The following is a 264,765-nucleotide window of genomic DNA, read 5'->3' on the forward strand; positions in this document are numbered from 1 at the left end:
GGCCCTCGCAGGTGTGGGACAGAGAACAGGTGAATTTTCCTCTTTTTCTGCCTTCAAACAGGTGAATTTCCCTCTTTTTCTGCCTTCAGCCACGCAGTGAGAGTAAGTTTTGCAGGAAGAGGTAAAACCATCCCATAGCAAATCTTGCTGCCCCAAGGGAGGTTTAATCAAACCTGTCCTGGAAGGGAAGTTTGGTTTCCCTTTCCAGAGAGAAGCCCCGTTTTAGAGGAGGCACCAGATCGTGCTTTATCAAATGAAACCCCACAGCAGCTCCTGTGCAGGCAGGAACTGCCCTTGGTGTGTGTGAGGGAGGCAAATCCACGTGGCACAAGGAAACAGCAACACCAGAGGCGTTCTCCAGGGAGAGGTGCACTGGAAATGCTGCACACAGCAGGATTCCAAAGCTGGATCAAATCCAGAGGATTCCAAACACCAGCAGATTCCCAGCAAGATCCAAATCCAGCAGGATTCTCAAGCTGGATTCAAATCCAGCAGGATCCACACCCAGCAGGATCCAGACCCAGCAGGATTCTCAGGCTGGATCCACACCCAGAAGAATCCAAACCCAGAACCCAGCAGGATTCCCAGGTTGGATTACCAGGCCCAGCAGGATCCACACCCAGCAGGATTCCCAGATGGATTCAGACCCAGCAGGATTCCCAGATGGATCACACCCAGCAGTCCAGGATCCACACCCAGCAGGCAGACAAGGACTGACTCACATCCCAAGTTTGCATCCCTGGGATCTGCAGCTCCATCCTCTCTGCCTCCCTCCCCAAATGTTGGGATTGATGCTCCCTCGGGCCTCTCTGGCACCGCTTCACCCCTCTCATCCCCCTGCATCTGAGGGCTGATATTCCTGCAGCCCCAGGAGTTTTTTAGGATTTTTCCAGGCTGTCCCTCTCTCCCCTTGCCCTGCCAAGGATCTGTTTGTGCCACCAGCCTCTGGCTGTGTGCCCCAGCTCTGTTTCAGGGGGGATCCGTGCTGGAATGTCCCCAATTCCCACCTGTAGGAATTTGCCTCTTGTTGATGGACAGACAAAACTCTCCTTTGCCCTTTTAAAAAGGAAATAAACCCACAAGTTCCTCTCTTTGATTAAATAAAAAAGGCATCTCACAGGACTTGAGGGACTTCACCTCAAAGTTAAGGATGGGTAATTTCACAGGAGGCAAAAAGTCCCACCTGGGCAATTTACTAGAAAAAGAACAAATAAACAATGGCTTTTGTGAGGTGTTTTACCAAAAGCAAAAAAAGCTCTTGCACCTAAATAATTTTTTTCTCTATAAAAAGTTTGTTATTTTGTCTGTTATTAAACCTTTTGTTTCCAACACTGCAACAAAAGCCATCCTGCTGATTTTATGACTCCAAAAGTAGCTGAGCTATCTTAGGTGTGAAATAGACCTCCAAGAGCTTATCAGGCCTGGCTCAAAAAGGCTCCTGTTTCTCCCACTGAATTCCCAGAGGATCCTCCCGAGCTGAGGAGCTCCAGAGGGATTTTCCTCTCTTGGCAGGGGTTTATGTGCCTGCTGTGAGGAAAAACCAGGGGGAGATTCCTCCCTTTTGGTGAGGCTGTGGCAGAGTTTGATCTTTCAGGACAGGCTGCATTATTACTCTGGGTTCCCTGTGCTGTTTCCCCTGTGAGGATTGGCTGGAGCTGCTCTCCTGCCCGAGCATCCCTGACCCCTCCCCAGTGTGCCTGCGCTTCCAGGCACATCTGGAACAGCTGGAAGGCAATGGAAATGCCGGGAATAGCAAGGCTGCTTTTAAATCCCGCAGGGAGCCTCCTCCTGGCCCTGGCTGTGAGCGAGCTCCTGAGGCTGCCCCTGAGCTGAGCGACCTCCAAAACCACCTCAGAGGGGCTGCAGGGCTCCTTGCCTCTCGGGGGTCTCTGCTGCTCACAGTGGAAAGTTGGAAAGTCTTTTTTCTTAGCTCCGTGCTCGAAGAAGGAGTCAGAGCTCTTCATTTCTCATTCTCAAGGTTGTTGATTGTTCCTTATCTATAAACTTCTTTCTCCTGTGCAGCTGAGGTTCACTCAGCAAGACAGCCCGAGGCACTCTGCCTGCCCCCAGGGCAGTGTTGTCTTTTTACACTAAAAATTATACTAAAAACTACTTGTCCAGTATTTACAATTCCTTCCCAATACTTATCACCTGTGTTAGACAGTGAGCTTCTACTCTAAACCAATCTAAAACTGCCACCATCACAGCAGAAGATGGAGGCCAAGAAGAAGAAGGAGAAAGGCTGGACATGCTCAGATCCCTCCATCTTGCCCCTTGAACCCCTTTCTAAAAACTCCAAAATATATTTTTCACCCTGTGATAAATTCACTATCATTCTACTTAAACTGTTGTGGCTTGTAATTCTTCATCTAAGGTTGGTAACTTGCTCCATGGGTCACAATCAAACCCACAGGGGCATCTTGGGCTCTGTGCCAGGGTCTCTGAGCCCCCTGGCAGGGTCTGGGCTGCTCAGGACAGACAGAGGGATGTCCTGGGTTCTGACACTTCCAGAACCTCAGCACGGCCAAGCTCTGCCCTTTGTGGCCACCTCAGTGTCGGGAGCCCGGCCTGGAGCTGGGGATGGAGCAGGGAAACCAGGAGGGCTTGGGAGGAGCCACAGGAGAGGCTCAGGCTGAGGGACTGAGAGGGGGAATTTGGGGAGGAATCAGAATCGTCAGAGAATCCCAGCCTGGTTTGGGCTGGAGAGAGAAAAACAAGCAGGGTGGGACTGCCTGGGCTGAAGCTGGGATGGGACAATGAACTGCAAGGTGCAAATGGAGCAGAACTGATCCCAGGGACAGAGCCCATGCCCGGCCGTGCATTTTGGGGCCGTTTTGGTTCATCTTGGGTGCAGCCCTGGCTGGGCTCTGGTGCTGCCCAAGGTGCATCCATGGAGGAGATGCTGTGAATGAATCCCTGCTTTATTCTGGAGCTCTGCCCAATCTCTGCTCCGGCTCAGCCTTCCCAAGCCCGGTTTTTCTGTAATTCTGGATTCCTGCAGCCCGGGGCTGGCTCCGCTGTTCTCCCTGCTGGAGAGCTCTCGCCTTTCCCTTTTTCCCTGCCTCTCCCTCTCTGTTCCCGGTTTTCTTGGCCTTCCTGGGTGGTGCTGAAGTTGTGATGTCTTGAATACCAATAGTGAAGCTGAACATATGTGAACCTTTCCTAATCCTGCTAATCTTCCTTCAAAAACCTTTCTGAAAGTGGAGGCAACATCCAGATTTAAAAAAGAAGGGAAAAAAAAAGGGGAAAAAAAAGAAAAAGAAGAAAAAAAAAGCTCCTGAGCATTTTAATGACAAATAATCTTTGTACAGGGGGAGGGGGGCTCTGCCTCAGCTGGAGATGGAGCTTATGAACTACAGCAGGTAGAAATAACTGCTGTATTACCTCATGTAATCTCCGCTATTCAGGGTCAGATTAGGCCTGAATGCGAGCCCAAGGAGACTTCTCTTGTCAAGCGGGGACTTTGTCCCCAGCACGGCTATTAGGCGCTAATTAGTTGTGACACAGAATTACCCGCAGCACAATGGCCACCGCAGCCTTACAAGTCCTTTGAAAGGGCTCGGAGGAGCTCAACGGATGCTACTTTAATTTTCGGGTTCTGCTCGGAGGTGGGGATGGTTCCTTGCGCGGCTCCCTCCCGACCCAAGGGCGCTGGGACCTGCGGGGTTCGGTTCGGTTCGGTTCGGTTCGGCCGCTCCGGGCCGGGCACCGGGGCAGGAGGGAGGAGGTGGCAGCTCCTCCTTGGGTCCCATTGACACCTGAGTCCAGGGCACCTGTGACCGTGTTTGGGGGAAGAGACAAGGATCTGATTCCGTGTTTCAGAAGGCTTGATATATTATTTTATCATATATATTATATTATATTATATTATATTATATTATATTATATTATATTATATTATATTATATTATATTATATTATATTATATTATATTATATTATATTATATTATATTATATTATTATATGTATCTATCTGAAAGAATAGAAGAAAGGATTTCAAACTATCTCAAAGAATAGAAGAAAGCTAGACTTCTGATGAAATCCTAAGAATAGAAAAAGAAGGAATGAATAACAAAGGCTTGTGTCTTGGACAGAGTCCGAGCCAGCTGGGCTGTGATTGGCCATTAATTAGAAACAACCACATGAGACCAATCACAGATGCACCTGTTGCATTCCACAGCAGCAGATAATCATTGTTTACATTTTGTTCCTGAGGTCTCTCAGCTTCTCAGGAGAAAAAATGCTAAGGAAAGGATTTTCCATAAAAGATGTTTATGACAGGGACCCGATGGGATTGGTCACTGCCGAACCGGGACCAGCTGGGGATGCCCTGTGAGGCTGACCCAGAGCAGAGGCTGGACAGAGCTCCAGAATAAAGCAGGGATTTATTCACAGCATCTCCTCCATGGATGCAGCTTGGGCAGCACCAGAGCCCAGCCAGGGCTGCACCCAAGATGAACCAAAATGGCCCCAAAATGCACGGCCGGGCACGGGCTCTGTCCCTGGGATCAGTTCTGCTCCATTTGCACCTTGCAGTTCATTGTCCCATTCCAGCTTCAGCCCAGGCAGTCCCACCCTGCTTGTTTTTCTGTGACCAACGGGCCATGGCCAGCCCCGCCAGGCACCCACAGGCTGAACCCAGGGAAATCCCATTCCCCCCTTGATGAGGTCTCTGGTGTCCAGATGACCCCGAGGTGTTGCAAAGTCTCTTTTACCCAGCCCCGAGACCGAAGAAGTTAGGATTCCTTGGCTCTGGTCCTCAAGGTTGTTTATTTTCTGTTATCTATCACATTCTTTCTCTGACCTGTGAGATCTGTCCAGCAGGTCAGTTTGTGGCACCCTGACCACCCTTGGGGTGGTGTTGGCTTTTTATACTAAAATCTACATGTACTGTATTTACAATAACTTTCCAACACCTATCACCTATGTTAGACAGTCTGTCTCTACTCTAAACCAATCCAAAAGTGCCACCATCACAGCAGGAAATGGAGGGCAAGAAGAAGGAGAAGAAAGACAGGATATGCCCAGATTTGTCCATCTTGCCTCCTGAACCCCCATTCTAAATCCCCAAAATTCTACTTTTTCACCCAGTGATAAATTCACTGTCATTCTACTCGAACTCTTGTGGCCTGTAACTCCTCACACAAGGTTGGGAATTGTTTCCATGGGCTAAAATCAAAGGCACAGGTGTTTGTGACTCCATGCCAGGGTCTCTGAGCCCCCTGGCAGGGTCTGGAGCCATCCAGGGCAAAGGAATTTCTTGGGTTCTGACACCACTTCCCCAGTCCCACCCCACAGGCTGAGCCCCCGGGGAAATCTCCTTCCCACCTCACCAGTCCCAGCACAGCTGCTTCCCCCATATGGGGACAGCCCTGAGCAAGGGGGAAACCCATCCCATCCCATCCCATCCCATCCCATCCCATCCCATCCCATCCCATCCCATCCCATCCCATCCCATTATCCCATCTCATCCCTTATGCCCTTCACCGAACTCAGCTCTACCCACTCCATCCCGGGTCCCTCTCCAGTTCAGGAAACTGTACCCATCCATCGCTTCCCAGTTTCGCTCCCAGTGCCTGGGGGTCTGGGTGCCTGTGGCAGTGAACGGAGCTGGAAGAGGCTGCGGACATCCTGGCGTGCTGTGGGGGCTGCAATCCCTCAAGGCAGGAGGGCTGTGACACCCTGAGGGGCTGCCAGTGGCTGCAGAATCCCTGAGGGGCTGGGAAGGAGGGCTGGAGAACCCAGGAGCTGGAAGGGGCTGCAGAATCCCTGGGGGAGCTGGAAGGGGCTGCAGAATCCCTGAGGGAGCTGGAAGGGGCTGCAGAATCCCTGAGGAGCTGGAAGGGGCTGCAGAATCCCTGAGGAGCTGGAAGGGGCTGGGGCTGGAGCAAAGGAGGCTCAGGGGCCCTCGTGGCTCTGCACAAGGCCCTGCCAGGAGGGCACAGCCGGGGGGGTCGGGCTCTGCTGCCAGGGAACAGGGACAGGCTGGACATTGGCAATGAGGAATTGTTCCCTGGCAGGGTGGGCAGGTCCTGGATCCCTGGCAGTCCCAAGACCAGACTGGATTTTGGATTTTGGAGCACCTGGGTCTGTGGAAGCTGCTCCTGCCATGGAATGAGCTCTGGGGTCCCTCCCAGCCCAGCCCATTCTGGGGTTCTGGGGTTCCATCCCTCACTTTTGTGCTGATCCCCCCAAAAGACAAGGACCTGAACCCTGCCAGGGCTCACACAGGGGCTCTGCTCTCCAAGATGACGAAATATTTTCCTTTTTCCATTAGGAATTATTTTCCATTCGAGTCCAGCACGGGTCCCTGTGCCTGCCCCTAATCTCCTGACTGCAGTGGGACCCAGCACCCCCAGCTCCTCTCCTCTGGCTCCTGCCCCTCTCCCCTGGTTCCTGCCCCTCTCCCTTGGTTCCTGCCCCTCTCCACCCTGGGATTGCTCCCACAGGGCCCTCGGAGCTCTTTGCAGCAGGGAGACAAATTGGACCAGGCAGGGAAATGCAAACCAAAATTCCAGCGTTTATTACCCTTCCCTTGCTGCAGAGCACCTCCTTCCCAAAAATATTCCTGTGGGTTTCAAAGGGAAATGAAACCTCTTGAAAGGGAGAGGAACAAACCCAGCAATCTGCCTGGGCACTCAGCGCTGTAATTTGTTAATTTTTCCCCAGTAAATGAGTTAAAGTCAGCACCTTTGATGTAAGCATGTGGTAATGGGAGATTATTATTTTTCCTTAGGTACCATTTTCACAAAATAGCTGAACCTCAGTTTTAATGAGGAGTAGAGCTTTAATGTTTCTGTAGAGAGACAAAATGTGTTTTAAATATTTTGCGTTTTATTTATTTTTATTTTATTTTATTTTTACTTTATTTTTATTTTAATTATTTTATTTTATTTTATTTTATTTTATTTTATTTTATTTTATTTTATTTTATTTTATTTTATATATAAAAAGTTATAATCCGTGTTCCCCTTTTCTAGCAGTTGGAAAGCCTTAGAATCAAACACCAATCATTTCTCAGGAGTTGGGGATCCTAATTCCTGTACTTTGTCACCCTTGGGGAAGAGCTGTGTCACCTCCAGAGACTGCAGAGTAAACCCTGTGAGATTTCCTCGTGCCTTACACCGAGGTGCTGTGTCCTGACTGTCAGCACACACTCACAAGTTTTTCAGTAGTTAGCAGTAAGTATTCTTTAATATTTTTTATTATAGTACTCTTTATTTTATAGTGTAGTATTCTTTATTTTACTATAGTATTTTTAAAATTCTTTATAGTATAAATACAATATAGTATAATGTAATAGAATATAGATTTAATAAAGCAAGTGTTCAACATTCTGAAGCCTTAGAATCAAACACCAATCACTTCCCAGGAGTTGGGGGTCCTAATTTCTGTACTTTGTCACCCTTGGGGAAGGGCTGTGTCACCTCCAGAGACTGCAGAGTAAACCCTGTGAGATTTCCTCGTGCCTTACACCGAGGTGCAGCTCAGCTCTCCTGGGCTGTGGGGGCTGAAAACCCCTCGGGCCATGGGGGCTGTGGGGTTTCATCACTAAAATTCACCATGGGCAGGGGCTGGAGGGCCCCCCCAGCTCCCAGCCCCTCTTGGGGGGCACGAACGTGGGCTTGGAGCTCGAGTGTCCCCTGTCCTTGTCCTCTGTCCTTGTCCCCAGCCCCTCTCGGGTGCCTGGGGCAGGCTCAGCCCCCATCAGCAGGTGCTAAACACATCACGGGTGCAGCCAGAATTGGTGGATCCACCCTCAAAGGTTCGGCTGATTTATTTTTGCTATAAAGCCATTTCTTCGGAGCGATCCGAAATTGATTTCAGGCTCGTTCCTGCTTGTCCCCATTTGGTTGTAATTTGGGATGTCAAGGAAATGGTGCTGAAAGCAGAGGATGGGCGGCTCTGAAAAGGGATTATCTGTCCCATCTGGGCAGAAGATGCTGCAGGGGGGAGGAGGGAGAGGAGAAATTTGGGCTGGATGTGCTTGCACATGTGCAGGGACAGGCAGGAGTGGCTTCCAAGGAAAAGGGAAATAAAAGAGAATTCTGAGTTCCCCAAAACCATCCCGTGAGTCAGGAGCATCCCTGGGCAGGGAGGGGAAAGCAGGCAGGACCTGCTGGGCTCTGCTTTAGAATCCAACAAGGCCTTTTCTGAGGACCCAAAGGGAAAAAACAGAAAATAAAGAGGGAAAACAAAGGACAAGGAAGAGGGAAAATAAAGTGGGAAACAGGAAAAGACTTGGTGAATTTTAGTGTTCGCTGGAATGGGCAGTTGCAGGTTTCTCTTATTTTTCCTTCTTTCTTTCTTGGTTTCTGTGCCAATGGTAGAAAAATTTCTTGGTAGGAAATTTTTTCAGGAGTGAATATGGATCAAATTTCTCTCTCCTCACAGAAGTCATTGTAGAATCTCTCCCACACAGAGTGACAGACACTTCAGCCTGGCCCGTGTCCCCGTGTGCATTTTGGACACTCTGTGCAGCTGGGGCAGCTTTGTCACCCGGGTTTGTCACACCTGGGAGCTGCCCTGTCCTCTGCAGTGCCTCCTAAAATGGGGCATTTATTGCAAGCTGGGCACTAGGAGAGAATAATTCAAGGAAATGATAATATTTGCTTTCAAGGAAATGGTAATATTTGTTACAGCAGCTTGAGGAGCCCGCTGGGAGGCTCAGGTGGGGCTCACCTGGTGTGGTGTGGTGTGAGGGTCCCCAGGATGGGGTGAGAGATGAGAATTGGCTCCAAGACCTCAGAAGGCTGATAAAATAAAATAAAATAAAATAAAATAAAATAAAATATAATATAATATAATATAATATAATATAATATAATATAATACTATATTACACTATATTATACTATACTATAATACACTACAACACATTATATTATAGTAAACCCCTTCCCCTCTGAATTATTATAATTTTGCTCTTGGTTTACTGTTATCTTGGTTTGAATGCCAGGTGTCTGTAAGGAAGGCAGAAGCCTCCCCTGAAATGGAAAATGTAAACCCCCTCCCTCTGAATTATTATAATTTTGAAATCAAGGGGGTCTCAGGCAAAGATATGGGAATAGGAATAACAGTTCTTTATAATGATATAAAATGAAATAGAATAGAATAGAATAGAATAGAATAGAATAGAATAGAATAGAATAGAATAGAATAGAATGAAATAAAATAAAATAAAATAAAATAAAATAAAATAAAATATAAAATAAAATAAAAAAAAAATAAAATAAAATAAAATAAAAAATAAAATAAAATAAAATAAAATAAAATAAAATAAAATAAAATAAAATAAAATAAAATAAAAATGCAGTAACACAAAGCATCACTGCCAGAGTGAGACCATGCCCTGTCCCCTGTGTGTCAGGGGGTGTCCCAGCCCCATCCATGGGGGCTCAGCCCTCCTGCAGTGCCAGCTGTGGCTCTGCTGCAGCAGGGATCCTGCACAAGGCGGGAGTTTTCCTCTGCAGCTCCAGGGCTGTTGGTCCCTTGAGCCCAAACCCTCGTGGGAGCATCGCTGGCATTGCCAGCACCAATTCCTCTGCCTTCCCTTTCCCACCTTGCCAGCCCCGCAGGGAAAAGCTGGACAGGTTTTCCAGAAAAATCTGTTCCTTGGAATCCCCAGCAGTGGTGGCTCTTCCCTGGGGAACCTCAGCTCCATTCCCACCTCAGGGAGGAAATTCAGCTCCATTCCCACCTCTGGGAGGAAATTCAGATCCATTCCCACCTCAAGGAGGAAATTCAGCTCCATTCCCACTTTAGGGTGGAAATTCAGCTCAATTCTTGCTTCAGGGAGGAAATTCAGCTCTGTTCCCATTTCAGGGAGGAAATTCAGCTCCATTCCCACCTCAAGAAGGAAATTCAGCTCCATTCCACTTCAAGGAGGAAATTCAGCTCCATTCCCACTTCAAGGGGGAAATTCAGCTGCATTACCCTTTCAGAGAGGAAATTCAGCTCCATTCCCACTTTAGGGTGGAAATTCAGCTCAATTCCTGCTTCAAGGAGGAAATTCAGCTCCATTCCCACCTCAGGGAGGAACCTCAGCTCCTTTCCCACTTTAGAGAGGAAATTCAGCTCTGTTCCCATTTCAGGGAGGAAATTCAGCTCCATTCCCACCTCAAGAAGGAAATTCAGCTCCATTCCACTTCAGGGAGGAAATTCAGCTCCATTCCCACCTCAGGGAGGAAATCTGGGACCCTCTGGGCTTGTGTTTATTCCCGAGAAGGAGCTCAAACCCTCAGGCACCAGTTTGGCAGGGAGTTCATGCCAAAGGAGGATTTTCAAGGCTGCAGAGCCAGAGGAGAGATGGTCTTCCCAAAAAAGTTCCTCTGGCTTGGGTGACCCAAGGAAAGACCAAGCAAAACCTCCCAGAAGTTTTGTTAAAGGGTTGGAGCCTGTGAAAGTAAATGGGAAATAAAGAGAAAGTAAATGGACAGTAGATCTGAGCAATAATGGAAAATAAAGGGGTTGGCTGCTGGGAGGAGTTGTCTCTGTCTTGGCCTTGTATTTATCTTGGGAATATTGGAAATATTGTGTACATTGGGAATATTGTGTGTATTGGGAATGCTGTGTACATTGGGAACACTGTGTATATTGGGAATATTGTGTATATTGGGAATGTTGTGTATACTGGGAATGTTGTGTATATTGGGAATATTGGGAATGTTGTGTATATCGGAAATATTGGGAATATTGTGCATATTTGGATTATTCTGTACATTGGAAATACTGTGTGTATTGGGAATATTGTGTAATTGGAAATATTGTGTATATTTGGAATATTGAGTATATTGGGAATACTGTGTATATTGGGAATATTGTGTACATTGGGAATACTATGTATATTGGCAATACTGTGTATCCTGGGAATGTTGTGTATATTGGGAATATTGTGTGTATTGGGAATACTGTGTATATTGGCAATGTTGTGTATATTGAGAATACTATGTATATTGGGAATATTTTGTATATTGGGAATGTTGTGTACATTTGGAATATTGGGCATTCACCAAGAGGGATTTGTACCAAGGATGCTCAGCTTTAAATCTGGGTACAAAGAGAATTTTTGTGCATTTGTTTGTTTGTTTTGGGTTTTGGGAGGGTTTTTTTGGCTGGTTGGTTTTGGAGTTTTTTGTGGGTTTTTTGTTTTGTTTTTCTTTTTTTTTATTTTGGTTTGGGGGTTTTTTTTGGTCCTTGAAAAATGAAAGAGTCCTGGTTGTGTCTTGTCAGGAAATAACTCACCTTTTTACCAATCCCTGCATAGCAAAACACAAAGTTTTTTTATAAAGCCACTTCTGGAAGTTTTTAGTATTTAATACACCACGGAGTTGTTTTTTGCTGTTGTGTCAGCCCGTTAATGCTTCTGGCTGGGCTCTCGTGCCAGTGCACAAAATTTACAACTGGCCCAGCTTTTTTAAGGAAAGGAAATTGTATTTTGGGTTTGGGGGGCTTTTTTGTGGGTTTTTTGTTTTTTGGGTTTTTTGCAAGTGATGATAGGGCTGGACAAAAAAGTGATGCTGAATTTCCGCCCCAAATTCTGCCCCTGGAGCCTGACCGTGCCTCTCCCAACGGGAGGAAAGCCTCCTTAATTTATTGGAGGGGTGCTCTTTGAGCTGGTGTTTTAGTGGGAATTTACAATGCGCCATGCCCTCGTATTCACCTTTCCCTCTCCTCAAGTAGGTGCACACAATGGGATTGTCTCGGCCGCAGAGGAAGGGATGCTTTTCCCCAGCAAGCGCCATTAATTGGGAAGCAGCAGACAACTGACAGGAGAGCGCGGGGTGTGATTATCAGCGCCGGGTGAGAGCCATTAACAAATGGAGAGTGTCATCTTCAGAGCACAAATATTTTCCCTGCCCATAATACCCTCTCGAGGGGACCTGAAGTGGGGCCGCATTGTCCGCCTGCTCCCAAGCCCACCGCCCATCTTTTTCCTTTTTTTTTCTTTTTTTTTTCTTTTTTTTTCTTTTTTTTTGCCACTGCCGGGTTTGGGAGCCGGAGCTGCCGGAGCTGCCGGCACTCGCGGGCCATTGTGAATCTGCCGTCGGACAAAGCATTCCCGGCCCTTCCTCCGGCCCCGGAGCCGCACGGACACCCCAAAACTGGGGATAAAACCCCCAGGGGGACATCCCCCAGAAGCGCTCTGAAATTTGGGGATAAAATCCCAGGGGATGAAATCCCGGGTATCCCCCAGAAACGCTCTGAAAGGTGGGGGGTGAAATCCCGGGGGATAAAATCCCAGGCATCCCCCAGAAACACTCTGAAAGCTGGGGAATAAAATTCCAACCATCTCCCAGAAGTGCTCTGAAAGGTGGGGAATAAAATCCAGGGTATCCCTCAGATGCACACTGAAATCCCGGGAGATGAAATCCCGGGCATCCCCCAGAAGTGCTCTGAAAACCAGGGGGTGAAATCCCGGGGAATAAAACCCTAGGGGAAGAAATTCCAGGGGATAAAATCCCGGGGGATGAAATCCCGGGCATCCCCCAGAAGTGCTTTGGAAACCGGGGATAAAACCCAGGGTATCCCCCAGAAGCACTCTGAAATGCGGAGATAAAACCCCTGGCATCCTCCAGAAGGGCTTTGGAAGCCAGAGGATGAAATCCAGGGGAATGAAACCCCTGGGGATGAAACCACGGGCATCCCCCAGAAGCACTCTGAAATCTCGGGGATGAAATCCTGGGGTTAAAGCCCCAAGCATCCCCCAGAAGGGCTTTGGAAACCAGAGGATGGAATCCCCGGGGTATAAAGCCCCGGGCATCCCCCAGAAACGCTCTGAAATCCCGGGGGATGAAATCTCGAGGGATAAAATCCCGGGTACAAACCCCCGGGCATCCCCATCGGCCGCCGAGGATTTTTGGGTACAAACCCCCGGGCATCCCCATCGGCAGCTGAGGATTTTTGGGTACAAACCCTCGGGCATCCCCATCGGCCGCTGAGGATTTTTGGGTACAAACCCTCGGGCATCCCCATCGGCAGCTGAGGATTTTTGGGTACAAACCCTCGGGCATCCCCATCAGCAACTGAGGATTTTTGGGTACAAACCCTCGGGCATCCCCATCGGCCGCCGAGGATTTTTGGGTACAAACCCTCGGGTATCCCCATCAGCAACTGAGGATTTTTGGGTACAAACCCCCGGGCATCCCCATCGGCCCTCAGGATTCTCGGGTACAAACCCCGGGCATACCCATCGGCCGCTGAGGATTTTTGGGTACAAACCCTCGGCATCCCCAGCAGCGCTCTGAATCCGGTACAAACCCCGGGCAGCCCATCGGCCGCTGAGGATTTTTGGGTACAAACCCTCGGGTATCCCCGTTTCCCCGAGGATTTTCCCTCCGCGCCGCCCGCCCGGGGCCGCATCCCCTCGGTGCCGCAGCGCCGCTCTTTGCGGCCGGCCCGGCGGAACAGAGGATGGGTTTGTCGGCCTGAATCGCGGCGATTGTTCCACATCATCGGCCCATTGAGGCTCTCCCCTCCCCTGTTGTAAAACAGCGGCCCCGGCCCGGCGAACAGTGCGGGCTTTGTGCGGCCGCACGATACCACCCAGATTTTACCTCGGCCCTCGCCGATCCCGGGTTTTGTTCCCCCTCAAAAGAAAGCATTTGCTCGGGGGAGGGGAGGGGGTGTTCCTATTGCTTCCACTAACACGGAGGTTAAAGGAAAGATTGATGGGAGAAAGTTCACCTAGAAAACCAGGATAAATTTCTGGCTGGCCAAGGCCAGTTGTTTCATTGTGCGAGGGCCATGTTTTTTGTTAATTATCTCTCACTCTCGCCTTTTATCCAGGAAACTGGCAGCAAAGCGCGGAGAAAGGAACAGGATATAGAGGTCAGCGGGTCCCGTTTGGCCACCTAGGTATTCCATTGGGGATGGGGAGGGGAATGAGGAGCCGGGACGGGGGGAAGTGGGGACCAGCCAGCAATAACCGGGGGTAGCCCCGGGATTCACAGCCCAGAGTCCCACTGCTGTCTGCCAGCTAAAAAGGAGAGAGAAAAAAAAAAAAGAAACAAAACGGGGGGAAAAAAAAGGAGGAAAATAGGAAAAAAATAAAAAGCAACACTGGAAAGGGACTTTTTCTTTCTTTCTTTCTTCTTAAAGGGAGGAAAGTTGCTTCAAACAAGCCCATGTTGTCAAGGAAATAAACCTTAGTGAGGGGAGGCATTAAACACACAGCTGCTGGACTTGGCCGGCCCGAGCCACTGGTGGCAGTGACAATGATTCTTGGTGGCAGCAAACCAGATCGAAACATAAATAGGGCTGCATGAAAGGAGAGGAAATGGAACAAAACAGTTCCTCGGGTACCACTGGCAGAGGAATAACATCAATTTCGATTAAAAAAGCAAAAGAATTCTCCTGTTTCCACACATTAGTAAAGGCATGCAAATTCATAACTGGCCAACAATGTACCTTTGAGATGCAGCTGCGCCCCACAAACGGGGCCTTTCTCCCCGCAGAGAAGCGGGGCTGTCTTGGGCAGAAAGAAAACAGCCATTGAAAGGAGCCACCAGGGTCCCCGGCAGCGGGAGGGGAGCGGGCAGAGGTGGGGGAACGTGTTGGCTTCGGCAGATGCAGGAGAGACGGGGCTGCCACGGAACAGAGCCCGCAGACCTGCGGGTGCCCAACGGCGGCAGTGCCCGGGCAGGGCGGCTTTGGGCAGGCAGGGACAGACAGGGCACTGCCAGGGCACGGCCAGGGCACAGCCGGGGCACAGCCAGGCTGGGAATGGCCAAAAGCACAACCAGGGCACAGCCAGGGCACGGCCCAGGCTGGGAATGGCCAAAAGCACGGCCAGGGCACGGCCAGGGCACAGCCAGGGCACGGCCAGGCTGGGAATGGCCAAAAGCACGGCCAGGGCACAGCCAGGGCACAGCCAGGGCACAGCCAGGGCACAGCCAGGGCACAGCCAGGCTGGGAATGGCCAAAAGCACAACCAGGGCACGGCCAGGGCACGGCCAGGGCACAGCCAGGCTGGGAATGGCCAAAAGCACGACCAGGGCACGGCCGGGGCACAGTCAGGGCACAGCCAGGGCACAACCAGGGCACAGCCAGGCTGGGAATGGCCAAAAGCACAACCAGGGCACGGCCAGGGCACGGCCAGGGCACAGCCAGGGCACAAGGAAAGGGACACAGTCAGGGCACAGGCCAGGGCACCAGCCACAGCTGGGAATGGCCAAAAGCACAACCAGGGCACGGCCAGGGCACGGCCAGGGCACAGCCAGGGCACAGTCAGGGCACAGCACAGGCAGAGCCAGGGAATGGCCAGGGAATGGTCAGGAGCACAGCCAGGGATTGCCATGCCCAGGGACACAGTTGGTGATTGTCCTGCCCGTGGGCACAGCCAGGGCACAGCACAGGCAGGGGGACAGCACAACCAGGGCACAGCCAGGGATTGCCATGCCCAGGGGCACAGGGCAGCTCAGGGCAGGGCACACAGAGCCCCGGGTGCTGTCCCAGCCTCTCCAGGAGGGAGGGCTGCTCCTCTCTGCGGTGTTTCTGATAAAAACGAGAGCAGGCTCCCGGTGCTAAAGTGATTTCAGTGTTTATTACAATAAAAGAAAGGCCCAAAGTGGAGGGCCCGGGCCGAGAGGAGCGTTCCCTCAGGGATGTGCAAGGCCTGTAGTGGTGTCCCAGGTGGAGCAGCATGGATTCCCTGGGTCAGATCCCCCATTTTATCCTGTTTTTTGTCCCTCTGGATTGGTTTCTGTTTGGATCCTTCATTTGGATGAAGGTTTTAGGCCTTGGTTGGCCATTACAGCTCTGTCCAGGCTGGCTGTGGTGCACTTTACTGAGGTGTGTGATGGTACACTGGGTACCAGATTTCTTATATCTGCCCTTTTAACCCCTTGTACAATACAATAAGCAAACTAACAGTACATACTTAGCCATCTATCAACTATTTTACAGCAGTTTCTAACCTTTTTTACCATTTCAGGGGGCTGGGATGTGTCCAAGCCATCCTTCCCTGCTGGGGACACCTCATGGAGCCACCGTGTCCCACCTGCAGTGACACCACCCCTGATTTATTGGAGAGATGAACTGCTCTGAGCCCATTTGTCTGGGATGGAATGGCAGAAATGGACCTGGCTTCCCTGGAATTCCTCATTCCGGGTGCAATGGGGCTCCTGACAGAGCCGTCAGCCAAATTCCCTAAGGGCAGCACCAGGCCCTGGTTCTCCAAAGCAGCCCTGGAGCAGCAGCAGGGAGCTCAGCCCAGGGAGCTGAGCCACATGAAAACGGGCTTGGGGCTCCTTCTCAGTGAGTGGGAATCACTCCTTTAACTCCTTCTCCTGTTTTACAGCTTTGGGAGCCCATTCCCACAGCTGGAATTCCATCCTGTGTCAGCCCAGAGAACACAGGGAATATCTGAGATTTTGTGCTCTCCCCTGCAGCCCCTTTGGGTTCTGGGTTAAACCCGGACTCAGTGAGGGGAAGGCGCAGGGTTTGGCTCATTGTCTGGAAATCAGGTTTTCTCCTGGAGCTGCCAGCCCATCCCCAGGAACGCTCCCTCTCGGGTTTATCTTCTTCATTCGATAGAAATCATTTGTGAGGGGACAAGGCCACTGTCAGGGAACAGAGTGGCATTGACACCCCCAAACAATGCGGCAGTTATTGCCCAACCATAAAATCAATGGCTGGCTGTTGGTGAGTCACTGCTTTTAAGCCCCTAAACCGATTGAGAGCCCTTGCCTTGTCCCCCTGCCCACCACGGTGACAGTTGTGTCCCCGCCTGGGCCCGTGAGCGCTGGCAGCATCTGACAGCTCTCCGTTAATTGGCACTTTGTTGTCCTTGCACGGGCTGCGGGGGACTGTGGCAGCATTGTCAGGGCAGATGGGGCAGAGCCGTGCCCGCGGGCACAGCCACGGGCACAGCTGAGCCCTGCCCTGGCACTGCCCGGCCACCAGCGCTGGCACATGGCTGGCACGGGCTCTGCAGGGGCAGTGCCAGGGGTGCCAACCCCTCCTCCATGAGCTGCTCCTGAGAGGGGCAGTGCCAGGGATGCCAACCCGTCCTCCAGCTGCTCTGAAGGTGAAGAAAAAATGGAAGTTTATTTTCTGACTCTTAACATTTATAGATTTCTAAAAGTGACAGTGGATTGGAAGGTGACAGCGCCACTTCTTCAATGACACTGGACAAACCAGCAGTCCATCAAATTTCTCCTCCTCCGCAAAAGGATGCAAACAATAAGTTATTTACATAAAGTGTGTGAGAAAGTTCGTTACAAGAATGTCAACGCCAGAAGGCTTGGAAAAGCTTAAAAAATCAGGGAGACACCACAGTATTGCTGTGACCCCACACTGGGGGATGCCCTGGGGGTCTGCAGGGGTTGCTGGCCCTGCTGTGTCACCCAGGGCAGGTGTTCCCCACCTCTGCCTGTGCCCACAGGTGCAGGGGGACAGCAGGGGACAGGAGGGGACAGCAGGGACAGAGGCGATGCCCACCGGAGATGCAGGAGCTGCCCCTGGGTGTGCTGGTGCTCACAGGGGTCCCAGGATGAGGGAAGAGATGAGGATCTGACTCCATGTTTCAGAAGGCTGATTTATTATTTTATGATATATATTACATTAAAACTATACTAAAAGAATAGAAGGAAAGGTTTCATCAGAAGCTAAGAATAGAATAGGAAAGAATGATAACAAAGGTTTGTGTCTTGGACAGAGTCCGAGCCAGCTGACTGTGATTGGCCATTAATTAGAAACAACCACATGAGACCAATCCCAGATGCAGCTGTTGCATTCCACAGCAGCAGACAATCATTGTTTACGTTTTGTTCCTGAGACCTCTCAGCTTCTCAGGAGGAAAAATCCCAAGGAAAGGATTTTCCATAAAAGATGTGTGTGCCAGCCCCGTGGGACAGGTCCTGGCCAGGGGACACAGCAGGGCTGTGACAGCCCCGGGCACAGCAGCGAGTGTCCCCAGCTGGGCCGGGTGCCTGCGGGCAGGAGCAGCCTCGGGACACGCCCTGGGAATGGGAATTCCTAAAGGTTTCTCACCACAAGCAAGGTGCAGCTTTTGGCTCCTCCTGGCAGGGACCCTCTGGCTTTGTCCGGATGGATGTTTGTCCTTGTCCTCCAGACAAACCACAGGAATTCCCTCTGCACCTCCTCCTCAGATCCCTCTGCTTTAGCCCAGGCTGCTCTCTGCTCATCCTTGGTCCACGAGGGCTTCCCTTCCCTTCCCTTCCCTTCCCTTCCCTTCCCTTCCCTTCCCTTCCCTTCCCTTCCCTTCCCTTCCCTTCCCTTCCCTTCCCTTCCCTTCCCTTCCCAAACCTTCCCTTCCCAAACCTTCCCCCTGCATTTCTCTCTTTTTTAATGTTTTCTTTCTTTCTCACTTTCTTTTTCCTGCCTGTCTTTCCTTCTCTCCTTCCTTCCCTCCCCCTTTCTTTCATTCTTTCCTTCTCCGTCTTCTTTTTTGAGTCTTTATTGTTCCTTCCTTCCTTCCTTCCTTCCTTCCTTCCTTCCTTCCTTCCTTCCTTCCTTCCTTCCTTCCTTCCTTCCTTCCTTCCTTCTTCCTTCTTCCTTCCTTCCTTCCTTCCTTCCTTCCTTCCTTCCTTCCTTCTTCCTTCCTTCCGCCACTTCCTTCCGCCACTTCCTTCCGCCACTCTTCCGCCACTTCCTTCCGCCACTTCCTTCCTTCCTTCCTTCCTTCGCCACTTCCTTCCGCCACTTCCTTCCTTCCGCCACTTCCTTCCGCCACTTCCTTCCGCCACTTCTTCTTCCGCCACTTCCTTCTCTTCCTTCCTTCCTTCCTTCCTTCCTTCCTTCCTTCCTTCCTTCCTTCCTTCCTTCCGCACTTCCGCCACTTCGCCACTTCCGCACTTCCGCCACTTCCGCCACTTCCTTCCGCCACTTCCTTCCGCCACTTCCTTCCGCCACTTCCTTCCTTCCTTCCTTCCTTCCTTCCTTCTTCCTCCTTCCTTCCTTCCTTCTTCCTTCCTCCTTCTTCCTCCTTCCTTCCTTCCTTCTTCCTTCTTCTTCCGCCACTTCCTTCCGCACTTCCTTCCGCCACTTCCTTCCGCCACTTCCTTCCGCCACTTCCTTCCTTCCTTCCTTCCTTCCTTCCTTCCTTCCTTCCTTCCTTCCTTCCTTCCTTCCTTCCTTCCTTCCTTCCTTCCTTCCTTCCTTCCTTCCTTCCGCCACTTCCTTCCTTCCGCCACTTCCTTCCGCCATCCTTCCTTCCGCCACTTCCTTCCTCCGCCACTTCCTTCCGCCACTTTCCTTCCTCCGCCACTTCCTTCGCCATCTTCGCCACTTCCTTCCTTCTTCGCCACTTCCTTCCGCCACTTCCTTCCGCACTTCTTCTTCGCCACTTCCTTCCTTCCTTCCTCCTTCCTTCCTTCTTCCTTCCTCCTTCCTTCCTTCCTTCCTTCTCCTTCCTCCTTCCTTCCTTCCTTCCGCCACTTCCGCACTTCGCCACTTCCTTCCTTCCGCCACTTCCTTCCCACTTCCTTCCGCCACTTCCTTCCGCCACTTCCGCCACTTCCTTCCTTCCGCCACTTCCTTCCCTTTTTCCCCATCTTTGTCCCTATCTCTGTCAAACCCACCCAGAGCCTGTAAGCAGTTTGGATTTCCCTTTATTTATTCCATGCCAGCCCGGACCCTTTTCCTGGGGGTTTTCCATGGGGTTTGGGACCCGCGGGTTCCTCTCTGCTGCTGGCACTGGGGAAATCCGAGCCCAAAGATCCCAACCCGAATACCGTGAATTTCCTCCTTTCGGTGATGTTTTCTCCCCACCGAGCACTTTTAGAGCCCTGGGCAGAATTTGGAGCCCAGCGCTGCGCGGATGCTCCAGCAGAGCTCCCTGGGGAAGGCAGTGGGATTTATTCCCTTATTCTCGCAGCAGATCCCGTGTTTGTGCCTGCCTGTTTGAGGTGCCGGAGTGCCTCAGCGCAGCCCCGAGGTCCGGCAGGAGGAGATTTGCAGCAGACAGCGCCGAGCTGGGGTTAAACCCGGCCTTTTGTGCACCAAAACCAGCGCTGAATAAAAACAAGTGCAGCTGGAAATCTCTCCGCGAGTGATTCAGACAGGGAACAGCCCGACACCCATCGGGGAGAGAAAAATCATCTTCCTCGAGAATAGGGAGATACTGAGACGTCTTAAAGTATATTAGAGCAGCTTAGAGCTCTCGATGTGGGGGAGAAACCCCGGATATTATCCCCGGTGCTAAGGAGATTATCAATGGATTTCACTCCCCAATCCTTTTTACAACCCCCATCTCATTAGAATAAGTAATAAAGATGACATCACAGAGAGGTCTAATTGATCAAAAAGAGCTCCCTTTAACTGTGTCCAGATTCACTCCTGCCATTCAATGCCATTTTTTTTTTCCTCCCCGCAGAAACTCAGCCCTGCCTTTGATGGAACAGTTGAAAAGTTTTAGTATCAAATCAAACTCGCGTCGTTATTATGCAAAGCTTCCCCCGGTACTCCGCTTTGGTAAATGACCTCTATTAGCATGCAGATTGACTGGGGATTACCAGAAGGTTTCCCAAAATAATCATCAGAAAATGTCTTTCTAAGGGCTGCGTTCCCCCTGCCTCGCCCCTTCTGCCGGCCCGGCTGGGCTCGGCCGGCCCCGGCTGTCCCCAGATGGTCGCGGGGCTCTTGTTGTCCCCAGCCCGGCTCTGAATGGGCCCGGGGATCCCAGCGGGAGCAGCGGGGACAGCGGGTTTGTGCTGGGCAGCAGGAATTCTGCCCCAGATACCCCCACAGCCGGGATGTGACCGGGAGGAGATGGGGACGAGAGGGGACAGGGCAGAGCTGGGGGTGTTTCCTCCACATCCCGATGGAACCGCTCATTTCTGCTGGAGAGGCCCCTGGTGAGGCTGGGGGAGCTGGGAAGGGGCTGCAGAATCCCTGAGGAGCTGGAAGGGGCTGCAGAATCCCTGAGGAGCTGGGAAGGGGCTGCAGAATCCCTGAGGGAGCTGGAAGGGGCTGCAGAATCCCTGAGTGGAAGCTGGAAAAGGTGGAGCTGCAGAATCCCTGAGGGGCTGGATAGTGGGGCTCTGGCAGAAATCCCTGAGGGAGCGCTGGAAGGGGCTGGGGCTGGAGCAAAGGAGGCTCAGGGGCCCTCGTGGCTCTGCACAAGGCCCTGCCAGGAGGGCACAGCCGGGGGGGTCGGGCTCTGCTCGCAGGGAGCAGGGACAGGAGCAGAGGGAGCGGCCTCAGGCTGGGCCAGGGCAGGCTCAGCTGGGACAGCAGCAGCAATTTGCCCATGGAAAGGGAGCTCAGGCCTTGGCAGGGGCTGCCCAGGGAGCTTTGCAGTGCCCATCCCTGCAGGTGTGCCCTGGAGGTGGCACTGAGTGCTCTGGGCTGGGCACAAGGTGGGCACAGCTGGCACTGCATGGGCTGGCAGGGCTGTGCCAGCCCCAGGGATTTGGGGGTTCTCTGGAATTCCACCACTTTCACTCCAGTGTCCTCCAGAGTGACTTCAGCTGACAAGCATCACCATGGGGGTCCAGTCAGGACTTCCCACAGCCCCATACACAAAAAATCTCCAAATCCTTGGGCATTCCTTGAACAGGCACCTCCAGGCATTCCTTGAACAGTTCCAGGTGATTTCCCCACCTGCCTGAGGAGGCTGCAGGAGGCAGAGGGACTGGGCTGGTACAGACACGGTTTGGTGATCACAGGCAAGAATTAACTGATAATTAACGCCATTAAAAGGTGACCAGCTGTGGGCACTGATGCAGAAAGTGTCAACACCGGCCCAGGGAAATCCTTGCCCTGTTTGGAGTGACCTGCAGGGCCCCAGAGCTGCCAATCCCTAAAGCTGGCAGCTCAGCCTGTGCTGCTGCTCCTGCTGCTGTCACAGCCCTGCTCTCCAGAGCTGTCCCCACGGGCATCACCCTGCAGCTCCCCAGGCCCTGCCTGGTGCCAGGGCTGCCCTGGGGCTCTGGGAGGATCAAATCCCAGCAATGCCAACAGCAGAGGGGCCAATTACCCACTGAGTGCATCTGGAAGTGCCCCTGATTCCCTCTTTTCCCTGTGGTGGTGGTGCCTTGGGAAGGCTGAGCCAGGACAGAGGCTGGGCAGAGCCAGCTGACTGTGATTGGCCATTAATTAGAAACAACCACATGAGACCAATCCCAGATGCACCTGTTGCATCCCACAGCAACAGATAACCATTGTTTATATTTTGATCCTGAGGCCTCGCAGCTTCTCAGGAGAAAAAATCCTAAGGAAAGGGTTTTCCATAAAAGATGTTTATCACAGGGACCCAATGGGATTGGTCACTGTCAAGCCAGGACCAGTTGGGGATGCCCTGTGAGGCTGAGCCAGGGCAGAGATTGGGCAGAGCTCCAGAATAAAGCAGGGATTTATACACAGCATCTCCTCCATGGATGCACCTTGGGCAGCACCAGAGCCCGGCCAGGGCTGCACCCAAGATGAACCAAAATGGCCCCAAAATGCACGGCCGGGCACGGGCTCTGTCCCTGGGATCAGTTCTGCTCCATTTGCACCTTGCAGTTCATTGTCCCATCCCAGCTTAGCCCAGGCAGTCCCACCCTGCTTGTTTTTCTCTCTCCAGCCCACGGGGTTTGTGCTCCTGGGCTGAGATTTGGCTCATTTGTCCTTGGTGCCCAGCTGGAGCAGGAATTGTTTTGTCTCCCTGCTCTGTGCACAGAGCTCACCATCCCTGCATGTGAACCCAGACCCACACACTAAATCTGAAAAATGCAAAAGCCAAACCTGAGGCATCATTTCCCCGTGGCACAGCTGTGATGTTGTGCCTCAGGATCAGTATTTAAGCTCCCTGCATCTGGGGGTTCCTCTTTCATTCTGCTTTCCCCCCATTTTCTCCCCCAGAGGAGGCAGCAGGAGCCCAGCCCAGCATTCACCATGGATCAGGGAATGTGCTCTGCTGGAAGGACCCCATGGATCATCCAGCCCAACCCAGCCCTGCACAGACACCCTAAAAAATTCCAACATTTTTCCATTATCTGAAACCCAAGGGCTCACCCAGCTCCTGCAATCAGCTGAGGAACAAACAAATTGGAAAAATTTGATGAACTTCAGAGCTTTTATACCTGAAACTCTGAGTCTTGGACCTTCTGACAGAACAAAATCCTTTCAGTTGCCAGAAGCTACCTTTGGTTTATTGTGGAACAGATGTTTATGTAATTATTGGAATTCTCTAATAATTCTATATACTTTTTCCCCTGTAAAGAATTTTAAACATGACTGGTTTTCTGAATTTGGGCATTTGGTCTTCCTGCTACCTTGGTGTCCCCCTTGTTTCTTCTCTCAATCTTGATTTTGGATCCCTTTCCCCAGTGGGCCTAGACCCAACCTGGTGCATTTACAGTAAATCATTAAAACAAACCAAATTGCCAAGCTCAAAATCTCCACAGCAGAGGAATTTCTTCTGGAAAGGGGGAAGGTGCCAGTACTGAATTCCTGGGGCTTTTTGGGTTTGTTGGGGGATTTTTGTCACTTTGATCATCAAGTATTTATTGATTTGATTGTTTTAATAAGTATTTAATGTTGATTTATTAAATTATTTATGAAATTGTTTTAATAAGTATTTAATGTTGATTTATTAAGTTTTTAAAATGTTGATTTATTAAAATATTCATCATTTAATAAATAATAATTATTTATTAAATGATTCATAATTAAATATTCATAATTTAATTATTTTAATATTAAAAATTATTATTTCTATTATTTTAGTAATTTAAAAATAATTTATTTTAATTATATTAAACTGTTTTAATTTTAATTATCCCAATTATTTAAAATTAATTTATTAAAATATTTTAATTATTTTATTAAAGTATTTTAGTATTTTAGAATATGATTGTATCCTATGTGTGTGCATTAACAGGATTATTTCCAGGATCTGGGATTCTTGGTGGATAAACTGGGCCAGCAGAGTGTCCTGGGTTGGCCAGGAGAGCCCCTGGATCCAGGGGAGCTTTGGGGAGGGCATTCCCAGCAGGTCAGGGAGGGGATCCTGCTCCTCTGCTGAGCTCCAGGGAGGCTCATCTGGAGTGTCCTGTTCAGTTCTGGGCTCCACAGCTCAAGGAGGACCAGGAGCTACTGGAGAGGGTCCAGGGAAGGGCACAGAGATGGTTTGGGGTCTGGAGCATCTCTGGTGAGGAGAGGCTGTGGGAGCTGAGCCTGGTCAGTCTGGAGAGGGGAAGGGTGAGAGGGGATCCATCCATCCACCCAAATACCCCATCCATCCCATCCATCCACCCAAATACCCCATCCATCCACCCAAATACCCCATCCATCCATCCATCCATCCATCCATCCATCCATCATCCATCCATCATCCCATCCATCCATCCATCCATCCCCATCCATCCATCCATCCATCATCCACCCAAATACCCCATCCATCCATCATCCACCCAAATACCCCATCCATCCCCCAATACCCCATCCATCCACTCAATACCCCATCCATCCATCCATCCATCCATCCATCCATCCATCCATCCATCCATCCATCCAAATACCCCATCCATCCACCCAAATACCCCATCCATCCATCCATCATCCATCCATCCATCCATCCATCCATCCATCCATCCATCCATCCATCCACTCAAATACCCCATCCATCCATCCATCCATCCATCCATCCATCCATCCATCCATCCATCCATCCATCCATCCATCCATCCATCCACAGGGGTGTCAGGATGGTGCCAGACTCTGCTCAGTGGTGCCAGTGGCAGGATGAGCAGCAATGGCCAGGGACTAAAACACAACAATTCCAGCCCAGCCTGAGGCAGAACTTCCTTCCCTGGAGGGGCAGAGCCCTGGAACAGCTGCCCAGGGAGGGGCTGGAGTCTCTGGAGACATCCCAAACCCCCTGGGCACGTTCCTGTGTCCCTGCTGCAGTGACCCTGCCTGGGCAGGGGCTCGGTGACACCCAGAGCTCGCTTCCCTCACCCTGTGCTGACTGAGGGATCCTTTCCATCTCTCCAGGATGAACCCCGGGATCATTCCCAAGGCAGGGCTGGCTGCTGCCCCCCAGCCCGGGCAGGCAGCACGATCTGTTCCCGGCGGGCCGTTAATGGCCCATCCCGCAGGCAGGGACCGAGTTTGCGATGGAAAGAGCCCGTATTGTTTGCTTAACAGTCAAGTGACAAATTATTTAATTAGCACATATGCCATTTGTCTCCACAGCTGTGTTCATCGTTCTAATTGCAAAGCAGCCCTAATTTATTGCGCCTATATTGCTCCCTAATACTAACACGGTAATTATATGCTTCCATTAGCCCACTACATCCTATGGAAGCAGGAAAAAAAACCGGGAAAAAGAAGATTAATTCCTCCACACGATGTGTTCCTCCTCTGGCAAAGGTATGGATGGCTCTCCGGGAAGGGAAGCTCAGGCAGCAGCTGGAAAAGCGACACCTTCCCCGGGGTTTTCCTCCCAGCCACTTTCTTTATAAACTTTGTATTGCCGGGATTTGTTCGTTTGGGCTTTGTTTTGGGAAGCGTTTCCTCGGGCGCACAACCCTGCTTTGAGATCTCCACCTGCTGGAGAAATCCCTGCACGCAGGAAGGAGCTCCGGGAAAACCCCGGCTCCTCTGCGGCCAGACCCGCTTCTCCTCCTCCTCTTCCTCTTCCTCTTCCTCTTCCTCCTCCTCCTCCTCCTCGGCAGAGCTGCTCCGGCCGGGCAAGAAGCGGTGTTTCCCACCTGTCCCACCCTTCCCATTTGTCCCACCTGTCCCACATTTCCCACCCATTCCACCTGTCCCACCTGTCCCATTGTCCCACCTGTCCCACGGTCCCACCCATCCCACTTTTCCCACCTGTCCCACCCATTCCACCTGTCCCATTGTCCCACCTGTCCCACTCATCCCACTTTTCCCACCTGTCCCACCTTTCCCACCCATCCCTCCTGTCCCACCCGCAGCTCTTCCCCTTCCCAGGTGTGTCCCTGGCACTTTGGGACTCTCTGCTCCGGGCAGGAGAGCTCCAAGCCCTCCTCGGGTCACTCTGAAGAAGAACAGAACACCTGCTGACGTTCCTGCTCTGGCAGCTCCTTGGCAACCATCGCAATTTTCTTGCTCTGATGAACCCTGGGTAGTGAGGGGGATTGGAGCTGGATGAGAATAAAGTCCCTTCCAGCCCAAATCATTCTGGAGTTCTGGAATTTTGGGGTTATGAGGTTCTGGGGTTTTGGAGTTCTATGGTTCTGGAATTCTGGGATTCTGAGATTCTGGGGCTTTGGGGTTCTGGAATTCTAGGATTCTGGGGTTTTGGGGTTCCGGGGTTCCGGGATTCTGGGGTTTTGGGGTCCTGTAATTCTGGGATTCTGTAATTCTGGAATTCTGGGATTCTGAGGTTCTCAAACGATGCCGTTTCTAACAGCAGGGAAAGCTGGGAGCCAGCACCCCTGTCCAAACCCCCTCACACGGGTTTGTCCTTCCCCTGAGGGGTGGCCTGAGGCTGCAGGGATGGGAATGCCACTGTCCCAAAGCACAGCAGGAGCTGAGCCCGGGGGATGCTGCCCCGGGGATGCTGCCCAGGGCTGGCTCTCCCTGAGCCCCCAGCCAGGGCAGGAAGGCCGGGCCCGGGGCTGCCGTCAGCTCAGAAGGGGGATCAGATCAGATCAGATCACTCCGGACCCCAGCCCAGCCCAACAGCTGCTGCAGCCTCTGCTGCTTAGGCTGAGCCTTTGAGGGCGTCCCCTAAGCCCGTCTGAAGTTGAGAGGGTTTAAGCAGATGCCCCTCTCTCCTTGAGGCCGGGTTTAAGCCCCTTGAAGGGCTGCGGAGCTGCTGGGAGCAGGGGCAGCTGCAGAATCCTTTCCTTTCCCTTTTCCCCCTTTCCCCTTTTTTTCCCCTTTTTTCCCCTTACAGACAGTCCGGAGGAAGAGAAGGGAAAGGAAAGGGGAAAGTGGAAAGGGGAAAAGGGGAAAGGAAAGAGGAGGAAGGAGGGGGGAAGAAGGGGAAAGGGAAAGAAAGGAAAGGAAGAGGAAAGGGGAAAGAGAGGAAAGGAAAGGAAAGGAAAGGAAAGGAAAGGAAAGGAAAGGAAAGGAAAGGAAAGGAAAGGAAAGGAAAGGAAAGGAAAGGAAAGGAAAGGAAAGGAAAGGAAAGGAAAGGAAAGGAAAGGAAAGGAAAGGAAAGGAAAGGGGAAAGAGCAAAAACGGGAAAGGGGGAAAAGGAGAAAGTGGAAAAGGGGAAAGGAAAGGGGGAATGGGGGAAGAAAAGGGGAAAGGAAACAGGGAAAGGGAGAAAGGAAAGGGGGAAAGGAAGGAGGAAAGGGTGAGACAGGAAAAAGGGGAAAGGGGGAAAGGAGAAAGAGGGAGAGAAAAGGGGAATGGGGAAAAAGGGAAATGAAAGGGGAAAGGGGGGAAGAAAAGGGGAGAGGGGGAAAGGGCAGCGCTCTCAGGTGGCTGCTCCAGCCCTGCCTCCCGCCAGACGCCAGATCCAAGCCGGCAAATGCAGCTCCATTCTTTTTCCCCCCTTTTTCTCCCTTCAATGCGGGCTACAAGGCTACTGCCAAAAACATATCCAGCACAATCAAACATCAGATGGTGACTCCTTTCCCACAGCTTGTGTGAGTGAAAACAGTGAAATTATACCCATGTTTTAGCGGCGAATCCCCTGGTGTTCGAGCGAGGCAAGCCCAGCACAGGGCTCTTGTTCTCCTGCTTTTTGTTCCTGGACTTGCACTGTTTTTAGCACTGGACACCATTCAGCCCCCATTCAGCATTGTATGTCACTTCACATATGGTTCATCCGCTCCAAATGTGTGCATGTACCCAGAAAATGCAGCTTTTCATTATGTATTCTCTATGTAACAGAAAAGATTAAGATGTAAGCCCGGTGAATGCAGCAGGAATTAGTTGGACAGATGAATAAGGGAAAAATGAATCTGGAATGACGGCGGATTTAGTCTAATGATGGTGGGAGGGCGGTAAGAACTTGGTGGTAGGTTTCAGCCCTTTTAATCCCAGCCTGTGTGTGTATTTTGGCAGGAGAAATGTTTCTTCAGAACTGCATCCAGAGGGATACAGTAAAAACACTTTTAACCCGATCCACATGAAAGGCATCAAAATTGTCAGGCAGCACAGCGCCCGCGCCGCCCCAAACTCCGCTCAAATCTGGGGCAAAACCCCGCAGAATTCGGACAATAAACATAAAAACCCCCCACCTCCCTGAAAGCCTGCAATATCAGCCCTGAATTTATGCATTTCATTCACTTATTCCTCCTCTCGAGATACGATTTCCATGAATATCCGCTAATGAGGAAGCCTTTGATGCGACTCGGAGAGGGGATTTCAGTTTTAAAAGGAGAATAAAGGGACTGAAGTTTCCTCTCTCCCTCTGCCCACGAACGCTCCCCTCAAACGTGCCCGACGGTGAGTTAAAGATACTTTTAAAATTCAGGCGTTTGTGACACTTCAGGCTGGAAGTGTCAAGGCGCGGATAAATAGAAAAGCGGCTCATTTGCTAGCGGCCGTTTCCAGTGCTTGACAGAAAACAAGGAGGGAGAGAAACGCCGGCCCTCAATGGGAGCATTTGGAGTTAAGCTCACTTCCTACAACACTTCGCACAGGGAGAAAGAGAGATTTTTTTCCTTTTTTTTCTTTTTTCTTTTTTTTTTTTTTTGGGGATTGAAAATGAGCATTTGCATGACAATGGAGATATTTCAAAAGTATAAACACAAAGGGCTGCAGCTTCAGAGGCTGCCGGGTCAGCTGCGCTCCGCTCCCGGGTGTGCGGAGCATCCTCCGCGCCGGGAAGGGACAGCGGGGTCGGGCGGGAGCGGAGCCGGGAATTGCCGGGGCTCAGCGGGGCTGAGGGCTCCTTTAGCGAATTCTGGGTCCCGTAGATCCTCTAGGGACATTTCTGGGTCCCACAGATCCTTCAGTGTCCCACAGATCCTTTAGGGACTGCTGGGTCCCACAGATCCTTTAGGGACATTTTGGGTCCCACAGATCCTTCAGTGAACCACAGATCCTTCAGTATCCCACACATCCTTTAGCGAATTCTGGGTCCCACAAATCCTTTAGGGACATTTCTGTGTCCCACAGATCCTTCAGTGTCCCGCAGATCCTTCAGCGTCCCACAGATCCTTTAGTGACATTTCTGTGTCCCACAGATCCTTTAGGGACTGCTGGGTCCCATAAATCCTTTAGGGACATTTCTGTGTCCCACAGATCCTTCAGTGTCCCACAGATCCTTTAGCGAATTCTGGGTCCCACAGATCCTTTAGTGACATTTCTGTGTCCCACAGATCCTTTAGGGACATTTCTGGGTCCCACAGACCCTCTAGGGACATTTCCGTGTCCCACAGATCCTTCAGTGTCCCACAAATCCTTTAGCGAATTCTGGGTTCCACGGATCCTCTAGGGACATTTCTGGGTCCCACAGATCCTTTAGTGACATTTTTGTGTCCCACAGATCCTTCAGTGTCCCACAGATCCTTTAGAGACATTTCTGGGTCCCACAGATCCTCTAGGGACTGCTGGGTCCCACAGATCCTTTAGGGACATTTCTGGGTCCCACAGATCCTTCAGTGTCCCACAGATCCTTCAGTATCCCACACATCCTTTAGCGAATTCTGGGTCCCGCGGATCCTCTAGGGACATTTCTGGGTCCCACAGATCCTTCAGTGTCCCACAGATCCTTTAGGGACTGCTGGGTCCCACAGATCCTTTAGGGACATTTCTGGGTCCCACAGATCCTTCAGTGTCCCACAGATCCTTCAGTGTCCCACAGATCCTTTAGTGACATTTCAGTGTCCCACAGATCCTTTAGCGAATTCTGGGTCCCACAGATCCTCCAGTATCCCACAGATCCTCCAGTGATTTCTGTGTCCCTCAGATCCTTCACTGAATTCTGTGTCCAACAGATCCCTTAATGACTCCTGTGTTTCAAAAATCTTTCAGTGTCTTCTGTGTCCCACAGGTCCTTTATTGACTTTTCTGTGTCCTACAAATCCTCCAGTGACTTTTCTGTGTCCCACAAATCCTCCAGGGACTTCTGTGTCCCACAGATCCCTCAGTGATTTGTGTGTCCCACAGATCCTTCACTGAATTCTGTGTCCCACAGATTGTCCAGTGACTTCTGTGTCCCAGAAATCCTTCAGTGACATTTTTGTGTCTCACAAATCCTGCAGTGACTTCTGTGTCCAACAGAAAGATCCCTTCAGTGACTTTTCCCTGTCCCACAAATCCTTTATTGACTTTTCTGGGTCCCACAGATCCTTCAGTGTCCCACAGATCCTTTAATGACTTTTCTGTGTCCCATAAATCCTTTAGTGACTTCTGTGTACCACAAATTCTTTAGTGACTTTTCTGTGTCCCACAAATCCACCAGTGACATTTCTGTTTCCCACAGATCCTTCAGTGACTTCTGTGTCACACAAATCCAAATCCACCCCTTCAAGTCTGAAATTGAATTTGAATTTTCCCTCCCTTTAGGATTTTAAAATAAGGATTTCATCCAATAGGATTTCAGTGAATGTCACCCTGTTTTTTTAAGTTTTTCCAAGCCTTCTGATGTTTACATTCTTGTAACGAACTTTCTCACACACTTTATGTAAATAACTCATTATTTCGCATTCTTTTATGGAAGAAGAGAGATTTGATAAACTGTTGGTTTGTCCAGTGTCACTGGAGAGGTGGCACTGTCACCTTCCAACCCACTGGCACTTTTAGAAATCTATAAATGTTAAAATCAAAATTTTAAAAGTCCCTTTTACCTTGAAAAGAACAGCATGTCCATGTTGTGTTATTTCGTGTCCTACATGAACAAGTGAATAAAGTTCTCCATTCAAAAAATAAATTTATCTGAGCCAGGAAACCTCTGGATAAATAACAATTCCTCCTGCCTGGCACCAAAGATATTCTGACACATCCTGTGCACATGGGTGGCTTTCAGCTGTCTCTGTTAAACACTGGCAGCCTGAAAAATAAGGAAAAAAAATTCCTCCTGTGTCTGTTTGGTACATTTTGACTGAAAAGAAAATAAAGTGGTTTAAAAATCCTGGTAATATTTTTTAAAAATACCCCCCCTGCCCCCCACAAAAGGATTTTAAGGATTAATCCCTCTAAGAAGCTGAATAAAACCTTTCTAGTTTACTGACTAGAAAATTAAATATATTAAATATATCTTAAATAACATAATTACATGTATCTTAAATAATATAATTAAATATTTGATCCTGTGAAGAAATTATCTCTTTTTAAAAGCAAAATAAAATTTAATTTTTAATTGCAATTCTTCAATGCCAGAAGGTCAAAATGTGTCAATTTGGTGTTGAGAAATTTCACCAGCATACCCAGGGGGCTCAAGTTTGGGTGATGGATGCAGAAATTGGGCTAACATTGTTATATTTGATATTTTCACCTAAATTTCACCATTCTGACAACATTTTCAAAAATTGACAAAAAAAAAATCAGTGGCTGAGTAAGACAAACCAGTTTGCTTCACCAGTTAATTTCATCAGTTCATTTTACCAGGTAATTTCATCAGTTTATTTCACCAGTTAATTTTACCAGTTTATTTTACTAGTTAATTTTCACCAGTTAATTTTACCAGTTCATTTTACCAGGTAATTTCACCAGTTAATTTCACCAGTTAATTCTAGCAGTTAGTGTCATCAGTTCATATTATCAGTTAATTTTAACCGGCAATTTCACCAGTTAATATTACCTGTTAATTTTACCAGTAAATTTCACCAGTTAATTTCACTAGTTAATATTACCATTTAATTTCACCACTTAATTTTACCAGTTTATTTCACCAGTCAATTTTGCCAGTTAATATTACCTGTTAATTTTACCAGTAAATTTCACTAGTTAATTTCACTAGTTAATATTACCATTTAATTTCACCACTTCATTTTACCAGTTTGTTTCACCAGTCTATTTCATCAGTTTATTTCACCAGTTAATTTTGCCAGTTAATATCACCAGTTAATTTCCCCAGTTAATATTACCAGTTTATTTCACCAGTGAATTTTACCAGTGAATTTCGCCCCCTTTTCCCACCCTCCCATGAGGACTCACACCATGACCTGCAGCTCCTTTCAACTCCCCCAAACCTGGCTCATTTTTTGTCTCTTTTCCCGTGGGTTTGGATTTAAAATTCAGAACCAGAAACCCCAGCTTGGCCCAAAGTCAGGCTCAACTTGTGCCCTGCAGCTGCTTTAAGCCAGGCTTACATCAGGCTCATTTTTGCCTTAAATCAGGCTCATTTTTGTCTCTTCCCCCCCAAATTCAGGTTTAGAATGCAGAACCAGAGCAGGGATTCCAGCAGTGCAATTCCCCTGTGCCAAACCCAATAATTGCAATAATTCCTCCAGAGGATGGGAGGGCTCTGGCCTTGCCTTTTATCCCAATTTCAGGTCACTTCAAACATTGAATTTATGGGGTTTTAGCCCTGCAACTTTTGCGGTTTTGTTTGTGTTCCCCCTGCTTGTGCACCTGGAATTTTTAGGGGATTTTTTCCCCCTGTAGAATCAAGTGGCAACTCATTAAGCCACAATTCTTCATTAAAGGCAAATTGGAGGCTGCAGGTGCCACCCACAGGGCCCTGGGCTTGTCCTCAGCCTGCTCCTCCTGTGCTGGATTAATAAGTAGATGTGACTTCATTTTTTTATGTAGAAAGTCTATTTGTTATTTACATAATTCATTTTCATACAGGTTTTTACATACCTCCTGTTTAATTGTCTAGTAGTTTTCTCCTTACTCAATTTATTGCTTAGTAAATGGCATTTTACATGTTTATTAAATCTCCTTATTCTTGGACTGTTTACATATCTTCTTTATTGATTCTTATGGGATCAGTTTCTTGGGTTTTAGGTGTAAAGTTATTTTTCTCACACAAACAAATTGTCGTGTTAACTGATTTTTATTTTTATAATTTTTTTCCATGGTAACAAATAGATTCGCTGTTATCTGTGCTTAGATGAATTAGTAGGCTATGATATTATAAGGCTTTTTTTAATAAGATTTTTACTTGTAAACAACAACTATCTGATTGCTTGGGATGTGGTCTGGAGGTTGCTCACCAACAGGTGCATCCTTGATTGGTTCCATGTGAATTGTTTTTAATTAATGACCAATCCCAGCCCAGCTGTGTCAGACTCTGGTCAGTCACAGGTTTTTATTATTCATTCTTGTCCAGCCTTCTGATGTATCCTTTCTCTTTCTTTAGTATAGTTTTAGTTTAGCATTTCTGTATGGTATAATATAATATAATATAATATAATATAATATAATATAATATAATATAATATAATATAATATAATATAATATAATATAATATAATATAATATAATATAATATAATATAATATAATATAATATAATATAATATAATATAATATAATATAATATAATATAATATAATATAATATAATATAATAACATAACATAATATAATCATATCACCCTTCTGAGAACTTGGAGTCAAATTCTCATCTCTCACCTCATCCTGGGGACCCTCACAACAACACCACAACACTGCTCCATCCAAGTCTAAATGGGAGAATTTAATGTTTTATTTAATTTTATCCAAGAAAGTTGTGCCTGACACATTTGGTGCCTTGAGAGGCTGACCTAGAGCAGAAGCTGGACAGAGTTACAGGAATAAAGCAGGGATTTATTAAAAGGCCTTTAAAGGATGCACAAGGCAGTACAATAGCCTGGCTGTGGCTACACCCAAGATGGACCCTGGGTCAGGAGTTTTCACACTTTTATAAGTTTTGCTCCATTTCCTTATTTGGGTTAATTACAATTACAGCTCCAGGTGATGCAGTCCCATCCTCCCAATTTGTTCTCCTCAATTCACTGGTTTTACTCTTTTTGGGGCTGAAGCTGCAGCCCCAGGCAAAACCAGATCTCCTAAAACCATAAAATGTTTTTTATACCCTTTTTAGTTTCCTCCAGTAAATTTATCATGTTGTTAATTTTCATTCTAATGTTATGCTTCATTATTCCATTGAGTTAATTCAGAGCATGTTTCTGTTAGGACTGATTTCTCTTAAGGTTGACTGTTCTTAAGTTTATTCAGGGTCAGGTCTAATTCTTATTAAAGATTTCATTTTTTATTCAATTTCTTCCATTTGATTATTTTATTAATTTTATTTTTTTAATTCAGTGTCAGTAATGTTATCTTTAAGTTTTCTTAAGCATATTTCGGTAATATACATAATATACACTCTATATGAACATATACTGGTAATATACATATATATATATTATATATACTGGTAATATATATATATATATATTATGTGCAGGAGCAGAACTGGGCACAGCCCTCGAGGTGGCACACAGTGCCCAGCACAGGGGACAATCCCTTTGTCCCTGGCACAGCCCAGGGGCCATCAGCCCCTTGCCCACCTTGCAGTGCCAGCAGCTCCTGGGCAGAGGCAGCACAGAGGGCACAGGGGAGAGGGGAAGGCTCCCCAAAACCCCCCAGAGCACTTTGGGGTCACCCAGCCTTTGAATGGAAGTGTGTGATATCACAGGGTGGGAAACTCAGAGTTTAAGGGTTTAGAATACAGGGATAGATGGAAAGCAAGATGGAGGTTTTGGGGTAGAGGCTGCTCCTTCTTTTTCTCCTTCTTCTTCCCCTTCTTCTCCATGGTTTGGGTGGTTTTGTGTCATTGGATAAAAAAGTCCCCATTGTGGGCATGGGTGGGTGGGTGTTGGGTTAAAAGTGACAATAATTGAGGTGTCATTTCTTAATTGGACAGTTTATCCTTCAAAGGCCTTGCAGAGAGAGAGACGGGGCTGCCCATCCCTCACTGCCCTGGCACCTCTCTGAGCTCTGAACATTCCCCCAGCCCCTGGCCTGTGCCAGCTGCCCTGGGCACAAGTTCCCAGTGTGAAAAATGCCAATCACTTGTTTATAAAATGTTAAAAGTTTATTGGTAATAAAATGGTTATAAAAATAGCAATATAGTTAGAGTAATAATAATTTGGACAATTTGGATTAGGGCAATATGAGACAATAAAAACAAAGAGTTATGGACAGTCTGGGTACCTTTCCTGGGCAGCACAAGCCCCAAAAAGACCCCACGTTAACCCTTAAAAACAATAACCTGTTGCATATTCATACACCTCATCCATGATGCATAAATTCCATTCAAACACAGGATTCTGGCTGGGCAGTGTCAGCTTCTTCCTCTGGATCCTGACGGCGTCTCCAGGGCTGAGTGAGGCAGGAAGAAGTTCATTTCTCCTGATAATGGAGAATAAATTCTCTTTCTGTGAAAGATTCAGGTGTCCTGTGGCTGCTATCTCGCTGGGAGTCCTTTCTTTAAAAAAGTATCTTACTTAGCATAGTTTCTATTCCAACATTACATTATAACCTAAAACTAGATTTAACCCACTACTTCAGAAAATTAATTTTCTGGCACAACACATATAATATTAATTTGGATATTTGCCAAAAGCCAATCATAAAGTACCCATTTTTGACAGCAGCCTGGTGGCAGCCGTGCAGGCTGGAGCTGGAGCGGTTTGACAGAGCTGAGGAAATCTGGCGCGCGCGGTGCCGCCGCCGTTGGGCCCTTTGAGCTCGCCCTCAGCTGTGCTCATTTTTTGTCACCATATTGGGGCAAGCCGGGCTGTTTTGTCACTGCACACTAATCTGACATCTGATGTCTGCCTCGCATCATTGTCTGGGGCACAGCTGGATCCAGCCCAGCAACACCCACCGCACTCGCACCCTTTAATTCTCATTTTCCAGCGCTCGGGGCCTTGTTTGTGGGAGGCCAAAAGGGCTGGAAAAAATCAATTACTGCTGCAACAGCCCTTGGCACCCACTCTGCACGGGCAGGTACGAGGGGGAGCAGTGTGGGGATGGTGCTGCTGCCCCTTGGCACACAGGGGGCTGAGTGTGACCAGTTAAACCAGTGAGTTAAACTGGGGGAGCGCTTTAGGGGGTCCCAAAATATTCTGGCAGCTTTGCTTGTACAGGAGCAGCCTGCAAAGCATTTTGAGTTGTGTTTCTTCGAGTTGTGTTTCTTTTAGATTGTTTCTTTTCCTCCTGTTCCTTTTCCCTCTCCCCAGCCTGGCAGCCCCAGCCCCGCAGTGCAGGGGACTCGATTATCCCGGTTATTAGCAGGAATCTCCAGTTGGACCTTTAAGGAAAGACAGCGACTCCAAAGCACCTTTCAGTTGTATTTCTTTGAGGTGTGGTTCTTTTAGCTGTGTTTCTTTTAGATTGTTTCTTTTCCTCCTGTTTCCTTTCCCTCTCCCCAGCCATGGCAGCACCAGCCCCGCAGCATGGCAGAACGCGATTATCCCGGTTATTAGTGGGAATCTCCAGTTGGACCTTTAAGGAAAGGCAGCGACTCCAAAGCACCTTTCAGCTGTGTTTCTTTAGCTGTGTTTCTTCTGGTACTGTTTCTTTGAGTTGCGTTTCTTTTAGATTGTTTCTTTTCCTCCTGCTCCCTTTCCCTCTCCCCCAACAGTGGCAGCCCCAGCCCCTCTGAGCGAAGGACTCGATTATCCCAGTTATTAGCAGGAATCTCCAGTTGGATCTTTAGGGAAAGACATCGACTCCAAAGCATCTTTCAGTTGTGTTTCTTCTGGTTGTGTTTCTTCTGGTTGTGTTTCTTCTGGTTGTGTTTCTTTTCCCCCTGCTCCCTTCCCCTCTCCCCAGCCTGGCAGCCCCAGCCCCGCGGCACGGATGACTCGATTATCCCGGTTATTAGCGGGAATCTCCAGTTGGACCTTTAAGGAAAGGCAGCGAGGTGTCAGTTGTTAACTTAACACAGCTCTGCAGCGGGCTGAGAGCTCGGGTCGTGACCCTATAATGGCCAGCCAGCCTATTAGTTCAGCAAAGCCGGGCTCAAATGTCATTTCAGCACCCGGCGGATGCTTGAATTTATTACCCGGGAAGCTCCCGACTTGAAAACGATAGGATTTCTTCTCCAGCAGCTGCTGGAAGTCCCCTTTTTCAAAATAATAGCGACAAATCTGCACTTTCAAAGTTCTTAACTGGTGGGGTGACCTGTGGTGAACGAGGAGGCCGAGCAGGTACAGCAGATCATGGAACCTCCAGGAAAAGGCAGGATAAAGGCAAAAAAAAATGCCAATCAAATTGAAATGATGAGCCCATTAAAGAATGATTTTCACTCAGGCCTCACCTTCCGCAGTGCTCACATTTTTATGGTTAAAACCCACAGGAAGCAAACTCTGCCCCTTCATGGCCGTCCCTCCCGCCCGTTATTAATTCCTGATATTTGGTGATAATTTTAGTCTAGGGGGAGAGAGGGGAGAAAAAAAAAAAGAGAGGAAAAAAACCCAACCAAAAAAATCTCGCTGCATTCAGTCCCCTGAGAATGTTGGGTCGAGTTTTTTGATCCCTGTTGCTCATTGATTTGAGGGCTGATGTAGTGCAAGGGGTCCCTATTAGTGGCGTCTGTCACTGCTGTAATGTTTTTGTTATTTTTCCTCATTTGTTCGCTCTGACATCATGTCATTACAGAATGGTGCTGTTCAGGCCCTGCCTTGGCTGTTCGTTAGCGTGTGTTTAATGAGCAGCTTAATTGAGCTGTCTACTAGGCCACCTGTCACCCTCCGGACTTATTAACATACTAATGGCCTGACATTGTCCTCGCTGACAGGCAACAGGGTTTACTGATTTGATGTCTGGACATGGGGATTTTATGCAGGAATGAGAGAGGATATTGGGAAGGAGGTTTAAAAACGCAAATTAACTCTTTGGTATCTCTGTATTTATGGCTGGCTCGGAAAAGTTCAACACAAAGTGGCCGGGGGTGGGATGGGGTGGGCTGGGGGGAGCAGCCCTGCTTAGGCAGAGCCACTTTGTCACCGATGGCAGCACGTTTGTGCAGGGGAAAATCTGCTCGGGGTAAGAGGAGCGGGCTTTACTTCTATTACAGTATTATTGTTGGGGCTGCTTCAAAGGAGAAATCTCCTTAAGCCCACAGGAAAGTTTTGTGACTGGGCTTTTCTCCACTGTGGCTAAACAAGTGAAAGGCACGAAATTTTCCAGTGAAGGGATTTAAGTGCACGACATTGTCCCCACCTTTTAAAGCCAGATGAGGACATTCATCCCCGCTGAACGCTGGGCTGGGCTCTAAAGGTTCAAAGGGGTGCCTTAAGTGCATGCAAGTTTAATAAAAACACTTGTTTTTGCTTGTTTCTGCTGGTTGCTGTTGGGTGGGTTTTTCCCGACCTTCTGCCGGCGCTGAGCTCGGCTTTGCGGAGATCCCACATCCAGATGGGGCTTCCCTAAGCCTGGCCTAGCGCTAAACCCAGCTCTGGGGCCGGGGGTCTGGGTGCTGGGGGTGTTCTTGCAGGAGGGAAGGTTCCAGCTGGTGGGGCTTGTGAAAAATGCCTATTTTATCATTGGCTTTTGCCAAATATTAAAATGAATGTTACATGTGTTGTGCTAGAAAGTTATGATGTGTTAATTCTCGTAAGTAGCGTGTTAAATATAGCTTTAGGTTATAACAAATGTTAAAGTAGAAACTCTACTATGTAAGATACTTTTTAAAGAAAGGACTCACACCAGATAGCAGCCACAGGACACCTGAATCTTTCAGAGAAAGAGAATTTATTGCCCCATCATCAGGAGAAATGAACTTCTTCCTGCCTCACTCAGCCCTGGAGACGCCGTCAGGATTCAGAGGAAGGAGCTGACACTGCCCAGCCAGAATCCTGTGTTTGAATGGAATTTATGCATCATGGATGAGGTGTATGAATATGCAACAGGTTATTGTTTATAAGGGTTAATCCTCTGTTAACGTGGGTCCTTTTTCGGGCTTATTTTGCCCAGAAAAGGTACCCGGACTGTCTGTAACTCTTTGTTTTTATGGTCTCATATTGTCCTAATCCAAATTGTCCAAATTATTATTACTCTAATTTTATTGCTATTTTTAAAATAATTTTATTACTATTAAACTTCTAAAATTTTAAGAACAAGTGATTGGCGTTTTTCACAGGCTCAGCTGGAGCTTCCAGGAGCCAGAGGGAGCAGAGCAGGGGGAACCCTGAGGAGCAGTTTGCTGCTGGGCACTGGTAAAAACGAGAGCAGGCTCCCGGTGCTAAAGTGATTTCAGCATGTATTAAGAATATAATAAAAGAAAGGCTAAAAGCAAGGGAGCCCGAGCTGAGCAGGAGCATTCCCTCAGGGATGTGAAAGGCCTGTAGTGGTGTCCCAGGTGGAGCAGCATGGATTCCCTGGGGCAGGAGCCCCTTTTTATCCTGTTTTTTGTCCCTCTGGATTGGTTTCTGTTTGCACCCTTCATTTGGATGAGGGTTTTAGGCCTTGATTGGCCATTACAGCTCTGTCCAGGCTGGTTCATGGTGCACTTTACTGAGGTGTGTGATGGTACCTGGAGTACTGGATTTCTCACAACTACCCTTTAACCCTTTCACAATGTAATAACCAAACTAACAGTTCATGTTAAAAACGAGAGCAGGCTCCTGGTACAAAAGTGAGTTCAGCATTTGTTATAATAAAAGAAAGGCCCAAAGCAAGGAGGCCTGGGCCGAGCAGGAGCGGATGCTACAGGGCCTGTAGCGATGGCCCCGATGTCCCAGGGGAGCTGCATGGATTCAGTGGGTCAGGAGCCCCTTTTTATCCTGGTTTTTTGTCCCTCTGGATTGGTTTCTGTTTGGATCCTTCATTTGCATGAAGGTTTAAGATGATTTAATTGATTGACCCATTACAGCTGTGTCCAGGCTGGCTCGTGGTGCACTTTACTGAGGTGTGTGATGGTACACTGGGTACTGGATTTCTTATAACTGCCCTTTTAACCTCTTTTACCATATAACAACCAAACCAACAGTTCATGTTAAAAACGAGAGCAGGCTCCTGGTACAAAAGTGATTTCAGCATTTATTATAATAAAAGAAAGGCCCAAAGCAAGGGGGTCCAGGCCAAGCAGGAGCAATCTCTCGAGGATGCTGCAAGGCCTGTAGCAATGGTCCCAGTGTTCCAGGGGAATGGCAAGGATTCAGTGGGTTGGAAGTCCCTTTTAATCCTGTTTTTTGTCTCTCTGGATTGGTTTCTTTGGATTTGCATGAAGGTTTCAGGCCTTGATTGGCCCATTCAGCTCTGTCCAGGGTGGCTCATTTCGCTGGGGGGTGGTGCCCTTTATTTAGGTGTAACTTCTTATAACTGCCCTTTTAACCCCTTTTACAGTAACCAAACTAACAGTACATGTTAAACCCGAGAGCAGGTTCCCCATACTGAAGTGATTTCAGCATTTATTATAATAAAAGAAAGGCCCAAAGCCAGGGGGCCCGGGCCAGGCAGGAGCGTTCCCTCGAGGATGCTGCAGGGCCTGCAGTGATGTCCCAGGAGGAATATCACAAATTCAGTGGGTCAGAAACCCCTTGTATCCTGTTTTTTGTCCCTCTGGATTGGTTTCTGTTTGGACCCTTCATTTGCATGAAGGTTTTAGGCCTTGATTGGCCATTACAGCTGTGTCCAGGCTGGCTCGTGGTGCACTTTACTGTGGTGTGTTATGGTGCCTTGAGTACCAGATTTCTTGTAACTACCCTTTAACCCCTTTTACAATATAAAAACCAAACTAACAGTACTGTGCTTAACGATCTATCTACTATTTTACAGCAGTTTTTAACCTATTTTTACCATTTCAGGAGGCTGGGATGTGCCCAAGCCATCCTTCCCTGCTGGGGACGTCTCAGGGAGCCACTGTGCCCCACCTGAGGCATGAGGACAGTGAAAGAGGAATGAAGGTATGAATGAACTTGGGGGAAAACCGAGTTCCAGGCCTATTTATCCCAAAAAAGGCAGCGACACTCCCAGCCTCCCCAGGACCTGGAGCTGCTGCAGAAGAGGAATGGGACTTCCTCAAAACCTCCCTGCTGAGCCAAACTGCTCCTGTCAGCAGCTTGGGACCCTGAGCCCAAACCTGCCTTACCCCTCACCAGGATCTGCCCTCTCCTCCCTGGCCCTGCTGCCCAAAATGGGTGATGTGGATCCTGCCCACCCCAGAGCCTGGCTGGAGGGATCAGCCCTGCACTGGCAGGAATTCAACTGGAATTATTAAATTCATCAGACTCGCTGTCAGCAAAAGAATAATCTCTGTTGGTTTGAAGAATCCAGTCCTGAGGGACTTGTAGGAAATGGGGATGTGGCACATCTTTCCTGCAGTTTATTGTGTACAAAATGCAGTTTATTGTATACAAAATGCAGTTTATTGTGTACAAAATGCAGTTCATTGTATACAAAATGCAGTTTATTCCATCCTGGGCATTACAGCAGCCCAGGGTTGTGGATGACAGAGCCTGTGCCCACAGCTGTCAGCTCCAGCTGCAGGCAGGCCTGGAGACTCTTAGTTTGGGTTACATTGCTTTATATACTTGTCTTTAGGTTACATTGCATTATATACCTTTCTTTTGGTTCCAATGCATTATATACCTTTCTTTTGGTTCCAAAGCATTATATACTTTTCTTTTGGTTACAGTGCATTATTTACTTTTCTTTTGGTTCCAGTGCATTATATTCTTTTCTTTGCTGAGCATCTTAATACAGCAGAACCAATCTATACCTTAACTTTTACCTACAGCCTATCATAACTACTGTAATTACCATGTTCATGTTACTGTTCTCCAATCACTCAAAGTTAGTACAGTTTAAGCTAGAAGTTGTTTTTCGGTTTTCTTGCAGTGGAAAATTCTGAGGCCTTTTTTCTACTTGCAACTTTGCTGCCTTGTTTGCCTGTGCTCTTTCTGCTTGGTAGAAACATCTTCTTGTTTGGGGTGGGTTTATCCTTTGCTCTAAGCCATAAAAACCCTTCTAACTCACACACCCTTTGCCTCCTCGGTTAGCCAGTGAGACTGGCTCAGCAATTCTTTTCTTCTATATCAAAACTTGCTTCCATCTCTATTCTTTCATCAGACTCTACATTCAAAAATCTTTCTGTTAAGCACACATATCTGTGAGACTTTCTTGTCAAAACTGCATTCTTCCCAGCACTGTCCCCTGAGGGGAGGTCACATCCCAGGGGCATTCCTGATCCCTCTGCGTCTCCCTGAGCCCCATCCTGGGGCTGCCTGAGGTGAGCAGATCCCTCTTTCCCAGTGATCTCCATGGGAATTTGTGGCATTTTCAGGGTCCCCAGGACAAAGGAGGAATTGAGAGTCTGAGTCCATGTTCTTAGAAGGCATATTATTATATTATATTATATTATAATATATTATATTATATATTATATTATATTATATTATATTATATTATATTATATTATATTATATTATATTATATTATATTATATTATATTATATTATATTATATTATATTATATTATATTATATTATAGAACAGAGAAAGGACACAGACAGAAGGTTACCAAGAATGACAGTGAAAACTCATGACTACTTCTAGAGTCCTGGCACAGCTGGACAGTGACTGATCATTAAGTCAAACCAATTCACATGAAACCAATCAAACACCCACCTGTTGGATGAACAATCTCCAAACCACATCCCAAAGCAGCAAAACAAGGAGAAGCAATCAGATAATTATGGTTTTCATTCGCCTCTGAGGCCTCTCAGCTTCCCAGGAGAAGAACCTCGGGCAAAGAGGATTTTTCAGGGAACGTGATGGGGACAGGAATCTGCTGTCCCTCAGGAGCCCTCCCAGCAGCAGCTGCTCTGCACAGGGACAGCCCCTGTGAGCACAGAGAGCTCATCCCAGAGGGGAGCCCTGTGCCCTCCTGTGCCCTCCTGTGCTGCAGGGCAGCCTGGGCCATGCTGAGGTCAGGCCAGGGCTGCTCCCTGCTCTGCTCCCTGCTCTGAACCCTGCCTGGGTCACCATGTGGCTCTGCCTGGGAACGGAGCCCCTGTGACCCTGGAAGGGGCAGGGCTGGGGATGCTCCTGCAGCCATGAGGGGCTGGGGATGCTCCTGCAGCACTGAGGGGGCTGGGGATGCTCCTGCAGCCATGAGGGGGCTGGGGATGCTCCTGCAGCAATGAGGAAATGCTCCTGCAGCCATGAGGGGCTGAGGATGCTCCTGCAGCCATGAGGGGGCTGGGGATGCTCCTGCAGCAATAAGGAAATGCTCCTGCAGCACTCAGGGGGCTGGGGATGCTCCTGCAGCAATAAGGAAATGCTCCTGCAGCCATGACGGGGCTGGGGATGCTCCTGCAGCACTCAGGGGGCTGGGGATGCTCCTGCAGCAATGAGGAAATGCTCCTGCAGCAATGAGGGGCTGGGGATGCTCCTGCAGCACTGAGGGGGCTGGGGATGCTCCTGCAGCAATGAGGAAATGCTCCTGCAGCACTGAGCACGGCTGCTCCTGCTCCGGGCGACAAGGGGACAGCAGATGGCAGGAGCAGCCAGGGCAGATGGCCTGGAGCCCTGTCCTGCTCCCAGCCCCACAGCACCAGGTCCTGCTCAGAGGTGCTCTCAGGAAATGATCAGCCTGGTGTTGTTTTTGCAGTTCCTGTGCCCAGGGAGCAGGAGCAGAGAGGCTGCACAATGTTTAGGTGTCATTTGGAAGAAAGGGAGTGGCAGCAATCTGTGATGTCCCAGTGCCCACCTTGTCAGAGGCTGCTGTTCAGGGCCACAGCTGGGAGATTCATTGTCCCCACAGCTCGGGTTTGGGACCCTCTTGTGTCCTCCCTGCAGCCACCCTTTGGTCAGAGCCCCTGGCAGGGCCTGAGGGGCTCCAGCAGAGCTGCAGAGGGACTGGGGACAAGGATGCAGGGACAGCACCCAGGGAATGGCTGCCAGTGCCAGAGGGCAGGGCTGGGTGGGATCTGGGCAATGAGGAATTGTTCCCTGGCAGGGTGGGCAGGCCCTGGCACAGAGTGCCCAGAGCAGCTGGGGCTGCCCCTGCATCCCTGGCAGTGCCCAAGGCCAGGCTGGACACTGGGGACAGTGGGAGGTGTCCCTGCCATGGCAGGGGTGGCACTGGATGGGATTTGAGATCCTTCCTTCCTCCTCTTCCTCTGCCCTCCTGGACTGGCCAGATCCATCACTGGGGAGTGACCCAAAATGACCAATGGTGGTAGCTCAGTGCTCCTGCTCATCCCTGAGGATGGGCCTGGCCATGGCAGCCCAAGGACAAAGCTCCTGTCCCAGGGAGCAGCTCTGGGTGCTGTCACCTCCACAGGAGCCAGTGTCACATCCCCTCCCTTCCCTGGGGGCTGCAGGGACAGAGGGACAATGGGGGGCTGTGAGACTGACCCAGAGCAGAGGATGGGCAGAGCTCCAGAATAAAGCAGGGATTTATTCACAGCATCTCCTCCATGGATGCACCTGGGGCAGCACCAGAGCCCAGCCAGGGCTGCACCCAAGATGAACCAAAATGGCCCCAAAATGCACGAGCGCTCTGAGGGCACCTGTGCAGGTAACCCAGCTGCTCCTGCCAGCTGGGCATGGGCAGAGAGAGGTGAGGGGCTGCTGCCCCCAGCCCCTCCTGCCAGGGAATCCCTGCAGGAACCAGGGGCAGAAAAGTTGGGAGCAGCCCTGGAGAGGGGCAGTGGTGACCAAAGGCTCCCAGGGAGCTTTTCCTGTGGATTCTTTGCTCTTTTCAGCCAGGGTGGAGATTAAATGTGTGAGATGGTAGATCTTGTTGGGACTCAGATGTTTATCAGTTCTTATCTCTGTCACAGTCCCACAAACCCTGACTTCTGCAGCACTTCACTCCAACAAACTAAAAATGGAGCCCTGTCTCTCTCCCTACAAGGCCTTTGAAGGATAAACTGTCCAATTAAGAAATGAAACCTCAATTATTTTTGCTTTTAACCCAACACCCAACCACCCGTGCCCTGCAATGGGGACTTTTTTATCCAATTCCACAAAAGAGCCCGGGGGTAAAGCTGGGACTAATGCTGAGCTCAGTGAGAACTGAGTCTGGACGAATGCTGAGCATGGCCTGAACTGAGCCAGGACTAACACTGAGCGCAGCCCGAGCAATCCTCCATCAGGAGGGGATGCTCAGGGGATGCAGGAGGGTGTCCCCATCATGTTCTCTGAAAAATCCCTTTGCCAGGATTCTTTTCCTGGGAAGCTAAGAAGCCTCAGAGAAAAAGGAAAACAATAGTTATCCCATTTGCTTCTCCTGTGTTTTGCTGCTTGGGAGTGTGGTTGGAGATTGTTTATCCAACAGGTGACTTGTTTTGACTTAATGACCAATCATAGTCAGGCTGTGTCAGACTCTGGAAGGAGTCATGAGTTTTTAGTTAGGATCTTGTTAAGCCTTCTGTCTGTATCCTTTCTGTATTCTTTAGTATAGTTTAGTATAGTATTCTTTAATATAATATAGTAATATAAAATAATAAATGAGCCTTCTGAGAACATGGAGTCAGATTCATCATTTCCTTCCTGCCATGGGGGACCCCAAAAATACCACAGGAGGGGATGCACAGGGGAATGCAGGGGGATGCAGGAGCCCGAGCTCGCTCCCACATCCCCTCCCGAGGCACGCAGCCATCCCAAACCCTGCCCCATCCCAAACCCTGCCCCATCCCAGACCCTGCCCGGCCGCCCCAGCCCTTCCCTTCGGGACCATCATCTCCCGCCCCTCCCGCTCTGACAATTAGTCCCTATCATTCACACTGTGCAATCAGCTGTTAAATCCTCATTTATGCTAATTGGAATGTGAATGTGCTGCTCGGCGAAATGTTAGATTGCCATGTTTACAAATATACTCCAGGTATTTGGAAATTTAGATGATCCAAACCATACTGCTTAAGCTACTGGTGCTGCCAGTTTAAAGAACTTAAGCCTATTTATCGGTTATTTAACAATTCTTTGCACATTCCACCGTTTTCTTCGTGCAGCCCCTTGCCACACGAGCTCGCTGCTTTAAAAAATCCATATATAATCTAATAATTGGTAATTTCAATGGCAGGATTTAATTGCCTGCAGCCTCGACGTGGGTAGCACGATTTACCCAAAACATGTTTTCCTAATCCATGAAAGCGTCCTTTAAAGCTGCTGCATTTGGAAATAAAGAGGAAAATCACCTCTTTGGCTTAGCTGCACCTCAGAGACGGCAATATGTCCCTGGAAAGTGATTTCCCCGAAGCTTTTACAGCATAATAAGCTCAAGAATTAGTTTCAAGTGAAAGTTTATCTCATTATGAGCTCTGACCTGTGTGCAGCTCACACTCCCATCAAAGGCTGAGCTCTCCTAATGGCTCTGCTGGGATGGAGAGGGGAAGGTGAGGCCACCCAGAGCCACGGAGTGCCCTGGCCCTGGAACATCCCCTGGTTTAGGAACCCTCCCCTGGTTTAGGAACCCTCCCTGGCCCTGCTGCAGCAGCTCCGGAGCCAGGGCAGCTCCTGATGGGGGTCAGGGCCCCATCGTGCTTCCCCCGAGGGGTTTGGTGGGTTGAAAACAAAATCCCCAAATCCCTGGGGCTGGCACAGCCCTGCCAGCCCATGCAGTGCCAGCTGTGCCCACCTTGTGCCCAGCCCAGAGCACTCAGTGCCACCTCCAGGGCACACCTGCAGGGATGGGCACTGCAAAGCTCCCTGGGCAGCCCCTGCCAAGGCCTGAGCTCCCTTTCCATGGGCAAATTGCTGCTGCTGTCCCAGCTGGGCCTGCCCTGGCCCAGCCTGAGGCCGCTCCCTCTGCTCCTGTCCCTGTTCCCTGCGAGCAGAGCCCGACCCCCCCGGCTGTGCCCTCCTGGCAGGGCCTTGTGCAGAGCCACGAGGGCCCCTGAGCCTCCTTTGCTCCAGCCCCAGCCCCTTCCAGCTCCCTCAGCTGCTCCTCACAGGATTTACAATATGAGGAGTCAGGGTGAGACCAACCTGCTCCTAATCCCCTCCTTGGGAAAACAATTAATTCAATAACGAGGAGTGGAAGCTGCATCTCACTCTGGAAGCTTCTGATAAAGCTGTGGGTTGTGCACCAGGCCCTGGGCAGCCCCTGCTCACTGGGGGTCCCACTTGCCTTTGTCGCTGGGCACACTGAAAAGAGCAAGTCCCTAATTCTGGCTGTGAATGGATCCTCACCGCAGCAGGGCCAGACTTCCCTGGCGCCCTGCTCCATCTGCAAACCTCTGAGAGAGGCAGGGGGTGAATCCAGGGGATGGAGTGGAGCCATGGAATGGTTTGTGTTGGAAGGACAGCACAGCACAGAGCTGCTCTGGGCACCTGGGGCTGCCCTGCATCCCTGGCAGTGCCCAGGGCCAGGCTGGACACTGGGGACAGTGGGAGGTGTCCCTGCCATGGCAGGGGTGGCACTGGGTGGGATTTGGGGTCCTTCCAACCCAAACCAGTCTGGACTCTCACAGTCTCCAAAGGAAGCTGCTGAGCAGAACCTCACACAGGGAGCTGGAAACACTTCCAGGGAGCAAGGCCGAGATCCTGGGGCAGGGGAGCCCTGCAGGAGCTGCAGGGGCAGTGCTGGGGCAGCTCCAGGGCAGCAGATCACAGCACCCACAGCCCCTCCAGCACCCCAAACACCCCCAGCACCCCCAGAGCATGCGGGGCAGCATCCCCCAAGCACATTCACTGAATCCCCAAATCCCTGGGGCTGGCACAGCCCTGCCAGCCCATGCAGTGCCAGCTGTGCCCACCTTGTCCCCAGCCCAGGGCACTCAGTGCCACGTCCCCTCACGCAGGGATGGTTTGCTGTGCCAGTCTCTGCCCACATTTGGGAGGTGTCTGTGTCTCTGTCACCTGCAAACAGACACAAACCAAGGTCAGGTCACTCTCGGGCTGTTTTGGCTGAGCAGTGCAGGAGCTTTGGGGGTCCCAGCTCCATTCCCACCTCGGGGTCTCTGCAGGAAGGACCCAGGCCCAGCCTGGCAAAGCTGCCAGCCATGGGAACGAGGAGGATGAAGATAAAAACCCCTCAGGGCTTCAGGCCAAGCCCTGGAAGCAGAACGGGGAGCTGGGATCCACCTGGGTGCTCTGGGACCTCTGTGCTTCCCACCTGGAGGGTTCCCCACAACCTCTGTCCCTTTCCACCTGTCCCACTGGGGGACTGCCACCTGAAACTGGGAGTGACCCCTGGCTTGTCCCAGAGCCTGGGATCATTCATGCCTGGCATCATCCTGAGCCTGGCATCATCCAAGCCTGGGATCATCCGAGCCTGGCATCATCCTGAGCCTGGCATCATCCTGAGCCTGGCATCATCCATGCCTGGGCCTCCAGGAGGGCAAAGGGCTGAGAGGAGCAGCGGTGCAGGGAGGAAGCTTCTGTCCCCTCTGCTGTCCCCAGCCCTCTCATCCCAGCTGAGTGACCACAGAACCATGGAACAGCCAGGATTGGAAGGAGCACACAGATCATCTCATTCCAGCAATTTTTCAGCAGTATTCCAGCATTACTCCAGCAATATTCCAGCTCCTCCAGTGCCCACCAGAGCAGGAGAGCTGCAGAATTCCTGCTGTCCCAGCATCCCCAACCCCTGGGCAGCAGAGCCCTTCCTGTGACACATCCTGGCTCTGGTTTCTGACGTTCTGGGACCATTTCATGCCCTGCCTTGCCTCTGTCCTGGGTGGGAGCTGGGATGGTCAGCAGAGCAGGGCAGCTGAAGGCGCTCCAGGCGCTTTCTGTCAGCAAATCCCTCCCTCAGAGAATCCTCCTGCAGCCCCCCAGCCCAGCAACAGGCACTGCTGGGGAAAATAACATATTTATTATACTTATTTAGAAGTAGAACCAAGGGGGGAAAAACCCAACAATTTTTTTTTTTCCCTAAAACCACCTCTTTTTTAAGGATGAAAAGTCAGTCATTCAGCCAACCTTCAAAGTGCTCGACTTAATCCTCGGGGGGACTGGGTCTCGCTTTTCTCAGCCCAGCTTTTCGCCCCTTGTTCACACACCTTGAGACAAAGGCCGCAGGAAGGAAGGAAGGAGGCGGGGGGGAGGCCAGGGGTGTTTTTTGTGCGGGACTCGGAGCAAATTTATTCCGGAGAGCGCCTGAAGCGGCGCCCGGCAATGCGAAGTGTCCTCGGCGAGAAAAGGAGAAAAGAGCCCCGAGCAAAGCGGGCCGGGCCATTCAGGAGATTTGCTCGGGCACTCGAGGAGCGGGGCGGGAAGAAAGGAGAAGCTGTTGTCAGGTTTGGGGTGTTTATCGGCTCCCCTCGAGACACTTGACCCGCGTTGGGACCCCCTAATCCGCGCTCTGCATGCGCGGCCGGCCGGGCGCTGCCGGCGCTGCCCATTGTGTGCCCATTGTGTGCCCATTGTGTGCCCGCCGCCCCCCCCGGGGCCATTCCGCTCGCAAACGCTCCCACAAGTTGTTTGGGCTGGCTCTGCCGAGGGGATTGTGCTCCTAATGAAACAGTCTGGTCATTATACAGCGGCGGCCGGGCCCGGCCGGGACGGGGACAAAGGGGCAGCGGCGGGGACAGCCTGGCACACAAACAGTTACTGCCCGTGCCGCGGCACTGAGGGAGTTGTGGCATGGGGCTGCCTTAGTGGGACACGTTTGTGAGGACAAAGCGGCCCCGAGATGTTTGCTGAGGGGGGAAATGCACCAAAAACCTGGTTTGGGGCTGGTTCCCTCCCTAGGAAAAGGGGCAAGGGAAGGAATCACCTCCTTTGGCTGAAAGGGGGAAAAGCACCAAAAACCTGGTTTGGGGCTGGTTCCTTCCCCAGGAAAAGGGGCAGTGGAAGAAGGAATCACCTCCCCTGGCTGAAAGGTGGAAAAGCACCAAAAACCTGGTTTGGGGCTGGTTCCTTCCCTAGGAAAAGGGACAAGGGGGAAGGAATCACCTCCACTGGATGAAGGGGGAAAAGCACCAAAAACCTGGTTTGGGGCTGGTTCCCTCCCTAGGAAAAGGGACAAGGGGGGAAGGAATCACCTCCTCTGGCTGAAAGGGGGAAAAGCACCAAAAACCTGGTTTGGGGCTGGTTCCCTCCCTAGGAAAAGGGACAAGGGAGGAAGGAATCACCTCCACTGGATGAGGAGGGAAAGGCACCAAAACCCTCGGTTTAGGGCAATTTCCTTCCCAAGGAAAAGGGTCAGTGGAAGAAGGAATCACTCCGCTGGCTGAAAGGGGGAAAAGCACCAAAAACCTGGTTTGGGGCAGGTTCCTTCCCAAGGAAAAGGGGCAGGGGAAGGAATCACCTCTGCTGGCAAAGAGGTTTGGCAGAACCCCCTTGGCAGAGCTGCTTCTCCCCTCAAACACCCCGATTGAGTTAATTCCCAAAGCCTGGGGAATTGCTGTTTGCTGAAGGGGGAAAAGCACCAAAAACCTTGGTTTAGGGCAATTTCCTTCCCAAGGAAAAGGGACAAGGGGGGAAGGAATCACCTCCGCTGCTGAAAGAGGGAAAAGCACCAAAAACCTCGGTTTAGGGCAGGTTCCTTCCCAAGGAAAAGGGGCAGGGGAAGGAATCACCTCTGCTGGCAAAGAACCCCCTTGGCAGAGCTGCTTCTCCCTCAAAACACCCCGATCGAGTTAATTCCCAAAGCCCGGGGATTTGCAGCATTCATTTCCATGATTTTTAATACCTGCTGATCAAAACTGTTCGCAATATTTTTTCAGGTTTTTAATTGCATTAATCATTAGCTGTAATTATTTCGATTTAGGAGCTCCTTTGTTCAGCAGCTAAGCACAAACTCGGTGGAAACAGCTTGATTTTCACGAGGCAGGGTGACTTGCTCACTTCATGGATTGAACTGAGCAGAAATCCCAAAGCAGGAGCGGGCTGGGAAATTTTCACCAGGTGATTTATCACCGGAGGGACACTTTAAATCTGGATCAGTTTTATTAAATCTGCCAGGCATTTATTAAAGCCAGAGCAGGAATAATAGCTGGCTGCCATATCACATAATGACCATCATTGCACAAAGCCCCCAAATAGCAGCTGAATATGGTTTGGAAGTAACAAACAAGGATAATCCCGGGACGTGTCTGAAATAACTGAGCCGGGTTGGGATCCCAGCCCCTCCAGGGCTCTCCTGCAGGACCAGAACAGCCCTCGAGGGTCCCAGCACAGGGGACAAGCCCTGCCTTGGTCACCACAACATTTTGGAACAATTCTCCACGCCGGTGCTGTTGAGCTTTTCACCTCTTAATTTAAAGCATTCAAACCCTCTTGATGTGAATTTACCTTCTGGTTTGGAGCTCTCCAAGACCCCCAAGCAGCAGCTCCTGCACCTGGGATGTTTCTGTGCTGCTAAACCAGGCTGGAGCCCTGTTCCCACTGAAAACAGAAAGACAACACAGCCCAGGGGTGTTTATTAGTGTGAGGAAGAAGGGAAACGGGGATTTTTATTCACTGCAGCTAAAGGTCTGTGCACAGGAGTTCAACAGTAGGATTTTTAAAATTCAAAACATAAGAATGAGCAGCACTTCATTGCAGAGTTGAAAGATAATTGTGCAATTAACGGTGTAAGGTCAATCATGCCAGAGCTGGATGCTTCTGACAGATAGGGATAATCAATCCAGCCTCCATATGAAAGGCTCGGAGGTAGCAATGGAAAAATAACACAGTGCCAATGTTTCTGTGCCCTAATGAACACCAGACTAGTCATTATTGACTGGTTTTTACTTATTTTAAGTGCCAGAGCACAAGTACCTGCTTTGATTAAACGGAACTTCAGCATTTAGCCTGCAGTCCAGTTTGCGTCCTGGTGTAAGCAGGGACATTAATTTGGGAATGCAGCAAAGTCTCCCCATGGCAGCTGCAGTGTTTGCTCAGGAAAAGCCTCATGGCAGCATTGCAGCTGCAGAGGAGAAGCTGCAGGGAGAGCTCAGAGCCCCTGGCAGGGCCTGAAGGGCTCCAGCAGAGCTGCAGAGGGACTGGGGACAAGGATGCAGGGACAGCACCCAGGGAATGGCTGCCAGTGCCAGAGGGCAGGGCTGGGTGGGATCTGGGCAATGAGGAATTGTTCCCTGGCAGGGTGGGCAGGCCCTGGCACAGGGTGCCCAGAGCAGCTGGGGCTGCCCCTGCATCCCTGGCAGTGCCCAAGGCCAGGCTGGGCACTGGGGACAGTGGGAGGTGTCCCTGCCATGGCAGGGGTGGCACTGGGTGGGATTTGCGGCCCCTGCCAACCCAAACCTTTCCCTGTTTCTGTGATTTCACTGAAAATAACAAACCACCCCCCAAAGAAGGCAGTGTCATTAGGGATAATTTGAAGGCTGGTGCTAAAGCTGGGCAGGAGCCTCATCTGTTCCCTTTGTCACCCCCCTTGGCTGTGCTGGGCATTAGGGCCTGCCCAGAACCTGCAGAGCAGAGCTGGGATCCCCCTGTGACTCCTGCGGGCCCTGAGGGTGCCCCAAATCCCAAAGGTTCCTGTGGGGGAGCTCTGGGCTCTCCTGGGCCACTGCAGCTCCCTCTCTTGGCCCTCAGCTGGGACAGCAGCAGCAATTTGCCCATGGAAAGGGAGCTCAGGCCTTGGCAGGGGCTGCCCAGGGAGCTTTGCAGTGCCCATCCCTGCAGGTGTGCCCTGGAGGTGGCACTGAGTGCTCTGGGCTGGGCACAAGGTGGGCACAGCTGGCACTGCATGGGCTGGCAGGGCTGTGCCAGCCCCAGGGATTTGGGGTCTGTGGAGCTGCAGGACGCTGTCACTGTCACTGTCCCATTGTCACTGTCACTGTCCCACTGTCACTGTCCCATTGTCACTGTCACTGTCCCACTGTCACTGTCCCACCACACAATCCCAACCCCTCCCAGAGGTCTCCCATCCATCTCCTCCCTTGGTCAGGACCCCACTGCAGGTGCCCACCCCACACATCCCCTCCTGCCACCTCCAAAACCCCCCAGAGCCAAAATCCCTCCTTTTCCTTGGACAGTGGTGCAAAATCCAGCTCCTGCTTGGATGGAGAAATGGGGAACTGCAGCAGGAGGGAAGGAAAGGGAAAGGCTCGGCCTCACCTGCGGTCCGGGGCAAAAATCACCTCCCTTTTCCAGCGGGATGGGAGGAGGAAAAGGAGCTTTTGGGAGCTCTTTCTCATCGGAGAGCGAGTCGGCAATTAAAGCTGACTCTGCTTATTCATTAGATCACATTAAAAACCGCAGCAAAAGTGGAGGGGGAACTCTCTAAACAAATTTGGGCCACTCTGCCCTCATTCATCGCCAGTTAGGAGCCGTCAATGCGCTCCATTTGTGCTCTAACTGCTTCTGAAGCACAACCATATGGTTGCGTCAAAAACATCTTTTTCGTGCTTAATTTGAGGCACTGATGGTCCCTAATCAGCCGTGTGCGGATGAGCCCCCTAATTGATGGCTAATGAGTCACGTGCGTCCCGAATTAATCCCGTTAATCACCGGCCTTGGGTGGCGCTTCCAACGGCCGCGTCCCGGCGCTGCTGCAGGTGGAGGGGATGGGGATGGGGATGAGGATGAGGATGAGGATGAGGATGAGGATGGGGCTGCCCCTTTCCCTGCTCCTGTCCATGTCCCTGCTCCTCTCCCGCTTTTCCCGGGCTCACAGGGGGCTCAGCAGGACTTTGGGATGGGGCTGTGGCTGTGCTGGTACAGAGGGATTTGAGTTCACTCGGTGTCAGCCGTCCCTGTGATCCCTGTCCCTGCTTATCAGGGAAAGATTTGGGTTGGGAGTGACCCCAAATCCCACCCAGTGCCACCCCTGCCATGGCAGGGACACCTCCCACTGTCCCAGTGTCCAACCTGGCCTTGGGCACTGCCAGGGATGCAGGGACAGCCTTTCCTTGTGTCCTGGAGTGAGGAGGGGACGATCCTGAGGGTTGGATTGGACACCCTGAGGATGGATGAGGAGGAACAGAGGGATTTGGGGGACCCTCGGGGGTTCCCTGGGGCTGATCCCTGCCGGGCTGGCTGGGGAGGGGTCTCATCACCTTCCCCGGCACAAGGAAGGGACCCAGCTGCAGGTGTTGGTCCCACCTGACCTTCTCCAGCAGGATTTGCAGGTGTCGGTCCCACCTGACAAATCCCAGTGCAGAGGAACTCAGTGACAGTGGGGACACTGCTCTCCTGCCATGATGCCATGTGGGCACTGTCACCACCGGGTCCTCCCCATCACCTGGTTCTAATGAAGCCCTGAGCCGTCAGCGGGGCCCTCAGGAGAAGCCCCCTTGTCACAAAATTTGGGAAGAAGCTGCTCTTGAATGGGCCCAGGAGCAGGAGGGGGCTGCTCCCTCCCTAATCCCACATTGTCCCCACAGGCTGGGGACAAAAGGCAGCTCCTGCAGCTTCCTGTGCCCTGGCTCGTGTGACATCTCCCTGACTCGCGTGACACAGCCCTGACTCGTGTGACACGTCCCTGGCTCGTGTGACACGTCCCTGGTTTGTGTGACACGTCCCTGACTCGTGTGACACGTCCCTGACTTGTGTGACACAGCCATGGTTTGTGTGACACGTCCCTGGTTTGTGTGACACACCCTGGCTCGCGTGACACCTCCCTGGTTTGTGTGACACAGCCCTGGTTTGTGTGACACGTCCCTGGTTTGTGTGACACGTCCCTGACTCGCGTGACACAGCCCTGGTTTGTGTGACACGTCCCTGGCTCGTGTGACACGTCCCTGGCTCGCGTGACACGTCCCTGGTTTGTGTGACACGTCCCTGACTCGCGTGACACATCCCTGGCTCGCGTGACACGTCCCTGGTTTGTGTGACACGGCCCTGACTCGTGTGACACCTCCCTGGCTCGCGTGACACGTCCCTGACTTGTGTGACACGTCCCTGACTCGCGTGACACGTCCCTGGCTCGCGTGACACGTCCCTGGCTCGTGTGACACAGCCCTGGCTCGTGTGACACAGCCCTGACTCGTGTGACACAGCCCTGACTCGTGTGACACGTCCCTGACTCGCGTGACACGTCCCTGGTTTGTGTGACACGTCCCTGACTCGCGTGGCACAGCCAGCCTGCCCCGCTCCAGCCCCACGCTGCTCCTGGAATGTCCTGGAGCCGAACCAGCCCCAAGAGGGACCTGGAACACCCCCGGAACACCCGGGCTGGTCGGGCTCTCCCCCTCCTGGTGCTCCTGGGAGGATGTGATTGCACCCACGAAGTCCAGGATGATCAGATTTTGCCATGGCAACGCGTTATTATAAATGCAAATGGAGAGCGGGAAAGGGGGAAGCCTTTGGTGCTCCTAATGAGATGACAAAAGGGGATAACAGGGAAATATTCCATGTACTTGGAATCTGGAAAAATCCCCCTCTCCTCTGCCATCTTCTTTTCTGGAGAGCTGCTCAAGAGCTTTTGGCTGCAGCCCGTGGAAGAAAGAATGGGGTTTAATTTTATTTTTCTTTAGTGAGTGGTGGGGTTGACACTCACCTGCACCACTGGGAGATCTGAGTGGCTGCTGCTGCTTCGGGAATTTGATCTCCAGAAGGACCAGAAGGAAAAGATCAGGGGGAACATCACTCCTTTTAAAGCAGCATTTCACCACCAGAAGCTGCTCTCCCCTGACCTTTCATTTGTGTTTACAGCACCTGAGCCACTCCCGCGTTCATTAGGCATTTTCTGCATGTGGAATAAGGGAACTAATTGGGTTTAATTGTGACAAAGAGAAGCCCTGGTTCGTTAAGAGTAAAATGCTGTGCAGGACCTTGCACAGAGAGCACCTGTAGCATGTTTTTTTTCTAATTATCCATCAGTATTTACCTTCTTCACTTGTGCAAAAAACTTTCGGGAGCACCATGAAAGCAGCAGTGAGCAGCCGCAGTGCCAGCTCGCTGCCAGCCCAGGGCAAGAGGAGAGGTTGGAATTATTGCACGTGCCAATCCCAGCCACTTTTCATGGAAAAGAAAGGCAAACTGGAACCCCTGGGAGGGCAGGGGCCGGACGCTGTCACGGATTTCCACACGTAAACAGCAGCAGCGTGTGGGGACACTTCCCCATTGGGACTCTGCAGAGATGCAGAGATGCAGAGATGCTGTGAGCACAGGCAGGGATTCCCAGAGGTTCGGGGCTGGGCACCAGAGCTGGAACAGCTGCTCCTCACTCGCTGCCCTGCTCTGCCTGCAAACCAACCGGGGGCTCCCCCATTCACCAGCCCCTTTCAAGGTCCTTTAAAAATCCATTTCTTTAATGCTCCTGCAAACTCTCCCTGCCCCCCCAGCTTTTTTTTTTTTTTTTTTTTGCTAATTTGATGAAGACCACACACATAAAATCAAATGCTTTTGTCATTTTGCTTCTCATTGTCCCCCCTTGGTGAAAGGAAGCATCGCCTGCGTGGTGTGATCATAAACATGGGAGCTCAGCTCAGCCTGGCACCTCTCCAAATGTTCATTTCTCAGGGCAGCACTGCGGATAAACCGTGGGGCTTGGTGGTAACTCTCACTTTGGGAGTGGCTGGAAGCACCGGGACGGTTCTTGTGTGCTGGGAGTGTCCAGGGCAGGGAATGGGGCTGGGAAAGGGCTGCAGAATCCCTGAGGGAGCTGGGAAGGGGCTGCAGAATCCCTGAGGAGCTGGGAAGGGATGAATAAACCCCCATGTTTGTACAATGTTTGTATTCATCTTCTGTGCTTTATCCATTCTGCAGAAGGGATTTTCTCCAGAGCTGTTCCCTCTGACTCGTAGGAATGGCACACAGAGGTGAGCCCCTTCCAGCTGGGAACATTCCTGCTCTCTGAGGATCCACCTGCTCCCTGAAACTGGGAGATTTTCCCTTCTCAGTCTCTATTTCAGCTCCTCACTTCTTGTGGCAGGTGGATTTGTGGGTGGGTTTGTTCTTTGGTTGGGAATCGCTGCTGGAGGAACGTTTGGGATCTGATAAACTGTAATAAACCTGAGTTTGTTCCTCTAAGTGCCTAAAAATGGTCACATCCAGAAAAACAATTACACTTACACTAGTTATTCCAAAGGACCAGACACAGATCCCAGAATTCCCAAATCCCTGGGGCTGGCACAGCCCTGCCAGCCCATGCAGTGCCAGCTGTGCCCCACGGGCACCTTGTGCCCAGCCCAGAGCACTCAGTGCCACCTCCAGGGGACACCTGCAGGGATGTCCCCCCAGTGTCCCTGTCCCATTTCCCCTGCCCTGAGCGGCCCACCCAGTGCTCCTGTCCTGTCTGCCATCCTATTCCCCCATTCCCATCCCATTCCCCATCCCATTCCCATTTCTGTCCTGTCTCCCATCCCATTCCCCCATTCCCATCCCATTCTCCCATTCCAGTCCCGTTTCCCATCCCATTCCCTCATTCCCATTCCCGTCCTGTCTCCCGTCCCCTTCCCCCATTCCCATCCCTCCCCCCCATTCCTGTTCCATTTCCCATCCCATTCCCCCATTCCAATTTCCCATCCTTCATTCTCCCATTATCCTTATGTCTCCCATCCCATTCCCCATCCCATCCCATTTTTCTGTCCTGTCTCCCATCCCATTCCCCCATTCCCATCCCACTCCCCCATTCCTGTCCCGTTTCCCATCCCATTCCCGTCTCCTGTCCCATTCCCCACTCCCAGCAGCTCCCACCAGGATCTGCCCTGGCAGCCCAGCAGCTGCCCCGGGCCCGTCCCCTCCGTTTGCGGTGACAGAGCCGCGCCCCGGGGGCCACCGGAGCATCAGCGGGGACTGAAGGGAGATTCCAACACGAGGAAAACCCGAGCCACCTCCGTGCTGCCCGGCTGTCCCGCCCGGCCAGGGAAGGCCAGGGAAGCCGGGCTGGAGGAGGGCAGCGCTGCCGGAGCTCCCCGGGAGCTTTGGGGCAGGACCCCAACTGCAGAGCCCGCGGGAGGAACCGGGACTGAGCCACGGCGAGCCCTGCTCGGGGCCGGGAGCTCGGGACGGGCTGGCTCAGGTCCGGGCAGGTCAGGGAAGGTTCGGGCAGGTTTGGGGCCATTCGGGGCCATTTGGGGACGGTCGGGACCGGGACACCCGGGGGGGCGGGGCGCGCTCCCAACGGCCCCGCGGCGGCCGCGCCACCAGCGCCCCCCGGCGGCGCCGCGCGGAACTGCAGGAGCCGCGGAACCACCGGGACCGGGAACAGAACCGGGAACGGGAACAGAACCGGGACTGGGGAACAGAACCGGGAGCGGGGAACAGAACCGGAACCGGGAACAGAGGACTGGGAACCGAGGGGCGGAACAGAACCAGCACTGGGGAACAGAACGCGGGAACCACGGAACAGAACCGGAAGGCAGAGGCTGGAAGTGGCTGGGGTAACACGGGACGACCGGGGGCTCCAGGGCTGGGACAGAACCGGGACCAGCACCAGGGTTTGGGTGCTGGGGACAGAACTGGGACCGGGGTTTGTGAGCTCGGGACAGAAGCAGGCCCAGCCCGGGGCCGTTCCCTCTGCTCCTGTCCCCTTCCCTGGGAGCAGAGCCCAGCTCCCAGCTGTCCCCTCCTGCCAGGAGCCGTGCAGACAGACAGAGGGACACAAGGACAGAGGGACAATGTCTCCATGCCCCTGTGGAAAGCAGCCCAGGAGCAGCAGCAGGAACCTGTGAGCACAGCACAGATGCTCGGTGTCCATCCCCACCAGGAGCGTTCCCAACAGCAGCAGCCACTCCTTGGACATTCCGTGTTTTATTGAGCTGGGACTCGGGGTGGGTGAGGTCCATGAGTTCAATAAATACTGCAGAACTGCCTGAAGCCCCACGGAGTTCGAGCAGGGAGGGAGTGCAGGAGCAGTAAATTGGGAAGAGGTTTAAAAAATCTAACAGCTACCTGAGGAATGGAGCTCCCTGAAAAGAGATGGCAGGTGACCTTCAGCAATGGCATGTGGCCCTGACAGAATGGCACCTGACCTGTGGCCAAGCACAGCACTGGCTCCCCTGGCCAGGAAACTGCCAAGCAATCAGATCAAATTAGTGAATTTAATGCAGAATTAAATGCAGGGCAGCAGCTCTGCCTTTCCTGCCCCCACCTGAGGACACAGGCAGTGCCAGGCTGTCCTGGCCAGCTGAGGGAGAAGAGCCCAGGAAGCAGCACCCCTTCCACCCACCTGCTCCTTCCAAGGGCTGGAAAGGCAGAGGAGGCACAAGGAGAGGGAGCAGCAGTGGGACAGAGGCTCTGGCAGGCTGGGGACGCTGCAGGTGTGCCAGCAGCTGTCCCTGTGCCCTGGCAGACACTGAGCACACCCACCCTGGGGGCTCCCAGCCAAGGAAAAGGGACCAGCCAGGTGTGCTGCCCCTCTGGCACACCTGGAGCAGTCTTTGGTGACTGCAAGGCACAGTGTGGAGCGCCCAGGACAGACCTGTGAGTGGCACCAGCACCTCCCTGTCCCCAGTCCCACCTGCAGGGCTCCATGGAAGGCCACACAGAGCACTGAAAGCCCTGGGAAGCCCAGCTACTAAAGCTATGCTCACCCCATCCCTGTGCGTGGGGAAGCCACACCACCCCTACCAGCCCAGCCCAGCCCCAGCATCCTCACGTTCCTCCAGATGCTCTGTCCAGCAGTCAGCCGGGCAGGGGCTGTGCCGAGCCTGGTGGCCCTGGGCCACACTGAGGCACCCTGTCTCCAGGACACACCATGGGCTGTTCCTCTCTTCTCCCTCCTCTGCGCCTCCGCTCGCGCAGCTCTCTGTCAGGAACTGATGGTTGCAGTGCTTCTCCTCAGTAGTAATGCCAGTCTCGCCCTGGACAGGAGAGCTCAGGGCGGGACAGTGCAGGCACCCCAGCTCTGGACACTCCAGAGCTGGGACCCACAGCTCTGGACCTCCAGAGAGCACCCCAGCCTGGACAGCTCCATGACCCCCTCGACTGGCCCCACCTGGGCCTCCCCCCCCAGCTCTGTCTCGGGGACACTGGACCTGGGGCAGCAGCTCGGCCTCAGGAGACCCCTCAGCCTGGGGACAGAGGGCTCTGGGACTAGAGGGACCCCAGCTCTGGGGACACTCCAGAGAGGGCACCCCCAGCTTGGACCTGGGGACCAGCTCTGGCACTCAGAGAGGACCCCCAGCTCTGGGGACACTCCAGAGAGGGGACCCAACACTCCAGAGAGGGACCCCCAGCTCTGGGGACACTCCAGAGCAGCACCCCCAGCTCTGGGGACACTCCAGAGAGGGACCCCCAGCTCTGGGGACACTCCAGAGAGGCACCCCCAGCTCTGGGGACACTCCAGAGAGGGACCCCCAGCTCTGGGGACACTCCAGAGAGGGACACCGGACCCCCCACCGCTCTGGGACACTCCAGAGAGGACCCCAGCTCTGGGGACACTCCAGAGAGGACCCCCAGCTCTGGGGACACTCCAGAGAGGGACCCCCAGCTCTGGGGACACTCCAGAGAGGGACCCACAGCTCTGGGGACACTCCAGAGGGACCCCCAGCTCTGGGGACACTCCAGGGCAAAACAGGATTCTTGGAAGTAAACAGCCATTTGCCCTTCCCAAAATCACTGAGACCAACTTGCTGTGCCAGAACTTACCAGTCCCTGTGTGCCAAACTCACCAGGCCCCATTTGTTTGGGAACAACCTCCCCCAGTCCCAGGGACAGCTTTTGTTTTTTGGGAACAGGCCCTCCAATCCCAAACACTGCCCCTATTTGTTGAGAACAAGCCTTAATCCCAGGTAATGCCCCCTGGTTTTGGGAACAAGCCCCCAGCCCCAGTTGATGCTCCATTTTGGGGAAGGAGCCCAAATAATCCCAGTTGATGCCCTGTTTGTGGGGAAGGAGCCCCAGTAATCCCCGTTTTGGGGAAGGAGCCCCAAGAATCCCTGTTTTGGGGAAGGAGCCAGCTGTACCTGTTTCCAGCCATAGAAGTGCATGCTGGTGAGCTTCCCGTAGTTGGGCTCAGCAATGTGGATGTTCAGGGACTGGCTCTGGTCGATGAAGGCCCCTCTGTCTGCAGCCATCTTCAGGATGGTTTTTTGGGAGATCTCCCACACGGTCTTGTAGAGCTGCTTCAGGTCATCGGGGATCTCAGGGATGTTCTGGAGGAACAGGAGGAGTTTGGCAGGGTGGGAAGCACTGACTGCCCAGAGATCCTCATTTATAACATGGAATTCTTCAGTGACTGCTGGGGCTCCAGCAATCCTGACTGGAACTGAGGCCTGCACAGCTGAGCTCTGTCCCTGAGTCCAAACACAGAATCCCAGACTTGTTTGGGTCTGGAGGGACCTTAAAGTTCAGCTCATCCCTGGCAGGGACACCTCCCACTGTCCCCAGTGCCCAGCCTGGCCTTGGGCACTGCCAGGGATGCAGGGGCAGCCCCAGCTGCTCTGGGCACCCTGTGCCAGGGCCTGCCCACCCTGCCAGGGAACAATTCCTCATTGCCAAATTCCCAAAAAACACAGTCCCTCATCCTCTGGCACTGGCAGCCATTCCCTGTGCCCAGTCTCTCCATCCCTTGTAAACTGTCTTTCTCCATGTTCCCTGTTGGCTCCTTCAGGCCCTGGAAGGCCACAATTAGGTCACCCTGGAGCCTTCTCCAGCTGAACAATCCCAATTCCCTCAGCCTTTCCTTGCAGCAGAGGTGCTCCATCCCTCTGATAACTTGGTGGCCTCCTCTGGACATCCTGGGTCTGGGAGCACCAAGGACACTGGCAAACCCCCTCAGCCCCCCCTCAGCAGTTACATGTGGAGATCAGGAAAGGTTCTTGCCCAGAGGGTGCTGGCACTGCCCAGGGAATGGGCACGGCCCTGAGGCTGCCACAGCTCCAGGAGCCTTTGGGCAGCGCTGCCAGGGATGCCCAGGCTGGGCTTGGTGGGCTCTGGGCAGGGCAGGGCTGGCACTGGGGGGTCCCTGGGGCTCCCTGCAGCTCAGGACATTCCATGATACTCCCTGCTATGAAACCAGCCCTTTGTCTCTTCCTGCTGAGTGGGAATCCAGAGGGAGCAGGAGGTGCCTGCAGCAATGCTGCCCCATACCTGGATGGAGCCGTTGTTGGCGATGATCTGGTTCTTCATCTCCTCGTTCCACAGGCCCCTCTCCGTGAGATCCTTCAGCAGGTGGGGATTCACAACCTGGCAGGGGCAGAGCCGAAGGTTTTTAAATGGCTGAACAAGATCCTGCACATTCCTGACAGACCCTCACCCCTGGGAGTGTTCCAGGCCAGGCTGGACAGGCTGGGGGCACCCTGGGGTGGTGGAAGGGGTCCCTGCCACGGCAGGGCTGGAGCTACACAATCTCTGAGGTGCCTCCAAACCATGCTGGGATTCTGCTGGACATGGCAAATTAGAGGGGGGCTGTATGGAGCTGTCCTGCATGAGGAACTCCAGAAGATGGGAAAAAGAGAGAGCTCACCCTCTCAGTTACAGGGGCACTGGCCACAACCTGAGCTCCTAAAGAAGAGTGTGAACACCCAAGACTGGTGTCAGGAGGGGAGAGAACAGAACAGGGGCAGGCTGAGTACTGGGAAGAAAACACAGCCCCCTTTTCCTGCTGGGACTGGGCTTCCTGTCCCCCAGCCCCACACAGGGAGGCAGGGCAATGATCCTCCTGTTCCACCTCCCACTCCTGTCAGGGGTGATCCTGCAGCCAGGAGGAATGGAGAGCACTGAGACACCCCAGAGGGGATGGACACACCTCCCAAACAGGGACAGCCTCCCTTTGTCTCCATGGGGGCTTTGCTAACTCCAGAACCCAACCTGTTTCTCTCTATTTCCTGCCTGACAGACCCCTCGGAGCCTGTGGAGCTCTTCCATGGCCCCTTCAGAGCCTCGAGTGCTTCACAGCTCGTTCTCAGGACCATGGTCTCAGCTTCTCTTCCCATATCCCTCCCATGACATCCCCACCCCCTCAGCAGTTATTCCTGCAGCCCACCCTGAGGCCCCACAAAGGCTTTTCCCAGGCAAAAGCAGCACTTGTTCATCATTTCTCCTACTCCCTGGTGACTGTGGGACACACAGAGCTGGACTCCTGCAGCACCCAGTGCTCCAGATCCCCTCAGTGCTTGGGCACAACCACCAGGCTGCAGCGAGCCCCAGGTGTGAGGCTCCCCTTGTCTTCCTGAGCCACAAAACGCCAGGCAGGAGCAGAGCTGGGGCCCAGAGCTCACCTGGAACTCCCCCGAGAGCACCCTGCGCGTGTAGATGTTGCTGGTGTAGGGCTCGATGGACTCGTTGTTGCCCAGGATCTGGGCAGTGGAGGCCGTGGGCATGGGGGAAATGAGGAGGCTGTTCCTGACACCGTACCTGGGGACAACAGGACACGTCAGCGAGCTGCAGCCAAGGGACAAGGGACAGGGAAGGGCCAGGGACAGCAGGGAAATCAATCTGGGATAACCTGCAAAGCCTCACATCGCCCACAGGGAACAGGGAAGCACTGCTGAACTGGCACTGGGGGTCAAGTGCAAGTGGAATTGGGGGCTTTGCTGCTCTCATCCCTCACCAGAGGCTTTCCCAAATGATGCAGTCATGGGTGGGGTGCAGGGAAGACAATCTGCCAGGCACTGCACCATCCCCAGCCCTGGGGCAGAGCTGAACCAGCGGCCCATGAAGAGGCTGAAACCTCTCCACACACAGGACAGGGGACAGATTTACCACGTTTAAAAATGAAGGCCAAACAGCCAGAATCGGTCCACGAGAGGCACTTCACACTTCAGGGATCCCTGTCCTCAGGATGTTCAAGGCTCAGCTTTTCCCTGGCAGCAGGGAAGAGCCCCAGGGCCAGCTCATGGCTCACTCCTCACTATGTTTGTTCAATGGGAACACAAATCTTCCTGCTGGATGCACCCAAAATGGAATTAGAGCTCAGCTAAAGCAGAGCAGTGAGGGTGGGCTCCTTAGCCTTGGAAGGACAAAAAGGAAAGAAAGCCACCCAAAAAACAGCTCAAAGGAAAGATCTACTGGGTGGGGGGAACACATGGGGCTGTTTGCACACTTGGGCCCTGCCTTCAGCTCTCAGCAGACAGAACACATCAAATCCATATCCAAAGCCAGGCTGGATGGGGCTGGGAGCACCCTGGGACAGTGGAGGTGTCCCTGCCATGGGAGGGGGTGGCACCGGGTGGGCTCTGAGGTCCTTCCCACCCAACCCAGTCTGGGTTTTATCTGACATCTGCTACAAACCGTGCAGGGTCACTCACTTGGCAATCTTCTCCTTCAGAGCCTTCCAGTCCCACAGGTCAGAGGGGGTGACATTCCACATGTCATACTGAAGGATCTGAGAAACACGGTTTGGTCCAAGTTAGAGAGGGCACTCTTTTCTCCATATTTTATAAAGCCCATTGGAAATGGACCTGTCATTCCTCTTAATTCTTCTCTCCCATTAGATCTCAGTGAAGCTCTGGTATGACCTAACAAACATTCCATCTTGTGACTGCTCCAGGGCACAGCCAGCACAGGCTGAGTCTGATTTGTCTTTTCAAATCAGAGAATCCCAGAATGTCCTGAGCTGCAGGGAGCCCCAGGGACCCCCCAGTGCCAGCCCTGCCCTGCCCAGAGCCCACCAAGCCCAGCCTGGGCATCCCTGGCAGCGCTGGCCAAAGGCTCCTGGAGCTGTGGCAGCCTCGGGGCCGTGCCCATTCCCTGGGCAGCCTGGGCAGTGCCAGCACCCTGTGGGCAAGAACCTTTCCCTGCTGTGCAGCCTGAGCTGGCCTGGCCCGGCCCCAGGCGCTCCCTGGCGCTGTCCCTGTCCCAGAGCAGAGCTCGGAGCTGTCCCTGCGCTGCCCCTCGGGAGGAGCTGCAGCCCCGGGGAGCTCTGAGCTCAGGCTGCTCCAGCCTGGGCTGCCCAGGGCACCTCGGGGCCCTCCTGACCCTGCCCCAGCCCCGTGCCCCTGCTCTGGGCCCTTTCCAGCAGCTTCTGATCTCTCATTGGCACAGCCAGAGCTGTCCCAGCACTGGGGTGAGGCTGCCCCAGCCCAGAGCAGAGTGGGACAATCCCTTCTCTCTGGGCACTGATGGTGTCCCCAGGACAGGGATGTCCCTCCTGCTGCAGGGCACTGCTGACTCAGATGCTGCTGCCCAGGACCCAGGTCCCTGCAGGTCTCTGCAGCAGCCCAGGCACAGGATCAGCTCCCAGCTCCCCACGCCTGGCACTCACCCCCTTGCTGACCGGCGAGCCCTGGTAGGTGTCGTAGGGGCCCTGCTCCCTGGCCAGCTCACAGCTGGCCTCCAGGGCCCCGTAGTAGATGGTCTCGAAGATGTGCTGGTTCAGGCGCTGAGCCTCGGCGCTCTCGAAGGGGAACCGCATCAGGATGAAGGCGTCAGCCAGGCCCTGCACGCCGATGCCAATGGGCCGGTGCCGCCGGTTGGAGCGCTCCGCCTGCGGGACAAACACATGTCACCCACAGCACAGGGCATGTCACCTGCAGCACACACAATGTCACCCACAGCACACATAATGTCACCTCCAGCACACACAGTCACCTACAGCACACACAATGTCACCCACAGCACAGGGCATGTCACCTGCAGCACACACAATGTCACCCACAGCACAGGGCATGTCACCTGCAGCACACACAATGTCACCCACAGCACAGGGCATGTCACCTGCAGCACACACAATGTCACCTACAGCACAGGGCATGTCACCTGCAGCACACACAATGTCACCTCCAGCACACACAATGTCACCTCCAGCACGGACACACCACCTCCAGCACACACAATGTCACCTCCAGCACACACAATGTCACCTCCAGCACGGACACACCACCTCCAGCACACACAATGTCACCTCCAGCACACACACCACCTCCAGCACACACAATGTCACCTCCAGCACAGGGCATGTCACCTCCAGCACACACAATGTCACCTCCAGCACGGACACACCACCTCCAGCACGGACACACCACCTCCAGCACACACAATGTCACCTCCAGCACACACAATGTCACCTCCAGCACACACAATGTCACCCACAGCACAGGGCATGTCACCTCCAGCACACACAGTCACCTCCAGCACAGGGCATCACAGCACGGACACATCCCCTCCAGGATAGGGCATGTCACTTCCAGCATAGACACACCACCACCTCCAGCACAGGGCATGTCACCTCCAGCACACACAGTGTCACCTCCAGCACAGGGCATGTCACAGCACAGACAGTCACCTCCAGCACGGACACACACCTACAGCATGGACACACCACCTCCAGCACACACAATGTCACCTCCAGCACACACAATGTCACCTCCAGCACGGACACACCACCTCCAGCACGGACACACCACCTCCAGCACGACACACCACCTCCAGCACAGGCATGTCACCTACAGCACACACAATGTCACCTCCAGCACACACAATGTCACCTCCAGCACACACAGTCACCTCCAGCACACACAATGTCACCCACAGCACAGGGCATGTCACCTCCAGCACACACAATGTCACCTCCAGCACACACAATGTCACCTCCAGCACACACAATGTCACCTCCAGCACAGGGCATGTCACAGCACAGACAGTCACCTCCAGCACACACACGTCACCACCTCCAGCACAGCTGGCAAGGGCCCCAGGGAGCAAAGCCTCCTGCTGCAGCATGCCATGAGCTCTGCATCAGCATTCCTTCCATCCTGCCACTGCTTGCTGAGGCCAGACTGAGTTTGTCACACCTTAGCACAGACTGGGATTGCTTAACCCAGGAAAGGGAGGCAGGATTTCAAAGAGAACACTCAGCACTTTCTGATAAATGAAGACATTTAATAGGGCAGAATGACAGAATCACTGAGGTTGGAAAATCCCTCTGAGCCTACCAAGTCCAACTGTTCCCCAGCAGAGCCAAGGCCACCATTGACCATGTCCCCAAGTGCCACATCCACATGGATATTAAATCCCCTCCAGAGATGAGGAGTTCACCACTGCCCTGGGCGTTCTGTGCCAGGGCTGGACAGCCCTTTCCATTAAGAAATCTTTCCTAACTCCCCTGGCACAGGTTGAGGCCATTTCCTCGTGTCCTTTTCCCTGCTTTCTGTGAGCAGAGCCTGACCCCCACCTGGCTGTCCCCTCCTGTCAGGGAGCTCTAAAATCAGCCAAAATGAGGTATACTTTCTCAGGATCTTTCCAGGATCCTTCCCTCTCTGTTCCTAGTGCTGGTCTGTGCTTCAAGGAAATCCCCACACATGAAAAAATTCCAGTGGCAGAAGCAGAGTGGGAAGTTTCCTACAACTGCTCCACCACAGAGCTGCTCTGGGCTGAAGCTCAGGCAGGCACTGACAGGTCCCACCTGGGAACAGGCGATTCACAGAGCTCCCAACAGTTCCTCTGTGACTCCTGGTGTCCCAGACTGCTCTGGGATTGCCCTGGGCAGGATTCAGCCCTACTCACCTCTGGCACAGGGTAGTAGTTGATGTCAATGATTTTGTTGAGGTTTCTGACGATGACCTTGGTGACCTCAGCCAGCTTCTTGAAGTCGTAGGTGTGCTCAGGGGTCACGTACATGTTCAGGGCGATGGAGGCCAGGTTACACACGGCCACCTGTGGGCACAGACAGGGGATCACGGGGAACGGGCCCAGAACACACAGCTCTGCCCCAAACCCATGGCAACAACCTGCCAGGGAACCTGCCAGGCTGGGAAAGTGCACCCCTTGGTCCTCTGGCACGTCAGAACTTGTGCAAAAGGTAACCACAATTCAGGAAGGTTCAGTAGAAATTGGTATGACCAAAAAAATCCTGCCCTGGTCAGTCCTACTGCCTGGAAACCATCCTTACACAGAATCCCAGAGGGACCTGGGTTGGAAGGAATTTTCAAGCCTCATTTGTTCCTTGTCACTTTCCCTTTGAAGGGTGTCTCGTGTCATCCCAAATCCTCCATGGGAGTGGGAAGGGAACCCACAGTCAGGGGAAGGGTGTTGCAGAAAAAATGAGGCCTTTGCGGGGGTCGAGCCATTTGTCGGTGAGGGGAGACTCAGACACTCAATATGAGTGATAAGCAAATTCCAGTTTATTGAAGAGAGCATCAGACACTTATACAGCGAGTAATAAGCTTATGAATATTCTGTAAGCTAAGCAATCTATTGGTTAAACTATACTATCAACTCTTCCTCATTCCTTAGGGGTTCCATCTCTCTTTTCTCATGTCTCTTTCACTGTTTGTTATCCTACCACAGCTAGGCCCAAGGACACTGCTATCTGTGCAGGTGCAGGACTTGGAATTAGCCATGGTTTTGTACTTTTCTATTTTCTAGCAGCTAAATTCCCAACATCAGGGCTGTGAGTACCCATCAGGTCAGGAGTTTCTCAGCTGCCTGCTCCCTTCCCAAGCAACATCAGACATATCCCAGGCAGAGCTGCCCCAGGAGCCCTCCCAGCACCCCGAGCTCCCGCTCCGCACCCACCTCGTCCTTGCTGGTGTACTCCACGATCTCAGTGCACAGGTTGCTGCACTTGATGGTGCCCAGGTTCTGCTGGTTGCTCTTCCTGTTGCAGGAGTCCTTGTAGAGCATGTAGGGGGTGCCAGTCTCGGTCTGGGACTCGATGATGGCGTACCAGAGCTGCTGGGCCTTCACCACCCTGCGCACGCGGCCCTGCCGCTCGTAGCTGCAGCACACGGGAGGGAGCCCTGTCAGCCCCCAGCCCCAAACACCAGGGAGAGGCTCTGAGCTCCTCGGGACCTCCTCCCTGGGAGCCCTCACAGCAGGGCAGCAGCACTGCCCTTGTTTATGGGAGCCAGTCTTCCATCACAGCAGCCACACAAAGCCACAGAGTGCCCTGAGTGGGGATCGCTCCAGGCTGTCCCTCTCCCAGGGACACTGTCCCCTAACAGGCTGAAATGGTCACCCACACACAGCTCCACCCTGACAGGTCACAGAGTGAAGGACACAGCCCCATCCTCACACTTTTATCCATCTGACAACGAGCCCAGTGGGCACCTCTGAGCCCCTCCCACAAACCTGTGCCACGGCCCCACATCCCACAGGACACAGGCAGCTCTGGGAGAGGATGGCACCACTTACAGGCCTGCTCCCTCCTCTTACCTCTCATAGAGCTTCTCAAATTCCTCTCCCCAGACATCATCCAGGCCAGGACACTCATTTGGGCACATTAAGGACCAGTCCTGTACGGGGGAAAAATATTCAGAGGAAATCTTTAGGCACCCTGTTAATTAAAGCTGTGGCTACCCCACACCTGGAAGTGTCCAAGGCCTGGCTGGATGGGGTTTGGAGCAATCTGGGACAGTGGAATGGAAGATGTCCCTGCCCACAGCAGAGGGTGGCACTGCATGAGTTTGGGTCCAAGGCCAGGCTGGATGGGGTTTGGAGCAATCTGGCACAGTGGAAGATGTCCCTGCCCACAGCAGAGGGTGGCACTGCATGAGTTTTAAGGTCCCTCCCAAACCAAACCAGTCTGGGATTCTGTGAAATACAAGCAGGCATAAGAACAATTTACTAAGAAAATGCTGATGCCTTAAGGAAACCCCAGAGTCAAAAGAGCCCAAAAATCCAAGAACAAGTCATGGGCTGTGAGACTAAGGCCTGAAGCAAAACACTGAGTGGCAGATGCCCAGTTCCATTCTCCACCAGCACAGCCAAGGTCTCAAACAAGGTGCAGCAGCTCCTCCAGGAAGGTCCTGGAAGGAACAAGGAGCAAAGCAGCTCTGCAGCCCTTGCTGAGCTCCTTCAGGGCTGCTCACCTGCTCCTCCACTACCAGACCTTTTCTGTGCCAGCCAAGCTCTCACCTGGTTGGTTTCCACTCGCTTCATGAAGAGATCAGGGATCCAGAGAGCAAAGAACAGGTCCCTGGCTCGCTGCTCTTCTTTCCCTGTGTTCTTCTTCAAGTCCAGGAACTCAAAGATGTCCAAGTGCCACGGCTCCAGGTAGATGGCAAAAGCCCCAGGTCTCTGGAACATAATCTGGATCAGAACAAACTGTCCTTGGAAAGAAACCTCCTGCCCTGCTCCTGAGTGCCCACAACCCCCCAAACCAGCTGGGAACTGGGGGGCAACACCAGACACCAACACTAACACAACACAAGGGGGAAAATGCCCTTTTGTGATTATGTGTCACCCACAGGCACCCCATCAGCTCCCTGACGGCCCCTGCAGTGTGGAAGCTCTCCCATTACCCAGAGCTCCCTGCTGGATCTCATTGAAGGTACCTTGTTTCCACCTTGATCCACGTAGCGGGCGGTGTTGTTGTACACCCTCAGCATGGGAACGAGCCCGTTGGAGTTCCCGTTTGTCTGCAGAGGCACAGCAAAACCATCAGCCAAACTCCCTGCAGGGCTGCCCTGCACCCCCTGTGGGTCCTTCCTCAGGCTGCAGAGCTCTTACACTGAGCACACCAATTATTTCTAGTCCCTTCCCCACACCTTTTATAACAAATATGCATATATCAGCCATGTGTCCCAGAGTTAATAAAATGTCCCTCCTAACTTCTTTGCCCTACATTATGTCACCTAAAGGCTTGCAGGGTTTACACACACTGTGACAAGAAACCCCAAACACACATCCATGGAAGGTCTGGGGCACTCAGAGACACAGAAAGGCAAAGGGCTGGTGCACAAGTGTCTGGGCATATTCCTAGGCTGCTAACAGACAAACATGGAATTGTCTGACCAAACACTGGAATAAGATCCTCTTTCTGGAAGGGCTTCTATGAGGAAGCCAAAACACCAGGGAAAACCAACCTTCCTGCCTTAGGCCAAGGGACAACAGAGCGAGGCCCAGTGAAGTAAGAGAGAGGCAGCAGTGGTCTGGCATCTCTGGGAGCAGCAGCAGTGTCCCTGTGCTGCCCCTGTCCCTGGGGTGACTCAGAGAGGGACAGGCACTCACCCCAGCAATGTAGCTGCCCGTGGCACGGATGCAGCTCACGGCAAGGCCAATGCCCCCAGCAGACTTGGAGATGAGGGCACACTGCTTCAGGGTGTCGTAGATGCCTTCGATGCTGTCGTCCTTCATGCACAGCAGGAAGCAGCTGAAGGACACAAATGGTTTCAGCACACAAAGATGGGAAGGAAAAGTCAGAAGTGTTTCAACAGGCTGCAAAAACCAGGGCAAACATGGGACTTTCAGCGTGCTCCACAAAGCAATCCCACAAGGGTGGAATAAAGGACAAAACAGAAAACACTGTGAGCAGTACTTGTACTGCTGACTCCATGATTTAAAATGTTTGGTAGCAGAGGTATCGTGGAATACCCTGAGCTGGAAGGGACCCACAAGGATCAGACTCCAATTTATGGTCCTGCACAATCCCACCCTGGGCATCCCTGGCAGCCTTGGGGCCGTGCCCATTCCCTGGGGAGCCTGGGCAGTGCCCAGCACCCTCTGGGGAAGAACCTTTTCCCAATACATTGACACAAACCTTTATAAAAATACAATCCTTTTCCTGATATATATGATATCAAAAACCTATCAGTTATGCTTGCTGCTTTCAGGAAACAATTACCAGGATTAATTTGGTAACCTGCAGCAGACTATGCACATCAGGAAATTTCCAATACAACACAGCCATGCAAAGGTTTCCAATATCTCTGGAGCTGACAGAAACCTGGGCATTTTTCCCCAAGGACAGGTAAAACTTGACGGCAGCCCCTTAAAACATCACAAAACACACGCAGGAACTCAGCTGCTCATTTCAGAGGCTGTGCGTGTGTCACACTTGAGCAGAGGTGATCCCCAGGCGCTGCCTGTGGCCAGGGGGCAGGCAGAGCAGAGCAGAGCAGAGCACCTGGAGAGCTGGGGGCGGTTGGTGCCCGCGTTGAAGAGCGTGGGCGAGGCGTGGGTGAACCAGCGCTCCGACAGCAGGTTGTAGGTCTCGATGGCCGCCTCGATGTCGCCCTTGTGGATGCCCACGGCCACCCTCATCAGCATGTGCTGGGGACGCTCAGCAACTGCGGGGACACAGCCAGGAATCCCAGAGCTGCCTTGGGAGAGACCTCACAGCCACCCAGGGCCACCCCTGCCATGGCAGGGACACCTCCCGCTGTGCCAGGCTGCTCCAGCTTGGCCTTGGCGCTGCCAGGGATGCAGGGGCAGCCCCAGCTGCTCTGGGAATTCCAGCCCAGCCCTGCCCACCCTGCCAGGGAACAATTCCTCATTGCCCAGATCCCACCCAGCCCTGCCCTCTGGCACTGGCAGCCATTCCCTGGGTGCTGTCCCTGCATCCCCTGGCAATTGTCTCTCTCCAGCTTTCCTGGGGCTCCTCCAGGCCCTGCAAGGCCGCCCTGAGCTCAGCCCAAAGCTTCTCCTGTGCAGGTGAGCAATGCCAGCTGTGCCAGCCTTTCCTGCCAGCAGAGCTGCTCCAGCCCTCTGCCCATCCTGGAGCCTCCTCTGGGCTCTGCAGCAGCTCCAGCTCCTCCCTGCGCTGGGACAGCTCTGCAGGTGGGGAATCACCTTTGGGGGCACAATCCCCCTTTCCTGCTGCCCACCCTGTGGGATCAGCCCAGGGCACAGGGATTTAATCCCAATCCCTTTCCTGCTGCCCACCCTGTGGGATCAGCCCAGGCACAGGGATTTAATCCCAATCCCTTTCCTGCTGCCCACCCTGTGGGATCAGCCCAGGGCACAGGGATTTAATCCCAATCCCTTTCCTGCTGCCCACCCTGTGGGATCAGCCCAGGGCACAGGGATTTTGGGATGCCAAGGCACATGGCTGGGGCATGCCCAGCCCCTCAGCCACCAAGCAAACCAGAAGGCCAGGGAGGAAGAAGACTCCATGTGACAGTCACAGGGTCACAGCAGCAAGCTCCCAACGCTGCAGTGGGACACCTGAGCCAGTTTTCATGGAATCACAGAGTCACTGGCCTTGGAAGGAACTTGAGTTCTCCAGCCCAACTCCTGCTCAGAGAGCACCAGGCCTCTTTATTCAGGACTGCATCCCATCAGGCTTTGGAAAACTCAAGGAACAATCTGCTCCAATGCTCAGCTGCTCTCATGGAGGAGGGAAAACCCCCCACCTGTATTGACAGTTAAATTCAATCAAATATGCAACCCAGAATCCAATTATGTTTCAGCTTTATGATATTATAATTCATCTCTGACCCTTCTGATGTCCCAGGATATCCAAGCCAAGGGCCTGCATCCCTGCAGCACAGTACCTAAACTTAGCTTTAATTTAATTTAAATTTACTCAGATTTTTTAAGAAGTGCTCAGCACTAGGAACAGCCCTTACCTTTGGAGTTGATTTTCAGCAAGTAGGAGCGTTCCAGAGTCTTTAAAAGAGAGGATGGATTTTAGCAAACAGGCACATTTGAATTTTTTAAAAAACACTGTCAACTCTAAACTCAATCATCCACATAGCCCTCATCCCAGGCTTCACCAGCCCTGCACTCTGCTGCTCCTCTCTTTATCAGCTTAATGAGGTGATTAATGACTGAAAATGCACAATTCCATGGGAAGATTCCAACACTGCTTTGGAGTACAGAGTGTGGAGCAGGGCAGGAGGTCCCACACTGTCCTGGACCCACAGGAGCTCCCTGCTCAGAGCCCTAAACCTGAGGCAGAGCCAAAGCAAAGCAGCACAGCTGAGCTGGGGTGCTGTGGGGAGATGTTCCAGCAGCACAGGCAGGATAAATGTGTGGGATGACACCCTGAGAGAACTGCTCCACTGAACAATGGGAACAGCAAAAATCCCTTCTCTGACGAATTGAGGATTAGAGTACTTCCTTTAGGAATGGCATCCAACAACACTGACTGGGATCTGCTGTGAAAGCCAGCCCAACAGTTAGAATATTCCAGCAGCAAGGAAACTCCATGACTCATCCCACTGGACATCTTCACAGCCCCACTGGTGTCCCACCCCCTCCTGTGCCCCCCTTGGCCCGGTCCAGATGATTCCACAATGATCCCACCCTTCCCAGCAGGGCCAGGAGCAACGTGCTCTTTACCTTAAAGCCAAAGTAGTTGTAGGAGAAGTCCCTGTCGTAGATGATGGCGGAGTTCAGGCGCTGGCAGGAAATAACAAAATTGATTTTTACAAGGTGTAACAATGTTATTTGTACCTGTTGGCATCCCTGGCCCCAAAGCTCGGGTGTGTGAGGGGCACCAGAGCACAGGAATGAAGCAGGAACAGCACTTCCCCCAAAACAACAAAAGCACAGCTTCAACAACCTTTTTTCACTCAGTTTTGGGCCGAATTTACTGAAATCTGACTGGACAACAAGAAACAAAACACAGAACCAAAGGACAAAAGGAACTTCCCAGTCAGAACACAGACCTGGAATGACTTGGAAACTGAACCCAAATCTTTTCTCTCCCTCCTGTGCTGCCTCACTTTGCTGCAGCACTAGGTACTTCTTCTCAAATTAATTACTTGTGCTGATCATGGCAGCGGGAACATCCAAGAAAACACATTTTACTACAGAAACATCCATATAGGAAGAAAACTCCTATATCCCCTCTTACACCCTCCACTCATGCCATGCACTGGTTTCTGTGTTGGCTTTTTACTCTAAAACAGCATGGCTTGCTTAAAAAATAAGAAAAGCAAGTTTTCAAAATCCAGTGCAGTGGTCCAGAAGTGAAAAGAACCCCAGTACTTACATCTTTGTTGGCCAGAACTATGTCCAGAGTCTCTTTGGAGATCATAGGGGAGTGCTTCCCGTTGTGGGGGTTGATGTAGGTGTAGAGATCCTCCATCACATCTGCAGGGAAAGGGATGTGAGCAGGACATGTCCAGGCCTGTCCCTGCAGCACCTGGCACTGGGATTCGGGGATGGGCAAGGCAGGAAAGCCAGGGAAATAATCCCTCCAGCCCCTCAAACACACAGCAGACATCTTTTCTTGAAAATCCCTTCCTTAGGGTTTTTTCCTCCTGAGAAGCTGAGAGGCCTCAGGAACAAAATGTAAACAATGATTGCAACAGACAGATCTTTGATTGACCCATCTTGGATGTTTATAATTAATGGCCAGTCACAGCCCAGCTGGCTTGGAGAGAGTCTGAGACAGCTGCCTTTCTTTCCTTTCTATTCTTAGCTAGCCTACTGATGAGAAACTTTTCTTCTATTCTTTTAGTATAGTTTTAGTGTAATATACATAATAAAATCATAAATCAAGCCTTCTGAAATATGGAGTCAGATGCTCGTCTCTTCCTTCATCCTACGGCCCCTGTGACCAGCGTCACACACAGCTGCTCTTCTGCTGCTCAGCACTGCCAACCTGAACAATCCCCTTGTACAAATTGTGTCAAAACCCCACTGTGAAAAGCAACAAATGGGGAGGAAGGTGGCTAGAACCTAATCTCAATCCATCACATTTTTCACCATGCCATTTCTACAACTGCTTTTCACAAACCAGGCAACTCTGTTTGCCTTGGGAAACTCGTGGGTTTCACCCCCATGGCATTTTCAGCCAGCCTGGGCGCTCAGGAGCTCCCACTGGAGAGATTTCCCTATTTCTGTGCCCCAAACCCGTCCCTCTGTGTCTCCCCCCAGCAGCTGGAGGCATTCACCCACCACTGAAGACTTTCTTGGTCTCCTTGTGCAGGTTGGAGACGGCGATGCGGGCGGCCAGGATGGCGTAGTCGGGGTGCTTGGTGGTCAGCGTGGCCGCGGTCTCTGCGGCCAGAGTGTCCAGCTCCACCGTGGTGACCCCGCTGTAGAGCCCCTGGATCACCTTCATGGTGATCTGAGCCTGCAGGAGGGAGAGGCCGAGCTCAGGGAGCCCCTGTGCTCCTGGAACACAGGGATCCAGCACCGCGAGCTGGGCGGGGAGAGCAAACTGGGACAGACTGGGACAGGGACTGGGAATGGAGCAAACTGGGACAGACTGGGACAGAGACTGGGAATGCTGGGCAGGGGGACAGAGACTGGGACAGGGACTGGGAATGGAGCAAACTGGGACAGAGACTGGGAATGGAGCAAACTGGGACAGAGACTGGGAATGCTGGGCAGGGGGACAGCAAACTGGGACAGAGACTGGGAATGGGGCAAACTGGGACAGGGACTGGGAATGGAGCAAACTGGGACAGGGACTGGGAATGCTCCTGGACAAGGACTGGGGACAAGGCCTGCAATCCAAAATATGGGATCTGGAACAACAAAAGTTGTTTTTTTTAACTACCAGGGGCTCAATGGCTTCTCCAAGGTGGGAAAGGGATCTATGGCAAGGAAAGGGGATTTTCCTCTCCACAGTCTCTGCAGCTGGGAAGCAAAACACCTCAGAGCACAAAAATTCCAACAAACCCATTGTGGATGTGCCTGCCAAGAGTTCAGGGAATCACAGAACGTCCTGAGCAGGAGGGAACCCCCAGGAACCCCCAGACCCAACCCGGGACGCCCCAGGAACTCCTGCCCAGCAGAGGAGGGGTCAGGCAGGGGATGGCACTCACGGGATCCACGAAGTCGGCGTTGAGGCCGTAGCAGAGCTTCTGGATGCGCGAGGTGATCTTGTCAAACATGACCCGCTCCTGGCGCCCGTCTGCGACACACACACACACACACACACACACACACACAGAGACACAGACACACACACAGACACACACACACACACACACACACACACACACACACACACACACACAGACACGGGGCAGCCCAGTGAGAGCCAGCTCAGAACAGGGCAGCCCCAGTAAGAACCAGCAGAGCACAGAACAGCCCCCACCCCACCACACCAGTGCAGCCCCAGTAAGAACCAGTTCAGAACAGAACAGCCCCGCCCAGGCTCACCAGTGCTGCACCAGTAAGAACCAGCCAGCACAGAGCACCCCAGTGATGCCCCAGTAAGAACCAGTTCAGAACAGAGCACCCCAGTGCAGCCCCAGTAAGAACCAGCCAGCACAGAGCACCCCAGTGCAGCCCCAGTAAGAACCAGTTCAGAACAGAGCACCCCAGTAAGAGCCAGCCAGCGCAGAGCACCCCAGTGCAGCCCCAGTAAGAACCAGTTCAGAACAGAACAGCCCCACCCAGGCTCACCAGTGCTGCACCAGTAAGAACCAGCCAGCACAGAGACCCCAGTGATGCCCAGTAAGAACCAGCCAGAACAGAGCACCCAGCAAGAACCAGCCAGCACAGAGCACCCCAGTGATGCCCCAGTAAGAACCAGTTCAGAACAGAGCACCCCAGTGATGCCCCAGTAAGAACCAGTTCAGAACAGAGCACCCCAGTAAGAACCAGCTCAGCACAGAACACCCCTGCCCAGCCCCTCCTGTGGGGGAGTTCGGTGTGGGAATCACCAGGGAGCAGGGTGGGGTGCTTGGGTGGGTACAATGAAAGGGGAGGCTCCCCCTCCACCCCAAGAATCCCCACCTAAAACTGCACCAACCCAATTCCCAGGGTGGGGACCCAGCTGAGGGTCACCCCCCACCTCAGCCTGGGGACCCCTGGGACCAAGGGGGTGGGGACCAACCCAAAGCTCCTGCCATGGCACCCAAACCAAAGGAGAGGTCTCACCCCTCACTCTGGGGGTCAGGGGGGAGCTCCCTCACTCTGGGCTCCCCCAAAGCCGAGGGGAGCCCATCTCCTCCCATAGGCTCCCATCAGAGCTGAGGGGATCCATCCTCCCATGGAGGGCAGGGGGGGCACCCTCTCTGCTCTCTGTGGTGCTATGAGGGGGACCCACAAAGCCAAAGGGGTCACACCATGTGCCATAGGGTACCCCCAAAGCTGAGGGGGACCCATCCCTCACATGCCATGAGGGACCATTCCAAAATGGGGGATCCCCATCTGCTTACCTTGGGTGCCACGCAAGGGCCCCCCCAAAGCAGAGGGAATCCCAGAATGGGGCAGGAATTCCCCTTCAGGTGCTCCGAGAGACCTCTAAAGCCGAGGGGTCTTGTGCCCATACCCTGGGTGCCCTGGGCAGGACAGAGCCCCCCATCCCCGGCACTCGGTACCCCCAGGGCAGCGGGGCTCCCCCTCATGGGCCCCCCGGCACCCCCGGGGCGGGGGAGCGCTCACCCCGCTTCACGACGTGCATGGTGGCGGCGGGTTCCCCTCAGTCCCTCTCGGTGTCCCCCTCAGCCCCTCTCGGTGCCTCCGCGCCCGCCGCTTCCCGCGCCCGCCGCGCGCGCCCCGCCCCGCTGAGGCGGCCGCCGCCATCTTGCCTGCGGGCACGGCTCCCTGCCTGGCCCCTTCCCGCACCGCCCGGCTCTCGGCGCTGCCCGTGGCCGCGGACAGACACCGATCCCGGCCCTCATCCCGATATTGTCCCCGCTTTCCCCCCGGGAATCGCCGCTGCGTCGGGGAACAACGCGCATCCTGCCCGCTTCAAAGATGGCGGCCCAGCGCTTCCCCCCCTTCGCCGGGGAGGAGCCGGAGGGACAGGACGGGACTCAGGGCGCCAAAGACGGAGCCCGCCGAGGGACAAAAACCTCGAACTGAAACGCCAACACAGTGATTATGTTAAATTTAATTATCCTGAATCAAGGCCCAGGCGTGAAATGTGTGATTAAACTTTGAGTCCCACTGCCCAGGGAGCTGGTGGGGTCCCTGTCCCTGGAGGTATCCAAAGAACAACTGCACAGGAGCAGTCTGAGGCTCTGCTGTGGAACGGGCCCAGGGCACAGGAGATGCAGGGAAAGAGATTAAATTACAGAAAGTTCTGTCCCAAAAGCTGCAAAGCTGCACCTGCAGAGCCTCCAGCCCAGAGGGGCTTGGAGCCAGGCTGGGAGAGCTGGGGGTGCTCACCTGGAGAGGAGAAGCTGCAGGGAGAGCTCAGAGCCCCTGGCAGGGCCTGAAGAGCTCCAGCAGAGCTGCAGAGGGACTGGGGACAAGGATAGAGGGACAGCACCCAGGGAATGGCTGCCAGTGCCAGAGGGCAGGGCTGGGTGGGATCTGGGCAATGAGGAATTGTTCCCTGGCAGGGTGGGCAGGCCCTGGCACAGGGTGCCCAGAGCAGCTGGGGCTGCCCCTGCATCCCTGGCAGTGCCCAAGGCCAGGCTGGGCACTGGGGACAGTGGGAGGTGTCCCTGCCATGGCAGGGTGGGATGGGATGGGATTTAAGGTCCCTCCCAACCCAAACCATTCCATGGATCTGCAGGTCCCATGAAGGGTCAGGGCAGTAGCCCTGCTGAGGTGCCTGTGCAGAATCAAAACCCAAACAGCATCAGTTCCCCCCCAATCCCACTCTGAGTGTCCCTGTGGCACTGGGACACGGAACAGGCTGGCAGGGAACACCTCCTGGCTGTGGTTGCAGCCTGTGGGGTGACCCTTCCCCATGCTGGGACGAACAGGAGCCACAGCCAAATGTGGCAGCACACCAGAAATGCTGGGGTTTGCTCCATGACAGGACAATGAACCATCAACCCTTGGGCTGAGGCTGATCCTGAGGGGCTCAGAGAGACATCCCAGAGCTCAAAGGGGCTGGAAATTCAGTTTTTTATTGCTTGTGGATGGGGCTCTGTCCCTTCCAAGGTGAGGGCATTGGTTCAGGTTCCAAGTTCAGATTCCAAGCCAGAACCACTGGGGGTTCCTCAGCCCCCAGGGTGGGTGGGAAGTGCCCAATGCACCAGGTGAGCCTGGTCCTGCTCTGAGTGACCCCCTCAAAGATGGAACACAGAATGTTTGGAACTGACCAGGAAATGGCATTGAAGTTGGGCTGGTGCCTCTGTTTTACCAGAAAAGGGCCTGCAGAAGAAAAATAATCCCAAATTGCATTTTGGGCTGACTGGAGCCCGAGCTGCACTCACACATGTTTGCCCCCATGTTCTTCTCTGAGTTTTGCTCCCCTGCTCTGAAAGCAGGAGTGGGTGGAGCAGCGGGTTCATTTCTGAGGTGGCTGCAGAGGAAAGGAAAGCCTGGGTGCTGCCCCAGGACAGCTCCGCGGGCAGGAACCGGAGCCATGGCACCACCTCTGAGCCCTGCCAGGCCTCACCTGCTGCCAGCCCTGCCAGGAGCCCTGGGCGCTGCTCCCACAGCGAAATGGAGACGTTATCCCTGCCCAAACTCCCTGCCGGGAGGGCTGGGGACAGAGCCAGTGCCAGCACCACGGGCAGGGCAGGGACACGCCAGTGCCAACGCCCCAGAGGTGTCCTGAGCCCTGCCTGGCTGGGCTGATGCCCTGGATGCCCGCGTGGAGGCAGCAGGCCCTAATGAGTGTTAATGAGCGCTAATGAGCGCCAGGGTAAAGAGGATGCCAGTGTCCTGTGGGATGGATGCTGCCCTTGTGCCATCCCATGGGATAGCTGCTGCCCCTGTGCCTTCATCCTGTGGCATTTCTGCGGCTGCTGTCCCTGTGCCATCGCCATCCCCCAGCCCGGCTGATGCCACCCACAGATGCCAGTGTGTGTTTCACTGTTTGTCTTGGGCACATCCTGCCCCTCAGAGGTGACTCGGGGGCACCCTGGGAGCAGGACCCAGCTCTGGCCCCTCAGTTTGGGAAGGACCTTGGGACACTGAGCACATCCAGAGGGGCCAGCGAGGCTGGAGAGGGAACACAAACCCTGTGAGGAGCCCTGAGGGAGCTGGGGGTGCTCGGCCTGCAGAAAAGGAGACTCAGGGCTGCCCCCATCGCTCTGCACAGCTCCTGAAAGGGGCCTGTGCTCACCTGGGGCTGGGCTCTGTCTGCAGCAGCACTGACACACCCAGAGCACACAGCCTCGAGCTGCACCAAGGGAAATACAGGCTGGAGAGCAGGGAAAAGGTTTTTCCAGCCAGGGTGAGAAAGTTCTGGAATGGCTGCCCGGGGAGGGGGTGGAGTCCCCATGCCTGGGTGTGTTTAACAGAGCCTGGATGTGGCACTGGGGGCCAGGGTTTGGTTGGGGCTGGGCTGGACTCGATGGCCTTGGAGGTCTCTCCCAACCTGGTCATTCTGGGATTCTGTGAGCTGCTGCCCACGGAGCTGTCCCACCTCCTGAAGCAGTTTGGGGGTGGCTGTCCCTGTCCCAGCTGTCAGCAGTGTCCCCATGGCAGTGACAGTGCCAGGATGTCCCCGGGGTGGATCCAATTCCCACGGCAGAGGACAATGGCAGGGCCCTGGTGCAGGGGGCAGCCAGGGCGTCCCTCTGTCCCCACTGACCTGGCCAGGAACACATCCCCAGCAGGCACAGGGTCCCAACCCCACTGTGCTGGAAGCCTGGCAAGGGCTGCAAGAAAAAAGCAGCAGCCATGGGCTCGTAAAATAGACTACATGCTTTATTGGATTGAAAAGTTTTATGAAATGACAAAAAACAAAAACCACCTTAAATCAAGAGTTGGCAGATGTGTCAACAGTTGCCGTTTGGTGGATCCCCAACCCCTTCTCCAGAAGCATCCACAGGTCTCTGCCACCACAAGCAGCTCTGGCCCCGACCCCCCTGGCCCCGCTCCCAGGGGCCCTGCCCGTGAATGCAGGGTGCCCACAAATTGGGGTGCCCATAAATCAGGGTGCCAATAAATTGAGGTGCCCACAGATTGGGGTACCCATACATCAGGGTGCCCAAAAACTGAGGTGCCCACAAATCGGGGTGCCCACAGATCAGGGTGCCCACAGATCAGGGAGCCAATAAATCAGGGTGCTCACAGATTGGGGTACCCATAAATCAGGGTGCCCGTAAATTGAGGTGCCCACAAATCAGGGAGCCAATAAATCGGGGTGCCCATAAATCAGGTTACCCACATATTGGGGTACCCATAAATCGGGGTGCCCACAGATCAGAGTACCCATAAACGGGGGTGCCCACAGATTGCGGTGCCCACGGATCAGGGTGCCCATGGAATCGGGATGCCCAGGCAGCAGCCCCTGTTGTGGGGCCGAGAGCGTTTCCCCCATCCCCAGGGAAATGCAGGCACTTAAAAGTCATTGAGAGGAATTTTTCACTTATCCCAAAGCAACAGTGAAATCGTTTAACTCCCGCCTACGGAACATAAAACACCTTTGTAGCCCTTCCTGAATTGTCAAGACACAAATATATTACTCTGGCATAAAGCAAGGCCCCGGGGGCTCTCGGCCTCTTCTTCCTCCTCCCCCCATCGTGCATCCTCCTCTGCCTCGGCACGAGCAGCCCCTGCCCACCCCAAGCACGTGTGGGACGGTGGTCTGGGGACGGAGAGGGGGCTGAGGACAGGGACCCCGGGCTGGGGAGTCCTGTGGTGCCAGGGAGCCCTCTCGAGTGGGGCGAGAGGGGGCTTGGGGGTTCCCCTGGCAGCCCCGGGGCTGGGGGATGCTCCTGGAGGAGTTGGGAGAGGGGAGGTGGGCAGGGCCCAGTGGGGCAGGGCCACCGGGTGTCACCTGGGGATGGGGAGGACCCAGGGATTGGGGCAGGGCTCCCAGGGTCCCCAGTGCTCAGACCCAGGATGGGGCAGGGCTCACCCCGAGGTGCTCAGCCCTGGGGATGGGGTAGGACCCAGGGATGGGGCAGAGCTCACCCCTCAGTGCTCACTCAGGGACGGAGCAGGCTCATCCCTCAGTGCTCAGACCAGGATGGAGCAGGGCTCATCCCTATGGGGCGGAGCAGAGCTCATCCCTCAGTGCTCATGACCCCAGGGATGGGGCAGAGCTCACCCCAGGTGCTCAGCCCGGGGATGGGGGTATGGACCCAGGGATGGAGCAGAGCTCATCCCTCAGTGCTCAGACCCAGGGATGGAGCAGGGCTCATCCCTCGGGGTGGAGCAGAGCCCAGGGATGGGGCAGAGCTCATCCCTCAGTGCTCAGACCCAGGATGGAGCAGGGCCCAGGGATGGAGCAGAGCTCATCCCTCAGTGCTCAGACCCAGGGATGGAGCAGAGCTCATCCCTCAGTGCTCAGACCCAGGGACGGAGCAGAGCTCATCCCTCAGTGCTCACTCAGGGATGGGGCAGAGCTCATCCCTCGGGCCAGGCTCGGCCCTCGCAGGGAGTGGGCTCAGCCACAGCTGCTGCCCTCAGTGGGGACCCCGCAGTGGCCGGGGCTGTGCTGGGCGCTGTGAGCAGCAGGGTGTGACCCCCAATGTGCCGAGGGAGAACGGGAGAGCCCCTGGGAGCGGCTCAGGATGGACTGAGCCCCGGGGCAGGCTGGCACAGCCAGGGACAGCCCGGTGTGTCAGGGCAAGGGGGACACTGCCTGTGTGAGCCTCCTGCGTCCCTCGGGGGGCACAGAGCCCTCAGCGCCCGGCCTGCTCCAGGGGAGGACTCTGCCATGGTCCTGCCCCCCAGGCACAGCCTGGCCCCTGCCCTGGACAGCCCTGCTGTGTCCTGGTCCCTCCCTCTGGCCCTGCCCAGCCACAACAGGGGACACGGGTCAGGGGACAGGCCCTGCTCCTGGGAGCCTTCTCTCCATGTGGATGTGGCGGCTGGACCTGGCTCTGCACCCACATCCCTCGGGACCGCCTTCCCTCCCTGTCCCTGTCACCAGGGCCCTTCCCTCACTGTCCGGGTGGTTCCCTCCCTGTCCCTGTCACCAGGGCCCTTCCCTCACTGTCCGGGTGGTTCCCTCCCTGTCCCTGTCACCAGGGCCTTCCCTCATGTCCCTGTCCCAGGGCCATCCTCATTGTCGGGTGGTTCCATCCCTGTCCCTGGCACCGGGCCCTCCCACTATCCGGTGGTTCCCTCCCTGTCCCTGTCACCAGGGTCCCCAGCCGGGTCCCGGGCACGCTGGGTTTGGAGCAGTGCAGGGCACCGGGGAAGCACAGCCGGGCCAGGCGTGTCCCTGCCCCGTGTCCCGACCTCCCCGGGCACCGGGCAGGGCAGTGCGGGGACAGCCCCGTCCCCGCGGCCCCCGGCGGCACCGGGAGCACACAAGTACCGGCGGCAAGGGCAGAGTCCTCCCCTGCTCCTGCGCAGCGAGAGCTGCTCGGGACGGGAGCCCCTTGCCAGGGGCGCAGCCAGGCTGGGAAAGTGACTCGGAGCAATGAGGGAGAGAGAACCGCTGCGAGCGGAGCCACCCCGGGGGCAGCGCCGAGCGGCCCCGGCCCGCCCTCAGCCTGTGCAAAAGTCGGAGGAGGCAGGAAAACAATAACAATAATAAAAAATAAAATTAAAAAAAAAAAAAATAAAACCACATTGAAACCAAACCCAAAGGCCGCGTGGCTGAGCAGAGCAGGAGTAACTGGAAGCCATGCACAGCAAAGCCGGGACCGCAGCGGTCGGAGGGAGGGCAGGGGCGGCTCTTCTCGCGGGGAGCCGGCGGCGTCGCGCTTCTCGTCTCGGAGATGAGGAAATAAATAAGTTTAAATAGCTCCTCCCGTGCCGGCGCCGGGGTGACTCGCGGAGCGGAGGGAGCCGGGGCCGCGCTGCGTTCCCGGTGCACGGCCGGCCCCGGGCCCGGCGGGACGCGTCCGGGGGGCTCCCCCCCTACTTCTTGGGCTTCTTGAAGATCTTTAGGGGGAACTTTTTCTTGCTCTGGCCGAGGTCAACCTCGTCGCCCGTCAGGCTGCTGTCCTCGTCCCCCGGGCTCTTCTTGGCGGCCAGCTGCGGGATGCGGGTGTTCCTGGCGCCGCTGGGCCGGCAGTCAGAGATGGGGGAGGGGGTGTCGGGGTCGGTGGAGCTGGGGCTGTGCGACCGGGACGAATCCGAGTGGCTGGGCTTGCCGCCCGTCGGGTGGTGGCTGATCTCCCCCAGGCTGGAGGACTTCTCCATGCCGTGGTTCACCGTCATCATCTTCTTCATCGCCATGGGGCTCTCGGGCAGCCGCTCCTGCAAGGCCGCCAGGGCGGAGGGCTCCCCGTGCCGGCTGCCGCCGTTGGGCGTGGGCGCGCCGGGGCCCGGGGGCGCGGGGACAGCCTCCTCCATGGACCTGGTCAGCAGCGTGGGCCGGGCAGCCAGCAGCTTGGGCGCCGAGCTGGGGATACGCTGGTGGTCGCTCAGGTGCGGGATGGAGGAGTCGGAGTCGCAGCGAGTTAAATCTCTGCGGTGGAGAGCGCGGGAGAGAGCGGTCAGTGCCCGCCCGGCCCGGCCCGGCCCCGCACACACGGATGGCAGCAGCGGCTGAGGGCACCCCAGTGACCCCGAGGGGCTGGCACTGAGCCCCTGAGCCCCTGCCCGGCCCCGAGGGGCTGGCACTGAGCCCCTGAGCCCCTGCCCGCCCAGCCCAGAGGGGCTGGCACTGAGCCCCTGCCCGCCCGGCCCCGGCTCGGCCCCTCTCTATGCCCCAGGGTCGGGGATCCCCTGGTGGGGGCTCACCTCGAGCAGCTCGAGGGAGTGAGGCCATGGAACAGGGATGGAGGTTCAATCCGCCCCATGGATCCCAGGGGATCCCTCAGTCTGTGATGGGATCCATCCCTCCCCATGGATCCCAGGGGATCCCTCAGTCTGTGATGGGATCCATCCCTCCCCATGGATCCCAGGGGATCCCTCAGTCTGGGATGGGATCCATCCCTCCCCATGGATACAGGGGGATCCCTCAGTCTGGGATGGGATCCATCCCTCCCCATGGATCCCTCAGTCTGGGATGGGATCCATCCCTCCCCATGGATCCCTCAGTCTGGGATGGGATCCATCCCTCCCCATGGATACAGGGGGATCCCTCAGTGTGTGATGGGATCCATCCCTCCCCATGGATCCCAGGGGATCCCTCAGTCTGGGATGGGATCCATCCCTCCCCATGGATCCCTCAGTCTGGGATGGGATCCACCCCTCCCCATGGATCCCAGGGGATCCCTCACTCTGAGCTAGGATCCATCCCTCCCCATGGATCCCAGGGGATCCCTCAGTCTGGGATGGGATCCATCCCTCCCCATGGATCCCAGCTCCCCCCATGCCCGGTGTCCCCCCAGATTCCCCGCGGGTCCCTCAGCCGCTGCCCCATCCGTGTGTGCCCACGCCCCCCGAGCCCCCGCCCGTGCCCCATGCCCGGCTCAGCCGGTGCCAAGCTCCAATCCCGGCGGGAGGAATTGGAGCTTGGCCATGCCCACACGAAGCCATGCCCAGCCCCGCCGCTGCACGAGGTTTGTGCCCAGCCTGTGCCTACCGGTGACGGCCCACGGGGCTCCGGAGCCCCTCTGCAGAGTGGGAGGCAGGAGCACGAGGGAAATGACAAGTCACAGCTCGCTCCTCCCCGGGGCCCCTGTGCAGGTGCCAGCGTGCCCAGACAGCCAAACCGGGGGCTCCAGTGCTGCCCACGGACCCCAGAGCTGCCCCCGGCAGGGGATGGGTGAGGGACCCCGGCCCTGCCCACGCACAGGAGGGAGCAGCGGAATGGGAGGCAATGGAAAGGAAAGGAGCAGGGGAAGAGAAGCGAGAGGGGGTGGGAAGAGGTGGGAGGTGCTGACCTGTCCCTCGCCCTAGAGCTCCCCTGATCTCTGTTCCTGGCACAGACCCTGGCACATGGCTCACCAAACCTGCCTGGCACTGCACAGAGCACCCAGATCATCTCCTACAGCAGCATCACCATCAGCCTGGAGGCAGCCAAAGAGTCCAGCAAGACGAGGGAAAACCCCCTCAACAGAGCTGGAGACATCCAGGGAGAACTGCAGAGATGTTCAGGAATCCCAGACTGGTTTGGGTGAGAAGGAACCGGGAGGATCATCCATTGCCCCCCCTGCCATGGCAGGGACACCTCCCACTGTCCCCAGTGTCCAGCCTGGCCTTGGGCACTGCCAGGGATGCAGGGGCAGCCCCAGCTGCTCTGGGCACCCTGTGCCAGGGCCTGCCCACCCTGCCAGGGAACAATTCCTCATTGCCCAGATCCCACCCAGCCCTGCCCTCTGGCACTGGCAGCCATTCCCTGGGTGCTGTCCCTGCATCCCCTGGCAATTGTCTCTCTCCAGCTTTCCTGGGGCTCCTCCAGGCCCTGCAAGGCCGCCCTGAGCTCAGCCCAAAGCTTCTCCTGTGCAGGTGAGCAATGCCAGCTGTGCCAGCCTTTCCTGCCAGCAGAGCTGCTCCATCCTCTGCCCATCCTGGAGCCTCCTCTGGGCTCTGCAGCAGCTCCAGCTCCTCCCTGCGCTGGGGCAGCTCTGCAGGTGGGGAATCACCTGAGGGGCACAGGGACACAATCCCCATCCCTTTCCTGCTGCCCACCCTGTGGGATCAGCCCAGGCACAGGGATTTAATCCCCATCCCTTTCCTGCTGCCCACCCTGTGGGATCAGCCCAGGCACAGGGATTTCAGGTCCCAGTGCTCATGGCCCAGGCCTGTGGAGCTTCTCCCACCAATCCCCAGCTCCTTCTCCCCAGGGCTGCTCCCAGTCCATTCTCCCCAGGCTGTGTTTGTGCTGGCATTGCCCCCAGCCAGCTGCAGGCCTTGCCCTTGGTCCTGCTGAGCTGCACGAGGCTGGCACGGTCCCAGCTCTCCAGCCTGCCCAGGTGCCTCTGGATGCCCCATCCCTTCCCTGCAGGGTGTGCCCACAGCACCAGCTCTGTGTGCTGCTGCCCTGCATCCCTGTCCATGCCCTGGATCCCTGTCCCTGCCCTGGATCCCTGTCCCTGCCCTGGATCCCAGTGTCCCTGGATCCCTGTCCCTGCCCTGCATCCCTGGCCATGCCTGGATCCCCTGTCCCTGCCGTGCATCCCTGTCCCGGATCCCCTGCTCTGGATCCCTGCCCTGGATCCCTGTCCATGCCCTGGATCCCTGTCCCTGCCCTGGATCCCTGTCCCTGCCCTGGATCCCTGTCCCTGCCCTGGATCCCTGTCCCTGCCCTGGATCCCTGTCCCTGCCCTGGATCCCTGTCCCTGAGGACGTTTCCCAGCACTGGCTCCAGTCCTGGCCTCCTCATGCTCTCCACCAAGTGCTGGCCCACGCTGGAGTCCTGCCTGTGCTGGGACAGGCCCAGAACCTTCTCCTCGTGCTGGAACAAGAGCATTCCTTTAACAGAACCCACGGAATACAGCCGGGCCCTCCTTCAGCAGCTCCGGGGAACACAGAGAGGAAAAGGGGATCCTGTGGGTGGCTGGCATTCCGCCCTGGATCTGCTGGGGGTACCCAGCTGTGCAGACACCTCAGCTCTCCTCCTGCCCAGCAGCAAGGAGCCCTGGGCACGGCTGGCATTGTCCTTGTCCTTGCTGGAGCCCAGCCTGGCCGGTGTGTGAGCCACATCCCGGGTGAGCTGCTGGGAGAAGGGAACAGTCCAGTGGGGTGGGATCCCAGGGGTTCTGAGTGGGCAGCTGGAGCCCTCCGAGGGACACGAGTGCCATCATCACATGTGTGGAGCCACCCAGCTCCCAGGGCCACCAGGGGATACTGCAGGAGGTCACTGTCACAGCCGATGGCCCACGGCTGTCACTGGGGGAACTGGGATCACTGGGGTAACTGGGGAGCAGCAGTAGCCATGGAACACAGTGGGGCTGAACTCGGGGTGTTGGAGCTGACCCCCAAAACGGGGACACACCCACAGCCCTGGGCTGGGACACCTGGGGATGCTGCCAGTGCCTGCAGACAGGGTGTCACTGCCATGGCAGCCTCCAGCCCCTTCAGGGAATTTGGGAATCTCCTGCCCTTCCCAAATGTTTCTACTCGTGGCTTACCACACCTGTAAAGGAGAATTCCTGCTGGAACTCCTGCCTGAACACTCCTCTCCCAGGGAAGGTGGCAGAAGCCCTCACCTGCACATGCTGAGCCCTTGCTGAGAACACCCAGTTCCACTTGTGAGCTTCATAAATCCCTGGAAGGTGCCCCTTTCCCGGAGAACAAAGCAGCCTTTGGCTGCAGGGGCTGGCACCAGCCCAAGGCCGGGAGGGGCCGGTGCTGGGTCCCAGCAGGGCTGGAGAAGGAGCCAGGCTGTGGGGCAGAAGCTGGGCACAGGAATGGTGCTGGGCAGAGGCAGGGTCAGAGCCAGGCAGGATGGGATCCTGGCAGGAATGCAGGGCCAACCCTGGAGTCACTGAGGGGCCCTGTGTGCCCTGGCTGGGGATGGGGGCTCAGCAACACCCACTCCCTTCACAGGCAGTGCCCCAGCTCCACCGGGGAATCTTCTTCTCCAGGAAATCCAGAAATCCAGCCCGTCCCTTCTGGCTGCCACAGTCCCACAGGGAGAGAGAGATCCGGGTCAGGGTCTGTGGTAGAAATCCTTTCTAGCAGCAAGAGGGCAGCAAATACAGGAGAAAATGGATTTCCTTCAGCCCGAGGAGACTCCAAGGCTGTGTGGGGAGGGTGAGTGCTCCCTGCTGGGCTCCGTGGAGCTGCTCCCTCTCCTGCAGGCCTGGCAGGTTTCAGCGCAGCAGGGACCAAAGCAGCGCTGGCAGCGGGTGCAGCAAAGGACAACAGCAGATGGGAGCCATGGGAGCTCCACGAGGCTCTTCTGTCTGGAGAGCAGAGTGGGAACCTGATCCCAGGACAGCTGCTCGCACACTGCAGGAGTGGGCAGGGCCTCGGGGACACCAGGGCCACCGTGTCCCCTCCTGGGGCCGCTCTGGCTGCAGCACAGGGTCCGTGTCCCCCATCCTGGGCTGGCTGCTCTCTGGGATCCTCACCCTGGAGTGGGGGCACCACATGGGTTCCACCTCCTGGGAGCCCCAGCTCATCCCTCTGGGCTCATCCAGGGGGGCTGAAGGAGCTGATGGCCAAGAGCACACAGTTCCCAAATATTCCTGCTCTGCTCTACACAATCCCTCCAGCTGTAAGGCAGGACAATATTCCTGAAGGACACAGGGAAGAGCTGGTGACTGCAGCACCCACCAGAGCAGCTGCAGTGCCCACCCTGCCATGCCAGGCTCTGGGGACATCCTGGCACACAGGGCACAGCCACCACAGCAGGGACAATCCAAGGGACACCTGGCACAGGGACCTGCTGCATTCCTACTGGAGCACCCACAGGCTGATTTTGGGAGCTGAACACCAACGACCAGGAACTTCTGGGATTTTCTTCAGCCTCAAATGAGCCTTTTCCTGGTGGTTCCCACAAGGAAGTGCCCAACAGCAGGGACAGGATTCCTGGGATCACACTCACAGCAAGAGGAGGGGACACTCCTGAGTCCACGCCAGGACAACAGGGAGGAAAGAGCATTCCCAGGATACTGCCAGCATCCCAGATGAGGCTCAGCAAGGCCTGGCCTATATCCCACTGATTTCCATGAGGATTATGCTCCTGAACTGTTCCAGCACACTTTCAAGAGGAAAAGCTATCTCAGGGCAGTGGCCTTTGATGGGATCCCAGGCAGGGATCAGAGGAAGTGTTTTTGTGGAGCAGCAGGAGCCCCTGACAGCTCATCCCTCCTGGAAACCACAGAGCAGCAACTGGACAGGGAATTACCTGGGATCCCGAGCTTTCCTCCATGCCAGCAGCACTCCCTGCTCTTTTCCATGGATCCAGGCACCCCAGCACCTCCAGAGTGACCCTGCCTGAGGCAGGATGGATCTGCTTCCTCCTGGCTCCCTCCCACCCCACCACGATCCACCCGAGCCGGGAGGGAGGGAGGGTGAGGAGATGGCGATGGTGGACAAAAGAAGCAGAGAGCAAAGCATGGAAAAGGAAAGCCTGGAGTACAGGAAGCCTGGGAGTGAAGGAGGAGCAGGGGAGGAGCAGCAGGAGGATGGAGAACAAACACCTATTTTCCCCCAGCCCTGCAGCCCACGAGGGATTTCTCTGGGTGTTCCCGCTGGGGTGCAGCCCAGCATGGCCCAGGAGCTGCCCTGGGTGTGCTGCAGCAGCCACAGAGGCCTGGCTGCCCCATCCCCCTGTGTCTGGCTCTGAGAGCACCCTCAGCTGCTGGGCTGTGTGTGTGAGGCACCAGGGACCAAGGCTTTGACTGTGTCTGTGTCTCTGAGAGCACCCTCAGCTGCTGGGCTGTGTGTGTGTGGCACCAGGGACCAAGGCTTTTCTTAAGGCAAAGTCCCAAATTTGTGGGGCTGAGCTTGGCACAGCCTCAACGCACACCCAAGAGCAGCTTCCTCCGTTCCACCCTGCTTGAGCTGTGAATTACTCATTTCCCTGGGTTCCTGATCTCTCCCTTCCCTGAGCTTTGGCTGCCGCCTCCCTTCCTGGTTGGAGGAGGGCCTGGGCATTTGGTGCCACACTCCCATCTCCGTGGGTTCCATGCACCTGAGGCAGGCACTGGCAGCAGAAACCCCTGTGCACACGCAGCCCCTCCAGCCCCTCTCCCCCCGGGGACCCCCGATCCCGCAGCCGCCTCGGGCCCGGAACCGCTCTGACCTTATTGGCGCCGGATCCTCTGCAGCCAATTGCAAAAGAGAAGCAGAGAGTGAGGAGTTGAGGGAGAGGCTCCCTGCCAGGAGAGCCCCAGCAGGACTCCGGAGACAGCGATCCCCAGCCTCGCTCCTCGGGGAGGATTCTCCTGCGAGCTCTGCCCAGCCTGGCCTCTGCTGGGTGTGCGAGAGGCTAAAGAGCTCCAGCAGCCCCAGCGTGCCACTTTCCTCCTACCAAGGGAGCCAGCACTCTCTGGGGCTCTGCTCCTTGCAGTGGCTCCCTGAAGGCCTTTCTGAGCTCCCCAGGAGGCTGAGGGATGTAAGGAAAGGCCTCCAGGAGCGGGGGTATCAAGGAGGGGCAGCAATCCATCGGCCTGGCAGCGGCGCTTTAGGGGTGCATCAAAGCAGGCTCAGCTAGTGATGCAGCTGGATAAAACAGTTATCAGCACACCACAAACCCACATCCCTGGGCACCCAGCTCCTCATTCCTGCTGCTGGCCTGAGCAGGGATGATGAGGTGGGGGAGCTGCCTGCTGAGGTGCGGCTGGAGCAAGTCCAGCTGGGAGGTTCTGACTCCGTCCCCTCTCCTGCATCACCGGCTGGCCTTGCCATGGAGCAGGGACAGGACAGTCCTGCTGGCACCCGGTGGTGACCAGCTGGGCTCTCACCAGGGCAGGCCCCACTTATTCCCTCCTCTGGCACCGTCCCCTGCCCTTCCTGGGGTCCTCACACTGGATCCTGTTTCCCTCTGCCACTCTCAGGGGGTCTGCAGGGACTCAGGCTGTGTCCTGGGCAGGAATTCCACGTGCCATGGGCCTCAGTGGAAATAAATCACATTTAAACAGCTGTTCTGGACACAGGACATGAGCCCCAGGCTGCCAGGATGAGCCCTCCCTCCTGCAGAGTCAGGGAGGCAATGGAAGCAGGGACCAGCAGCATTCCCAGCTCTTACCAGTCCAACTGGGACAGCTGCAATTGAGCTCCCACTGGTAGGAGTTAATTAATTACACTGCTTCTCATCATCCCCAACCAACCATTACTGAATTAACTGAGATGCTGCTCTTTAATTCTCCATTGTGGAGCAGGTGCAGCAATTTCCCTCTCGGTATTCCAGACTCCAGAATGTGTCTGGGGCTGCTCAGCTTGGAGACACAGGGGCAGGGAGGGGGTGGAACATCCAAACCAGAGACTGTGAACAAGGCCAGGACAGATGCCAGCACCTGAGGGCAGGGGACCCACAGGTAAGAGGATAACGGGACATTGTGCTGGGATGGGTGAAGATGTGGTGACTGGGAATGTTTCCCTGCCTGGAGAAATGATGGTGGAAGGACATTTCCCCTCTCCTCTGCCTCACCCAGGGACTTGCAGCCTGCTCCCAGTACTGAGGGTCAGCAGACTGGTTTTAACTTTGCCATGGAGAAAGCATGGAGCAGAGATGGAATGACCTGGCAGGGACAGGATTCCCTGGCCCATCACAGCCTCCCCACTGCCTGCATCCAGGGGCTGGCACAGCTGAGGCCACGGGCACACATCCCAGTGCCCCAGGGGGACCCCACAGGGACACAACACCTCGGGACTGCCTGCACCCCTGACCCCGTGGGACCAGGATGGGTGGGATGTCACTGGGGTGACAGCCACGCCAGGAGCCTGACCCTGTGCTTGGGACACACAGCACTCCTGCCAGGCTCTCAGGGGCTTGGAGCACCAGGCAGGATTCCTGCTGCTCCCTGTCACCAGCACCATGAACTGGGACAGCTCTGGCACTGAGGGATGCAGGATAACCAGGCCCTGGGAGGTACCAAAGATCCAACTGAAGGGGACCAAGCTAAAGCCAACAGGAGCAGCTCCAGCTTCCTCCTCAGACATTCCCTGGCCAAAACACCCCATCCTCATCCCTACAGACCAGAGGGGGAGTCACTCCAGAACACATTCCTGAACTGCCACTCCAGCACCTCTGAAAACCATCCCAGACTTCTCCAGCTGCTACCTCATGGTCCCCACACATCAGGTTCCCTTTGCAATTCCCTTGTGAGGACCCCAGGGAGGTCCAGGCTTCAAATCAGCTCAGGTTTGGTGATGAGCTCTGCTACCTCCTCACATGCCCTTGTTCGGGGAACACTGAGCACCTGGGAATTCTCACTTGCTCAGCTGCAGTAAAACAGCAGCAGAGCACCTCGGGAACAACCCCTCTGAGCTCCTGGGCATGGGGATGGCCCACGGAATCCTCCTGAGAGGCTCCAGCGGCTCGGGAGAGCAGCGGGAGAACAAGAGTGGATAAATCACAGAACAAAGGCCCAAAAGAAAAGGGCAGGAGGAAGGTGAGAGAAAGAGCACCCCAGCAAGCATCAGCTCCGAGGCACGGCAGGCAGGAGGCAGCTAGAAAAGAAACAGCAATATACCCAAAGCTCCCAGTGCGACAGCGAACTCCAGAGGTGACATCAGGAGGGGGCAGGTCGGGGATGGAATCCATCTGGAGGAAATAAGAGGTGGTGTGATGGTAATAGATAGGGTGGACATGGCAAGCAGGAGCAGGTGCGGTGGTGGCGGATGAGGAGCAGGAGGTGGAGGAGGTGGAGGCAGGCGATGGGCTGGAGCCGGGCGGGTCGGAGCCGAAGGACTGTCCGGAGGTGAGGCTGTGCATTCGGCGCAGGGACACTCGGCCCGCGCGCAGCGGGGCCACGGGGCCCGCCTCGGGCTGCCCCGGCACGAGACTCTCTACCAACCTCTGCGATCCGTGGCCGTGCTGCGGCTCCACCAGGCGCTGCCGGACTGTGCTGGGCAAGGCCGGAGCTGCAACGACACGGGGGGACTGTGAGGGGAGGGCACGGCCCGCGGAGCTCCACCAGGAGAGAGCGAGGGCACGGCCTGTGGAGCTCCACAGGAGAGAGCAAGGGCACCGCCTGTGGAGCTCCGCTAGGACAGAGCGAGGGCACGGCCCGCGGAGCTCCACCAGGAGAGAGCGAGGGTATAGCCCAGCCCAGCCTGTGGAGCTCCACCAGGACAGAGTGAGGGCACGGCCCAGCCTGTGGAGCTCCGCTAGGACGGAGCAAGGGCATGGCCCAGCCCAGCCTGTGGAGCTCCACCAGGAATAAGTGAGGACAGCCAGCCAGCCAGCCTTGGAGCTCCACGCTAGGACTGAGCAACGGCATGCCCAGCCAGCACAATGAGGAGCTCCACCCAGGCTGAGCACATGCCCAGCCCCAGCTGGACACCAAGTCTGGCCGCCCGCGCACATAGCAGCACCACCCCACTGGCACCATCCCCATCCCACTGGCACCAACCACAGCAGCACCACCCCACTGACACCTTCCCACCATCCCAGTCCCACTGACACCATCCCAGCAGCACCATCCCACTGTCCCCATGCCACCAGCACTGTCGCACCTCGTGCCAGCAGTTAAGGCCTGTTTAATGCAGAAGCAGCTTTAAGCTGGTGCTGAACATGCTGGATTAATGCCCAGCCCATGGAGAACTCCAGCATTGCTGATGTAGGTGCCTCTGAACACCTTATCTGAGCATCTTGCCTGACGCAGAGAGCGGCTCTGTGTGATTCATCCCACCTGGAGCCACAGCCGGCTCCTGGAGAGCCAAGAACAGGGCACTTCCAGGGCCATTCACCCTCACAGCCCTCATGGCTCCAGTCCTGTTCCTGACTGGGACTGCACAGCCCAGAGCAGGAGCCCCAGGTGAGCAGGTCAGTGTTGGCACCTGAAGCTCCACTCACGGAGCTCAGTTCTGCTCAGTTCACTGTGCAGGGGCAGCACCAGGAGCAGAGCCCTGGCAGCATGGAATCATCCAGGGATTGGGCTGGGAGGGACCTTAAAGATCACCTCTTCCCAGCCCTACCATGGCAGGGACCCCTCCCACTGTCCCCAGTGCCCAGCCTGGCCTTGGGCACTGCCAGGGATCCAGGGGCAGTTCCCTGGTTGGTTGAAAATATTGGGGTTGAGGATATTGGCAATGAGGAATTGCTCCCTGGCACAGGGTGCCCAGAGCAGCTGGGGCTGCCCCTGCATCCCTGGCAGTGCCCAAGGCCAGGCTGGGCACTGGGGACAGTGGGAGGTGTCCCTGCCATGGCAGGGGTGGCACTGGATGGATTTAGGGTCACTCCCAACCCAGACTTTCTGGGATTCATGCCTGATTCCCCTGTGCCCGAACTGATGACTCTGGCCCCAGAGCTCCCAGCCTGTTCCATGACCACTGTGACTGATCAGGGACCCCCTCAACCTGAGAAATATTCTCCTGTGGTTGCCAATTCCCCTTGGTTTGGGGAACCACACGGGAATGTCCTTTGGAGCTCCAGCACCAGTCCCTGAACTGCCTGCAAAGCTCCCTGGGATCTCTCCAGCCCTGTGGTCACACCTGGCTGGAACTGGAGCCCAGCACCCCCTGAGCAGCTGCCTGTGCCCCACACCTGCCCCAGGGCCACCCCCAGAGCCAGGGGAGGCCCCTTCACCTGCCTGGAGCCTTGGGAATGCTCCCCTCCACCATGGAGGGCTGCAGCCCCATCCCCAGCTGGCTTTATTCCATCCCCATCCCACACAAGGTGATCTCCTCTGGCAGGAGATAAGGTGTTCAGGATTGCTCAGGATTTCTTATGTGCATGAGAAATTAATGTACAAATGGGTTAAAAAATGCAGAGACAGGAAAGCTCAGAAAGGGAGGAGGAGGAGAGCTCCTTTGGGAATGGAAGAACCAGCAATCCCTGCTCTGGAAAATCCCAGCTGGACACACAGGGCTCCTCTGGCAGGACTGAAAGATCCACAGGGACATATTTCCAGTGGAAGGAAGAATAAGAGGAATAATTCTGGCAACTTGGCTGTTTCCACAGCCCCAAGGTGAATCCCAGTCATTCCCACTGCTCCTTGCTCCCTACAGTGCCCATCCATGAACTTGGAATTTTACACCATCTATTCTACTGCAAGATTTTTTAAATTCAGCTCCAGAGCTGCAATTCCAATTTGGGAATCTCATCGTGGAGGGTTCACAAGGATCTGACTGCAGAGTAGCTCGCTGGGGTGATAGGTTTCTGCTACCTTTTTTTTCCCTTGGGCCAAGCTTTTTTCCTGAAGGATTCCCCATTTTGTCCTGGTGTTCCACCCCTCATTTCCCAATGAGGAATGCAATCTTCCACCTTCATGCTCTCCTTCTCCAAGACTTACCCTGCAATGAGCTCTGGAGCAGGGGCTGGGACCTCACTTCCCAGACCCACCACTTCCCTCCAGACACCCGTTTTACCAACATTCCCCAAATTCCCTGCCCAGCATCCCAAGGAAAAGCGCTCCCTGCTCGAGCCTGGCACATCCACCTGCTCTGTCTCCCTCTGAAGGGGAGGTTTCCAAAGGAAGCCAAGGCCTGGAGGCTGTGTGCCATCCCCAGGTTCAGGATTCCCTAAGAGTGTCCCTGCTCAGTTTATTTAGGGATTCTGAGGGAGCACGGCACCAGCAGCACCTGCGGGCAGGGATGGGACAGGGAATGCTGTCACCTCCTCCTGGCCTCACTGGCTCCTTCATCTCCACCTCAGGGGTAAAATGGAGTGAGTCCAACCCCCAGATTCCCCAACTGCTCCCAGCAGCACGTGGGAGCTGCAGCTGAGATTCTTCTTCATCCCACCAGACTCTTCCTGGGGTTAGTGCAGGTGGCGGTGGCTCAGTGAGGACAGATACATTCATTAGTTCCCGTGCCAGAAAGATGGAAAATTGGTGGATGTATTTTAGTCCAGAAAAGGGCCAGAGGGCAGAATAAAAACAGGAGAATAAAACTGAAGAGAACCAAACCAGGGTATTTCCAGAGGGACTGATCCTCCGAGGACAGCGAGGAGCGGTCGCTGAACCTGCGCCCGAAAAGCCAGGCTGCATCTGGGGGGCAGCCAGGGGGAACAGGAGAGAGAGAGATGGGATTTACTGGGAGAAGCACCACAGTCCTCACACCACACCTGGGCAGCAGAAACACTGCTCTGCTGAGGCAGGGATTGCACACAAAGCAAGGAAATCCTACAGGGAAAGGCTGCCTTGCTTTGGGAACTGGAGTGCCCAGTGCTTGCCACCTGCGTGTCACCTGCAGGGAGGAGGGGCAGGCAGGTGAGCAGCTGGGCACACAGGTGGGCACGAGGCTGGGCAGGCTCTCTGCCCACCTCTGGCATGATGGAACTGAAGTGCTCCCTGGAAATGTCTCACTCGAGGCGTCTCAAGTGCCAAGAAGCTGAAATTGGGGCTGGAGGCTCACAGCTGGGCCAGCTCAGGGCCTCAGGTGTCCCCTGGCACTGTCCAAGCATCCCTGCCACCAGTGCCCAGCTGGGGCTGGGCCAGGGCTTTATCAGAGATGTCCTGATTCCCAGGGTGACTGGTAATGAAAATGAGCAGGACGGCTCCCTTCCCTGCAGCTTTAATGGCCCCAAGCACAGCTGATCCCACAAACTGTGGCTGCAGCCCCCGTGTCTGCAGAGCCCTGGGAACACACAGGTACCCCCACTTCTGGGAACACACAGGTACCCCCATTCCTGTCCCATTCCTGGGAACAACAGGTACCCCCATTCCTGGGAACACACAGGTACCCCCATTCCTGCAGAGCCCTGGGAACAACAGGTACCCCCATTCCTGGGAACACACAGGTACCCCCACTTCTGGGAACAACAGGTACCCCCATTCCTGGGAACACACAGGTACCCCCATTCCTGCAGAGCCCTGGGAACACACAGGTACCCCCATTCCTGGGAACAACAGGTACCCCCATTCCTGGGAACACACAGGTACCCCCATTCCTCCTGCCCTACCCAAAGCCTCCAAGTTCTGCCTCCCCTGGGCCCTGCCCTGAGCTCTCCCAGGCTGAGGGAACGTGGGCCTGGCACAGAGGGCACCTCCTGCAGCACATAGTGCCAGCCCTGACACCCTCCTGCTGCTCCAAGCAGCCCTGGCTTGGATTAAATTGTCCAGAGTGGCCCAGAGCAGCTGGGGCTGCCCCTGCATCCCTGGCAGTGCCCAAGGCCAGGCTGGAGCAGCCTGGCACAGTGGGAGGTGTCCCTGCCATGGCAGGGGTGGCACTGGGTGGTATTTAAGGTCCTTCCAAGCCAATCCACTCTGTGATTCCATGATTCCATGACAGTGCCCTGCCAGGTGCTGCTCCTGTGCCCCCAGGCCCTGTCCCTGCTCTACCCAAGGAGAAATTATTTGGAAAATGCCTTTTGGGAGAAGCAAGGCAGGAACAGCAGCCAGGGCTGGCTCCCAGCTGCTGCAGAGAAGGTGACAGTGCCACCCAGCCCTGTGACACTAATTCCAGCAGCTGGGGGCTCACAGGCACAGGGTGATCCATGCTCACCCTCCCTCTGTGGGGTCTGGGCTTGGCACTCTGGGAGTGGTGCTCTCTGTCACCAACCAAGAGGGCCAGGAGGTGTCCCAGGCTGAGCCAAGGCCTGCACAGAGCTGGGATCTGGGGCAGCCTGGGCTCAGGGAGTGTTGAACAGCTCCCCGAGGCTGGAGGAGGGCTGCTCCCACCTGGAATGCTGCAGGATGCAGGTCCAGCTGGGCCCCAGCAGGGCACCTTTGAGTCCTTTCAATCCCAAACACGTGCTCAGGCCAAGGGGACATGGGGATAATCCCCTTTCCTGTCCCACTGCCATGTCTACCCATGCCTTTGGTTGGGTTTTTGGTAAATGCTTAAATCACTGAGCTGACCAGAAAAGCACAGATAGAGTGAAATGATGATTAACAATTCCTAAATTACCAGTCATAAAGGAATCACCAGGCTCCAAACAACCCCAGCAGTGGGGCCTGGCCTGTTAGGGATGTTCTGACCCTGATGGAACTAACTGTGGTCTTTGGGCATGGAAACCCCAGCTTGGATCAATTAACCCCTCCTGATACAGGTGAACTACAGATCCAGGTCTGCTCTGTGCCACAGCCCCAACCCCTGCACACACAGCCCCTGTTCCCAGGGAGCCCCCAGAGCCCCATTCCCAGGGAGTTTCCCCATTCCCATGGAGACCCCTCAGAGCCCCATTCCCAAGGGAGCCCTCAGAGCCCCTATTCTCAAGGAGCTCCCCCATTCCCAGGAAGCTCCCAGAGCCCCATTCCCAGGGAGCTCCCCCATTCCCAAGGGAGCCCCCAGAGCCCCATTCCCAAGGAGCTCCCCATTCCAGGGAGCTCCCTCATTCCCAAGAAGCCCCCATTGCCCCATTCCCAGGAGCTCCCATTCCAAGAAGCCCCAGTGCCCCATTCCCAGGGAGCTCCCCATTCCAGGGAGCTCCCAGAGCCTCATTCCCAAGGAGCTCCCCCATTCCCAAGAAGCCCCCAGTGCCCCATTCCCAGGGAGCTCCCCCATTCCCAAGGAGCCCCCAGTGCCCCATTCCCAGGGCCCCCCACCCGTTCCCAGGGCTGCCGTACATTGCATGGACATGGGCGACACCAGCTCCTCGTCCAGGTCATCCACGTCGTCGGTGATGATGAAGTGGGAGGGGTTGGGCCGGGGCGTGCCCATCCAGCCCGGGTCGATGTTGAGGGCCGAGGCCAGCGAGGGGATGCCGGGGTTGTTGACGATCTGGAAGCCGCAGAGCAGCTCGATCTGCTGCCAGCGGTGCAGCCGCTCCCGCAGCGCCGCCGTCACCTCGCTCAGCGCTTGTCTGTGGGGACAGGGACACACGGGACAATGCAGGGGGGACATGGGGACACAGGGACACGGGACAATGCAGGTGGGCATGGGACACCCTGCACTGCATGGGGACCAGGGCAGGGACAATGCAGGGGGGACATGGGGACACAGCCCTGCACTGACTGGGGACACAGGGACACGGGACAATGCAGGGGGGGCATGGGGACACAGCCCTGCACTGCCTGGGGACCGGACAATGCAGTGGCATGGGGACACAGGGACATGGGACAATGCAGGGGGGCTGGGGACACAGCCCTGCACTGCTGGGGACACAGGGACACAGGGACAATGCGGGAATGCGGGGCACCCGGTGGGACACGGACAATGCAGGTGGGCCTGGGGACACAGGGACATGGGGACAATGCAGGTGGGCATGGGGACACAGCCCTGCACTGACTGGGGACACAGGGACATGGGGACAATGCCGGTGGGCATGGGGACAGGCCCTGCACTGACTGGGGACACAGGGACACGGGACAATGCAGGTGGGCCTGGGGACACAGCCCTGCACTGCCTGGGGACACAGGGACACGGGGACAATGCAGGGAGGGCATGGGGGACACTGACCCTGCACTGCCTGGGGAGCTCAGTGCTTGTCTGTGGGGACAGGGACATGGGGACAATGCAGGGAGGGCCTGGGGACACTGACCCTGCACTGCCTGGGGACACAGGGACACGGGGACAATGCAGGGAGGGCCTGGGGACACAGCCCTGCACTGTCTGGGGACACAGCCCTGCACTGCCTGGGGACACAGGGACACAGGGACAATGCAGGTGGGCATGGGGACACAGCCCTGCACTGCCTGGGGACACAGGGACACGGGACAATGCAGGGAGGGCATGGGGACACCGACCCTGCACTGCCTGGGGACACAGGGACACAGGGACAATGCAGGAGGGCCTGGGGACACTGACCCTGCACTGCATGGGGACACAGGGACACGGGGACAATGCAGGTGGGCATGGGGGCACTGACCCTGCACTGCATGGGGTGCACTTGGATTTTGTACAAAACAAGGCCACAACTGAATTTTCTTTTGTTAACACACAGATGTGAAGATTAAAAAATAAAAATTCTAAAAAAATCTATTTTTAGTTTTTAAAGTTTATAAATAAAATTATTTATAACTGTATAAATATATATTTATATTATATATATAGATATATATAAAATAATGTAAGAATAGTGAGATTGGAAGAGACCTCTAAGATCATCAAGTCCAACCTATAATGTAATGTAATATAATATAATAGATATATATATAAAAAAATATAAAATGTTTATATATTTATATATAATGTATATATAAATATATATTAAAATTTTATCTAATCACTCAGAATCTATTTACAAAAACATCCCAACAAAAATGTATCAAAAATTAAAGTTGATAATAAAAGTTAAATAGCTGATTTAATAAATAAAATTTAACATGATAAGTAAAAAAAACTTAAATGAATTTATAGATTTTAGTCATCATAATAGTTGTACTATTATACAACTAGTAGTACAACTATAATAGCTGTACTATTGCACAACTATTTACAGTTGTACTACTAGTTGCACTATAGTCGTACTACTAATCATAGTACCTTATTTACTCCAATACATTCAACAAATAATTAAGAGAACTATTAAAAAAGTCTACATAGTTTAAAGAGGAAGGGGAGATATTGGGGTCAGCTGTGCATCCTGAAATGTGAGACACTTTTCATGCCAATTCCAGGAATACAGCAATTTAAAAATGCAGCAGCAGCTGAAGCACCCAGGGATAACAACACCCAGGGAATGGCTGCCAGTGCCAGAGGGCAGGGCTGGATGGGATCTTGGCAATGAGGAATTGTTCCCTGGCACAGGGTGCCCAGAGCAGCTGGGGCTGCCCCTGCATCCCTGGCAGTGCCCAAGGCCAGGCTGGGCACTGGGGACAGTGGGAGGTGTCCCTGCCATGGCAGGGCTGGCACTGGGTGGGATTTGGGGTCCCCTCCCAGCCCCAGCCATTCCATGACAATCCCTTAAGCATCCTGCAGCCTCCTGGAACCTCGTTCTGGCAGGACTTTTAATTGCTCCATGTCACTGTGGTCCCGTTTCTCACAGGTAAAATCAGGTTATTGATGAAGAGGAGCAAGTCCAACCCCAGGTCACTGAGGACAACAGAAAATGAGCCCCAAAGCCCCTGCAGAGGTGAGGTCCCTCCTGCCTGGAACAGGGGAGGGATGAAGAGGGAGGTGCTGAGCAGGCACTCACTTTGCAGTTAGGATTTTATGATCCACATCATCCAGAGAGGAACTGTGAGCGACGTGGAACGTCCCAAAAAGGGTGTTTCGCTTCTTTTTGATCTTTTCAGCCTGGAATACCAACAGAGAAAGGTCACAGGAAGAAGACAATCTGAAGTTTCCTCCAGGCCATGGACGTCCTGGATGGGCTGAGACAAGAACAGTCCCTGCAGCTGCCTGCACATGTGGGAATGGCGGTGTTACTGAGGAATGCTGTTCTCCCTGGCACTGGGGTGAGGAATTCCCCAGCAGCAAGTAGCACGTTGGGGATTTCATGCTCCCTTCTCCCAGCTTCCCAAAAATCAGAGGGAACTGAACTGAAATGCTGACCTTTCAGAGCAGAGCTGGAGCCCCCATCCCTGGAGGGATTTCACAGCCCTGTGCATGTGGCACCTGGGGACATGGGGCAGTGGTGGCCTTGGCACTGCTCAGGGAGTAGGTGGACATGAAGGTGTCCCAGGGTTTCTCCAACCCAAACCATTCCATGATTCCATGAGGCAGTACCTCACCCAGTGAAGGGCTCTCACACACTGGCTCATCCCTCCCCTGAATAACCACCAAACACACCCAGGGCGTGGGCCGAGGAGCATTTCTGGTTTGAGGCTGAGTTTGCGCCATTGTATCAGAAATTAAAGTCTCCTCCCACAGCTCTTCCACTCCCAGCTCCAGTGCATGAACCTGGCACTTAGGAGAGCCAAGGATGTGGGTGCAAGAAGTGACACAGGCAAAGGAAAACTGTTGGAATGTTAGAATGCTCCCAATCAAGGCAGATGAAGGCAGACAGATTTCCCTGCTGCCAGCTCAGCTCCATCTGGCCATGGGGCCGGGGACGAGTCACAACAGCTCCCTGGGCTCATCCCTCGGGGCTGGCACACAAATCCCAGACCAGGAATGCAGCGATGATTCAGGACCTGGGGTTCCACTGCCTGTGCATGCTCATCACCCTGAGCACGATGGTGCTCAAAGCCTCCTGCTCACCCCAGCAACCCCTGCCTCAGATTCCCAGGGCTCCAGGCTCCAGCAGTGCCCAGGGTGGGATCTGCCCACCCTGAGAGCCCATGGCTCAGGAGCACCATCCTCATCCTCACCCTGCTCAGCCCCTGCTCACACCTCTCTTGTGCTGCACTTTTACAGACATAAATTTAGGGCATGAAGAGAGAAACTGCCCTTGAGCTGAGGGAAGGCAGGGCTGGGTGGGATCTTGGCAATGAGGAATTGTTCCCTGGCAGGGCGGGCAGGCCCTGGAATAGAACTCCCAGAGCAGCTGGAGCTGGCCCTGGATCTCTGGCAGTGCCCAAGGCGAGGCTGGACACGGAGCTTGGAGCAGCCTGGGATAAAATCAAAGGCGTCCCTGCCCACAGAATGAGATGAACTTTGAGGTCCTTCCTAACCCAAGCCACTCTGGGACTCCACGATGCCACAAAGCCAAGAAGATGCAGAGGAACCATCTCTGCAGGTTCACCCCCAGACCTCCCCAGGACCCAGCAGGGGACTGCTCCAGCTCTCACCCCTTCCTTGGCCACCAGCAGCTGCTTCTCTGCGTTCTGCTTCTTGATGTTGTAGTACTGCACCTCCACCTCGTGGGTCAGCTGCAGCCACTTCTGCAGGGCCTCGGGGGCAGCCCAGCTGCAGTGGGACTCCAGCTCCTTCTCCGCGTTCTTCAGCGCCATCCGCACCTGGGGAGAGGCACCGGGACACATGGAACGGCTGTGGGGACATGGTCATCCCACAGCTCAGCCCCTCTGCTGCCACCCCCTGCCCAGGCTGCTGCACCAGGCCTGGCAGCAGGAAACCCCTCTGGAGGAACGATGGCATCCTGGGGGCTGCAGGAGAGGAGCCCCCACAGGACAGGCTGCACCAGAACCTCCCACTGATCGTTCCTGCACCCTGAGCTGAGCCCCTTCCCCAGAAACTCCCAGCCAGGACCATGCTGAGCTCCCTCTCAACCCCTCCACGTCACCAGGAGCCACAGGAAACCTCTCTGGAGGAGTGGTGGCATCCTGGGGGCTGTGGGAGAGGAGCCCCCACAGGGCAGGCTGCACCTGAGCCTCCCAGGGACCATTCCTGCCACCCTAGGCTGAGCCCCTTCCCCAGAAACTCCCAGCCAGCACTGTGCTCCGAGCAGCAGAACCTCCAGAGCCTCCCAGGGACCATTCCTGCCACCCTAAACTGAGTTCTTTCCCCAGAAGTTCTCAGCCAGGACCATGCTGAGCTCCCTCTGGACCCCTCCTCATCACCAGGAGCCACAGGAAACCCCTCTGGAGCTGATGGCACAGTGCATGAAGTGGTTAAAAGGAAATTAAGCTGGCAGAGAGGATGCTCTGGGGTTTCTGCAGCCTCTAGAAGCTCTGCAGAGCTTGCTGCCTGTCTGTAACTCCCCCTGCGGAGGCAGAGCCCCTGACAGGCAATCCCTGTCTCACCACAGCTCCCAGCCAAGCCCAGGGAGCTCGTCAGGAGACAACTTCCACACTGCACAAAGTGAGAAAAATATTTAGACACAAAACATGTGCTGCTGGTCAGGAAAAGAAACAGCCTGGCTGCATCAGCCACTCCTGGGGCGTCTCCTTCGCCCCCAGCCCAGGCTCCTGCACACCCTGACAGCCCACAGAGACAGGATTAGAAGGGATTGGCTGAGAAGCCAGCTGAGCACACTGCAGCCTCACAGAAAAGCTTTAGTGGTGCAGACTCCCAGGAATGAACTGGTGTGCTGCAGTGCCCACCCTGTGGAGAGGCTCTCACAGCCTGGCAAGCCCTGCAGGAAGGGAAGGTGTGCCAGCCTGGAGCAGCAGCAGCAGGATGGCACCACAAGCCCAGGGCACACTGCAGGGATGGGCACTGTGCCACCCCAGCACCCTGGGGCTCAGGGGGGGCTCTGTGGGTGCACCCTGCACAGCAGCTCTGCTGCCAGCCCAGCACTGCCCTGCTCCTGCAGCTGCCAGCCCACGGGCACGGCCGTGCCTGGCGGCAGTGGGCGGATGCAGAGCAGGGTTTTTGTGCAGCATTGCTCACTCTTGGAGCTTCTCCCTGCAGCTTTTCCCTGGATGTGCTCTTCCTTAACTCAGGCACGTTCCACCCAGCCCAGCCTGGGGGTTTAGGGAGCCCCAGGGTCCAGGCAGATCTCTGAAATTCTGTATTTTACCCAGAAGGAGCATCCATCCAGGAGCAGCTCCGAGGCACCACACACCACAGGTCAAACACTTGTACCACTTGTGATACCACTTGTACCTGTGTGGTTTAGGGCTGTTCAGTATAAAACTGCCTAAATCAATCCCAGAGTCCCAAATTCAGTCCCAGCACCTGGCTTTTCCCATTGGGCACCAGCAGCACCAGCCAGGTGCTGCTCCCACCTCAGCAGAACTCTGACCATCACCCACAGGCATCTGGGATTTGGGAATACAGAGGAAACATGGGTAGGAAATCTGGTTGTTATGGGTAGAGGAGTGCTCATAACACTCACAGGAACAAGGTTTTTAGGGAATGGTGGGAAAGGGAAGTGCTGTGGAACAGGCAAGGACCAGTGGCTAAAATGAGTGTCCACAACCCAAACTCTTGTGGTTCTGCAGGGAATCTGTGCAAACAGGAGTTATTTTGTGTGCGTCTCCATTCTCCTGGGAAGACCTTTAAGACCCCATTTGGAACACTAAGAGCAACAATTTATAGGGAAATTTATATAAAAGTTATACTCAGCCCTGGTGAGACCCCACCTGCAGAGCCTGCAGCCCAAGAGCAGGAGGATGTGGAGCTCCAGGAGCCAGCCCAGAGGAGCCAGGGGGCTGCTCCAGGGCTGGAGCCCCTCTGCAGCCAGGCTGGGGGTGCTCACCTGGAGAGGAGAAGCTGCAGGGAGAGCTCAGAGCCCCTGGCAGGGCCTGAAGGGGCTCCAGGAGAGCTGCAGAGGGACCGGGGACAAGGCCTGCAGGGACAGCACCCAGGGAATGGCTTCAAAGTAGGATTTGATGGCATCTTGGGAATGAGAAATTGTTCCCTGGCAGGGTGGGCAGGGCTGGCATGGAATTCCCAGAGCAGCTGGGGCTGCCCCTGCATCCCTGGCAGTGCCCAAGGCCAGGCTGGGCACTGGGGACAGTGGGAGGTGTCCCTGCCATGGCAGGGGTGGGATGGGATGAGATTTAAGGTCTCTCCAGCCCAAACCAGTCTGGGATTCTGTTCCACAACTCCCTCAGTGCTCCCTGTGGCCCCACTGGGGTCTGTGGAGGGTGCCCCAGTGAGGAGGGAGGGAGGGATGGATGAAGATCCTGGGAGCAGGACACTCTCCATGCCATACACCCAACCCCAGCAGGACCATCCCAACCCTGCAGCGTGGCCTGGGTGATCAGAACCCTGGTGCAGAGCAGGTCTGTGTCACCTCTCCCTGCGAGCAGGGGCTGTGCTGTGGGGTCAGGGGGTGACAGGTTAATGTCACAGGTGTCCTGGGCAGTGGGGCAGTGCTGGGGTTACGGTCACACAGTGCTGTGGGACACTGCAGTACTCACCTGCCTCCGGCCTGGGCAGCTCTCAGGTCACATCAGCTCCTGGGCTCCTTGATGGGAACGCAGGGCAAGGGCAGGGTGAGAGCTGGGCTGCTCCAGAGCTGGGCCCAGGGCACCCAGCCCACTGTGCCCAAACACACTGCCCAGGGTCTGTCTGTGCCAGCAGGGACACCCCAGGCCCCAGGAGAGGCTGCATGGCCACAGGAGCATGGATAAGGGCCCTCCTGAGGGGCTCAGGGCTGATGCAGCCCCAGGCAGGAAGGGAATTTGCTGTCTGTCCCCCTGCACTGCCACAGGGCTCCCAGGACACTTGGTCCTGCCTTGCCAGGGGAAGCCCTGGATTCCTGCCTTGGTTTCCTCCCTGCCCTCCATGGTGGCAAAAAATCCTGGACACAGATACACACACACACACACACACACGGCCTTGGAACACCCGAGGAACCTGCCTGGCTCCTGCAGGTCTGGCTCCAGACTCCGTTTAAACTGATCTGTAACTTGCTGCTCCAGGTGAGAGCTGTCCCTCAGGTGAGACAGGAAGCAGCTACTGGGATTGTGGGTTTGGGCCTCCTTGTAGGTTTGGGGAGGTTAAGGTTGGATACTGGGTAAATTTCCTCATGGAAAAGGTTGTCCAGGCCTGGCACAGCTGCCCAGGGCAATGCTGGGGTCACATCCATGGAGGGATTTAACAGGATGTGACAACTGGGGACATGGTCAGTGGTGGCCTTGGCAGTGCTGGGGAAGGGCTGGACTGGATGGTCTCAGGGGGCTGTTCCAACCCTTACACACCCTCTGATCCACGAGAAAACATGGAAAGCATAACTGAACTCATTCTAAATCTGTCCTAAATCCATGAATACAGATACACAGAGACTGCACAGGCTGGGGGGGGTCAGAAATGCCAGAGGCTGCAGCTCCAGGACACGTCCAACCCCTCTGCTCCTGCTGGGATGTCACAAGGTGCCAGCACCTGCCCTGTCCAGCACCACAGCAGTGACTGGGATGAGTAATGGACACCATGGAAAAGAGACTTGGGGCTTTTCCACCACAAAGGAGAGTGGGAAAGCAAAGGCAGAAGAGCAGCAGCATCACTGGATTCAGGGAGTTGGAGAGCAGTGAGGACTGGAGTCCCTCAGAAGCCAAGACTGGCACTGGAAATATCTTTGTTGGTGACAGGGACACTGGGATCCAGGGCAGGGACAGAGATGCAGGGCAGGGACAGGGATCCAGGGACACTGGGATCCAGGGCAGGGACAGGGATCCCAGGCAGGGACAGGGATCCAGGGCAGGGAGAGGGATCCAGGGTGGGGACAGGGATGCAGGACAGCCCCAGCCTGGCAGTGACACGGAGCTGGTGCTGTGGGCACACCCTGCAGGGAAGGGATGGGGCATCCAGAGGCACCTGGGCAGGCTGGAGAGCTGGGACCGTGCCAGCCTCGTGCAGCTCAGCAGGACCAAGGGCAAGGCCTGCAGCTGGCTGGGGGCAATGCCAGCACAAACACAGCCTGGGGAGAATGGACTGGGAGCAGCCCTGGGAGAAGGAGCTGGGGATTGGTGGGAGAAGCTCCACAGGCCTGGGCCATGAGCACTGGGACCTGAAATCCCTGTGCCTGGGCTGATCCCACAGGGTGGGCAGCAGGAAAGGGATGGGGATTGTGCCCTGCTCAGGTGAGAGCAGAGCAGCTGTGGCTGCCCTGCATCCCTGGCAGTGCCCAGGCCAGGTTGGACACTGGGGCTGGAGCAGCCTGGCACAGTGGGAGGTGTCCCTGCCATGGCAGGGCTGGCACTGGGTGCCTGTGAGACCCCTCCCAAGGCAGCGTTCTGTGTTTCTGTGACTCCCCACGGGATGCAGCAGCACTGCCCTCAGTGGCAGGCGTGTGCAGCTGCCTGCCCAGGTGAGGCTCACCTGCTCCAGCTCCTGCTCAGCGTATTTCTGGCGGCTGAGCTCGTTCTCGGTGCCCTCGCGCAGCTCCCGCAGCCGGTGTGCCTCCTGCTTGGCAATGCTGATCTCGTCCTGCAGCTTCTTCTCCAGGTGCACCTTCTCCACCTCCACAGAACGGTGCTCCTCCTGCGCCTTCTGCAGCCTGCAGCACACACAGAGGGACAGGGCTGGGCTGGGACAGCTCCCCGAGCCCTGCAGGGGCTGCCCTCCAAAGCCAGCTCTGCTCTGCCCACCAAAACCAGCCGTGCTCTGCCCTCCAGAGCCAGCCCTGTGCTCTGCTCTGCCTTCCAGAACCAGTCCTGTGCTCTGCCCACCAAAACCAGCCCCGCTCTGTTCTGCTCTCCAGAGCCAGCCCTCTGCTCTGCCCACCAGATCCAGCTCTGCTCTACTCTGTCCACTAGAGCCAGCCCTGCTCTGCTCCCCAAAACCAGCTCTGTGCCCTGCTCTGCCCTCCAGGTCCAGCCCTGCCCTGCTCTGGCCACAGGGATGGCAGGGAGAGTTCACTGTGGCTGGGAAGAAAGGAAATTGTCAACTGCTTGGTCTCAGTTTGATTGTTTATCAAATGCTCAGGATGCATTTTCTTCATTTCCCACAGCACACCCAGATTTCCTTTAATGAGTCTCAAATTAAGCTCAATTTTTGGTATTTTCACCCAAGCAAAGACTTTGATAAAGCAAAGCAGGGGAAGATCTGCCAGAGCCCATCAGACCACCCGGATGGGACGGATCCCTGTTCCTCCCACAAAATCCTGCAAATTCAGACATGGCTTAATCCTGCCTGGACATTCTTATTCCTCCTCGTGACAGACTGAATCAGCAGGAATAGATGGCAGCAATGAAACCCTGGATCCCCATGGATCAGTGGGATCTTCCATGAGGAGCTGGCCTGTGCTGGGGCTCCCAGCAGGGCTGTGAGGCTGGCAGGGCACCAGCTGGGCCAGCGAGCCTCAGAGAGGGTCAGAGTGTCACCTGTCCCCGGGGAGACTGCACCCACCTGGAGCTGCCCCAGGGCATTGAACAGAGACCAAGAGCTGCCCCAAGGGACAGACACCACTGGCCAAGACCATTACCAAGGGGAATTCAACAGAGACATGGAGCTGTCCCAAAGTGAAGATGACAGTGACAAAGAGCTGCTGCCAAACTGAGAACACGTGTCTGACACCAGCTGGGACAGGCCCTGCTGGCACAGGCTGGCACGGCCCTGCAGTCACCAGGACACCCCACATACCCTGCTGGCACAGCCCTGCAGTCACCAGGACACCCCACACAGCCTGCTGGCACAGCCCAGGCTTGCAGTCACCAGGACACCCACACACCTTGCTGGCACAGGCTGGCACAGCCCTGCAGTCACCAGGACACCCACACAGCCTGCTGGCACAGGCTGGCATGGCCCTGCAGTCACCAGGACACCCCACAAACCCTGTTGGCACAGCCCTGCAGTCACCAGGACACCCCACACACCCTGCTGGCACAGGCTGGCACGGCCCAGCAGTCACCAGGACACCCCACATACCCTGCTGGCACAGCCCTGCAGTCACCAGGACACCCACACAGCCTGCTGGCACAGGCTGGCACAGCCCTGCAGTCACCAGGACACCCACACACCCTGCTGGCACAGCCCTGCAGTCACCAGGACACCCCACACACCCTGCTGGCACAGGCTGGCACAGCCCTGCAGTCACCAGGACACCCCACAAACCCTTTTGGCACAGCCCTGCAGTCACCAGGACACCCCACACACCCTGCTGGCACAGCCCTGCAGTCACCAGGACACCCCACACACCCTGCTGGCACAGCCCTGCAGTCACCAGGACACCCCACACAGCCTGCTGGCACAGGCTGGCACGGCCCTGCAGTCACCAGGACACCCCACACAGCCTGCTGGCACAGGCTGGCACAGCCCTGCAGTCACCAGGACACCCCACACACCCTGCTGGCACAGGCTGGCACAGCCCTGCAGTCACCAGGACACCCCACACACCCTGCTGGCGCAGCCCTGGGTCCTGCCATGCCCTACACCCAATGTCCACTCACACAAGTGACACACTGGTGACGTGTCCCCCTCATGCCTGGCCATGGGGATTTGGGGGCACAGTTGAGGGGTCATTATGGTCATTTTTAGCTGAGCAGGGCAGGGGCAGCACACCAGGACAGGCCATGCCCAGGCACCAGGGCCTGGCTGCTGCAGCTGGCTCAGGGCAGCGCCTGAGGCTCCCACTCCTGCAGGCTGGGACAGAACAGACCTGCCCCAGCACCAGGAACAGCAGTGAGAGCACCCCTGCCATGGCAGGGACACTTCCCACTGTGCCAGGCTGCTCCCCAGTGCCCAGCCTGGCCTTGGGCACTGCCAGGGATCCAGGGGCAGCCCCAGCTGCTCAGGGCAAGCAGGGGGCTCACATTCCAGGAGCTTCCATACAACTCACATATCTCCAAAACAGACATGCCCACTCCTTTCAGTAGGATGTGCCAAGACTTGATGATGTTGATGAGTCACTTAATGGCCTGGGAAGTGTCACTGCTGCAGGGTGTTCTCCAGGGTGCTCTGGAGATGAATAAAGGCTGGGCTTTGGTAGGAACTGTTCCCAGCTCCTCAGGAGCATGTCTGAGCTGCTCAGCACATTCCAGCAGCACTGGCACTGGAGAGGCATCCCGTGTGTCCCAGAGGGCTGCTCAGCACTCAGCCTCACCCAGCCAGCACAGCAGGGCCCTTCAAGCTCTGAAAGTGAAGTCTCTGAGCAGAACTGCAGCACAACTTCTCCACAAGTCCAGGAGCACTGGGGCTGTTCAGAGTTTTCACTGCTCCTGGGGCAGCTGAAGATCCCAGCTGGACCCCTCTGGGCGAGGATGAGGAAGGGAAGGGACATTTCCCTCTAGAGGCCTCCCAATGCCCCCAGTTCTCCTCCTTTCCTCCCAAGGATGAGGCAGTGAAGGGACATTTCCCCTCCAGAAGCCTTCCAAGGATGAAGAAGGGAAGGGACATTTTCCTCCAGAGGCCTCCCAAGGCCTCCAGCTCTCCTCCTTTCCTCCCAAGGATGAGGAAGGGAAGGGACATTTCCCTCTAGAGGCCTCCCAATGCCCCAGTTCTCCTCCTTTCCTCTCAGGGATGAGGAAGGGAAGGGACATTTCCCTCTAGAAGCCTCCCAAGGATGAGGAAGGGAAGGGACATTTCCCTCTAGAGGCCTCCCAATGCCCCAGTTCACCTCCTTTCCTCTCAGGGATGAGGAATTGAAGGGACATTTCCTCCAGAGCTCCAAGGAAGGAAGGAAGGACATTTCCCTCTAGAGCTCCATGCCCAGTTCTCCTCCTTCCTCTCAGGATGAGGAATTGAAGGACATTTTCCTCCAGAGGCCTCCCAAGGATGAGGAAGGAAGGAACTTCCTCTAGAGGCCTCCCAATGCCCAGTTCACCTCCTTTCCTCCAGGATGAGAATTGAAGGACATTTTCTCCAGAGCCTCCAAGGATGAGGAAGGAAGGAATTTCCCTCTAGAGGCCTCCCAATGCCCCAGTTCACCTCCTTTCCTCTCAGGGATGAGGAATTGAAGGGACATTTTCTCAGAGCCTCCAAGATGAGGAAGGAAGGAAACTCCCTTAGAGCCCCAATGCCCAGTTCACCTCCTTTCCTCTCAGGGATGAGGAATTGAAGGGACATTTCCCCCTGGAGGCCTCCCAAGCCCCCAGCTCTCCTCCCAGCACCTGATCTCCTGCTCAGTGCCCTCTGTGGAGGACAAGCCCTGCTGAGCTGCTCTGGCTCAAGGCTGTGCCGAGTCCCAGAGGTTTTGTGTTTCTTCCTGAGGGGCTTTAGAGCATTAGTTGAACTTCCCAGGAACATCCATCCACTTGTTTACGTGGCTGTGCCCTCAGCAGCAGGGCCCAAGGTCGTTGCTCACAGGCACATTCCAGTTTGGAGCTCAGAGGTGACACCCAGCCCTGGACAGCGCTGCTGCAGGGATGGACACGGAGAAGGGATTCCTGTCTCCTTCCAGATGCAGGAAAAATCAATCAAACCTTCTTTGGGAGCGCTTCCAGGCTGTAACATAAAACTCCACGAGGCTGTGTGGAACCAGCTGTGGGCTGGAGCCACAGAGGGAACGGGTTTGTGCCAGGGGAACGTGCCCAGTGTGGCTCCATCACCTGGGAGCTCTCTCCTCAGGGACACCACCTCACTGGGGACAGGAGCCCTTCCAGCAACACTCAGGGGCAGGGTGAACCCCTGCAGGAGACCCCTGCACAGCACAGATGCCCAAAAGCTGGCTGGATGCAGGTCTGCAGGGCAGCCTGACACCCTCAGGACCCTGGTGCCTGCACAGGGCACTCCTCACACCCCTTGACTGGCCTGGCATCAAACTCATGTTCACAGAAGGCACTGGAAACGCAGCCATCAGCTCACAGGGCAGCCTAGTTAATGTTTATCCTCCCAAATTCCACTGAAACCTCACAGAAAATAGCTCAAGGCCCACACTATCCTGCTCTGTTATTTGCTAAATCTACCCTTAAAATATTCCATTACCAGAGCACCCCACAGGTTTGTCATCACCAGGGCTGAAGGCTCTTCCCTGTCCCAGAAGATCCCTATGTGCAGAGGCTCTCTTGGAGCCTGTTCTCCCATCAGTAGCTCTGCTGGAACCATTGCAGTGATTCCTGTGAGCAGAGACCCCATTCCTGAGGCTGCAGGCTTTGATCCATATGCCAAGAGCCCAGATATTCCTGTTTAATACTCCAAAATGATGTATTTTTTTCTCTTTCCAAGCAACACCCCTTGACTCAGGTATTGCTTCCCCACACAGCTCCAAGAATTCAAGAGGGGATGTGTAAATCCCTGATTGCTCCCACACACTTTTTCCCCATCAAAAGCCAAGGTGAAACAAGCTTGGATAACAAATTCCACATGAGCTGGATTGCACGGCAGGAATGGGACTGGACAAGCTCTAAGGCCCCTTGGAACCCAAAGCATTCCCTGGTTCTGTGACTAGGAAAGAACAGCCTGGTCCAGGAGTCCCTGCAGGAGGAGGCAGGCCCCATCTGAGCTCCAGAGGCTGCTGGCAGCTTTGCCAGTCCCTCAGGAAGGGGCTGACTCTGGTGTGAGGCACCAGGACAGCTAAAAACAGCTAAAGACAGCTCAAAACCGGCATTTCCTGAAACCTGAAGGAACAGAAGCGTGCAGGAAGAGCTGAGTGCTCCAGCTGGATGGACAATGGGAACCTACCTCTCCTGCAGGTCATGGAGAGACTGCTCAGCCCTGTGGAGACCCTCCAGGTCCTTCATCATCTTCTTCATGTGCTCCTTGGAGTAGCGGTTCTGGATGTAGGCGAACCAGCAGCCGCCCACGCCGATGACGATGGACACCACCAGCATGAAGTCCTTGAGGTGGTTGTGACGAGTCACTGCAAGAGACCAGGGACACTGCTGGGGCCAAAGGAGCACTGGAGAGCTCCAAAGGGCTCCAAAGAGCCAGGGTGGGACAGCAGAACTCAGGGAAGTTGAGCTGTTTCAATGTTTCAGGAGAAAAACAGAAGCTTGACAGTATTTATTCAATTTGGAGACAGCAACAGCAACAAAAAAAGATAAATTCCAAATCTTCCAGCTCCAATTTGCCTGGCAGTAAGTGGTACAGGGGAAACTGCACAGAGCAACTCCCCACCAGAATGGCTGTGATCTCACAGGGCAGCACAGGTAACCAAGGACAAAATTAACACTTGGAAAAACACTGCAAGAGACCAGAGACACTGCTGGGGCCAAAGGACCACTGGGAGACTCCAAAGGGCTCTGCTGCACCAGAGCAGGACAGCAGAACTCAGGGCAGTCCTATAAGGAATTGTGGCACAGGATTCAGTGAGGGGAAAGTTGAGCTGGGTCAATATTTCAGAGGGAAAACAAAAGCTTGACAACACTTATTCAATTTAGAGACAGCAACAACAACAAAAAAGGTGAAATTGCAAATCTTCCGGCTCCAATTAGCCTGGCAATAAGTGATAGAGGGGAAACTGCACAGAGGAACCCCTCCAGAATGGCTGTGATCTCACAGGGCAGCACAGGTAACTAAGAACAAAATAAACACTTGGAAAAACACTGCTGAGATCACAGAGCTGGGGCAGCTCAAGTGTCCAACTGTCAAGCTGCCAAGCTTTCCATCAGAATCACAACTCAGTGTGGAAATTCCCTTATTCAATAGTAAATTCAAAAAAAGGTGTTGATGCATGTGAGAGGATGAAAGTAATTAAGTGGGGGCTCGAGTGCTAAACAAAGCCCAAAAGATGAGTCAAGCAGATTTTTTCCTGTAACTCAACCAAGTGTGTGGTAGAAAAGCCACAAATGAAAGAGCAGCTCAGTCCAGGGAGCTGGGACTTAATGATCAGTATCCACTGGTTTGGAACAAACAACAGGCAATTCACACCAGATCCAGAGAAAAAAATATCTGTACTGAGGGGGCAGGCCTTGGCACAGGGAGGCTGTGGCTGTGGAGGTGTCCCTGCCATGGCAGGGGTGGGTCAGACAGGAGCTGAAGCCCCTCCCAAGCCAAGCTGTTCTCTGGTCACAGCTAAATCACATCTGGCAGAGCTGGGGGGACAGGAGGGGACCTGGGAGGTGGAAACTCAAATTGGGAAGGCAGAGCACAGCACGGACTGACCGGGATGGACACGTGGGCACAGGGCTGCTGCTCCCTGCCCACACTGCAGAGCCTTCCCCTCACAGGGAGAGGGACAGGAGCCCTCCCCAAGGCCCAGGAGACAGGCAGGCAGCACCTGTGATCCATCAGTCCCTGCAAGCACCCCGGGTAACCCCAGCCCTCAGAGCCAAACAAGGTGAGCGCTGGCCCCGCTCCCCTCCGGATGGATCAGCACAACATCCTCTTCCGAGGGAGCCGATCTGGCAACGCCTGCAGCTCCCACCTGGGGAGTGCTGTGTGTTCCACCCTCCCACAGCCCTGCTCTCCTGCCCCCCTGCGCCATTCCCTGCCAGCCCCATGCCAGCCGGTCCCTGTCCTGCCCCTGGTGCCAGCTGGGCTCAGCTCCAGCACAGCAGCACTGCACACATCCTTCCTCTGCACCAGCCCTGGCCAAAGACACGTGTCTCCCTGATTTTTCAAGATTTTCTAAGCCTCCAAATGTTTACATTCTTGTAGTGAACTTTTTTACACACTTTATGTAAATAACTTATTCTTTTACGGAGGAAGAGAAATTGATGGGCTGTTGGTTTGTCCAGTGTCATTGGAGAGGTGGCACTGTCACCCTCCAATAGACTGTCACTTTCAGAAATCTATAAATGCTGCAGTCAGGAAATAAACTTCCCTTTTTTGCCTTCAGAACAGCAGTGTGTGTGCATCGTGTTATTTTGTGTCCTATAGTGACAGACACGGGCATGAGGAAACTGAGGAAAACTCAGCTGGGAAGAAAATGTAGAAGCATGGAATGCCAGGATGGTTTGGGTTGGCAGGGACCCCAAATCCCACCCAGTGCCAGCCCTGCCATGGCAGGGACACCTCCCACTGTCCCCAGTGTCCAGCCTGGCCTTGGGCACTGCCAGGGATGCAGGGGCAGCCCCAGCTGCTCTGGGCACCCTGTGCCAGGGCCTGCCCACCCTGCCAGGGAACAATTCCTCATTGCCCAGATCCCAGCCAGCCCTGCCCTCTGGCACTGGCAGCCATTCCCCCTCGGCCTGGCACCCCAGAGCAGAGGGGCTCTAACCCTGGGAGCATCTCCATTTTCTCACCTTCATTGTAGATGCTTTTTTCTGGCATCTAATCCCAACCAACCCTCCTGCAGCTCCAGACCTTCGCCCCTTGTTCAATCATTTCACTTCTTTCAAACACCAAGCCCAGGCAGAGCTGCAAACCCAGCAGGACATCAAGTCCTGCAGCTGAGCACAACAATCAGTCTGTGATAAAGCTGTGCCTGCTCTCCCTCCTTTCCCAAAAGAAGGCAATGGGGAAGGTGGAGAAGCCTGTTTTCCATGGGGCACGTGGCTGTTCCTGCAGCCTGTGCAGGTGCAGGGTGAGCCCAGGCCTGCCTGCTGCTGGGAGCAGCCACGGCCACACGGGTGCAGGACAGGCTGTGCCAGCCCTGCTGAGGGCAGGGACAAAGCCAGGGGATTTAAATCACAATCCACTGCACAGGAACAATCTGAGGGTGCCCTCAGTCGGTGGCCCAGGGCACAGGAGCTGCAGGGAAAGGGATCAAATTACAGAAAGTTCTGTCCCAAAAGCAGCAAAGCTGCACCTGCAGAGCCTCCAGCCCTGGGACACCAGCAGCAGGAGCAGCTGGAGCCAGGCTGGGAGAGCTGGGGGGGCTCACCTGGAGAGGAGAAGCTGCAGGGAGAGCTCAGAGCCCCTGGCAGGGCCTGAGGGGCTCCAGCAGAGCTGCAGAGGGACTGGGGACAAGGATGCAGGGACAGCAGCCAGGGAATGGCTGCCAGTGCCAGAGGGCAGGGCTGGCTGGGATCTGGGCAATGAGGAATTGTTCCCTGGCAGGGTGGGCAGGCCCTGGCACAGGGTGCCCAGAGCAGCTGGGGCTGCCCCTGCATCCCTGGCAGTGCCCAAGGCCAGGCTGGACACTGGGGACAGTGGGAGGTGTCCCTGCCATGGCAGGGGTGGCACTGGATGGGATTTAGGGTCCCTCCCTACCCAAACCAGTCTGGGATTCCATGTTTCACCTGAAGTTGTGCTATTTTGTGCCAGATCAATTCCTGAACCGCAGGAACAGGAGCCCAAAGGGAGAGACACAGAAGGAATCATCTCATGTTGCTTAGATTATAATTGCACCACGCTCCCTTGCACTTGGATTAATTACAGAGCTGAAGTGGTCAGACCTGTTTGCTGGAGGAGATGGCAGGGTTGGAGCCTGGCAGCAGGAACCAGACCTGGAGAGATGGCAGGAGCCTGCAGATCCACATGGAAACTGGCCATGGAATCTGGCAGGAACCTCTGCCACGAGCCAGACACCCACCCCCGGAGCCCTGGGCTGGGAAAGCTTCCCCCAGCAGCAGGAACAGCACTGTGTCCCCCTGCTGTGATCCCCATGGGCAGCATGTCCGGATTTAGGAGCCTGCAGGAGGCCTGCGGCTCCAACTGAGGCTGCTTTTATCAAAGCTTTTACACCTGTGCTGAACAGAGCTTCAAGGGAGGAGACAAACCCTTGGAACTGTGCCCCTGTGCACCACATCCCCCTGCCAGCAGCTCAGAGACCCCCAGAGCCCAGCTCCCCTCCAGAGCCACCTCCCCTGACCATGGCAAGGAGGGGTAAAGCAGCTTCTGCAGCTTGGAAGGTCACTGAGCACTGCCCAAGCTGCCACTCGCTGCTGGCTCCTGAAAGTGTTGTGCAATCCATTCCTGCAGGAATTGGTTTAGATAAACAACCTCTCCCCTTGAGTGGAGACAAAGCCATTCAGGTGACCAGAAACCAGCCAATTTTGCCTTCTGAAAAGGGATCAATCTCTCCTTCAGCTGCAGATTTGAAGTGTATTTCCACTTCTAACACACCCTGTATATAGAACCATGGAATGGTTTGGGTTGGGAGGCACCTCCAAGCTCATCCCACTCCACCTCCTGCGAGGTGCTGTGAGCAGGGACACCTCCCAGCAGCCCAGGCTGGCCTGGAGAGCTGCCAGCAGGAGCTGAGAGGGTGTGAGCAGCCCCACGCTCCCTGCACACTTTGATCTCTGTGCCCAGGGAGGGCCAGGCTGCAGGGCCAGGGAGCTGCAGGGCAGAACAAACAGCTCCAGCGTGGCAACAGCCATTAATTGCCAGCCAGTACAAGCCATTCACTCTGCCCTTTACACAGCACAACAGCTCTGCAAAAGTTCTGCCCCCAGCACAGGAGTCGCTGGGCTGGAGCCACCCAGGCATCAAAAAGCTTCACATTTACCACAGGCAATAAATAAACACCAAACTGTGCCTGTGCAAAAAGAGGCTTTTCAACAACTGTGAGCAAAAATGGCTGATTGTGCAAGCCAGGCTTGTGATGTGCTCCCTGTGGCTCTGCCAAGCCTCACACTGTGGCTCACACTGCTCAGGCAGTTTCCCAGGTTTGGGTGGGAATGGCTGGAGAGCAGCCCTGGGCAGAAGGACTTGGGGATGCTGGGGTGGGAGAGGCCAGACATGCCCCAGCCATGAGCACTGGGACCCCAAAATCCCCCAGCAGGGCCAGCAGGACAGGGGGGTTCCACCCCTCTGCACACAAAGCCCAGAGAGAGCCATGCCAGAGGAGCACAGAGACAAAAGCACCTTCAATAGGGAGCAGACAGGAGCCAGAGGGAGCACCTGGAGCATGGAGACACACATCAAGGAGCTTGAGATGCTGATAAGGCATCAAAGGAGCCCCGGGCCTCCCAGCACCACCCTAAACTTCCCATCCAGCCTGCTGCCCCTCCCCTCCTCCAGAGGTGGGTAGTTCACAGCCTGAGTCACCAGCAGAGCCTCAGCACAGGACAGTGGAGCCCCAGCAAAGCCCAGGAGATGCTGACAGAGCTCCAGGACATGGCAGCAGCTGCCCTGGGAGCAGGCAGGATAGGATTGCTGCCCTCCAGCACTACAGAGGGGCAGCAGGTTTTACCCTGTGGACACAGGACATCCCAGCAGCACAGTGGGAGATGCCAGCTGAGACTGGGAATGCCAGCCCAGGATGCTCCAGGCTACAGAGCTGCTCCCACAAAGCCAGGACCAACCATTCCTGCTCCAGGGTAACTGTGCTGGGACGACTCCCCTGGCTGAGGCTGTGCTGGGCACTCTGTGTCGCCCAGAAGTGGCTCTGGTGGCCCTGGGGGTGGTTGCCAGGGCTGGCAGGTGGGGTTGGTACTCACACAGAGGAGGCCCAAAGAGCACCGTGTCCAGAGCCTTGAGCTGCAGCTTCTGCCGGTGGCTGCGGTCGGTCATCTTCAGCACCGTGCCCATCATGGTGGCGTTGTTCACTGCCAGCCTGCACAACAGGGGACAAAAACTGCTGTGGGCACAGCCACCAGGGCCAGCAGGCACCAGGGAGACGCAGAGCAGGGCCTGGAGCTCCCTGCTACAAGGGCAAATCCCTCACTGCTGTTGTCTCTAACCAGACACTTTGCAGCAGCATTTCTAGGATTGGGAGAGAGCAGGAAAAACCAGGGCCAGGCCTAATTCATTACCTGACAGCATGAGGAACTGATTTCCCATTGAAACCCATCTTTTGGTGTCCTACCAATCACTATTAAGTGTTTTTTAACCAAATCTCCATTGGCTTTACATCCTGTGTCACAGACCACAAACCACAGCTCTCCCTTGGAAGGGATGTGGACACTCATTGTGCTGCCTCAAAACCATCCTCATTTAATCCCCAGTTCATCCCTCCTTCCCAGTCAGCTGAACAGGCCCTTTTCCAGCAACAGGAACTTTTATCCAAAAAAGCTGCACTGACATTTTTCAAACCTGTTTATGTTCAATCACAGCCAGTGCTACTCTTCCATGGAATCACGGAATGGTTTGGGTAGGGAGGGATTTTAAATCCTGCCCAGTGCCACCCCTGCCATGGCAGGGACACCTCCCACTGTCCCAGGCTGCTCCAACCCCAATGTCCAACCTGGCCTTGGGCACTGCCAGGGATGCAGGGGCAGCCCCAGCTGCTCTGGGCACCCTGTGCCAGGGCCTGCCCACCCTGCCAGGGAGAGCACAACTGACCTGGACCTGGCACTGACCCAGGACTGGCACTGACCTGGGCATGGCGTGGCCGCTGAGCTGCAGCTTGCGGAAGGTCTCCTCGTACTGGGGCAGCTCCACGTAGGAGATGAGCCACTGCACCACCTCGTCCACCGTCCAGTTGTACACTGCAGAGAGCACAACAGCACAGCTCATGGGGGGCATGGGCACCAGGGAGCACAGCCTGGGGCTGGCAGGGACCCCAAATCCCACCCAGTGCCACCCCTGCCATGGCAGGGACACCTCCACTGTCCCCAGTGTCCAGCCTGGCCTTGGGCACTGCCAGGGATGCAGGGGCAGCCCCAGCTGCTCTGGGAATTCCAGCCCAGCCCCTGCCCACCCTGCCAGGGAACAATTCCCCATTGCCAAGATCCCACCCAGCCCTGCCCTCTGGCACTGGGACAATCCAGGCAGTCCTGCAGGACCTCAGCCTCCCCCTCGTGGGGCCATTTTGGCCCAGACTCAGGAGCTCCTGAGGTTCTGCTGCCCCTGAGCCCCCACAGATCCCTCGTGGCATGGGAGGAGCTGCCTGGAGCTTTCTCTGTCACAACACACCTTTCCCAGGGCTGCTTTGCCCCTGTGCTCCCAGTTCCCAAAATTAACACATGCAATGAGTCCATCAGATAGAGGAGCAGAGGAGGCCCCACCTTGTGCCATGGCACCAGCAGGGCTCGGGCTGGGCACCCTGGCAGGGCAACACCCAAAGCACTGGTAGGTGACCCAAAGCTGGCATCACTGGGGTTTCCATCAGCCAAGGGATCATGCTGCCTCCACACTCCAACAGGGAAAGCTCATCCTCAGCACGTGCCCAAAGGCCCTGAATTCTGGGGTCAGCTCCCAAAGCCTCACTCCCTGCTCCAGGCCCTGGCACAGGGTGCCCAGAGCAGCTGGGGCTGCCCCTGCATCCCTGGCAGTGCCCAAGGCCAGGCTGGGCACTGGGGACAGTGGGAGGTGTCCCTGCCATGGCAGGGGTGGCACTGGGTGGCTGTGAGGTCCCTCCCAACCCAAACTGGGACCTCTGTGATTCTGGGATTCCCTGAGCTTTGACTAAGAAAAGCTCACGGAGCTGTGCTGGAAAAAAACCCATCGGAAGCAGCTTGAGAAAGGATCTGTGGGAAGAGGTGGAGCAGGTGCTGCAGCCCAAGTGAACCAGGTGAACTCTGCTCCCCAACCTCCTCCCCGAGCATCTGTGCATTATTTATGGAGCCATAAGTGAGGAAACCTTAGGAAATCAAGCTCCTGCCTTTGCTGCTTTGTTGTGCTGCACTTACAGCAACGCTCTGAAGGCAAACCAAATCCCAGAATCCCAGACTGGTTTGGGTTGGGAGGGACCTCAGAGCCCACCCAGTGCCACCCCTGCTATGGCAGGGACCCTCCCACTGTCCCAGTGCCATGTCCAACCTGGCCTGGGACACAGCAGATGTGTTTATTGGACAGAAGGGACTTTATTGCACTTGAATTTATCATCCCCTGGCCCTGGCAGGGCAGCCTGGCTCTGCTACAATGCAACCCTGACTGGGCACACCAGCACAGAAACATCTGCTCAAGCTCCAGGTAGCCCAGTGCCTCCCATGGGGAGCTGAGGGGTGAGGGAGAGGAGGGATGGGTGATCTGGGAGAGATGAGGAAACTGGAGCTCAGAGAAATGAGATGAGAGATCTGGCAGAGATGAGGGAGATGGAGCTGTGAGAGCTGGGAGAGATGAGGGAGCTGGGGGACATGGGGGTGCTGAGAGAGAGGAGGAAGATGGAGCTCATAAATGAGATGAGAGATCTGGCAGAGATGAGGGAGATGGAGCTGTGACAGATGGGGCAGCTGAGAGAGATGAGCAAGCTCAGAGAGCTGATTGAACTGATGAAGTGGAGACAGATGAAGATGAGGAAGCTCATAGACCTGAGGGAGCTGAGGAAGATGGAGCTCAGAGAATGACAGAGATGAGAGAGATGGGGGATCTGGGAGAGATAAGTGAGCTCAGAAATGGAGCTCAGAGCTAACTGAGTGGATGAAGCTGAGGGAGATGATGAAGCTGATGAAGCTGAGGGAGCAGAGGCAGAGCCCAGCACCAAACAAGGATAGCAAGGCTCCAAAGGAAGGTGCCATCCCCACGGATGCTGGCATGGTGACCCAGGTGGAGGGTGGCACAGACGAGGCCACCAACCCTCCCTACAGTGCTGGTCACTGTCCCACACATGGGGTGACACCTGTGGCTGTGGGCACCAGCAGGATGGCAATGATGGGAGGATGGGAGAAGCCACAGGCCTGCATGGTGACATCACCAGCACTTGCCACAGGACATGGGCCACATCCCCAGCCAGCAGCACTGCTGCCCTGGGCTCCTCTCACTTCCATGAGGCCACATCCCAGCCCATCATCTCACTTCCAGAGCCACCCCCAGGCCGGGCTCCTCTCACTTCCATGAGCACTCCCCTCAGAGCCAGCCCCTCTCACTTCCTGCACACTGTTTCTTTGGGAAAGAATCCCTGAGAAGCACAGGCACAGATGGGCAGGATCCTGTCCTGCCTCCTCACCCAGGGTCTGATCTGGCATCACTTCCACAGCTGTGGCAGAGCCAGGCTCACGCAGGTGCCATCCCTCAGACCCAGCACCTCGTAAGGGCATCACAGCCTTTATCTTCTGTCATAACTCAGGGGCAGAAATATCTTTTTACTTTCCACATGTGCCCAGGAACAGCAGCAATGGAAGGAAGGAAAAGCAACGCCCTGAAAAGAAATGACACAGGCCCAGCCACCCCATCCCTGTGGGATGTCAGTGCCCTTCACAGCTGCTTTTCACACCCCCAGGAGGGAGCAGACCTTTCCTACAAGCCTGATTCATGACTTCAGCTCTAACTCCAAAATCAGGCTTCACCTTTCCCTGGCAGTGCCAAGGCCAGGCTGGACACTGGGGCTGGGAGCAGCCTGGCACAGTGGAAGGCTCCCTGCCTGGCAGGGGTGGCACTGGCTGGGATTTGAGGTCCCTCCCATCCCAAACTCTCTGTGATTCCATGACATCAGGGCACCCTTCAGAAACCAGTCACTCATTCTATCGGCCAGATCTAAAGATGATGAAAGGGAAAACAAGAGCAGGAGCTGAGTGCAGCACTGGACACCCACAGTGCCATGGCAGCCCTGCCAGGCCCTGGGTGTGCCAGGGGCAGGGACAGAGCCAGGGCAGCTCAGCAATTAGGGGCCTGCTGAGTATCAAGGGATGTTCTCCTCCGTCCCTTAATGATTTCTACCCTTTCCCAGCTGACAGCAAAACACACTGCAGGCAAAGCCATGTGTAAACAGCCTGCAATGGGATAAAAATTTCTTACAGGAGACACTCTTGGCACACAGGAGGCACAGGGACTCAGTCATGGAATCACAGCACCCCTGTGGCTGGAAAACCCGTCTGAGCCCAGAGTCCAACCACCCTCAGCACTGCCAAGGCCACCCCTGACCATGGTCCCAAGTGCCACATCCATAGGGCTGTGACATCCCCCCAGGATGTGTTTCCCTCCCTGTCCTGGGCAACTGTGCCACTCCTAGAGTGATGTGGACAAGAATTGTCAACACATCCCTGTCCAGCTCCGTGGGAGAGAGTCTGGTCTGGGATACACAGCTCTGGAATTGTCACACGAATATCACAGAAACAGGGAAAGGTTTGGGTTGGGAGGGACCCCAAATCCCACCCAGTGCCACCCCTGCCATGGCAGGGACACCTCCCACTGTCCCCAGTGTCCAGCCTGGCCTTGGGCACTGCCAGGGATGCAGGGGCAGCCCCAGCTGCTCTGGGCACCCTGTGCCAGGGCCTGCCCACCCTGCCAGGGAACAATTCCTCATTGCCCAGATCCCACCCAGCCCTGCCCTCTGGCACTGGCAGCCATTCCCTGGGTGCTGTCCCTGCAGGCCTTGTCCCCAGTCCCTCTGCAGCTCTGCTGGAGCCCCTCAGGCCCTGCCAGGGGCTCTGAGCTCTCCCTGCAGCTTCTCCTCTCCACTGTGTTTCCAATCCCTGCTGCAGATGCTGCACCTCACTCAGTGCTCCTGGGAATGGGAGGGGCTGCTGCACTCCCTGCAGCTGCACCCGCAGCTCTGAAACACAGAGCACATCCCACCACAGGAATTTAAGGAAGAAAAGTCAAATACCAACAGGACACAAATGAGAAATTGAAATTTCTGTGGCTGGTGAACTGATTAGAAGATTAATATCCAGTATTTCAGGGAATGGATGTATACAGAACTCCTCTTTTAGAGATGAGGAGCACTGAAAAAAAAACTGGATTAATGATTTCTGTGGAATTCTGTGTGAAAGCACTGGGGAAGCACTTGCCAATCTTAAAAGTTTGTTCCAAGATTCCCAGGTTTCAGGAAGTTTCTCAGCAGAGGCTGAACTCCCACCACCTCCCTGGATGCTGGGATAAATAACAGTATTTTGGAACAGCTAAAAGTTATTTCCACATGGACTGTACTTATGACACTTCCTGGATTTTATTGTCCCTTCTTTTCAATGTGAGGAGCTTTTCAGGTTAAAAACATTTCTTTTAAGGAAAACACAACCTGCAGAAAAGCTCCCAAGCAGCTCTACTGAATATTTAGGATAAATCACTCCATTACAATTCCATCTGGAACTGGGTGTGTGAAGAACCTGAATTTGGCTGTATTTTACACACATTTCCAGGGCAGAGGAACAAAACAAGAACTGATCCTTTGGTGGCCACCCTCAGGTGCAGCAGGAACAGTTTGGAAGGACCAACCCTGAGGAAATCCTGGGAATCCACACCTCCAAAAGGGAGCTGGAATAGCACAAGGCCTGGTACAAGGGAGGAAAAGCAGCACAATCCTCCTGAGATGCACATCCTGCCCAGGGCATCTGCAATCCAAACTGTCTGGCACTCTTGGAAAAGGATTTCTTGGCTTTTTGCCCTTTTTTACCTTCTGATGTTTTCCAGGCCTTCCAGAGGTCCTCCACACTGATGAGCTTGTCCTCTCCATGGAAAGTGCTGTGCTTGACTGCTGGGTCATGGTAATTCAAGTCTTCCCTCAAGAACTAGGAGAGGAATTAACAGCAGGTTTAAGCTTTGGTTCATCTTTCAAGGAGATGAGGAGCATAAAAAAAAGTTTAAAATAGTAATAATTTTGATGGGAAAGTCATAATAAATCTGAATTCTAAAAAGCCCATAAATATAATGGATATATTAGATATATACATCTATCTTTTATACAGATATAAGTATATTCCCTGTGGTACCCCTGAAAATCTCTGTTCCTGGGAAGATGAGCCAGGAAGTACTCAATAAGTAAATACATTCAATTCCTTTTAATACAGAGAAGGGATAATTAATTAGAACCTTCAGTCTTGGGATTCCAGACTTTTCTCTGAATTATAGTAACACCAAAAATTCACCTAAGTGGCACAATGAAAGCAGCTTTATGTCACTGGAGTAAGAACCCAAGAATTATTACTGGATTTGACCAAATCCAAGCTGGAACAAATGCTACGGGCAGGAGGGGAGGCATCTCCACTGAAAAATATAAATAAATCTATTTATCCCAGCTCAGTGGGGGCCCAGAGCAGCTGGGGCTGCATCCCTGGCAGTGCCCAAGGCCAGGCTGGACACTGGGGACAGTGGGAGGTGTCCCTGCCATGGCAGGGGTGGCACTGGGTGGGATTTGGGGTCCTTCCCAACCCAAACCAGGCTGTGACATCCACCAGCAGACTGAGAACCACTCACACTCCAGTGCCCAACAGGTGGAACCAAGTGCAAGGATAATTCCACATTCCCACTCCCCAGGACATGTTCCCCACACAGACAGCTTCATCCCTGGGCTCTTCCATGTGCTACAGGATGATACCCACTCCCAAAAAACACCTTAGAGCTGGAGATGTGTGTCAGACATGGCAGCTTTGGATCCCAGGCTCCCGGCAAAGCCAGGGAGGCAGCTCCAGCCTGGGGCTCTGCCCTGCTGCCCAAAGGCTGCCAGGGCAATTCCTGCCCCCCAGAACACAGGAAAATGGAAAATGTGGGGAAATGTGGGGAATGGGAGAATGTGGGGAAATGTGGAGAATGGGACAATTTGGGGAAATGTGGGGAAAGGGGAAACTGGATAACTGGGGAAATATGGAAACTGGAGAATGTGGGGAAATGTGGAAAACTGGACAATTTGGAGAAATGTGGAAAATGGGAGAATATGGGGAAATGTGGAAACTGGAGAATGTGGGAAATGGGGAAACTGGAGAATTGGGGAAATATGGAAAATGGGAGAATGTGGGGAAATGTGGAAAACGGGAGAATGTGGGGAAATGTGGAAAATGGGAGAATATGGGGAAATGTGGAAACTGGAGAATTGGGGAAATGGGGAGAATAGGAGAATGTGGGGAAAGGCGAAAAGTGGGAGAATGTGGAGAAATGTGGAAACTGGAGAATTGGGGAGAATGGGAGAATGTGGGGAAATGGGGAAACTGGAGAATGTGGAGAAATGTGGAAACTGGAGAATTGGGGAAGTGGGGAGAATGGGAGAATGTGGGGAAATGGGGAAACTGGAGAATGTGGGGAAATGTGGAAAATGGGAGAATATGGGGAAATGTGGAAACTGGAGAATTGGGGAAGTGGGGAGAATGGGAAAATGTGGGGAAATGGGAGAAGTGGGAGAATGTGGGGAAATGTGGAAACTGGGACAATTTGGGGAAATGTGGAAAATGAGAGAATTTGGGCAAATGTCTGTCTCAGCAGGGGCTGAGCCTCGGGGCTCCAGCTGTGCCAAGCCCTGTCCCCGTGGGTGCCGCCGTGACCGAGTGGGAACACGGCAATGTCACCAATGTCACCGATGTCACCAATGTCACCGGCCCTGCTCCAGCCCCAGCTCCCACCACAGCACAGTCAGCTGCTGCTCTGTATATTTAGCTCGGGTGCACAGAAAGGAAAGGTGATCCCTCAGCTTCCCTTGGGCTCACGGGGGCCAGAACAAACCCAAGGACTCGGCACAGGGGACGGAGCTGGGCTGGGGGATGTCCTGATAAATGAGCAGGGAGAGGATGCAGAGTGGGGCTGGGGGAGCTGGCTGAGCCCACCAAAGCCGAGACAGACCTTAAAGCGTGTTTTCCACCAGTAGCTTCTGGGGAAAAGACAAAATCATGGAGTCCCAGACTAGTTTGGGTTGGGAAGGACCTTAAAGTCCACCCAGTCCCACCCCTGGCATGGACAGGAGCACCTTCTACTATCCCAGATACTCCAAACCCCAGGCACACCAAGCACTGTGCAGAGCACTGACCTCCTTGCAAACCACTGACAAGCAGCACTTCCAAGTGTTAAAGATCCCACTGCTCCCGGGCCTGGAGACACACAAAGCTCTGAGCCCCAGACAGAGGGTGGGCCAGACCATTGCCAAGGCCCCACAGACCCATCCAGAGCGCCCCAGCCTCAGCCAGGCTGTGAATCCACAAGGAAACTCAGTCAAACCTGAGTCTCCCCACCAAGTGCAGGGAAAGGCAAACCCTGGCCAAACCAGCCAAAAGCAACAGGACCAGAACCACTGGTACAAACCCCAGGAGGAGCTGGGATCACAGTGGGAAGACTCAGCCTGGGAATGCTGATCTTGGTGCTCTGGGGCCTCCAACAGCAGGAGGACCTGGAGCTGCTGGAGAGAGCCCAGAGGAGCCAGGGAGCTGCTCCAGGGCTGGAGCCCCTCTGCAGCCAGGCTGGGAGAGCTGGGGGTGCTCACCTGGACAGGAGAAGCTGCAGGGAGAGCTCAGAGCCCCTGGCAGGGCCTGAAGGGGCTGCAGGAGAGCTGCAGAGGGACTGGGGACAAACTTGCTGGCTGAAGGCACACTCAGAAATGAGCAGATCCACTAAATGGGATTTTCTGGAGGAGTTTTTTTCCATAGAATCACAGAATATCCTGAGTTGGGAGGGACCCAAAATGATAATCGAGTCCAACCCTGGGTCTGTACAGCCCCAACAACCCCACCTTGTGCCTGAGAGCCTTGTCCAACCTCTCCTTGAACTCTGTTCTGTGGTTTTTTTATCTGCAGAAACTGCAGCTACTGGAGTGATTTCTCAAGGCTTCCCATCCCTCCCACACCCCTGGATGTGTGCCACCCTCCTTCCCTAGCACCAGCTCCTGCTGAGCCCAGCCAAGGGCCAGACCCAGCCACGTGCTGGCAGCTCCCTGTGCTCCCCAACCCCAGCAGCTGCCCCAGAGGGACAGAAAGCTCCTGCCTCCAAGGCCTTCCCCAGCCAGCGAGCCCAGGCAGCGGGACCCGGCTCTGGGAGGAGCCAGGGAAAGGCTGGGCAGCAACACAAACCTTGTTTCCTGAGGAAACCAGGCTGGCAGCATCCCAGAGCCCTGGCACCGGGCAGCCACAGCCCAAAGAGCCAGAGCTGCCTTTGCTGTGAGCGTGCAGACAGGAATAGATCCCTAATTAGAAGATTTCCCCATGAGGCACAGTTCTTTCACTTTAATTGAGGCCATTGATGTCATCTGAAACTTCATTGAAACTGCAAGGATGATGTATGGACAGTGTGAAGCTGTGGGACACAACCCCACCCATCATTTATTTTAAAGATACCTGTGCTGTCTGTGTGTCCCCTTCTGCCCAGGCAGGGGTTTCAGTCCCAACAAAACACTCCCACCACTGACTCCCAAAGGGCAGGGGCCAAAATAATAAATGAAAAAATCAAGTTCTCAGCCAGTCAGGAAAATGCCCATCCCTGGAAGTGTTCCAATCCAGGCTAGACCAGGCTTAGAGCAACCTGGGATAATGGAAGGTGTCTCTGCCCATGGCAGGTGGTGGAACTGGATGAGGTTTGAAGTCCCTCCCAACCAGACCATCCTGGAAGCCCATGAACCCCGTAAAAGGTTTAAATTTGAGCCTCCTGCATTCTTCCCAATAATCCCCCAGCAGCTGTCCCCCCACAGCCCAGAGTTAAACCTGACTGCAGGGTCCATGTGGGGGACAGTGATAACCTTGACAGGGAGAACACAGCAGAGCCAGCTCAGAGAGGCAAATTCCTGCAATACCTCACTGAGAGGCTCCAGAGCTCATTGACAGGTGAGCCTAATGCAACTTCAATAAAAGCTTAGCAGAGGTAAAGCAGCAGCTGCATGGATGAAATCCAGGGACAGGGAACCACTGAGGTTGGAAAGACTTCGAAAATCATGGAACCCAACTGTAAATGCAACAACCTGAGTGCTCTGGCTGGGGGCAATGCCAGCACAAACACAGCCTGGGGAGAATGGACTGGGAGCAGCCCTGGGAGAAGGAGCTGGGGATTGGTGGGAGAAGCTCCACAGGCCCGGGCCATGAGCACTGGGACCTGAAATCCCTGTGCCTGGGCTGATCCCACAGGGTGGGCAGCAGGAAAGGGATTGGGATTAAATCCCTGTGCCTGGGCTGATCCCACAGGGTGGGCAGCAGGAAAGGGATTGGGATTAAATCCCTGTGCCCTGGGCTGATCCCACAGGGTGGGCAGCAGGAAAGGGATTGGGATTAAATCCCTGTGCCCTGGGCTGATCCCACAGGGTGGGCAGCAGGAAAGGGACTGGGATTGTGCCCCTGTGCCCCACTCAGGCTGGACAGCCCTTTCCAGGAGGAATTTTCCCAATGTCCAAGCTGAACTTCGCCTGGTTCAATTAAGGCCGCTCCCTCTGCTCCTGTCCCTGTTCCCTGGCTGTGCCCTCCTGGCAGGGCCTTGTGCAGAGCCACGAGGGCCCCTGAGCCTCCTTTGCTCCAGCCCCAGCCCCCTCTCAGCCTCTCCTGGTGCTCCAGACCCTTCTCCAGGCCTGTTCCCTGCTAGGAGCAGAGCAGAGGTGTGGGAGCAGGAGCAGCCCTGCAGGGCTCAGCCCTGCTCAGGTGCAGCTCAGAGGGGTTTGGAGAGTCCCTGTAGGAGCACCAAGGTAGTGATTCTGGAGCCTCCTGGAAAATCCCACTGAATCCTCCCACCCTGGCAGTGTCCCTGTGCCAAGGCTCTGAGCACACATTCCCAGCAGGGTTTGTACCAGGAGCTCCCAATGACTCCAGTGAGAGCAGGAGCAAGATTTGCTCAGAGACATAAAACTGCCAGCTCAGCCCAGCCCTAAGGACACGAGAATTATTCCTAATTTAATGCCAGGGAACAGCACAGTTGGGCTGAGCTGGGCTGCCCAAGGCTGCCCCGGTCCCTGGGAGAGGCTGAGCCACCCAGTGCAGGGAGCTGCCTCCAGGGAAACACCTCAAGAGGCGGAGGACATGCAATTGGAAGCCTTTCAATTGTTTTCATTACTCAGTTAAGTGGGATTGAGGCAGAGGGAACAGCCCTGCCAGCTGGGAACAGCCACCCAAAACCAGCAGCTGCTGGCACCAGGGGCCTGTGCCATGTCCCTGGGGACTGCCACTGCTCCAGAGGGACACTGGGATGGCTGGGCTTGCAAGAGCAGCTGGGGCTGCCCCTGCATCCCTGGACACTGGGGCTGGAGCAGCCTGGGGCAGTGGGAGGTGTCCCTGCCGTGGCAGGGGTGGCACTGGGAGGATTTAAGGTCTCTTCCAGCCCAAAGCAGTCTGGGGTTCTGTCACCTGGGACTGCAGAGCTACCCCTGAGTGGCAGCACATCCCTGCACCCACGTGCTTCTTTCTGCTTCCAACACTCTGCCTTTCCTGTTTAGCTGCCAGTCGTCCCTACAAGACAGAATTCCTCACCTCCAACGAGCACCCACCACAACTGAGGCAACACTGCAAACAAAGAGCTTTCCCTTTTCCTGCAGACTCTTATTTCCATCGCTGCTTGTGTAAACAAAGAAAAACAACTTTCTTTCTCTTCAATCTTTTATCAGCTAAAATCTCTAAGGCTAACACAACAAAAAGCTGCTCCTTTTTTAGCAGTGAGCACACACAGACTGAAACTGCTTTAGTTGGCTGCTACAAGAATGCAGTAAACATAAAATCATGGAATGGTTTGGGTTGGGAGGGACATTAAAGCTCATTTAATTCCATCCCCTGCCATGGGCAGGGATACCTTCCACTATCCCAGGTTGCTCCAAGCCTCATCCAACCTGGCCTTGGACATTTTTAGGGATAGGACACCCACAGCTGCTCTGACAACAATGAAGTGGCTACAAACCCCCAGCAGGGAGGAGAAGCCCCAGCCAGCATTGGTGACAGGGCTGAGACACCCCTTGGATCATCTCAAGGTGACACGTGGCTTCCTCTGGGGTGAGGAGGAGGCACCAAGCCCAAGTGCAGTCCCGGCCACAGCAGCCTCACTGTGAGAGCAGGCCCAGGTGATACCTTGGGTTTTAGGTTTCACTGTTCTGTTTTGGTGTGCAGATTTTACCTTTCTATTAAGTGTTACTAGGATCTTTTCACAGGGTGGTGAAGACAAAACCATCCTATTCCAGCTGGAGACTCAAAGACAATCTCTTCAAACTTCAGGCCCAAAGCACAAACAACATGAAAAGATGAGGGTGGGCAAGCGAGCAAGGAGGATGAAACTTCATCATTTGAAGCTATTAGTTGGACAGTCAGCTCCTGTATGCAAATGGACTAAAACTTATAAAAATGTGACATCTCATGACCAAGCTCTTTAGCTTCCATCTTGGAGCCACCTGGGCAGAGCCAGGACTGTGGCTGCGGTCCTGCCAGGGTGGCCTCTGAAGTCCCTTCAATAAATACCCTCTTTGTTGCCCACAACTGCATGTAACCCCTGTTCCAGCTGCTCAAGGCCCCACCGGGCACAGCTTAGCCTTGCACCAACCTCGTCGCTCTCCTCCACGTCCACGTTGCCGTTGGCGTCATCGTCCATCTGCTTGTGGATGTTGCGCACGGCCTCGAAGCTCAGCTGCTCGTCCTCATCGTGGCATAGGGCCTTGTCAATGCGGCAGAACTCTGTGGGGCAACAGCAGCACGTCAGGCAGCAGAACCGGGCCCTGAGGGAGCACCGACCCCTCAGGGAGCAGAACCAACCCCTGAGGGGGCACCGACCCCTCAGGGAGCAGCACCGATCCCCTCAGGGAGCGGCACCGACCCCTCGGGGAGTTCAGGGAGTGGCACCGACCCCTCAGGCGGCAGCACCGGCCCCTCAGGCGGCAGCACCCCGACCCCTCAGGGAGCGGCACCCAGGGAGCAGCACCGACCCCTCAGGGAGCAGCACCGACCCCCTCAGGGAGCACCAATCCCCCTGAGGGAGCAGCTCCGACCTCCTGAGGGAGCAGCAATCCCCTGCTGGGTCCCTGCAGCTGGCTGGGCATGGAGCCTGGCTCCAGCAGAGCAGAGCAGGGCAGGTGCCCCTCTCACCCCAGCCCTCCACACTCCACCAGGACAGCTCTCCCAGCAGGGGCTGCCCCCTGCCCACACCCTCAGAAGGGCAGGGTGCCCCTCTCACCCCAACCCTCCACTCTCCCAGCAGGGGCTGGCTCCTGCCCACAGCCCCAGCTCCACATCTCCCTTGGAGGCTGCTGGTGTTGGCACCAAAAGCAGTCAGGGCGTTTGGGGAGGAAGAGTTGTGTGTTTATAAAACATGGCAATTAAAACCCTTCCCTCTTCCTGATTATGGAACGGGCTCTTCTGGCTGCTTTTCACATAATTTTCTACTTTCTAAGACTAACACTTGATGTTTTGCTGCGTGCCCGAGTCCATGCAAGCACCAAACAGGGCTGATCCAGCCCTTCCATGGCACTGCCAAGTGGTGACAGAGACCCAGGGATGGGCAATCCTCAGGGACCTGGGCAGGCTGGAGAGCTGGGACCATGCCAAGGCCATGGAGTTCAGCAGGGCCAAGTGCAAGTGCGGCAGGGGCTGGGAGAGCTGGGGGTGCTCACCTGGAGAGGAGATACCCGAGAGCCTCTGCCAGGGCCTAAAGGGGCTCCAGGGGAGCTGGAGAGGGACTGGGAACAAGGGAAAGGCTTCCCACGGACAAGAGGGCCTGGACAATGATGCAGCCTCCTGCAGAGGCAGGGCTGGTGCCCTGCTGCTCCCAAACCTCGGGGAGTTCACTCCATGCTAACTCAGGTCTGCCCATGTGGCCAGGGGTGCCAGCAGTGCTGTGAACTGGGAACCTTCCCCAGGGCTCTCTGCTCCCCCAGGCCACTCCTGAAGGGACACCAGAACCACATGGACCTCGGAAGAACACTGCACGCCCTGGGGCTGATTTGGGGAGATCTGGGGCTCCTCTCCTCCCCTGCCAGAGCTCTCTGGTGGTTCAGAGCTTTGGCTGGGCCTTTCTGTGCTGGCTGCTCCCGTTATCTCCGAGGCAGCGAGCTGGGACACGAGATGGTCTCTGTGTTTATGCTGCCCTTGGACACGACTCCAGAAGGAAAAATGAAGCCAGGCTAAACGATATCTCCCAAAATATGACATGGTTATCTTGTTCCGAGTCTGTGCTTGTTGTTGCAGGGGAGAACGTGGCAACGCCGTAGCAAAGTTTGGATTATAGGAAGGGAAGGTCGTGTTATTGTAAAAGTGAGTTTATTCACATTAACCCCCTCCTGCCCACGGGACTCCTGAGCCTTGGCTCACGTCTGCCCAAGGGTTAAACCAGGGAGAGACCTGAAGGGATGAAGGATTGGGGGAGTCAAGGATTGACGGGATCCTGCCCTGATGTCCTGCCACCCCAAGGACAACCCCCGGGTATTTGCAGCACAAATGCCAGGAATGAAGATTGACTGAGAGCAGCAGCAAGAGCAACAAAACAAGGCTTTCAAGAGCTGCCAGGTGCCGATAATCAACTGCACCATCAACAGCAATCAAACCAAAGCCGAGAGGAATCTGGTGCTTTCATCAAGACCAAAAGGAGCCTGAATATGGGGCACAAGTGATTTAATCAGCAGACAACCCTGAAGTGACAACAGAACGGTCCCAACATTTCAGCAGCCACTCTGGGCTCTTCATTCCCCTCCCTGTTATCTCCCTTCCTCTCCCTATTATCTCCACGGGCAGGAATACCCAAATGAAGGAACAAAGACCAGCACCAGCCACTTTGCCTGTGACTGATGAAAGATTAAGCCTGAAGATCATAGCACAGAATCGTCCTTTGTGTGGGAAGGGACCTTTAAAGCTCATCCACACCTTCCACTGCCCCAGGCTGCTCCAAGCAGGCCTGGAGTGCTGCGATCAGGCTATTCCAACACACCTTCAGCGAACAAAAGCCTCAAAATGAGTGCGAAATTGGCTTTGTTTAAGTAAATCTCTCTCTCCAGAACGTCCAGCCCTGACTTTTGGTCCAGCAGCTTCCCCAAGAGACACCTGCTGATCGTGCCTGGTCCTCAGCAGGGCAGTGACTCCTGAGGAGCAGCACCATCACCTCCACTGCCACCCCGCCCCTCTGAGTCACGGGGAACCTTCTGTCTCCATCCCGCTGGTCGGTGGCTCCAGGCTGCTCTTTATCTCCCACCATCGACTCACAGGCTGCATCTGCCCCGCCGGGCAGAACAAAGAGTCCCTTGTCCCTGCCAAGGGGTGTCCTTGATGGGCCATTCACCGGGCCACATCAACACGGGCCGGCCTCACAGCCCTCCTGCTGCTCCTTCCATCCCTCCTTGCCCCTTCCATCCCTCCTTGCCCCTTCCATCCCTCCTGCTGCTCCTTCCATCCCTCACCCCTCTGGGCTCGCTGTCCCCACCAAAGGCTCTCTGCAGCCTCTACTCAGGGGTCCTGCTGCCACTCCAAAAGTGCCCCCACCCAGATCATCAAAGGACCCCGAGGCCAAAGTGCTAAAGCAGAGCTGGAATTTCACTGAGCTTGGAAAAGCCCTTGGACACCATCGAGTCCAGGTGTTCCCCAGCACTGCCAAGGCCACCACTGACCATGTCCCCAGGTGCCACCACACCTGTGAAATCCATCCAGGGATGCGGCTGCACCTGTGCCACGGCTGGCCAGTATCTTCCATTAAGGAATTCTTCCCAATACCCACCCTGAACCTCCTCGGTGCAATTTGAAGCCACTTTCACCTACCATGGAAGGCAGTTTGGGGTGCTTTTGTAACAGATGACAAAGATGTGCCTTATGGCAGCTCTGGCTGGCACAAGTCACCCAGACTTGTTTCGTTACTCTTGTTTTGGGGGGCTCCTGCCATTAGCCACCCAAAACTCAACAGGACATGGACGTGGCCCTGGACCAGCAGCTCTGCCTGGGGAGGGGTGGAGGGGACGATCTCCAGAGCTCCCCTGCAACATCACTTCATTCCAGACCTTCCCTTTCTCATGGGAGACTCTCTCAAACAAGGATTTTGTTTGTTTAATTTCCCTTGATTTCCTTCTTTGAGGTCCCATTATCTCCAATAATGCCCCAAGCCCCTGCAGCTCCAAGCTCTGCAGCAGCAGCAGCCCTGGGGACAGCACTGAACAGCAGCTTAATTATTACAATTGTCATTTACATAACTGGCTTTTATAAACACCGGGAGGGCAGCCAAGGAAAAAAGCCCTATATTTGGGGAAAAAGAACTGTTTACATATTTCACCCGTGTAAACAAGGGCTCAGTTGAACTTCCGTGCTCAGGGTTCCTCCCCTGGAACTCTGGGTTTCAAGTAAAAAATGCCAAGGACAACTTCAGGAATTTTAACGAAGACACTAAGCTGTGAGGGATGCATCCAGAGATTTCCATTCCCTCTGGAGGGGTAAGGAATAGCAAGGGGAGCCCTGGAAACCCTGACATCTTGCAAGGCTGCAGAGCAGCAGCACACAGAGCAAGGCTCAAAGGGCACAGCAATAATCCTGGGTTTGCAGCTCTGGTTCCCAAACATCAGAGTCTGATGGAGCTACGAGAGCATCCAGACATTCCCACTGTCAGGAAAGTCCTCAGAGGGGTTTTATACTTCAAGCTGACATTGACAGCTTGTTTACTACAGAGACAACTGTCAGACCACACTCGGCCACAGGCACACGTGAAATTCACATATAAATACTTTCTGTCAAAAAAAGAAAAAAGGATTTACCAAACAGAATCGGGATTTTAGCACATGCTCGTTCTCCTGCTCCTTCTGACCTACTTTCCCTGGCAGACTCCTTCCCTGGGAGGTGCAGGGCCAGGGCACAGAGTCCTGCTCGGGGCAGGCAGCGACCCAGAGGGCAGGGCTGGATCAGGAATTCTTGGCAATGAGGAATTGTTCCCTGGCAGGGTGGGCAGGCCCTGGCACAGGGTGCCCAGAGCAGCTGGGGCTGCCCCTGCATCCCTGGCAGTGCCCGAGGCCAGGCTGGGCACTGGGGACAGTGGGAGGTGTCCCTGCCATGGCAGGGGTGGCACTGGGTGGCTGTGAGGTCCCTTCCAACCCAAACCAGTCTGGGATTCCATGGCCAACAGGGACCTCATCCATGTTCCCACCTCCCTCCCAGTGTGGAAACTCCTAGAGTAACTCTCCCAGCAGTTTTGGGATGTAGGACCTGGCAGCTGAGGGGAGTTTGCTCAGCGCAGACCAAGGAGAGCATTCAAGTATCTGCTCAACAGGGTCTGGAGCAGCTCAGCAGGGACTCACTGCACTCAGCCAGCTTTCCATGGAATCACACACTGGTTGGGGTTGGGAGGGACCTTAAAGCCCATCCAGGGCCACTCTGAGCCAGCCCCAGGTTGCTCCAACCTTCAATGACTGTGGAAGTTTCAGCAGGAGTTCAAGGAGACTTTTTTCCTCCAAGGGAGCTCCTTGCACAATGCAAAAAACCAAATCCTTGTACCCAAGTCCGATTAAACAGTCTAGAAAAAATGTAAATCCAAGCAGAGGTTGGGCTGTTTGATCTCCGAGAGACTTTCAAAGAAGTACCAACGCCCTCGGGTGTCTCTGCTGGAAGGGCCAACCCTGAATGCTCACAAACCATTTAATAACAGTGCCCAGGGAACCAGGCTGTACCCAGCTCCTGGGGCCAAAGCTGTCTGTGCTGGGAGTGCCCCTGTCTCAGGATCAGCATGACAAAGCCACACAGGGTCACACACATGCAGGAGGAAGCCCTGTGAGATGTGGAGCCCTCGTGCACCACCACAGCTGAACACAGCCACAGGAAGGAATTAAGGGAGGTTATTGTACAGTCATGAACTTACACTCAATTAAAACCTTAAAATTCCTTCCCCAAATGGGCTCCTCTCCTTGGCACACGCTCAGCATTTATTTACTACCATCAATTCTCTCACCACCGAGTGCAATCAGCCTTTTTCATCCTCTCCATGCACCAATTTACTGATTTAATGTCAGCCCATTGCTTCCAGACATCCTCCCCTTCCCCTCCCTGCTGCAGCAGCACAGCCCTTTCATCCCTGGCATCCACCCAGTCCCCCCACCAGAACTCTGTCACCCTACTTTTCACCAAGGGCTTCGCTCTTTCCACCCCATTAAAACAACACACACCCCCAAATCACACACGACCCCCAAAAAACAAAGCTGTTTTCTGTTGGAGTGGGAACACATGGCCCCATGCCATCCCAATCCCCATCCCATCCCCAGGCTGTCCTGGCAGTGCCCACCCCTCCTGCCCATGCTGTCCCAGCACACCATCCCCTCTATCTGGGAACACCCCCCGTGTCCAGCAGAGATTCTGGGAATGACTCCACCCTCTCTGTGGCTCCCAAACCTCCCCAGAGCAGATCTGGGCACCCTGGCCTGGGTGCTCTGGCCTCCCAGCGCCAGCTTCACCCATTTCCTTCCCCAGGGATCTCAGTGTGCTTTCCTCAGCCCAGCCTGGGGGACATTTCTCCTGGGCTGAACAAATAAGATAACAGAGGTGGTTCTGGTACCACCCTGTCAGGCACAGCGGCTCTGCCCACGGGCAGCTCCAAATACCACGTCAGGGCCTTCTCTGAGGAGCAGCAGAAGCCAAAATATCCCGTGGGCAGGGAAGTTCTAAGGAGCTGAAATAACTGGAGATTGGGTTACTCCATAACCATAAACCAAGTAATCTGAGCGCTGACACATTCCTGCCCCACTATGTGGAACAAAACTGAATCATTTGAACAGCAGCCACAGCCAGGGCCATCCAAAACTGACGGGAGAGGGACTTTTTACACGGGCAGACTCTAACAGGACATGGCAAAATGGTTTTAAACTAAGAGGGGAGACTTAGATTGGAGACTGGGGGAGGTTTTCCCCTGTGAGAGTGGTGAGGCCTTGGCCCAGAGGATGGCCCAGCTGTGGCTGCCCCTGGATCCCTGCAAGTGCCCAAGGATGGGGTTTGGAGCAACCTGGGGTAGTTGAAGATGTCCTGCCCATGGCAGGGGGTGGCAGCAGATGAGCTTTGTGGCTCCTTCCAGCTCAAACCACTGTAGGATTCTGTGATTCCATGTGTTGGGAATGCTCTGCAGAGCCCTGGCAGAGGAATCCACGGGACTGCACAATCTCAGGGACCCAGGATCAACATTCCCACTCTGCAAAGAGACAGGATTATCCCATGGCCCACATCAGCTCTCCAGTGATTTTCACAGAATCCCAAAACGGTTTGGGTTGGGAAGAACCTCAATAATCATCGAGTCTCACCCCTTGCCATGGGCAGGGACACCTTCCACTGCCCCAGGCTGCTCCAAGCCCCATCCAAGGTGGCCTTGGACACTTGCAGGGATCCAGGGGCAGCCAGATCTGCTGTTCAGTGTACTGACAGGCTCCCAGTGAGGGGTGGGAAGGAATCCAAGTCACCCTGAGCCCCGTGCCAGCCATGAGTCACCGCTCCAGGCAGCCCCAGCCCACGGCACCAAGCGCCGGCTGCTGCACGCTGGGATCCAAAGCCATAATCATGGAGTGAAAGAGAAATCTGAAAGTCAGGAAACCACATAATGGATGAGTGAGTCATCCGTGCCTGAAAAACTGAAGATGCCAAAGAAAGCTTAGAAGTCAAAGAAAAACCCACACCACCATTGCTGCTGTTCCATCCTGCCACCCCTGAGCCAGGAGATCCATCCCTGCAGCACTGCCTGCCCAAGGCCAGCATTCCAGGGACAGCTCTGGGCCAAGAACACCTGGAGCAGGAAGAGCTCAAGATACAAAAGCAAAAACTGCGGTAGTTCTGACAAGGTAATAGAAGTACAGAATTGCTCTCTTGCTGTCAGGATTTACTGAGAAACCATGGAATGGCAGAAAGGCTCATGCTGGGAGGGACCTCAGAGCCCAACCAGTGCCACCCCTGCCATGGCAGGGACACCTCCCACTGTCCCCAGTGCCCAGCCTGGCCTTGGGCACTGCCAGGGATGCAGGGGCAGCCCCAGCTGCTCTGGGCACCCTGTGCCAGGGCCTGCCCACCCTGCCAGGGAACAATTCCTCATTGCCCAGATCCCACCCAGCCCTGCCCTCTGGCACTGGCAGCCATTCCCTGGGTGCTGTCCCTGCAGGCCTTGTCCCCAGTCCCTCTGCAGCTCTGCTGGAGCCCCTCAGGCCCTGCCTCTCCCTGCAGCTTCTCCTCTCCAGGGGAGCCCCACCAGCTCTCCCAGCCTGGCTCCAGCTCTTGGAGCTCCTCTGTGGCCTCCTCTGGAGTTGTTCCCACAGCTCCATGTCCATCCCAAGCAGGAGGCCCGGGATGGAGAGCTCAGAGCTGACCCCAAATTCAGGCTCACAGCCCAGTTCTGCCTCACCGTCACAGCCTCACAGGATGGCTGAGGGAGCCCAGGGCCCCAGGAGCAATGTGGACCTTCAGGGGAGCTCTTCCCTGCATTTCCTGGCCTCTTCCTCCTCCTCCCCAGCAGCCCAGGCCCCAAGGACTGCCCTGCTCCCTTCCCAGACACACTGTGCATAATCAATCCAAGGGCAGCAGCGCCATTCCCACGCTGCCGTACAAGGACAGCTTCTCCCAATTCCAGCCTTATTTATCCCTCATGTGTCTCCCCAAGAACTGATGATTCCCATGTTCACAGGAGCCCTGCAGAGCAGGACACAGGGTGACAACAGCCCCTGCCTTGGCCATGGCACATGCTGCACAATCTGCTTTTCCCCCAGCCAGAAGGAACGAGCTGCTCCCAAGCCACCCACACTGCTGCAGCCAGCTCGTGCCTTTGCCAGCAAAGCCCTTCCCTTCCATTGAAGAACAGGATTCCAAAGGGCAAGGTGCTGCCTGTCCCCAGATTGCTGCAGCTCATCCCACAGGAAATCCCTAACCTCAATTATCCAACCTCAACAACAGCCTGCAGCCATCACCTTGACTTCTTTGGGAATAAAAACCCTTCCCAGTGATCCCGTTATCCTCTACTTCCCAAACTCCAGCAAAGCCACTCTCCTGCATAATTCCCTGCCCACAAGGATCAGGACAGAAGCAAAGGGGGGCCCAAGGCAGATGTGGATCCTGGCACACGGAGGAGGAAAAAGCCAAAGGCATGGGAAGAGGGCAGAGGAAAGGAGGAGGAGGAGGAAGGAAGGAGCTTGTGAATAACACAAGTCCACAAAAAAGCCAAGTTCCCAAGTTCTTATTCTTGGTGCTCAGGGATCGATCGGTTCAGTTCCAGGCACAAATGGCCACAGTGGGAATCCCAGAAGAAGAACAAGATCCTGGATGTGCCAGGCACAGCCTGTGCAGTGCCTCAGCAATGGAATGCCACCAGATCCCACATGGGACAAGCTCAGCGACATGGCAGGCAGGACAAGGGGTTAGAGGTAAGTGGGGAAGAAAGCGACATAGAGACAACTCTCTGCAGGACAGGCTGCAGCAGAGTGGCCACACTGCTCCCCAAGGGGAACCCTGACCTCCACTCACACATGGGGAGGAGGAAGACTCTTCCCACAAAACCCCACTCATCTTTTTTCCACTAAATGTCACTATAAAAAATCACCCCAAACCCCAGGTACTTCCTTTCCCCATGCCCAGTCACTGCCAGGGGACACGAGCAGCACACGGGGTGGCAGAGTGTGAAAAGCAGCAATTTAGGGGCAGCATCAGTGGCACAAATGAAAACAAATCCCTGTTCTAGCAGGGAAAGATCATTCACATCAGGAAAGCAGCAGTTTGAAAGTATTTTCCCTTCCTTGCCAGCCAGATACGAGCATTTTGGGTTACATCGGGACCATGAGAATGAGAAAATCCTTGAATATGCTGAGCTGCAGGGACCCCCCAGTGCCAGCCCTGCCCTGCCCAGAGCCCACCAAGCCCAGCCTGGGCATCCCAAAGGCTCCTGGAGCTGTGGCAGCCTCGGGGCCGTGCCCATTCCCTGGGCAGTGCCAGCACCCTCTGGGCAAGAACCTTGCCCTAAAACCCAACCTAAATCCCTGCAGGCCCAGCCCCAGCCACTCCCCCAGGTAGAAAAAATCCCCCATGGATGGGATGAGCAAACAGCACTGATCCCAAACGTGCTGCTACAAGGCAGGTGTTCCTGAAGGTTTTGAATCCAATGGGGAAATGAGAAGCCCCCCCAGCTCTGAGTGGCACCGTGCCAGCAGTGAATGAGCCCTGCCTGCCTGGAGCTGCCTCACTGAAAAGGTTGTTACTAAAAAAACAATTTAAAAAGAAAGTCTTGAAATGAGTCACTGTGGAATCAGGATTAAATTGTGAATTTTATGCTTTGCTACACTGGAAGATGGAAATGCTACTTTTGGAGGAGGCAGTGGGGAGATTCACCCCTCGGATAAAAACACCTCCTGAAGTGGCTGTTTTCTGAGGGTGATCAGGGAAAGTGGAACTTTCTAGAACAAATACAGACCAAGAGCAGCACTGGGACCCTGAGGCTCCTCATCCCAGCAGGGCCCTGGCAGTGCTGGGGCAGCAAAAGGTGACACAAAATGCGAGGTGTCACCTCTAGGTCATGAAACCTGGGGGGTGAGAGCAGGAACTGCCAAAACCAGAAGGGAATCCCCAAATCCCTGGGGCTGGCACAGCCCTGCCAGCCCATGCAGTGCCAGCTGTGCCCCATGGGCACCTTGTGCCCAGCCCAGAGCACTCAGTGCCACCTCCAGGGCACACCTGCAGGGATGGGCACTGCAAAGCTCCCTGGGCAGCCCCTGCCAAGGCCTGAGCTCCCTTTCCATGGGCAAATTGCTGCTGCTGTCCCAGCTGAGCCTGCCCTGGCCCAACATGAGGCCAATCCTTCTTGTGCTCAAGGGGGAAGGAGAGAAGGGAGTAGGGGAAGAGGGAAGGAGAGATGGAGGGAATGCTTTCCAGAGATGACAAGTGCTGATTCCATCAGCTCAGCAGCTCCTGAAACCTCACCCTTGGTCTGAAAATCCCACATGGACAGGCAGCTCCCACACCTGGCTTCCCTGAGGACCAGGAGACACACGGCCACCTGTGCTTTAGGGACAGCAGGGATTTCAGAGTGATCCCAAACCTCAGATGCTCCTTCCTTAAACCCAGACTTTCCAAAATCCTCCAGGCCCTTTGCAGTAATGAAGAGGCTTCAAAAGACAAGCTGGGAATTTGAACAACATGCTTTTCACCCTTAGCACACAGGGAAGAGGTCGGGCATGATGTAACCCCTGTTGCAGTTCAGCACTTTAGAATGAAGTTGCATAAGCAAAAACCCAAGGAAGGAAACCCCCAAACCTTCCCTGAGCCCAGCTCCAGTGCCACCTCACAGCTGCTCCTCCTCTGCCTGTGCTAAACCCAGCTCAACCCTCCCTGAGACTGTCCAGAGTCACCTGGGAACACTGAGTGCAGAATGTCCAGAAACTCCTTAAATTTGAGCAGATCTGGGGTTCCCCCAGAAGGACAGCTCACCTTTTCCCCATCATTCCCAAACCATGGTTTAGCTGTGGCTTTCCCCAGATAGCTGGAGAGGCACTGCAGGGTTTGGAATGTGCCCTTGTTCTAAGCCCTGTGCGGAGAGGAGTTGGTTTTAGGGGAAGCTGAGGCTGGAAAGGGGCATTTTCCAAAGCCCAGTCACTGGGAGTCAGACTGGGACAGCCCAGCCATGGAATCCCAGACTGGTTTGGGTTGGGAGGGACCTCAGAGCTCACCAGTGCCACCTCTACCATGGCAGGGACACCTCCCACTGTCCCAGGTGCTCCCAGCCCCAGTGTCCAGCCTGGCCTTGGGCACTGCCAGGGATGCAGGGGCAGCCCCAGCTGCTCTGGGCACCCTGTGCCAGGGCCTGCCCACCCTGCCAGGGAACAATTCCTCATTGCCAAGAATTCCTGATCCATCCCTGCGCTCCATCCCTTATACCATACCGGCACACGCACCTTTTACTGCCCCAAGTGCCCCTGAGGCCACAGGGATGTGGAGCTTTTTTCTCCCTGTCCCATAGCTCACTCCATGCCCAGATCCCACCGTGCTGCTGCTTTCCCCACAGCACACCCAGACCCCATTGTGCTGCTTTCCCCACAGCCCCACAGCTCACCCAGACCCCACCACACTGTTGGTTTCCCCACAACCCACGTCCCCCGTGGTTCCCCAGCGCTGAGGGGGAACGCGCCATGCAGGGCGCCTCAGGAGCAGCCAGGCCAGCACGGCAGGCTCTGCCCCCACAGCACCGGGGCTGAACAAACAGAGCCTTCCCACAGGCAGTGCCTCGCTAAGGAAATGCCCCCGGAGCTTCAGGGAGGGGATAAATCACTCGGAGCTTCAGGGAGGGGATAAATCACTGCGCAGGGAACGGCACAGGCACAGGCCGGTGTGAGGGCCCGTCCCAGAGCTGCCGGCCTGCAGGGACCCGAGGCACAGGCAGTGCTCGGAGCAGCACTCCAAGGGCAAACAAATAAATTCCTCAGGCGCCTTCCTCAGCGCTCCATAAATCCTGCAGGCACACAGGGGCAGAAGGTGGGAGCTCTGTGCACGGGAGCCGTGCCCAGCAGAGCTGCAGGTCTGCTCTGGGAGCAGCGCGGTTCTCCCTCCCCTCATGGCCCTGGCCCTGCCTCACAAAGCACAAACCCAGAGCTGAGGGGGCTCAGAGCCATGGAGAGGTCTCTGGGATCCTCTCCTGGATGGACAGGGCTCTGGGATCCCTCTCCTGCATGGACAGGGCTCTGGGATCCCTCTCCTGCATGCACAGGGCTCTGGGATCCCATTCCTGGATGGACAGGGCTCTGGGATCCCACTCCTGCATGGACAGGGCTCTGGGATCCCTCTCCAGCATGGACGGGGCTCTGAGATCCCTCTCCCAGATGGACAGGGCTCTGGATCCCACTCCTGCATGGATGGGGCTCTGGGATCCCTCTCTTGCATGGACAGGGCTCTAGGATCCCACTCCTGGATGGACAGGGCTCTGGGATCCCTCTCCCAGATGGACAGGGCTCTGGGATCCCTCTCCCAGATGGACAGGGCTCTGGGATCCCTCCCGGCATGGACAGGGCTCTGGGATCCTCTCCTGGATGGACAGGGCTCTGGGATCCTCTCCTGGATGGACAGGGCTCTGGGATCCTCTCCTGGATGGACAGGGCTCTGGGATCCTCTCCTGGATGGACAGGGCTCTGGGATCCCTCTCCAGCATGGACGGGGCTCTGGGATCCCTCTCTTGCACGGACAGGGCTCTGGGATCCCATTCCTGCATGGACAGGGCTCTGGGATCCCTCTCCTGCATGGACAGGGCTCTGAGATCCCTCTCCTGCATGGACAGGGCTCTGGGATCCCTCTCCTGCATGGACGGGGCTCTGGGATCCCATTCCTGCATGCACAGGGCTCTGGGATCCTCTCCTTGTTCCAATCCCGAGGCTGGGCAGCTGCACTGGAATATTCCCCGTGGGAGCAGTGCCCTAGCAGTGACAGCTCTGTCACCCAGAGCAGCCCGTTAGCAGAACACACAGAGCACAGAACAGACAGCTCAAACTGCCCCAAACTGCAGCTGGGGAGGGTTTGGGACCACCCTGGGAACACAGCACAGTGTCTGTGGCTGCCATGGGCACAGAACACTTTGTTTAGCAGAGATAATTACAGACCAGCACAGCTTCCAGCCAGCTGAGGCTGCCTCGGAGATGTGCTTCAAATCACAGAAAGTGGCCTTGACTTCTTTAAAAATATTCTTGTTCATAAACACAGTGGGAGGGACCAAGACTTTCCGCATGACATCAACCACCAAACTTGAGAAAACAGCAGCTTTCCATGTGCAAATTAAATATAAAATAACTTCATTACTGAAAAAAAACCCAACCACCAAAACAAGAAGACTTAGCAGAACATTATTATTGTCATGAACAGCTTAAAAGTTAAATTATAAAAAAAAACTACACCTCGTTGTCCAGCCTGGCCTTGGGCACTGCCAGGGATGCAGGGGCAGCCCCAGCTGCTCTGGGCACCCTGTGCCAGGGCCTGCCCACCCTGCCAGGGAACAATTCCTCATTGCCCAGATCCCACCCAGCCCTGCCCTCTGGCACTGGCAGCCATTCCCTGGGTGCTGTCCCTGCATCCTTGTCCCCAGTCCCTCTGCAGCTCTCCTGGAGCCCTTCAGGCCCTGCCAGGGGCTCTGAGCTCTCCCTGCAGCTTCTCCTCTCAGGGCTGGCCTAGAGGGGCTCCAGCTCTTGGAGCAGCTCCGGGGCTCCTCTGGGCTCTCTCCAGCAGCTCCAGGTCCCTCCTATGCAGGGACCCCCAAACTGGAGCAGCTCTGCTGTGGGGTCAGCCCAGGGAAGGGGTTTTGGGACTGGAGGAGAGCAGAGCCCATCCCAGCCAACCCCACTCCCAGATCACCTGGCTGGAAGCTTTATTTGCCCAGAGTTTTGGACACTTCACTTGGAGGGGAAAAAAGCTTTTGTAAGGAAAAATAAATGTTACTTTTTCATGTAAGTCTTGTATCTTCTCAGGCTACATCAGCTGATCTGAAAAAAGTCCCCAAAAGCCAAAAAAGGAAGCTGAGTCTCTCTCTATCAGCTCTCCTGCCCAGTAGCAGCACAGGACACAGGCCCTGGCTGTACTGGTGGTATTTCTTTCCCAAGAGCAGAAGTGTCACCTCTGCAGCACTTCCGTGCCCAGCCAGAGCACACAGGACTAAGTTTAGCCATCGTTAGGCCACAGAGAAATCCCTGCTAAGCCCTGTCCCCTCCCAGAGCCAAGGAGGCACCGGCAAACCAAACCATCTGCAGAGGGCTCTGCATTCACCCCAATCTGACTCTTCAAACTCGTTATTCAGGGCTGATTCCTTGCAGCTCTTCCAGGAGCAGAGGAGCAGCAGCCCTGGGGTCTGAGCAGCAACACTTGGGGATGTTGGGCTGCAGAAATCCTCTTGTCAGTCAGAGTGTGAAATTCTGGGTTATTCCTGCTGGGCTGGGCTGACTCAGCATCCAGCACCAGCCACAGCCATGCTGAAGGACTGTGTTTACCAAAGGGATCACTCTGGCTACCAGGGAAGCTCCCTGCCAAATCCTAACACAAACACTCAGGTGACTCAGGAGGATGAGCCCAGACTCCTCTGGATCTTCTTTAATACCTCATTAATTCAGGGAAAAAACACTCCACACCCTCCAGGCAGAAAATATTCTTTCCAGCAGCTGCATAAAGGGGAAAAGGAGCCACGAGCTTTCTTTCCCTCCTCCTCTGCTGCAAACAGGGAACTTCCCTGCAGCTTCCCTGAAAATTCTTGTCCAAACCAATTGCAAGTGGCCCAGGCTGCCAGGGCAGGGATGGAATCCCATCCCTGGAGGGATCTAACAGCGCTGATGTGGCACTTGGGGACATGGCTTAGTTGAACTCTGCAAGGGCTTTCCCAACCTCAATAATTCCAGGATAGTCCCCAGTAAACCCAGCCCTTTCTCACCTTGTGCACCAAAGCCTGCACGAGTATTTCTACCAATGCTCGCACAATGACTCTAGTGAACAATAAAGCCTTTTTGTTCCTCCTTTCCAACACAAATCCCATTGTTTCTCTGGGACAGAAGGTGCTGGATTCCCTCCCAGGGCCAGGGCAGGTGTCAGTGAAGCCTTCCTGGGAATGCTGGATGTGTCACCACGTTGCCCTTGGGGAGGGTCTCGGGTCCCTGCTCTGCCAGGTGACTGCTGCACAGCAGTGACATCTCTGCACTCCTCAGGAACAGGAATCCTGGGGCTTCCACACCCCACAGCACCACGAGCTTACACACCCAGAGCCCGTGAGGAACTCCAAGGAGCTGAAGTGACATTCCCAGCACAGGTGGTTGGCAGACACTGAAGAAGCCACCTGAGCTTGAACCACAGAGCAAGACTTGGGTCTGGTTGAACAATTCCTGTTCCCCGAGTGAACAGCAGCTGGAGTTTCTCCCAACCCCAAGGGAATCATGAGAATGAACCCACTACACATTGTCAGTGGGAGTAAGGATGAGCTGGGGTGAAATGTCCCCTTTTCCCACATCTCAGGCAACCTCCACCCCAGGTCCAGTGCTCCTGGAGGACCCAAGAGCAGCACATCCCACACTCCTGTGGGCACAGAGGGCAGGGCTGATCCCTGGCTTTCCTGCTGCTTCTCCCACATAGAGCTTGGCTTTGTCCTGGATCCTGCCATGCTCCCAGCCTCAGGAGGGCACCAGGGCCATCACACTGCTGGGACTTGGGGCTCCCTGTGCTCTGGGTGCCTGTGCAGAGCCCAGACAGCTCCTCCAAACCCCTGAGTGCTGCCAGCACAGCAAACACCTCATGGTACTGGGGAGCTGCTGGGATGAGCTGGGACAGTGGGACAGCAGGATACTGGGATAGCAGGACACCTCCTCCCAGCAGAGTCCCAGGGACAGGGAAGCATCTCAGCCATTTCACCTTGTTAGGCTGAGCACTGAAAATAGCCCCGGGATGAAAAACAAACCAGCTGGACAAGCTCTCCACGGCAGGAGGCTCTGGCCAGCAGTGGGTGAGCTCTGTCCTGTCCTGAGCTCTGTCCAGAGCCTTTGTCCTGTCCCCTGCCCAGGAAGCTCTGTCCTGTCCCATGTCCTGAGCTTGTCCCCTGTCCTGAGCTCTGTCCTGTCCCCAGCCCCTGGAGCTCCAGAGGGGTCAGTGCCACTGCAGCACGCCCCCAGGCCAGCCCTGGGGAGGGCAGTGCCCCATCCAGCACACCTCTGAAGATATCCATCTGCAGGATGGCACAGCAATGCCAGACATCCCCCTTAAGGATGTGACAAACTCCAAGGGCTGAGCCTCACCCTTTAAAGCATCAAACATTTTTTCTCCTTTCCCAAGAGGAAAAATAAAAGATGGGAGAAAAAATTACCAGCAACCCCACTTATCACACCAATTGCTGTCAGGAAAACTTCTCTAGGAATCATCCTGCAGTGTGGAAGAACAGCACTGAATGGCCCCCAAATATCCCCTTCCACCCTGTTTTTGTGTTAATGATACAGCAAGTGAAATGAACAGGAAAACCTGTTTATCTCCAAAACCCAGCGTGCAAATCTCCAGGAAACAGTGTGGTCCATGAGAAACCTCTGAGAGCAGCAGGAGGGCAGGGATAGGATGGGATAGAAATGGGATGGGATGGGATGAGGACAGCCCCCATCACTGCCCCTCCAAGAGATCCCTGTGCCAGGTGTGCTGCCATCACCATTCCAACTCAGCTCCCACACCTGCCAGTCCCACATTTCTGCAGCATGCCCTCTTTCACCCCGAGGCCCTCCAGGACACAGCTGAGTTCACTGACCCTCAGCAGGCCAGGCTGCAGGAGTGGCACGCCCTGAGGAAGCTGAGGCCCCTCTTCATCCTGCCAGCCCTGCAGAATGCCCTCACTCCTCTGGGGACAGAGCCAGCCTGGGCTCCAGGAGGCAGCTGGGAAGATAAAACCTCTGAGACCCTGGGTAACAGGACAGAGCAGAGCTGGGGCTGCTCTGGCAGAGCCTGGCACAACCCACATCCCCTGGCAGCATCAGCAGCTGGGCTGGGTTTGTGCCCCAGTCCTGGCTGGGGACAAACCAACGTGAGCCCCCAGGCAGAGCCTGCTGGATGCACACACCACACAGATAAAAGCATGGCACGGACAAGAACGTCCTTGCTGATCCTTCCCCAGGTTTGGGAAAGATCTCCTGGATTCTGCAGTTCACAGCCCAGACCCACTGTGAAACCCCAGAACACCAAACTGCTGCCACCTTCCCAAACACTCCGAGGTGCTCAGACCTTCCATCAGCCATGTCCCCATGAACATGTCATCCCTGGACTTGCATCCAGCTCCAGAAATGCCACCCAGAGGAGGAAGCTGGGAAGCTCCAGAGGGATCTGCCCTGCCTGAGATGGGATCAGGTCCCTCAGCAGCATCCCCTGAGCTCAGCCCCAGCAGGTGGGAAAAGCATCACACAGGGATTAAAAGGGAATAACCCTTCTGACCTGGAGCTCTCCTCACCTCACCTGCAGTGCTGGAGCTGCTCTGTGACAAGCACAAGGCCTTCAGGCCAGCACAAGGTGCCAAACCTGGATTTTTGCCTTCCAGCTGCCAAACTCCAGAACAAACCCATCCAGGCACCCTGAACAACAGCAGCTGCTAGGAGCAGAATACTTGCAGAATTATTGCTGTCCCCCCAGAAATTCGTTTCTATCCTCCATCCATCTCTATCCAGTTAAAAAAATAACTTTTTTTCCCTTTGGCTTACTCACCCATTAATTATGTCCTGGCACTCTTACAGATCTAAACACATGCATTGCTTAGCAGCTTTAATCCTGAATTATTCCTCCCTTTCCTGCAATCCAAAGCCTGCCTTGCCTGGGAAGGGGCAGGCTGTTCCAACCAGCAAGCTGTTCCTTTGTAACTCAGAGAGGAACATTCCTCAAGTTCTCCTGTTTATTGCGTTTTTATCCTCCCAGAGCAGCCGAATTTACGGCACCGGAGCTCCAAACCTGCAGAGAAGAATTAAACTGACCTTAAACTCCATCCTTCAGGGAAAAACAAACACTGGGCTACAAAAATAGTGCCTTTTCCTGCAAAACGTGTGTGTGTGTTACCAAACATCCCCGTTTCCAACTGCTCTGCTGCTGCTTCCACTGTGTGAGAGCTGCTGGGATCAGCAAGTCCCAAGGGCCAGAGGAGGGGAAGGGGTGGTGGCACTGAGAACAGGCAGAGCTCCTTGGTGGGATAAAGAGCACTTCCAAGGAGCTGCCTCTGTGCATCCTGCAAGTGTCTCTTGTGGCAAACCTCAGCAAGGTGGCGTTAAAAACATATATACAAAATAATATATATATGTGCCAGAGGCAGCCCCTCTCTCCCTCAGGGTGGTGAGAGACTTGCAAGGAGCACTTGGTGGTTCCCAAAGTCAAACCCCACAGATGTCCGTGCCACACAGTGAGTTAATGCATTTTCCAAAGTGGAAAAAATAGGTTACTTAAAAATAGGCCCATAATCCAAACAAACAAGCACCCCGGTACTATTTCACAGAGGGAAAGCAAGCAGGCAGGGACAGTCTGGGACACAACCAGGCGTGGCTCCCCTGTGACTTCTCATGCTCCTCTCAAGGCTTTCCATCACTGCAGGGCTGGGCACTTGGGCCAGGACAAGCTCCTGGGCACAGTCCTGCCATCACTCCTTGCCATTAATTGTATTATCAGGATTATTGCAGAGAGCTCAGAGCCCCTGGCAGGGCCTGAGGGGCTCCAGGAGAGCTGCAGAGGGACTGGGGACAAGGATGCAGGGACAGCACCCAGGGAATGGCTGCCAGTGCCAGAGGGCAGGGCTGGGTGGGATCTGGGCAATGAGGAATTGTTCCCTGGCAGGGTGGGCAGGCCCTGGCACAGCGTGAGGCAGGAGCTCCTCAAGGCTCCCATGTGCTGCACCAGTGACAGAGCAATGGCTTTAATTAAAGAGTCCTTGTCCCTGCCAGCACCAGCTCCTAAAACTGAACCGGAGCTCGGGAGGTGCCACAAAATTAATCAGGCACGGCTGCAGGGGCTGGGGAAATGAAGGTGAGGGAAAATTAAAGTGCTCCAGAGAGCCCAGCGTGGATCAGCCATGGGAGCAGAGCAGACTCAGCAGGACAGTGATGCCTCCACAGGAAACATCCCCAAATTCCAGCAGCAAAGAGTCTGGAGAGCAGGAGGGAGAAGCAGCAGGTTCCAGAGCTGCACCTGGCAACAGGGAGAAGGCAGAAAAGAGGCCAAAACCCCCACTGTTCACAGCATCCCACACTGGACTGGGCTCAGAGGCCCCTAAAGTCCACCCCTGCCATGGCAGGGACACCTCCCACTGTCCCCAGTGTCCAGCCTGGCCTTGGGCACTGCCAGGGATGCAGGGGCAGCCCCAGCTGCTCTGGGCACCCTGTGCCAGGGCCTGCCCACCCTGCCAGGGAAGGATTTCTCCCCAGTGGGACCTGACTGACACAAGGAGGGCTGATGGAATCTCCTTCTCCAGCTGGGGGCAGGGGGATCCCCAGAGCCTCACCCAAGGACAGTGGAGGTGCCAGCTCCTGTTTCCAGCACCTTCCTGCCCCTGCAGTTACCCACAGCAGGGCTGCACACAGCTGGGCCGGCCAGAGCAGGAACCAGCCTGGTCCCAAAGGCCTTCCCAGAGGCAATCCCGAGCTGCCCAGGGAGAGCCACAACTCTTCTGTGGTAGCTGGTGTCAGTCATACTCTCCTGCCTGCCAGGAGTTTATTTCTCCTCTCTGGAATCAAAGCAAAGCTAATTAATGGAGGAAACAGCCTTTTTAACACTAATCAGTTTGTGCAATTAGGGCTCTGAGGAGCAGGATGCCAGGCTGGGCACAGTCCAGCACCGAAGGGTGGCCAGGGCTGGCACTGCCCCCAGGCTTGGAAGCACCAGGGACACGAGGCACTGCCAGCACAGCCTCCAAGTGGGACAAGCAGCAGGACAGGGATAACCCCAGGGAAGTGCTGCTGTTCAGCCACCAGCTCACAGAAGGGGATATTTTACTAAGAAATCCCCAAATTCCTGAGGCTGGCAAAGCCCTGCCAGCCCATGCAATGCCAGCTGTGCCCCACGGGCACCTTGTGCCCAGCCCAGAGCACTCAGGGGACACCTGCAGGGATGGGCACTGCAAAGCTCCCTGGGCAGCCCCTAAATACCAGGATGGCCTTTTAGCTGCCCTCCCTCCCCAAATGCAGGCAATCATGAACCACAGCTCCCTGGAGGGCACCTCAGCTCCCCTGGGCTGTCCCCAGACACTCACCCACCCCTCCAGCCCCTGCCCCAAGGAGGAGAGAGCTCCCACGGGGAACTGTGGTGTACCAACACACCCAGGCAGCCCACGGGCCACACACCAGCTGAGCAGGCCACAGAAACACAAAGTGCTTCTCTTCTCACTCCTCTTGGGATGAGGCTCTGCTCCAGGCCCACCAGAGCATCCCAGAGCCTGCAGCTGCAGCACAAGGGATGCCAGGAGGCTCCTTCCTCACACACTGTGTGCTCCATGCCCTCCTGAGAGCAAAGGGTGGAAAGGACTGAGGGATTGCTGCCTTGGACATCCCCGTGGGTGTGTGTATCCCTGGCCAGCCCAAAGCCCGGTTTGGAGCAGGAGCTGCAGCTCCAGCAGTGCCCCAGCAGCTCCCCCCGCACCCTCCTGCAGGAAGGGACCACCCCAGGGGCACAGCAGACATGGAGACAGCTGCTTTCCAAGGCAGCAAATAAATAAATCTAACAAGAAATTAAATTAAGAGCCTCTCTCTGATCCAGCTCAGCATTACTCCAAGTTTCTGGGCCAAGCAGGGAAGGGAATGAGCTGGAGGGAGCCAGGAGCTCCCCAGCAGCCCCAGCGCTGCCCAGCCGGCCCCGCTCCTCCTCCTTCTCCACATGAGGCCCCTTTGCTGCCAAAACACGATTTTTTCCAGCTCTCAGAATGGCAATTCCTCGAGATGAGTTCCATTCCCGAAGGAAGCTGAGGCTGTGCTTCCAGCTGAGCCGGGGAAGAACATGGACTTTTCCCTGGCAGAGCCTCCAGGTATTCTCACAACTGCTTCCTCTCCCTCACCCAACCCAAAGCTGCTGCTCACAGGTGCAACTTCTACTCAGTGAACCCCTTGAAGGAATGAATTTAACAGCAGAATCTCCCTCACAAGGCATTTTACCAAAGCAAGGAGGGCACCGTGGGTCTCTGTGCCCCGTGAACTCCCCCAGGTGTGTGGAAGGACAGAGACCCAGCCTGTCCCACCCTGCAGCATGAGCCATCCCTGAGCTCCCCACGGCTCCACTGAGGCCTCCTCCTGCTCACAGCACAAAATCCCTCCTGCTGGTTTGAAGCCCAAACCCAGCACTTCCCAAGGCAGAGGTTTTGCAGTGAAGGATTCGCTTCCAATGAATCCCTGGGATGGCAAGGACAGACAGGGCTTGGGCACAGCCTCTTCACCCAGGAATTCACATTGTCCCCTCTGGAATCAATGACAGTCACCAGCCTGTGGCTGCAGCCCCCCTTCCTCACCCTGACTTTGTCCCACAAGATGCTCCCAGGGCTCAGGGGCAGCTCCAGGCAAACACAGAACAGCCCTGGGCACAGCCCTCCAGCCTTGGGCACTGACACGATAAGGATGTGGTTTCAACTTGTTCTTTAAAGTGCTGAGATAAGAGCAAAGATGACTCAAGAAGGGCTGTGTGAAGGAATCAGTGAAGCAGGAGAAGGAGCAAGGATGAGAAAGAGGAGCTGCTGTGGAGAGAGGAAAAGCCACCAAACCTGTGCCAGCCCTGCACCAGAGCCCAGCCCTTGCCACCCTCTGAGGCATCACCCAAAAATGCCTCCACCCAACACAGAACTCAGAGCCCACCTCTGAGCTGCTGCAGGAAAGAGGGAAAATCCACACCACGATCCCTGACCTGCCTCAAGGATGCCAGAACAGGGACCCCAGGAGGCCCCAGATCCCTGCGGATGCCAGACCCCAGGAGGGAATTCCCTGCACAATGAAATAAGGCTCGGGGCAATGCAGACTGGCACCACTTCCATATTACTGCAGGGAGGTCTGGGTCCCCCTGGATCTGCAGGAGAAACTGTCACCATTGAGGGAGCCAGGGATGAGCCCCAGCCATCCAAACCCCCATCCTCCACAGCCAGCTTTCCTTGGATCTCCTACAAACACACCTGGGAGAGTTTGTGAACCAGGGATGAGCCCCAGCCATCCAAACCCCCAATCCTCCACAGCCAGCTTTCCTTGGATCTCCTACAAACACACCTGGGAGAGTTTGTGAACCAGGGATGAGCCCCAGCCATCCAAACCCCCAATCCTCCACAGCCAGCTTTCCTTGGATCTCCTACAAACACACCTGGGAGAGTTTGTGAACCAGGGATGAGCCCCAGCCATCCAAACCCCCATCCTCCACAGCCAGCTTTCCTTGGATCTCCTACAAACACACCTGGGAGCGCCCAACTGTGCTGGGATGCACAGAGGGCAAGCAATTAAAATAAAAACAACCCTAAATCCCACACACTGGTTCCAGGTGATGTGATTTAAAGAGGAAGAGCCCGCTGAGCAAGACTAGTATTTTAAATGAGATGAAGTTTAAGACAATTACCCCAAACAATGGGGCACATTTTTGATGGCCCACATGTAAAATACTGACCACAGCCCCGGAGGATGTTCTGATAAGGGCCAGAAAAAGCACCAAAACCTGGCTGATCTGGGCAATAGCCAGAGTACAGCAAATGAGCAGAAAGAGGGGGGAAAATTCCTGGAAGTCCAGTTTGTCCCCGAGGAGCCTGGTTTGCCCCCTTTTAGGGGGTGTGAAAAGGTCCCAGGCCGGGCTGCAGCCTGACAAATTCGGCTAAAAATAACCAGGGCCGGTGCAAACAATGCCGCGGGGCCGTCACACATCCTGTGACAGCGGCAGGAGCGCAGACCGGGCTCGGGCAGGGCCAGGGGCTCCAAACCCCCACACCTCCTTACAGGGCTCCTGTGCTGCCGAGTGGAACCAACCCTCAGCGTGATCCCGGCAGGAAAAGATTACAGATCAGAGATTAAGGCCTCAATTCGCCTCTGAGGGAGTCAAAGCCAGGAGAAAATCTGGTTTTCCCCGGGGTTCAGTCTCCAACTCTTATCTTCCTGCATGGATAAACCCACCCATTTCAAACTCTTGCTTAAAATATCTCCCATCCTATGAATCGGCATCGTTCCTAATCCTCTATAAAACCTGCTGATGCATCCATCCCCTGAGTGTGCAGAGCAACCTCAGCAGCCCAAGCAGTGCTGCAGCTCAGGCTCCTGCTCTCTGCAAGCACTTCCCTGCACCGCCTGAGAAACTTCCCCGGCGCTGACATTTTATCGTTAAAATGCTGCCATCCTAATAAAGAATTAAAAAAAAAAAAAAAAAGAAACCTTTGCACGTTGGAGCAAAGGTGTCAAAGCCGAGCACTTTCACTTTGAAAAAAGGCCAGCACTCACCTCCGCCTCCCACCGAGCAGCCAACACCTTCTGCTTCCAGGGAAAGCAGCGGGAAAAGCGTGTCCTGTGCCGGCTGGGGACATTCCCTGCCGGGAGCCACCACAGCTCAGAGAGCTCCGAACGCAGCGCCCAAGAGACCTCGGGGACCCGCGGCAGCAGAGGGCACGGAGCCGTCCCGGGGCACGGGACACGGAGCGGGGGACACCGACCCCTCCCTGGCCCCATTCCTGCACTTTGGGGCTCCAGCGCAGCCAGGCAGGAGCCCCACGGCGGTTCGGAGCCCAAGCACGGCCCAGCGTGACCCGGAGCGCCGGAGCAGCGGCGGCGGGGGCAGCGCTGCCGCCCGTGCCGGGGCTGCCTCCGCTCGCCAAGAGCACAGCCAGCAGCTGAATCACCCAGGCTGCCACACTTCTGCAGGGCCTCCAAAAATAACCGCGCTGGAAATTCCTTGGAGGCACAAACCTTGCTTCACAAGGACTGCGGAGATCCAGTTTCCTTAGTGCAGCGCACTGGATGCGAACGGACCCGAGGGTTCAGGGGCACGGCCAGCGGGGATGAGAAGCCCTCGTCCCGGGGACAGCGAGTGATAGATCCCATCCTGGGCCGGGATGGAGCCGCCGAGGTGCCCGGGCTCCCACCCCGAGCTGCCCTTGGGTCTGCTGCTCCCCCGCTCCGGGGCCGGCTCCTTGCCCCGCTCCTTGCCGCCGGCAAGCCCCAGGCTCAGAGCCGAGCCCTTCCCAGGGCTCCGCTGCGGCGCCTTCCATCAAACAGCAGCATCCGAACACGGCCCCAGCCCCTTCCCCGCGCCCGCATCCCCCGAGCCGCCCCGGCAAGGCCTGCCCGGGCCGGGCTGCACTCGCGGGTCCCGGCATTGCAGGTGCCCGGAGCCGCCCGGGGCTGGGCTCGGCCGGACTCACAGCTCCGGCTGACCTCGGGCACCGCCACAAGGACACGGAGCCCACGGAGCCGGCTCCGGGGCAATCCCGCAGCGTGCGGGGCTCGGCTCCCGCTGCCCGCCCGGCTCTCGGGGCGGAGGGGATGGGAACGGGGCGAGCAGAGCGCCGGGGCTGCGCTGCCCGTGCTCCTCAGGTGGGACTGCTGCTCCTGCACCGCTGGGCTCCCACAGCGGGAACGGCCCCGAGCAGCCCAGGAGGAACCCCCAGCTCCCGGCACCGCTCTCGTTACCGCGGGGCGAACCAGTAAATAACACTAATTATCCTAAATCCCGCCAACTGCTCCCAGTCGATGCCATTTAACGAAGAAGAGCGCAATACTGTAAATGAGCTGAAATTTCAAACTTTTGACCCAAACAGCCGGAGCCCGCTGCAGGAACACCCCGGGGTTATTTCGGTCCTTGCGGGGTCCCGAAGCGGGGATCACCGCAGCTCTTGCCCGAAAGGCGGAGGAATGGCCCCAAAAGGGAGTGCGGGGGGGGCTGGCACGGCCTTCCCCGGGCAGCGCCCGAGCCCGGCGGGGCGGGCAGGGCACCGCGGGGCCCGGCCGGGACTCACCTGCGATGGCCGAGTCGTCCAGGTGGGAGCCGGGGGCCCGCTCGGCGCGCCCGGGATGCTGCAGGACGAGGAGGAGGAGAAGGAGGAAGAGGCCGCACAGCGCCCGCACGGCCCGGCCCGGCCGCGGCTCCATTTCCGCGTCCCCGCCGCCGTCAGCTGCTCCTCGGCATCGGCACCGGCTGGGGGCCCGCGGGGTGTCCCGGTTATCCCGGCTATCCCGGCACCGCCGTCAGCTGCGGCCGCGCACCGGCTACCGGAACCCTCTGCCCCCCTCGCCCGCAGTGGTCTCTCCCAGGACAGCCTCCCCCCTCGCCTCAGTGGTCTCTCCCGGGACAGCCCCAGTCCCCCCGCCCTCAGTGGTCTCTTCCCGGGGTAACCCCGCCGGCCCCTCTCCGCTCTGCCGGGATAACCCCTCTTCCCGCCACCTCCGGTAGCGCCTCCCCGGCCCGCTCCGTCCCTCCGCCGCCTCCTGTCAGCGGCACCTCCCGGAAAATCTCGCTCTGTCTGTGCCGGGACAGCCCCGCACCCCCCCCGCCCGCCGCCACGGTGGTCTCGTCCGCCCCCCCGCGCGCCGCCCTACGCACCGGGCCCTGGCGCCGCCGCGCGCGCGCTGACAGGAGGCGTGGCCAAGCGCCGCCGGGTCACACCCACCAGGGGGCGGTGCCAACGGGGCGGGCACGTGGCCACGCCCCCTTCTGCCCGCGCGCGCACGGCGCTGGCCCGCAGCGACCTCTGGTGGGCGGAGAGGGGAATGGCGGGACTGGGGGGACAGGGACACAGCGGGACAGGGGACACCGTGCGATGTATGGACACAGTGTGATAGGGGACACACCGGGACATGGGACACACCGCGATAGGGGAGACAGACCATGGGACACCGCGAGACAGGGGACACATCGCGACAGGAGAGACACCGGGACAGGGGACACATCGCCACAGGGTACACAGAGACAGGGGACACAGCGACATGAGACACACCGTGACAGGGCAGACAGCCCATGGGACACACACCGGCAGGGGAGACACCAACATGGGGCACACCGTGACATGGGGACACATCGGGACACAGGGACACACCTAACATGTGACACCCCCCATGTGACACACTGCAACATGTGACACATCACAACATGGGACACACCATGACACGGGACACACCCCGACATGTCACCCACCCCGGCTCTCTGGGCAGTGACACTTTGGGGTCCCAGCACGCGGCTCCTGGTTCGCAGCGGGGCTGAGGAGATTGTGACACCTCCCAGAGCTGTGACACCTCCAGGGCCACCAGCTCTGGGTGGCACTGCTGGAGCGGTGCCACCAGTGTGACCTGAGGCCAACCAGTGTGCCCTGAGGCCAGCGGCTGGGAGGGGACGGGGATCTCACATCTGTCCCACTGGGCCGGGGTGCTCTGAGAGGTGACAGCCCTGTCGCTGTGTGTCCCCTGTCCCCGGAGCACACTCCTCCCAGCCAGGTGCCCACGCCCCCGCTCTGGGCTGGGGGTCCCAGGCCAGCCCCACATGGGGTCCCCCAGCCATGGCGGGTGTCCAGGCTGGGACACAGGGCTGGCTTCTGTCCAGGCTGATGTCCAGTGTCCCTTGGGTTCTGGTCCCCGTGCTGGCACTGGGGAAGATGCTGCCTGTGGGCAGGGTGCCACACCTGCAGACCCCGAGATGAGGATGGGGACAGGCCACTGGGATGGGGACAGGTCACTCTGATGGGGACAGGTTCACTGGGATGGGGACAGGTTCACTCGGATGGGGACAGGCCACTCTGATGGGGACAGGCCACTCTCCCCCAGGAGCTGCCTCCCCTCCATCCTGGGTGTCCCCCACAAGCCCCTCCTGCCCCAGGGACCCCATGGGCTGTGGGCACTGCTGGGGGGACCTGGCCCTTGTGGGGACCCCCAGACTGGGGCACCCGGCCCTTGGGGGGTCCCTCACAGCACCCGGGCTCCTCTGGCTTCGGGGGTGAGGGGGGCATTCCCACAGCAGCCCCGGGACCCTGTGCTGTCACCCCTGTGCTGCCACCCCTGTGCTGTCACCCCTGTGCTGTCACCCCCTCCCCACGCACACCCCGAGGGCAGGGGGTGTCACCATCAGCCCCCACCATCAGCCCCCAGGTGACCCCGGCTGGGGTGGGCTCCCCTCCCTGCTCCTCCCCCGGGCTGGCAGGGGCCGTCCCGGTGTGTCCCTGTCTGTCCCCAGCCCTGTCCCCAGCGCCGGGGTCGGGGTGAGCGGCGGGGGCCGAGGGGGTCTCAGGGATGAGAGGTTGGGTCAGGGATGAGTGCCAGGGGTGGGGGGGCAGGAGCGGGGCTGGGGGGGTGAGAGTTGGGGTCAGGGGTGGGGGCTCAAGGATGGGAGGGTCAAAGATGGGGGCTCAAGGATGGGGACTCAAGGATGGGGGGCAAGGGTGGGGGGCTCAAGGATGAGAGGCTCGGGGGCTCGGGGCTCAGGGGATGGGGGCTCTGGGGGCGCAGGCAGCCGGCGAGGGAGGAGGGTCCCTGCCCCACCCGGCCCGGGGCTGCTGCTTGGGGCGGTGTCGGGGGTCGTTCCCCGGGTGCTGCCTCAAAGCCCCCAGCCCCATGCGGTGCCCGCAGCCCGGGGCGATGCTGGGGGGTCCCCGCTCGGGGCGGTGCCGGGGGTCGTGCCCGGCGCTGCCCCAGCCCCATGCGGTGCCCGCAGTCCCATGCGGTGCCGCAGCCCGGGGCGGTGTCGGGGATCGTGCCCCAGGTGCTGCCCCAAAGCCCCCAGCCCCGTGCGGTGCCCGCAGCCCGGGGCGATGCCGGGGGCGCGGGGGCTGCGCTGCCCCGGCCCGGCCCGAGGAAGGAAGCGGCGGGCGCGGGGGGCCGGGCGCGGCGGGGGAAGTTTCTCCGCGGGACCGCCCGGGGCGGCGGAGGAGGCGGCCGCAGACTTCCTCCTCCTCCTCCTCCTCCTCGTCCCCGTCCCCGTCCTGCTCCTCGTCCTGCTCCCCGTCCTGCCGCCGCTGCCGCCCGGCCCGGCGCCCGCCGCCGCGCCATGCCCCGGGGTGAGTGCGGGGCCGGAGCCCCGGGCTTTGGGGCGGGGGTCCCGCGGCCGGGGGGCCCCGCCGGGCTCGGGCAGGGGGCGGGAGGAGCCGGCGGTCGGGGCCAGGGCGGGGGCGGCGGGACCCGCCCGGAGCGGGACCACGGGGGATAACGGGACTGCCGGCATAACGGAGCTGCCGGGGAGAGCGGGCTGGGATAGCGGAGCTGCGGGGACCAGGGGAGCGCCGGGGATAACGGAACCGCCGGGGAGAGCGGAACCGTCGGGGATAGCGGGGCCCGGGGAAAACGGGACAGCCGGGGATAATGGGAGACCCCAGAAGGAGCGGAGCTTTGGGCGGGAGCGGCTCCGGCAGCAGCCGGGACAGAGCGGGGACAGAAACGGGCCCGGCCCGACCCCCTCGGCGGGACCCCCGGCCCCGCTCCCGCCGGAGCTGCAGCCGCGCCCCCGCCCCGCTCCCGCTGCCGGCCCGGCGCTGCAGGGGCTGCGCGACACCGGGGGGCGCTGCACGGCCCGCGGGCCCCCGGCCCCGTCCTGACACACCGACCCCCGCGCTGACCCTCCTGCACTGACCCCGCTGCACTGACCCCCCTGCACTGACCCACCGACCCCCCTGCACTGACCCACCGACCCCTCTGCACTGACCCCGCTGCACTGACTCCCCCTGCACCGACTCCCCTGCACCGACCCCCCTGCACTGACCCCCCCAACCCCCGTGCAATGACCACCCTGACCAGCGCTGCACTGACCTCACTGACCTCCCCCCGGCACTGCTGCCCTGCGCTGACCCCCTGATCCCCCTGACCTGACCCCCCCCACATGGACCCCCGAGCCCCCCACGGTGACCCCAGTGATGCCTCCAGCCCTGTTCCACGGCACTGCCCCCTCCCCGGCCCCCTGTGTCCCCGCTGCCACACGTGTGCAGCAGCCAGGGCGTGCCGGGGGCTCCTGCCGTGGGTGCTCATCACGGGGTCTCCCCGGGCTCACTCAGCCTGGGGACACCCGCGGGTCCCCTGCAGCCTGCGGGGGGCTGGGGGCTGCTGGGCTTCCCCCGCTTGGCTCGGGGGAAGGAGAAGCCACTGAGGTACTGAGGTACCATTTGTGGCCTATGGGGACAGGCTGTGGTGGCAGCGTGGTGGGAGGGGGCCGGCCCAGGCTCCAGGAGTGTCTGTGGGCAGTTGTGGAGGTGCTGGGCTGTGCTGGCCACGGTGCAGGTGTGGGCTGTGCCCTCGTGCGTGGAAGTGGGTTGGGATTGGCCATGGCCCAGAGAGGTGTTGGAGCAGCACAGTGCTGCCACCCAGCTCTGGGACCTGCTGGAGGAAATGGGGCCTGGCCTGGCCTGGCTCCTGCCCATCCAATTCCATCCATCCCATCCATTCACCATCCCATCCATCATCATCCAATCATCACCATCCTCTCCATCCATCATCCATCCATCCATCCACATCCATCATCATCTCCATCATCATCATCATCCATCCATCCATCCCCCATCATCTCCATCATCCATCCATATCATCCATCATCCATCATCCATCCATCATCATCATCATCCATCCATCATCCATCTCATCCATCCACCTCATATCCATCCATCATCCATCCTCATCCATCCATCATCATCCATCCATCATCCAATCCATCATCCATCCATCCATCCATCCATCCATCCATCCATCCATCCATCCATCCATCATCCATCCACCATCCATCATCCATCCATCATCCATCCATCCATCCATCCATCCATCCATCCATCATCCATCCATCCATCATCCATCCATCCATCCATCCATCCATCCATCATCCATCCATCATCCATCCATCCATCCATCCATCATCCATCATCCATCCATCATCCATCCATCCATCCATCCATCCATCCATCCATCCATCATCCATCATCCATCATCCATCCATCCATCCATCCATCCATCCATCCATCCATCATCCATCCATCCATCATCATCATCCATCCATCCCATCCATCCATATCCATCCATCCATCCATCCATCATCCATCCATCCATCCACCATCCATCCATCATCCATCCATCCATCCATCATCCATCCATCCATCATCCATCCATCATCCATCCATCCATTATCCATCCATCCATCATCCATCCATCCATCCATCCATCCATCCATCCATCATCCATCCATCATCCATCCATCATCCATCCATCCATCCATCCATCCATCCATCCATCCATCCATCCATCCATCCATCCCCTGGAGGGTCTGGCTCTGGCTGCAGCTCCTGGGGCCGGGGCCAAGGGCCGGGAGTGGCCATGGCCGTGGTGAGAAGTGGAGCAGGACCCGTCCTGGGAGGGAAATAAAATGAGGAAATTAGTCACGACAGCTGGAAAATGAGGGAAATCAAAACCGTTCGAGTCAGCACGGGAGCTATTTTAGTTATTTTAGCTGCTACGACAGAGCCTGGGGCAGAGCTGGGGGGCCCCTGGGGGGTCCCTGCATCCCCACCATGGCCATGGACCCCCGTGGGGTCTCTGCTCGCGGTTCAGAGATTTTAGCAGGTTTATTTTAGAGATTTTGCAGTTTTATTAATTTCCTCTTTTTGCTGCTGAGCAGGCTGCAGGGCCGAGGGGGGGACAATGCTGTGCCTGCCCCCCCAGAGCAGGAGCGACCCCAGTGCCAGGGGCTGGTGACCCCCAGCCCTGGGCACTCCCTGGGCACGTCCCTGGGGCCGGGATGGACCCGGGGCAGGGCAGGGTGCCCGGGGCAGGGCACGGCGGGCTGTGATGGACCCGGGGCAGGGCACGGCGGCACGGGGTGTGCCGCTGCTGTGGGGCGGGGAAGGGGTGCCTGGGGCGGGCAGGGTGGGTTCGGGGCGGTTTGGGGACCGTGGGACACGGAGCTCACGGGGGCGGCTGCTCCACTTCCCCGGCGGAAACCCCCGGGGGCTGCCCCGGCCGGGAGCGCTGGCAGAGGGTTTTGCTTCCCTTTTCTGCTGAAGAGATGAGTCGCTTTTCCCGTGCCAGGGGGTGGCGATGGGAGGGGGGACCGCTCTGTGTCACCCACAGCCCCCCTTGCCGCCTCCCCGGCCCCCCATAGGCCCCCGAGCGAGGAGCGGGGCTGGGGGCTCGGGGTGCCTCAGCCCCACGAGGCTGCTTTGGCCCCGGCATCCCGGGGCACAGAAGGGGTTAAATGTGCTGCGGGCCGCGGATCTCCCGGGGAACAGAGCTGCCCTTGTGGCGGCAGCGGCAGCGGAGCTGGCAGCAGCCTGGGGGCACAGCAGGGCCGAGGCACCCGCCCAGTGTCACCGGGACACCCACCCAGTGTCACCCGGACACCCTCCCAGTGTCACCGGGACACCCTCCCAGTGTCACCCAGACACCCACCCAGTGTCACCCAGACACCCGCCCAGTGTCACCGGGACACCCTCCCAGTGTCACCCAGACACCCACCCAGTGTCACCGGGACACCCACCCAGTGTCACCCAGACACCCACCCAGTGTCACCAGGACACCCACCCAGTGTCACCAGGACACCCACCCAGTGTCACCCGGACACCCTCCCAGTGTCACCAGGACACCCGCCCAGTGTCACCAGGACACCCTCCCAGTGTCACCAGGACACCCACCCAGTGTCACCCGCTCACCCTCCCAGTGTCACCGGGACACCCTCCCAGTGTCACCAGGACACCCGCCCAGTGTCACCGGGACGCCCTCCCCGTGTCCCCAGAGCGGCCTAGCCCGGCCCCGGGCCAGCGGGGCCCTCGGGAGCCCCAGTGTGGCTGCGGGGACACGGTGACTCCTGCCCCTCCCTGGCACCTCCAGGATGGCACCGGGCAGCCCTGGGCCTGTCCTGGAATGGGGTTCCTTTGGCAGGGCTCCTGCCCACCCTGCTGTCCTGTGCTGGGGGACACAGGGGCTCAGGGGCAGGGCACTGTCCCTCCTCATCCTCCCTGGGAAGATGAGTGTGAGTCGGGGGCTTGGCTGGGGCTGGGGGGCTGCTTGGGACTGAGATGTGCTGGCTGTGGCTGCAAACCTTGGCTGTGACAGAGCCAGAGCCCCCTGGCACCCACATCCCCCCTTGGCACCCAGACAGACCTGGGGCTGCTGTGGGGGCTCTGCCCTGCACAAAGCCCACCCCTCAGTGAGCATTTGCCCTGTGAGTGTGGGCCATGCCTGCGGGTCCCCTCGTTGTGCCACAGGCTCCTTGTACCTGGTGCTGGCAGGAGCCAGAACGCTCCTGTGTGAGCCCGTGGGCGCTGCCTGCCCCTCCATGGGCACCGTGGTGTGTGCCCACCTTTGCTGTGTGCTGGTGACAAACCTGGGGACACTGGGGCTCCACAGCCCCGGGGTGCTGGGTGATGGAGAAGTGACCCCTGGCCTTCAGCCCCTCCTTCTCCTCCTCTTCCTCCTCCTTTCCCTCCTCTTCACCATTTCCCATGAAGTGGTGATGCCCTTCATGGGCACAGGTGTTTCCTCTGCTGGGATGGGAATGGGATGGCATGGGATGGGGATGGGGGTGAGGATGGGCATGGGGATGGGATGGGGTGGGGATGGGCATGGGGATGGTTCCTGCCCGGTGCAGCTCATCCCGAGGTGCCCACAGTCAGTTTGGGCTCAGCATCAGCAGCGTGTGCCGTGTCCCACTGTGGGACGGGCACAGGGCCAGGCTGGTGCTCAGGGCTGCTCTGGCTCCAGACTGAGTCAGACAGACCAAATGGGGTGACAGGGACAGCTGTGTCCCACCCCAGGGGCTGCCCTGGGAGCCCTGGGCCAGGGGATGGGGTGGCTGCAGGACAGAAGGGGCACAGGGACGTGGGTGGCTGTCACAGCCCCTGGGGAAGGTGCGTGTCCCTGAGGGTGGCCCTGTGCAGCCACCTCAGTCTCCACAGTCCTGATCCCGGTCCCATGACCCTGTTCCTCCCACTGCCCTGCTCCTTCTCCCTCTGCTCCTGCTGCCACTGCTCTGATCCACTTCCTTCCCCCACCGTCCTGCTCCTGCTCCAGTTCCTCCTCCCACTGTCCTGTCTCCTTGAGCCCGATCCCATGGTTTTGATTCTGGTCCCGTTCCCATCCCTGTCCCTCTGCTGCCGCCCCTCTGTCCCCTCTCCCACCTCGTGCCCCCCAGCCCAGCAGTGCCCGTGCCTGCCCCGGGCTGAGCAAAGCGCTGTGAGGAAACCTCCGGGCCGCGTTCGCTCCCGAGCTGGAGGCCAAAGGCCGGGGCTGTGTTTGCGGCCCCCGGGGACCCTGCAGGGCTTCCTGCGGGGGTGGGGATGGGGATGGGGACGGGGGCCGCCTGTGCGGGCCCCGCTGCTCCCCGCTCGCACGGCGGGGATGCAGGGGTGCCTGCCCGGGGGAAACTGAGGCACAGCGCTGCCCTGGCACCCCCGTGCCTGTGCCGGGGGTCGGGCACAGCCGGGCAGGGCGGGGGTCACGGCACAGCCGCAGGAAGCCGCGTGTCAGCGCGGGAAGAGGAAGAGCGACTTCCCCATGCGAGGGGGCAGGGACGGGCCGGGGGCTCGGGGCCTTCCCCTGCCCAGCGCTGCGGGCTCAGCGGGACCCCAGCCCAGGGCTCCGGGACACTGCGGCTTCTCCGCTCCCTGCCCCTGGCACACGGGCGGGGCTCCCTCCCATCCTCCCGCGGCCATGCCGTGGGTGGGCACCGTGCCCACGGCCGCATCCCGGCGGGAAAGGGCTGCGGGCCCAGGGTGGGCACGGCCCCAGCCCAGCACCGTGGGGCGCCCCCGCCCCGGCCGGGCAGGGCTGGGCAGCGCCGGGCTCCGGCCGGCCCGCAGCAGGAAGGGGAGCAGGATGCAGCCCTTAATGGGAATCGCAGAGGGAGCCTGAGGAAGGAAAACGCGCGCCGGGCTTGGGGATAAACACAGCTGCAGGAGCGGACGCTGGCTCCGGGGCCACGCCAGCACCGCGCCGGCCCTGCTTGGGGTGGGCAGGACAAACGGTGACAGCCCACGGGCTGCCACAGCCCCGGTGTGGCCCTGCTGCCTGCCCTACTGCCCTCCGTCCCATCCCGGGCTGGGGGCACAGCACGGGATGGCACAGCACAGCATGGCACAGCACAGCATGGCACAACATGGGATGGCACAGGGTGCTGTCTCAGCCTGGCTGCCATGGATGTGGTCCCCATGCACTGGCCACGGTGGCACTCGTGTGTCCCTGGGTCATGGTGGGCAGATCCCCATTGCGGGTCTCTGTCAGGGGTTTTGCCTGCCTGGGACGCTCATCTGGGTTGGATGGTGAACCAAGGGCATGTGATCCTTGTGCAGCCCCCATCCTCGGGGTGTCAGAGCAGGGGGACCACGCTGACCCAGCCCTGGCGCGTCCCCTCCCTGAGCCTGCTCTCTCCCCACAGGCTGCTGAGGGGACACCAGGAGCGCCGGCATGCAGAGCATCAAGTGCGTGGTGGTGGGTGACGGGGCGGTGGGCAAGACCTGCCTGCTCATCTGCTACACCACCAACGCCTTCCCCAAGGAGTACATCCCCACCGTGTTCGACAACTACAGCGCCCAGAACACGGTGGACGGCAGGACTATAAACTTAAACCTGTGGGACACGGCCGGCCAGGAGGAGTACGACCGCCTGCGGACGCTTTCCTACCCCCAGACCAACGTCTTCATCATCTGCTTCTCCATCGCCAGCCCGCCCTCCTACGAGAACGTCAAGCACAAGTGGTACCCCGAGGTGTGCCACCACTGCCCCAGCGTGCCCATCCTCCTCGTGGGCACCAAGAAGGATCTGAGGAACAACCCCGAGACCATGAAGCGGCTCAAGGAGCAGAACCAGGCGCCCATCACCACCCAGCAGGGCATCAGCCTCTCCAAGCAGATCCGCGCCGTCAAGTACCTGGAGTGCTCGGCGCTCAACCAGGAGGGCATCAAGGATGTGTTCACCGAGGCCGTGCGGGCCGTGCTCAACCCCGCCCCGGCCAAGCCCAAGCGGCCCTGCGTGCTCTTGTGATGGGGCTGCCGAGGGACGATGCTGCCCTGCCCCGTGCCCCGTGCCCCCCACAGCCCCTGCCCCCAGCACCGCCGTGCCTCCCCAGCCTCGGTGGGAGCCCAGCCTCCAGCTTTAATAATACAGACCTTGTTTGCACTAACTGGCCGCCGCCCCGGGGCACCGGCTCCCCGCCCCGCCTTTGGTGCCGCCTCTCCGGTCCTGGCACAGCAACGCTTCCTGAGAAGGGGATGCCCGGGGTGGGCACCCCCACTGCAGCCCCGAGCACCCCACGGGGACCTGCCACCCCCACCCTCTACACCAGCTGGGGCACAGGGGTCCCCAGCCCCTCTGTGCCAGCGCTGGCACTCGCCCAGCCCGGAGCATCTCGCTGGCACTGCCCCGGGATCCCCTGGGGGTGTTTGGGGTGAGCCCCACAGCAGGGAGCTCCAGCCCTGCTGAGAGCAGAGCCAGCGTGGCCAGAGCAGAGAGCTCCTGCCCTGGCTGGTGCTGGAGCTCCACGGGGCAGCAGCACTCACCTGTAACCAGCTGCCCCCAGAGTTGCTTCTCCTGAAATAAAATCCTGCCCAGGCGCCCGTGTCCTGTGCTGTCCCACACGCACCCTCCTTTCCTGGGCATGGGGACACTCCCTGGAGGGACATGGGTGTCACTGGCCCGAGCCGGGCTGGGACCCTCACTGTGCCAGGGCCAAGCTGAGGGTGCTCATGGTGCCTGCCAGGGCTCTCCTTGCCGGAGGAAGCTTGGCATGTCCCTGCCGTGGCCAGTCCTGACCCCACCATCTCTGTGCCCAGCTGAGCTCCCACCCGGGGGCTTGGGGGCATTGTAAGGGACAGCGATGGGGACAGTGCAGGAGGTGGCCACGGGGCCATTGAACTGTGTGGGAATGGGCACATTGCAGGAATTGGCACATGAGTGTGGTTCCCCCCGGGCAGCCCCCAGCCACCGCAGCCCCAGTACTGCCTCTGGCATGGCAGGTGGAGGGCAGAGCCCTGTGCTCCCGTGCCCAGGGGTGTCTGTGGTGTTCCCGTGTCCTGTGGCTGCCCATGGCAGCAGAGCCCTGTGCTCCCGTGCCCAGGGGTGTCTGTGGTGTTCCCGTGTCCTGTGGCTGCCCATGGCAGCAGAGCCCTGTGCTCCTGTGCCCAGGGGTGTCTGTGGTGTTCCCATCTCCTGTGGCTGCCCATGGCAGCAGAGCCCTGTGCTCCCGTGCCCAAGGTGTCTGTGGTGTGCCCGTGTCCTGTGGCTGCCCATGGCAGCAGAGCCCTGTGCTCCCGTGCCCAGGGGTGTCTGTGGTGTTCCCATCTCCTGTGGCTGCCCATGGCAGCAGAGCCCTGTGCTCCTGTGCCCAGGGGTGTCTGTGGTGTTCCCATCTGTGGCTGCCCATGGCAGCAGAGCCCTGTGCTCCTGTGCCCAGGGGTGTCTGTGGTGTTCCCATCTCCTGTGGCTGCCCATGGCAGCAGAGCCCTGTGCTCCTGTGCCCAGGGGTGTCTGTGGTGTTCCTGTGTCCTGTGGCTGCCCATGGCAGCAGTGAGGGAGCAGTGAGGGAGCAGTGGCATCCCCGGCCGCCCTCGCCACCCCCTCGCCGCCCCCCCGGCACGTGCTGGCGGGCGGCCATGTCCGGACACGGGCCCCTTGTCCGGCCCCGGGGCTTCCTGCAGGAAGGGCAGAGACCCGGCGCCCGCCACAAGCCGCCTTTGTTCCCTGCTGCCCTTGGCACCAGAGCTGGGGCAGGCGTGGGCAGCGGGGCTGGGGGCTCCGGCCACGGCCCAGCCCAGCCCATCCCAGCCTTCTGCAGCCTCCTGGTGCCCTGCAGAGCCCACCCTGGGAGCCCAGGCCAGGGGACACAGCCCCAGGGCCACTGCACAGCCACGGGCTCGGGGTCACTGCTGCACCAAATCCTGCTCCCACCATGGGCATCCAACAGCCCTGTCCTGGTCTGGCTGTGGGATGGTCTCCATGGCATATCCTGCTCCCACTGTGATGGACCTCCATGGCCACATCCTGCTCTCACAGGGGGATCCCCACAGCCGTGTCCTGCTCCCACTGTGGTGGATCCCTTCAGCCACATGCTGCTCCCACGGTGGGGATCCCCAGGGCCATGTCCGGGTGCCACAGTGGGGCTGGCAAGGTGCCACCCTGGTGGGGTTTGGTGCAGCAGTGGGTGCTGGGATGAGGAGGGGTCCCTGTGATGCCACGAGCAGGACACAGCCCTGCCCTGGCCCGGCACAGCAGGATGAGCTCATGGCTCTTCCCCTCCCAGCTGCTCCTGGGGCGGCTGCAGCGAGGGCAGGGCCCCACCACGGCCCGGGACAGGGGCAAGCAAGGCCCTGGCAGCTCCCCTGCCCCTGCCCAGCCCCAGCAGGGCCAGCCCCAGCCCTCCTGGCTCCAGGCTCTGTCCCCGGGGCTGGGCTGGCCCTGGCCCCGCAGCATCCATAAGGTCTGCAGGATCTGCGGCCAAGTGAGCGGCCCCAGGAGCTGGGCGGGGAGCAGTGGAGCTGCGGGGTGGGCTCAGTCCCACGCCTCCAGCCCGGCCCCTGGCTACTTCCCAGCCTTACTGAGCCTTCCCGGGCTTCATCCGGCACCCAGGGACACGACCCACACCACAGCCCCAGGAGCAGGATCCAGAGCCCACACCCCATCACTCAGGATTCACATTCCACACCCCAGTGATCCACAGCAGATCCTGCAGGGATCTGCATCCCGAGCCCCAGCTCCAGGGATCCCCACCCCAGCACCCAGCATTCACATTCCACACTCCAGCAATCCACACACTGCACCCCATCACTCAGGATTCACATTCCACATCCCAGAAATCCACACCCGATCCTGCAGGGATCTGCATCCCGAGCCCCAGCTCCAGGGATCCACACCCCAGCACTCAGAATTCACATCCACACCCCAGCAATCCACACACTGCACCCCAGCACCCAGGATGCACATTCCACACCCCAGTGATCCACAGCAGATCCTGCAGGGATCTGCATCCCGAGCCCCAGCTCCAGGGATCCACACCCCACACCCCAGAGCAGGGGGTCACATCTTGCACCCCAGCTCCATCACCCAGGGTCCACATCCCACACTCCAGCCCTGTAGCCCATGGCCCGTGTCCTGCACCCCATTCCAGCCCCCACGCTGCCCATGGTGCTGGTCTGGACCTGCTGGCTGTTCCAGGGCTGTGCCAGGGCCATGCCAGGCTGGGTCAGGTGGAAATGCTATGGAAGTTGCCAGGAGCTCACAAAAATACTTAGTGCTTTATTTCCACCTCAAAGCCAAGGCGCCACACGCATGCAGGGACACGGATGGAGCCCATGGATGGGGACACCGACGATGGACACGTGCAGCAGGACCTGCTCAAAGCCAGCCCGGCCCCAGCTCTGCCAGGGCCCCGCAGCTCGCGCTGGAGGAGGCTCTGCCCACCCTGGGATGAGCTCTGGGACATCCCAGGGGACTCTCGGTGGTGGCTGTGCTCAGGTGAAGGGCAGGGGGGCACCCACACTGCTCCTTCCGTGGGGTGGGACAGACCCTGGCAAGTGCAGACCTCCCCAAATCAAGACAGCAGCACTGCAGGAGGAGCTTGGGCACACTGTCAGCCCCCATCTGCCATCCAGCCATGTGCCCTGTGCCCTGGCAGCCAGAGCTGCACACTGAGGGCACTGCTGCACCCCAGCAGGTCCCAGCTCCAGCCCCACAGCACAGGGGAAGCCATGGGGACGCTGGGGCAAAGCCCTCCAGCACCAGCACACCCAGCCTTCCTCCTCAGACTGGGCTGGAACGGGCACAGCACCCCGGGCACAGCCTGTGCTGCTGGGCTGGAACGGGCACAGCACCCTGGGCACAGCCTGTGCTGCTGGGCTGGAACGGGCACAGCACGCCGGGCACAGCCTGTGCTGCTGGGTTGCAATGGGCACAGCACCCTGGGCACAGGCTGTGCTGCTGGGCTGGAACGGGCACAGCACCCCGGCACCACCTGTCTGCTGGGCTGGAACGGGCACAGCACGCCGGGCACAGTCGGTGCTGCTGGGTTGCAACGGGCACAGCACGCCGGGCACAGCCTGTGCTGCTGGGCTGGAACGGGCACAGCACCCCGGGCACAGCCTGTGCTGCTGGGCTGGAACGGGCACAGCACCCTGGGCACAGCCGGTGCTGCTGGGTTGCAATGGGCACAGCACCCCGGGCACAGCCTGTGCTGCTGGGCTGGAACGGGCACAGCACCCCGGGCACAGCCTGTGCTGCTGGGCTGGAACGGGCACAGCACGCCGGGCACAGTCGGTGCTGCTGGGCTGGAACGGGCACAGCACCCGGGCACAGCCGTGCTGCTGGGTGCAATGGGCACAGCACCCCGGGCACAGCCTGTGCTGCTGGGCTGGAACGGGCACAGCACCCTGGGCACAGCCTGTGCTGCTGGGTTGGAATGGGCACAGCACCCCGGGCACAGCCTGTGCTGCTGGGGCCTCTGGGAAAGGCAGGAGTGAGACCTGGATGCTCCCAGCACCTGCTGTGCCCCGTGTGCTCCCACCCTGCTCCAGGCAGTCCCTGCACGGCCCAGCACCTTCCCGCTCCCCTCCTGGGCACTCAGGCACACGTGGGCCAGGACCTGGCCCAGGCCAGTCAGAGAGCAGCGCCTGAAGCCAGCCCAAAAGGCCACCAGCCCTTTCTGAGGACTTGCCCCAAGACCCCCAGCCTGGAGGAGGAACTGTGAGACCCCCCAGGCCAAGAAAGGGCAGGGCAGGGCTGGACCCCCCTGCCCCAACACTGGGAGCAGCATCCTGCTCTCCCTGGAGCATTCTCCAAAGCAGCAGGTGCCTGTTCCTGCTCTGTCCTGCCCTCCTGGAGCTGGAGGGAGCCAGGACAGGGGGTCAGTCCCTGGGAGAGCCCCATCTCCCCGGGAGCAGAGCTGCAGGTGCAGGAGGGACAGACACTCAGCAGCAGCTCCACAGCAAACAGGCAGCCCTGCTCCAGCAGCACAGGGAAGAGGAGCCCCCAGCACGGGGCTGCCTAGAAGTGCTTGTCCTCCAGCAGGGAGCTCACCACCAGCTCCTTGTTGCCGAAGTCCCAGAAGGCAGTCATGTGGAAGGCCATGTTGGAGAGGACAACCAGGTACTCCAGGAAGGCGAAGACAGTGTACACTGCGGGAGGAAACACAGCAGGTGAGGGGCACCCACAGCTGCATCGGCCCCGGGAATTGGGGGGGGTCTGTGGGCCCTGTCTCTGTTTGGGACAGCAGAGCAGGGGCTGGGGGGCTTGGGCCCCACCAGGGAAGAAGCGTGGCTGGGCACCTGGAGCTTCCCTGGGCTGGGATTGGAAGGCAAGGCATCACATTAGGAGGATGTCAGACATCAGGAGGAATTCTTGGACACCAGAAGGAATTTTTTCAGAGATGGGGTGGTCAGGCATTGGAGCTGCCCAGGGAGGTCTGGAGTGCCCATCCCTGGAAGTGTCCAAGGAAGGCCTGGAGGTGGCACTCAGTGGGCAGGGAACAAGGTGGGCATGGGGCACAGCTGGGACTTGCTGATCCCAGGGATCCCTTCCAACCTTAACAATCCTGGGATTCAGTGATTCTGGGAGCACCCAGCCCCTTCCCCACGCCCCCCAGCAGCCCCCTCACCTCCAGGGCCGCAGTACCAGTTGTGGTGGAAGTAAACGCACACGGCGAACGCGAACGTGATGAAGGTGAAGAAGAAGAGCAGCTGCTTCCACTTGTACGACTTGCGCTCCTGGAAGAGGCCAAGGGCTGGCTGATGCCAGAGCTGCCATGCCGTGCCATGCCATGCCTTGCCATGCCATGCCATGCCATGCCACGCCATGCCATGCCATGCCATCCCCTCCCAGGGAAGCTCTGCCCTGGCCCCACACAGCCCCGGGGGTCTCTGCACCCTGGCCCCTCATGCAGAGCCCCCCAGGCCAGCCCCAGGGGTGGCTGGGGCAGGGCTGGGTGATGCCAGGGGCTCACACCTACATGGAGATACAGGGTGTGAGGGAGCCACAGAGCCCCAGCCAATATGGTGCCCCTGGTGCTGGGGTGCTCAGGGGACCCCTCGAGGATGGGCCAAGGCTCTACCAGAGGCAGATCCCCGGGCCCGGGTGGCTGCAGGTGGCCCCAGGGCACAGGGAATTCAGCGGGTGCTGCACCCCCTCACCCACAACAGCAGCAGGGAGGAGGAAACCACATGAAGGGCGGCAGCTGGGGCGGGTGCTGCGCTGGAGAGCTCGCCCAGCACGCCCTGGCACTGGAGGGGCCCCATCCTGCCCCCAGCACCCCCTCTGATGGGGCAGGAACAGAGCACGGCGATGCTGCCAGCAGCCCCACACTCGCAGCTCACCGCTCTGTCCCGCAGGGCTCAGCCTTTGTGACAAGCCAGGGGCCAGGCCTGTCCCCTGTGACAGGCTCCCAGCCCTCTGCCCAGCACCCCAAAGCTGGGGCTGGGGGTGCACTGACCCCCGGCAGGCACAGCAGGTGCTGGCTCCAGTTCCTGCCTCTCTTTCTCCCATCACCCTGAGGGTCATGGATAAGGATCCTACAGCCTGGGGGGCAGAGGAACCCCAAGCCGTGTCTGGAGCCCAATGAGCATTGGGGCTGCAAGGGGGGACAGCCCCACAGAAGGGGCTGGGGATACCACAGACAGCCCTGGCTGTTGCAGGTGGGAGGGGAATTTCCCCCTCGCCTGACGCTTCACATGAGACAAAGATTCCATTCTGAGGGAGCGCTGATAACAAGGAAAATTTAAATTGCCCCATCACACTTTCCATTACCCCCATAACGCGTGCCAGGGAGGAAAACCCAGAGAGGAAGGACGGATTGACGGGCACCTCACCGTGCGGGGACACACGGGGGCCGGGCTGGCCCTGCCTGCGGGCACCGCCGGTCCCTCGGGCCAGCCCGGCCCAGCCGAGCGCGGGTGTGAGCAGCGGCGGCGGCACCGGGAGCGCAGAGCCAGCCCCGAGGCGCGGTGCCGCCGAGTTTCGCACCGGAAAAGCGGCTGGGAACAGCGCTGTCACCGCGCTGCCACCGCGCTCCCACGGCAGCAAAGGGCTGCGCTGAGCCCCGGCACGGCCCCGCCGCGCCCACACACCCTGCCCGGGCCCCCGGGGCCCCGGGACCCGCTCCTGCCCGGGACCCGCTCCTGCCCGGGGCCCCGGGACCCGCTCCTGCCGGGGCACCGAGGCACGCAACACCCCGGGTGATTGTCGCACACATGTTCTCAGGAAAATCCTCTCCTTAGGGACTTTTCTGCTTGAGAAGCTTCAAGAACAAAATGTAAGCAGGTAGATCTTTGATTAGCCCATCTTAGATGTTTATAATTAATAGCCAATCACAGCCCAGCTAGCTCAGAGAGTCTGAGACAGTTGCCTTTGTTACTCATTCTTTTCTGTTCTTATCTTAGCCAGCCTTCTGAGATGAAACCTTTTCTTCTATTCTTTTAGTATAGTTTTAATGTATATGAATTATAAATACTATGTATTTTAGTATAGTATAATGTATATGATATAATAAATCAAGCCTTCTGAACATGGAGTCAATATTCTCGTCTCTTCCCTCAACCCAAGACCCCTGTGAACACCGTCACAGGTCACCCTGCCCAACGCCCTGGTCCTGCTGCCACCCTGTGGGAGCCACCCCCGGTCACCAGAGTGCCCTGGCACCTCTGGGTGCCCCCTGAGCTCCCCGTCTGCCAGTCTGGGCCGGGGATTATCACACGGATGATTAGGTGTTAATCCCTAATTCCAGGGCACAGCTGGCTCAGCCCGGTGCCAGGGCATCACAGGGCACCTGGTGACATGCCAGGAGGCTCAGCAGAGCTGGCTGGGAAGGTGGCACCTCGGGAGGTCCCTGCAGGGGCACGGGCAGGATGCCCAGCACAGCAGGGGCACTGGGGGGTGCATGGGGACCCCCATGGGATGTGGGAGCTGGGATGTGGGAGCTGGCGTGCCACCCTACCCTGCTGCAGCAGCAAGGGAAAGGGCCTTTGGGGAGCATGGTGGGAGCTCCAGGAGCTGCTGGATGAGGAGCTGCCCATCCCCTCGCTGGTGTGGGCTGGACCCACTGCCCTGCTCAGGGCTCAGGCAGTGCCAGGCACTGTCCCTGCTTCCCATGGCCCCAGCTCTGTGGGGAAGCCACCAAACTCTGGCTGCCTGTGAGGAAAGAGGGGGTTAGAAAATCCCCAGGATGGGTGCTCCAAGCTGAGCTGGTGCCAGGCTGCCTGTGGCCTGGCTGGGGCTGCTGGGCTGGCACAGCTGGAGCTGCCAACTTCCTCCTGGCAAGACAGGCTGGGGCAAGCAGTGTCACAGAGCCAGCCCAGCCCGCCGTGCATGCATGTGTGTCTGGCTCAGAAAAGCACAGGGAATTATATTTAGTGCCCAGCTGGCGGGCCTGTGCTGAGGCTCATTCCCCAGCAGGCAAAGGTGAGTCAGGAGCAGGAGGCTGGACAGCTCAGGGAGGAGAGAGCGGCTGCAGCAGAGAGCTGGGGCCACTCTGGATGCGCTCCCAGCCCGGCACACTCGATGCTGCTCCAGCCTGGGCACACTCTGGATGCTGCTCCCAGCCTGGCACACCTGGATGCTGACCCACCCATGGGCACATTGGATGCTGCTCAGCCATGGCACACTCTGGATGCTGCTCCCAGCCCTGGGCACACCTGGGTGCTGCTCCAGCCGGACATCGGATGCTGCCCCAGCCTGGGCACACTCTTGATGCTGCTCCCAGCCTGGCACACTCTGGATGCTGCTCCCAGCCCTGGGCACACCCTGGGATGCTGCTCCCAGCTCGGGCACACTCTGGATGCTGCTCCCAGCCCTGGGCACACTCTGGATGCTGCTCCAGCCTGGGCACTTGGATGCTGCTCCATCCCATGGGCACACTCTGGATGCTGCTCCCAGCCCAGGGCACACTCTGGATGCTGCTCCCAGCCCTGGGCACACTCTGGGATGCTGCTCCCAGCCTGGGCACACTCTGGATGCTGCTCCCAGCCCATGGGCACACTCTGGGATGCTGCTCCCAGCCCTGGGCACACTCTGGATGCTGCTCCCAGCCCTGGGCACACTCTGGATGCTGCTCCCAGCCCTGGGCACCCACTCCCACGGGCACCTCTGGATGCTGCTCCCAGCCCTGGGCACACTCTGGGATGCTGCTCCCAGCCCTGAGCACACTCTGGATGCTGCTCCCAGCCACTATGCCCAGCCCCATGGGCACACTCTGGGATGCTGCTCCCAGCCAGGGCACACCGAGCCTCACTCTGGGCACACTGGATGCTGCCCCCAGCCCTGGGCACACTCTGGGATGCTGCTCCCAGCCCATGGGCACACTCTGGGATGCTGCTCCCATCCCATGGGCACACTCTGGGATGCTGCTCCCAGCCCAGGGCACACTCTGGGATGCTGCTCCCAGCCCTGGGCACACTCTGGGATGCTGCTCCCAGCCCAGGGCACACTCTGGATGCTGCTCCCAGCCCAGGGCACACTCTGGATGCTGCTCCCAGCCCATGGGCACACCCTGGGATGCTGCTCCCAGCCCTGGGCACACTCTGGGATGCTGCTCCCAGCCCTGGGCACACTCTGGATGCTGCTCCCAGCCCTGGGCACACTCTGGGATGCTGCTCCCAGCCCTGGGCACACTCTGGATGCTGCTCCCAGCCCAGCCCAGCCCTGGGCACACTCTGGGATGCTGCTCCCAGCCCAGCCCAGCCCATGGGCACACTCTGGATGCTGCTCCCAGCCCTGGGCACACTCTGGGATGCTGCTCCCAGCCCTGGGCACACTGAGATGCTGCTCCCAGCCCACAGAAGGCACTGGGGGTCTCATTCCCCCACCCTGGGGGAGCCCCAAGCCCTGCAATGCAGCTCTGAGGGCTGAGTGGCTGCTGTGAGCTACCACAGGAGCCTCCTGCTTCTCGCACTGCCTCCAGAGAGCAGAAGCACTGTGCCTAGCCCCCAGTCCCTGACTGGGACAGGGCTGACAGTGACCTTAACTCAAACAGCAACAGCTCACTCTGCAGGGAGTGCCCAGGCCCTGGCTCTGCCCGGGAGCCACCATCCCTTTCTGAGGCACAAGTGGCACCTGCAGGGCTGCGTGTCACACGCAGTCCCAGCTCCCTGGAGGGTTTCCGGGTGTGTGCAGAGAGCCCAGAGGGCCCCACACGGAGCTCAGCTGCTCACAGACGGCGCCTCTGAGCCACAGCAGCGCTCCGGGGGCGCTGAGGGAGCTGGGGTGAAACCACGCGTGGTCACCAGGGTGCTTGTGGTCCCTGCTGCTCACAGGGCCCTGCTGGGCAGGGCCACAGCTCCCACCCTGCTCCAGCTCCGGGGCTCAGCTGGGCCCAGGGGACACAGGGGGCTGTGCCCCACAGCTCCTCCTGTGCCCTTGCACTGGTGCAGCCTGGGCTGTGCCCAGCCCCCAGTGCCACCCCTGCCATGGCAGGGACACCTCCCACTGTGCCCAGTGTCCAGCCTGGCCTTGGGCACTGCCAGGGATGCAGGGGCAGCCCCAGCTGCTCTGGGCACCCTGTGCCAGGGCCTGCCCACCCTGCCAGGGAACAATTCCTCATTGCCAAGATCCCACCCAGCCCTGCCCTCTGGCACTGGCAGCCATTCCCTGGGTGCTGTCCCTCCATCCTTGTCCCCAGTCCCTCTGCAGCTCTCCTGAGCCAGCCAGCCTGGTGCCCACCTCATGCACACACTGGTGTGTGCTGGGGCCACCAGCCCTGAGCTGGGAGAGAAAAGGAAAGTGCGTTTGCAAACAAGAAGTGAAACTGCTCTGCCCCAGTGCCCAGCTCTGCAACTCAGGGCTGGGGGAAGGAGGGTTTTAAGGGCGAGCAGGCAGCCAGGAACAGCAGAGCTGCCAGCCCAGGTGGGCACTGCCATGCCACGGCCAAGCACCAAGCACAGGGTGCAGTGATCAGCCACAGCTGAAGGCTGCCAGGCTCCATTTCCCTTTTCCACAGAATCTCTCTCCTCTGCTTTGCCCCCTCCCCTCCTTTTCTCTGTCCTGCTTTCTCTCTTCTCCCCTCCCACAGAGCTTTATTTTCCTTTCTCTCACCATTTGCCACCTCGAAACTGGAAACCGCCTGTACTTCCCCATTACAAACCAGTTCCTCTGCACCTTCCTGCCCTCACACAACACCAGTTGCAACAGGAGCCCTGTGGGACACGAGAAGCTTTTGCAAGAGCAATTCCTGTCCCTCCTACCATGCCAGACCTGGGAGCTCAACCCCCACCTAAAGCAGTGCCAGCTGTGGGGCGGGGAAGGCACAGTCCCCCTGTTCCCCTCTCCTTGCAGCTCCCCACACAGAGCTTGTCCTGGTCCCAGGTTTGGCCCTGGAGAGCCTGAACCGTGTTGGGACCCTCTGCTGGGGAGAAGGGAAGGACAGAGCATCACAGGACTGGAGCCATTGCTCACCTGTCCTCTCCTGCCATCGCCAGCTCCAGGGCTGGGGGCAGCACATGTGAACAAAGGCCCCACAAGGGACACCAACCGAGCCAGAGTCTGTCCCCAAGGTGCTGTGATGTACACAGAGGGATCAGCTGTGCCCTGGCCTAAAACAGCCCCACGAGCGTGGCTGGGCAGCTCCCTGGCAATGCACAGCCTTGGACGTGGCAGTGGCACCTCCTGTGTCCCACCCTGCCGAGCCAAGCAAGCCACGGGTGTCACAGGAGCTGTGCCAAGCCTGCCAGGGCCACCAGCCCTGAGCAGAGGGCTTGGAGCCTGAGGAATCCAGGCAGAGAGGGGGACAAGCCCAGGAGACCCTGCACGGCCCGCAGGATCCATGGGAGGGATTGGTGGCACCGGCCCAAGGCCACCACCGGACACGGGGACGCGGCAGCTGCAGTGACCTGAGGCCCTTGGCCAAAGGGGACGCCTGGTGGTGTGACAAGCACTGTGCCACCTTCACCCCGACACAGCCGGCCTGCGAGCTGCGTCACCCCGCCGCGCCTTCCTCCTCCTCCTCCCTTAGCCGTCACCCCCGTGCCCTGGGCGACAGCTCCATCCTGTGGCCGCGCACGAAGCGGGCGGGGGCACCGCAGCTGGCACAGGGACACCGCACCCCCGGGGGCCTCGGGTCAGGGCTGGCCCTGGACGCCTCCTGTCTCCTCGGGGAACCCCCCAGCTTTGGGGGGACCATGCATCCCGAGGGCGGCCCCCCTCCACCAGCAGGGGTGTTCCAGGATGGGAGGAGGAAGTGAGGGGTGGCACTGTGCCAGGTGCTGGCATGCTCAGCCAAGGTGTCACCACGCTCCCTGCCCTTCCCCTCATGGATGTGCAGATTCCTTCAGTCCATGGGCAGAGTCACAGAAAACAAGGAGGCTGGAAAATCCCTCTGAGAGCACTGAGTGCAACTGCACCCCAGCAGAGCCAAGGCCACCATTAATGCATGTCCCCGAGTGTCACACCCACACAGCTGTGAAATACCTCCAGGGATGGGACTCCACCCCTGGCCTGGGCAGCTGTGTCAGGGCTGGACAGCCCTGCCGAGGAAGTGATTTTCCCAATATCCAATGTGAACCTCCCCTGGTACAGTTTGAGGCTGATTCCTCCTGTCCTGTCCCTGTTCCCTGCGAGCAGAGCCCAAACCCCCGGCTGTCCCCTCCTGTCAGGAGCTGTGCAGAGCCACAAGGTCCCCTGAGCCTCCGTTTCTCCAGGCTGAGCTCCCTCAGCCCCTTCCCCAGCTCCATTCCCCTCCCTGGACATGCTCCAGCCCTCCACAGGCTCTCTTGCCTTGAGGGGCCTAAAGCCGAGCCCAGGATCTGGGATGCCCCATCCCTGTCCATTGCAGGGGAGATGAACCAGCCCCAGTGGGTGACGTGGCAGGGGAGGAGATCTGGGGCCTGGGAGGTCTCACCCAGAAAAAAGACAAGCCAAAACAATATGACAGAAATAAAGGAAGCCGTGGGAAAGCTGCCAGGGAATGACTGCGAGCTCCCGCTATTCCCATATCAGCAGGGAGAACAGATCACTTCCCAGGGAGAGAGGAGACTCTCAGAATCTCCACAAGTCCCCTTCCTAAGGAGACTTGCAGCCAAACAGCTGCTGGAAGCTTCTTTCCCAGGTCTCTGGAGTCAGGCAGCAGGGACAGGCTCGCTGAATTGGCGGAAGGGGAGGATAAGCAGTGGTGACAGAGCAGGAGCTGCTCCAGGAATGTGGAGCTGGGGCCCACAGCACTCATCCTGACAGGGCTGGGCCCCACAGCACAAATCCTGCTGGGACTGCAGAGCTCAGCCCCACAGCACTCATCCTGACAGGGCTGCAGAGCTCAGCCCCACAGCACTCATCCTGCTGGGACTGCAGAGCTCAGCCCCACAGCACTCATCCTGACAGGGCTGGGCCCCACAGCACTCATCCTGACAGGGCTGCAGAGCTCAGCCCCACAGCACTCATCCTGACAGGGCTGCAGAGCTCAGCCCCACAGCACCCATCCTGACAGGGCTGCAGAGCTCAGCCCCACAGCACTCATCCTGACAGGGCTGGGCCCCCCAGCACACATCCTGCCAGGGCTGCAGAGCTCAGCCCCACAGCACTCATCCTGACAGGGCTGGGCCCCACAGCACTCATCCTGACAGGGCTGCAGAGCTCAGCCCCACAGCACTCATCCTGACAGGGCTGCAGAGCTCAGCCCCACAGCACTCATCCTGACAGGGCTGGGCCCCACAGCACTCATCCTGACAGGACTGCAGAGCTCAGCCCCACAGCACTCATCCTGCTGGGACTGCAGAGCTCAGCCCCACAGCACTCATCCTGACAGGGCTGCAGAGCTCAGCCCCACAGCACTCATCCTGCTGGGACACAAACCCAGGCAGAGCACCTGCCCTGCAGCCCTGCTCACAGTCCCTTTGGAGAAGCTTGTCCAGCCCTTGGCATCTTCCCAGCCTGGGACACAGGAACACATCTCCTAGGGGCTCTGCTCTACAAAGTGTCACCTTCCTGGGGCAACAGAACCGCAGGACCCCTCCCCATTTAACACTGGGACCATGAGGGCTGGACTGGGATCAGCTAGGGAGAAGTATCCTGAGGGGAAAGGACAGACAAATCCAGGCAGTTCAGATCCACAGGTGAAGGGAAGTGTACAGAAGCAGGTCCTGGCACCTCACTCCTCACGTGTCTTGGATGTCCTGCCCTGCCCATGGCTGCCAGTGCCCACAGTCCAGGACCAAGCTGGATGTCCTGCCCACCTGCCCCAAAATCCAGGACCAAGCTGGATGTCCTGCCCACCTGCCCCATAATCCAGGACAAACCTGGATGTCCTGCCCACCTGCCCCATAATGCAGGACCAAGCTGGATGTCCTGCCCACCTGCCCCAAAATCCAGGACCAAGCTGGATGTCCTGCCCACCTGCCCCATAATGCAGGACAAACCTGGATGTCCTGCCCACCTGCCCCATAATCCAGGACCAAGCTGGATGTCCTGCCCACCTGCCCCATAATCCAGGACCAAGCTGGATGTCCTGCCCACCTGCCCCATAATCCAGGACAAACCTGGATGTCCTGCCCACCTGCCCCATAATCCAGGACAAACCTGGATGTCCTGCCCACCTGCCCCATAATCCAGGACAAACCTGGATGTCCTGCCCACCTGCCCCATAATCCAGGACCAAGCTGGATGTCCTGCCCAAGGCCCAGGACTCACATCACAAATCAGCACAGAAGCTGCATCCAGGCAATGGGACCAGGAGTCCCTGTCTGGATCCTCCCCCAGACCCGCTGCCCCCACAGGCAGCCCCTGCACCCCCTGACCCTTCCCCAGAAAAGGAGCCAGAGCCAGCCTGCTCACAGTCATTCTGGAGCAAAGGGAGAACAGCTCCTGCTGCCCGCTGCTCCCAGCTTGCAGGGCCAGCAATGCCCAGCACAGGGAAGCCAAATTCAGTTTAGAAACAGGCATGGAGAAGGGATGAGCAATCCCAATCCACAGGGATGCTGAGTGGTTTCCAATATGATCTCTCAATCAAAACTTAATCAGATACTGGGAGGAAATCCTTCCCTGGCAGGGTGGGCAGGCCCTGGCACAGGGTGCCCAGAGCAGCTGGGGCTGCCCCTGCATCCCTGGCAGTGCCCAAGGCCAGGCTGGACACTGGGCCTGGAGCAGCCTGGCACAGTGGAAGGTGTCCCTGCCATGGCAGGGGTGGAACTGGGTTGGCTCTGAGGGCCCTTCCCACCCAAACCATTCTGTGGTTCTATGATAAAACCAGAAAACAGGAAATAAAAAGCTTCCTTCCCGTTTTGCTTTGGTAAATAGATTTTGGTGAGTTTTTCCCTTTCACCTGCTGCTGTTGGCTCCTCTAGCACCTTCACAAGCAAGGACAGCCAAAGCCCTTCAGTGCCAGCCCAAAGCCCCCTCCCAGCTCCCAGCACAGAGAGAAGAAAGGAAAGTGTCTGTACCTCGGGACTTACTGTGTGTTTCTTAGTCATTCTCCAGAGGATGCAGGTGAGCAGCATGTGGCCCAGGGCCGACGTGATGAACACGATGAAGGCATTTTCGTGGATTGCTGGATTGACAAACAACAGGTTTCCTGTTCAATCCAAGCCAGGAGCACAAGGGGAATATGGGACAGGATTTGGGAGGGCTTTGTGCTCTGCTGGGAGCCCCAGCGCCCCTGGTGATGCTGGGACTCCAGTGGGGTCTTGGCAGGAGACAGGCACAGCACGGCTCCATAACCTTCTCCTGCTGCCTCAGGGCCCCCTGGAAGGGGATAAAAATGCTTGGAAGGGGATAAAAGTGCCTGGAAGACTTATCCCAAAGTGCCTGGAGGGTGTTTCTGTGCTTTGGAACCACAGCTTCTCACAGCTGTAAAGTAACACTTGGGAGCAGCTCAGCATTGCCGCTGTTGTTCTAGGGATGGGAAAACTGAGGCACAGGAAGGGGGTACAGAGTGAGTCAGTCCAAAATCCAGAAAAGTCCATCTTCTGTCCCCCTGTATTACCTACTGCCCATCAGCAGCCTCATGTGCAGCCTGAGGTTGCCTTGTGCATAGCTGGACTGGCCCAGGTACAGGATCAGGCTGGGAAAGCAGCCGGAGCAAGGCTAAGGCAGAGCTGCTCCCAAGGCCCCACACAGCCCCTGCACCTTCAGGTGAGAGATTTTCACAAGTGCTGCTCTGAAGAGAACTTCCCTTCCCCAGAAGCTGAACCTCAGGCTGAATTCCCCACCACGTGAACACCAGGAATGCCCATCCCTGTGTGCCCTCTCCATGCCAGGGGCAGGGAAGCACATGAGGAGTGAGGTGCCAGCAGGTGGGAGAGGTCAGAGCAGGGTGTCCTGCAGGGATGGGGAGAGGTCAGAGCAGGGTGCCCTGCAGGGATGGGGAGAGGTCAGAGCGGGGTGCCAGCAGGTGGGAGAGGTCAGAGCAGGGTGTCCTGCAGGGATGGGGAGAGGTCAGAGCAGGGTGCCCTGCAGGGATGGGGAGAGGTCAGAGCAGGGTGTCCTGCAGGGATGGGGAGAGGTCAGAGCAGGGTGCCAGCAGGTGGGAGAGGTCAGAGCAGGGTGCCCTGCAGGGATGGGGAGAGGTCAGAGCGGGGTGCCAGCAGGTGGGAGAGGTCAGAGCAGGGTGCCAGCAGGGATGGGGAGAGGTCAGAGCAGGGTGTCCTGGGGATGGGGAGAGGTCAGAGCAGGGTGCCAGCAGGTGGGAGAGGTCAGAGCGGGGTGTCCTGCAGGGATGGGGAGAGGTCAGAGCAGGGTGTCCTGCAGGGATGGGGAGAGGTCAGAGCAGGGTGTCCTGCAGGGATGGGGAGAGGTCAGAGCAGGGTGTCCTGCAGGGATGGAGAGAGGTCAGAGCAGGGTGTCCTGCAGGGATGGGGAGAGGTCAGAGCAGGGTGCCCTGCAGGGATGGGGAGAGGTCAGAGCAGGGTGCCCTGCAGGGATGGGGAGAGGTCAGAGCAGGGTGCCCTGCAGGGATGGAGAGAGGTCAGAGCAGGGTGTCCTGCAGGGATGGGGAGAGGTCAGAGCGGGGTGCCCTGCAGGGATGGGGAAAGGTCAGAGCAGGGTGCCAGCAGGTGGGAGAGGTCAGAGCGGGGTGTCCTGCAGGGATGGGGAGAGGTCAGAGCGGGGTGCCCTGCAGGGATGATTAACCTGAGCACGGCAGCTCAGGGCTGAAACTTTCCCCAGAGCCGGGGATTAGTCTGGGGTGAGGATCCCAGGAAGTGGGTCAGCCTCAGCTCCCAGGGCTCTGCACCAGGCTGGCCCTGCTGGCCAAACCTCAGAGCAGCACCTGCATTTCCAAGGGCAGGGCCCTGGCCTGGACAAGCTGGAGAAGCCCCTGGGGCAGGTCAGGCTGCAGACCCTGCCATGAGAGGGGCACTGGGACACCTCACCATGGGGACAGGGAGGGCTGGCAGGAGACAAGGAGGGTGAGCGGGACAGGGACAGGTCCCAGAGCACAGACCTCTGTTGGAATGTTTGGGGACACAAGACAGGTGATGCACTTTGGACCTGGTTAGCATAAGAGATTTCATAACAGGATGCCTTGGCAAAAGCAAACGGAACTTTGAAAATTAGACCTAGATTGTAAGAAGATTAAATCAGACAGGTTTACCAGAAAAAGAAAATCCCATTAAACTCTGCAAGCAAGAGATGCTGTAATATGCATAAGTTTGTGTGTGTGATTTTAGCCTAACTATTGCAGTACACATTACTAATCTCCCTGAAATAGTATATAAGTGTTTGTATCCCACAATGAAATCGGATTCTGATCACAGAGTCAGTCTCCCTGTCTCTCTCCATCACTGACAGACCCCCATCAGCAGGAGGTTCCTGCCCTGCCATCCCAGTCACTGGGCTCCACCACAGACCATCCTCACCCCAAAGGCTGCGGGAGATCCTGGGACTCTGCTCAAAGCACCACAGCCCTGAATCCCAGAACAGTTTGGGTTGGGAGGGACCTTAAAACCTTTTCATCCCTGTTCCTGCCATGGCAGGGACACCTCCCACTGTCCCCAGTGTCCAGCCTGGCCTTGGGCACTGCCAGGGATGCAGGGGCAGCCCCAGCTGCTCTGGGCACCCTGTGCCAGGGCCTGCCCACCCTGCCAGGGAACAATTCCTCATTGCCCAGATCCCATCCAGCCCTGCCCTCTGGCACTGGGAAGCCATTCCCCTTGTCCAGGCACTCCATTCTTTGTCCCCAGTCCTTCTCCAGCCCATAGCTGGACACAATACCCATCATCACCATCCTGCTGTGCAGGAAAAGCCAACACATTACTGTCCTGCTGATACAGCCCAGTACAGGGAGTGTTCCCACTGCAACAGCACCACCTTGCTGGCTCCTGCATTTCAGTGCTCTCCACTTAACCCCTGGTGCCTCCTCCAGATTCTAGGATGAAACAGCAGCTGCAGACCAGCACTGGCACTTGTGTTCCTCGGAGATGAGACCATATGGGGGAAGAGAATTTCCCAGTCTGTCATGGCCAGGTTCTGGATACATGGATTTATCCTGAACAACTCTGATTCTGTTTCCAGGAGCTGTCAGAGGGTTGGAGCCCCTCTGCTCTGAAGCCAGGCTGGGAGAGCTGGGGTGCTCACCTGGAGAGGAGAAACTCCAGGGAGAGCTCAGAGCCCCTGGCAGGGCCTGAGGGGCTCCAGGAGAGCTGCAGAGGGACTGGGGACAAGGATGCAGGGACAGCACCCAGGGAATGGCTGCCAGTGCCAGAGGGCAGGGCTGGGTGGGATCTGGGCAATGAGGAATTGTTCCCTGGCAGGGTGGGCAGGCCCTGGCACAGGGTGCCCAGAGCAGCTGGGGCTGCCCCTGCATCCCTGGCAGTGCCCAAGGCCAGGCTGGACACTGGGGACAGTGGGAGGTGTCCCTGCCATGGCAGGGGTGGCACTGGGTGGGCTCTGAGGTCCCTTCCCAATGCAAACCAGTCTGGCATTCTATGATTCTATGAAATTTTGCCCAGAAACTCCTGGCGAGTGTACGTGAAGGCAGCTGGAGCAGAGCCAGCTCAGAGCCCAGCCCTGCTGTGGGGATGGAGGGGAAGCAGGATGAGCTCTGACCCACCTCAGCCCTGGATCAGGCCTGGGCACAGGGGTGGTACCAGGTGCCAAGGCCTGGTCCAGGCTCCATCCCCAACCTGAACCCAGGGCTTCAACCAAGCATCAGCAACCAAGAGCTGTGGGAAAAGCAGGACTATTTGCATGCCATGCACCTTTCATTCCTCTATAACCACTAACTCCAATGGACTCCCTGGGGGCTTTTCACTGTTTTCTCTCCCAGCTGCAGGGAGAGGGGTGGGCAGGGGGTGACACCTACCATAGTTTTCGGTGGAGGACACGTAGGTGAGGATGAGGAGGGCGAAGTTCTCGATGAGGTTGAGCAGCAGGGTGACGTGGCACAGGCGCAGGTAGCGGGGGTGGGGGCAGTGGCAGCTCTGGTAGTGGTTCCAGTAGGCCACGGCCACGAGCAGGCGCGGCGCCGAGTGCAGGCCGATGCACAGGCGCCACACGTAGCGCTGCGGGGTCTCGCCCCCGATGGCCGCGCTGATGGACGGCAGGTAGTTGGGCACCTGCGGGGACACGGGCCCGTGGGGACAGGCACACACGGTCAGCCCTTCCACACACTGAAACTGTCCTTTCTGTAATGCTCAACGAGTAATTCCCAGCCCCAAAGCCAGGGGATGTATCGTGGCAGTGTCCCGGTCCATCCCAAGGGGTTGTGGATCCCACAGCCCTGCTGGGGCAGTCCTGGGGTGCTGGGGGGCCCTGCCCAGGTACCTGCTCAGGCTTCTCGCTTTTCCTCTCCTGATTGTCCAGAGAATCCCAGAATAGTTTTGGTTGGAAGGACCTTAAGGCCCAGGGACACCTCCCACTGTCCCCAGTGCCCAACCTGGCCTAGGGCACTGCCAGGGATGCAGGGGCAGCCCCAGCTGCTCTGGGCACCCTGTGCCAGAGCCTGCCCACCCTGCCAGGGAACAATTCCTCATTGCCAAGATCCCATCCAGCCCTGCCCTCTGGCACTGGGAAGCCATTCCCCCTTGTCCTGGCACTCCAGGCCCTGCTGAAGCTCTCCTGCTGGAGTGAGATGTCTCCTGCCCTCCATCCCCAGCTCGTGTCCAGCTGCTCATCCAGCAGCCTGAAAGCCCTGAGCCCAATCCCATCCCACATGGAGCTCCAGGCCCTCCCTCCCTGTCGCCTGTGGCTCCTCCGAACTCCAGCAGACCTGGGGCAGCAGCTCTGCACCAACCCCTCCCCAGGACAGTGTATTTCCCTTCAGCTTCCCCACCTTTATTCCTCACTGCAATAACCCCCAGCGTGCCCAGTCCAGACACCAGCCTGACCACTCTGTGCTGCCTTCAGTCCCAGCACAAAGCCAAACCTGCTGCTGCCGGTCCTGAGGCATCACAAGGACAATGAAACAACGCAGCTTGCTCTGGATTCTGGAACACTTTCGTGGGAAAGCCCAAGAGAGGAGCCCAGAAGGAGACAGAGGAGGAGAGAGGAATATAGAAGGTAGATAGGAGCCCAGGAGCAGAAGGGAGCCCAGAGGGAGGGAGAGGAGGCCAGGAGAGGAGACAGAAGAGCCCAGGAGGAGAGAGAGGAGCCCAGGAGGACACAGGAGCTCTGTCACCCCCCAGGAACACAGGTTTCCCCCACACAGTCTCTCACCCCACAGTGGGTCGCAGTCGTCTCACGGAAGTTGAAGAGCAGAGACCAGATGACACAGAAGAGGAAGCCAAAGAGGGGGCAGAACACAGTGCCGAGGGCCAGCGTGGTGAAACGCAGCCGGAACAGGATCCCGTCCCGATCCAGCGGCAGCGGGACCTGCAGCATCTTGGAAACCTGGAAATCAACAAACCAGTGTCTGACCGGGGTGCTCTGTCCTGCTCTGGGCAGGGTGACAGGGTGGGGATCAGTCACAGGCGGGGCTGTGACCCCACAGACACAGCTCAGCCCCTCACACCCCGAGTGACCCCACAGACACAGCTCACCCCTTACACCCTGAGTGACCCCACAGACACAGCTCAGCCCCTCACACCCTGAGTGACCCCACACACACAGCTCACCCCTCACACCCTGAGTGACCCCACAGACACAGCTCACCCCTCACACCCTGAGTGACCCCACAGACACACAGCTCAGCCCTCACACCCTGAGTGACCCCACAGACACAGCTCACCCCTCACACCCTGAGTGACCCCACAGACACAGCACAGCCCCTCACACCCCGAGTGACCCCACAGACACACAGCTCAGCCCCTCACACCCCGAGTGACCCCACACACACACAGCTCACCCCACACCCTGAGTGACCCCACAGACACAGCTCACCCCTCACACCTGAGTGACCCCACAGACACACAGCTCAGCCCTCACACCCCGAGTGACCCACAGCCACAGCTCACCCCTCACACCCCGAGTGACCCCACAGACACAGCTCACCCCTCACACCCTGAGTGACCCCACAGACACAGCTCAGCCCCTCACACCCCGAGTGACCCCACACACACACAGCTCACCCCTCACACCCTGAGTGACCCCACAGACACAGCTCAGCCCTCACACCCTGAGTGACCCCACAGACACAGCTCACCCCTCACACCCTGAGTGACCCCACAGACACAGCTCAACCCCTCACACCCTGAGTGACCCCACAGACACAGGATGGGCAGCCAAAAAATCCCGTCGTGTGGACACAGGCACCTCGAGACTCACGGAGAACAGGGAGCAGGGCAGAGCAGGGCAGAGCAGAGCAGGGCCGTTCCCTGCAACCCTCCAGAGGGATCTGGCAGGAAGGGCACGTGAACCCTGTCCCGTGGCATCCATCCAGACCATTCCCTGTGCTCGGGGCAGCGCTGACACAGCCGGGCCACCGCTGTCAGTCCCGCCGGGAGCTGCAGCTCCTCCGGCACAGCCCCGGCTCCAGAGCCCAGCTTCCCCGGCTCCGGCTCCCACAGCCCCGGCTCCCACAGCCCGTGTTCGCCCCGCCGCACCCGGCCCTGCACAGACAGCGCTGCCTGGAGCTGGGCCAGGGCAGGGTTAGGCTGGATATTGTGAAAGGTTCTTCCTATCTTCCTGGCACTGCCCAGGCTGCCCAGGGAATGGGCACGGCCCCGAGGCTGCTACAGCTCCAGGAGCCTTTGGCCAGCGCTGCCAGGGATGCCCAGGCTGGGCTTGGTGGGCTCTGGGCAGGGCAGGGCTGGCACTGGGGGGTCCCTGGGGGTCCCTTCCCTCAGGACATTCCATAGCTCCGCACAATCCCGGCTGCAGGGTCAGGGCAGCACAAGCCCCACACAGGTCGGGAACGCGGGGACAGGCACAGCGATCCCCAGCCCCAAGGAATCCCCTCAGCCCCAAGGGATCAGGCTGGGATGGATCCCGGCTGCGGGACAAATCGGATTTATAGACAATCCCTGAGCCGTCTGGGCAGTGCCACGGCCACTGCACCCGCACCAAAAGCCCCCCACAACGGGGTACCGAGCCCCAGGGAAGGCACCGACCCCAAGCAGCGAGGGGCCACAGAACGAACGCACAGCTCAGCCGCACCCGCGCTGCTGGGCACGGACTGAGGGAATTATTTGAGGAAAAAAGCCAAGAGAAAGGGAAGCTCCAAAGGGCCGGGTGTGGAAGGGGGTCCCCAGCTGGCCCAGGCTCCCCTCCCCGGGATCACCCGAGGGCTCCCCACAGCCCGGGGCGGCGGATGGAGCCTCCCAAACCCTGCTCCTCCCTCGGGGGGCTCGGCCACAGCTCCCTGTGCCGTGGGACACCCCGGGGACCCCACAGCAGGAGCCCCACAGCCCCTGCCCTCCCTCCCCGCGGGGGTCTCGCCCAAAGAGGGCAAACAAAAGGCAAACCTTTTGTACCGCGTGTTGAATGGCCGCGACCTGTCCTGCAGGAGAGGGGCAGCAGCACCCCGAGAGCTGTCCCGGGTACCGCACACCGTTTTAGACCCCTCTCCGGGCACCCCCGGCTCCCCCGGGGTCCCCGCAGGCGCCCCCTGCCCCAGGACCCCCAGCGAGTGACCCCTCGGGGCACCCCACATTCCCCCAGAGACCCTCCCTGGGACCCTTCCCCAACACCCCCATGCCCTCGCTCACCGCTCAGCCCCCGTGGCGCTGCCCCATGGCCCGGCCCGGCAGCCCCACCACGCCTCCTCCGCCTTTTCCGCCTCCTCCTCTTCCTCCCTTTCTCCCACCTCTTCCTCTCCTTCCCCCGCCCCAAAAACCCGCTGCGGCCCCTTTAAGAGGCGGGGCCCAGCTCCCGCGCGCCGCCACGCACGATTGGTCCTCGCGGCAGAAGCCCCGCCCCCTCTAAACGCCCCGGATGTCAGGGTGGCGCCGCGACACGGGCCGTTCTGGACCCTTCCGCGGCGCCGAGCCCCGCCCTCTCCGCCGCCCGTTCGACCAATGGGCGCTCAGTGCGCGGCCCAGCTTCGCCCAATCAGCGTTGAGCTCGGGGCGAGAGCGGGGGGGCGCGGCCAATGGGAGGCGGAAGCGGGGCGGGGCCGAGGCGGCGCGCGGGGGAGGCCGGGAGTGCGCGCGCGGGCTGTGACGCAGCTGCGGCCCCGTGAGGCGGCGGCGGCGGCACCGCGGGCCCGACCCGGCCCGGCCGCTCCGAGCGGCGCTTCCCGGCACCCGCGGTGAGCACCGGGGCCTGCGGGCGCTGCCCCGCCCGCCCCCCGCGCCGAGCGACGCGGCCCGGCCGCCCTGCCCTCCCGGCGTGGTTGTGGCGCCGCCGCCAGGCCTTTTGTGCCGGGAGACCGGGCAGTCCCGGAGGGGGGGGGCGCGGGGAGGCCCCGGGACGGAGGGAGGGCCGGAGGGAGGCGGGGAGGCCGTGAGCGGCTGGGATTTCCCGGCAGCCGTGCCGCGGCTCTCTCCGCAGTACTTGGCCGCTTTGGGGGATTTTTAGGCCTTTTTGGCTGTCCCGGTGCGGGTCCGGTGGGAGATTCCGGGTGTTTTCCACGGGGGATACGCGACTCTGGATGCGGGTAACGGCCCGGCGCTCCCCGGGGCCGGGAGTTATTTACTGTCGTGTTAAATAGTCGTAGTTTAAAGTTAGGTTGGTTACATGTGACTTGAAGTTGTGTTGGTGATGTGGGTGTGTTTGGGTGGTTCTGGGGAATTTTCTGCTGTTGCTGTTAAACTTCAATTAGAGCTTTTTGGGGCGTGGGGTCCCTCTTCAGCTGGGGCTGCAGCGAGTGGGAGGGGGATCCTGTGTAAAATCCTCGAGTTTTACTAATTCTGCTCCAGCTCTTGGCTTCACTGAATCCCCAAATCCCTGGGGCTGGCACAGCCCTGCCAGCCCATGCAGTGCCAGCTGTGCCCACCTTGTGCCCAGCCCAGAGCACTCAGTGCCACCTCCAGGGCACACCTGCAGGGATGGGCACTGCAAAGCTCCCTGGGCAGCCCCTGCCAAGGCCTGAGCTCCCTTTCCATGGGCAAATTGCTGCTGCTGTCCCAGCTGAGCCTGCCCTGGCCCAGCCTGAGGCCGCTCCCTCTGCTCCTGTCCCTGTTCCCTGCGAGCAGAGCCCGACCCCCCCGGCTGTGCCCTCCTGGCAGGGCCTTGTGCAGAGCCACGAGGGCCCCTGAGCCTCCTTTGCTCCAGCCCCAGCCCCTTCCAGCTCCTCAGGGATTCTGCAGCCCCTTCCAGCTCCCTCAGGGATTCTGCAGCCCCTTCCAGCTCCTCAGGGATTCTGCAGCCCCTTCCAGCTCCTCAGGGATTCTGCAGCCCCTTCCAGCTCCATTCCCTGCCCTGGACACGCTCCAGCCCCTCCAGGGCTCTCTTTCTCTCAGGAGCCCAGAACTGGACACAGCCCTCGAGGTGCAGGGGAGGATGGTTGGGTTTGAGGTAGAACAAAATGCTTGCTGTGGGAGGGGGAAATCTTTCCATAACAACCCTAATACATTTTCTCTTAAAATATGATTTTTTAGTTTTCTTCTTAGGTAGAGTTTGGCGTTTAGTGATCTCAGGACAATGTGAGAGCAGTGACTTAGAGGAGCCACAGAAAATGAGTGACTTGTGAGTTTGCAGATAAAGCTGAGAGTCACAACATCGGACAGCAGGAAAGTGCAGGTGATTTTTATCTGGCCTGAAAGAGAAACTTGGACTGGCACAAGGGGAGGTGCCTGAAAATATTCAGTAGGAATGAAGAGGTGTCTTTGGGAGCAGATTCTGGTGGAGAAGGACCTGGGGGGTCAGCCTGGAGAAAAGCATGTGCAGAGTGGACTTTTCCACTCTCCTAACTCCCTGACAGGAGGCTCAGCTTGGACAGCAGCAGCAATTTGCCCATGGAAAGGGAGCTCAGGCCTTGGCAGGGGCTGCCCAGGGAGCTTTGCAGTGCCCATCCCTGCAGGTGTGCCCTGGAGGTGGCACTGAGTGCTCTGGGCTGGGCACAAGGTGCCCATGGGGCACAGCTGGCACTGCATGGGCTGGCAGGGCTGTGCCAGCCCCAGGGATCCCATGGGAGAAGGTGAGGAGGGCTCAGGGTGCTGTGTTACCCTCTCCCAGGAGCTCCTCTCAGCTTGGGGAGCTCTGAGAGTTTGTCAGAGCAGCTTTTCCTGGCTTTTACCAGGATCCTTCCCCTGAAATTCCTCTTCCTGGGACAAATGAAGCCTGTAAGGCTTTGCCTGTGGATGTGTGGAGACCCTTAACACTCCAGAATTGTGTGGTGTGTCTGTTGGAGGTGACACTAAAAATCATCCTTTTATTTCTCCTGCCTGGGCTGGTTCTTCTGGGCTGCTCAGGGATGGGGGGAGCCTGTGGCTGCTCCCAGTCTGGATTTGGCCATTTCCAGAAAGTGCTGCTGGTGTTAGGGAAACAAGCACTTGAGTTTCAAGGCTGGGCACATGGATGTAGCAGTTGCCCTGGGGGAGGCTGTGCTGGGCAGTGCCCAGTCCCTCTGTGCTTGCCTTGGGCACAGGGAAAGGGCAGCTTGGGCTTTAGCTGGAATTGTTTGCCTTGGGAATATTCCTGGTGTGGGCCATCGTTGCACTGCTGATGGTCTGCAGAGCTGAGTGTGGCTGCTGCTGCCAGGAGTACCTGGGAATGTGGGGGAATTCCTCATTTCCTGCTGAATCTGGAGGGGTGGGGCAGTACTAGCTTTTTTTTTTTGTTATTGGACATTATTTTAGTAATGTGTATTTCTTCTGGTTAGTTGTCATTTTCTTCTGGCTAATATGGCTTTTGATGAATCATTACACCCATTATTTTTGGTTAGCATGGCACTTTTGGGGGTAATGCTGACTTTTTTAACTTTGGCTTTTTCTTGCTAATATGGCTTTTTTTGGGTTAGCATGGCATTTTGTTTTTCTAGTTCTAGCTTTTTTTTGTTGTTGTTACCAGTACTGCTGTTTTGGGGACAATATGAGCATTATTTGGGGCAGCACTGGCTTTTTTTATTAATCTGGCATGTTTTTGGCTAATCTGGAGCTTTCAGTGGTGAAGCTGCAGGAAAACACCCCACAGTTCCCCACAGTGTGCCCGAGGAGCTGTGGGGATTATTGTGCTGGGTTTGTTGACAGACTCAGAGAGCTGGAGCAGAGTTTGTGTCTGTTTGAGCTGGGGGAGGAGGCTGGGAGAGGCAGCAGGGAATGCTGTAAAGAAACCGTGGGGGCTGGAGAGGGACCTGGGCCCAGCAAAACTGCCCTGGAACAGCAACTGCTGGGAAGGGGGAGCAGAGGGAGGCCGGGTTCCTGTAATCCTGTGCAGTGCATTCCCCTCTGCCGGGCTTGAGGCAACTGGCAGAGAGGGTGGAACAGGAAAATCATTCCTGGAAAGCCCCAGGATTGCTCTGGGATCGCTGCAGCCCAGACACAGGCTGAGATGGGCAGGAGCTCCAGCTGTAATTAAAGGTCACACCTTAATTTTAGGGACTCTGATGTTTGGTGTCACTGGAATGTTGGTGCCTTTGACCCTCCTGGGGTTGTGGCAGGGTTTGGAACCACACAGTGCCGTGGGGTTGGTGCTGAAGGAGTCTGGTGGGATTGCTGCCCTCGGCAGTGAGGGAGATGGAAAATGAGTTTGTAGGGTGAGCTTTCAATCAAACCTGAATTCTGCTTTCCAGGTCTAGGAAGAAAACCTGATACATCCTGAAAATGTTCAACAAATCCTTTGGAACTCCGTTCGGAGGCAGCACCGGCTTTGGGACAACTTCCACTTTTGGGCAAAGTAAGTGAAATATCCAGGGTGGCTTTAACGAGGTGTCTTTTCCTGGAGGGCAGCTCAGAGAATGCCAGGGAGGTGGTGATCCCTCGTGGGATGGAATTAGGGAGCTGCTGGGTGCTCCAGCTGCCTTGGAAAGGGTTCTCCCTGAGGCTTCACCCCTAAGCAAGCTTTCAGTTTGGGCAGACAACCAGGGCTCCATGTCTGCTGTGGGAATTCCTTCTGTGGGAAGGGAGAGTGGAGAACGCAGTGCTTGGGGAAGGCGGTGTCGCTGGGGTGTTTTGGGGCTGGAACAAATCCATGGTGGGTTGTTGGGAAGGCCTGGAAGGAAGAGCTGTGTGTGCTCTGGGGCTGTTTGTGGAGCTGCAGCCTGAGGGGCTCTCTGGGCTGTGCTCGCAGATGCTGGCTTTGGTACCACCAGCGGAGGAGCCTTCGGGACCTCGGCCTTTGGCTCCAGCAACAACACGGGCAGCCTGTTCGGGAGCACGCAGAGCAAGCCAGGTACTGCCCCAGGGGCTGGGGAGGGAGGGAGGGGAGAAGGGGAGCAGCCTAAACCAAGGAATTGCCAACAAAAATACCCAAAAAGCCCAGGACAGCAAGAACCTGTCCAGGCTCCCAAGCAGAGGAGGTTGTGAAGCATTGACAGCCTGTTTCTGTCTGCAGGAGGGTTGTTTGGGTCCACCACGTTCAACCAACCAGCCACCTCCTCCACCAGCACTGGCTTTGGCTTTGGCACATCCACTGGCACATCAAACAGCCTCTTTGGAACCACCAGCACTGGTGGGAGCCTCTTCTCATCCCAGAACAATGCCTTTGCACAGAACAAACCAGCTGGTTTTGGAAGTGAGTGAGACTGGTGCCCCTCTGCTGATGGGTGGGAGAGCAGTGGGAGCTGGGACAGGGTCAGGGTGGGGCTGGGGGGTTTCTCCTGCAGGATACAAGGACATCCCTCTGCCCACAGCAGCCAGGGTGGAGCCCATGCTCCTGAATCTAGCTGTGATTCCAGCCCTGCATTTTAAAATAAATTGCCAAAGGTTGTTGGTTGGAATTGTTTATCCTGAATACTGTTTTGGTGCTGATTGATTTTAGGTTTTTATCTTGTGGCAGAGCAGTTACAGTTGGGTTTGTGTGGCAGGAGAAGACAGGGAATGCTGTTAAACTCTTCTGTAATTTCATGAGGCAAAAGCAACTGCTGGCAGCCCCTTCTGAAAAAAGAAAAGGAGCCTTGCTGATTTTCTTTATTATAAAGTTACTGTGTTGTTTTTTTCCTGCTTGGAAGAAAGGAAACTGCTGTAGAAGGAAACTGCTGTGGTGTGTGGTGTTTCTGGGGTGCTGAGTTAAGGACACTTCTGCAGCAGGGAACTGCATTAGCAGCACCATCAGCTTCCAGCTTTGCTGTCAGATTCTTTTTCCCAGCAGTTTTTTGTATTTTCAAACCAGTTTTTAATTTGAATAAAGTATTATGGTTTAAGTTTTAAACTTTGGGTTTGTTGTAATACTGATGTTGTTATTTTTTATGCTTTATTCAGACTTTGGTACGAGCACCAGCAGTGGGGGGCTCTTTGGGACCACCAACACCACTTCCAACCCCTTTGGGAGCACATCTGGCTCTCTCTTTGGCCCAACCAGCTTCACTGCTGCTCCAACTGGCACCACTATTAAATTTAATGTAAGTTCAGCTCTTTCTTCTTGCTCCAGCCTGTTTACTATGGGAAGTATTCAGTTTTGCAGCAGTTTGTGTGATGTCTTGGTCACTGAGGTGAAAAAATGATTTTATGTCAAGTGTTCTGAACTGATTTGAAAACATCCTTCTCAAACACTGAAGAATTCCAGGCTTGCTGGGTTTAGAGGCAACACTGAAGGAGTGAAGGAGCTCCTAAAGCTGAGCCTTCCCAGCAAGTGCTGTGGAATTCAGGGTGATCCATGGCAAATGCTGGCAGCAGTAGGGGTTAGAGGCATCTGGGGATGGGTGAGAATCAGCACAGCTCTGCTGAGCCAGCCTGGCTCTGGGAATGGGACCTGGAGGGAGAGCAGTGCTGTCCTTCCTGCCTCCTCTGGACGAGTCCCCTTTAAGACAGGATTCAGTAACTGCTACAAAGTTCCGTGGCAGTTGGGCCTGGAGGGTGGCCCAGCAGAGAGGCCTGGAGGAACTGGGCTCCCTGGGCCTGCTGCAGCAGGGACTCTGTTCCCCAAAAACTTGCTCGTGCAGATCCCAGCCCTCTTCATTTCCAGACTGAGCTGGTGTAAGGCTGAGGCTTTGGGGGCAGAGCTGCGCTGCTGCCTGGGCTCTTGCAGTGCTGCTGATTTGTACTTCCATAGCACTGCTAAAAAGGGGGGGGATACTGGAATTCATGCAGAGCTCCAGGGTTTGAGGCAGAGGCTGAGGTAAACTGCTTTAAAAGTGAAACTGAAAGCAGAATTGCTGGGAGTTGTTTTGAGTGTTCCTGTGACTAATTCCACTGTTGATCATCATTAAACACACCTGGGTGGGGCCTCAGCTGTACAAATAATGATGGAATCATAAAACCATGCAATCACACAAGGTTTGGGCTGGAAGGACCCTAAATCCCACCCAGTGCCACCCCTGCCATGGCAGGGACACCTCCCACTGTCCCCAGTGTCCAGCCTGGCCTTGGGCACTGCCAGGGATGCAGGGGCAGCCCCAGCTGCTCTGGGAATTCCATCCCAGCCCCTGCCCACCCTGCCAGGGAGCAATTTCTCATTCCCAAGATGCCATCAAATCCTACTTTGAAGCCATTCCCTGGGTGCTGTCCCTGCATCCTTGTCCCCAGTCCCTCTGCAGCTCTCCTGGAGCCCCTCAGGCCCTGCCAGGGGCTCTGAGCTCTCCCTGCAGCTTCTCCTCTCCAGGTGAGCACCCCCAGCCTGGCTGCAGAGGGGCTCCAGCCCTGGAGCAGCCCCCTGGCTCCTCTGGGCTGGCTCCTGGAGCCCCACATCCTCCTGCTCTTGGGCCCCAGGGCTGGGGCAGCTCTGCAGGTGGGGTCTTGGCCGAGCAGAGCAGTCACACAGAGCCCCAGGTCTGTGCTGGGTGTGGGATTTCCCAGGATCTGCAGGGAGTTGTGGCTGTGTTCCCCCAAGTGTGACTGGGTTTTAACCTGTCCCTTCCTCCCTTCCCTGCAGCCCCCAACCGGCACGGACACCATGGTGAAATCCGGCGTCAGCACCAACATCAACACCAAGCACCAGTGCATCACTGCCATGAAGGAGTACGAGAGCAAGTCCCTGGAGGTCAGTGCAGGGGCACACAGCCCTGCTCGGGCCTTGCTGGGCCTCAGCTGCTGCCTGTGCTCATTAGTGCAGGAATATGAATGAACCTGCAATATCTGCATCACGCACCAGAGGTGTTGTCAAGTAAAACAATTAATGCAATGCCATGTTAATTGCAGTTGGCTTTAGGTGCTTGATGCAGGTCTGGAGAAGCTGAAATTCCATCTTGTGAGAAGGACATGAGGTCCTGTTGGGAGCAGCCCTGCTCTGCTGAGATAGCAGCAGGATCCCAGGCAGAGCTCAGTTGTTTGATATAAACTAATATTCCCAAGGATTTAACCTGAGGCCTTCCCATTTGGGCTGGTGTGTTTGACCCTTCAAAACAGATCATTTATAAAATACATGAAAAGGCTCTGGGATGTTAAATTGAGGTAAAAACATGAATCTAAGTTCAGGTCCCATTTTTATTGTTCTTATTTTTAAAAATGTGGGCGTTGCAGTTTTTCTTGAGCCTTCACCCTGGTGAAGATGGGGTGCAGTGTGAGTGTGGTAAGGACATTTGCCTGCCCTTGTCCTGGGTAAAAAGAGCTGGATTTTCCTCTAGGAACTCCGTTTGGAAGACTACCAGGCAAATAGGAAAGGGCCCACGAATCCTGTGGGAGCAGGAGCAACTGCTGGCTTGTTTGGCTCTTCCACTGCCACGTCCAGCACTGCCACAGGACTTTTTGGCTCTTCCACTACCAATACAGGCTTCTCCTATGGGCAGAATAAAACTGCTTTTGGAACCAGTAAGTACTGCCTGGCCCTGGTGTTCCTGTGAGTGCATGTGCAAATATTCTGTTAAACCATTTGGAATTCTGTCGTGCAAAATGCTGAAACCCTGCTGTGAGCTCAGAGTTGTGCTGGTTGTATTGCCAGCATTCACTGCTGCAGCTCCTTGCCATAGGAGTCTGTTTTCTTACTTTCCCTTGGAAAAATTGAAACAGCTGTTGGATTTTTATTAGATTTTGGGGCAAATTGAAAAGTAAATAGATCATAGAATCCCAGAATGGTTTGGGTTGGGAGGGGGCCTTGAAGCTCACCCAGTGCAACCCCTGCCATGGCAGGGACAGCTCCCACTGTCCCAGGCTGCTCCAGTCCCAGTGTCCAGCCTGGCCTTGGGCACTGCCAGGGATGCAGGGGCAGCCCCAGCTGCTCTGGGCACCCTGTGCCAGGGCCTGCCCACCCTCAAAGGGAAGAGTTTTTTCCTAGTACTGGATATTTGTGTTTGTGGAATTTGACTGTAAACAGATCCAAATCCTCCAGGCTGTAGGAATGGAGGTGGTTGTTGGATGAGCAGAGACAGGACCCAGGGAACACCTGGAGCTGGCCCAGGGGAGGGATTTAGGTTGGATTTTAGGGACAGGTTCTTGCCCAGAGGGTGCTGGCACTGCCCAGGGAATGGGCACGGCCCCGAGGCTGCCACAGCTCCAGGAGCCTTTGGCCAGCGCTGCCAGGGATGCCCAGGCTGGGCTTGGTGGGCTCTGGGCAGGGCAGGGCTGGCACTGGGGGGTCCCTGGGGGTCCCTTTCCACTCAGGATATTCTGTGACCCTTTTTGCTGGGGTGTGGATGTGCTGGGTTGGCTCTCTAACTGCCCTTGGTGTCCCAGGTACGACCGGCTTTGGCACGGGCACCACCGGGGGGCTCTTTGGGCAGCAGTCCCAGACCACGAGCCTGTTCAACAAACCCTTTGGCCAGGCCACCACCACGCAGAACACCGGCTTCTCCTTCGGGGGCACCAGCACCCTGGGCCAGCCCAACACCAACACCATGGTAAGAGGGGCTGCAGCATTGGGGTGTGCCTCACATTCCAGTGCCATGGGCTAAAGGCAGGGTGCCAAGCTCTGGAGGCTGCGGGGCAGTGAGGAACCTCCTGGCAGTCAGCTTTGTTCTGACAATTGGAGAACAGCCAGCTGTTCACAAATCCTGTACCCACTCACCTCCTCGAGCAGCTGCTCTCTAGCAACTCCTGTGCTTCTGATCATTTTCACACAGATAATGTCATTCCATTGTCAACCTTCTTTGGGAATTCAATCTTGGGCTTTCTGGTGATAAATGAGCAACATTTGGGGGCTTTTGTGACAGAAAGATTCTATGTAGTTGTAACTTGTATGACTAGAGGCTTTGGCTCCAGATATCCTGTGTTCTTTGTGAATTTGTTGTGACTTCTCATAGAAAACCCTGTGAAATGTTTCTTTTCCATCTCCCTTGCTCAAAGCGATGAGGAAATTCCAATATCCTTTAAATCTTGTAGCATAAATTTTTGGGGTTTTTCAATTTCCTTTTAGTAACTAATTTTTTGGAGGAGGACTAAAGCTTCTGGAATGCTCTTCACCTGTCCTGTTCCCCCAGCACGAGGGCAAATGCAGCATTGTTTTATTGCCTGATTCTGTATGCTGGATCTGTCGTTGTCAGTGCTGGACTTGGAAAAGCCTGGGAGCGTTACCTTAACCTGGTTCCTTTTTGTAGGGTCTCTTTGGGGTCACCCAGCCCTCGCAGCCTGGAGGCCTTTTTGGGACAGCTGCCAATACAAATGCTGGGACTGGATTTGGAACGGGAACTGGCCTTTTTGGACAAGCCAACACGGGATTTGGTGTTGGTGGTTCGGTATGTCTGTGCCTCTGTAACAAAGAGAGAAAACCAAGCAGAGCCCTGTTCTGGGGTGCTGACTGCACAGAAGTTGTGTCAGCTTAGGAGTTAGGATGTCTGAGATACAAAAGTCAGGTGGTTTGCTGGAAACTGGAGGATAAACAGGTGTAGTAGAGCCATTTTTTTAACAAGTGATGTGTGGAGTGATAAAAGCAGCAGGAGATACTGAGGTTCTCAGTGGCTGGGGTGCCTCAGCATAGGGTTGTAAGTTGTGATGGACCAGAACCAACCTTGGTTTTTGATACTCAGTCATTTTGGTTCTGGTGGAGCAAAACTCACAGGATCACTGAGATTGGAAAAGTCCCTTTAGCCCCTCGGGTCTGACCCTAGCAGCTGCTTTTGGGGATCTTGCAGGTGGCTTGGGATAACCCCACTCACGGGAGGGTGGGCTGGGGGGCTCAGCTGTGCTTGCCTTTAGTTCTGCTTCCCTGCCTGCAGCCAGACACCCATACAATTCCTGTGGTGTCAGCTTCCAGGTTTCCACATTGCTGTTGTTTTCCTTTCAGACCCTGTTTGGGAACAAGCCTGCTGGATTTGGAGCCACCACGACCAGCGCTCCCTCGTTCGGTACCACCACGGGCGGGGGCCTCTTCGGTAACAAACCTGCTCTGAGTTTGGGAGCCCTGCAAACCCTTCCAGTCTGGAGACAGGGGAAAAAATGTGGCTTCAGTCATTTAAATCTGTGCTGTGTGCACCACACGCTGCAGAGGGCACATGCTGGGGACTGTAGTGTTGGAATTGTCAGGTGAACGATGCCCTGGCACAGTGCTGGGTGCTGGGTTGTGCCTCTCTCTTGGTGGGGCTCCCTGACTCGGGAAGTAGATGGTCAGATGTCACCGTTTTGGTGAGTCCTCAAGGGAATTTTCAGCCTGGGTTGGCCAGGAGAGCCCCTGGATCCAGGGGAGCTTTGGGGAGGGCATTCCCAGCAGGTCAGGGAGGGGATCCTGCTCCTCTGCTGAGCTCCAGGGAGGCTCATCTGGAGTGTCCTGTTCAGTTCTGGGCTCCACAGCTCAAGGAGGACCAGGAGCTACTGGAGAGGGTCCAGGGAAGGGCACAGAGATGGTTTGGGGTCTGGAGCATCTCTGGTGAGGAGAGGCTGTGGGAGCTGAGCCTGGTCAGTCTGGAGAGGGGAAGGGTGAGAGGGGATCCATCCATCCACCCAAATACCCCATCCATCCACCCAAATACCCCATCCATCCATCCATCCATCCATCCATCCATCCATCCATCCATCCATCCATCCATCCATCCCCATCCATCCATCCCCATCCATCCATCCATCCATCCATCCATCCATCCATCCATCCACCCAAATACCCCATCCATCCATCCATCCATCCATCCATCCATCCATCCATCCATCCATCCATCCATCCATCATCCACCCAAATACCCCATCCATCCATCCACTCAAATACCCCATCCATCCATCCATCCATCCATCCATCCATCCATCCATCCATCCATCCATCCATCCATCCATCCATCCATCCACCCAAATACCCCATCCATCCATCCATCCATCCATCCGCCCAAATACCCCATCCATCCATCCATCCATCCATCCATCCATCCATCCATCCATCCATCATCCATCCATCCATCCATCCATCCATCCGCCCAAATACCCCGTCCATCCATCCATCCATCCATCCATCCATCCATCCATCCATCCATCCATCCATCCATCCAGGTGTCAGGATGGTGCCAGACTCTGCTCAGTGGTGCCAGTGGCAGGATGAGCAGCAATGGCCAGGAACTAAAACACAACAATTCCAGCCCAGCCTGAGGCAGAGCTTCCTTCCCTGGAGGGGCAGAGCCCTGGAACAGCTGCCCAGGGAGGGGCTGGAGTCTCTGGAGACATCCCAAACCCCCTGGGCACGTTCCTGTGTCCCTGCTGCAGTGACCCTGCCTGGGCAGGGCTGGGCTGGGTGGACCCTTGCAGCTCCAACCATCTGTAATTCTGTGGTTGAAAACTCCTGAAATGGAGGATTCAGGGGGCAGAGGTGTTTTAGGAGGCTGTGAACACCCTGTGTTGGCAGAGCAACACTGGGAGAATTGGGGTAAGACCTGGGCTTGGGCAGGTGTCAGGGGATCCTGCACTGCAGTGAAGGTGAACTGAGTCAGCTCCAGTTCAGCTGGTGGCTGTTGTTGTCCTGGGTGATGGGAAGGACCAAAGTCCTGAGGAGCTGCTGGTGTGTTCCTGGTGGCTCTGATGTGAGAGCTGATGTTGGCTGGGTGTGACTGAGCAGGAGGAATGTGTAGGGATGGCTGAAGGGACCGGCACCTTCTTTCAGGGGTCTCTGAAATCTCTCCTGCCTTTTTAATTCTGGATTTCAGAGCAACAGAGCAGTGTCTCTGAGAGTGAGTAGGAGGGGGCTGGACCCTGCCATCCCTGTCCTGCAGTGCTGTTTTGTGTTGGTTGTTTAAAGGCAGTGGGGCCTGCCATGCCTTTAGCTGCTGTGCCAGCCTGCCCATTTAGACAGGGAAGAACTCAAGGCTGATCTTTTAGGTCCTGCCCAAATCAGGCTCTGTGCAGGGCAGCCCCTTGGCAAGCAGGGTTGGACTGTGGTGAGCAGTCCTGGGCAAACCTGCCAGGGGTGTGAAAGGTGCTTTGAGTTCTTGTTCTGCTGCTCAGGAACTCCATGGCCCCACAGAGTGTTGGCACTGTTTGGTGGAGATCAGCCTTTGCAGTGTGTGGTTTTGGTTTGCCTGTGTAGCAATTTATAGGAGGAATGGAGCTGGATTCCAAGGGGTTGGTGCACACCTGCACTTTTTCAGTTTAATCCTGGCTTTGTGTACTAACCAAGCATGGGATGGGGTCAGCATCTGCAGTAGAACTGAGCTGATTTGGGGTAGAACTGGGAGATTTGGGGTGGCCTTGTTGCAGCTACAGCTGTGCCCTTGAACTGTGCAGATCTGAGTTCCCACCTGCCCTGTGGTGAGGGTCAGAGAAATGGGTGTGTGATATAAACAGGATGGATTGAGGTTTGTTCCCTCCAGGCACTCAAAAAACCCCAGCACGTTTTACTCCATTGCCAGCTAGAGCAGCATCATGTCAGCTCTGCCTTTCTGGGAAACTCTGAAGTTTGTAACAAACTGAAAAGCCTAAGAAGGCAGACCCACATTTTTCTGTGCTGCTTTAATGCTATATTTATAACTAAAATGTGTTTATTACCAGTAAAGTGCCTTCTTGCTGATTGCCAGTTTAACCTGCGTTGCTGGAAACAGTGAGAAATTTGGCTTTGGCAGGGCTCTTGGACCCTGTGAGGCTTATTTATTTAAATACATGGTTTTAATTTCATCTCTAATGAGCTGCTCATTCTGTTGTTGAAGGTTTTGGTGCCAACACTGCTGGAAATAGCTTGTTTGGAAATAAGCCTGCGACTGGGACTCTGGGCACTGGACTTGGAACAGGGTTTGGAACAGGTAAGCAGTTTGCCAGCTCATTCCTGGGCAGCTCCAGCCCTCAGGCTGCAGTCAGTCCAGCCTGGGCATTGCCTGCAGCTGAGTTAGGAAAGGCTGGGTGTGTTTGAGCTTCAAGGCAGGGTGGCTCAGGGCAGCTCCAAGGGGAGCTTCTCAGCACAGTGCCAAGCGGCCTGGCAGAAACTGGGCATCACTGGTGAGGCCCTCTGTGCCCAGAGCCTCTGCTGCCTGCAGCATCCGTGGGCATGGAGAGTGTTTGCTGCAGTCCAGCAAGGAGTTCTGTGTTGTGCCTGTGAACTTGTCAGTCTGTGGTGACTGTGCCCTCTCTGTCACAGCTCTGGGGGCAGGACAGACGTCCCTGTTCGGGAACACGCAGCCAAAGCTGGGGGGAACGCTGGGAACAGGAGCCTTTGGAGCCCCAGGATTCAACACATCCACAGCCACCCTGGGCTTTGGGGCCCCTCAGCCTGCTGTAGGTGAGTGCCATGAGCCTGAACACAGGAGCACTCCCCTCCCAAAGGGTTTGGAATGACAGAACATCTCCTTGGGGCCACTTCTGGTCTCAGTCACAGTGCAGACTGTTAATGACCCTTGTTTTGCTAGTTAGAGGTGTATTTTAAAAGGAATTCCAAGTTGCTTTACATGCCCAATAATTGCGCCTATTTTAGAGCATTGTCTTGAAGATTAGTAAATTTCCCAAACTGAATTTAGGGCAGCAAGAATAGATGTGCACAATGAAAAGTAAGGGAAGTGCAATGTTGGATTTTTCAGTACTTCCAGATAGGGGAGGCCTAGAGGACCTTTATTAACAGGAATGCTGTGCCTTTGGGACAAAAATCAGACCCAGTTGTCTCCAGCTCTCCTCCTGACTTCCAACAGACCCCGACAATAATAAGCTGTTGTTCTGAGAGTGGTTTTCTTCTTTGGGAGTGCCCACATCCATCCTGATTTTCTTGGAATTAGGATTAAGCTGCTTTTAGTGGCTTGAATGTTTCATGGGGTGGGTGAAGTCTTAGAGCATTTCAATAGGAATCAAAATAAAATGCTTTAAGACAGAGACAAGATTTAGAATCCATTGTAGAGGGGACTCTAGACCTGTATGGTTGTAGTAGCAGTAATGTCAAAATTCTGCATGAAATATTTTCCCCGCACACCCTTTCAGAAGCCAGCTGGATTAGTTGAATATTCTGGCAGGCCAGGCTCTTGCCACTGCTCTGTAGCTCTCTGTGCCCTCAGCTTTTCATCATGGGACCTCAGTGAATATGGTTGGACACTGTGATGGAGGAAGGAGATGTTCTGGGCACTGCTGTGTGCTGCCTGCCCTGGTTCCGTTCCCAGAGCTCTAAAACTGCAATGCTGCTCCTTTTGTAGCTCTGACAGACCCCAACGCCTCTGCAGCCCAGCAAGCTGTCCTCCAGCAGCACCTCAACAGCCTGACCTACTCCCCCTTTGGGGACTCCCCACTCTTCAGAAACCCCATGTCAGACCCGAAGAAGAAGGAGGAGGTGAGTGCCCATCAGCACTGGACTCATTGTATGGGTGACAGCTGGAATTGCTTGGTCTGTGTGCAGTCCTCACTTCAGTGCACACTGAGCAGCCAAGGAAGCTGCCCTCTGTGCTCTCCCAGTGGTGCAGTGGCTTTCTACCCTCTGGGACACAAAGTGCTTGATTTTATCCCAGTGGAAAGTGCCCTGTCCATGGCAGGGGGGTTGGAAGGGCATGATCTTCAAGGTACTTTCCAACCCAAGCCATTCCATGATTTCCTGCTTTTGCCTGCATCACAGCCTTGGCTATGGAGTTCCTGGGCTCCCTGCTGCTGAGTGGGAATAAAGATGGATCATTGTTAATGCTTGGAAAATAATTGTAGTGCTTTGCTTAGGACATCCCTGAGAGTCTTTGAGAAGCCTTTCCTGTTGCTTTGTTCAAGAGATGATAAAACAAACGCTTTCTAGGCTTTGAGACGGTAGGGGAGGTTCTGAGTGTCTGCTGCCCCTGAGCAGATTCCAGGGGCTGGAGGTGAGTCCAGCCTGGCAGCTGGAGCCCAGGGTGCCCATGGAGCCAGGCTGATGGCTGGGGCTGTGCAGGGAGCCCAGGGTACCCATGGGTCCAGGCTGATGGCTGGGGCTGCCCATGGGTCCAGGCTGATGACTGGGGCTGCCCATGGATCCAGGCTGATGGCTGGGGCTGTGCATGGATCCTGGGTACCCATGGGTCCAGGCTGATGGCTGGGGCTGCCCATGGATCCAGGCTGATGGCTGGGCTGTACATGGATCCAAGGCTGCCCATGGGTCCAGGCTGATGGCTGGGGCTGCCCATGGAGCCCATGGATCCAAGCTGATGGCTGGGGCTGTACATGGAGCCCAGGGTGCCCATGGATCCCAGCTGATGACTGGGGCTGCCCATGGATCCAGGCTGATGGCTGGGGCTGCCCATGGATCCAGGCTGATGGCAGGGGCTGCCCATGGGTCCAGGCTGCCCATGGATCCAGGCTGATGGCTGGAGCTGTACATGGATCCAAGGCTGCCCATGGATCCAGGCTGATGGCTGGGGCTGTACATGGAGCCCAGGGTGCCCATGGATCCCAGCTGATGACTGGGGCTGCCCATGGATCCAGGCTGATGGCTGGGCTGTACATGGATCCAAGGCTGCCCACAGATCCAGGCTGATGGCAGGGGCTGTGCAGGGAGCCCCCTAACCTGGGTGCAATTATCGCTTCCCTTTGCTTACCACCCCCTTTGCCTTTCAGGGCCCTTTTTAGGGCTGGAGCACCCTAAAGCTCTGTCCCCATGCCTGAGGTTTCCACCTGTCCCTCTCTCTGTTCCAGAGGCTGAAGCCAACGAACCCAGCAGCCCAGAAGGCCCTGACGACCCCCACCCACTACAAGCTGACCCCCCGCCCCGCCACCAGAGTGCGGCCCAAGGCCCTGCAGTCGGCGGGCTCGGCCAAGTCCCAGCTCTTTGATGGGCTGGACGATGATGAGCCCTCCCTGTCCAATGGAGCCTTCATGCCAAAGTGAGCTGCTCTTTTGTCTCTGTGTGACAATCTTCTGGAAACTCCGGTGTATTACCTTGAATCTCATGATTTTGTGCTCTGGTTCATGTTGGAAAAACAATGACAAGTTGGCTGTAAGGCTTCACTAGAACTGTTTTCTGTAGAGGAGGGGAAAAGGTTCAGCTTAGACTCTTAAGGCCAAATAAGCTGTAAAATGAGGTCAGTCCATGATGGGAACAAAGCTCCTATAAAGTCACTGAGGAATTCTAACAAGGAAAGCTTGCACAGGGTAATACTTCCTGCTCCTGAACTGGGAGTGTCAACAGTTTGCTCATGCCCTAAGTATGGAGGCAGATTTCTGGTGGTTTTATCCCAGCCCTAGTGCTGTTTCAAATGCACAGATGTTTCTGTGAGAAATAAATCATGGATCTGCCCAAGTAAAGCTTTGGGTTCAGTTTTTAGATAGAACAATGGCAGTCAAATAGAAAAGGAGTTTTGAAATGTTTGGAGTTGAGTAGAAACAAAGGGCTAAAAGATTAAAGTGACCCTGCTTTAAAATGAACCTGCACCTGTGGGCCAGACCTTCTGTGTTTCTAGAAAGGCTGGGAAACAGGGAGCACTGTGGTTTGCTGAACTTGGGCTTTGAGCTTTTCACTGGCCTGTGCTTTTTACACCTCTGTATAAACCAGAGCCTTGAATGGAATTCCCCAAAACATTTTAGGATCTCTTATGGGAGACTTGAAATGTCCTGGGTGTGGGAACAGGTCTTAGAGCTGGTTCCTGGTCCCTGGAGCATCTGAATTAAGTACAAAGTACACCTGTATGCAGTGGATAGATCCACGTTTCCCTTCCTTGGTGTGTTGTGTGTTTAGGAAGAGCATCAAGAAGCTGGTTCTGAAGAACCTCAACAGCAGCAACCTGTTCTCTCCCGTGAGCCGAGAGAACGAGGACCTGGCGTCGCCGTCGGAGTACCCGGAGAATGGGGACAGGTGAGTGAGTCACCCTGCAGGGCTTGTCCTCACAAGTGCAGACAGGTTCTGCCTGTCCTGAATTGCTGCTGGACAGCAGCCCCTTCTTCTCAGGGATGTCACTTTGCTGTTCATTGAAAGGAGGTGCATTTCCTCCTGCACTAACCATGTGTTCTTGCTGTGTGGGCACTGCCAGGTCACCCCACCCAAAATCCAGGTCAGGGAGCAGGAACTTAGGTTCTGGATGAGTCTCTCTTCCTTGCCTGTAGCAAGAAACCAGGATATTCCTTGGGGGAAGTGCTAAACCTGACTCTGAGGGGAGAAGAACCTCTGCTGGTCAGTCCTCAGTGATGTGGGAATTGCAAGGGAGCTACACTGATCTTCATGTCTCATATTTCTATTTTCTGTATATGTCTTTTGTACAGATTACAGTGAGGAGCCTCTAAGGCTGTATCCTCCCCCACCAAAATCCAGAAATTCCAACCTCCTCTAAAAAACCTGTGGCCATATTTCAGTTGAACTCTTGATTTTTGCCTTGGTTTTCTTTTACTCAGAGTCTGGAAAAAACCTGCCCAACCCACCATGTTGATTTTATTGAAAGCTATAAAATAGGAGCTGTTGTGGGAGTGAGGTCACCCTGGCGCTGTGGGCAGAGGGTTTGGAGCTGTGGGGTTGCTGTTACACTGCCTTTTGAGGCTTCTCTCCATCCTGAGCTCCTGTTCCACTCACTAAGGGCACGTGCCTTAGTCCCCAGCCTGGGGGGCCTGTCCCAGTCTCACCACAGCCCTTGCTGTAGTGGGAGCCTCAGTGGCAGTCAAGCAGGAGCAGAGGGAAGGGGAATAATCACCGACACTGCAGTTGGTGTGGTCCTGTTTGCTCTTTGTGTGGAAAGAGCAGAATTTTAATCATAGAATCAGAGTGTCCTGAGCACGGAGGGACCCACAGGGGTCACCGAGTCCAGCTCCTGGCCTGCCCAGGAACGCTGGTGTAAGTCCCTGGGAATGAAATAATTCACATTATCCTTCCTCTGCCCAGGTTCTTCCTGTCAGTGCCTCCCGAGGAGAACCACAGGCAGGACGGGGAGCGAGAGGAGGAGGAGGAGGCCCACGAGGTGACCAGGTTTTACACCAACCCCATTGCCAAGCCCATTCCCCAGAGCCTGGAGGGCAGCGGGCACAAGCCCCACTCGGGCGTGGACGACACCATCGTGGCGCTGAACATGCGCGCGGCGCTGCGCAACGGCCTGGAGGGCAGCAGCGAGGACGCCTCCTTCCAGGAGGATTCCCTGCAGGAGGAGTGGGACAAGGAGATGGAGCCTGGCCTCCAGCAGCATCCTGCAGGTGAGGCTGCCGGGGGCAGCACTGCGTGCAGAGTTTGCTGCTCTTGGACACCCCCGGCTTTTGCTCTTTTACCCCCTCCTTCCGCCAGAATACAAATGCTGCTTTTCTTACCTAGCGCAGAAATTTTATCTGCTGAGTCAGCGGGCATTTAAATTTTATCCTCCAATTTTATATCACGTGTGTCAGAGTTTTTTAAACTTGAGAAGGTAAAGGGAAAAGATTTGTTAATACTCCCAGCTAATACTTACGTGGCATGTAATGAAACCGGCAGGTGATGTGTGCAAAAGAAATGTCTCTGGACATTTTGTAGATGCAAAATGCTTTTGGGAAATAGGAAGATCATTAGACAGATTATTAGATGAAGAAGAATTGGAGCCTGTTAAATGTAGAAGAAGCTGCAGTTTGGTCAGCAGTGCCTGAGGCCCCAGGCTACTAAAGCTGGGAGAGTGTTTCCTTCAAGTGTTGATACATTTGCAGTTTTTCTTCTCCCTGCGCTCCTTCTTCCCTTTCTGTTTGCACACCTGCTGCTCCCTGGCAGGTGCCTGGGCAGAACCTGCCAGGGCACTTGGTTTAAATGTGCTCTGGAGGCTGTGGAATGAAGGTGTTGTGGTGTCTGTTGGCTTTGGGTGCCCTGATTCTCAGTTCCTCTGAGGCTTACAGCTGTTCAGGCTGGCAAAAGAAATGGGATGCCTTGCTGCCAGCCCTGTTCTCAGGGAATGTTGTGTTGCAGGGATTGTCCTGACACGAGCTGGCTACTACACCATCCCGACCCTGGAGGAGCTGGCCCGGCTGACCAACGACAGGAAGGAATGTATCGTGACAGACTTCACCATCGGCCGCACGGGTGAGCGCCCCAGCCTGCCCAGGGATCCCAAAGCTGCAGGGCCTCGGTTCCCAGCCCTCAGTCTCACTGCCACCAGTGCCCTTGCTTTGGCAGCAGTTGGCATCAATGTTTTGTAGGATTTTAGGATAAAATAAATCCCAGTATCACAGACTGATTTGGTTTGGGAAGGTCATTAAAGCTCATCCCATTCCATGGGCAGGGACACCTTCCACCATCCCAGGGTGCTCCAAACCCTTTCCAACCTGGCCTTGGACATTTCTAGGGATGCAGGAGCAGCCCCAGCTGCTCTGGGGCCTGCCCACCCTGCCAGGGAACAATTCCTCATTGCCCAGATCCCACCCAGCCCTGCCCTCTGGCACTGGCAGCCATTCCCTGGGTGCTGTCCCTGCAGGCCTTGTCCCCAGTCCCTCTGCAGCTCTCCTGAGCCCCTTTAGGCCCTGGCAGGAGCCTTCCCTTCTCCAGGTTGAACATTGCCAGCTCTCCCAGCCATTTGATATTGGTGTCAAAGTTGATAATGCTCCTCCAGAGTTTTCTCAGGGGGAAGGATGTGTCACTTTGTCTGGGAGACAGACAGGGCTAGGTGGGGACAGAGGGAGCACAGCAGGAACGTGAGCTCTCTGGCATATTACTTTTCACAGTTTTAATTGTGACTTTTCACAATGTAATTGACCTTTTCACAATTTTAATTGTGACCTTTTGGGTTGTTGTGCAGGTTATGGATCGATTTACTTTGAAGGAGAAGTAAATCTAACAAACTTAAACCTGGATGAGATTGTACATATCCGGAGAAAAGAAGTTATTGTTTACCCTGACGACGAAAAGAAACCTCCCATTGGGGAAGGGTTAAATAGGTAAGTAAGGATGAATTTTAGAGCCCTGACAGTCTGCTGTGCTTGCAGGCTGCAACCAGGAGGCAAACCCAAATGGTGCATTCGGTTTAGAGTGTCAGTGAGTTCCTTCAGGTTTCTGAGCCACACATTGGGTTTGAGAGCCGATAGGAGTTTCCCCACAGCGTGGGGCTGTGCCCTGCTCCCTGGGCAGGCTGCCAGCCCCTGGCTGTGAGCCCGTTGTCCTTCGGCAGGCGGGCTGAGGTGACCCTGGACGGGGTGTGGCCCACGGACAAGACGTCGCGGTGCCTGATCAAGAGCCCCGAGCGGCTGGCAGAGATGGACTACGAGGGCCGGCTGGAGGCCGTGTCCCGCCGGCAGGGGGCGCGCTTCAAGGAGTACCGCCCCGAGACCGGCTCCTGGGTCTTCAAGGTGAGCCACCTGCAGCCCCACATCAAGGCAGTTCTGGCTCATTTCTGGCTTTGGACAGCGCTCCAGAGTCCCTGGGCTCTGGTGAGAAGCGTCCTCATTCCTGGGAGCGTTCAAGGTTGGATGTGGCTTGGACCAACAGACCAACCTGCACTAGTGGAACATGCTCCTGCCCATGGAATGAGTGAGCTTTAAGGTCTCTCCCAGTCCAAACCAGTCTGCAGTTCTGTGATAAAAACTGGCCCCAGACCTGCCTAGAGCAGGTGGTTTTGTACTACACATAATCAATAACACATGCAAAATGGATGGGGCTTGAACCAACAGACCAGCCTGCACTAGTGGAACATGCTCCTGCCCATGGAATGAGTGAGCTTTAAGGTCTCTCCCAGTCCAAACCAGTCTGCAGTTCTGTGGTGAAAGCTATGGCCCCAGCCCTGCCTAGAGCAGGTGGTTTTGTAATACATATAATCATTAACACATATGAAATCATACAATTTCCAAGCACTACAGCACTGAACTGTCATCCCAGAGTCTGTGACAGCTGATAAATTTTAAAACAGCAGCCTCTGTAGAGAGGCTGAATTTGTTGCAGGTGTCCCAAGAGTTGTGTGTTAGGACGCCTGTATAGGGCACAATTACACCTGCCCAGTGTTGAGGCCTTCCAGAAATTTCACTTCCAAGCTGTGACACGTTTGTCCTCCTCCTTAACACAGGTAGCACACTTTTCCAAGTATGGCTTGCAAGATTCTGACGAGGAGGAGGAAGATCGTCCTTTAAAAGTGGACACCAAGAAGTTAAAGACCACCCCTGTGCCACCCCCAGGGCACCTGCCACCCCAGCAGATGGCCCTGAACGGCAAGCCAGCGCCCCCGGCTCAGGTAGAAGGAGAGCAGTGCCTAAAGGGGGTTGATGACACGGAATTTGGAGGATAGCTGTGCCTGGGAAGGGGGTGGTTGGAGTAACGTGCAATCTGGAGAGCGAAGCCTCACAGAAACTCTTCTGAGCTCTGCCTGAGTGGCTGCGTGTTGTTTTCCTTTGAGACACTTGACATTGCAGACTAAGGATGGGGCGGGGAGGCTTTCAACCCTTGTTTCTTGTTTGAATTCTAGTCTGAGTTTGGCAGATTTGCACCTCTTCTGGAAGAACCCTTGTTTTTGTGACTATTAAATGCACGCCCGTAATGCCACCGCCGTGTGCTGCCTGCCTGGACAGTGATGCTGTGCACTCAGTTGCCTTTACCACCATTAGTGTGCAAGACTGTCTGCTTTCCATTTTAAGAATGTGCTCTATTTTTATTAAAATAATACTTTTTGTAGGGCTGGCTATATGCTGGCTTCGTAAACATACTTGTGTTGGATGTGACTGCTTTAAACCTTTGCAAAACATCCTCAGTGCTGGGCCCATCTTACACAGCAATGTTTGATCCACAGGCACTCTTTGATCTGGTTCACTGGGAATAGCAGGAGCCCAGGTGGGCAAGAGGCCAGTGGCCCCTGTCCCTGGGCTGTCCCAGCCATGGTGTGGGCACAGCCCCAGGGCAGGGACTGTCCCCCGTGCTGAGCACTGTGTGACACCTCAAAAGAGAGTGTCCAGTTCTGGGAAAGAGAGCCCTGGAGGGGCTGGAGCGTGTCCAGGGCTGGGAATGGAGCTGGGAAGGGGCTGGAGCCCCAGGAGGGGTTGAGGGAGCTGGGGAAGGGGCTCAGCTTCACAGGGGGCTCAGGGGGAATCTTGTGGCTCTGCACAGCTCCTGACAGGAGGGTGGAGCAGGAAATGGCCTTGGGTTGTGCCTGGGGAGGTTTAGGTTGGATATTGGGGAAATTTCCTCCTGAAAAGGGCTGTCCAGCCCTGGCACAGGTTGCCCAGGGCAGTGGTGAAGTCACCTCCCTGAGGGGCTCCACAGCCTGTGGATGTGGCACTTGGGATGGAGTCACTGGTGGTCCTGGTGGTGCTGGGCCATGGTTGGGCTTGGGGGGCTCAGAGGCTTTTCCCACCTCAGCAGTTGTGTGTTTGTAACACAGAACTCCTCCCTGGTACCCAGTGCGAGTCTCTGCTGCCCATTTGTGTGCTCAGAGCTCTCCAGGCAGGGGAGAGAGCCCTCAGGACCCTGCTCCCTGTTCAGCAATTCCAAAGCACCATCTGCTGCTGGGGCAGGCTGGGGCTGCCAGCTCTGCTGGCTTCTGCATGGAGACTCCCAGAGCAGTGGCCAGCTGCTGCTCCAGCTCTCACAGCTCCTCAGCTAATTAACACCCACTCATCCATCCCTCTGCTCGAGTGGCTCCTTAATTATTTGCATTTTGAGCTGCACACGTGGCTGCCCAACAGCATCACTTCAGCTCCCCTCCCTGCTTCGTGTTCAGAATGGGGGACCAGAGCTGAGCTTTTAAACACTCAGCAACACTGGAAATATCACTGATATATTCAAATATTCTTGTACAATCCAGTGTACTTAGCAAAAACTCCTCCAGGTTCATTAACCTCTCTGACTTGCATAACATTGACTTAGGTTTTAATTTCTGAAATTAGGAAAAACATCAGTTTCCCTAAGCCCTAAGGAACATCATAGCATCACTTAAAACGTCCCAAACTCTTGGCGTAGAACACATCTGGTAATACTGTTGTTTGGGCTGTAAGAAGCATTTAGTATCTAGACTTGGTTTTTGCTTTGTCCTCCCTCACTAAGTTAAATATTAATGAATTTATTAATATTGCAAGGGAGCTTGCTGCATTAAAGCCCAATGAAGGGAGCAGTGAAACTTGTGTGTTTGTAACCATATTTTGACTTGTAAATCTGTTCCACACGTGGGGCCAGGCTCAGATTCTGCATCTGCCACTCAGTTCTATCCTTACAGCCCCCCACAGGGGATTTTATCTCAGCTGAGACCCTTCACCCCATCCTGGCTGGTTCTACAGAGCTAAGCACAGCCTTGTGAACATGCTCCTTAATTCCTGAGCAGGATTCCCAGGACACTCCCTGCCTAGGCCTCCTCACTCCTGTTTTTGCATCACTTCAGTTCTCTTTACTGTGTTTTTTCTGGGAAGCTGGAAGCATGAGGCTTTCACAGGACACAAAGCTGAGTCACGGGATGGTTGAACTGGAACCAAACCAGTACAAGGGAGCTCAGGTCCCACAGAGCCAGCTGGGCAAAAGTACAGCCCGTGTGAGCAGTTAGCCATGGAATCATGGAAGGGTTTGGGTTAGAGGGACCTCAAATCCCACCCAGGGCCACCCCTGCCATGGCAGGGACACCTCCCACTGTCCCCAGTGTCCAGCCTGGCCTTGGGCACTGCCAGGGATGCAGGGGCAGCCCCAGCTGCTCTGGGCACCCTGTGCCAGGGCCTGCCCACTGCAGTATCCATGAGAAATGCAGATCTTGGTGGAATGTAGGCTCTGTGGCTGGAGTCTGTACCACATGGGATGGATCTGGGAGGCAGGCAGGGCACACAGAGCTCTCCCTCGCTGGGCATGTGAGAACCACTGCTGAAGAACAGTTCCCTGAACTGAATGGCAGAACTGGGAAAACTCCAGGAGGGCACCGCTGCTCTGGGACTGCTCCTTCCCTGGCATGGCACACCCTGAAGGTTCTGTGTGTCCATCCCTGCCCTTGGTGCGCAGCCTTGGCAGAGCCCTCCTGGGAGCCGTGGCTGTGCTGGCTGAGCTGTGCTCTGTGGGTGTGACCTGGCCTCTGTATCCGCAGCCCCTGGAGCTGGAGCAGCTGGGCAGGCTGGTGGAGCTGGACAGTGACATGGCAGACGTCACCCAGGAGCCAGCCCAGGAGCCCTTGGCAGAGGATGCCCTGGCCGAGGAGCAGGAGGCAGTGCCAGCGTCCACGCACATCGCGTCCACCCAGGGCATCAACCCCTACGTGCTGCAGGTCAGTGTCCTGCCCTGCTCCTCTTGGGAAGTGAGGGGAGCACTCCTCAAGGGTGCTTTTGTGTCCCCAGGGAGGCAGGTCAGTGTCCTGCCCTGCTCCTCTTGGGAAATGAGGGGAGCACTCCTCAAGGGTGCTTTTGCCTCCCGAGGGTGGTCACACACCAGCCTGTAATGATCAGGGCATCCCATGGAGTGGGACTGAGCTCACACCATACCTCTGTTGTGGGGAAGCCCCACATGTGGAGACATGGAACACCCTAAAGCCAGAGCTCAGTTTCCAGAACTCTGCCCTGTGGGCACTGGGATAAGCTGAACTGATACCAGAGCAGCTACCTTGGTCCCCTTCTGCCTTGGTAGATAAAAACATTTTGGGGTAATGGGTCTTGACTTGGGGCTTGGTATTGGTGCTTTTATTTCACAATATCACAGAAGATTTGGGTTGAGAATAATCATAAAGCCCATCCCACCCCTGCCATGGCAGGGACACCTCCCACTGTCCCCAGTGCCCAGCCTGGCCTTGGGCACTGCCAGGGATGCAGGGGCAGCCCCAGCTGCTCTGGGCACCCTGTGCCAGGGCCTGCCCACCCTGCCAGGGAACAATTCCTCATTGCCCAGATCCCACCCAGCCCTGCCCTCTGGCACTGGCAGCCATTCCTTGGCTCCCTTCTCCTCTCCAGCTTTGTAATTTTTGTGGAAGAACAGAACCTTGAACACTTCTGGGCTTCTCCCTGTAATAGACCAGAAGTTACTCCTTAAGCTAACAAACAGCAGACAGAGCTGAGATCTAAGAAATGAGGATTATTGTGGGATGTCACCTGTGCACTGATGTAACAGGTGTTTGTAAATCCCCCTCCATCAGGCAGCAAGCCTGAGCTGTGCCTCCACTGTTCCTTGGAATGTTTGCAGCGTGGCTGTGTTTGGTCATGTGCTGCATGTAGGAGTTTTTTTGGGTGGGAAGAGCTATTTTGATGAGCTTAGTGAGCTGCAGCTGTGGGAGGGATTGCTGATGTTCTGGCTTGGCTTCCCACATCCTCAGATCATGAAAGCTTCCTTGCTTGCTGATGATGACGACCTGGATTTGATCCTGGATTATCCTGGGAAGCAACCTGTCAAGATGGACACTTCCCAAGAGATCTGCTCCCCAAGGCTTCCCATTTCAAAATCACAAGGACACAAAAGACACTCAGGTATGGTGAGAAACCACAGGTTGTGTGAAGAAGGGTGAATTTTAACATGAACAGGCAAAACCATGGGCTCTGCAGCTGTTCCTTCCTGCCACTCCTTCCTCCTCTGCTCATTCCCTGCTCCAGCACAAGCCCTGCCCTGAATGCTCCAGTGCCTGGAGCACCTCCTCACCTCCTCTGATGCTTGCACTGATCTTTTAACTTCTTTTTTTCTTTTCTTTTTTTTCCTGCTTGTCTGGATTTTTTCCCCCTTTTAAGATCTCCCAGAGGCACCAACTTTGCAGGTGGTTTGGAGGTGGCCTGTGGTGGCTCTGCTGTGGTGGGCACCAGCTGTGCCCTGCACAGGGCAGCCCCTACCAGATTCCCCCACTGCCCAAACCTTGCCCCTTGCACCCAGTGCACCCACTGAGTGGTGCTTTCCATGGGAGTATTGAGGAATACCCCTGGGAGCGAGCAGGATGGTGCTCCCTGATGGAGGAAACCCATTAATTCAGATCTGTTAGTCAGTTCAAAGCCCACATGACTGGCAGGGCAGCCCTGAGGTGTGTGTGAGCCCTGCTGATCCGTGTGCCACCCCACTTCTGTGCTGATGTCCCGATTCTGACATTAAATCAGAGACCCCTTTGGGAATGGCCCAGTTTGGGCTGGGGCTGTGCCTTTCCCTTCCTGGGAGCACCCCTTGTGTTCCTGTGGGCAGGGCTGGAGGGTCAGTGGGGCTCAGCACTGCACACACTCACACTTGGCTCCGTGTTCCCATCACACCATCCAGACCTTTGTCTCTGGCTGTTCTGGGAATTCCTGAAATCCCTTCAAAGCCCAGCAACGCCCTCTGGAACACGGCTGCCCTTCCACTGACCGTTCTTGCTGCTTCTCCCCACCAGCTGCTGGGCTGCTGCAATCCAAGTTTGCCAGCGTCCTTTCCCAGGCACCGAGCGCTGCCGTGGCAGATGCCAAGGGCCCCAGGACTTTGGACAGTGCCCCCTCTGCCGCCCTGTGGTCGCCGCTGGCCTCGGCCTTCGCGGTGCCCGCGGCCGTGCCCGAGGTGCAGGTGAAGACGGTGGGGGCGCGCAGGCAGCGCGGGCTCGTCCCCCTGGAGAGATCCATCACCTACGGGAAGGGGAAGCTCCTGATGGACATGGGACTCTTCATGGGCCGCTCCTTCCGCGTGGGCTGGGGCCCCAACTGGACGCTGGCCAACTGTGGAGATCAGCTGAGCGGCTGCAGTGAAACAGAGGATGCGCAGCTGGAGCCCGTGGAGTACGGATTCCTGCCCACCCCCGTGGCTCCCAAATCGTGAGTAGTGCTTCCCTTCAGGATGGATGGGACAGGCTCGCTCTCCATGGCTGGCAGAATCCACTGTTCCTTCTGACGTGCAGGAGTGGTGCAGGATGGGGTTAGCCATGGAGATCTTCTTCATTCACCTTCTCCACAAAAATATCGCTGTCAAATCCTGGAATAACTACCCCAGGTTGTTCAGGGTCCCAAAGCCTGTGAGTAGTGCTTCCCTTCAGGATGGATGGGACAGGCTCACTCTGCATGGCTGGCAGAATCCTGGTTGCAGGTCACTGTTCCTTCTGACATGCAGGAGTGGTGCAAGATGGGGTTAGCCATGGAGGTCTCCTTCATGGCCCTTCTCCACAAAAATATCGCTGTCAAATCCTGGAATAGCATAGTAAGAGGATTTGGTTTTTCTTTTTTATCAAACAAATAGCACTGTCACCCAGCACAAGGTTTAAGAGAAGTTGTTGTCAAGAAACTTCCAATCTCTTGGTTCCCCCTGAGGACATCTGCCCTACCTGAGGAAGTCCTAGTTCAGCTTCTCAGCTCCCAGACACCTTCATACTGCCTGTGCATCCAGCAGTGCATGGGCCTTTAGGGTCTCCATACCTGAACCAGACTGGAATATAGCCCAGTCCCACCACTGAAGTGCTCCAGAAAGCTTGTGTGGATGTTCTCCAGCATATGTGAAGTGCTGAGGAATGAGCTGGGGTGAAGGTGTGCTTGCTGCCTCTGCACAGTTCAGTGAGTCACAGTTTACTTACCAAATCACAGAAGGTTTGGGTTCTGACACTTAAAGACCATCCTGTTCAAACCCACTGCTGTGGCCAGGGACACCTTCCACTACCCCAGGTTGTTCCAGGTCTCAAAGCCTGGCTCCAAATCCCAGACTCTCACCAGGATCTTCATGCCTTGGGTCATGTTTTACTGTTGTGTTAATTAGGACAAGCTGCAGGATGAGCTGCTCCACTTGCATGGAGAACATGCAGAACTTTTGCTACTTGGTCTATCTCCCCTTTTTCTCCAGACTCACAGAATCCCCTTTCAAAGTTCACGTGGAAAAGTTGAGCCTGGAACAGTGGAGATTGGACAGAGACAAGGAGCTGTATCTCACCCCTCTGGAGATAAAGCTGAAGCACACCACTGTCCATATGGATGAGCCCTGTCCTCTCCTGGCCCCCAACCCTGGAGTCTCTGCTATCCATGACTATGCTGACTGGGCCAGGAAAGCATCCGAGGATCCTGCTGTGGCAGAGAGTGAGTACAGAATGATCCTTCTCACTGAATGGTTTGGGCAGTGCCAGCTGTGCCCCGTGGGCACCTTGTGCCCAGCCCAGAGCACTCAGTGCCACCTCCAGGGCACACCTGCAGGGATGGGCACTGCAAAGCTCCCTGGGCAGCCCCTGCCAAACACACTGGGGACAGTGAACCCTCCAGGGTGGGGACAGTGAGCCCTCCAGGGTGGGGACAGTGAACCCTCCAGGGTGGGGACAGGGAACCCTCCAGGGTGGGGACAGTGAGCCCTCCAGGGTGGGGACAGAGAACCCTCCAGGGTGGGGGACAGTGAACCCTCCAGGCTGAGGACAGTGAACCCTCCAGGGTGGGGGACAGTGAACCCTCCAGGTGAGGACAGTGAACCCTCCAGGGTGGGGACAGTGAACCCTCCAGGCTGAGGACAGTGAACCCTCCAGGGTGGGGGACAGTGAACCCTCCAGGATGGGGGACAGTGAACCCTCCAGGGTGAGGGACAGTGAACCCTCCTGGGTGGGGGACAGTGAGCCCTCCAGGGTGAGGGACAGTGAACCCTCCAGGGTGGGGACAGTGAATCCCTCCAGGGTGGGGGACAGTGAGCCCTCTGGAGTGGGGACAGGGAACCCTCCAGGGTGGGGACAGGGAACCCTCCAGGGTGGGGACAGTGAACCCTCCAGGGTGGGGGACAGTGAACCCTCCAGGGTGGGGGACAGTGAGCCCTCCAGGGTGAGGGACAGTGAACCCTCCAGGGTGGGGACAGGGAACCCTCCAGGGTGGGGACAGGGAACCCTCCAGGGTGGGGGACAGGGAACCCTCCAGGGTGGGGGACAGGGAACCCTCCAGGGTGGGGACAGGGAACCCTCCAGGGTGAGGGACAGTGAGCCCTCCAGGGTGGGGGACAGTGAACCCTCCAAAGTGGGGGACAGGGAACCCTCCAGGGTGGGGACAGTGAACCCTCCAGGGTGGGGACAGTGAACCCTCCAGGGTGAGGGACAGTGAACCCTCCAGGCTGAGGGACACTGAACCCTCCAGGGTGGGGACACAGAACCCTCCAGGATGGGGGACAGGGAACCCTCCAGAGTTACCCTCACATGAGCCCCTCTGAGTTGTGTGCTCGCACTGCTGACGCTGGTGTGTGTCCTCACAGGCGTTGTGAAGCACTGGTGCCTGGCGTGGACGCTGTGTGAGGCCATCTGGGGCAAGCTGAAGGAGCTGGAGGCCAGCCTGGAGGAGCCCAGCGAGTACGTGCTGGCGCTGGAGCGGCGCCGCGCCTTCTCGCGCTGGCTCTCGGAGACGGCGGCCGCGCGCATCGAGGAGGAGGTGGCGCTGGCCCGGCACGGCAGCCACGTCGAGGCCGTGTTCAGCTGCCTCACGGGCAGGAGGATCGGCGAGGCCTGCAGGCTGGCACAGCAGGCAGGTGAGCACCCCGGGCTGCTGGGCACTGCCCAGGCAATGGGCACGGCCCCGAGGCTGCCGCAGCTCCAGGAGCCTTTGGCCAGCGCTGCCAGGGATGCCCAGGCTGGGCTTGGTGGGCTCTGGGCAGGGCTGGCACTGGGGGGTCCCTGGGGGTCAGTCCCACTCAGGATATTCTGGGATTCTGTAAGGTTCCTAAATCACAGCTTTTGTGTAGAGGAGAAGGGACATGCACAAAGAGAGATTAAACTTAGAGAGCTCATAGTCACTGGCTGCTCTGCATGTGAAATGTTCCTTTGTCAGTGGCCACAAAATCATGGAATGGGCTGGACTGGAAGGGACTTTTAAGCCCATCCAGTCCCACCCCTGCCACAGGCAGGGACTCCTTTATCCCTGGTTGCTCCAAGCCCTGTCCAGCCTGGCCTTGAAGATTGAGTAGGAGCTGCTGCTGGACTCCCTGGTCCCCTTCACTCTGGCTCTGTCCACAACCCCCAGTGAGAAAGGGCTGCTGGGGTGCATTTGGAGCTGGGAGTTTTCATAGTCACTCCTTTGAATATTTGATGATCTTTTTAATTGAGCTTCTGTTCAGACATTTTCTGTTTGGGTTAAAAGCATGTATTTTCAGAGCCTTATGGCAGGTTTTATCCCTGTCTGTTATACCAGGTGTTTATGGAGTGGTTTATTTTGTAAGAAATACTGGAGTTGTGGCCTCCCCATTCCATCCCCCAGTGGATGGGCCTTGGAGCAGCTGACCTAGTGGAAGGTGTCCCTGGCATGGGCAGGGGCTGGAAGGGGATGAGTTTTAGGCTCCCTCCCACCCAAAGCCTTGTTGGGGGGCTCTAAGGTGTGCAGCTGAGGGGTGTCCCTGCAGGTGACCACCGCCTGGCGCTGCTGCTGTCCCAGCTGGCCGGCAGCCAGCCCGTGAGGGACCTGCTGACCCTGCAGCTGGTGGACTGGCACCGCCTGCACAGCGACCGCTTCATCCAGGAGGAGCGGCTGCGCCTCTTCGCCCTGCTGGCGGGCAAGCCGGTAAGGACAGACCGCTGGGGACAGCCCTGCTGGGGACAGCAACACTGGGGACAGCCCCAGTAAGGACAGACCCCTGGGGACAGCCCTGCTGGGGGCAGCAACACTGGGACAGCCACACTGGGGACAGACCCACAGATCCCCTGGGGACAGCCCCGGTAAGGACAGACCCCTGGGGACAGCCCTGCTGGGGACAGCCCCACAGCCCCCTGGGGACAGCCACACAGCCACACTGGGGACAGCAACACTGGGGACAGCCCCAGTAAGGACAGACCCCTGGGGACAGCCCTGCTGGGGACAGCCACACTGGGGACAGCCCTGCTGGGGACAGCCCCACAGCCACACTGGGGACAGCCCCACAGCCACACTGGGGACAGCCCCGGTAAGGACAGCCCTGCTGGGGACAGCCCCACAGCCCCCTGGGGACAGCCACACTGGGGACAGCCCCACAGCCCCACTGGGGACAGCCACACTGGGGACAGCCCCACAGCCACACTGGGGACAGCAACACTGGGAACAGACCCACAGATCCCCTGGGAACAGCCCCGGTAAGGACAGACCCCTGGGGACAGCCCTGCTGGGGGCAGCCCCACAGCCACACTGGGGACAGCAACACTGGGGACAGCCCTGCTGGGGACAGACCCACAGCCCACTAGGAACAGCCCCAGTAAGGACAGCCCTGGTAAGGACAGCAACACTGGGGACAGCCCCACTAAGGACAGCCTCCTTTCTTTCCCTCCCAGTCACCCCCCCTCTGGTGAGCCACTCAGCCATGGGCACTGCAGGGAGGGGCTCCTCTCCCTGAGCCACCTCCTGCTGCTGCACAGCTGGCCCCAGATGTGACTGAGCAGGGTTTATGCTCCAGATGTGACTGAGCAGGGTGTGTGCCCCAGGTGTGGCTGAGCAGGGTGTGTACCCCAGGTGTGGCTGAACAGGGTGTATGGCTGAGCAGGGTGTGTGGCTCCAGGTGTGGCTGAGCAGGGTGTGTGCCCCAGGTGTGGCTGAGCAGGGTGTGTGCTCCAGGTGTGGCTGAGCAGGGTCTGTGCTCCAGGTGTGGCTGAGCAGGGTCTGTGCTCCAGGTGTGGCTGAGCAGGATGTGTGGCTGAGCAGGGTTTGTGGCTGAGCAGGGTGTGTGACTCCAGATGTGACTGAGCAGGGTGTGTGCCCCAGGTGTGGCTGAGCAGGGTGTGTGCTCCAGGTGTGGCTGAGCAGGGTGTGTGCCCCAGGTGTGGCTGAGCAGGGTGTGTGCTCCAGGTGTGGCTGAGCAGGGTGTGTGCTCCAGGTGTGGCTGAGCAGGGTGTGTGTTCATGTGTGGCTGAGCAGGTGTGTGTTCAGTGTGGCTGAGCAGGGTGTGTGGCTCCAGGTGTGGCTGAGCAGGGTTTGTACTCCAGGGCTGACTGAGCAGGGTCTGTGCTCCAGTGCTGTCTGATCAGGGTCTGTGCTCCAGGTGTGGCTGAGCAGGGTGTGTGCTCAGGTGTGGCTGAGCAGGGTGTGTGCTCCAGGCTGTCTGATCAGGGTCTGTGCTCCAGGGCTGTCTGATCAGGGTGTGTGCTCCAGGCTGTCTGATCAGGTTTTGTGGCTCCAGGTGTGGCAGCTCTCCGAGAGGATCAGTGTCAACGTGTGCTCGCTGCTGGACTGGAAGCGCTGCGTGGCCGTGCACCTCTGGTACCTGCTGCCCCCCACGGCCTCCATCTCCAGGGCTCTGGCCATGTATGAGTCAGCCTTTCAGGTGGGTCACTGCCTCCTGCCCTAAAGGAGCCCTTCAGGGTGCTCCTGCCTGCTGCTGCTGCACAGAGGCTCCAGGAGCAGCCAGGAGTTGCTGAACGTGGGATTGAGTGTAGGATATGGGGGGAATGGATTCCCACTGCCAGAGGGCAGGGTTAGGTGGGATACTGGGGAGGAATTCCTCCCTGGCAGGGTGGGCAGGCCCTGGCACAGGGTGCCCAGAGCAGCTGGGGCTGCCCCTGCATCCCTAAAAGCATCCCAGGCCAGGGTGGACAGGGCTTGGAGCAGCCTGGGACAGTGGAAGGTGTCCCTATGGTAGGGAGTGGAACTGGATGATCTTTAAGGTGCTTTACAACCCAAACCATTCTGTCATTCTATAGAACCATAAGTTCTGTGGAGAAAACCCATTTATGGAGTGTTTCCAAGTTTTGTCCAGCTGTTCCTCCTAGGAAGAGGATCAGTGGCCAACAGCAGAGAAGCCCTTTTGAGGCAGACAGCCTGTTCTCCCACTGGGGTCATTAATCCTCACATGCCTTGTCCAGCAGCTCATGGTGCCTCACAGCCTGTGTGTGCCCCCCAGCCCCTGTCCCACCCCCCTGTGGCTCCATGCATTATGCAGAGCCCTGTGTCTTGCTGCAGAGCTCTCAGCTCTGTGTGCAGCAGGACAAAGGGTTCTGCTGAAAAACATGTTTAATCATTTAACTAAAGCCAGCTCAGCCCTCCATCCTCAAGCACAGCAGCAAGTCTGGAAACATGTCACTGATGTTTGCTTCAATATCCAGTGTTGGGCACTTCTGAATACCCAGCTGAAGTGCAAGTTCTTAGCTGATTGTTCTGACTGACTCAGTGTGTCCTGTGCTGTTGTGGCTGCCCAGACCCTGCTTGGCTACAGAGAGAAGGCTCCCTGGGATGCACCCACCTCATTCCACCAAGGCCCACGTGGTTTTCCAGCTACAAAAGCCTTTGGGAATCCAGGCTGTGTGTGAGAGCTGGCTGTACCTCCAGGCAGTGGTTTGTCAGAGCTCAGTGTGAGACATGAACCCGCCCGAGCATTTTGGGTTCAGGTTTTTCATGTTGGTCCATAGTTCTGGGGAGGTTCCACCTGCAGGTGCAGAAAGAATCTCCTGAGCCTGCTGAGCTGGGGAATTCAGTTTTGTTCAGAGTATGGTCTTCAAACTTACTGTTGAAACTATCTCCCTAGAACACCTCAGAGTGTGAAAAATACGCCTGCTGTCCTCTGCCTCCTTACCTGGAGGATTCTGGGTATGTCATTGAGGAAGACGACAATGGAGGAAGGCCCCTGAGAGATGTCTGCTTCCATTTGTTAAAGCTCTACAGTGACAGGTAAGTGGGCAAAGAGTTCAGTAAGTATTTAGAAAAGTCATGATCAGTCAGTGACTGCCTCACCAAGCAGGGGGATGAAATCAGCCTGAACCTCTTGAAATCAGCCCCACATGTATCCCTGACAGAAGGTGGTGTCACCTGGGGATGGTAGAGTTGGGAACCTTGAGCTTTGGGGGAGATTTGTGGGGTTTTAGGTGCTTTCTGTGTCTGAAGAGTGCAGGAAGGCTTCTCTGTAGCTGCCTTTGTGGAAGGCAGTGAGAAATCTGCAGGGGAGCACACACAAAGGAAAAGGGGTGACAGTCTGGGTGCAGACTCATTAGATTTTAGCAGTAAAGACTGTTAATTTTCTTCTTAAAAAAGAAAACCAAACCGCCATAACTGCTGTAAATCACACACGTGGAGGTGGGTGAAGGGAGGGGACTGGGTGTGATTCTGTGGGCACAACCAGCTCTCCCAGTTACCAGCTCTCCTCTGCAGGTCCTACGAGCTTGACCAGCTGCTGGACCCCAGGAGTGTCACCTCTGACCCGCTGGATTTCCGCCTCAGCTGGCACCTGTGGGAGGTGCTCAGGGCCCTCAACTACTGCCACCTGTCCCAGCAGAGCTGGGGGGTGCTCAACACCAGCTATGCTGCCCAGCTGGAGAGCGAGGGGCTCTGGGAGTGGGCTGTGTTCGTGATGCTGCACGAGCCTGACGCGCAGTGAGTGACCCTGGGGGGCTGTGCTGGGCCTGGACACACAGTGACAGTGACCCTGGGGGCTGTGCTGGGCCTGGACACACAGTGACAGTGACCCTGGGGGGCTGTGCTGGGCTGGACACACAGTGACAGTGACCCTGGGGGCTGTGCTGGGCTGGACAGGCTGTGACAGTGACCCTGGGGGGCTGTGCTGGGCCTGGACAGTGACAGTGACCCTGGGGGGCTGTGCTGGGCCTGGTACACATCCTGAGTGACCCTGGGGGGCTGTGCTGGGCCTGGACACACAGTGACAGTGACCCTGGGGGCTGTGCTGGGCCTGGACACACAGTGACAGTGACCCTGGGGGCTGTGCTGGGCTGGACACACAGTGACAGTGACCCTGGGGGCTGTGCTGGGCCTGGACACACAGTGACAGTGACCCTGGGGGCTGTGCTGGGCCTGGACACACAGTGACAGTGACCCTGGGGGCTGTGCTGGGCCTGGACACACAGTGACAGTGACCCTGGGGGCTGTGCTGGGCTGGACACACAGTGACAGTGACCCTGGGGGGCTGTGCTGGGCCTGGACACACAGTGACAGTGACCCTGGGGGGCTGTGCTGGGCCTGGACACACAGTGACAGTGACCCTGGGGGGCTGTGCTGGGCCTGGACACACAGTGACAGTGACCCTGGGGGCTGTGCTGGGCTTGGACAGGCTGTGACAGTGACCCTGGGGAGCTGTGCTGGGCTGGACACACAGTGACAGTGACCCTGGGGGCTGTGCTGGGCTGGACACACAGTGACAGTGACCCTGGGGGCTGTGCTGGGCCTGGACACACAGTGACAGTGACCCTGGGGGCTGTGCTGGGCCTGGACACACAGTGACAGTGACCCTGGGGGCTGTGCTGGGCCTGGACACACAGTGACAGTGACCCTGGGGGGCTGTGCTGGGCCTGGACACACAGTGACAGTGACCCTGGGGGGCTGTGCTGGGCTTGGACAGGCTGTGACAGTGACCCTGGGGAGCTGTGCTGGGCTGGACACACAGTGACAGTGACCCTGGGGGGCTGTGCTGGGCCTGGACACACAGTGACAGTGACCCTGGGGAGCTGTGCTGGGCCTGGACACACAGTGACAGTGACCCTGGGGGGCTGTGCTGGGCCTGGACACATCCTGAGTGACCCTGGGGGCTGTGCTGGGCCTGGACACACAGTGACAGTGACCCTGGGGGGCTGTGCTGGGCCTGGACACATCCTGAGTGACCCTGGGTGGCTGTGCTGGGCTGGACAGGCTGTGAGTGACCCTGTGTGACTGTCCTGGGATGGACATGCAGTGAGTGACCCTGTATGACTGTCCTGGGATGGACAGGCTGTGACAGACCCTGTATGACTGTCCTGGGCTGGACAGGCTATGAGTGTGACCCTGTGTGACTGTCCTGGGCTGGACAGGCTGTGACAGACCCTGTGTGACTGTTCCAGGCCTTGCAATAACTTGGGGTCAGTCCTAAAGACCTGTGGTTGCAGTGGTTTCTTCCACATGGAGCTGTGTACACCGAGGGCTTTGTGCCACCTGGGAAAATCCCAGAATCCCAGACTGGTGTGAGGTGGGAGGGTCCTGAAGGCCATGTTGTCCTGCAGTGCCTGCTCCTGTGTGGGTGGCAGGAGCAGAGCAGTGACACTGCCCTGTGCCCGCAGTGTGGGTGGGTGGCAGGAGCAGAGCAGTGACACTGCCCTGTGCCCGCAGTGTGGGTGGGTGGCAGGAGCAGTGACACTGCCCTGTGCCCGCAGTGCCCTGCTCCTGTGAGGTGGCAGGAGCAGTGACGCTGCCCTGTGCCCGCAGTGTGGGTGGGTGGCAGGAGCAGAGCAGTGACGCTGCCCTGTGCCCGCAGTGTGGGTGGGTGGCAGTCACGCCTACACTGCCCTGTGCCCGCAGTGTGGGTGGGTGGCAGTCACGCCTACACTGCCCTGTGCCCGCAGTGTGGGTGGGTGGCAGGAGCAGTGACACTGCCCTGTGCCCGCAGTGTGGGTGGGTGGCAGGAGCAGAGCAGTGACAGCTGCCGTGTGCCCGCAGTGTGAGTGGGTGGCAGGAGCAGTGAGACTGCCTTGTGCCCGCAGTGTGAGTGGGTGGCAGGAGCAGAGCAGTGACGCTGCCCTGTGCCCGCAGTGTGGGTGGGTGGCAGTCACGCCTACACTGCCCTGTGCCCGCAGTGTGGGTGGGTGGCAGTCACGCCTACACTGCCCTGTGCCCGCAGTGTGGGTGGGTGGCAGGAGCACTGACACTGCCCTGTGCCCGCAGTGTGGGTGGGTGGCAGGAGCAGAGCAGTGACACTGCCCTGTGCCCGCAGTGTGGGTGGGTGGCAGTCACACCTACACTGCCCTGTGCCCGCAGTGTGGGTGGGTGGCAGGAGCAGAGCAGTGACGCTGCCCTGTGCCCGCAGTGTGGGTGGGTGGCAGGAGCAGTGACACTGCCCTGTGCCCGCAGTGTGGGTGGGTGGCAGGAGCACTGACGCTGCCCTGTGCCCGCAGTGTGGGTGGGTGGCAGTCACACCTACACTGCCCTGTGCCCGCAGTGCGGGTGGGTGGCAGTCACACCTACACTGCCCTGTGCCGCAGTGTCCTGCTCCCTGTGAGGTGGCAGGAGCAGAGCAGTGACACTGCCCTGTGCCCGCAGTGTGGGTGGGTGGCAGGAGCACTGACGCTGCCCTGTGCCCGCAGTGCCCTGCTCCCTGTGAGGTGGCAGGAGCAGAGCAGTGACGCTGCCCTGTGCCCGCAGTGTGGGTGGGTGGCAGGAGCACTGACGCTGCCCTGTGCCCGCAGTGCGGGTGGGTGGCAGGAGCAGAGCAGTGACGCTGCCCTGTGCCCGCAGTGCCCGAGAGAAGGCCGTGCGCGAGCTGCTGGGCCGGCACTGCGCGCTGGCCGAGGGCCCCGAGGGCTGGGCCAAGGAGACCTTCCTGACGCAGCGCCTGTGCGTGCCCCCGCGCTGGATCCACGAGGCCAAGGCTGTCCGCGCCAGGATGGAGGGAGACAAGCACAAGGAGGCCCTGTTCCTCTTCAAGGCTGGCCACTGGAACCAGTGCCACAAGCTGGTCGTCAGGCACTTGGCCTCAGGTGGGTCTTGCTGCTCCTCCTGCGTCCTGAGCTTTGAGCAGCACACAAAGGCATGGTGGGAGTGGGATCCCCTCTGCTCTGCAGCCAGGCTGGGAGAGCTGGGGGGGCTCACCTGGACAGGAGAAGCTCCAGGGAGAGCTCAGAGCCCCTGGCAGGGCCTGGAGGGGCTCCAGGAGAGCTGCAGAGGGACTGGGGACAAGTGGAAAGGGGTGGGACTGAATAATATTTGAGATCCCTCCCAGCGCAAACCAGTGAGTGACTCCATGATTCCAAGCCATGGGGCGGCCAGTGAAGGGACCAGGCTGGGTTTGGAGCAGCAGAGTCAGCACAGAGGGCCTGGCAGTTCCAAACCAGCTCTCCCTGGATACCTGGCATGGTGCTTTTCCTGGGCAAACAGGGAAGCAGGGCAGTGCTTTCCCTGCTGCACAGCCCCACCTTCCTGGGGCACAGGGGCCTCTGGGGACAAGGGCAGCAGCGGCCTTCTGTTCCCTGCTCTGTGGGAGACGGGATGGGCTCTGTTCCTAACTGCAGCTCTCTGCAGATGCAATTATCAACGAGAACTACAAGTACCTGAAGGGGTTCCTGGAGGACCTGGCGCCGCCGGAGCGCAGCGCGCTCATCCAGGACTGGGAGCTGGCGGGGCTGGTCTACCTCGACTACATCCGTGTCAACGAGATGCTGGACAGGATTCAGCAGGTGGGGATTCACAGCTCCCACGGGGCTGCACTGGAGTGCTCACTGGCTGCTGAGGGGGAGTGTGATGGTGTTCACAGGGGTCCCAGGATGAGGGAAGAGACGAGGATCTGACTCCATGTTTCAGAAGACTGATTTATTATTTTATGATATAATATGTATCATATATCATACATTAAAACTATACTAAAAGAATAGAAAAAAAGATTTCATCAGAAGGCTAGCTAAGAATAGAAAAGATGGAATGATGACAAAGGTTTGTGTCTTGGACAGAGAGTCTGAGCCAGCTGACTGTGATTGGCCATTAATCAGAAACAACCACATGAGACCAATCCCAGATGCACCTGTTGCATCCCACAGCAGCAGATAACCATTGTTTGCATTTTGTTCCTGAGGCCTCCCAGCTTCTCAGGAGAAAAACTCTTAAGGAAAGGATTTTTCAGAAAATATCATTGCTACAGGGGGGATTGGTGCTTCTCTTTGGCAGGCACTTCAGTGAGAATGTGGGGCATCTCTAAAACTGGGCTTTGCTGTCTGCTGTCACAGCAAGGGGTGGGCTGTGCCCTGTGCGAGTGTGACAGTGACAAGTGAAAGGGATGGGACAAACCCAGCAATCTCCACGTTCATTCCCCCGAATTCCTGCCCAGGCTTCCCCTTTGCCTGCTCTGGTGTGAATTGAGGCAGGTTTTGGTGTGTGTGTGTTTGGCCTTGGAGCTGACCCGTGTTTGCTTCCAGCTGGATGTGTCCACCTACGAGCTGGAGCGGTTACACACCAAAGTGACGTCCCTGTGCAACAGGATAGAGCAGCTGCAGTGCCACACGGCCAAGGACCGCCTGGCTCAGTCAGGTATGCTGACACCCTGTCCTGCAGCTCCCTGGGACACCTGGGCAGCACCTGTGTCCCCTGCTCACAGAACCAGTTAGGTTGGAAGAGACCCTTCAGATTGAGCCCAGCCATTCCCCAGCACTGCCAAGGCCACCACTGACCTGTGTCCCTAAGTGTCACATCCACAGGGCTGTGAAATCCTCCAGGGATGGGCATTCCAAACCTCCCTGGGTAGCTGTGCCAGGGCTGCACAGCCCTATCTGGGAAGGAGTTGTCCTAATATCCAACCAGCCTGAGGCCGTTCCCTCTGCTCCTGTCCCTGTTCCCTGGGAGCAGAGCCTGATCCCCCCGTCCTGCCAAGGAGTTGAGGAGTGTGGGAAGGTCCCTACTTGGGCTCCTTTTCTGCAGGCTGAGTCTCCTCAGCCCTTTTGGGGAAGAATTTTTCCCCAGTATCCAACCTAAACCCCCCCTGGCACAGGCTGTTTGCTCTCCCCCTGTGGCTGCACTGCCTGTGCTGAGGGCGCAGGGAGAGGACAGCACATCCAGTGCCTTCCCTCCCGAGCTGCCCCTGCCCCATCAGTCCCGGCTGGGTTTGCTCTGCAGCGCTTCTGGGGCGGAGCACATGCAGGGTGTGCTGGTGTTCACAGGGATCCCAGGCTGAGGGGAGAGATGAGAATCTTGACTCCATGTTTCAGAAGGCTGATTTATTATTTTATGATATATATTATATTAAAAGAAAATTATATACTAACACTATACTAAAAGAATAGAAGAAAGGATTTCATCAGAAGGCTAGCAAAGGAAGGAATGATAATAAAATCTTGTGACTGACCAGAGAGTCTGAGCCAGCTGGGCTGTGATTGGCCATTAATCAGAAACAACCAGATGAGACCAATCCCAGATGCACCTGTTGCATTCCACAGCAGCAGATAGCCATTGTTTACATTTCGTTTCTGAGGCATCTCAGCTTCTCAGGAGCAAAGGTATTTCTCATCAAGCCCATGCGTGACAGCAGCGCTGTGTCCCGCTCTTGCAGACATGGCGAAGCGCGTGGCCAACGTGCTGCGGGCGGTGCTGAGCCTGCAGCAGGGCCCCGAGGCGGGCCCCGAGCCCGCGGAGCCGCGCGTGCCGCTGCGCCTGCTGGCCCCGCACATCGGCCGCCTGCCCATGCCCGAGGACTACGCGCTGGAGGAGCTGCGCGGCCTCACGCAGGCCTACCTGCGCGAGCTGGCCCTGGCCGCGCACTGAGCGCCCCGCGGGCCTCGCCCGGCACCATTCACCCCAGCAGGGCGGCCGAGGCAGGGCTGTGCCCGCTGGGGAACGGCTCCGTGCCCGCCCCGGGCCCTGCCCCGGCGCCCGGCACCGCCCCAGGGTGCGCGCCCAAGGTCTTCATGCATGAGGAGTATCGAAAGGTTTTTATCGAAAAAAATATAAATAAATGCTCTAGATTATTTTCCTGTCTTTTTGAAAACCACAAATAAAATGTTTATAGTACTCCCATGGGTTCCTGTGGTTTTTAAGGATTTGGGTTTGAGTTTGGAGGTGTGGGTCCTTTGCTGTGTCACCCCACAGGGATGGGTGGGTGGGGGGTGAGGACAGCCCAGGGATGTCTGATACAATCCCACCTTGCTCTTGGTGCTCATCGGGGTAGGCTCCTTCAGAATCTCGGGAGGAAACATCACTCATCTCTGGGAACCAGATAAACCAGATTGTGGCCTTTTGGTACTGAAAAGAGCTCCTGTAAAAGCTGGACACGGACTGGGGACAAGGCCTGCAGGGACAGCACCCAGGGAATGGCTGCCAGTGCCAGAGGGCAGGGCTGGGTGGGATCTGGGCAATGAGGAATTGTTCCCTGGCAGGGTGGGCAGGCCCTGGCACAGGGTGCCCAGAGCAGCTGGGGCTGCCCCTGCATCCCTGGCAGTGCCCAAGGCCAGGCTGGGCACTGGGGACAGTGGGAGCTGTCCCTGTCCCTGGCCGGTGGCACGTTCAGGTGACACTGGCTGTGTGCAGGGGCCGGGTCACTGCGGCTTCGCCTCCTTCCATTACTGTAATTGGGCCTGAGCGGCCCGGCCCGGGCGGCACGGGCTGGGATGAATAATTCACCGCTGGAAACAAAACCTGCGGCCTCAAAACCGCTCGGCATCTGCCGCCGGGGCTCGGCGTGGGAACGGTGCCAGGAGGCGCCGGGGGAGCGGAGCCTGCGGATTCCCCGGGGCTGCAGCTGGGGATGCTCCGGCACCCCCGAGCCCGGCGCCTCTGCCCCTCAACCTCCCGGGCTTTCCTCCCACCGAACGGGAACGATCTGCCCCTTCCCATCGCTCGCTCTTTCCCAAGCCCGGAGAGCGGGATGTCCCTTGCTGTGCCGGGCGGTCACTCCGCTCCGGGGCTGCACCAGCCGCCCTCAGTTCCGTGGTGTCGCGGGTGCGGTGTCCTCGCTTGGGGACACAGCACCGACAGGCACCGCGTGGATGCCACCAGCGCCCCCAAGCCCATCCCCGAGGGGGCTCGGCTGCACCCGGAGCCCGTCCCGGCCCCTGCCCGCGGGGGTCACCCACCGTAACCCCTCGCCGTGGGTGCCTGGGGCCGTGCCCCCCCGCCCTGTCCCTGTCCCTGTCCCTGTCCCCGCCCTGACGTCAGCCGCCCCCCCGTGTCCCGCACCCGCGGCGGGATGGAGCCCGCAGCTCGCCTGTGCCTCGCCCTGTGCCTCGCCGGCCTCCTGCCGGCCCCGGGTGAGCGGGGGGGCTCCAGGGGCGCGGACCCCCTCCCCCGGTCCTCCCCCGGTCCCTGGGGCAGCATCGCCCCGCGCACCAGGAATCCCGGAGCCGGGGGCTCGGGCTGGGCGCTCGGGGGGTCCCGGGGGTCCCGTCGGGCTCCCCGTCCCCCCCAGCTGCCGGAGGGTCCCGCGGCCGGGTCCCGGGGATCCCTCGGGAGGGCTCCGGCTGCAGCCCGGCCCCTCCGAGCCCCGCTCCGGGTGTCCCCAGGCTGCCGGGCGGCGCCGGGAAGGTTCGCCTACAAACTGCTCCACGACCTCTTCGCCAACTACTCCAGCGCCCTGCGCCCCGTGGAGGACACGGACCGGGCTCTCAACGTCACCCTCAAGGTCACCTTGGCCCAGATCATCGACATGGTGAGCGCCGGGCACGGCCCCGGCCCCGCGCCCCGCGCCCCGCACCGGCCCCGGCTCGGCCCCGCGCCGGCGCTCAGCCCTGAACCCAGCCCGGATCCGCCCCCAGAGCAGCCCGGGTGGCCTCGAGGCAGCTGAGAGCACTTTGCAGACAGCCCGGTTCCCCCCCAAAACCAGCACGGGCCCCCCGAACCCAGCCCAGCTCCGCGGGGCACCCGGAGAGGCCGCAGGGCTGGGTGCGGGCCGAGGGGAGCGGGGCGGCCGCCGGCTCCATTCCCCGCGCCCACCCTCTCCCCTCGGCAGGACGAGAGGAACCAGGTGCTCACCTCCTACCTGTGGGTCCGCCAGACCTGGCTGGACGCGCACCTCACCTGGGACAAGGACGAGTACGGCGGCATCGACATCATCCGCATCCCCAGCAGCTACGTGTGGCGGCCGGACATCATCCTCTACAACAAGTGCGTTGTGCTTGGTCCCCCCGGCTGCTCCCGGGGCTGGGGGGCCGCCTGGGGCTGGGGGCTGCGGGGGTGCTGCCAGCCCCGGGGGGAGCAGGAGGGGGACATGCAGGGATATGTGGGGCGGGGGGTGCTGGCAGCAGCCGGCTGTGCCTGGCGCTGAGCCCAGCAGCGAGGGGACAGCCAGGGGCTGCAAGGGGCACGGGGAGGGGATGCGGCCCCACGGGCACCCCTCCCTGCCCAGCGCCGACGAGCACTTCGGCGGCTCCATGGAGACCAACGTGGTGCTGCGCTCCGACGGGCACATCACCTGGGACTCGCCCGCCATCACCAAGAGCTCCTGCAAGGTGGACGTGTCCTACTTCCCCTTCGACGGGCAGCAGTGCCACCTCACCTTCGGCTCCTGGACCCACAACGGGAACCAGATCGACCTCCGCAACCAGCTGGACAGCGGCGACCTGACGGACTTCGTGGAGAACGTGGAGTGGGAGGTGCTGGGCATGCCGGCCACCAGGAATGTCATCACCTACGGCTGCTGCTCCGAGCCCTACCCCGACGTCACCTACACCCTGCTCCTGCGCCGCCGCGCCTCCTTCTACATCTTCAACCTGCTCCTGCCCTGCATCATGGTCTCCTTCCTGGCGCCCCTGGGCTTCTACCTGCCCGCCGACTCGGGGGAGAAGGTGTCGCTGGGGGTGACGGTGCTGCTGGCCCTCACCGTGTTCCAGCTGCTGGTGGCCGAGAGCATGCCGCCCTCGGAGAGCGTCCCGCTCATCGGTGAGCCCAGGGCCGGGCTCGGGGCTGGGCACGGGGGGCAGCGGGACCCCCTGCGGGCTGCGGGACCCCCGTGCCCCCTGCCAGCGCCGCTGCCCCCGCAGGGAAGTACTACATCGCCACCATGACCATGATCACGGCCTCCACGGCGCTCACCATCTTCATCATGAACGTGCACCACTGCGGCCCGGGGGCCCGGCCCGTGCCGCCCTGGGCGCGCCGCCTCATCCTGCACCACCTGGCCCGCCTCTGCTGCGTCTACGAGGTGGGCGAGAGCTGCAAGAGCCCCCGGCGGGCACCGGGCGGGCGGGCAGCGCCGGGGGATGCCAGGGCAGCGGGGGAGAGCCCCGGGGAGCGGCGGGCGGGCACGGAGGTGCGGGGCTGCCCCTGGGCCCACTGCCTGTGCCACCACGATGCCCTGCTGAGCAACGTCGGGTACATCGCCGGCTGCTTCCGCCGCCACCGCGCCAACCAGCGCCGCACCGGCGAGTGGAAGAAGGTGGCCAAGGTGATGGACCGCTTCTTCATGTGGGTCTTCTTCCTCATGGTCTTCCTCATGAGCGTGCTGGTCCTGGGCAACGCTGCCTGATGGCTGTGCGGGCCCAGCGCTGCGGCCCCCAGGGACGGCGGGGGCTGCGGGTGTCTCATGAGGGTGACACAAATGTCCCTGGTGCCCCCCATGGCTGCAGGGAGGAGCTGCTCCATCCCTGGGGAACGGGTGCCCAAGAGTGGGAGCCGCTGCTGCAGGGCTGGGGGGTCCCAGCCCCTGTCCCACTGTACCAGAGCGGGCACCCACACCCCCCGTGGCACCCTGCACCTGGGAAATGCACCAAACTGGAAATAAACCGTGGAAATGCACCAAACTGGAAATAAACGGTGGAACGTGTGTCCTGCCCCTGCTGCCTGGGACAGGGTGGCCCTGGGAGGGATGGGGGGTCAGGCCCTGAGCCCTGGGAGGGATGGGGCTCCCCATGAAAGGGGTGGGGGGCTTCCCACCTCTGGAGCTGCTGCCCACCCTGACCAGGGCAGGCTGGTCCTGGGGTCCCTCTGTGCCCAGCCAGCCCAGCCTGTGACAGCCACTGTCCCACGGCAATTCCTCATTGCCAACATCCCATCCAGTCCTGGCACTGGGAGCCATTCCCTGTGCCCAGGGCAGGGGAAGGGAAGGGAAGGGAAGGGAAGGGAAGGGAAGGGAAGGGAAGGGAAGGGAAGGGAAGGGAAGGGAAGGGAAGGGAAGGGAAGGGAAGGGAAGGGAAGGGAAGGGAAGGGAAGGGAAGGGAAGGGAAGGTGATAAACTCTCCAGGACTGGTGGGTGTTGCGATGGGGGAGGCTCTCCTGGGCACAGCGACCAGCAAAAGAGGAGTTTTATATTCTCAGAGAGGCAAGGACAGAGGCAGCAGGAATGGAGAGGGACGGCCTTTGGGAGAAGAGGCAGCAAAGCAGGAGGTGACAAGGATGTCCTGAAGTCCTGCAGGAGAAAATGGGATGTCCCAGCAGCTCCAGATGAACCTTGTGAACACTTCTGGAGCTCCTGGAACTGCATGTGGAGCTGCCATGGGGCTGCAGCTGCCCAGCACCACCTGCCTGCTCCTGGGTGGCGCCAGGGCTTCACTTTGATAGCCTGGCACGTGGGCATGTCCCCTTTGTCAAGTGCCACTCAGATGTCACACAGGGGCCTCTGCCTGTCCTGTGATGTCACACAGGGGCTCTCGCTGCCCCACACTGTCACAAAGGGGCCCACTTGCTGAGGTATAAAAGGGACCATGGGACACAGTGACACTGCAGACCGGCACCACCAGGGTCTCTGCCACCACATCCCCAGTGGCCCCGCAGGTCACTGGGGAACCTTCCCAGCAGCCTGTGACAGTGACAGGGACCGTGCCATGGGGCTCCTCAACATCCTCACCACGGGGCTCCTCAGCATCTTCACCATGGGCGAGCTGGTGGCAATCACCATGGTGCTGCTGCAGCTCATCCTGGCCATTGTCATGCTACGGGACGAGCGGCTATGGGTACGTGGCCTCTGATCTGCAATGTGGGCCGGGCTGGGCCGGGCCGTGTGGGTTTGGGGAGCCATGGCCATGGTGTGCCATGGTGTGTCCGTGGCAGGACAGTGTGGAGCGTTCTGGGGAGCCGCTCCTGTCTCACCCATGCGTGGCTCTTGCAGAGGATCCGTGGGAGCTCAGAGCATCCGAGCGCAGCCAGAGGCCGGCTGGAGGGGCAGAGCAGCGCGGGCCGGGCACGGAGATCAGCACAGATGGGGCTGCCCCGCGGCAGCTCCCCGCGCGGCTCCGTGAGCTCCAGGAGGCGCTTCCCGAGGTTCATCCGGAGCTGCCAGGACTCGCTGGCGCTCTTCGAGGAGCACCGCAAGGAGCTGGAGGCGCAGCTGCCCCAGTGGCCGGGGGCGCAGAGGGGCTGCAGGGCGGCCCAGCCCGAGGTGCCCGCGGAGCTGGGGCTGCTGGGGGGCAAGGAGTCGCCGCAGGGCCCCGCAGAGGAGCAGCCCGAGGCGGGCACGGACGGCGCGAACGGGCAGGACCGAGCCGGGCCCGCGGGGCGAGGCAGCGGCAGCAGCAGCGGCAGCAGCAGCGGCAGCAGCAGCGTCAGCGGCCCCGTCCCGGAGCGCAATCGCTGCAGCGGCTGCAATGCCCTGGCCTGGTTCATCCCCAAGGACGTGCAGGTGGCCGAGACGGGCTCGGAGGGCAGCGGCAGCAGCAGCAGCAGCTGCAGCTCGCTGGGGCTGACGTTCGGCATGCTGAGCTCGGACCCGTGGTGGGGCCCGACGCCGCCGCCGCCGCCGCAGCCGCTGCCGCCGCCCGCGGGCCGGGAGCCGGGCTGGGCCCTGGGCAAGCTCTGGGCCCGGCTCGGCGAGAGCCTGGCGGCCTGGTGCAGCCGCCGCCTCCCCGCCTGCTGCTGCCGCCGCCGCTGAGCCCCGCTGCCCCCGCGCTGCCGAGCCGCGGGAACGGAACACGCCCGAGGCTGTGCCCGTGTCCGTGCCCATCATCGTGCCCGTGTCTGTGCCCGTGCCCGTGCCCATGATCGTGCCCGTGTCTGTGCCCGTGTCCGTGCCCGTGTCTGTGCCCGTGTCTGTGCCTGTGCCCGTGTCTGTGCCCGTGTCCGTGCCCATGATCGTGCCCGTGTCTGTGCCCGTGTCTGTGCCCGTGTCCGTGCCCGTGTCTGTGCCCGTGCCCGTGTCTGTGCCCGTGTCTGTGCCCGTGTCTGTGCCTGTGCCCGTGTCCATGTCCATGCCCGTGTCCATGTCCATGCCCATGTCCCTGACATGCCCATGACCATGCCCATCTCTGTGCCCATGCCCGTGTTCGTGTCCATGTCCATGCCCGTGTCCATGTTCCTGTCCGTGTCCATGCCATGTCCATGTCCATGCCCATGTCCATGCCCGTGTCCATGCCTGTGCCCATGTCCAGGCCCGTGCCCGTGTCCATGTCCCTGCCCATGTCCATGCCTGTCTCTGTCTCTGTGCCCATCTCCGTGCACGTGTCTGTCCCCATGTCGGTGTTCGTGCCCGTGCCCATGTCCGTGCCCGTCTCCATGCCCGTGCCCAGGTGCAGCAGCCGTGGCTGGCCTGGCACTGCCCCCTGCCCAGCCCTGCCCAGCCCGGCGGGCACCCAGCCTGGAGGGGAGCAGCTTGCCCAGGCAGGAGCTGACTGCCCAAACCCACGCTCTCCAGGCCTGATCCCTGGGTACCTCGGACTGTTCCTCACTCTTTGTCTCAATGTTTCCTCTCAGCAGTGAAAAAACCAAACAAAAAATTACCCCAAGCAAACCAAACCAAAGCGAAAGTATTGTTTGTACAAGTAAGTTTTAGTGTCTATCACAGCAATAGCCACATTAAATTCTAGCAGGGCTTTGGCCCTTCTCATTTTCTCCTGCAGGACTTCAGGACATCCTTGTCACCTCCTGCTTTCTGCCCTTTCTCCCAAAGGCCATCCCTCTCCACTCCTGCTGCCTCTGTCCTTGCTTCCCTGAGAATCCAAAACTCCTCCTTTGGTGCTGGCTGTGCCCAGGAGAGCCTCCCCCATCACATCACTTGTTCTTTTCTCTTTTCTTGTTTATATTTTGCCTTTCAATTTTTTTGGTAATTTGTTTCTATTATCTCACAAGTTTCTTTCTCACAGCCCCGTGCCCAAGGAGGTGAGGGCTCTCCCCGGGGCTCCTGGGTGTCACACAGGGATTTCTGGCTGCCCCACACTGTCACACAGAGGGCTCTGGCTGCCCCACACTGTCACACAGAGGGCTCTGACTGCCCCACACTGTCACACAGAGGATTTCTGGCTGCCCCACACTGTCACACAGGGATTTCTGGCTGCCCCACACTGTCACACAGAGGGCTCTGGCTGCCCCACACTGTCACACAGAGGGCTCTGGCTGCCCCACACTGTCACACAGAGGGCTCTGGCTGCCCCACACTGTCACACAGAGGGCTCTGGCTGCCCCACACTGTCACACAGAGGGCTCTCACTGCCCCACACTGTCACACAGAGGGCTCTGGCTGCCCCACACTGTCACAAAGAGGGCTCTGGCTGCCCCATGATGTCACACAGGGACTCTGCCAGGCTATAAAAGGGCCCCAGAGGAGCAGACAGTGCTGGGCACCACAGTCCTGGCAGACAGCAGCCTCAGCCTCTGCCACCCCAGCAGGGTTGGATTGCCCTCACTGGGATCCTGCAGCTCTCTGGGGAGCCTCTCCACCAGCCTGTGCTGGTGACCTGGAGCTCCAGGGATGGTGCCATGGGGTGCCCCAAGCCTTTCAGCCAAGGCTTTCCCAAACCTCGCAGGCGCTCTCGGAGCAGCAGCACAAGGGGCAGGAGGCACGGCTGCCCCGGTGGCCGAGGATGCACGGGGGCTGCAGGCCGGCCCAGCCTGAGGTGCCCGTGGAGCTGGGGCTGCTGGGGGGCAAGGAGCCACCGCAGGGCCTCAAGGCAGGCATGGACAGCGTGGCCAGAAGGGACAGAGTCAAGGGCAGGAAACGAGGCAATGCCATATTCCTGGAGATGGGAGAGGGCAGCAGCCCCGCAGCCATGGAATGGTTCATGCCCCCTGCAGAAGCGCAGAGGCTCAGCCCCACGGCCCCGAGGAGCAGCATCAGCTCGGCGAGGAGCAGCATCAGCTCGGCGAGGAGCAGCATCAGCATCAGCTCAGCGAGGAGCAGCATCAGCTCGGCGAGGAGCAGCATCAGCTCTCTGGGGCTGGGCAGGCCCTGCAGCGCCGCTTCGGGCAGGGAGTGCCTGTCGGTGCCCCCGGCCCAGCAGGAGCCCGAGGAGAGGGGCAGGGGGGCCGGCTGCGGCCTCCTGGAGCTCTGCTCCTCGCTCAGGGGGCTGCTGGTGGACTGGTGGACGCGGCACGTCCAGCGCCGCCGCCGCAGCCGCCACGTCCGCTTCGCCAGCCCGCTGGTGACAGTGAGGTACATTGACTAGGGGGGCTCTGACTGCCCTCCGAGAGCCTTACTACTCATTTCTAATTAAAAAATTATCAAAACCATGGGCTTCTTACTGCTACCATTTCAGTTCTGCCCCCCATCCCTACAGGGATGCAGGGAGGAGATCCTGCCCACGGCAGGGGGACTGGAATGAGATGATTTAAGGTCCCTCCCAGCCCAAAGCACTCCATGACTACACAGTGATGCCACCCCGCTTCTTCTGGCAGCCCCATGCCATGGCTGTGCTGTGGGGGGAGCCGGTCCCACCCCAGTGCCGGTTCTGTCCCAGCAGTCGAACCCCGGTGCCAGTGCTGGTTCTGTTCCTAGCACTGGAACCCCAGTGCTGGTGCCAGTACTGTCCCAGCACTCGAACCCCGGTGCCAGTGCTGGTTCTGTTCCCTGGTCCCAGTTCTGTTCCTGGGTGCTGGTTCTGACCCAGCACTCGAACCCCGGTCCCGGTTCTGTTTCCAGCACTCAAACCTCTGTGCTGGTGCTGCTTCTGTCCCAGCACTCAAACTCTGGTGCCGGTGTCGGTTCTATTCCCAGCACTCAAACCCGGTCCTGGTTCTGTTCCCCGGTGCCAGTTCTGTTCCAGCACTCGAACCCCGGTCCCGGTTCTGTTTCCAGCACTCAAACCCTGGTCCCAGTTCTGTTCCCAGTCCCAGTTCTGTTCCCCGGTCCTGGTTCTCTTTCCTGGTCCCGGTTCTGTTCCCGGTCCCGGTTCTGTTCCCCGTTCCCGGTTCTGTTCCCCGGTCCCGGTTCTGTTCCCGGTCCCGGTTCGTTCCCGTTCCTTGTTCTGTTCCCGTTCCCGGTTCTGTTCCCGGTCCCGGTTCTGTTCCCCAGTCCTGGTTCTCTTTCCCGGTCCTGTTTCTGTTCCCTGGTCCCGGTTGTGTTCCCGTTCCTGGTTCTGTTCCCGTTCCTTGTTCTGTTCCCGTTCCCGGTTCTGTTCCCGTTCCCGGTTCTGTTCTCTTTCCTTGTTCTGTTCCCCGCTCCCGGTTCTGTTCCCGGTCCCGGTTCTGTTCCCCAGTCCTGGTTCTCTTTCCCGGTCCTGTTTCTGTTCCCTGGTCCCGGTTGTGTTCCCGTTCCCGGTTCTGTTCCCGTTCCTTGTTCTGTTCCCCGCTCCCGGTTCTGTTCCCGGTCCCGGTTCTGTTCCCGGTCCCGGTGGTTCGGCGGCTCCTGCAGTTCCGCGCGGCGCCGCCGGGGGGCGCTGGTGGCGCGGCCGCCGCGGGGCCGTTGGGAGCGCGCCCCGCCCCCCCCGGGTGTCCCGGTCCCGACCGTCCCCAAATGGCCCCGAATGGCCCCAAACCTGCCCGAACCTTCCCTGACCTCCCCGGACCTTCCCTGACCTGCCCGAACCTGAGCCAGCCCGTCCCGAGCTCCCGGCCCCGAGCAGGGCTCGCCGTGCGCATCGGGGTTTCACTGTGCCACCTCCAGGGCACACCTGCAGGGATGGGCACTGCAAAGCTCCCTGGGCAGCCCCTGCCAAGGCCTGAGCTCCCTTTCCATGGGCAAATTGCTGCTGCTGTCCCAGCTGAGCCTGCCCTGGCCCAGCCTGAGGCCGCTCCCTCTGCTCCTGTCCCTGTTCCCTGGGAGCAGAGCCCAACCCCCCGGCTGTGCCCTCCTGGCAGGGCCTTGTGCAGAGCCACGAGGGCCCCTGAGCCTCCTTTGCTCCAGCCCCAGCCCCTTCCAGCTCCTCAGGGATTCTGCAGCCCCTTCCAGCTCCTCAGGGATTCTGCAGCCCCTTCCAGCCCCTCAGGGATTCTGCAGCCCCTTCCAGCTCCCTCAGGGATTCTGCAGCCCCTTCCCAGCTCCTCAGGGATTCTGCAGCCCCTTCCAGCTCCTCAGGGATTCTGCAGCCCCTTCCCAGCTCCCTCAGGGATTCTGCAGCCCCTTCCCAGCTCCTCAGGGATTCTGCAGCCCCTTCCAGCTCCTCAGGGATTCTGCAGCCCCTTCCCAGCTCCATTCCCTGCCCTGGACATGCTCCAGCCCCTCGGTGTCCTTGTCATGAGACCCAGAACTGGGCATTTGAGGAAGGTGGGAGTTCTTCCACCCCCAGCTGTGTGGGACGTGTCCATGGGAGCCTTGAGCTTTGTCACACCTGGATGAGTGGTCCCACCAGGACCTGCCGCCCCCAGGGCAGCTGCTGTCGGTGTCCCCTGTCCCCACTCAGTGGCAGCAGCCCCCAGGTCCCACAGCCTCTCCCAGCACAGCCTTTCCAAGCCTTTCCAGGCTTTTCTCTCCAGCTCTGGGCACCTTTGTGTGCTCCTGCTGCTCCCAAGACTGCATCTCTCCTCTCTGCTAGCTTCAACTCATTCCTGGGGAAATCATCCCAGAGCTGAAAGCTGCCCAGGACCTGACCCTGCCTGTCTGTCTGTCTGTCTGTCTGGATGCACCCACAGCGTCCATCCCACCCAGCCCACAGCCCCGGGGCTGCTCTCGGGGCAGAGGGGGCCTGGGCATGGTGGGAGCCCAGGGCAGGGAGAGGACGGGCTGTCCCTGCAGCCCCCGGGACCCCCGGCACGGGCAGGAGCCCCGGCTCAGGCCGGCAGTGTGTGCTCAGCACCCGGGGACATTCCCAGAGGAACCTGCTCCCCATTGCCTGGGGCAGGGAGGCTCTGTGGGGTTCCCCCTTTGGACTCTGTGCTTTTCCCCACCATGTTTGGGACTCCCCCTGCTTTTGGCTGGGTTTCTCACGGTGCATTTTGGGCTCTGCCCCATTGTCAAGGCCCCCTGAAACCCCTCCTGCCCCGGGTGAGGGCAGCCCTGGGCTGGCCCTTGGCCCCAGGTTTCAGCCCTGCACTGAGGCTGTGGGATCTGCCCAGGAATCCCTCAGAGCCCTGACCTGGAGCTGTGAGAGCTCTGACCTCTTTCCTTGCCATTCTGTCTCTGTGTGCTTGATGCTTCTTAATTTATGGCAGCAAAGCCTAATGGAGATCCTTAACTCTGCATCTGCAATGCAGCAGGCAAACAAGGAGCTCTCCCTCCCTCCCAGGCCCTTTCTCAGCCATTTTCCTGTTTTAAAAATTGCAATTTTTTATGCATCACCCCACGGCCCTCCCAACTTTCTGTAGACACTTAGAAATATCAGCTGGCAAATAGAGCAAGGTGCTCCCAGACCTCCCTGTCTGCACAGAACTCATTTGTGTTCCATAAAAAATAAGGCTTTTATGCTGGGGAAGATATTAATTCCCTGGAGTCCTTGCATTGCCCAGGATTTTTTTTTCTTTTTTTTTTTTTTTTCCCACAGGCATCGAAGTCAAGCTCAGTAAAAGCATTAAACATTGCCGAGCATCTCTTTGGGTTTAATATTCATCTGGCAGCTCCTGCTCTCTCCTGCCTCCCCCCAAACCTCGTCCCCACGCACAGCAGCACCTTGGAGGGTGGAGACGTGGAGCTGCTCGTTAATTTGGGCCTGGGATCAGAAGCCTGGCAGGAATGCAGTGCTGGAGGGTTGGAATGGTGCTGGTGAGGCTGAGGCAGTGGGCTGAGGGCAGGGGCTGCTCCCATGGACATCCCTGCAGTCCTGGCTGCTGTGGAGGCAGCACCAATCATTCTGACAACCATTTCCAAAGGTCTGCTATCCCCAGCATAAAGGATCCCCCATTCCTTGGTTTCTGCTATGGCATACAAGTCCATTTTCCTGCTAATCTTATCATGGTTTTTTTAGCTGTATCACACAGAGCCCGAGTGTGCAAAGTCCTTCATGCAGAATTTCCACTGACTCCAAATGCTGCAGTTTTGGGAACTGAGTGCTTCAGCCCCTGGGAGAGGCAGCCAAGGGCTCCCCAGGCTCCAGGGACCCCAAAGTTTGGAAGTTGGGATGGTTTGGGATGGTTTGGGATGGTTTGGGATGGTTTGGGAAGGGAGTTTGGCTCCAGGGGTCTGAGGAGGGGGAGCAGAGTCCCCATTCTCAGAGCTGAGACAGCCAAGGGCTCCCCAGGCTCAGGGACCCCAAAGTTTGGGAGGTTTGGGAAGGTTTGGGAAGGTTTGGGATGGTTTGGAAGGTTTGGGATGGTTTGGGAAGGGAGTTTGGCTCCAGGGGTCTGAGGAGGGGGAGCAGAGCCCCTCGCTGGGTCCCTGCTGCAGGGAGGGGATGGGGGAACTGCCAGGCTTGAATCCAGCACCTGCAGAAATCAGCAATCAAAAACCAGAAACCAGAAATCAGCAATCAACAATCAGCAATCAGAAATCAGAAACCAGAAACCAGAAACCAGCAATCAGCAACCAGCAATCAGCAATCAGCAATCAGAGATCAGCAATCAGCAATCAGCAACCAGACAGCAATCAGCAATCAGCACTCAGAGTCAGATCAGCAATCAGCAATCAGAAGATCAGCACAATCAGCACTCAGCTCAGAATCACATCATCATCAGCCATCAGCAATCAGAATCACAATCAGCACCATGATCAGCAATCACATCAGACAGCATCAGAAATCAGCAATCAGCAATCAGCGATCAGTGATCAGCAATCAGCAATCAGCAATCAGCGATCAGCAATCAGCGATCAGCAATCAGCGATCAGCAATCAGCAATCAGCGATCAGCGATCAGCAATCAGCAATCAGCAATCAGTGATCAGCAATCAGAAACAGCAATCAGCGATCAGCAATCAGCCATCAGCAATCAGAAATCAGAAATCAGCAATCAGCAATCAGCAATCAGCAATCAGCACTCAGCGATCAGCGATCAGCACTCAGCGATCAGCACTCAGCGATCAGCACTCAGCAATCAGCAATCAGCGATCAGCACTCATCGATCAGGTGGCACCTGGAGACACTCCCAGCGCTCCCTCCCTGCCCAAACCCTCTCCCACTCGGTGATTTCCCGGCTGAGTCGCAGAGGAGCAGGGCCTGGCAGGGATCCAGGCTTGGCAGGGGTTTGTGGCACAGACACACATCACACACGGAGCGTGCTCGGGGTTACTCAGGCTGAGAGCTAATTATGACATTAATATAATTACAACAGAAGAGCCAGAGTCCCCAGGGAGAATTCCTGACTGCAGAGGGAGGGCTCAAGTGAGATAACCCAATCAAAGATATTGTGGAAATAATTAAATATTCCAAATTGACACAAACCAAAGCAAATACTCTGATTAAGGGATGGAAGAGGTGAAACTGCTGCAGAGGAAGGGAGGGGTCTGGGCTGGGAGGTTGGACATCAGCATCACCTTTAGAGCCCTTGGGGACAGAGTGACCAGCCCTGTCACTTGGCTTTGGACCCACTGTCCATTTTCTCAGCATTGAGCTGGATGAGGAGGAGCTGGCACAAAATCTGGATGTGCCAGGGTTGCACCAGCTCTGGCTGAGTGGGGTTCCCTCCCTGGCAAGCCACCAGGGCCGCCCTGCTGAGGGCACAGGGACACGGGTGCCAGCCTGTGGCCATGCAGAGAGGACGTGGTGGCCTTTGGGAACCCAGGACACCCCTCTGGCTGCCCTGGAGGAGTCAAACCCCTGCCAGGGGGCTCAGAGACCCTGGCACAGAGCCCAGGGCCCCCCTGTGCCTTTGGTTGAGCCCTTGGAAAAAACAATTACCAACCTTGTATGAAGGATTACAAGCCATGACAGTTGAAGTAGAATGTTAGTGAATTTATCATGGGGTGAAAAATAGATTTTTTGGGGTTTTTAGAATGGGGGTTATGGGGGCAAGATGGAGGAATCTGGGCATGTCCAGCCTTTCTCCTTCTTCTTCTTGGCCTCCATCTTCTGCTGTGATGGTGGCATGTTTGGGTTGGTTTAGAGTAGAAGCTCACTGTCTAACACAGGTGATAGGTATTGGGAAGGAATTGTAAATATGGTACACGTAGTTTTTAGTATAAAAAGATAACACCACCCCGGGGGCAAGCAGAGTGCCTGGAACTGTCCTGCTGGACGGACCTCGGCTGGAGAGGAGAAAGAATTTTATAGATAAGGAACAATGAACAACCTTGAGACCGAGAAATGAAGAGCTCTGACTCCTTCTTTGAGCGCCGGGCTGGGAACAGAGACTTTGTGACACACCTGGGGTCACTGTGGGCAGCAGAGACCCCGAGAGTGGCCAAGCAGCCCCAAATGAGGCACTTTGGGACAGGGGATTCTGGAGCTGCATGGTCAGCGCAGGGCAGGGTCCCTGGGGGCTGCACAGGAGAGTCACAAACCCCATTCACCCAGCTCTGGCCCTTTGTCCCTGTGCCTTGTGCTCCAAGCGCTGCAGCCTGAGCCCCTGAGGGCAAACGTGGAAATGGAAAGCCAGCAGAGGCCGAGTTCTCTGGCTGGATGCTCCTGGAGAGCTCTGCCACACCCAGGGATGCTCAGCTGAGGAGTTTCCCTGCCCCAAAGGTCTCTGCTGTCCCTTCATGCTGCGTTTGACAGCGTCTCCCATTCTGGGTGCCAGGCTTGGTGCTTTGTTACCCCTGTCGGCCCCACCAAAGGGTGCTTTTCCTGCACAGCCCCGGTGCTTTTCCTGCACAATCTGTGTAGTTTTCCTGCACAACCCCGGTGCTTTTCCTGCACAACCCCAGTGCTTTTCCTGCACAGCCCTGTTGCTTTTCCTCGGAGCAGGCTGGGCACCCCCGGCTCCCACCCCGTGACGCTGCAGGGAAGGGATCTGAATCACAGCAATCTGCATTCCTGTGAGCTCCCTCTGGGTTTCCATGGAAGCTGAGGCTGCTCCACAGCCTCCTCTGCTCTGTATGGAGCACGCAGGGTCCCTGGGAGCCTCAGCAAGCAGGGAGGTGGGAACAGTGTCGGGGTCTCTGCTGCCCACAGTGAGCCCAGGTGTGTCACAAAGTCTCTGTTCCCAGCCTGGTGCTCGAAGGAGGAGTCAGAGCTCTTCAATTCTCGGTCTCAAGGTTGTTTACTGTTCCTTATCTATAAAATATTTTCTCGTGTCCAACTGAGGTCCGTTCAGGAAGACAGTCCAAGAGGCACTCTGCCTCCCCTGGGGCAGTGTTATGTCTTTATACTAAAAACTTCATACTAAAAACTGCGTGTACAATGTTTACAATCACTTTCCAATACCCATCACCCATGTTAGACAGTGAGCTTCTACTCTAAACCAATCCAAAAGTGCCAGCCACCATCACAGCAGAAGATGGAGGCCAAGAAGAAGGAGGAGAAAGGCTGGACATGCCCAGATTCCTCCATCTTGCCCCCATAACCCCCATTCCAAAAACCTCAAAATCTATTTTTCACCCATGAGAAATTCACTGTCATTCTACTTAAACTGTCGTGGCCTGCTGATCTTCATCTAAGGTTGGTAACTTGCTCCACGGGTCACAATCAAACCCACAGGGGCATTGTGGGCTCTGTGCCAGGGTCTCTGAGCCCCCTGGCAGGGTCTGGGCTGCTCAGGACAGACAGAGGGATGTCCTGGCTCCTGACAGAAAAGCACAGCATTTATCCAGTCTGGCTCTCGTCCTGGGCTCCCTGGGATTGTCACCAGGGGCTGGGAGGCTCTGGAGGAGCTGCCACACAGGCAGGGTCACCTGGGGCTCATCCTGGCCAGGCCTGAGAGCAGCTGGGAGCAGAGGGAGCCAAACAGCACCAGGAGGCTCCGGGACACTGCCCCTGGCTGTTCCCATGCCAGGAGTGTCCCTGAGCCAGGCCCAGCTGGGCACAGGCACCTGAGGGCCAGAGGGCAGGGCTGGGTGGGATCTGGGCAATGGGGAATTGTTCCCTGGCAGGGTGGGCAGGCCCTGGCACAGGGTGCCCAGAGCAGCTGGGGCTGCCCCTGCATCCCTGGCAGTGCCCAAGGCCAGGCTGGGCACTGGGGACAGTGGGAGGTGTCCCTGCCATGGCAGGGGTGGCACTGGGTGGGATTTGGGGTCCCTCCCAAGCCATTCTGTGATTCCGTGGCTCTGACTCGGGTCAGAGGAGGTCAGTCCCACGCTCAGGGCTGTTCCCAGAGCTGTCCTCAGGCAAGTCCTGGATGTGAAGTCCAGCCTGAAGCCCCTGGCTACTCCTTGCCATGTGAGGGGGCACAGGGTGGCATTTCAGGGTAGTGACTCTGCCTGGCACAGGGTGACAGGGGATGGCAATGCCGGGAGGTGGCAGGGGGTGACAGCGAGGGGGTGACAGTGCAGGGAGGTGACAGGAGGTGGCAGAGGGCAGCAGTGAGGTGACAGCGGAGCAGTGGCAGTGCTGCCTTCTGGCCAGGAGGGGCCTCCTGCGCTCCACACTGAGTGCCATGCCCGCTGTCACTGTCACCGCCGTGCTCCCGGTGCCCCCGGCCCGGCTGCTGCTGGCCCTGGCACAGGGACCAGGCTGGGAGTGGCAGCCATTTATTGTGTTCCTTGTGGAGAGCCTGCCAGGGCGAGCGTCATCAGCATCATCACCATCATCATCATCATCATCATCATCACCATCATCATCAGCAGCATCGGGGCAGGGCGACCTCCTGGGTGCTGTGGTCACTCATCAGCAGAGTGATAACCCCAAGTACCCCTTGCAGAGGGAGATGGATGATGGATGGATGGATGGATGGATGGATGGATGGATGGATGGATGGATGATGGATGGATGATGGATGATGGATGGATGGATGGATGGATGGATGGATGGATGGATGGATGGATGGATGGATGGATGGATGATGGATGATGGATGGATGATGGATGGATGGATGGATGGATGATGGATGGATGGATGGATGATGGATGGATGGATGGATGGATGGATGGATGGATGATGGAATGATGGATGGATGGATGGATGGATGGATGGATGGATGGATGATGATGGATGGATGGATGGATGGATGATGGATGGATGGATGGATGGATGGATGATGGATGGATGGATGGATGGATGGATGATGGATGGATGGATGGATGGATGGATGGATGATGGATGGATGATGGATGGATGGATGATGGATGGATGATATGGATGGATGGATGTGGATGGATGGATGGATGGATGGATGGATGGATGGATGTGATGGATGGATGGATGGATGGATGGATGGGATGATGGATGGATGATGGATGATGGATGGATGGATGGATGGATGGATGGATGGATGGATGGATGGATGGATGGATGGATGGATGGATGGATGGATGGATGGATGGATGGATGGATGGATGGATGATGGATGGATGGATGGATGGATAATGGATGGATGGATGGATGGATGATGGATAATGGATGGATGGATGGATGGATTCTGAGCTCAGAGCTGGAATCTCCTGATGGATGACAGTGGCAGCAGTGTCCCCTCTCCGCACGCCATCCCTCTGAGTCACTGCCCTCCCCGGGCCTTCTGAGAAGTCTCAGTTAAAAGCAATTGAACTTTGTTTATTGTGTTTTTTCCATCAGCTTCCCTTCCTGGGAGAGTCCAATTAGCGCTAACGAGCGGGCTGGTAATTACAGCTCAGGCCCCAGGAGCATTGAGTGCTGCTGGCCGGGTGGCTCGGTCCCCCCCATCGCTGCCCAGGGGCCAATTAACAGCGTTGTCACAGCCTGGCTTGTCACCGGGGGTGCTTGCTTGTCACCGGGGGAGTTTCCATCACTCTGAGCCATGACACTGGGGGCACTGTCCCCATGGCCATCTCAGAGACACGGCTCGAGTCCCTGCTCCCTGATCCTGGACAAACTCTCCCGGTAATTCACTCCTTCCCAGCCCTGGCTCCACACGAGACAGCTCTGTTCCCTTACAGCTCTGTTCCCTTACAGCTCTGCTCCCTTCTCTGCCCGTCCCCTCTGCAGAGGGAGGCACGATTGTGCCTTGCTGTCCCTTGGTGCCCTTTGTGGCCAGGCAGGGACCATCCCAGGGGTGTCCTGGGGGTCCCCCGGCCCCTCTATCTGCCAGGGGTGCTCCATCCATCCATCCCCATCCATTCCTCCATCTCCATCCATCCATCCATCCATCCATCCATCATCCATCCATCCATCCATCCATCCATCCATCCATCCATCCATCCATCCATCCATCATCCATCATCCATCCATCATCCATCCATCCATCCATCCATCCATCATCCATCCCTCCATCCATCCATCCATCCATCCATTCATCCATCCATTCATCATCCATCCATCCCCATCCATCCATCCATCCATCCATCCATCCATCCATCCATCCATCCATCCATCCATCCATCATCCATCCCCATCCATCCATCCATCCCAGAAAAGCCAAACTCCTCCTCCCCAAACCCAGCCCAGCTGAGGCAGTTTTAGGGGCTAAAAATGCCATGGCAAAATGGGAAAAGCTGTGCTTGTGGCAGCTCCAGCCCCTGCAGCAGAGCAGGGGTTTGGGTGGCACTGATGGGATGGGCTGCAATTGTCACCCTGACAGGATGATCCCTGGGGAGCAGGGACACTGATGGCATGGGCTGCCATTGTCACCCAGACGTCAGAGGCCAGCGGAAAGCCCAGGAATTTACCAGGTGATTTGGTCAATAGAGAATGAAAGGACTGGAATCAAATTAAATTAGGGCAATCAACACGGGCTGCAGGAAGCAGCTGCTGCCAAAGGAGCCTGATTCCATTTCTGCCCACGGAAAGGTTCCTCACTCAGAGCTGAGGAGCTGCCACAGGGACACTCCTGGGAAGTACCAGGACCAGGTGATCCAGAGACATCAAAATGAAGCTGTCAGAACCCCCATAAAATCACAGAACAGAATGGGAGGGACCTCAGAGCCCACCCAGTGCCACCCCTGCCATGGCAGGGACACCTCCCATCACTGTGCCAGGCTGCTCCAGTCCCAGTGTCCAGCCTGGCCTTGGACCCAGGGGCAGCCACAGCTGCTCTGGGCAGGCTCGTTGCCTTGTGCAAGCTCTGGGACATCACCAGGCTGCTCCAAGACACCCAGAGGAGGTCAGAGGGATGAATTTTTCTGCACCCAGCTCTTCCATTGCCATCACTTTGAGGGTGACCCCGTGGAGCTCTGCCCCAGCTGTGTCTGGGCAGGGTGGGAATTGTCCCACTGCTTTGCTGCAGAGGAAACTCCCCGTGCCTGATGATTTCCTTCACAATCCCTGCATTAACCACAGTCATTAGCTTTGGAAAAGCCCTCTCAGGCCATCAAACCCTGCACTGCCAAGGCCACCACTCACACGTGTCACATCCACACACCATTTGACCTTCCACCACCTCCCTGGGCAGCCCGTGCCAGGGCCAGAGCTGCCTGTGGGTGCAGCCCCAGCCTCAGCCCTCTGCTCCTCTGCCACCCTCGGTGGCTCTGTGACCCTGCAGGGACAGAGTCCTGAACTTTGGGGAGCTCAGGTTTGGGTGTGCTCAGTTTCCACCCACACCCAGAAACCTGGCAAAGCTGGGCAGGGCTCAGCCAGGATCCCTGACCCTCTCAGCCTCTTGGGCAAGAGGGGAGAACCCCTGGGATGGTCCAGGGGGACTGAAGAGGACAAGACAGAAGAAATCTCTCCATTTGGACCAGGATCTGTGTGTTTACACAAGCGCACCCGGAGTCCTGAGATTGTCACAGCTTCTGGCCCTGGGAACATCTCTGAACTCACAGGTGGGTTCTTGCTGCTCCAAAACACCTGGAGAGGAGGAAGGGGAGGAGGGCCTGGTGTGTGCTCCAGCTCCCAGTCCCAAATAACCCTCATCATGGAGCCAGGGCTCATTAGAGCCGACGAGTCCTCCCTCCTGCCTGCTCCTGCTCACCTGGGGCTCACCTGGGGCTGTCCCTGCCTCCCTCCTGCTCACCTGGGGCTCACCTGGGGCTCTCCCTGCCTCCCTCCTGCTCACCTGGGGCTCACCTGGGGCTGTCCCTGCCTCCCTCCTGCCTGCTCCTGCTCACCTGGGGCTCTCTGTGGGACAGCAGCTGGGGCTGCCTTTGCAGGGATGAGCACCCCTGTGTTATAAATGAATACTCCAATTTAATAATGAAGGAAATTTATTACATTATCAAAGTATAAATTTGGAAAAAGCCACAAGCGATTTCGACTCTGAGCCAGGCGATCAGAGTCAGGGACACTCAGGATTTGGCCTCTGTCACACCAAAGTCCCTGTGGGTCTCCACAATGTCATTTCGAAGGGGTCCATTTTATACAGTCTTTTGGGCTCTGGAAGGGGCTCTTCTTAAACATTTCTTAGCATATTATCATTGTTTTTTTCTTTCTTGCTGCTGTGTTTCCCAGAACCTATGGATAATTGCTGGAATCCTGTCAGGTGAAAACTTTCTGGCATAAACTTCTGATGATGCCTATCAAATGCCTCCTGCTGGGGTCTTGTCAGACAGAAAGAAATCCCTGGAAATACCCATCCCTGGAGCCAGTGTCCTCCTGGTGTTTGAATCTCCATTCTTCATCATGTAGTCTGCATCAGTGCAAGAGCCAGACCTGGAATCCAGATATTTATGATGATGTGTGAAACAGCATATCATCCTTTCTTCCTGGAAAGGGAGCTCAGGCCTTGGCAGGGGCTGCCCAGGGAGCTTTGCAGTGCCCATCCCTGCAGGTGTGCCCTGGAGGTGGCACTGAGTGCTCTGGGCTGGGCACAAGGTGGGCACAGCTGGCACTGCATGGGCTGGCAAGGCTGTGCCAGCACCAGGGATTTGGGGATCCTGGGGTCACCAACTGGGGGGAATGGGTCAGAAATGCAGAATAAATGGGGGTGTTGTGGCTAGGAAGTTCCTACAAGTGGAAGAAGTTCAAAGTTTCAGGTTGTGCCATAGGGATACCCAAGGGACTTTTAGTCTGTTGCTTGTGAAGGGTTTATTCCTTTGTTGGTTGCTTGCCAGGGCTCAGCTGACATCCTGAAATGAGCTGCAAGAGGAGAGAACAAGGAGAACAAGGTCAGCTTCCAGCCCTGGCTTCCCTCAATGGGGCCAGCACAGGAAATTCTTCCAAATTTGAAGAGCAAAACAGTGCTCTGGGACATTAAATGTGATCATAAAGTTCCTTTGCTGCTCTGCCTTCTGTCATCCGCCCATGACAGAAGCCTGCAAAGGCAGGCAGGCAGAAGAAAACACCAATTTCTGAGGGTTTATTCAGATGGGAGAAGTCTGGAGGACACAGAAACTCCAGAGAACAGTTCTGGAGGGGCAAGAAGAGTCTGAGTGTGGCGGGCAGGATCTACGCCTTTGTTTGTGCTGAACATTTTCCTGCTGCTCTTTTCTGCCCAGGAAGCAGCACAGACCAGGCAGTGCTGACACCCCAGGCCCTGCTGGCACACCAGACATCGCCTGGACGATCATCCACCAGAGGCTTTCCAGTGTGGAGCAGGCTGGCCCTGGCAAGGCACAAACTCACAAACGCTCTCAGCCTGAACTCATGGGAGCTATCTCACCTCCCATGCCATGCCATGCCATGCCATGCCATCCCATGCCATGCCATCCCATGCCATGCCATGCCATGCCATGCCATCCCATCCCATCCCATCCCATCCCATCCCATCCTGGGAAATGGATTTATAGAAAATTCCCCAAGCCTGGCACAAGGCTCACTCAGTGTGCGTCTGTGTGCAAACCCTGAGACAAGAAATGCTGGCTTAGAAATGCCATGGAACAGGACAGACATTGCTGAGAGAGAAACAGAAACAGAAACAAGTTTCAAAATGTGGCTTTACAAAAAAGACTAAATATTTTAGAAAAATAGAACTATGAAAGATGCATTGTAGTAGGAGCCACGAGGGGTAATTTTAGATAACTGGATTTGGGACATTTAGAGCATGGTGTGGCTAAAGCTGACAGGCTGAGAAACATTTACAGTGTTTTGTAATTAGGAAATAATTGGCATCTGATTGAGATGGTGTGAATTTTAACATCTGTATCGTCTCACCCTTCAGTATCACATGAGACTGAAAATGGAATAAAATTTTTAAAAACACCTCTCAGTTGCCCCATCTCTAAACAAAAAAAAAAAAACAAAAAACAACTCTTAATCCCACAATCCCATGCCATCCCAATTATCCCATCCCATCCCATCCCAATTATCCCATCCCATCCCATCCCATCCCATCCCATCCCATCCCATTACACACTCAGGGTGGAGCACATTTCTTTTCCATCAGGCTAAGAACCCCAGGAGGGAAAGGGAGACCCAGAGCACCTGGAGATGGGCTCAGCAGGACTCTGCTCATCCCCACACCTGTGCAGGTGGGAGCCACACCGTGTCCTGGGCTGGGTGTCCCCTCTGACCCCACCCCGGGCAATGGGCTCTGCCTCTGCACCTCTGCCTGTGCTGCCCAGAGGATTTTGCTGGGAGAGCTCCTGCACAGGGGCTGAGGCTTGCAGGGTGGAACAGCCCTGGCAGCTGTGGGGCTGTCTCGGGTTTTGGTTGATAATTGCTGCCCCAGATGTGCAGGGTGTCTCTGCTTCAGCCCGCGCAACTGAAGAACGAGTCTGGACTCTTCACTTTTTGCTCTTGTGGTTGTTTATTAATTCTTGTCTATAAAATTTTCTTTCTGCCCAGCCGAGATCTGCTCAGCAGGGCAGCCACAGGCACTCTGTGTTGTCCTTTTATACTACAAACTACGTATAACATATTTACACTTAATTCCCATTACCTATCACCTGTGTTAGACACTGCACATCTACTCTAACCCAATCCCAAAGTGCCAACATCACTGCAGAAAATGGACAAGAAGAAGAAAGAAGAAGGACTAGACATGCCCAGATTCCTCCATCTCGTCCCCATAACCCCCATACCAAAATTCCTAAAATCTACATTTTCACCCTGTGATCATTTTGTTATTACACTATTCAAACCTGTGTGACTTTCATGTCCTCATACAAAGTCGGTAACTTCCTCCAGGGGTCATAATCAAATCCCCAGGTGCTCTGGGCTGTGTGCCAGGGTCTCTGAGCCCCCAATGGGGTCCTGGCAACTCTGGGCACCCAGAGGGATGCACTGAGCTCCGACAGGGCTGGAGCTGCTGGAGCCCCAAGCACCTTGCTGGAGCCCCTCTCTGGATGGCATCCCACCCACGGGGTCCCTGTGTGAGAGGAAAACCAGTGCTGTGTCCCCTCCAGCCCCTCCAGCCTTGGCACAACAGCAAACGCTGTGACGGGTCCTGTTTTACAGGGAGCACAGACGCGGAAGGGTTAAAGCGGGCTGCTGGCAGTTTGGGAATGGGATGCAATTTTCTCAGGCACTTGTATCCTCTGCTTTAGCCAAAATTCCAAAGGGCCAGACCTCACCCCCTTGGCTTTCCAGGCATTTGACTTCCTTGATCTCAAAACAGCTTAATCTCTCCTCTAAGTCACTTGGAGTCCTCCCCACGACACAAACCAAGAGGTTTTTCAGGCTGACCCCAGTCAGGAACACAAACCAAGAGGTTTTTTAGGCTGACTCCAGTCAGGAACACAAACCAAGAGGTTTTCAGGCTGATTCCAGTCAGGAACACAAACCAAGAGGTTTTTTAGGCTGATTCCAGTCAGGAACACAAACCAAGAGGTTTTTCAGGCTGGCTCCAGTCAGGAACACAAACCAAGAGATTTCCAGCCTGGCTCTGGTCAGGAACACAACCCAAGAGGTTTTTTAGGCTGACTCCAGTCAGGAACACAAACCAAGAGGTTTTTTAGGCTGATTCCAGTCAGGAACACAAACCAAGAGGTTTTCCAGCCTGGCTCTGGTCAGGAACACAAACCAAGAGGTTTTCCAGGCTGGCTCAGCCATGGTCACTGGCCATGCGAGGCCGAGCCCTGCAAAGCCAGTATTGTGCCATCCCTGCCCACTGATGGTGTTGATGCTGGTTTATTGCTCAGGGGACTCTGTTTCCAGCCTGGCAGCTGTGACCCAGTGGCAGCTGGCACAGACCACTCCAGCAGGAACCATGTCTCATGCTGGAATTGTTTGTTTGGAAAGGGCAAACACGTCTGAATCCTGTAATCCCGAGCCTGGGAAAAACCAGCTCCTCCCTCCCTCCTTCCTCTCTGAGGTGCTTGATCCTCTGGGCAGCAGTTTCTGCACTCCATCCTGTGTAACAAAGCCCTCCAGGTTATTAAATAGTGCTGCTCAGCCAGGCTCAGCTTTACTGGCTCCTTCTGGTTCACAGTGCTGCTCCAGCCTTATTTCCTTATTGCAGAGTCCCAGACTGGTTTGGGCTGGAGGGACCTTAAATGCCACCCAGTGCCACCCCTGCCATGGCAGGGACACCTCCCACTGCGCCAGGCTGCTCCAACCTGGCCTTGGGCACTGCCAGGGATCCAGGGGCACCCTCAGCCCCCTCCCAGGGAACAATTCCCAATTCCCAAGATCCCATCTAAACTGACTCTCCTCAGGGCCATGCACACACAGAGGTGTCCAGTGCCAGACCCCAGCATCCCACCTGGAGCAGCTACTCCTTCTGGCTCCCCACAGCTCCTTGCAGCCAGCTGCCTTTGGGCTGCCCCCTGCTGTAACTCCCCCAGATCAGCCATCCCGGTGCTCTGTCCTTGCTCCAAGCCTGTGTCTCCCAGAGCTCGGGGCTTTCCCCAGCTCCATCCTGCTGCCAGCGGTGTTTGCTGTTCCCAGGTGTGCGCAAGCACCAGGCACAGGCTGGAGCTGGGGCAGGGAATTGCAGCTCAGCCCAGGTGCCAGGGCTGGCAGATGTCACCCCTGCGTGCCTGCAGCTTGTTTGAGGTGGGTTTGGCCAAGGAAGAGCCAGGTAATTAGCACTGCTGTAATTAACCTCAATGAGGCAGCCAGTGGTGGTTGCAGGCGTATGACTGGCACATAAATTCACATTTAGTGAGTTCTGACCACCAAATTCACTAAATCTGGGGGGTCTGGAGGTGGTGAAGCAGCTCATTACCTCCATCAGAGCCAAAGCCCACTCAGATGTACTGGCACTGCTGCCCAGTGGGTGGATTCTCTGGATTTTCTGGCTGGATTCTTTCCTATTCCACCTTGATCTGGCTAAAGTTTGGGCTTGGCTCAGAGCATGGCACTGCATTTAAAACCACTGCCCCAACACCAGGTTAAAAGGCAAAAATATATACCCAGGATGAAGTGAGACCTTCTCCTGCCTGTGCCTGCAACCTCTGCAGGAGCTGGTTCCTCCCACAGCAAAAACACCTGCAGGGAAATATTGCAGTGTCTTAGGGAAGCTGATGTCCCTAATCCCTGCTGGGACTTGAGGGATTGAATCATCCCGGGGGAGAAGCTGCAGCCTGGGAATAGCCAGGAGGAGAAATGATAAACAAACGCACTGCTCCCACTGCGGGGTGATGTCTGTGCCAGCACCACGGTGCCAAGCACATCCTGGGTCATACAGGAGAACATTTTCACCCTGGTGGAAGTGCTGGAGCCAGTCCAGAGGAGCCAGGGGGCTGCTCCAGGGCTGGAGCCAGGCTGGGAGAGCTGGGGGTGCTGGGCACAGGGGCTGCTCACGAGCCCAGGTGTGCCCGGCTGGGCAAGGGGCTGATGGCACCTGGGCTGTGCCAGGGCAGGGATTGTCCCCTGTGCTGGGCACTGTGTGGCACCTCAGGGGCTGTGCCCAGCTCTGGTCCTGCAGGAGAGACCTGGAGGGGCTGGAGCGTGTCCAGGGCAGGGAACAGAGCTGGGAAGGGGCTGCAGAATCCCTGAGGGAGCTGGAAGGGGCTGCAGAATCCCTGAGGAGCTGGAAGGGGCTGCAGAATCCCTGAGGGAGCTGGGAAGGGGCTGCAGAATCCCTGAGGAGCTGGAAGGGGCTGCAGAATCCCTGAGGAGCTGGAAGGGGCTGGGGCTGGAGCAAAGGAGGCTCAGGGGCCCTCGTGGCTCTGCACAAGGCCCTGCCAGGAGGGCACAGCCGGGGGGGTCGGGCTCTGCTCGCAGGGAACAGGGACAGGAGCAGAGGGAGCGGCCTCAGGCTGGGCCAGGGCAGGCTCAGCTGGGACAGCAGCAGCAATTTGCCCATGGAAAGGGAGCTCAGGCCTTGGCAGGGGCTGCCCAGGGAGCTTTGCAGTGCCCATCCCTGCAGGTGTGCCCTGGAGGTGGCACTGAGTGCTCTGGGCTGGGCACAAGGTGGGCACAGCTGGCACTGCATGGGCTGGCAGGGCTGTGCCAGCCCCAGGGATTTGGGATTCTGAGGGAGAGCAGCTCCAGCTCATGGGCAAGAACACAAACATGAGAAGAACACTGATTATTTTTAATCTGTCTTTTCAGTGTGTTTGTCCTCCTTTGACTCCGACATAATTTCTGTTGCCTGAATTAGTTATTGATGTGTGGGGCTGCTGCAGAGCTGATTCACAGATCAAACACAAATCAGCAGCTCTGAGACGTGCTGAAGATAATGAAATCCATAATATTTCCACTGATTTAATGTACCTACCTCCTTTATTTCCCCCAAGCCTTAGAACACGGAGCTGCAGAGCTGGAATATTTATAAATCTGTGCTGATACAAAAGGAGGTTCCTCAGGAGGCACAAGAGCAAACCTGGCCTATTTCACTGCTGGGTCCCTGGTCCAGCTCCTGCCATGGCAGCCCAGCAGGTAAGAAATCCCCTCACCCAGGTGGGCCCTGCTGCCCCGGGGGTCACAGGGGTTTGTGAGATCTGGGTTTGCTTCCCCCAAGGTGTCCTCAGCAGCTCTTCCTCCAGCACAGAGCCCACGGCCAAGGAGAAGGGAAAAAATACAAATATCATATTTAAATATATATATATAACACATAAATAAAGTATATAAATAGTCCCTTTTCACACCTGTGGGAGGTTCTCAATTTAGTTGTGCAGGAACTGAGCTTTGCACATAGAGGAAAGGATGGAATGGGGTTGTTTTGAAGCTGTTTAGGAACCTCCCTCTACCCAGAGCACTGGATATGGGGGATCATGGGGGAATTTGGGATGCTGAGAGATGAAGTGATAAACTGCACAATCAAATCCAGCGTGGGCTCATTCCTTTGGGGTGTACCTGCTCAGGTGGGGCCCTGCAGACCCCTCAGGGCTGTACCTGCTCTGTTTGATGTTTTCTGCCCTTTATAATAAATACATACTATAAACTTATAACATAAATATATAATATATAATATATAATATATAATATATAATATATAATATATATTATATCATATATCATATATATCATATATGATATATATCATATATCATATATTATATTGATTACAAAGGTACCACAACTCCCCACCCCTGGCAGTGCCCAAGGCCAGGCTGGGCATTGGAGCAGCCTGGCACAGTGGAAGGTGTCCCTGCCATGGCAAGGGTGGCACTGGGTGGGATTTAGGGTCCCTCCCATCCCAAATCCCTCTGGAATTCCGTGGTTCCAGGATTTTGTGATGGGTCAGTTCCTGATCCATGTGGAACCACCTGTGCCTGGCATAGGACAGCCCAGAGTTCCTTTCTGGGCACCCTGTACCCCCCATTGCCAAAACCCACCCCAAAACCCACCCCAAAACACATCTGGATCTGCTGTTTGCAAATATGATTTTGCTGTGTGGGTAATGAGTTAATTCATGCCTAATTCAGGAAATGAAGATCTTAATTGGGTTTGTGCTAGAGCTTTCTGCTTCCACAAAGTGTTATTGATTTTCTTCTTCCAAAAATAAATTTCCAGATTATGGGCAGTGGTTGAATGCCAGAGGGAGATGACACCATGGTTAATTGTGGATGATGCTGTGTGCTGTCTGCCTGGGTGTCACTGAGGGCTGTGCTGCAAGGCAAGGAGCAGTCCCAGCCAAGGGCAGCTCCTGGCAGGCTCTGAGAGCCCCATAAACCTGCTCAGCCCTCACTGCAGCCCCATGCACGGCTGTGCTGCAGGAGGAGCAGCATAAACCACAGTTCTGTGTGCTGGGAGCCAGCCTGGCACTGCTGAGGAGCCCCTTTGCTGGGGAACATGAAACAGGAAAGCCTTATCAATATGATTGTCTGGCAAAAGATTTTGAGAATATGGAAACTATAAGTGAGATTGAAATGAAAGCAAGCTGTGAGATCCCTCAGTTACTGAACAACTGGAAAACAATGGTGTGGCTGCTGAAGGTGATCCCCTTTGGATGGAACAACACCCTCTGCTTGCAGGCAGCTCCAAGGGTCAGAGCAGACCCTACAGCTTGGCAGAAGGGGCCCAAAGAGGAGTTTTTAGGGTTTAAAATGTAACACAGTGTGGTGATGTAGTGATTCTTATAGGCTGTATGGAAATGCTGTAGGATTTGTGTATTGTAATGGATTGGTTAGCGAGAATCAGAATATTCAACACAGAAGAAGATTTATGGTATTGGAACGGGAACTTCGCTCTCTTATCCTCTTACTCTCTTACCCTTTTTACTCCCTTACTCTCTTTCCCTCTCACCCTCTCTCCCCCTCTCTTCTCTCTTTACTGCTCTGAGCTGTGGCTGCAGCTCCAGCAGGGCCCTGCACCCAGGCCCTGTGCAATGAACCCCAAATCCCAGCAGGGCCCTGCACCCAGGCCCTGTGCAATGAACCCCAAATCCCAGCAGGGCCCTTTGCAATGAACCCCAAATCCCAGCAGGGCCCTGCACCCAGGCCCTGTGCAATGAACCCCAAATCCCAGCAGGGCCCTGCACCCAGGCCCTTTGCAATAACCCCAAATCCCAGCAGGGCCCTGCACCCAGGCCCTGTGCAATGAACCCCAAATCCCAGCAGGGCCCTGCACCCAGGCCCTGTGCAATGAACCCCAAATCCCAGCAGGGCCCTGCACCCAGGCCCTTTGCAATGAACCCCAAATCCCAGCAGGGCCCTGCACCCAGGCCCTGTGCAATAAACCCCAAATCCCAGCAGGGCCCTGCACCCAGGCCCTTTGCAATGAACCCCAAATCCCAGCAGGGCCCTGCACCCAGGCCCTCTGCAATAACCCCAAGTTCCTGACCTGGCTGCAGAGATCTCTCATCTCCATCCATCCCTACCGTCCCACCCCCGATGGTCCTACACCCCTTCCCACCCCAAACCTTACCGTGGGGTCCCAAAGGGAGCTTCTGCCTTGAAAATTGAAATTGGAGTAAGGAACCTTCTGTGCATCTGCTAGGTGCTCATGCCACAGAGGATGGGGGTGGGCACAGGGGGCACCAGGATGGAGATGGTGCCCATGGGGATGTGGGCAAGGGGAGCCAGGACCTTCCCAAACCTGTGCAGAATGCCAGGTTCTGGAACCAAGGCTGGAACAGCCCATGCAGTGCCAGCTGTGCCCCACGGGCACCTTGTGCCCAGCCCAGAGCACTCAGTGCCACCTCCAGGGCACACCTGCAGGGATGGGCACTGCAAAGCTCCCTGGGCAGCCCCTGCCAAGGCCTGAGCTCCCTTTCCATGGGCAAATTGCTGCTGCTGTCCCAGCTGAGCCTGCCCTGGCCCAGCCTGGGGCTGTCTGCTTTTGTCCTGATTTTGTCATAGGATCACAAAATGGTTTGGAACCTCAAAGCCCTGCCAGCCCACCCTGCCATGGCAGGGACACCTCCCACTGTCCCCAGTGCCCAGCCTGGCCTTGGGCACTGCCAGGGATGCAGGGGCAGCCCCAGCTGCTCTGGGCACCCTGTGCCAGGGCCTGCCCACCCTGCCAGGGAACAATTCCTCATTGCCCAGATCCCACCCAGCCCTGCCCTCTGGCACTGGCAGCCATTCCCTGGGTGCTGTCCCTGCATCCTTGTCCCCAGTCCCTCTGCAGCTCTCCTGGAGCCCCTCCAGGCCCTGGAGCACCCCCAGCCCTGGCTGTGCCCTGCCCAAGGTGGGGGACAGGGGCTGGGGGCACCCCCCAGACAATGGCAGCAGCACACCATGGTCCAGCTCTGCACCCATCACTCACCACCTGTGTGTGAAACTCATCACATTATCAAAAACCCCTCCAAATACCATTTCTGATTATGAATCAGGAGGTGTGAACCATGGTGGGTGGGGAGGAAGGAAATGAGCTTTAAGGTCCTTTCAACCCATTCTTTGATTCTGGGATGGTTCTGTCAATCCTGTGGCTGCTTTCTTGGTCTCTGCTCTTTTTTTAGAAACCTTTTGTGGATTTTGCTCCCATCCTTGTTTCCTGGTGTGAAGTCCCTCTCTCTGTCTGTATTTCTCTCTAAATATGCTATAGACCCACATGCCACTACACAGATATAAAATCTATAAAATGCACAGATATAAAATCTATAAAATCTCCCTTGCCATAAATTGGGCAGCCAGGGAAGGAAGGCACCAGGGCTGGATCACTCCACTTTCCCAAATGCAAAAAAAGAGAAAAGAAACAATGGGAAGGATTCCACTGAGTGATGAATGGAAAAAGATTTTTGTTTTTACAAATAGACTTTAGGTTTGCTGATAAATGAAATTAGACATTGAAAGATGAAAGAAACAGTGGGGAAGAAAAACCCCTAAATTACATAAGAATTAAAAGTGAAAAGGGAGGATTTTACATTAGAGGGGAATCTCTGGTATCAGGCATTTTGGGAAGTCTGAACGTCTCAAGTACCTCAGAAATGGGGAAAAACCCCCTAAATTCCATAAGAATTAAAAATGAAAAGGGAGGGTTGTACATTAGAGGGGAATCTATGGTATTAGGTGTTTTGGGAAGTCTGAACCACTCAAGTACCTCAGCCAATAAGGAAAGAGAGAAAGGGAAATGTGGCTGGAAAATTGGGATAAAAAGGAGGCTGAGTCCTCCAAAAAACCTGAGAGATCCCAGGGGAATGCCCCATGGCCTCTTCCTTTATCAGAATAAAGTAAAAGGACTCCTCTGTCTCCATTTTGGACATAAACCTCTGATGTTTGTGGATTAATTTTCCTAATACTTCAAGCCTTTCTGTGTCGATTCTGTGCTGATGAAAAGGGACCCTGAAAGTCCAGATGGGACAATAATTACAAATTCCCCTCATCCTCTCAAGTGGTTCATGAGTAGGTGTTGGCTGCCTCTGGATACCTGGAAATTTCCAGGGCCAAGTTGGACACTGGGGCTGGAGCAGCCTGGGACAGTGAAGGTGCCATGGCAGGGGTGGCACTGGGTGGGCTCTGAGGTCCCTCCCACCCAAACCAGTCTGGGATTCTATGAGGAGCCTGAGACAAATTTAAATCAATCTATGATTATAGGAAAAGTTATGCAACAAGTGCTAACTCCCAGCTGATCAGAGACCCCCACTGTTATAAATGATCACCCAGAAAAATGCAAATTAATAAATGCGAAAGATTTTATTTTCGCATTTATTTTTGCAAAATACGGTCCTCAAAAAGCTACAGCCAAAGAGGCAGCGTCCAGCCCGGGATTGGTGCTGGGTGAACCTGGATCCGACCTCTACTGCATCAGATCTCCCTCCGTTCACAAATGCCATCTCCAAAGGAGTTATCTGTCCTTGGGCTGCTTGTGGTCAGAGACTCGTTGGATTTTACAATTTTTATAATATACATTTTCTCCTTAAGCACGAATTACTCTATAAGATATATTACAGTGCCCGTCTCCTGGTGGTTCCTGCCCTGAACCCCCTGGTGCAGAGCTGGAAAACAGCCCCAGTGATCCACCCGAGGGACCCAGCTGCAGGGCCAGCATGGTGCCCAAAGCCAGCATCCTCCTTCCATCCCCTCCAGCCTGGAGCCCAGGGTGCCCATTCCCTCATGCCAGTCACCTTGTGAAAAATGCCAACCACTTGGTTTTAAAATTTTAAAAGTTTAATGATAATAAAATGGTTATAAAATTAGTAGTACAATTAGAGTAATAATAATTTGGGCAATTTGGATTAGGACAATATGACACAACAGAAACAGAAAGTTATGGACAGTCTGGGTACCTTTTCTGGGCAAAATAAGCCCCAAAAAGGACCCACGTTAACAGAGGATTAACCCTTAAAAACAATAACCTGTTGCATATTCATACACTTCATACAGGATGCATAAATTCCATTCAAACACAGGATTCTGGCTGGGCAGTGTCAGCTCCTTCCTCTGAATCCTGAGAGCACCTTCGAGGCAGGAAGAAGTTCGTTTCTTCTGATAATGGGGCAATAAATTCTCTTTCTCTGAAAGATTCGGGTGTCCTGTGGCTGCTATCTCAGTGCAAGTACCTCATTCCTTTCTTAAAATATATCTCACATACATGGTTTCCATTTTAACATTAAGTATAACCTAAACTATATTTAACACACTACTTAAAAGAATTAATACAGCATAACTTTCTAACATAACACATCTAATATTCATTTCAATATTTGCGAAAAGCCAATAATAAAATACCCATTTTTCACAACCTCCTGCTGTCCTCTCCAGCCTGGCTGCTCATGGGCAGTATCCCCTCCTGGCAGAAATTCCCTGTGTTCCCTCCCATCCCTGTCACCTCTCCGTGGCACAGCACCTCTCCACGGAGGGATGGGTTGTGACAATCCCCATTACCCCTCTCCCATGCTGGGATGCCCACTCTATGGAGGGCCCTGTGGCAGAGCTGCCCTCCCTGCAGGCACAGCAGAGACAGGGCTGCTGGGACAGGATTTCACTGGAATTCACTGCCGAGAGGGGATTTGGTCTCTGCAGAAATACACAGTGTTCCCGGAGCTGTGTTTTTGTTTGCAACGTCCCCGTTCAGCGCAGGCTGTGAAAGTGTCAGTTCCCAGAGCTGTGTGACCCTCTGGGCTCCTCGGCTTTCACTGCACAGCCAGAGTGAGTCACATCTCTGCAGTGATGGAGACAAGAGCTGGTGGGCACAAACCCAGCAATGTGACTGCCGTGTCCTTGGAGGGTCTGCAGGGGAGTGTGTGGGATTTCCTGTCCCATGACACCATCTGCTCAGCCCGTAAACCTTTTGGGAACACCAGGAAAATCTGTCCCAGTGCCCAGGCTCTGCTCCCAGTGAGGACAGGCTGCTCTGGAGGGAGCTCCAGGGAGCCCTGGGTGTGCAGGGCCGCCCCAATCAGCCTGGGATGTGTGGGGCTGCAGGGCATGGCCAGTCCTCAGGCACACCGAGGTGCATAAGTGACTGTGCTGGTGTTCACAGGGGTCCCAGGATGAGGGAAGAGATGAGGATCTGACTCCACGTTTCAGAAGGCTTGATTTACTATTTTATGATATATATTATATTGAAACTATACTAAAAGAATAGAAGAAAGGATTTCATCAGAAGGCTAGCTAAGAGTAGAAAAAGAAAGAATGATAACAAAGGTTTGTGTCTTGGACAGAGAGTCCGAGCCAGCTGACTGTGATTGGCCATTAATTAGAAACAACCACATGAGACCAATCCCAGATGCACCTGTTGCATTCCACAGCAGCAGATAACCAATGTTTGCATTTTGTTCCTGAGGCCTCCCAGCTTCTCAGGAGGAAAAATCCTAAGGAAAGGATTTTTCATAAAAGATGTGACAAGTGACATGTTTCATACCTGGGCTGGTGGGCTGCCCCTCTCAGAGCATCCAGGGCTCACTGAGGAGCTCACCCCATCCCAGAGCAATCCCTCCTGGTTAACCAGCTTGGAATGGTGTAAAATAATTCTCCCTGCAAGGAGATTCCTGCTGGCTTTGTGCTGCCTGCAGGGTCCTGCCAGGCCCTCTCCTGGTGGGGCTGGGCTCCTCCTCTGGGACATCTCAGCCCAGCCTGCTCCTTATCCCAGGAGGAGAAAGAGAAAGGGAAACCACAGAATCCCAGACTGGTTTGGGCTGGAAGGACCCTAAATCCCACCCAGTGCCACCCCTGCCATGGCAGGGACACCTCCCACTGTCCCCAGTGTCCAGCCTGGCCTTGGGCACTGCCAGGGATGCAGGGACACCCTGTGCCAGGGCCTGCCCACCCTGCCAGGGAACAATTCCCCATTGCCCAGATCCCACCCATCCCTGCCCTCTGGCACTGGCAGCCATTCCCTGGGTGCTGTCCCTGCAGGCCTTGTCCCCAGTCCCTCTGCAGCTCTGCTGGAGCCCTTCAGGCCCTGCCAGGGGCTCTGAGCTCTCCCTGCAGCTTCTCCTCTCCAGGTGAGCCCCCCCAGCTCTCCCAGCCTGGCTCCAGAGCAGCTCTTGGAGCATCTCCATAGTTCCTCTGGCCTGGTTCCAGTAGCCCCATGTCCCTGTTTTGGGGTCCCAGAGCTGGGCTCTCTCCAGCTGGGGTCTCTGGTTCTGCTGCCCTTGCTGTGGGATGGCGCAGGCCTGAGCCATGGCCCAGGGCTGAGCCATGCCCTGTGCCCCCTCGGGGCTCCCCTGGCTCCCAAACCCTGCTGCTCCCCAGCTGTTCCCACTGACAGCCATTCTCTGCCTCCCTTTAATCATTGACAGCACCTCCAGCCTTCCCAGCAGAGCCTGTTTGCTCTGCTCTGTTTGACTTTCCACAGCAGCACCCACAGCAATAATGGACAGGACAATTTTTCTGCAAGTGCCTGCCAGCTGTCGCTGCCTTTCCCCACCTGCATTTCCCCAGCCCTGGGCCTGCACACTGTATTTGCCACGCCAGAATTCCATTTGGCCAGCAAACAGTCGGAGCTGTCAACATCCCCTTCAGAGCAGCACCAGCACAGGGGTTAGGGCAGGATCTGCAGGATGCTCACAGGGATGGGAAACTTCTGCTCTGAGCCAGGCTGGAGAGGAGAAGGCTCTGCCAGGGCCTGAAGGGCTCCAGGAGAGCTGCAGAGGGACTGGGGACAAGGATGCAGGGCCAGAGGGCAGGGCTGGGTGGGATCTTGGCAATGAGGAATTGTTCCCTGGCAGGGTGGGCAGGCCCTGGCACAGGGTGCCCAGAGCAGCTGGGGCTGCCCCTGCATCCCTGGCAGTGCCCAAGGCCAGGCTGGGCACTGGGGACAGTGGGAGGTGTCCCTGCCATGGCAGGGGTGGCACTGGCTGGGATTTGGGGTCTGTCCCAACCCAAAGCTCTTGAAGACGATGAATAAATGACACTGCCTCACTTCATTCTTATTCTGACCATCATTTGTGTTCTGTACCAATCTCACATTTTAGCCCCGTGTCTGACATTCCTTTGTTCTCAGCTGACCCCACACTGCCCCACCAGAGATTCAGCTGGGCTTGTGGTGATGGATTTGAAAGAGATTTCATTCACAGGAAGGACAAAGTGTCTGCAG

General features: G+C 56.6%; 6 protein-coding genes across 20 annotated transcripts; 3 read left to right on the top strand and 3 right to left on the bottom strand.

Annotated features, from left to right (window-relative positions):
* Window positions 1-58,294: 58,294 nt before the first annotated feature.
* RRM1 (ribonucleotide reductase catalytic subunit M1) lies at window positions 58,295-77,563 on the bottom strand. The gene is made up of 19 exons (XM_064704609.1): window positions 77,463-77,563; window positions 75,893-75,981; window positions 75,018-75,195; window positions 74,107-74,207; window positions 73,452-73,511; window positions 72,737-72,776; window positions 71,293-71,455; window positions 70,398-70,539; window positions 69,722-69,805; window positions 69,303-69,464; window positions 68,601-68,680; window positions 67,962-68,163; window positions 66,951-67,100; window positions 64,711-64,932; window positions 63,755-63,831; window positions 62,726-62,861; window positions 61,596-61,691; window positions 60,470-60,658; window positions 58,295-59,365 (listed from the first exon to the last, which is right to left on the bottom strand). Exons 1-19 carry the CDS (start codon window positions 77,479-77,481, stop codon window positions 59,129-59,131), a joined length of 2,427 nt encoding a protein of 808 aa, XP_064560679.1. The 5' UTR covers window positions 77,482-77,563; the 3' UTR covers window positions 58,295-59,128.
* A 5,440-nt stretch (window positions 77,564-83,003) lies between these two features.
* STIM1 (stromal interaction molecule 1) lies at window positions 83,004-156,293 on the bottom strand. 10 transcript variants are annotated; one of them, XM_064704697.1, is made up of 15 exons: window positions 155,991-156,291; window positions 131,172-131,302; window positions 124,378-124,492; window positions 119,482-119,593; window positions 118,604-118,719; window positions 113,016-113,193; window positions 107,778-107,955; window positions 102,899-103,066; window positions 101,362-101,462; window positions 98,852-99,087; window positions 96,251-96,331; window positions 93,197-93,263; window positions 92,873-92,943; window positions 90,481-90,499; window positions 83,004-84,303 (listed from the first exon to the last, which is right to left on the bottom strand). In XM_064704697.1, the coding sequence occupies exons 1-15, from the start codon at window positions 156,121-156,123 to the stop codon at window positions 83,751-83,753; spliced, it is 2,259 nt and encodes a 752-aa protein (XP_064560767.1). In that variant the 5' UTR covers window positions 156,124-156,291; the 3' UTR covers window positions 83,004-83,750. The 10 variants fall into 10 exon arrangements, with proteins under 10 accessions (XP_064560767.1, XP_064560777.1, XP_064560737.1 ...); XM_064704707.1 differs by lacking the exon at window positions 96,251-96,331 and having other exon boundaries at window positions 155,991-156,290; XM_064704686.1 differs by having other exon boundaries at window positions 83,760-84,303; window positions 92,873-93,263; window positions 155,991-156,293.
* Window positions 156,294-158,893: 2,600 nt separating this feature from the next.
* On the top strand, window positions 158,894-166,105 carry RHOG (ras homolog family member G). Its single transcript, XM_064704796.1, has 2 exons — window positions 158,894-159,014; window positions 165,359-166,105. Exon 2 carries the CDS (start codon window positions 165,388-165,390, stop codon window positions 165,961-165,963), a length of 576 nt encoding a protein of 191 aa, XP_064560866.1. The 5' UTR covers window positions 158,894-159,014; window positions 165,359-165,387; the 3' UTR covers window positions 165,964-166,105.
* Window positions 166,106-169,189: 3,084 nt separating this feature from the next.
* On the bottom strand, window positions 169,190-189,042 carry PGAP2 (post-GPI attachment to proteins 2). Of its 3 annotated transcripts, XM_064704774.1 has the most exons (8): window positions 188,958-189,042; window positions 186,529-186,702; window positions 185,177-185,429; window positions 181,317-181,423; window positions 171,563-171,671; window positions 170,136-171,083; window positions 169,837-170,052; window positions 169,190-169,753 (listed from the first exon to the last, which is right to left on the bottom strand). In XM_064704774.1, exons 2-6 carry the CDS (start codon window positions 186,691-186,693, stop codon window positions 170,953-170,955), a joined length of 765 nt encoding a protein of 254 aa, XP_064560844.1. In that variant the 5' UTR covers window positions 186,694-186,702; window positions 188,958-189,042; the 3' UTR covers window positions 169,190-169,753; window positions 169,837-170,052; window positions 170,136-170,952. The 3 variants fall into 3 exon arrangements, with proteins under 3 accessions (XP_064560844.1, XP_064560834.1, XP_064560855.1); XM_064704764.1 differs by having other exon boundaries at window positions 169,190-169,924; window positions 170,007-171,083; XM_064704785.1 differs by lacking the exons at window positions 169,190-169,753; window positions 169,837-170,052 and having other exon boundaries at window positions 170,282-171,083; window positions 181,329-181,423.
* Window positions 189,043-189,375: 333 nt separating this feature from the next.
* Window positions 189,376-229,646, top strand: NUP98 (nucleoporin 98 and 96 precursor). Of its 4 annotated transcripts, none has more exons than XM_064704622.1 (33): window positions 189,376-189,499; window positions 192,923-193,026; window positions 193,420-193,521; window positions 193,684-193,863; window positions 194,550-194,689; window positions 196,159-196,266; window positions 196,850-197,033; window positions 197,895-198,058; window positions 198,755-198,892; window positions 199,441-199,528; window positions 202,271-202,363; window positions 202,696-202,836; window positions 203,732-203,865; window positions 205,185-205,372; window positions 206,224-206,340; window positions 207,355-207,659; window positions 208,390-208,503; window positions 209,216-209,354; window positions 209,585-209,762; window positions 210,473-210,637; window positions 213,455-213,631; window positions 214,667-214,817; window positions 215,696-216,107; window positions 217,120-217,349; window positions 218,491-218,760; window positions 219,628-219,785; window positions 221,368-221,511; window positions 222,709-222,851; window positions 223,329-223,550; window positions 226,392-226,633; window positions 227,175-227,329; window positions 228,062-228,173; window positions 229,189-229,646. In XM_064704622.1, exons 2-33 carry the CDS (start codon window positions 192,954-192,956, stop codon window positions 229,398-229,400), a joined length of 5,379 nt encoding a protein of 1,792 aa, XP_064560692.1. In that variant the 5' UTR covers window positions 189,376-189,499; window positions 192,923-192,953; the 3' UTR covers window positions 229,401-229,646. The 4 variants fall into 4 exon arrangements, with proteins under 4 accessions (XP_064560692.1, XP_064560712.1, XP_064560723.1 ...); XM_064704642.1 differs by having other exon boundaries at window positions 199,441-199,501; XM_064704632.1 differs by lacking the exon at window positions 189,376-189,499 and adding an exon at window positions 189,714-189,847.
* A 1,174-nt stretch (window positions 229,647-230,820) lies between these two features.
* CHRNA10 (cholinergic receptor nicotinic alpha 10 subunit) lies at window positions 230,821-233,349 on the top strand. Its single transcript, XM_064727504.1, has 5 exons — window positions 230,821-230,881; window positions 231,134-231,279; window positions 231,580-231,734; window positions 231,976-232,508; window positions 232,610-233,349. The coding sequence occupies exons 1-5, from the start codon at window positions 230,821-230,823 to the stop codon at window positions 233,092-233,094; spliced, it is 1,380 nt and encodes a 459-aa protein (XP_064583574.1). The 3' UTR covers window positions 233,095-233,349.
* The last annotated feature ends 31,416 nt before the right edge of the window (window positions 233,350-264,765 follow it).

Source organism: Zonotrichia leucophrys, chromosome 1, assembly GCF_028769735.1.
Source record: "Zonotrichia leucophrys gambelii isolate GWCS_2022_RI chromosome 1, RI_Zleu_2.0, whole genome shotgun sequence".
NCBI classification, from domain to species: domain Eukaryota; kingdom Metazoa; phylum Chordata; class Aves; order Passeriformes; family Passerellidae; genus Zonotrichia; species Zonotrichia leucophrys.

Coding starts and splice junctions, on each gene's coding strand:
- RRM1 (XM_064704609.1), bottom strand. Junction 68,681..69,302: donor AGCGAGTGGAAACCAACCAG/GTGAGAGCTTGG, acceptor TCCCCCGTACAG/GACTGGTCCTTAATGTGCCC. Junction 63,832..64,710: donor GCTCGCCGGTCAGCAAGGGG/GTGAGTGCCAGG, acceptor CGTGTTTCTCAG/ATCCTTCAGTATGACATGTG.
- STIM1 (XM_064704667.1), bottom strand. CDS start 156,123: ATGGAGCCGCGGCCGGGCCGGGCCGTGCGGGCGCTGTGCGGCCTCTTC. Junction 113,194..118,603: donor GCTCTTTGGGCCTCCTCTGT/GTGAGTACCAAC, acceptor GGTCTCTTGCAG/TGACTCGTCACAACCACCTC. Junction 107,956..113,015: donor CTCCATGACCTGCAGGAGAG/GTAGGTTCCCAT, acceptor TGTGTGCTGCAG/GCTGCAGAAGGCGCAGGAGG.
- RHOG (XM_064704796.1), top strand. CDS start 165,388: ATGCAGAGCATCAAGTGCGTGGTGGTGGGTGACGGGGCGGTGGGCAAG.
- PGAP2 (XM_064704774.1), bottom strand. CDS start 186,693: ATGCTGCAGGTCCCGCTGCCGCTGGATCGGGACGGGATCCTGTTCCGG. Junction 185,430..186,528: donor CGACTGCGACCCACTGTGGG/GTGAGAGACTGT, acceptor GTGTCCCCGCAG/GTGCCCAACTACCTGCCGTC. Junction 171,084..171,562: donor CTGGTACTGCGGCCCTGGAG/GTGAGGGGGCTG, acceptor TTCCTCCCGCAG/TGTACACTGTCTTCGCCTTC.
- NUP98 (XM_064704622.1), top strand. CDS start 192,954: ATGTTCAACAAATCCTTTGGAACTCCGTTCGGAGGCAGCACCGGCTTT. Junction 207,660..208,389: donor CCTCCAGCAGCATCCTGCAG/GTGAGGCTGCCG, acceptor GTTGTGTTGCAG/GGATTGTCCTGACACGAGCT. Junction 223,551..226,391: donor CTGCACGAGCCTGACGCGCA/GTGAGTGACCCT, acceptor CTGTGCCCGCAG/TGCCCGAGAGAAGGCCGTGC.
- CHRNA10 (XM_064727504.1), top strand. CDS start 230,821: ATGGAGCCCGCAGCTCGCCTGTGCCTCGCCCTGTGCCTCGCCGGCCTC. Junction 230,882..231,133: donor CGGCCTCCTGCCGGCCCCGG/GTGAGCGGGGGG, acceptor GGGTGTCCCCAG/GCTGCCGGGCGGCGCCGGGA. Junction 232,509..232,609: donor GGAGAGCGTCCCGCTCATCG/GTGAGCCCAGGG, acceptor CTGCCCCCGCAG/GGAAGTACTACATCGCCACC.